Source organism: Rissa tridactyla, chromosome 5 (genome assembly GCF_028500815.1).
Source record: "Rissa tridactyla isolate bRisTri1 chromosome 5, bRisTri1.patW.cur.20221130, whole genome shotgun sequence".
Taxonomy (NCBI): domain Eukaryota; kingdom Metazoa; phylum Chordata; class Aves; order Charadriiformes; family Laridae; genus Rissa; species Rissa tridactyla.
In genome coordinates, this window is record NC_071470.1 from 41,909,388 (window position 1) to 42,153,180 (window position 243,793).

A 243,793-nucleotide genomic window follows, 5' to 3' on the forward strand; every position below is an offset into this window, starting at 1 on the left:
AAAGAGGCAACGTACCAAGCTGCCAGGCTCTGGATATGTGTCCAGAGGGTCTGCGTGTGCACCCTTCCATACACACACACATGCTGCGCAGTGTGACCATTACCAGTGCAAATGAAGGCAGCATTCCTGCCTTTCTTTACCTTTTCTGCCTGTATACATCTGGTAGTAATGGAAGATAATTATGTTTTTTGAATTATTTTTTAAAGACTTTTAATTTTAAACAAGCATTGATGAAGTTATCCTGAGCGGCTTCCATCACTGATTTGGAATGGTCATTGATTGACAAAGGGAAACCTAGCCCAGGCTACAAAAAAAGAGATAATTGCTTAGTCATCGCATAAAATATGGATGTAAAAAAATTGTGTAGTAAATTACCGACAGTATCGTAGATTAAATCTTGCCCATCTTGAAGCTACTTTCAGTATAACAGTGTCGGAGAGCTGCGGGATCAATAAAACATTCATTTTCTATCTTTTCTTTTGCCAAGCTTGGCAGAGTAGAACTGTCCTTCCACTGGAATGGTTTTGTGGATTACAATTAAGGACAACTCCAAAACACAACAGCTGATCATGGAAGAAGGCACAGAGAGAGGGGTAAGTAAAAACTATACACTCAGGGAAAAAAAAAATATTCTGCAAATAGTTTTGTGAATTTTTCTTGTTCCAAATATGCTGCGAGTCAAGTGATGTTTTCTTTCAGAAGACAACAAAATTTCAAGGGGTGGGAAGGGGGAATCACATAGTTATTATGATGATTTGGATCTGATCCATTATTTGCACATTGTTTCCTCTGGGAATGTAATATAATAAAATTCCATTAAATGAGATGGACACAGAAAAACCCACAAAGAAAAATGCTTGTCTACCCAGGCATGTATAGAAGTCAAGACGGGGAAATCTTTGTACTAGTCTCTCCCACCAACTGACAAAAAGGCTTCTACCAATAATTTTACCTGACTCTTTGCAGAGGTAATGTGATTAGCAAGAACTATCACCACAGAGATAAAAAGATTAGCAAGACTAGGGTGTGAACTTGTAGAATTTCTACATTTTTTACACTAAAATATGTAAAACACTAGAAGAAGTATGAATATAATAAGTACACCATCAGCTTGGAAGGTCTTCTGAGTGGCCACACTCACGTATTCAAAAATGCTGTCCCAAAAAAACAGCATTTCCACTGGCTTCTTTCTGCCCTAGTGAAACCTGGCCTGCACCTTAGATGTAAGTATGAAAAATGAATTTACATAAACTATAGAGAATTTAAAATGGTGTGAGCTTGTTGGTTCTTGGAAGCCCAAAAATTAATTTATTGATTACTTTATCAATACTTGGGAACATTTACAAACATTATGCCAAAACCAAAAGGAAACTAGAAAAAAAACAAACCACCTTTAGAGTGGAGAAAAAAACCCAACTGCTCTAAAGTCTAAGAAATATCCTTGCAACAGTCTTAGCTTTCTTTACATCTTCAATTTGTGTTCTAACATCAACTACACTTGTAACGAAGCCATTGAGATACTTTCTTCCAGGACAAAACTAGATGCACATTTCTAACCCTACAGTTACTGTGGATCACTTTCCAAGTAGCAGAACAGACTTCACAGGAGTTTTCTAGGTCTGCTATACATCCTCCTTCACTATTGTATTGTCAAGAGACATTAACAAAATAACCAAAGCGGCACGTAACTCTTCCTCCACTACTGAACGGGAATGATGCTCCCGGTTATTTCTGGAAATAGTCGTATGGGTATTTGTCAGAATCTAGCCAAAAAAAATTGTGGTTACTTATCTGAAGCTCTGTAACGCTCAGATTAAGCTTCTGACACAAGGAGGTGTAATCTCCACAGGTGGCAGAGAAGGGATAGCCCTCACACCTAAACTGGTTAGAAAAAAAAAAAAAAGAACATTGTGAGAAAACTAAAGCTGATGACTGAGATGCTTATTTTTCATTCTGCTGAATCCTGTTAAATCCTCCTCACTTTTGTTTCCCTTCACATGCAAATGATTTGTTTTAAAACACTGATGAGTGCCCAAGTCATATAATCTGGTACTTAACAGTGGTTGCTCTGCACCACTGTCAAATATTTACATCCATTTTCCAATCACCTGGCAACTGAAATGCAATTAACAACTTTGGGTTTATGTCCCCACTGGAACTGGCTCATACACCCATCAACAATGCATTCATTTACTCTGTATTTATTTTTTGGATTTTACTCATTTAAATGAAGAAATTACATTCTTAGTTTCTGACATCTCTTCTGTCCATCAGCCTAGAGGGTCCATGATAACCGTTTAGGTAGTTATTTATAGCCTATAATCATATTTGACATTGTTGTGACATTATTGCCAATTCTGTTCATTTTGAGCCTGAATCAGCATAATTCCAGGAGAGAGGAAGCAGATGCCAAGTAGTTGTGAGATTACCTATTAAAAACTCTCTTAAAAGCTTAAAGCTGGTATGTCATCCTGCATGTCAGTAATTACTTGAAGTCACAAAGACCTAAGAAGTGGCATCCTGAACAAAATCAGAAGCAGCGTTGCTTCTGCTTGCAGAAGACTAACATAGTACTGGAGTGCTGGATAATGCACAATACAGGTATTTTCACGCTACGTCTACTTCGTAAATCCTCATTTTACAGTTGGGAGCTTAGAGAGAGTGGATCATAATTATTATTCACTCCTAGGAGCATCCCATTATTATTCACTCCTTTTAGGAGCGTTCCCTCTTTGCTGCACAAAGGGATCTTCAGCCTCACGCTGGGAACCCTACAACCTCATCGAGCAGATGACGGCTACAGGGGGTGGACCATATTCCCAAATTAGCAGAGGTGGTTAGCCTTGAAACTGGCAGTGGTGAAGCTACATTACAGTGGTGACGTGCATGAACTGAAAGAGAAGGGTTGTTAGCTCAGGGGTTGTACCCCACCGGCAAGGCTGGCCCTCCCTGAGCACTATGCTAGAAGCTCTGCTTGGTAGGTTTGAACTCTCAAGACTACTCAGGCAGCTGACACAGCACACGTGAACACATACCCTCCTTTCCTCTGTCACAGGAATACTCTGAAAATACTTACTGGCTCTCACCCTGTGGGTCAGAAAGTCCAGGGAATGTTTGGGTGTTAGAATCAAAGTGGTCAGTCATAGGCAAGCCAAGGCACTGGAGATCTCAGCAGTTCCAGATATGGTAGCGATGGACTTGTAGCCATTCACACAGTCAGTCAGCCCAGGCAGACAACAGGTTTATCCACACTGACCAGCACGAGTTGCATACCAAAAAGCAAGATAATGGCACACGGTTAGCTTTCTCTTTACCTAATTGGCCCATCCCAAAAGCCTCCCATCTTTAACCTCTCACTAATGTGTGGTTATTTTCATTATTTGAAAGCAGCCAAATTCATTTTTACAATACTGGCAAATTCATAACTGTCAATGCCTGGTGACGTTGAGCTATACAGATTATTATTGCAAAATTCTCTTACCTGTTTTCATGCAAAGCATACAGTGCAGGTGAGATGAGGAGGACAGGGTCAGCACTGGGTGTCTGCGGTGCCAAGCTCCATTGGTCAGAAGGTGGAGAGCAAGATCACCCATCTGCCCAAGGGATGGGAGGACATGCACCATGACAAATCAGTGCAGTTTTCCTGATACACTTCACTGCTTCCATATGCTTTTCTCCAGAGATGAACCACCTATCTCTAGTACATATACGATTTGTGTATCTCACCAGACAGTCTTCAGAGACACCGTTGTAGTGCTTGTTGATCCAGATGTTGGAGACTGTCAACATGACAAGTAGAAGCATTACCTGTTTCTCCCCCACTCCCTCAAACTGATTATTCAGTTAATTTCAAAGCAGGGTCATTTCAGACACTGACAAAGTGCTGCATTAAAGTATAAATTCTGAAGCATAAGACATCAGCTTATATGCCATCCTAAACAAGTGAGTCGAGTCAGTTATGACTTGAGAGAACAAAGCCTCAAAGTGCCATCAAGTGGAGTGGCTTGGAGAGGAGCAAGATGGGAAGTTTGCCTGGGGTTTTTAACATGCGAAATGACACTACTGCCTGAAGTTCCTTACAAGCACAGTTACTACAGTTTGATATCAGCAGTCAGTATGTTAGTTGCTGTTATTTGGATTAAGTCAACTCCAGCTTCTCTTTTTCTACACCACTTGTTTTATCTGCTTTTTCCTATATTTTCAACAGCAGGATTTTAGGACACTATCAGAAACTGTAAGAGAGATTCTATGAAGAGATCAAAACAAAATTCTCTTGCCAAATGGCACTTTTTGAAACCTGCATTTATTAAGGTATAGAAATCGTGGCTCTAATTTCACTGAGACATTGAAAAAAAGTAACAATCTTACCTTCAATAACTATGAAGAATTTCACAGTAACTCCAAATAATAATACTTTACATAGTATATGCAAACAACAGAACATCCAGCTACGACATCCTGAAAGTATCTCTGTAACCTCATTATGAATCTACTACCCCCATTTTACTGGTGTATAAACTGTAGCTCAGGGCAAAGGGTTTAAGCAATTTGCTCAAGGATACACCCATACACCCCACGTTACTGAGAGCCCAGGAGTTCAGAGCACCCAGCCCCCTGGATGTGTGACTCAAGGCTATCGTTGCCTCTCTGTGTGACCAAAGTACACAATGATTTTGCTTCCTTTGTAATAAGTGTGGTTTTGCTCATGAACAAGCAGCCCAGGAACCCCAATGAGTAAGAAATACTGGCTGCTCAGCAATATCACTGCCATGTTGGCCATAAGGTTTGTTAACACTAAAGAGAGTGGTTGCATACATCCAATGGCTTCATATACTTTTTCTAGCACTCTGAGATTCTAAAATATGGAGCAGACCCGAAAAGATGAACTCTATATTCCCTACGTAAAATCTGAGCATCTGCAATCCTCCTTGCATGGCATGTGAGGGGCAGGAGAACCATGAGAGCAGCCTGCAACCACCCAGCAGCACCTCTACATACCTCCACACAGGACCTAAGAAAGTCTGATGCACTTGGCCTTACATTCCATAAAAAAATGTCACCAAAGTGAAATCTCTTTTGCAGCACAGTCCCTTTTCCTTAACGTCTTGGTAATTTTCAATAATAATGTTGTTTTAAAAGAAAAAGTTCAGTTTTGAAAATGTCTTTGCAAACTATTTCCAAGGAAACAAACAATAGCAAATCACTCCGATGAACTGACAGTTTGCTTTATCTTTGTGAGAATGAATGACCTTTGAGTGAATAACCATTTAACTTTTACATTTTAAAAATCTCAGTTGACTTAAAATCAGTAGATATTACAGTTAATTCATTTTACCACCAATTTATATTTTCCAAAGAAAATAAGAAAGAATATTGTTTTTTCTCATACATCTTCATTTCTTATCTAATTTTTTTTAAATAATAGATATACTATCGAATAATTTTCGCATTTTTTATGCTTACTGTTTGATTTTATGAGCCATGCTGTACACATGTTAAGTTACTCTACGGACTGTGATATTTTCCAGCAGTTTCATAAATTAGCCTTCTAAAGTGATTAAGCTGTTCTCTGGACTCCAAAAATAAACTCCTCGAGCGAAAATATGTATCTTTCATCAAAAAGTAAACACCAAGCATGGAAGCACTTTATTTTTCCAGAGCTGCAAATATTTTCAACAACTACTTGTCATCAAAACATGGGCTAAATATATCACGCAAAGAGAAACCAATTACCCACATATCAGCTCATGTGCGGTGAAGAGAAAACCGAGTGCTCCTGTTGCTGTGAGGAATCAATTATCTTGAATTACCTGTTCACTCGGAATGCTCAGCTACATCTCCCACCAAATACCTGATGCAGATAGCTTGAATATGTTTGCCCCGCTGCACCTGTGAGGTGGCTGGACATGGCTCATGCCAACTGGGTTTATCTAAGGTGACTCCTGGCTTGTAATTGCATGAAGAATGGGGAAAGAACATCTTGGAGTGTACTGTCCCTGACACCCCATTGCTTCCCTCTGGTGCATTTCCACTGTAAAGGAGAACAAACACCATCCTCCTCCTCAGAGTGGAGGGACAACTCACTGATACTCAGCGCAAGCGCCAAAGGTGATGGGTATTTGGCACACATGAAAATCAAAGACAGGATAAAATGCTACAGAACAGAGACGAAACACCAAATATACCATATTTGTTCCACCAGTTGGAGTTATTGTCGTTACCCTGTCCTGTCCATGCTCAATGCATTCACAGCAGCCATTCCCACCTTCGGAGCAGGAAGGGTTACTGGTGGGAGGCTCTGGATACTCTGCTCTGTTCTTCCTGTTTTTCAAAGAAGGAAGTGTAGTACATCTATCTACTCTGAAAAGAACACAGGTAGCTTTCCGTAAACAAGAATTACCCTATTTAACTCTGCGGCAATGAATATTTTGGCAGCCTATGAGTCTTGGAATTTCTTGCAATTTTATTTATTCTAGGAGATGGTACCACTTTCTCCCTCTTAGGCAATCTGCCAGTATTTGTTAGGATTTCTCCTACAGTTTCTCGTTAATGTAGGCTTGGGAACAATGAGAGTAGGCAGTAAAATGAACCTGTGTTCTAGACAAAAGGAAAGTTTTATAATGCATAAATATCAGAGCCCTGTGAAATGGATTGTGAAAAGGAAGAAGCAGTTTTAATGAGCTTTTAAAAACTATCAGAAGAAAAAAGGGGGTATGTGGGCAAAAATAACATGTTCTGCATGAAGTATACAGTAGCTGGTCTTTCAGGAGCTGAAATGCAGGGGAGGTGGAAGAGATTTTTTTCTGCTACTGCCCCACACACTGTATCATGATGTGACAGGAGAAGTCAAACCAGAATATTTTTCATTCCCTGAAACTGACTGAAGCAGGACTGAAATGGTCCTGCTTTTGTTCAAAAATTTAATATGCAGAGATGCATTGCAGCTGGAGGAAAAAAAATAACCCACATCAGTTGGCTGACTGTATGAAAGGGGGGAGGTGGTGTTTGCAGGGGGGTAGATCACCTTATCCCACCCCATCCCACACTTCTCTCAGCCTAAGTACAAGCAGTGCTAGTTCAGTGCTGAAACAGACAATCAGAACCCATTTCAGTGGCAATCACTCAAAATATCCTTCTTTTTCGCCTTCTGATCATGAGCAGCTCGAGGAGTTCCTGTGTCCTCTCCCTGCAAAACTACCCCTGTTTACAACTAATGCAAAGATTCTTCTGCAAAGCCCAGAGGCTGACCCCACCGGTCCCATCCCTGACGCAGTACCTCCTGCAGTTCGTCCCATTTCAGTCCTACATAAATGATATTCCATGTTCAGGGCTTTAGATGGCTTTTTTTGCCATCTAAAACTGCCATCTATTATGTTGTACGAGACAATCCTCCATAAGACTAAATAACCTAAAGCAGTTTTGAGCTTCAATTTAAATAAGCCTATGATTGTACCAAGCCTCCTCCTTTCTAATATAGTGTGGGAATAAATTATTTTTTCAACAAAGGTAAAACTGAAATATTATCAACATCCAGATAATATTCTGGTACGAATTACCTTTTTCTTTTGATATCTGAAAGTAATACCAACCCTATTCAAGGTCTTCGTGTGAGGAGGTGAGCAGTAAAATGACAATTTTAATGGAGAGTAGATAACAATTTTGGTCTTCTGTGCCAGCGAAGAGAAAGTTACATCATTTCCCCCATAATAGAAGTGTCTCCTACCAAGAAGTATCCTCTCTTTCGAAAAATAGTATGTGGAGGAAAGAGAGCACTAATGAGACTTTTATTACATCTCTGCCATTACATGATAATCCTTAAAACTACTCGCCTGTTGTATCTTGCTTTTTAATATAGTCTTAAAAAAAACCCAAACTGAAGCAGATGCTTAATATACTTCATTTGCAAAGCTGTTTACATTAAAAATCATTCTGGAGAAACTTCTGCTTCCTGATGGGAAGCTATCACGGTTGCTAAGCCAGTCCTCATTAGGCATAGCTGCATTGCCAGGTGCTGGCACACCTAGCCCAGCTTCTTCTGCAGGGAGACCCACGCAGAGACACCACCCCAGATGTCCAGATGCGAGTCTGGTCGAGTACTATGTCCTGCTAAGCACAGCTAAAGCTACTGTTCAGTTTATTCGCTGGGACTGAACGCTATGCAACTCATACCCCTACAGACAGATTTAGCTGGGAATCTCTGCACGACAGTTGATTAAACAGGGACATAGCTTCCAGTCCTTGCAAACCAATGCCAGATGATTTATAAATTCCTTCAACACTTTTAGGGCACAAACTTTGCTTTACTTTTTTTGGGTTGGGTTTTGCTTCCCTCAAGGAGGGAGAATTCCTCTTGCTCTTCAGACTGACTTTTATACAAAGTTATAGGCTTAATTTTAGGAAGAAAATCAGTCTTGAAGAATAACTAAAGCAAGAGTCACCCAAAAAGAGTGGGTGTAGGAAGAGCATGACATGGAGTGGTTCTGTGGTCAGTAGAGATATCGGCTCTGATGCCTTCAAGGACAGATGCTCCCAGAAGCACAGACATAACAGTGTATGTCTGACCATGTTACAAGAACTTCTTTGCACCTCTCAGCTACACAGAGACACAGGGAAAGAAAAACAAGAGCTCAGAAAGGCAAGAAGAGTCTTCACCTTTTACTGGACACATTGCCAGATGCCAGCAGTCTACCAGCTGCAAAGTAACTTACAGAGAATAGGACAAACTAGCCTCAAATTGGACTACATAGCCCCAAGACCTCTTCCATAGCATCACCCGCAAGAGGAGACTGGCAACATAGAAACATGCACAGCTGGCCTATATCACAGCTGGTCTATCTGGATGCTTGCTTCTTCCATTTCTCCAGATGAACACCTCGTGATCCCCAGGGTCCACATGCACACTCAACTGGAAATCAGACCCACTTGTGCAAAATCTCTGAGCTGTTACTGGAGCTGTGCATCCCCGACCGCCCGCTCAGCTCCCAACCTTTCCAACCATGCAGAGAACTGGGAGGCCAGGGGACTCCCCAGCCATCCTCCCTAGTCCTGAGATACCACACAAAAATTTGCTAGAGGAAAGGATGAGATATGAAAACGTTTGATGGAGAAAAGGTTGACAGCCCAAGAGGGAAAGGAAAATCCCTTGTTTACCACATATTTGATCCCTTCCCAGGTAACTCATTATCTGTGCATTTCAGGTGCATGTTTCCCCTGAACAACAGGAAATCAGCCTGTGCTTGTCAGAATGGAGGTGGCCCTTTTTGTAGATAAAAACTGCAGACATCCCCACCTCAATTTTACAGGCCAAAACCCATTACTAAAGACTTCCCAGTAGATGGCAGGGTTACCTTGTGACAAAGCTGGAAGTCTCAAGTTGCAAGGGCTGCCGGAAAAAGATTCAAGTACTGATTAAATATATTTAATTAGCAGAATGAATTTATATCCAAAAGGCATAAACACATGCTGGTTTAACTGATCTAATGGAAGCTGGGAAATGTAGAAGTTATGTATTAAAGTAGTGAAAAATCTTTAACCTCAATACAGTATCAAAAATTAGCTTCATTAAAAATAAGCTCCATTTAGACAACTGTTTGTATCACAAAACTGACAAAACAGAAAACACAGTATTTAATGTGAGAATCCACTGGAGTTGCCAGTTGTAGAATAAAGTCATGGAAAAAGCTAAAAGCCCTCACAAATACTATTGAAAGTAATCATCAAAAGTGGCTTTCAGGACCAAAATCAGTTCAGCAGACAGTGTGGCATTCGCCGCTTTCTAGATACTGAGCAAAAGAAGAGCACGCTAAAAAGGGAATCTTGTACCGATTTTATCAATATGGAAATCATGACCTCAGCAGGTGGAGAACACCTTCACAGGTTGGCACCCCACTCGGAAACAGCCATGGGGAAAGAAAGCCTGATGGGCCCTGAGGATCTCAGAAATGTTTTGTTACGTGCCAGGAACCGAACCACTCAGCCCAGTATGATTTAATAATAACTGGCTGCAAACAGACAAGGCTTCAGCTTTTTAAAACTACAGTTCTCTGAATCTGCTTTTCCAGCCAAAGCAGTAAGAAGCACCCTACGGTATTTCTAACACTTATAATGACTCTAGCAAGTGAATTCACTTATAAGAGTTCGAGATTGTATGGGCATCTCCCTGAAGGATAGCTGGGCTTCAATGAGGTGGATATAAATGTGGTCATTCTGGTTGTGTCAACACTTTCTAAAAACATTTGTGGATGTTGTGTGGATGACAACCTCTGGACATTGCAGGTAAACTGAAATGGATGCAGGAAAAAATACCAGTCCACACTTTACACAGTTTTATTTAGCAGAAAAGATTCAGACATCAGACAGCCAATACTTTTGCTTCTCATTTGGCCTGTGCCAGATTTGGCTTGCCACACTGAAATTACTCACGTATTTAATTTCACTATTATACTGTGGAACTAGAGGATTAGTGGAAATACTATATTTATTGACAAAAAGAGGTTACCTGCTTTCTTTTGTGAAGACCTCATAAGAAAATGCATGGGGCGACGACACACAGGGCTTCTGAAAAGTAGAAAGTATGCCAGCCTGGCACACCTTCGGTGTCACGACAAGTTCTGCATTTATCGCACCAGTGCTGCTTGGCAGTGCTACCCGACTGCAGACCATGCAGAAAAACAGAATTCTTTTTGATTAACAGTATCTTTAAAGTCACATTTCCTATTATTTCCTGCAATAATATGCCCAACTTCCTCTGATAAGCACAGAGTGTCACTAACGAACATAGCTTCGGACTATGTCACTGAAAACAGTTTTGGGTTTTGTTTTTATTTTATAAAATCCTTAATAGTTCGTTGTCATATTTTTGGAGTTTTTTTTATATATTAATGCATGATTACATTACATTCTTAAAAAGTTTCCCCATCCTATAGACACCTTATTGATGATTCATACCTATTGATTTGCCTTGTTTCTGAAAGTATTTGCATTATAAAAATACAACCCCAAAAAGGAATAAAAACTGCATTGATTGATGCTTTAAAATCGTATTGTCTTTTTGCAGTTGGGTAATACACACAAAGCTTGACACACTCCTAAAAATCTGACTCTGGTGAGAGTGTATCAGAAATGGTAATATTAATGTGATCATCTTGATTTTTTCCCACAGGAATAGCATAATTCTAACCGCTCCAAAATCACATGTCTTTTCTCCCCCTTTCAGCCTCATGAATAATTTGTCTCATCTTTCTCACTGACATAAACACTGAATCTTGCTGAAGGTCACGCAGCATTCCCAGTACCTTCTCATTCATGTGCAATTCAGCACTGTAATCTCTGCCTCATATTATTTTACATTCATGACATGCAGTTGTAGATTGTTTCCATGGTGGTATAATGTCTGAGAGTCAGTTCATGCAGTGAATGGTAAACACTGATGTTTCTAAAGCTAATTAGTGATGTAGATTTGTTTTTTATTGCCCTATCTCACTTTATTCAGCTGGAGAGCTATGGGTCAGGCAAGGTCAGCAAAAGTGATTACAGAAACTATCATTGTTTCATACAATAGAAAGTTGAAATAAATAAGATTATTTGGCATAGAAAGGAAAAGAATTAAAGAGTCTGAGGCATCTGACATTATTAAGGTAACTGTAAACCAATTGTTTTGACCCCTAAGCCTTGGGCTCACTCAGGGTCCCCACTAATCCATTTGTCATCCAATATTTCTGTCTGAAGACAAAAGCCCTCTTAAGCTTCAAGAGAGAACCAAGATCCTTCTATTCCTGGCTCAGCGACTCTTCATTTCCAGCCTACAGTTTCATCTCATTAGTATCATCTGAAGCAACACCCTGTCTCCTGTTTTCAGCAGCTAGAAGGAAACCAGGAAATCATGGGGCAGGAAAGCGGGGGGGCTGCAGAAAAAGAAAGGAACGAAAACTCTTTTATCCAGAAGAAGTACTCTCAGTTGACCTCAACTTACACGGGGAAAGTTTTTTTCTGCTGTATTGCTAGGGGAGGGATGGGGACAGAGGGGCTTTCACCAGCCCTTCATGCCCTAAAGAGCTTGGCAACTTTTAAGCAACAGTGCCAAACCCTCTGGACCCAGTTTTCTGTGACCTTCAGCGTGGAATTTTCCCTTCAGACCACAAGAGGTGTGAATTTCACCCTCTCCACAGCTGGCAATAATTTATGCAGACATATCTGCCCTTGGCTTCGCATCTCTGCGCGGCTGGGCTTTCCGTGGCACACATCACTGAAGAGCCTCAGCAGCAACACTTTCAACACAACTACAAGCACATGCAGGAACTGCCCAGATACGTGCTGTAGGACAGGGGGAGACCTTTACATCAAGAGAATATACCGCAAAGCCAAAAGACTCTCAAAGAGGAAATGAAACCACAAAAGATATGCTGTTAACTTCAAGAAGAATTATATTTGCATTTGTGTACGATAATATTATAGTGACCACATAATCAGCATTTTTGTTTCATTTATGGAGTGTGTCTACAGGAAGGGATTCAGTGTTGTAGACTGAAGTGTGTTCAGGAAGGGATTTCTCTCAGAAGTGAGTGATGAAATTGCATCACTGCAGAGAAAGTCTTCCTCAACAAGACAAGAATTTTTCCTCCTCTGGGAGGAGCAAAAAGAAGGGTCACCTTAAAGGTACAAAAATAAAAATTTATTTTGTAACCCCATGCCTTAAAAGATAAGGCATAGGGGGGAATAAAATTTAATTGGTCATTCCTATTCATACAATTGCAGAGGACAAAAAGGAACGACCAACAAAACTGGAAAGTAACAAATCCAGAAGTGCAGAAGAGAAATAGTTACCACTATATATTATGAGGTACAAATGAAAAACAACATAAGAGCATGAGCTTCATGCCTAACCTTTTTTAATTTGAGTTATTTCAAAAGGTAGGGAGGAGAAACAAGAACAAAACACAAGCCGTGATATGAGCCACAATGCCTTAGCACACAATTCAGAGTAAGGTATTTCTGAAAGGACTGATAGAAAGCCAGCTCTCTCCCTGATCAGGTACCAAAAGAAGTGTGTCCTTTTTCACTTGCTGCAAGAATATATGCTGCTTTAAATAAATGAATAAATAAAGTATTTTGAACTAGACCCCAGCTGTCTGGTTCAAGGCAGGAACGTCCATCCCCTCCCGCAACACCTCCTCCCCGACCAGTCCGGCACATTTGGGAGTTCCTGGGACCATACGATTTCTGCATCTCCCTCCCACCCAAGATGAGCTGCAGCAAGATCCATGCCTTTCAGGTGTCCACATCTTTCCCAAAACCCGGGATGGTTTCTCAACCAAGAAAGCAGTGCTGGTCTAGTTTGGAATTGCAGACTTTCAGATGAGCATAATGCAATTACAGTGACTAATGTAATAATCTTAGGTAACACATACAAATAAAACTAGAATGCAGCTCATATTTCAGAAAACAATTAAATTGAGTTAATATAGCATGCTAAAGATATTTACCAAAATAAAGAAAGTTAGTATTTTTTCATTAGTATTCATGCAAGATCTAATTGTACTCGGGTCTAAAAATTTTAAAAAAGAAAGAAAAGAGTAACATCATCATACTGAAAAAAGGCATTTCTTGCAATCCTTTCTACTTTGTGTGAAATATGCCAATCTAATTTCTACATGGAATATCCTCTCATGTATCTATGTTGACTGGCACGTTAATACGGCTAATTTGCTCAATACTATTTGAAAACTTCCCTGTTTTCTTTCATTTCCCTGCTGTTACCTTACACTGTATGGCACACAAGCTTGTCTCAGTCATTCCTGTATCCTGCTCTGTGTAGTGGATGGAGGGACTGTAATTACACAAAACGTACAATTTAATCTTATCTTAGATTTCTAGCAGCCTGATTACAAGGCTTCCCTCATTACACTGTTCAGATACAACTGTCAGCAATAACAAAGTTCTGTTTGCTCTAAGGTAAAAGGTTTCCTCTTATTAAACAATGTTACAGTTCTATAGAAGAAAAATGTGCTCACTGTAGTACCAAATATAAAAGGCCAGTGTTCATCTACAGCAGGCGTTATCAAAGAACAAAATGACATTCTCAATTTCATTCTTTACATGCTTTTATTTGTATATAATAATTTAATGTCAGGGAAATTAGGGTGATTTTTATAGCTAATCTAGACCTGGAGTAGACATCCAGAAGACCTGTGTTACAGTCCTTCCTCCACTGAGTGTGCCAGTCCTCTGCATGCAGCTGGTGCAAGCACTACTGGAAAGGTGGGATGGAAAAACACACCTCCAGAAGTCCGGACGCTCACTTGACAGACTGGGATTTCAGAACTTGCTCCAAACTGGATCAAGTACGAATTTGAAGCCAGCTCTCCCTCTCTCTCCCAGAGACCTTAGCTGTTTTTTCCTATGCACCAAAGCCATCAAGCTTAGCCACCAGGGTGCAGAGTCAGCTCAGAAAGCTTGCCAAACTTGCAGCGTTTGAGGCACAAATGATATACCAGGTGGGTATACCTAATGCTGGAAGCAAGGACAAGGATCAGCCGTTCCAAGCCCTGGGCAAGGCAGCCTGACCTGTTGGAGGGCAGTTCCCCACTGGCCATCAGGAGTTTATGGTCAGATAGTGACCATGCGCCATGGGTACTGGGAAACGCAGTTCCTCTTCACAGCTCAGCTGCTTTCCTCAGGGCTACTACACGTTGGTTGCAAGAGTGGAAGATGGGAAGGGAAGAAAGAGACATCACGGAAGCATTGAATCAAAGGAAACTGTGCACTGCTTTTAACTGCTGTGGTGGTGTAAGTCCTTGCATCCTACCTGCTGCAGACCATGAAGAGCAACAGGACACTTCCCATGGTAGCCTACACGGCTACATCTTCCTTCTGAGTTACCCCCAGGACAGCTACAGGCATGGGAGGACAAGCATGGGCCATACCAAGCCTGGGAGATTGTGATCTCCCACCAAATAATGCGGTGGCTTTACTGTCAGCAGAGGGGTCATATCAAGATGTGGAGGTGCTGGGAGGAGACAAAAGTCCCAGAAAAACTGCCTCTTCAGCAGGTATGTGGGCTTCCAAATTCATACATCTGTCTTCAGCAACACAGGTTTATGTTCACTGAAACCCAAGGAGACTGAAAGGGTAGCCACTTTCAGAGGGACTAAGGAAAAATGTGTGACTTTTCCTCATCTCACAGAGATCTGACATGCATTCAGAGAGCAGCAGAGTGCTACCTGACTTAAAGGAGTTTGTGGGACTGGGGACTCGGTTAAAGGCCACTCAACTGTGTTCAAGACCAGTACTTAAACATGGGAAGAAGGAAAAACAAATGCACAGTAAATGGGGCCAAGCTAGCACAAGCCAAAAGTCAGTGGCAAACAAGGTCCTATGACCAAAATTGCTCCTCCCATCAAGAAAATGTTTTGCTGGGTGAGTGGATGAGTAAGAAGCACACACCTATTCCCTCAGCTGGCACCTGGCTCTGGCCAAGCGTGGCAACATTAGATGCGTCTTCCCCACTGACTCCCAATTTTTCCATACTGGAGGCCCTGAAGACAAAAAGCCCTGTCTGTCAGCAGCCCTGGTCTCGATGGTGCCTGCCCCACTCCCGAGCACTGGCAGCTGCAGCCACCCCTGCTCTTCTTGCATGCAAGCTGGTGGGTCCAAGTGTCCAGGCCCTTGGCATAACTAGTCCAGCTCCCTGGAGTGGGTCTTCCTCTTCATTTCTGAACCCTTTGATGCTGTTCCTCTTCAGTTTTCCCTATGCAGGCTGGAGACCTGCTTTGATGTGCACCATAGTGTGCCTCACCTACCCCTCACCCTGCCATGAGATGCAGTCCTAACCCATGTTTTTCTAGCAGTTTCAGCAAATGCTCTCTCATCTTATTACTCCTCCCAGGAGCGGAGGAGCTTCAGTTACTACTGCCCTGGAAGCAATCAGAAGAGGGTATCAAAAGCAGGGTCCACACCTGGCTATAGGAGGATTACAAACAAACACCTGGAAACATATTCCACTGGCCTTGATGCTCAGCCAAAGGTGGCCCTTCATCCTCCTCTTCTGATGCCACAAGGTCAGCCAGAAGTGTGTGAGAATGGCACAGGACAGCACCGGTACACACGAGGTCCCAGGCAGACTCTTGCCTGCAGCTGCCCGCATACATCCCAATCCATTTTTAGTGGCTGCACAGCCTGCACAGGTAGCACCAACCACATTCAAGCAGTTTTGCTCAAGCTAAAAGACACCTTTATCCTCTTGTGAGAGAGCACTTGGACAGCTCAGAGTCAGTGTCAGCTTCCTCCTGGGAAGGGACTGAGACCTCCTCAGACTGGGTTTAAACTGGAGTTGGATGCTGTAATCCCGTTACGAATATAACCCTGCGGAGACACCAAGCATAGCATTTCTCTGAAGCACGGCATTTTGATTTTCAAGCTTATCCAAACAGGTTGGCTTTTCCCCCTTTCCTGCAGCCCCTGCTCCCGCAGACATCTCCGATGCGAACAGACAGCCGTGCGCATCCCGCCGGCCGGGGCTCCCGCCGGACCGGCGGCTCCGCAGGGGCAGCGGGGACGGCGGGGTGACACCCCCCCGCCTCCACCTCAGCGGCCCCGCAGCCGCCCGCTCGTTTCACGCCCCGCCGCCTCGCCTCCAGCCGCCCCACGGCACCCGCCAGCCCCGTGGCGGCGGCCCGGCCCCTGCCTCGCCCCGCCGGGCCCCGGGCACTGCCGCCCCCCCGCCGCGTCCCCCCTCCCGGGCCCCGGGGCCGCCCCCCGGCCCGGCCCCGAGCATGCTCAGTGCCGCCCTGACCTACTTTCCCCTGCCGGAGCCGGCGGCGGCGGAGCAGTGGGTAACGCTGCGGCACGGCACGGCACGGCACGGCACTGCGGCAGCGCCGCGCTCCGCCCGCCCCGGCCCCGGCATGGTGCTGCGCGGGGCGCGCTGAGGGGCACGGCGGCGGCGGGCGCTGCCGCGGGGCGGCGGGCGCAGCGGCCGAGGGGGAGCAGCCGGCGGGCAGGTGAGCGGGCGCGGCGGGGGCCGAGGTTTCCCCGGCGGGCGGGCGGGCGGGCGGCGGTCCCGGGGAGGCGCTGCCCGGCGCCGGCACCTGCCGCGGCTGCCGGCGAGCTGCGGGGTGGCCGCGGAGCGGCTGCGGAGCGCCCCGGTCCCCGGCGCGGAGCCGCCGCGGGGAGCACCGGAGCGGGCGCGCTGCCTCGGGGAAGCCTGGAGGTCCGGAGTAACGGGGACGGTGGTCGTGCCCGGGCGAAGCGCGGCGAGCCTGGCAAGCCCGACATCGTCCCTCTCCCGCGGCGGCTGTTCGCGGGGAGCCTGCCATGGAGTCACCGCGCCACGGGAGTGGAGTAACGTGGTGTTCAGCGTGAGAGTTCAAGAGATTAATTGAAACCGGCACCGGGGCTTGCCGGAAAGTGTGCTTCTTTAGAAGAAAAAAAAAAAAAAGCTACTGAGCCCAAAGGTCTTACCGGAGACCCGCAGCCTCTGCGCTCCCGCCGCAGCCCGCCGTCGGGATGCTCGCTGCCGTCCCGCAATGGGCAGGAGAACGGGGGGGTATGGATGCGGTACAGAGACCTCTGCAGCGGAGCTGACTGCTTAAGAGAGCTTAAACTGTGCTGCTTCAAATTTATAATATGGGGTGCCTCCTGATATTTTGCTTTAATTACCCTTTGGCTTGACAGGATGGTCTCACGAGATAAAACTCAATTTCCGAAGTGCCCCGAGGGAACGACAATCTAAAACTTCATCGCGGTCTTGCAATAACTATCAAATTGTTTCTTAACGGGGCAAATTCGAACAGCGTAGGACGAGCCAGCTTAAGAGAACAGAGAGCACTACTGAGCAGGCACTTTTCTAGTGCATTTATCTGGAGAGGCTTGTAAGAGACTGCGCTTCCTAGCACTCCTCTTTCAGATGTTAAATGGAAGCGTCTCAAATGGAGCTACCCTGATAACCCCGCTCTGGAGAGAAAAGTACCAACTGTGTAAGCAATGCTCATTACTGAATGCGACCTGATTTGGTATGTATTTGCTTGAGAGACTGTAAAGTTAGTTCACAGGGAAAAAGACAGAAGAGTTAAAAGGAAAAAAATGTAGCATTTTAGTTGTTGTGGAAGAGTTTCTTTCTTCACTGCAGTAGGGCAAAATACAGCAGATACCTTTTCAATGGAGATGATGATTGCATGGCAGGAATCTTTTGTCTGGCTTAGTGTGTACGGTTAGCAACAGCACCAGTGATATACTTGTGGTTGGTGTAGTAGGAATCCTTTTTTATTAGAAAGCCTTCTCATTTAGACTGCAGTATATCAACATCAGCTGATGTTGAATGCAGCTTGCAAAGCTGGAGTGCACATTGTACACCCTTTTTTTTTTTCCTAGGCCTAGACAAAGAGCAGAACATCCACCCAAAAAAAAAAATTTTCTTCCTACTTTAATACAGTGATATGTGGTATTTGTCCAAGGCATGTTTCCCATCCTGAAAGGCTGGAGATAAAATCAGTTGCTCTTAAAACATTTAACACATGGTGGAAGCGTGGCAGTGAATTCTGAAGTGATCTATATTGTACAACTCCAGTTGCCTCCCTGCCCCGTCCCCTTTGCCTCCCTGCAATTAGACAGGTCCTGTTCTAATATGGAGGAGGAGGATGGAATCGGCTCAGGCACCTGGTTAAAGTGTATTCATCACTTTAACCAGGGGGAAAAAAACCAAACAAAACCAACCAACAGAAATATTCAAAGCCACCCCCATACAGTTTAGGAGAGGGTCATGTTTGTGATGCAATGATATGGGTGCTGGGGAATGATTTAAATGGAATAAAACAAATCTCCAGTTCAGTTCTTGTCTAAAAAATTTGGAATCTGAGGACTGGCATTTCTTTTGTGGTTTAAACTTCTTGTCAGTGTAAGGCCCCACTGAGATAAAGACGCAACTTATAATAGGGAGAGTGAGCTTGCCAGGAGCTAAAGTAACCTGTCCTGAGCTTTGCAAGCGGTGTCTTCTTTCTCTGTCAGGAAGTTGCATCTTTGCTAGAAGTTTTTGCAGCCACAAATGCCTATGACCCTACTTTGAGATATCCTAGACCATATTAGTAGGTCACCAGAAGACACTGGTGTAAGACCAAGCTCCTGGGTACTTCCTGGTATTTTTTCATTTTGAGCAGATTCCTGCCCATCCATGCAGACTTGTGTGCCTTTGCAAACCTCTCTCTGTAGTCTTAATTTTGTTATTTAGTTCTGTTAACTAAAACGGTGGCATTTTCTGTCCACATACAGACCCATCTTAGAAACATCATTTCCAAGACAATGGAGATGCTATTACTTTTCAGCAGTTACTACGATTAACGTCATTTGTAGCAGCATTTTAGAGCATCGTATTTTCTGTCTGCCAGGAAGGCTGAAAAGGGCAGTCAAAATTTCTACCTATTTGCGTCAGGATAGAGGAATTCAAACAGGTTTAGTGATTTTGATTTAGCTATCTACAAAATTTTGGTAGTGGGCTGTCTTATTTCAGAGTAAAAGTAATTACCAGGACTAGCACCTGTTCATTAGGAATAAGGAACTCTGTACAGATGTGTGTAAATGTCTTGTTTGGAAAGAGGGCCACCACATGCAGAGGAATTGCATTAAGAATAACCCACCTAGCCTAAACTTAACATTTAATTCACATGGTTCTGCCACTCTGAAAGTTTTATAGCAAGAAAAGATTTCTGCTGATATTTTTAAGTCATGCAGGGCCAGGGCACGTATATGGCACTGCAACTGCACTCCTGTGTGTGTGGTCCCCAGTCATACGTGCGTGACTGTGTGGTATGCAGTCCTACCGACAAGACTGGATGCAGAAAAAATCGTGTTATTTTAATGCTACATTTTTCAATCTGACGTAAAAATAACTGGTACAAACGTCTGAAATTATAGAGGTTCTGTAGTAAACTTTTGAGGGCTTCCAGCTAAATTATTGCATATGTGTGGCCTTACATAGACATGCTTGGAAAGGGCTGAATTGATAATGTTTGTGTACAAGTAAGTTATTGTGTTATTATCATTACATTATTGTGTGGTGCAGGGCAAACTCCTTTGAATCCTGTCTGCTGTCCCCTTTGTTACTTGTGGAGGAAATAGGCACAGGCACTTTTAACCTGAAATGATAATTTTCTACTGCAATCAGTCATGAATGGTTAGGTTCCTTTAAATTCCCCCTCTGACAAGGTTAATCCTGTTGTAATCACCGCATCCACGTGTAACCTCTTTGCCCTGTATCCCGGAAACCAATAAATGTGAAAGCCAGTCATTAAAAATTATACCCATCTTGCAGTTCTATAGGGAAGGAGAAGAACTAGTCATACTAAAACCTGTTTTCTCCTATTTTTTTTTCTCTTTTCTATTCTAACTAAAATGGGAGCCTTTTGTTAAAATACTATAATGAAAACTGTATCAGTGCATTGAAAACATTCCCTTATTCAAAGCACATATAAAATTTAGAGTTTAAATATCGTAAGTCTTTAGCCCTGCAAAGCCCTTCATATCTTTGTTTAAACAGAACTTAATTTTTAATTTTATGTCTCGTTTCAATGGCCTACATCTGGAATTTTTCTTCTTCATTTGGAAGAGGAAAACGATTAGATGTGCTTAAAGGATGGTTACACAGCTCAAAAGAGGAAGAGGAGGGAAGTGAATCAGGCTGCATTCTGCATTGCTGTGTTCTTAGCAGGGTCACATAAGCCATGCCAAGAGCATACGAGAGCTGTTGTGTTTGCTGACTTTGGTTATTTAAACTGTTGGCAGAATAATGCCTACAGAGTGCCGGTATAAATAAAAGATAAGAGGTGTGTAAAGAAAATGAAAGATAACTTGGTGAGGCCAGGCATTACGCAGATGTCTGTGGAAGTGCGGGAGAGATTCTCTGTGCATCTTCTTTGTTCCTCCTTTCTCAACAAAGGGGACTTTTAAGCATTGATCCATCTGCGTTTACTGCAACAGTAAAGCAGCAGCTGTGCTGAAAGCTCACAAGGAGTTAAGCAAGTGTCTCTTAAAGCCATACAGATGTTTCTGGAATAATAGCTTTGTATACAAAACTATATTGAGTGGTTATTGTCCAGCCTCCACATAAATACAAATGCTAAATAAATCTAGATAATCTACATAAACAAAGTATTTATTTGTAAGATCAAAAATCCAGTAGCGTGCATACCTAATAACATATAAGATGGGCCTTAAAAAGTCTCCACTATGGAGAGTGATGAATCTGCTTTGTGATCTGGGTAGCCCATAACTCAGTAGGACATTTCCACCACAGTACCTGTCTTGATTAAAAACAGCAAGCTTCTCCACTAAATATAGAACTTTGCTTTGTTTTTACTGGAGTCATTAAAATACTTCCAAGAAAGAACACTTAAATTGCTCAGTCCCTATCAGAATGGACGTACGAACTACAACTTATTTAATGAAAAGTTAAGCATCCAGGTTGCCTGAGTGTTTTTGTTACTTCAGTGTATTTCGCAAAAAGTTGATTTGACAGGGCAGAGATGCTGGGATTACAGGAGCTGCAACATCAAAAGGGGACTTTACAGAGGTTTGGCATTCTTGACTTACTTTTAAACAATCTCTTCAATAATTACCTACCAACAGCCTTCATCTGTTCATTTTTAGGTGAACGGATTAGGGTCCCTGCGTGTTTGTTGGCATGAGGGGCATACACACCAGACCATTCAAAGACATGGTTAAATCAATGAGACCATTCAAACACTTAAAGTGAAGGGGGTCTTAAAGTCTCTAAGATGCCATATGCTTGCTAGTTTTGCAATATCGAGATGTGAAGTAGGACAGAGAGGAAAAAACCTCAGGAGAAATTTACAGAAAAAATATTCCAAAATATTTACACACTTGTACAGGCAGCATGAAGAACTCCTTGTACCATTGTTGAATAGAATGGCAAGTGCTTCTTTCCCTACAGCAAAAGTCTGGATATAGCATTCATTTTTGATCACACATATAAAACGTGGAATCACTTTATTGCTTGATGCTTTCTTGCTGTAATTTATTGATACGCTGTGGAACCCTGAAACTAAGATAACTGCATCTTAAAGTCATTAACTTTACTCTGTTACATCCTACAGCGTTGGATGTGTTCAGAACAAAGTAACTTTAGAAGCTACTCGTTACAAATTTTACTCCCTTTCTGCCATCAATGAGCTAGGCCCTTGATTTTTCCATTTTCTTTCTTTTGTTATTTATCATTTGTCACCTTACAAAACAAACTGACAAATGTTTGCCTGTGATAGATTACCAGTGCCTGGAAAACATAAAATTAATTCATAGGCTTCTTTATTATCATTTCTTTTAGACAGAAGTTTTATTAAAGGGCTCCAAGTTGCCATACTGACAGCCATTCTTGTTCATTGCCCGGGGCCACACACTCAGAGGACAGTGACTACACAGAAGATAGTTAAGTACCCACATTCTGCATAAACGACCATAATCTATCAACCTGTATCAACCTATATACAACTATCTATCTATCAACTATATCAATCTATCAACCTATATCAAATTATATACAGTCTCTCTTGAATCTTCCTGAATTCCCAGCCCTTTACTTTATTTTCTGTCAAGAAATTGCAGTCTAGTCATTGTTAATCAAAGAAGTTTCTTCTCTTTCCTCTCGCTGCCTCATCTTGCACCTCAGTTTCACTGAAATTTGTCTCATTTTCATATTATGAGAAGTAGTAAATACATTGTCTCAGCTGTCTTCTTTACACCATTCAATATTGTGTGTATTTTTAATGACATCTCTTCTTACTCATCTACCTTCTGAAGTCAGTTCTCTGAAAAGGTTGTCTTAGTCTATCTTTGAGTCTGACTTATTTCTGCTTTATTCTATTTTAAGATTAGATTCACCACAACTGACAATTCTCTAATCTATCAGCAGCTAATAACCCATAAACTTTAGAGTCTGACTATCTGCATTTGGGGAAAAAACCCAGCATTCGCTATTGCAGATGCCCTAAACAAGTAAGTACAATGGAGAAGACCACACGCATTTTTTTCAGGCTGTAGTCAACTCTCTCATGCTGTCTCATCATTCTAAAATACTGCTACTCAAAAATAAAAGGGTTATGAAGGGGATCATGAAGGCAATTTCTCAGCATCCCATATAGAAATTTTTAAGATTAGCCATATTTTTTCACATTGACTTCGCCATGGCAATTCTTGTATTTGTGTTCCTTAAGTATTAGAATTTCTTTAGAAGGAGCTGCTGGAGGCTGTCTGATCCAACACCCTGCTCAAAGCATGGCCAGCGTAGACCAGTGTGCTCAGACTATGTCTAATCAAGTTTTGAACATCTCAAAGGATGGAGATTCCACAGCCCCTCTGGGCCGTCTGTTGCAGGGCTTGACTGACCCTCTGCTTAAAAATTTCTTCATAAATAATCCTAATTACTGTTGTTGCAGCTTGTGTCCTTTTTCTCTTGTCCTTTCACTGCGCATTTCTGAGAGGAGCCTGGGTCTGTCTTCTCTATACTCTCCCATCAGGTGGCTGAAGGCAGCAAGTGTGACACCAAGTGGCTGAGCACACGTGGCTGGGGCAGTATCACACATCCCTGATGAGAAGTTTCTAAAAGATCCCCAGGCAGCTGAAAGCAGCTGAAGAGACTGAAACACACACATAGTTGGGAGCTGCTGCCCAATTGGGAAGCCCTGGTCTAGATGTGCAGAAGCATGCTCTTCATCTTAGAAACCTCACCAGCGTGCCACCTATTCAACAGAGCCAGGGAAACAGAAACCCAAGAAATTATGAAGGACTGAAATCCCCCTAAGGAGAATGAACAGATCATCTCTTTTGGAACCAAGCCTTAATATTTTATTGACTAGCAAATTACTAGAAAAATAAGTCAGAAAGTTTCTGGTAGTTGTAAATGAGTGACACTTCTCTTCGTCTGCTTGTCTGGACCCTCATAGCTTAACCTTTTCAGTAGGTAGTTCTTGCTCCTAAGCCCATCAACTGTCAGTGAGCTTCTCACCTTCCATGTGGTGTAAGTTCCTTCATTTGCATTCCTGTTCCACTAAAACCTGTTAACTTTTACTTTTGCTCAGTCTGTAAAGGCATTACCCATGGAAAATAGGAAAGGTAGCAAGTAGTTTTTAAATAATAAAGAATTACCTTTAATTTTGTTTTGTAGCATCATCCTTGATACTTATTTATAGACACATGAGAACTAGAATGAAAATCATTTCATTTTCTTGATCACTTACAAGCAAGATAGCATTGGGATGTTAAAGCTATAGGAACATAATTTATGCATTATACAATAAGCTGGCCTCTTGTACTTCACTTCTGAATTGAATAACCTCACAGTTAATAGGATTACACATTATTCCAAGAACAAGAACAGGCCAGTCTTACAGAAGTGAGCGAGCCAGGAAAAGGTATGCACCACTGCCCTCCTCTTCTGTTCTTTTGTGCTCTGTCATCATGTTATTCTGCACAAATGCAGTACTTACAAATGTGGCCCCTCATGCACAGTCATTTTCTTTGGTGGCAGTAATACTGGGAAGCAAACTCATCTGTGACATGAAAAAATAAATGGTCAATCAGAACATGTCTCTGAGCGATTAATGTTCCCAGCCAGTCCGAGCTGTAAGTGCCTTCTTTTTAGACTGATGCTTGATTTTGGACAGAGAAGTTTTAACCTCCGTTTTTGTCCCTGTCTCACATAGTCAGGAGTAACACCACCACCTTGCAGCTGTGCTTCTTCTGGAGCACGTTCCAGGGAACTTCTCTGGATAGAAATGCATAAAGAGCACCATAAAGCTGGATATTGTGTCATGTATAAGAAAAGCCTGTTATAGTTCCCTCATGTGGCACAAGTCTCATGCAATTTCCCTTGCAAATTAATTCTGCAAGCAGTAAATTTGTTACTTTCATATTTTTAGTTTATACCATTTGGGTTGGGGAAGAAAAAACCAAAACTATTTAATATAAGGACCACTGGGAACCATCTTTCAGTGGTAAATGTTGCTACCGATACAATACAGCAGGGTAAGTTATCTATATTTATCTGTGTTCTAGGTGCTGGAGGAGAGTTTGGGGATTCCTCTGATTCCATCTTGGGCAGTAAGCCTGTCCCTGGCTACAGCTTCAGGTGGAAAAGGTAGCTCAGAATAGCTGGGGGTTTTCATTTGCCTTTTCATGCACCACAGTTTTAAAATTAAAGAAATAAATAAAAAGAAAAGGAAAAAAGTATATTGTAAACTTTTACTTTTTATAAGTCTTTTTCAGTTAGCTCACGTGCTTTGGGGATGGGAGAAAGGAACGCTTACATTCTTTCTGTGACCAGAAATTTAACTTTTTGTTTATAGCAACCCTTTTGTGGCAAAAATGCTCCCAGAGACTCAGTCTGTTTCTACAGAGTAATACTCAAAATTGCAGATGTCCTCTTCCATTAGTGTCCTGTGCTACTGTCAGTCTTGAGCAGTTAGTACAGGAATCTTTGTTTTAGTCTAGTCAATCCAGCTTTCTCTGACTTTTGGGTCAGATTAAAAGGTTACAATTTTGGCTGCCATCATCAGGCTTATCATGGGCCACAGCTAATTACCGCCTCTTGTGGCCAAGATCCAGGGTGACAGCACTGTGCCCACTTTTCCAGTATTCTGTATTCTCTTTCTTCTTTGCCAGAAGTGGGCAGATAGCACTAGCAGTCCTATTTCAGTCTCTTAGCCTTATCCCCATTCAGTTGCGTGACTGAATCATAACGCATTACATCGCTTAAGTTTAACAAAGCAGCTGGCTCACAGATTTATTTTCCCTGATATCCTCAGGCTGTTATTGTGCCTACGGCAAAGCAGTAGGAAAGAAACTCTCAGGAAATCTGCCTTTACATCAGAGTCTGGTGTGAGCATATTTTCTGTGCTTTCAGTTCTCTCTCTCTGCTTCTTCCTGCTTTTCCAACTGGACTCTAGCATTTTTGGTCCTGCCCAACAGGTTAGCAGAGGGTCCTGGACATGCAGGTCCCTGCATGGCCATCCTTTAGCTTCCTCGTGCTAGTGGAGGCTAAGAAAACCTTCTTTGGTTTTTTCCATTTATTTTTTTTTTGTTCGCCACTAACAGTGCAGGGATACACACCAAAGAGAAGATTCCCTGTCACTTCCTAGTTGCCCTGGGAACATTTGTCTAAACTTGCATCTTAAGACACCGTTCTTCAGAGACATCTCTCCCTGACTTCTCAAGCATACTCAAGTGTCCATCAAGAGCACTTCCCTGGATGGCACGTGAAAGCAGCAGCCACCATTTCCAAATACTCTGCTTTAAACCTGCTGCCTGGTTATTCCTCGCACTAGCCATCAAACTGTATTTATTTCAAACAGAAATGCATGTGTAGAGGTGTTTAGCGTGCTGTCAGGATTCAGTGGGCCACCAGCTGCCTTGAGCTTCCCAATACACTGTGAGCCCTTACAGGTTTTCTCTTCACCCCTTGGGGTGATGCTGTTTCATTTCCTGCTGGAATGCAAATTGCTCTCCATGCTAAACACCTTTTTTGATTGCCACTGATTTTACTGCCATCAAAAATATGCTAGGCTCAAATACACTGATAACAAGCCACAGCCAGTAATTAGCAACACAAAGCTTAATCAATTTATGTTGTTCTTTTGCCCTTCCCATTGTCTTAATCCAGCCAGTCTTTGTTCCTGTTCCCTTGCCAGGAAGTGTGACGTGTCTTTTGGCTTTTCTGTATGGCGCAATGCAGATCTGTAACACTGTACAGAAACATTTTATAGAGTGAATATGTGTAACCATAAAGAATGGCTGTCTCCAAGGTTAATGGAGTAGTAGAAATGAGATGTAAATAGTTACTGAAGTGAATAGGCAGAATTGAAGGATTTTTTCCAAAGTGTAGATGCAGACAGGCTATACCTATAAAGAACTTCAAAAGCGCAGGCTCTACACGCTTTGCATAATTGGAAATGGATTTCTGAAGTCATTGTTTATATAGCTTTATATGGCAAATGAGATTTGCATATTAATTTAAAGCTAAAATTATTCTGGCTATTCAAGGCAAATATTTCCACATTCAATAATTAGAAAAACAGAGAAAAAAATGAGGGCAGGCTTGGAGTTGTGACTAGCATCCACGCATGCCATGTGTGCAGCTTATCTAAAAAAATCATAGTTTGTCATTTCTAGTAATGATTTATCCTACAAAATGGAGGAAACTATTTTGCTCTTTTAATAGCAGTTGTCTCTATTTGTATGAAATCAAGTTTATTGCCTTGCAGAGAACAGGGGATGGGGAAGAAAACAACCCAAATCAAGTATTTCCAGTGAAAGACAGTAATGTTGTTTTCTTTCCTTTTTGAATAAAGACTAAAAGAGGGAAGGGAATTGATTGTTTGTATTTTAGAGTTTCCTTTACATATAGATCTGACCTAACATTGTCAGCAGTCATTTTCCATGCAAAGGTGGATAAGTTACCGTAGTGTCAACCAAATCCGTAATAAAATTTAAACAGTTTTGCAAGTAAAATGATCATTTGGGGAAGGTTCATTAGATGCTTCCTGTTACCTGTATTTGGATTCCAGGTAGATTCCTCTAACTAATAAGTTTCACTAAGTTTCAATTACGTATCTTGCAAAAACATGAGTAAAACCAATGTAGTTAGATATTGCGATGTGATTTTAACATCATTTGTAACCCTTAGACTCTGAGTGAAATTTTTGAAGGCACTCATTTTGCGGCCAACGGCCCTCTGTCAATACTGAATGCCAGTTGTGTTCACTGGGAGCATAATGAGGCCAATAGAGAGCACGTTTGTAACCCCCCCCCCCACCTCTCTCTACGAACTGAAATCACTGCTTAAGACAAGGCCCACTGTTGACGATTAGCTGAGGGAAAATATTGTAGTGAGAGTGTGCAAAAAGTATACCGGCAAAAATGCTTAATGCCACACAAGGAATGGAAAAGTCCCAATTTCATTTGTATCTCAAAGAAACCTTACCTATAATTATGTCACCAGTCAGTATTTTTCTTTCTAATTCTGCCCTAAAAATGACATTGAAATGACTTTATCAATATACTCTTTTAAGAATATTCTCCCATGCTATGTTTTGTTTCAGAAAACTTTAAAAAATGCAGTAGCTTAAGAAAAGTGAATGGTGTGAAATGTTTTGCTGTATGTGCTATTGTATTTGGACAAAATTATATATATTAAGGATTCCAGCATCAGCTCCAAAAACCTTTCCTGGAGCAGTTCTTTCTTACACCATGTTCCACAATTCACCTAAGACCATGCACGTGACAGACTTGCAGCACTTAACTGGTAGTGACAGCTTTAACGTGCTGTACCTTTGTTTTTCCTGTTGATTTTGCAAATGTTAAAAAAAATAAGAAAAAGAAAAAAAAGAGAAAAATCTGTAGAACTTTTGGCATAAAAGTGTAGCTGCTGCTGTAGCTAAATTGCCGCTAAGTGTCTAGGTGATAAAAGCGTTCTCCCACGCCTGCCAGTCTGAACAACACTATTGTCAGGAAAATGTATGCATCCTTTTCCAGTAAGGATAAGGACTGTGATAACATTAGTATTTAGACAAGACACTGAGCTGATGGTTGTGAAATGCAGTAATGGATGTGTCACTATTTTAAAAGAGCACATCTAATGGATTGTTTATACATGCCATCTCATTGTACTTATTTATTTATTTTATAGGATATTTTAAACATAAAATTGCACGGATCAAAGTAGAACTCTCCTGCAACCTCCTTGCCTCAAGGGCCTGCGTTCAATAGAACTGATCCCAGTTCCCAGCCAGTTGCGTACACTACTGAAGGAAAATGAACATACTGAACAGCCACCACTTCTTGTACTTTCTGCCTACCACACGCCTTGTCATCTTATTAGCAGCTTTGACAACTGCTGAGGATGTGAGTAATAGCACTTTCAACCGCACTGAAATGAACACGGGATCTGTGCCTGTGGTGATCTCCCGCATCGACCATATTATAGTCAAGGAGGGGAGTAGTGCCTTGATCGACTGCAATGTCCAAGGTAGTCCTAGTCCACATTACAGATGGTACAATTCCAATGGCCGCCTGCTCCAAGAGGAAGAGAATAAAGGTAAGATCTTGGTATTCATGCTGATGTAGCCTGTCCAGAGACATTTCTGATTTCAGCAGGTTGACCAATAACCTGAATTTAATGGCCTGACTGTGGTGTTTCCCTGTGTGAAAATATATGAAAGCCTGATGGCAGCCATAAATTTGTTGTGCACACCTTGGAAGAAAACAATAACGTTTTTATAATGTGTTATTTATAGCAACACATAGCAAGAAGCTGAAACACTTAACAGAAGGTGTAGACAGGCTTCTTTTCATTGGAAGACTTCGGGTTTGATTCTATTTCCCATTCTGTCCTCTTTTTGTTCTTCTCTGGCACCAAAAAAGACTAAAAAGCTGTTTTCCAACTCAAGGGAGGTTTTTCTTGACATATGGGAATAGTTTGTTGGCACGAATTCAACACAGTTAGCTCCCTGATACGCCTCCTGTCTTTATGCACAGTGCCATGGGTGCGTGAGAAACAGGAAGACGCCCTGAATGACCAAGAGAAAAACCTATATAGGGCAGCAGTTGGAATGACAAGCCAAGTTTGAGCCTTCCTGGCTGTAGTTAAGACTCCTCAGTTGCATTTGCCAGAGACCTTAATTACACATGAGCTTGTTTTCCTGAAATGGAAGGTTTGGGTGATAATCCTAGTTATATTCTAGGGAACGTTTCGGGGGGAATTGGGATGGTTTTGCACATGTAATCCTTCCATACTGACTTCTTTGTTCACAGCATGATGAAATAAACTCTTAGTTATTCATAATAAATGCACAATAGCTTGCCTAACTAATAGTTGACCGGAGGGAGAACTCTGCTATGACGGGAGTAATGATTGACCCAGCTGGATGTGCAACAGCATAGTGTAGCTGTAAAAGCTTACTGCATAACTGGTTATATTTTACTTTACAGTATTATATAATTTTCTGAGTAAAGCTAGAGAAAGGAAGTACTTGAGCTAGTAAGCAAACTTGCACATATAATTTGTGCAGTCATGGCAACATACTGTGATTAGTGGGCTAGAGTGTTTTACTAAGGCTCACTAACAAATTTTCCCCATTAGTCAGGCATCTAACTTTAGGTCTTTGTACAGTCAACTGAGAGAGGTAGATACTAACACAAATATTTAGGTAGGTGAGCAAAAATTTTGAGCAAATCAGTAAAAATTGCAGATGTAGTATTAAGACAACATCACTTTAACTTAGACTTTCAACAGTGCGCTTCCTCCTTTAAGAAACTGACTGTCTTCCTGTAAGAAATATCTTCTAGCACAAGACCTTTCTTTATTATGTATAATTATGTTGAGATTGGCATTGAATTATCAAAACCCAGCAATGATACCTTTTTCTAATCATTGTTTTCTCATTAGGGTTCTACTGTCTGCTAGGATCCACTGGCACAGACCCAGTCATTGAGTCACCGTTCAATGCCATTATGTCATTTATAACAGTGGAGCCAGGATACATCAGCAAGGCATCTTGTCGTTTTACAATTAATAAAGACCTACTTAGCCAACATTGCAATTCAAAGAAATACTGAGCAGCCACTACTCTGTATTTTTTCTTATTCTAGAGGTGGAGAAACAAGTGTCATCTGTTACAGATGCTGACATTTCCTCTGTAAGAGAGTTTTCCTCTGAATTTGCTTAACTTAGAAGATTGGGGTCATTTTTTTATGTGAAGGTCTGCTTCAGACTGAGTTTTTTATTCTATATTTTTTTAATTTCAGGCAAAGTGATTCAACTGTTTTCAAGAATCAAGCTAGGGCAAAAAATAGTGTTTCGGCCAAGTTAAAAATTCTAAGTAAGAGGATAAAAAGATGTAATTAAGAACTGAGGCAGGGATCTTGTGGGAATACTTTCTACATAGGCTTCTACTGGAGATAGTGTAGAAAAAACAATTTGAATAATCCATGTTTAATTAGAAAAACTTTCAAAATGGTAAAAGCCCATAACTACTCTGAATTAAAGGCTTTTTTTGACTAATGAGTTTCAGAATTGCCTATAGATCCTTCCTTGAAAGAAATATAGTAAGAAAATAGAATAATCTTTTTAACAACAAAAGAACTTCCATGAAAATGATAAAATAAATGTAGAAGCAAGGTATGCACCAACCTGTGGCAGGACTGCAGTCCTTGCCTTGTGATTTACATGCATTGCACAGGGGTTTTGCGCTGTGTTATTCTTCTAGTCACAGATTCTGTGTCTTTGCTCAGCTGCCTTAATAGACTTAAATTGCAGCTGGTTAGGTTAGGTTTAAGGAAAAACAACTTTCTGATAGTAAAGATGGGTGAACACCTGAAATTCCTTCCTGTGGAAGGTTACTGAAATTCCATTACTGCCTTCAGCAGATACCTGTCAGGAACGGCTTGGGATTGTGTTACAGAGGTTGAAAACAGTTGAGTCGGCCTCGGAGCAGCAGTATGTATTAGATGATCTTGTTGGCATATATCAGGCTATGTCATTGTTTTAAAAGGAAACCTTCTGTATGACATCTCCCTGTATGACGAGTTCAGAAGGCTCAGAGGCACTCCTACACTTTCCCTCCACCATGTGAACACTTCCAGGGCTCGGTTTACATGAAGGAAAGAACTGACACCAGGCTCTCCTGTTGGAGTTGAATCATGTTTTTTGTAGCAAAGTTGCAATTTAATAAGTCATATCATAACGAATAAAGGAAAAAATGCACATCCACAGCTCTTAAATGGTAGTGATACTTGAGTAAAACCACAGCTGACTTGGGGAACTAAAAATCTAATTCGTTACCAATATATAGTGGCAAACACAGTAACTAGTTGAATCTTGAATCACTTTAGCAGTGATAGGAGCACTGGATTTTAACATGTTGTTTAAAACTTAGTTTAATAGCTAAATTGTTCTGCTGTGCCAGGGTCCAAGGATATGAAATGTACCTGTACAATTACATGTAGTGACCAAATATGTCGATTATATTGCACTGATAGAAATGACTTTTAAAAGTAAAAGGAATTCCATCGTGCTGCATAGAAGTTCATACCGGCAAAGATGTTCTTTTAATTGGTCATGGCACTTCTCTTTCCCATCCATCTTACTCCTCCTGTCCTATTTCCCTTTTTTAAAATCATACTTCAAAATTAGATTCGTAACACTTCACAGGGCAGGCAGTGTAGTATACGATGTCTGAAATTTTAGGGTTTTTAAAGTTTACATTAACAGAATTATATGAGATGCTGTAACAAAACACCACAAATAATTGTAAGAAAATGCATTGTCAGGGAACAAAACAAGGAGGGCTTAGTAGGTTTTTCTGCCTCACAGTCCCATTGTTACTGTTCTTTGAGGAAGTGTGGCATGTGTTTGGGAGGCTCTCTGGGGTAAGTAGTCCTCTCTTTGTAACTTAACTGACCATAAGATTGTGGTAGATGTCATGCATATTAACATCTTTTTATGAGACTTTTTTAGGGCATGATCCGATTATTTGCAGCTTGATGTCAGGGATTTGATAGCAACACAGCTAGGATCTTGGGCACAGACAGGCCTTTGCGATGGTAAATTCTTTGTTGTCTTGTGAACATTATTTCCTTCTTCCAAAATCTGAAGCCAGTTTGACAAAGGCGATGTTTAAGTCTATGCTGATCATGTGAACAAAATACTTGTAACTAAGTTACTCTGTCTCTTCTCCAGCAGGAAAATGGTGGTTTCTTGACAATGGGATACTAAACATTACCAGCGTGTCTTTTGAAGACAGAGGTAAATACACGTGTGTCGCATCTAATGCGTATGGCAGTGTTAACAACACTGTGACGCTGAGGGTTGTTTTTACCTCCGGAGATATGGGAATCTATTACATGATTGTCTGCCTTGTAGCTTTTACCATTGTTATGATACTGAACATTACTCGGTTATGTATGATGAGCAGTCATCTGAAGAAAACAGAGAAAGCAATCAATGACTTCTTCAGAACAGAAGGAGCAGAGAAACTCCAGAAAGCCTTTGAGATTGCGAAGCGTATCCCCATTATCACTTCAGCCAAAACGCTCGAGCTTGCCAAAGTAACCCAGTTCAAGACCATGGAATTTGCTCGCTATATTGAAGAGCTTGCTCGGAGCGTACCTTTGCCACCTCTCATCATGAACTGCAGGACTATAATGGAAGAAATTATGGAGGTTGTGGGTCTGGAGGAGCAAGGACAGAATTTTGTACGGCAGACAGCAGAAGGCCAGGAAACCACTGAAACAGATGAGCTGTACATGATTCCGAACGCTTTGAAGCGCAGTGACTCTCCCACAGCTGACTCTGACGCATCGTCACTGCACGAACCACCTCAACAGATTGCAATAAAAGTATCAGTTCACCCGTTGTCCAAAAAGGACTGCATGGATGGTCAGTCACAAGAAAGCATGCAGTTGGACACCAAGGAAGAAGACACTCCTCAAACACCAGCACTTCCTGCAGAGCCCCCTCCTGAGCCTTCTGCTGAACTCAGTTCTGATGATACAGCATTGGCAAATGACAAAAATACATGCGTTATATATGAAAGCCATGTATGATAGTTACTCCTGAATCTATGCATAGCAGGAAAATCAGGTGGAGCTCTTTTAAAAAAAATACATATTGTACTTGCCGCTAAGCCTTACCTGGAGACTATCATAGCAAAAGCATGTATGTGGATTATTTGGCACTTTCTTCTCAGTTTGACTTTAGTTTACCATGATGTATGGCAGAGTAATTGCTATTACATTAATATTAATTGCTCTTTTAAATTAGGAGTATTTCCAAGGAACATTTACCTCAGCATTTTCTAGGTTGGAGTCACCTGTAGTGGCCTCCTGGAAGTCATTGGTAGTCTTTGATGTAGGACACTTGAACTTACTAAACATAAAACTGGTTTTCATTTTCCTTCTTCACTCTTGTTATTTCCATCTATTGCATTTTTGCAAATATTATCTTGTGAATTTGAAATACTGCCCAAGAGGCAGCACTCCAGTAGCCAAATAAAATCCTAATAGATCCCATTTACAAACCCTGTTTGCTCAGCTGCGTTGTGATTTAGAGGGCTATTAAAGAAAGTTAAAATGTTTCCGATTCATTTGAGGCCACACTGCTTAGGCACACGGGAAATGGTTTTCCCTTTTCCATGGAATAAAGATGCCAACAATCGTTTTTTTCACATCGAGAAACAACTTTGAGGTGTATTTTACAGATGGGGAAGCCCATAAACATCTTCCAGAAAGTTGCAGTCCAACAGCTCTGCAGGGGTTTTTTTGCATATATTTGACCATTTTTTACTTTGCCAGAAGTTCATATAGAAAACAGCTGCAAATATGCAAGATGTCTTGTTTTGTAGTACTTTGGTAGTAGTAAGTATGCACTACCTTACCAGAAAATACGCAAGTTCCTTAACAGTCCTCCAAATGCCAGTAATCAGCTGATGACAAGGCTGAAATGGCAGAAGAACCTTTTAATTGGGATTCTCAATTTTGTGCAGATTCATATTCTGAAGATCAATCCTAAATTCATCTATAAGCATAAGTTTGAGAGTGTTTTATCCAAACTGAAAAAAAAATTATTAAAATCAAGTGTTCTGTGAAATTACAATGACCGTCACACAAGCTGTTTACTGTGTTATAATTGCTTTTGTATTTTAAGAACCCCTTACCTGTGTAGGATGTTCACTGCTTGAGTACATGTGACTCTACCCCAGTAAAGCTTTAACGATCACAGCAATTGTGGCATTAAAAAGGATCAACATTTATGCCAGGAAATGCCAGGGGTGGAAGGGAAGGGATAATTACTGTTGCAGACAGACAATAAGACGGACCTTCTCCGGAGTGAGTATGGAAAGAAAGCACTTACAAGGAGGAGTCTGTGTAGGATTAATAGCATATTACTTAATTCCCTGACGCATATTTAATTTGAAACTAATGAACAAACTGTCACCTTATAGGTTTTAGGAAAGACTGTAGTCTAAGTATAGATATTCAAAATAAACCTGGAATCAAGTATATTGCAGAAAAAGATGTCACTTAGGTCTGTGGGGTGGCTTTCTGGACATTTTATTGAAGTAGCCACATCTGCTTAAGGTGTCAGTTGGAGGCAATCGGGTACATTACCTGCACAGGTAATTGAGACCAAACAAAGTCAATGTTGCAGCTGTCTGAGAAAACCCTTGATAATAAACTGAGGTTTTATGTCAACTTCTCTGTGTTAAAGTGCAGAGCTTCACTAGCAGTGTAATACAGGAACACCCTATGACTTACAGAGGTGAAGCAGAGAAGGCTCCGTATTTATCTTTCTATGGTTACTAAAAAAAAATACATGTTTAATAACAGACTTCAGATTTTGTGACCAACTTGTGAAAATCACGGCATTCAGTTGCCTAACATTTGTGCTCACCACAGTGGCAGGCATCTATACAAAATGCATTTGCACATGCAAGGGCAAAGTCCTTTTAGGAATGTGGCTGGAAATATTTTCGTTCCAGCAAAGCAATATAAATCTAGAACACAGGGTAGATTAAGAGAATACCATAAAGAACCTCACTTCTGACCAGTGCGATTGAAAATACTACTGATGCAAACTGTTAACTTCTTGCTTGAGTCCAAAGTACATTTCTGTTTTTCAAGTTACTTAATTTGCTTCTGGTATGAAAAAGGATGAGGGTGGAAACAAAAGCAGGAGCTTGCACTAAATTCTTTTAATTCACCTTAACCTCCTGAAAAGAGGCATCTTGATTTTTCAGCCTATCCAGCAATTACAAACAACGCTCATGCATTCTAAAGTTACCTGCCTGGTGCCCAGCTGAGATTGCATAGATAAGCAAGGGTGTTCTCCTTGAAAGCATAAAAATAACTTTTTTTTTTTTTAAGTTTCAAAATTATTTATTAAACTACACTATTTTAATTGTTTTTTAATTATGAACTTTTTTCAGTAGAGACCAGCCCCCTTCACATATTTATGTGGTGATTGGTACCAGGCAGTTCTGATCCTGACTGCTGCTCTCAGACTGTCCTCCAGCCTGTTTATTATTTATTTATTGAGAAACATTTGAGAGCAAACAATCCCCATGGTTTTCTTCAGTATCTCTGTGTAAACTTCCTTGAAGATACAGACTATGTTTTTTTCCAAAGGTTGCCCACAAAGAGCATGTATTTGAAGTACACATGAACAAATGTACATTGCAAACCACATTATGAGCAACAGTTATTTGTATGAGATGCACGTAATAGGTGTTGTGCTGAATTCCCGCCGTTGCAAGGTCAAAGGGAACCTTGACTTTGCTGGAGCTGGACTCACTCAGAGCTGAGAGTTCACAGGTAGGAATGGCCCAGCCAGCCTGCTATAAATTCTTTGGACATTTAGCTTTGTGGTATTACTGGAATAAAAGCAGATCAGCACTGTACCTGAAGAAAATACAGATTGTAATGGTTCTGGTTTATGTATTTTTTCTGTTTTCATGTATGCTGCTCAGTATCTTTATTCATCCATTGTATAACACGTGTAAGCCTAAGGCTTTTTACATGCTTTCAGGCACTTCCTTTCTGGGAGATAGATGGGAAGCAAGACCCAAACCCATCTTTCCTGTTCCAGACTTTCTGTGGCTGTGCTATTATGAAGTAAACAATTCTTTCTTGCAGTATTTCTTAGGGAATGGCTATTTTATGGTGCAAGAACACAATTAACAAATACAAAATTAATGATGGCTCTAAGAAAACATTAACATTTGCATTGTTACGTATTTTCATGCACCTTAAGCACTTCAGGGACATTAGAGCGATCTGTTCCCACGATTGGACTATGCACACCTTTTGTTACATTGTCGTATTTATTATGTCACCAAACACTAAGGTTCTTAAAACGCTCAGGGTCTGGAAAATCCAGTCCAACAGAATTTGCATTCTAAAAGCATAAGGAACACCAAGCCAGCCTTAGAAAGGAAAAGAGATTTGCAGGATATATTTACACCATTTAAAAATATTTTTGCCAAGATGTCATGAAATGTGACTAGATTTCTGCAGCACAAGAAACCAGTGTTGAATTTGAATTTTCAACTTCTATTCTTTTTTCACTAAATGTAAGACCATACAATCAAACCACTCACTATGTTCTTATTCAACATATTCTTTTTAAGCAGCATTTGTTTACTGCTGATCCTTTTTTCTTCTCCGATTTGAGTATGCTTGTCATGAAACCTACCCTTCAGTCATTTTTTGAGATTGTAATTTAAAAAATGTAAAAGAACCCATAGATCAGCATTTTGATGCAGGTTTATTGGTATAAGGTAGGGCACAGCGTTTGCTCCTGTGCTTAAAAATTACTGGATAAGACTTGCAGAATGGCATATACAGGCAGATATTGATTTTTTTAAAATCAGTGCCTGTTTTATTCTAGTGTACATACTAATGTCAGTTCCTTGATTTGGAGTTACCTTTTGACAAAAGTACTGTAACATATAACCAGGGCTTTCTGACATTCAATTTGGTTCAGATCAGCTAGTTCTGAAAAGTGTTAACAGTGTCGAATTTCAAAAGTTCTCATGGAATACCTTAGCAGCATGCTATTTTAAGAGTTGGCCTCTTAAGTATGCCATACTTAGTTGGACAACCGAAAGCTTCTTAGATGCAAAGGAAATGCTTGCACTAAAGTTATATTTCATTTATTATAAAATCCTTTTTGATTTTACAAGAAGTGTAAGACAAACCTGAATGTGTTCTTTTGAGAAGTAGTTACTGTATTTTGATTTGAATAACTGTTACAATTTTATAGTTCACAGCCGTAAACCACAAAGAGACCAGTTCATGCTGAAGTGGCAAAATGAAATGTGATCCAGCTTGTATATTGATCATTGTTTCAATAAAGAATTTGCACAGAGTATGTCGAGTTTGTACACACTCAACAAGATGATATTTTCCTAGTAAGAGTATGACATGGCTCCAGTTCAAGGGGAAGTGAACTATGTCTTTCATTGTACATCTGCTAATATTCCAGAAACTTTGATCAGGAGAAACAGTTATTTACCTAGAAAGGATGTTTTAGTAAAGCTCCGAAAGGGAGCTGTTGTTGTTATTCAGAATGTAGACCCACTTGTTAATTGGTGGTGTTATTAATAGCCTAGCTTGCTGAAGTATGTAGCATCTTCCCTTTGGAAGCATGTCGGCGCTTACGCATGTAATCCAAAGGACTACTTTGTCCACTGTTGCCTTTCTGAGCCCTGTCATGGGCTTGCTGGTGTTTCAGAGTTGGGGCCAATGAAGTAAAAGTCTTTTCTCCCAGATGCACCCTAGTACCAAGACAAAATAGAAGTGTGTGTTGCCATACCCACCCCCTTTCTTTCATCCACCCTAAAAGGATGAGGTGAAATGGCTTTCCTGTCCTACAGCAGTTGGACTATATGACTCCCTAATAGTCTTCAGCAGGGCTTAGCTGAAGCAGACGCTGTAATACCTTGTTCTGGTTCTGCTGGTGCTACCACAACTATCAGTCAGTGGCAGTCACAGAATGGTAGGGGTTGGAAAGGACATTTGGAGATGATCTAGACCAACCCTCCACCAAAGCAGGTTTGCCTACAGCAGGTTGGACAGGAACGCATTCATGTGGGTTTTAAATATCTCCAGAGAAGGAGACTCCACAGAGGAGCCACTCTGGGCAGCCTCTTCCAGTGCTCTGCCACGCTCAAAGTAAAGAAGTTTTTCCTTATGTTGAGATGGAATTTCCTGTGTTCCAGTTTGTGCCTATTGCCTCTTGTCCTGTCACTGGGCACCACTGAAAAGAGTCTGGCCCCATCCGCTTGACACCAGCCCTTTAGATAGTTACAAGCATTGATAAGATCCCCTTTCAGTCTTCTCTTCTCCAGGCTAAACAGAGCCACGTCTCTCAGCCTTTCCTCATAAGAGAGATGCTCCAGTCCCCTGATCATCTTCACAGGCCTGTCTTTTTTGAACTGGGGAGCCCAGAACTGGACACAGTACTCCAGATGCAGCCACACCAGGGCAGAGTAGAGGGGGAGGATGACCTCCCTCGACCTGCTGGCCATGCTCTTTCTAATGCACCCCAGGATGCCATTGGTCTCCTTGGCCACAAGGGCACATTGCTGGCTCATGGTCAACTTCCTGTCCACCAGGACTCCCAGGTCCCTCTCTGCAGAGCTGCTCTCCAGAGATCAACCCCTAACCTGTACTGGTGCAAGCAGTTATTCCTCCGTAGGTGCAGGACCCTACACTTCCCCTTGTTGAACTTCATTGGTTCCTCTCCACCTAACTCCCTAGCCTGTCCAGGTCTCGCTGAATGAGATGAGATGAGTGGGGGGACTTGCCCTTTCACACATGAAAGATTTGCTCTTGCCAGCTGCCTGTTCTAGGCTAAAAAACAGACAATAGCAGGAAAACAGTTGATATTTTATGTTTTAACTCTGTTGTTTGAAAGAGTGCTCCAATTTTAAAAAATATTTTCAGAAGCATTTTCATTCAACAGTTTCAGTTGAGCTAGTGAGAGAGCTGAGAGATCCACAATTTATCTACAAATATCTGTGAAAAATAGTGAAGGGATCACAAACCGATCATAAAAATGGAATACATATGGCTAGACCCATATGCTATTTTATTGTCTCAGCACGTGACCCTGTCTTGCAACTGAGGCAGTTTGATAGGCTGTGACTTTTTTTTTTTTTAAATGTAGAACACCACCACTTCAGGATGCTCCCCTCCAGAATGCTGAACTCCTCCAACAGCTTTGGTGGCGCATTTTTCAGGAAGGCAGAGTACCACCAAGCAGTTGGTCCTAGTGAGCTACACTCCTGAACACTGTGAAACAGGCTCTCCCTGGCCCCAGTGCTTCTTATGAAGAGAAGATATTTATGATGTGGAGGAGACTGGCTTTCATCAGTACTACAGAGGCACTGCAAAGCTAAAAGCTGCTGGTGGGTAGTGTCTCCACAGAGACAAAGATGTCTCTGCTCTCCTAAGACTGGAGCCTGGGAAAGCCTGTGCATAGCTCAGGGCTGGTACCCCAGATATTTGCAGTGCTACACCACCGCTTTCCCACAGGACTGGACATTTTCTAGCCCACATCCTGCACCAGTGCTTCGAATAACCAGCTAAGAGACTTGTGTATCAGTTCCTTTTCAGTGTCCATTTCTTCCATCTCTTCCTCTCTCTGTCTTAACTTCCTGCGCTTTTCTTCGTCCCCACCAGGTCTGCAGCATTTCTCAAATGAGAACAGAGTGAAGTTAGTGGTTAGGGCAAGTGTTTCTGCACTTCAGGCACCTCTGTTCCAAACTGACCTTTCATAAGTCCCAAAATGGATTTTTTTCCCCAGCTGTACCAGGCTCTAATGCTATGTACTATATTTAGCTCTCTGTCTCCCAGGCCCGAACTGAGTCATTATACTCTTACAGTAAAAGCTGACTCGTGAATCCATGGTATCATGTATAAGTCTGTAAATTGGTCAAAGATAGTAATATAAACTGAAGCTAAGTTACCAATTTCTTATTCAAAAATCAGAATGTATGGCAGGAAACAATAAAAGTGGCAGACTTAGGACGCTCAAATTATGTAACAAGAACCTATTTCATACCACGACAAGATGAGGCAAGAATGAGAAAAATTAACAGCCAGCCTTGTATTCCGTGGAGAATACATGTAAAACCTTGCTTATGGTTGAGTAGAAATTTAGCACCAGTATCAAGTCAATTTGCCATTCTATAGCCACTTCCCACTTTGAGAAAAGATTCCTGTTATATGGGCAAGCACCTTAGGCATGGAAATACTACATGAGTTATCAGAAAGAGCTTTATCTCCCTACCATTTTTGAAATTATTTTCAGGACTATTTAGCTATGCATCACAGGCCAACCACAGACTGCCACCCTGTCCTGTCCCGTCCTGCTGTGGAGCCACGGAGTTTGGGAGCTCCTGTTTGAGATGTACAAGCGGGTCTTTCTGAAATATTTCTATCTTCCCTTGCATAGGTTTTGATTATACCACAAAATAAACCACTCATATTTATTAACAGCTCAGGCCCAGTTATTCTCAATTGATAATTACAGAGAAGCCAAATAAATGCCGTCACCACTTCCCTCTTTCTGAAGCCTCTTACTGCTTCCACCTTGAGATTATCCCTGACAGACAGATACCTCCTGAGTTGTTGGGGTATCCTTTAACTCCTTCCTGCTGGTGAGCACTACCTCAAGTCAGAAAGCAGGATTCAAAAAAAATATCAGCCAGAAAAAGAAACTCCCTTCTAAGAAGACAAGCGTGGATCCTGCCTGTTTAAAATGGTTCATTATCCTTCTCTCTAATATGTGCAGAGTAAACAGCCTCAGGAAAAGGAGGTAAAAAATGGAAAGAAATTTAAGAAGATTAAAATGGAAAATCTTTCTCCTCACTCAAAACATCCAGAGGTGATTTATCTTCAAAGTATATTAAATTTTAGCCCATTTAATCGTGTTCATGTGTTTTTAAAAATACTCAAGTGGAGAAAAAGAAGATTCCTAAAAACAATGAAATTTTCACCCCCAACCCTGAAGTAAATTATCACAAAAATACGAAACATATTGCCCAGCCCTTCTCTCAGGATACCTTTTATCAGGGAAGATATTTCTAGTCCATTTTATGGTTCTGCTTTGGTGACTGCAACTTCCTTAAGGGACTGATGGAAGTGGGTTTCTTTTCTGCTGTCTTCTTCTTGGTTACATATTCTCTACCCTGTGTGATCTCTTCTTTGTGTATAAAAAAAATCAATATTTCACTGAAGATTTATCTTCTTGCTTCCTTTCCCCATGGTAGCATTCCATTTTGATACCTTTTTTGTGTTTTGTTTTACTGTTTGGATTTTGGTTTGTTTGCCCTAAAATTCCCCACATTTTAAAATAAATCAGAGGATCCTAATGTTTTTTCAGTTGCCTGTTTGGGGGCAGGATCCCTCACACATGTCCGTATAATTCAATTTTAATTATGCAGATGTACAATTAACTACTCCCAGGTTGGTGCAGGATGAACTAATCAATAAGCTGAAGCAGATTTCTTTTGCAGAACAGCATCAACAGAACAGGTAAAGACATAATTCCTAAGATACAAGTGAAATAAGTGTCCTCAGTCACATATGGGTCTATGAATAAGTTACATTCTTTTGTTTGTTCACTTCAAAAAAGTCACATATGACGCATCTCTGCCTTAAATAATGTCTTTCTTTTTGCTTAGCTTCCTATCATGGATGGACTAGCGTATTTGCACAGTCCCTACACTTGTACATCAACTGTCCGTTATCTGTATTGGTTTATCTTATTCATTGGAAAGTTCGCCAAGTGCAGGGCCCTCTCTAAATTAGATATTTTTGAAGAGACTGCAGACAGCTTGGTGGCACTATGTAAATGATATTCATTTCAAATGCATTGATAAATGCTTTTTCACTTTTTTTTTTTTAACTAAAATGCTGTATTTCTATATAGGCTGATATCTACATATTAATAGAGTCTGTTTTTCTGTATCCTTGAACTAGAAACTCCAGTTTTTCATAAGTGTGCAGTAAAATGACAGTAATCTGCTGCTGAATAAAACTGCTTTTTAGAACTACAGTTTCTACATTTCGTAATCCCTGTGTAATCTCTATTAAGCAAGAGCTCATTCTTTAATATATATGCTACAAATGAGGTGAAAGGCTCCAAATCTTTGTTATTCATGTAGTCCGCATCAGACTACTAGTTATTTTATTAGAACATATAATAGACCTACCCTGACACTGTAACTCCTGTTTCAGTTACCAGAAATAGCCCCAGAGCATTAGCCAAATGTTATATGATACAGCACCACCGAGAACTATGTTCCTACTCTACACCAGTTTCAGAAAAAAATCTCCAGAGAAAACCCATCCCTTCTCAGCAGAGAAGCAGGGACTGAAAGCTTCCGAAATACTTAACGCTTCACATGTTTTTCAGAAAAAAACACCAACATCTAGGTAATTATTATGGATCTTTCTTGTAAAATTGATGCAGGGGCTAAAGTGTCATCATAGATGGAGCTCACTGCAGCATGGAAGCTCATCACTACCAGTAGGTAGCTGTCAGTTATCAGACAGTAGCTAACAACACTTCTCAGGGTAACGCATGATACTATAAGGAGGGAAGTGTTACTCCATATCGTGTAAATTGGCAATGTCCAGGAGACTATGGATAGTGTCGCAGGATGCAGTCCCCAAACTGTTCAGGTGATGGCACTGCATCTGAAACTCAAGCCTGTTTCCTGACTAGAGAAGGGCACTGGGAGCATCACCAAAGGCTCTGTGCTGGGATAGTGGAGTCAGACCCTTTCACGAGAACCTTCCTTTTGGCTTGATATTGTGACCAAAGTACCCCTCTTCTTTATTTGCTCTAGCACGACCTCATAGTTCTCCTTCAAGGGAGGCTAAACATGGGCTCTTCAGTGAGGCAACTGCTGAAGACCATGCAAATGCACAGGGGAATGAGCAGCTCAGCTGTACTGGAAGATGCGAGTTTGCCTTTGTACCATACCAGATAAAGACTCTCCCAGAGCCCTGTCAGCGTCCAAGTGGAAAAGGGCTGTGATGCTGTGAACATGGACAAGCCAGCAGTAGATGCAAACAGGCAGGCGAGAGTGAGCTGGAGGCAGCCTGGGCCTGTCCAATAGACATGGAATTAAGAGGACAGTCCCACACTTACTACTGCAAAATACCTCCAGGAAAATCAGCTCCCTGCCCCTACCCCCTCTACTCCCGAGAGCTATGTCACCCATCATCAGCTCAGCAACATCTCCTTGTCCTTCTGCCTATTCAGGCTCTGACCAAACAGTTTTTGCTTTTACTGAGCAGCTACAAGGTTGTCTAATCCTAATGGAGGTTTGTTCTGGCTCTTCTTGCCCTGTCTCTCCCCATTACTAATTTACAAGAAGGCATGGGATTCACTTGCCAGCACACAAGTGAAAAGCGAGTCCTCAGAGACCTAACAGACCAACTATTCTGTTCTAAAGGAGGATGTGCAGAAGCTAGGCACATCAAGATGAATTAATAGATTTAAAGCCCCTGCCAGGTTAAACCCTGTATGCTTATTCATCTTCCCAATCTGTAATGGCAGGATGCTGGCCAGATTTAACAACATACAACTTGACCTATTGCTGTGTTTTAAAGGGAGTTTTATACGATTTTTTTTAACCTATGCAAATTGAGCAATGAAGAGTTAAGAGAACACAGATTCCAGGCGTAATCACAATGCTTTCTTCTCACAATGGTAGGAATTGTATTCTGTGCCTATTTTCAATTTGCAGAACAAACACAGGATGTCCTAGACAAATCAATATTTTCTCAGTGATTGTGGTTGTCCTCAGCTTGCCTCCAGGTAACACAATAAAAGGTTTTAAGGTACTGTCAATTAGCAGATGATAGCAAATGCTTTTGATCAGGTACCCTGTTTGGAAAGTAACCACACTGGGAATTCCCAGTTTGTAAATGAGATCTGTTGCTTTTAGATTGACTTTCCATATAATGGATTGTAAAAGGCCAATTTTACTGGAGCAGGACTACACAATCTTTTGCAAGTCTAGTCTACTGCTGCACATTTTTTCTTTTCTCTTAAGAGTCTGCTATAGGATATAATATGTACTAGAAAACTTTAATGCTCTACCCATGCAATTAGAGAAATTTTATTCAAATAAAGAATCAGAAAAAATATGTTGTCCCTTATATTTTTTCTTTCAAGTGCTATTATCGATAATTCTATCGTTTGCGCCATGTTGTAGTCACAAACACTGAGACAGATGCTGGTAACATTTCTGCCCACTTCAGCCTAGACCACGCCACTTCATTAGAGTGCTGAGAATTTGCTGGCTTCGGAGAGGCCAAAGCATGTATTCTCAAGGGACTGAAAGGAAAATGTTCCACAAATGCCAAGCTGGAACTTGGCACTGCGGTCACTCAGCAAATGAATGGCACTGTACATAATAAACAAGCAGAGAGAGGGAGCTTAAATTCTAAATACCCTCTTGAGAAAAGATAGAAAACAGTTCCTAGGAACAGTGAACAAAAGCTGTCAGAAAACTAAGATCATTGATTTTTGTCATGAATGACTTATGATTATGGCTATGTGGTTGGAACAGGAATGGAAGATTCCGCAGTACAAAGCACTGCATTCTCAAATCTCATGTGAGATTTCATTTATACTCATTAGATAAAGCACAGTGTCACATTTGTTAGATCTGTTGGGCTCAAATATTGTATTTTACACATTAATCCAATTATCTTCCTGTTTCACTACATCTTTAGATGACATTAATATATCATCAATTAACAAATGCTTTTCTAGTTCCATGTATATTTGTGTAGAAGAAAATATGGTTTAGAATAGCCATTAATTTTCAATTCAAATGTATAATCTGCTTCAAAATGAAACTGACGAAGCTGCAATTTTATTTCCACACCTCTCATATTTTTATTATGCGACACACTAATACTAAAAATAAGAAAATATATGGCACAGAGCTCAGGCTGCCAACTGGCTACCTGACAAAAGAACAGATTAGGCAAGGTAGCAGGATCTCTGATCCAGCAGATGAACAAGCTGTATTCTACCTTCTGCATATTAACACCATTCAGATCTGAAGGGAATCTGCTGTGACCGACATGCACTTTAGTTCTATGCTGTGCAGCACTCAGGATATTCACCGATCTGTTACCAACCCCATACCCTCGATATCTTTCATAGTAACCATCTACTACCAGCTCAGAATTTCATAATGCACTCTTACGAAATCTTTCAAAACCTTACTCTGCACTGGAACAAGAGGCAGCCTCCTCAGAGCCCAAAACATAGCCTTGTTCTTTACCTTAGAAGGGCTTTAGTCCACATCCAGTCCCATTCTCTTAAAATACAAACAAAGATTAATAGAAGGCAGAAAATGAACCTTCAAGCTCTGCATCTGCAATTTTAAATACTAACACTAAACCACCACTGTGCAAACTCACATTCTATTCTCTTCTCTTTTCCAGGTCTTTTGCAACTTTCTTTTGTGGTCCTTGACTTTCTGATTTGGGGGCCTGAACTATACCCTCCACCAGAGGAATCTGAGTCTAAGTTTGTGTTCTGCTTCTTCTTGCACTTACTTGCCACTTGAAAGAAATCCAGTTGTGCAGTTAGGCCCAGATCCAGAAAAACACATAAGCACGTGATTTATATATATGAATAGCACCATTGTGAAGGGTGCAGGCTCTTTCCCAATATTTGCCACCAGTCTTTTCTCTGGTATTGCTTCTTTGTTCCCTATTACTGCATGTGGCATTTCTGTTTATTCCAAGATTTTCCTGTAAATTCAAAATGGGGTACAGGCTATCTATACGATCATCCCCAGCACTGAGAGGAGAGGGCTCTCAGAACAACTAAGACATAAAGCACACGTACAACTGTGTTTAAAACGAGATGTCAGAAAGTTCTCAGCACTGCTTTTCATCTCAACCAATTAACACTTATCAGAACAACGGCTGGCTAGCTTGTTTGCTCAGCTTGAACCTTTAGGAAGATTGTCCCAGTAGCTCATTTAGTTAGGGAAATACCACTGCAGAAGTAGAAGTGAAGGTTTATGAGTTACAACATAGTTGGGATGTTAAGTGCTAAATACTCTAAAATTAAACGACTTAAATAGTGTGGATTCTATAATATTGTGAACCTGTAAATATTCTTTCACCTATGAGCAGTGGTGTATATTTAGAGGAGAGATATCAACATGTTTCAAACAGTCCCATAAGCAAAATAAACATTTAGAGATAGGTATTAACTGAGAGTGATCATTAACGTGAATTCTCCTGGAAACAATTTCATACAATCAAGTTATTTCAATTATCCTACTTTAGGCTTAGGAATTCCTGTTGGAGATTCCCACATATTGGACCAGACATTTAAAAGTGCTGATGGGATATTTACTCTAAAATGCCAGACATGAACTCTTTGCAGCTGTGTCTGACACAGCGCAACTTCGTACTGAATGATTTGAGTCCTAGGGTCAGTATTGCAGAAACACTGATGATGGCCAAACACTCTTCATCATTAATTTTCATAAACTCTTAAGGGCAGTTAACAGCGTATCTCAGGGAGGTGTTCAAAATCTTGCAGAGTCAAAGTCCTGATAGACCTATCACATAGCAGACAGCTCAGCTTTCTGAGGTTAAAATCAGAAAAGAATGTTGAAAAAGCAATTTTTAAAAAATCTGTATTGAATTAGTGACATGTAATGCATGCAACGTCATCAGTCTGGTTCTCAGAGAAAGGGATAAAGTACATTCAATGCTGTTGTCCTAGTAAAACTAATTCCTAGTTGCTCAAAACCTGAAAAGGCAAAGAATCCCTTAATCCAATATTCTTGAGGCATTTTAAAAAAACAAACTACAAGCTTTTGTGTTAAAGCCCATTCTAATTGAATCTTAAATCAGCTGATGTTATAGTGCTGACAACTTAATAAATGTTTCCAGGCAACTGAAAAAAAACAGCAAAAAGTAAACAATTCAAATATGCTAAAGAACAAACTGATACAAAAATAAAACCTCCTCCTGTATAGAGCTCCTCGCTTAACGTTAACTCCTTTAATGTTTCATGCGTAAAGAGGAAGTACAGAGTCTTACAAAACAAGGGGCAGTGTTTTTCAGAGTTTTTTGGCCGCGTTATTTTCACAACAGATCCTCTTGTTTCAACACTTCAGCAGACAATTGCTTCCCATTTCAGTCAACCCAGGAAAACCACCACAGAGTCTCCAAAGACTTCATAAAGTCACTGAGCAGACTCTGAAAGTCTCCCCGTGTCTGTGTCTGTCGTGTGTGTTGGGGGTTAACTCCCTATAACTACTCTTGTGTGGCTTGCATAACGAGGCATGGAGACTGTATTTGTGCCTTGTGATACTTACATTTTTTACTGCTCCAGCAAACTAGAGGTGCTGAAGTTGCAGTTTGTGCCAGCCAAGAGCAGTTGCAGACTGTAGTGAATTCCTCTTGGGCCAGACAGAGACAAAAAGTGGTCTCCGGTATTTTTCTGATTGTCTGTGCGCTCTAACTCATCACCAGAAAACCCTTCTTCCTCGCTATACCCCAGTAATACATGCTCTCCACCTGGATGGGACAACTGCTGCCCTTTGGATAAATGCAGAACACACAGGCACTTGCTCCAATGTCCCTGATGCCCCGGTTTATAGGTGCGATGGCTTTAGAGGCATCACAGTTCTGGGTGGGGAATGTTTTCTTATTATTCATCTACTTCAAAATCACTCTTACCACAAAAGAAGTTAGAGATGCACATAAGACTATCTTTCTACCTACATCTCTCTTTTATGGTGCAGTTGAACAGTTACAGATTTTCCTGACAAAAAGACGTGTTTGTGTCCCTGAAAGAGGGGTCAAGTAACAATCATTAAAGAGTGTCTTACCATGCTGGATAATGATACCCTCTATAAGCTACCTCCCATTTAAAATCCTGCCAGGGGTCATAAAACATATTTTTTGTCCTCCTCTACTATGTCAGCTGACCATTTCCACTTCGTTAAAATAAGCACTGTTTCACTCCCTTGGAGCTGAAAAATACCTCTTTGCTAGACAAGTTATCAGGTCCTGTGCTTGACTGGCTAATTAACAGCTTGTATTGGGTTTGCATGGGAAGGCTTTGGTAGCTGGGGGGCTACAGGGGTGGCTTCTCTGAGAAGTTGCTAGAAGCTTCCCCCATGTCCAACAGAGCCAATGCCAGCCGGCTCTAAGACAGACCCACTGCTGGCCAAGACTGAGCCAATCAGCAATGATGGTAGTGTCTCCGTGAGAACATAGCTAAGAGGGGGGGAAAAAAAAATCATGCTACACAACAGCAGCCAGAAGAGAGTAGTGAGAATACGTGAGAGAAACAACTCTGCAGACACCAAGGTCAGTGAAGAAGGAGGGTGAGGAGGTGCTCCAGGCACTGGAGCAGAGATTCCCCTGCAGCCCGTGATGAAGACCATGGTGAGGCAAACCGTCCCCCTGCAGCCCATGGAGGTCCACAGTGGAGCAGATATCCACCTGCAGCCTGTGGAGGACCCCGCACCGGAGCAGGTGGATGCCCAGAGGCTGTGACCCTGTGGGAAGCCTGTGCTGGAGCAGGATCCTGGCAGGACCTGTGGACCCACAAAGAGAGAAACCCATGCTGGAGCAGGTTTGCTGGCGGGACTTGTGACCCCATAGGGGACCCACGCTGGAGCAGTCTGTTCCTGAAGGACAGCACCCTATGGAAAGGGCCCACACTGGAGCTGTTTGTGAAGAACTGCAGCCTGTGGGAAGTTCTTGGAGGACTGCCTCCTGTGGGAGGGACCCCACGGTGGAGCAAGGAAGAGTGTGAGTAGTCCTCCTCCTGAGGAGGAAGGAGTGGCAGACACAGCACGTGATGAACTGACCATAACCCTCTGCACGTAACTGCACCGCTTGGGAGGAGGAGGTAGAAAAAAATCAGGAGTGAAGTTGAGACTGGGAAGAAGGAAGGGGTGGAGAGAAGGTGTTTTAAGATTTGGTTTGATTTCTCATTACCCTACTCTGATTTGACTGGTAAAAAATTAAATGGGTTTCCCCAAGTCAAGTCTGTTTTGCCCGTGATGGTAGCTGGTGAGTGATCTCCCTGTCCTCATCTCGACCCACGAGCCTTTGATTATATTTTGTTTCCCCTGTCCAGCTGAGGAAGGGGAGCGATAGAGCGGCTTTGGTGGGCACCTGGCATCCAGCCAGGGTCCAATCCACCACACAGCTCCTTCTGTCGACAAAGGGTAAAATTCTTCCCTTGTCCTTGTTGATGACTCGCTGCACGTGTTTCAGTTTAAAGCACTTCCCACCTGAACTTCATGGACCATATTGCATATTTGTAAGTTTGTATTAAAAAAAAAGTGGCTTATTACTAGCTCTATACTGCAACCATTATAATAATGTTGCCACTTTGGGCTGGCAGTTGGTTTGGTATCACCTTCCCCATCTTCCTTCTTCAAAGCATCCTGTAAACTGACTATACTACTACATCAGGAAGGCATTCTTCAGGAGGCTGGTTTTACATTTCCCTTCCTTTCCCAAACTGCTATGCTCTTGCTCAACTTAATGCACTTTGAAAAGGAGTTAAGCTAAAAATGGGAGTCATGCTAATTACGGAATAAGAATACCCACATATGGAGTTACTCAGAAATAGCTGTTCTTGAATAACTTCATATAACCAAGCCTGGGACAAGTAGGACTTCGGGATTTTTAATTTTTTTTCTTTCTAATTTTTAAAATTTAAACAAAAACTCTGTCACAAAAGTTGCTTCAGATAAGTTGTTCAGAAAGTGCACGCATATTTGTATCTGAGTTCTATCCTAGTTTTCAGAAAACATACCCATTACAATGCAACTAGGAACAGAATCATTTTTCACATTCCTAACAGCAGAAAAAGTGATATAACTTTAATTATATCAGGAAGCATCAATTCAGCACACAATGGAAACAAGACGCTGGTCCCTGATGTTAGCTTGGTGACTCAGGCACCATGGCAGGATTTCCTTCTCTCTAAAAATTCTTTAATTGGAGTGGATGATGAGGCATCTGTTCTCTCTCCTTTGGACTCAGTACAGCCCTCTATGGAAAGACACAACTGTTTTGGGAAACAGACAATGGAAAATCTTTTTGACAAAGTACAAAAGGGCAACAAACAGTGGAGCCAAATCCATTCCTGACATCCCTAACGAATTTCAGTGGCACCGTGGCAGAGATTATTATAGCCTACGTGCTAGATGCTCTGCTACAAATTAAAAGCATTGGAGTAACTTTGCAGACCTGGTTCACAGAAACAGCTAGCAGTTAGGACATCTGGCTATGGGTTAATGTTCCACTTCTAGGAAAACGTTGCTAACTTTTTTCTTAGGAAGACAGTTGGCTCTTGAGCCTTGCTCCCTCTTTCCCTGGCCCTTCAGGAAATGTGGATGCATGTCTAATGAACAGAATTATATTGTTGCAGAAATATTGCAATATCGTTGCTGTTTCTCGAAAAACGAGAAAGATAATAACTTAAATCGTGTATTCTTTGTACCCCTGTATGTGCACAGAGAGTAGGATAGGGTAGAGAGCAGGACAAGCATCTTAGAAAGCAGTAAGGAGCACTGAAACTGTTTGAACATACATTTAGTATCTGCTTATTAGAAATTTTTATTAAAGGTACAAAGTCTTTAACTTCCACACATTAACATTCCAGTGATGAACTAACTAAACCTAAGGAGGAAAAGCTACACATGCAAGCACATGCATCCCCCCATATATACAAGCACAGAGGAGGGGAATAGTTCTGAGGGGGGTTGCTGTAAGAGCTGCCTTGCATTACGTACAACACGCTGCAGTGCTGACCTTGCTGGGAACTGATGCAGCAGACAACTTACCAGCCTGGGAATCACCAAACTCTGATTTTGTCAAGGAGTCTGAACCGTTTTAAGGAGAAGTTTTGCTACTGTTCAGGTGCTGCTGTTCTCCTGGGTTCAGAAGAGTCAAAAATTCACACAGACACACATGGTGAGGCCACCCAACAGAGAATATTCAATCATCTCCCTGAGATGATCAGAGGTGTCTGTATTAAAGACACCTTGTAGCTTAGTGTACTAAAATACGGAAATGTATGCATTCCAGTGAAATCTTGTCTTGAAACTTGACATTTAAAAAGGGGGGGGGGTGAGTCTTGTAAGACACATTTACAGACTGATTTGCTCCACATTAGTTTTGTTCTGAAGTTAGCAATGCTGTCTGGAAATAGTATTAACGTTATTTCAGTAAGAAATTACATGCTACTCTCCAAGATTTATTGGACACTGCTATAACGAGAAAGCACAGCAGAAATATACATAAAATTCAGAGTCCTGAAGTCATAATCCTAAGGATAAATCTTTCTGCAAATTCCTGAGAAAGCCTAATTTTAGCCAGCTTGCCAATAAAAAGAGATAAACAGGGAGCAAAGTAGAAGATGTAATAACAGACCCATGCATAGTTTTACATCACCACTATTACAAGTACACAGAGGGATTAGACTGCACGAGATTTCAACAGGAGAGGATCTCCACAATATTGTCCTCCTCAAGCCCCATTAGGAATTAATGACGCCTCAAGCAGTATTAACTCTTGCAAATTTCTTTCTACTGCTGCTGCTACACGACTATGGCAATACCATGGCTTCTGCCCAGCCTGTGCTATTAGAGGAAGGGATCTGCAACAGAAAGAAGGAGGCACAAATTCCTCAGGGACATCTTACTGATCCACACATCACTCGACTCCATTAACCACATATCTGGGATTCCCAGACTTTAACATTCCCACGGAATGCTCCATCTTCCCTAAAGCTCTGAGACGACAGCAAATGTCAGCTGAGTTTCCCGAAAACTCCTGCTTTATTTCCCTTCCTGTGGGATGTTGTTTCTGGGGTACAATGATACATGTCTTTGCGTAGACCTTTAATTGAGCCTAGATTCATTTTGTCAGCAAAATATTAGGTTTATCAGAATAAATGGGTGAGAAAACTTTGCAGAATTAATGGAAGCACTCAACCTTTTCTAATTATACACTGCATTAAACTTTTATGAGAGAAACCATACACAAATGCTTTGCTTTGAGTGTATTCTCAGAGCAGCTAATTTAGTTTGGTCAGTTGAACTGAACAGGCAAACAGAAGTTTAACCCAACAGAGTAAAAACATTCATACAGGGGTGGAATCCCACATTAATCTCTGAGCAGAACAAAAACAAAGACAAAAGCTCATTGCTGGCTCCAAGAGGTAATAAAGAACATGCTGCTGTATCATAAAAAACTCACCCTAATTCTAAAGCAAAAGGTTCTTCTAAGGCACTATTTCCAAGCATACATATTTGTCTTTTGCTCATTTTATTTATCTTCCTTTGATACCTCAGCTGATGCTGAATTTTATTTATAATACTCAACTTTTTTCTGCAGGTCCAACTCAGATGCATGTCCCTGCTGTGCAGTACAAACACATACATAATAAAATACCAGTTCTGTTTCAGAAAGCAAAGAACTTGAGGGCTACATAGGCAAGGCAAGAAAATCGGCAGGGAAAAAGAAGACTCAGAACACCCATTTCATACTGTGCCATTGAGGCACAAGGCTATAATCTTACACTGGTAAATGGCAGCAATGTTTTGTCACTGAGACACATAGGGATGGGGTTGCATTTTACATACTGTACCCAGAAGGACATCCATGGCAGAAGGGAGGACTGAGCCCCCGTCTGCTGTACACCATTCAGAGATGCTGACACTCTGACTGCCAGGACAAAATACTTTTATATAGCATAAACACACACATTACATATACATTCTATACATAGTATGGAATGTAACATACTATTTATAACATAGTGTATATATAATTTATACATACATTACACTTACTTACCTCAAAAAAAGTCCAACAATCTCAGAGCTAGTGGTTTTGATGCCTGCTTGGTATTTATTAGGGAAACAGTATGTGGCTCTGCCTAGTAATTGCTAAGTGTCAATACCTGCTGGTTGCCTTTGAGAAAGAGACAATTTGCTGTTGCTGATTTGTGACAGATGCTGGTAGGTTGGTGGGTGGGCAGCCACCCCTCCAGATCTGTGATTTCACCTTTTGAGAAATAGGAAGTGTGTGCACTAAAAGAGAACATGGGCCAACTTACCTGACCTCCACCCCCAAATCTGGTGCTTTGGAATCAAGGACTGTCCTGCTTTACCAGCAGCCGTTGTCATGCCGTTGTCACAAGTTTCCCTATTGGAGAAAGACAGCAATTGCAAGCATTTAATAAAGACTAGACCTGGGTGGAAAACAGAACTTTGCCTAAGAAAAGATGGTGATATTTCAAGTTGGGAAAACCTTCAATATTTTAAAAATTACACACAAGGACAATTTTTTAAAAGGAAATAAAAAGGAAACAAAATAAATTTCTGCTCCCTCAGGATCTTTTGATTCAGTTCTAGGTTTTTTTGTGGTTTTTTTTTTAATAAAAGCTAAGAAAGCAATTGAAATAGGTACATCATTTCAAACAATGACAAAAAAACACAACCAAACTCATCATTCTAAATATGCCAAAACTTAGTCAAGTGTTTTTTTGTTTGTTTGCTTTTTTTGGTCCAAAATTAACATGAGCAAAACTTATCTTTCAAAGCCTTCAAAGTCAGTATCATCCCTGTGTAATTCTTTGAGAATCACAAATAGGAGATGATATATACATGTAGTGAATAATAATTACTATTGCAGACAATACTTCTTATACTTTTTTGAGCTAAGCTATACATTCAGAGCTATAAAACATGAACTCCAGTAAAATTAGGCTGATCTCTCTTGCGTGACATGATTGAGAGAATGAGCTGGTTACACTAAACACTACATTAAGTTCTGCTAGTCTGAATGAAGATCTTTCATGACATATTGTCTTGAGTTTCCTCTGTGATTCCTACTGAATATTTCTGTGGAAAACATTAATTTTTTGTTAGCTTCAATGTATATACTGCAGCAATAATTTTAAGGGATATACAATGAAGCTTCAAATAGTATTTTGGAATAACTTATATAGGCTTACGTTCTTAGAAATCCCAGAACAAAAGTGGATATATTTCTAAAAAGATATAAAAATTACCAAAGGGAAATGTGGTAGTTGGCGCAGAAATTATTTAAAGAGGATCTTTAGCTGTAGCATGCAGAAACTCGGTCTTGATAGTCTTACTGTCTTTTTTCTTCATTAATATTCTAACTTTTATTCACCTACCATGATGGAAACTGAGCTTAAAATGAAAAGAGCTGCTTCCTTATTGCAAACTTGGTGGTATTAAGCACAGTCTGAATTTAGTTTTTGCTGCAGCATGCACAATTCTGCTGAGTGCAAACAAACAATGCCACTTAGCGATTCTTTGCTGCGAACTTTATCAACTAGCTTTGGCAGCTTCTCTGCATGGCTTACGGCTACTGGCCATGCAACATCTAAGAAAGCAAGCTGTTTTCTTGTTCTGTGCCCTGCAGAAAAGGGCTTTGCCTGATTTGCCTATGTGCTCAAGCTCTGTGGCATATAGTGTTTCATGCTTCACAGTTACTGTCTCCTGCAGAAGCTGTGACTACAGGTATGTCCTAACCTTGCTCAGGAAGAAAGGCAATACTTTACCACCTGGTAAAGTATAAATGTCTGCTTCTTCATGCCCAATTCAGACATCTCCAATGCTACCTGAACACACAAGGACTCAGCTTGAATGTCATAGCTCTATCAGAGTGAAGTACAGACCACTGAACTGGAATTCAGAAAACCTGAGCTTTGTAACTAGTCCAGCAAATAGACTAAACTTCTCTGTGTTTGGAGCCATCATCCATAAAACAGGAAAAGATGATCTTTCAATTAAAAGTGTCATGTAAAAGCAGATATAGTATTATTATCATATCTACTACTGAGATGATTTTGCAATTCTTTTACTAATCAGAGTTAGGACCAAGCAACAAAGTTTGGATCCTAATGCTCAATTTGCAGGTGAAATTTTGCCTGCATAATGTCACATCTTAAAATATCCCGATCTCAGGATTTATGTGTGCAAGGTAACAAACACACCATTTCTTTTCTTTAAAGGCTAGTAACATTTTCTTTTTGGATTAAAACATTAGCTATTGTTTTAGCATTTTTGTTGGATTTGCTCTTTGGAAGTCACCCATGAGTTCAGAACAAGGGTAGGGAACGCCACCCCAAAGGAAACATTTCTGAGAAGTTATGATTTCCTAAAACAGAGGCACAGAAAGACAAGTCTCTCTGGGTTTTTATCTTTGCTAGTCAAATAGACATAGCAAAACACAAGAGGTACATCACTCTGTGGAGATTATGTATATAATTCAGTGCCTTTATCTACTAGATTTCCTCCTATAGCTGAGGCATATAGTATCCAAGGACAAACAAGTGTCAACTGTCACACAGAAAGCATGTCAGATATTAATACAGGTTCTGCCTGCATCAAGACAGCAAAATTTTATCCCAATTTCACATGCTGATATAATTAGAGACAGAATGGGCAAAGTTTGCAAAAAGATCAATCCATCAAACATAAGAGTTTTCATTAAATCCAGATGATACAACAGCATTAACAGTGGACATCTCCATTTCAACCACAGGAAAAAAATGTGATTTTCCCCTATATCCAAGTTTTACAGTTTTAACTGAGTCAATAAAATCTATTTTGATGTACATAAAAGAATTACATAAATAAGTGTTATTTAAGGAATACTTGTACACTTTTAACATTTGTGACTGCAGTCCAGTCCCAAAGAACTTGCCAGTGCCAGGAATCAGGATTTAGAAGAGAACAAAATGTACTTTATAGAGAAATTAGTGGTAAAAGCAGATGAACTTGTTCTGAGGAGGATTTTAGTATGTGCCCTTTGAAAATTATATGCCCCACCATTTACAGCAACAGTGAGTCAGAGATGAGAACTGGGCAAGGCAGACTCCTCAGAGAGAAAAAATGACTCATCAGAATATGCTTAGACTGAACTCCCTGGTCCTGGCTTCCTTATAATAAGAAAAAACATTATGGGAGACACAAGGATGGTCAGATGAAGAAACATTTGCCCCAGTCGGGCTACTTTTTCCTAGACCTTTATGATCTGCTGTAGTTGATAACTTCTTCATATGTGGAACTGTAAGATGAAGAATCCTGATCTCACTGAAAGAGCAAGTACTTGCAGGGAAGGACAGCACTGATTCAAATGCAAGGAAAGAAAATACAGATAAAATGAAAGACAAAGTTCAATGATAAAATTAGCAATTACTTGATGGGCTTAGAGATGTCATATCTTAGAGAGAACAGTGTTTCATATGTGGTCACTATTTGTAATTATCAATGTTTTATTCTGTATGTGATCTCCTCTTCTTGGAAAGGCCAGAACCTGCCTCGCTGTGCTGCAATCACAGATGGCCAAGGCTAGTCTTACGTTTCTGTTTCTGTCCCCAACTCAGCAGAGATTACATGCAAAAGCTAATTCAGCTTAGAATTGTAACATGTCTTTCCAGAGACACACTCAGGGACAAGAGCCCTTCAACGTGGTTATCAAAGCACTCAAGCACAAGGAAGGAGTCCTTAGCATGGACTTAGCAGAATCACAGAGTAGGACTGGCAATGGAATAACATGAAGAGGACCATCATCATACCCTACTCTGTGGAGCAATGTAGACTAATCTCTGTAAAAAGAATACCCAAAAACATCTGCTCAAGAAGGAGCTCGGGCACTGTTGGGTGGGGACGTGCTGGAGGGACTGATGCCTAGGTGGGTCCTTGGCTAAGAATTGCATTGAACAAAGCCAAGCTGTCTCTGACATGCCACAGCTGTCAGTGAGTCAGCACAGGGGCCGCCTACCACAGCAGAAAGAAAAGGTTCACTCCTTCCCAGGACAAATCCCCAGGGCAAACAGGACCATCCCCATCCCAAGTGGATTTAACCACTCACCAGCCAAGAGTGCTTACTCTTCACTACTTATGCCAAGAATTGTTTTTCGCACTTTTTATAAGGGTATTTTGTAAGGTTTCCATCCTGTTCTCTATCCATAAAGGACCAGCTGTTGGATCTAATTTGTTTTATTTGAAATAGCACAGGGTAAATAAGTATCTCACAACGGGACATGGAGCTTTCCTCATCATCTTTTTTTTAAATAGTTTAGTCTTGGTGCAATCTCATTCATTCCAAATACTTCCCCCAAATATTTCTTTCCAGGGACTTTACCTGTGGGACTATGCTTCTTCTAGACAGGAATGATGTGAGAGCAACCAGAAGTGGAATTAATTTTTCCATTGTACAAAAGGGAATCAAAGCAACCTTGTCATTCAGGCTAGTGACAGAATATTAGTGAGGGGCTTCCACAGGGCCCTGAAATCATGTTCTGCAATGAAATCCAATTTAATTTAATATGATCCCTGCCACTTTGAGAAATATTGCACATTTCAAGTTGCCACTCAGCCCTAGCTAAAAACCAGCACTGGCCTTTCAACGCATTTGGTTTTTATATATACTAAATATATTTATTTTGGGTGGCCTGTTTTTTTTGTGAGGTATTTTTTTCCCTGAAGCAGTCAAAAATTATTTATACATTGCTTTCAGGGTTGACAGGCAGTTTATTTCATTATTGGCATTAACCGTGCTACTTAAATTTCCTGTTGTTTAACAGCATCCTAACTGATTAAAAAAGGAGAAAAGAGAACACTGAGTGCCTCTGCACGAGACTGCCTGCCCTGTGTGAAATTAATGACAGAGATCTGCTGAATCTCAATACTTCTCTAAAGAGGTTCACACAGACAGAACCTGAGGAGAGCAGAGGTCTGAAATGAAAAATATTTCCCAGCTTTTAAACTAGTTACTCCAGCATTTCTTCCCTTGTTCAGAGATCACTTTGTTCAGGGGTCACTTGTGATGCTTTTTTAAGTCACAATTAAAAACTATGTTATATCTCAGCAAACATTTGAGTAGAAACTGTGAGCCAACTACAAAACTACAAATCCGGTAATTTTACTTATTTATTTATTCCCATAAATACATGTGGCTTTACAATCCACATGTATGTATCACCATTAAAATGTGGGTAAATTTATCAAAGAATGCAGATATCACATCTGGATTAAGCTACATATTACATCAACTCATTCTCACTCAGTGCAAGCTCCTAACAATTGTTTTACGTATAACTACCAATGAGATTTGGCAGAAAGCAACATTTTTCAGGAGATGGTTTGAAATGTTATTACTTTGGTGCTATGTCTAGGAAGTTTTCAACAATGAGACAGAAATTTCTAGTGGACACTGTTGTGATTAATATTTATTTCTTATTTGTATCACCATAATAAGTAGGAACCCTAAAAAAGGATCAGCCCATCTCCTATGGAATGGGAATCCCTCTTTGCATGAAGAACTGTGCAAACATTGCATAAGAAATCCTCGAAGAATCAACAACCAAAACAACAATGAACGAGCCTTAACCTGAGCCAAAATCAAACCTGGTGGACAAACAAATTCACTTGGGCAGTACGCTTTAAACATAAGAAATACAGCTGTCAGAAAACCAGATGCACTTGGAAAAGTAGTGCAACTTAAATTGATTTGGTATTGGGCAGGTACACAGAGTAGGACCTGTCTTTGAACTGGAATCATCTTCTTCATGATTTTCTTATTTTCTCAGTCTTCTGAAACTAATGGGTAAACCACAGCCATTCTGCATTGCTGCCATACAAGAAATCATAACAAGTTTCATGTTTTTATTGCCCTCCAAGGTGTTTCCCTAATAACTTATATGAAATGTTTAACTTATTGCACATCTCTGGTGAACTTTTTCCCTTCTAGCTGCCAATATTAAAAAAGAATTATGAAGGGCATTAATTTAAAAGTACATGAATCCATATGGCTCCTCCATTTTTATAGGTGGTTGGTTATTAAATATTTGATTTATTATCATAGAATCATAGAATCATTTAGGTTGGAAAATACCCTTCAGATCATCGAGTCCAATTGTTGTACAACTTTTTTACCTTACATTGCAGGAAAGAAAAAGGCATGGAGAATATGGGTAGAGTGATAATGGTTAAAGATTATGTTTCAATTCTATTACTGTGGAAAACAGTTGCTATTCTACTAGCTGTTAATAACAAGATGATGTCATTATTACATAGAAAAGTGAATTTAGAAAAACTGGACAATTTCAGCATAATAATTTTTTTTCCTAAGCTGCTCTGCAGCACATAAATTATCTTGTTTTTATTTGGTATCCATACAAATCATTCAAATGTTTCAAGACTGATTATGTTCTCATTTGCACTGATTTGCTCTATTTACAGCAATGAAACTCCTTATATTTTGCATCCGTGTAAGAGAAAAAAATAAACAGTCTTCCTTTAACTAAGTGATTTGATTTGATTTGATTTGATTTGATTTAATTTCATTTAGTAAGATACTGTGGGTTTTTGACTGATTGATACCAACAACTTTTATCAATGAGATTATTCCAAAGGAAATAACTGAAAAAGTACTGAAATTTTGAAAATTTCTTGTAAGATGCCCACATACCCATATTTATGAATTTCATTTTGATAGTAGCATTTTTCCTTAAATAGTGGAAAATGTGAATTAGAGATCAATCATTTGCAACTAATATTAGAAGTACTGTAAAGTAGTTGCATGCTATCAGCCTTTTTTTCCTCTCACCACTACAGAAGTACATTGTTTTCTGAAGCCAATCTTCTCTGCAGACACTCTATCATTCTGATAATGTAACATAATGACAGAAAATTAGCACTTAATTTTCAGTCCTGCTCTTCCAGAAACTCTGTATTTGTCATTCTTTGAACAAGCAGAAACTGGAACTCATCACAGAAGGATGAAATCTGTTTTGAATCACAAAATCTTTCTGAACACCTTCAAAGGTCAAATTTTAACTTCAGTTAAAATGAGATGCAGAATAACTAAAACCAAAGTAAAAACACAAATTCAAGTAAAAGACGTATTTACAGGAATCCAAGTAGCAGTAGATTAGCATTCAAATAATACTTAACTGAACTGTGAATGAGCAAACAAATGAGTACATCACGATGATCCCACGCAAATGAATGACAGAAAAGCCAAAAACCATGCAGTATATGAATATCGATTGTACCTCTTGAAATCCAGGAGATTCTTGACCTGCTGTGTCCCCATCTCTCTACATGTGAAATAATGGACATAGGGGATGCTCTTAGCTAAATCTGTGAAACTAACTGTACCAAATCAGCTACTGACTTGGAAGCTGAGAAGTAAAATAAAACTCCTCAGCCTGAAGTGTTTATTAATTTTTTTCTCTACAGAAACAAATAAGGAAACCTATAAACAGTGCTGCTACCTTGGAAAGGCTATCCTTCCTTACTGCTACATGTAAATATGCTTAGGTACAATATGTTCTGAAATGGAAATCTGAAACTTAATTAAAAAAAAATCAACTCAAAATACTTTGATTGAAACATTTGAATTTCTGATAGGATTTATTGACCAAAGTGTTGAATTCATACATAGTTTTGCTTAATCTAAATCAGTATTATTTTCAAGTGACTAAAAATTAAACTGAAATATTTTACCATCAGCCAACTATTTAAGCTGTACATGCTAAAAACCAGCTGGCCCATCACTTTTCTTTCAGAAAACATGCTGTTTACCCCAATGCCAACTGTCCTTGTTTACACACCCTCATTCTTTCTCCTGGAACAAGCTCGCTTGTACTTGTTAAGTCCAACCCAGAAGATGACTCAGAAGCAGAAAGGAGGGGTTCATGCATTTCTTCTTGTGGCATAGATTTGGTCAATCTCTCTGTCTCCTTTCCTCCCCCCCAGGCTCACTATTCCTTTTCTGTCAGACAAAAATCAAGTTTTCCACACCCTGTCCAGACTGGCCCATTGCCATACATACCCACCAGAAGTTAACACCCCCTCATGTCTATGTAGTTGATCTGCTTGTCAACCGGTGTTTAAACTGGTGCTACTAAAGTGTGTGTGTGTGTGTGTGTGTGTGTGTGTGTGTAACCAGGAGGGGAAATGGTTTATCTCTGATGGGTATGATGGATATACCAGTTCAGAGTCAAGGGGTGGAGGTGAGAAGTCCAGGATAGCACAGTATGTTGAAGTTGGGAGTTGTTCAGTTTTAAAAGAAAACATGTAACAAATTCCTAAAAATTCCTACGGGGAAAGGAGGAAAGGGAAAAATGCTTTGTTCCCTTCATGAAAAAGACGTTCATAGAATAAACTTAGCCCTTTTAATTATAAAACTATTTTATTTAAAAGTCAAGTGTTTTTTAACATTCAAGTGTATTCTACTTTAAAAAAGGGGACTGTTTCTAGTTGTGAGCTAAGCATCTTAACTAGCCTCAGAAGAGGACGAAGGATGGATCCTTGACCTGTTGTTTCAAGCTGGGTGCTTTGAGACACATAATGTGACACCAGTCTTCATCACTATAAGACTTAACACCAGTAACGCACACCATGAAGCTTACTGGGGAACGCAGCTCTTTAAACAGCCAAAGGCTTAAAGGCCAAGTTACAGTCATCGTTTCCATGTACGCAGAACATGAGAGAGCTCCAACCAGAGAAAGCATTTATGTACCATTTGAGATTCTCCTGAAATAGCACTGGGAAAAGCTCCAGGGAAGCCAATGAAGTTACACAAGGGATTCATCTGTTTGACAAGCATCATTTCTGCAAGGTTTAACATAGCAAACAGAAAGACACCCTCAAAAAAAGTAAAAATCTATTTCCAAACAGAACTGTCATAAGGAAAATATTACCAGTCCCTCAAAAAAAGATCATGAAATTTCAAACCTTGCAGATTTTTCATAGTTTTAATTGTCTTCTGATGTCAGAGCATTTATGTTCACATTTTCAAACTTTTCATCACAGCTGCTATGGCTAGGAGCTTTCTTTAATTAAAAACTAACACTCCCAGGCTGTATATAAACCAAGTGGATTTTATAGACTGGAACCTCAGCAGTGACCCTGGGGGTGCCTGCCTAATCCATACAGCTGGGTTCACTTCCACTGAAAACTGAAGCAGAGAGGAGAAAGAGTGTGCAATAAGGTCTCATCCCAGCATAGATGTAGGGCAGGCTCAGGGCTCCTGCACCAGGTCCCAGAATTAGGAAGTGCTCTTCTCAATAGTTTTTAATATCAGAACCATTGTGTCTGATGATAACAAATGAGTCCTAATCTCAGTCTCAAAGCTGATAATTTAAGGAAAACACATCAAATGAGATAAGACTATGATTTAAGATGCAAACTGGCAACACTCAAAAGTACTATTTTTGTACATGTTCATGAAGTATTGACTGTCCATTTACATATCTGTAAATGGAGCCACTGTCTGGGAAAGTTACAGCCTTCCACGAAATTTGGGCAAGTAATTCCAAATCTACCACCTATTGTAAACAATAGAATTTGACCAGTTGACTCAACACCACTAACAAAATTGCAAAGTAAAGGTGAACAGAAAAAGAACTAATAGATCATTGGTCCCGCATTCTGTTCTATACTTAGGCAAAACTCCAGTCAACACCAGTGAAGAATCCAAGAGCTGGACGATGTTGTACATGTTACGAGATACGCTGAAGTTGTCTGAAGAACTCACAGTTCTTTTATGTCAAAACTTTTACTAAAATTATCTTTCTGTCAGTTATTGTAGTATTGCAGTGAAAAACAAGCTGTTAAAGAAAAAAAAAAAAAGCACCTTTCACTCTTTTTCCTTAGGGTGCAGTTATATGCTTTTATTCTTCATTTGGTAACCCATATCTGTTATTGTTAAGTTTCGTGCATCATTAAGAAAGCTGTTTATGAAGACGGTATTGTACAGCTTTCTGTTTTGGTAGAGAACAAGAGTTATTTGAAAGACATGGAAATTTTATTCAGTGAAACGTTCAGCTATTGGCAACTGAAGCATTGCTTGCATGTGTCCAGTTCCTGCAACACCTCAATAAAATGGCAAATTAAAATGTTACAGGTTATGCTCACCTCATCTTTGAAATAGGCTTGACAGTTATATTTGCAAATACTAACCAGCCTCCTGATTCACCAACACTGTAAAATCCCAGTTCCTAATACAAGCTGATATTCAGTGCTGATATTTCTTTTTGCTTTCAGAGAGAAATCAAAATCTAATAAAAATATGGAAACTATTTTGACAAAAAGGAAATCTGCATATTCATTACTGCTGCTCTTGAGATATTATAAAGCTCCAGCTTCTTGTCCTGAGGGTATGAATGAGGTACCTGGTATCACTAAAATTTAGCAAAGGGCTGCCACAATTCACTGTTACTGATCAGAATAATTTCCAGAAGTCCAAAAAGAGCTGCATCAAATAATCCTTATCTGAATTCAACACAACTGCAATGATAAAAATACAAGATAAATAAAAAAGAAACACAAGAAAAAGAAATTAAAGGAAGAAAATAATTTTTTCTTCATTTTATTCTAAGCATTCTTCCTAAAATTACTGCTGATCTCCTACACTTCCATTATGTGAAAGTACATCACTGCAGCATGTGTTGCAGCCCTGGTCTAGTTTGGATCAGCAACAGCACCACGTATCACATGACCGTGGCTCAACACCACAGTATTTGCTTTTCTTACACTGAGTAAAGGCAACTTGTCTACCTACCTGTACCTTTGAACTTAGATTTCTGCTCTCATCTTCTCTAAAGAAGAAAAATGTATTGACTGAATATTTTTTATAGATGTTTTTAACTATATATGGTACCCAGTATTAGAGAAGGTAAGTATATGAATGGCATGCTATGTTTTAAGAGCAGGGCAGGGAGGTTTCTCTCAGTCTAATTTCTGTGGTCATTAAGTGCCATGTCTCACTGGTCTGAACAACATCTAACATCTGAACATATGAGTTTTACCTATAGAGAGTTGCACTGTGTGAAAGTTACTGATGATGGCTTTTATTTAAGGGGTTTAGTTGGCTGCTTAGATACACCATGGAAGATGTTGACTATCGGGGTCAAAGCAATGATATAATTCCAAATTCAGTGGGAATTTTAACAGAGTAAGGGAAGCATGAGTGTGGTGCTGATGATCTGTGAGGCAGAAGACATTCCTCAGTAATATTTTGTACTGGATGGTGCCTGAGTATGGCAGATTTAATTCACAGATAGACGGCACTGTTGTAACACAACTGAGAAATGATAAAGGTGTGAATAATTGATGCCAGATTAAGATAAAGTCTTAACCACCCACTGGAAATACTCATTTGCAGATGGGGACAAGCTTCTAGTTTGTTGAAGGATCACAAAAACTGTTGTACAAAAAATATATTCCAACTATTTTTTTTTACTGAGTATCCTAGACAGTATGCAGTTTGTTAGTCTAACACCTTTGCCTCTATTCCTAGTCCTGCATTTCTGTAAATCCACTTATTTAAAGTAAGTTATTCATAGCTCCCATTAATGTAAATAAGATCAGAATTAAGTTCCACTTTATATGTAAATACATGAACATGCATCTGTATACAGTGCTATGCTATGAATCGCAGTACCTCTATTTACTACAGTTGCTCAGATCCAAATTGTATTAATCCTTTCCCTACCCCGCCAAAGGCAAAAAGACACATAATGGAATAATATTTTAACTCTCCTGCTAATAAAACAGCAACAGATGCCTACTGAAGTAGGAAAAATATGCTTCACTTTTATGGTGGTGTGCCAGTAACACATCAGCTGTGCTACGGAACAAATTCTACAAAGCCTGAACATTAGCACAGAAAAAAAACCACAGCCCCAAACCCAAAAAAAGAAACTCCTGATATTTAGGAAGACAACAATGTGAATGAATTGTTCCATGTACCAAGCACGAAAAGCCCAGCCCAACTCTCTCTGAAATCAACAGGAAAATTCTCATAACTAAATGTTATGAAACAGGGCACAACTGCGGTAAAGCCACTTTTAAGGCACAGCCCTCTTTCTGACTTTGATCCTCACTTGAAGAGAATAAAATAGTATATGAAAATTAAAAATCCTGTATGGAATAATTTCAAATAACATTAAACTGTATCCATACACATCGAATAGCTGACACTGCTTTCATCATATTTTGTCAACCACGTGGTAGTTAGGACTGATATGTAAATACTTGCTTAAACATCTTTACTTCAGCACAGTGCTTCTACAAAATTGCTTTGGTGACCAAAAAAATATCTACTCTAAGCAGGTTATCTTTAGTGCTTTTTTATTTTCTACTTTTCTTTTCTGCAAAACTGGCAGTTCTTCAGGACTCCATGCAGTTGCCTCTCATATTCTCATCATTTATTGAAAATCTGCCTGAAGGCTGAATTCACAAGCATGGCAGTAGCACTATTTATTTACCAGCCTCTTTTACTCTGCTATTAGAATTGCAGCACTAGCACAATTGAAACAATTTATAGGGTCAATCGAGAATCCTAGCTCTTCCAAATAAAATGTGATGACTGAAAGCAGGTAGCACAAACGGCTCATGACCCACTGGGAGGATGTGATTAATGTGTGGCTGTACTACTGCCCATTGCTGGATACAATTAAAACAGGTTGCCTTATATCTCTGGCCCAGAAACTAGTAGTTATACTCATCACTTAATATGATTTCTTGATGTAAATATTTCAGATAAATTTATTTATTTATTTATTTGGTTGGTTGGTTTAGGGATATTTTTTTTCCCCAGGTTATTCTATTTCTGCGTCCAATAATACACAATACAATATTTGTGCTTGTGCTGGAAAGAAGTCCCAAAAGGCTCTGAAGTCCATCAGGCAGTAGCTGATGAGCAGTGCCGATATTACTGCATACAGACACAGGCACTGAGCACTATCCTCCTGCAGAAAACTTCAGTTAGCTGGGACTATAGTGAATTATTTACATCCTGCTTTCTATTTTACAATTCAGCTAACCCCAGGGAGAAATAAAACTCCACCCACATAAGCAAAAGCCTCCAAACCCTCTTTTTTTTTTCTCCTTTTCTTTTTCCTATTATTTGGACTGCTCATAACCTATGAAAGTTTTCATATAACATCTGTAATTTCCCTTCTATCCCCATTCTCCTATGTTCTCCTCTAAACCAATGTGCAATTTGAAATTTCCAGGTAATTTGAAATTTCCAGGTAACTTGGATGATTTTCTCACCTTTCATATCCTATTGACCTTTCCTGCATTTTTTTATTCAGCTAAGTCCACGGTGTCATTTCACAGCTTCAAGGCCTCAACTGGGCCCAAGAAGCCTCCCACTTCCTAGTTAATGGATTTTTTTTCCTTCCCATTAAATAAATGTGACTGAACATTTCTTTTAGCTATAACTGCTTTATTAAACCTTGGTTATTGCACTTCCCTTTCCTCTTTCACTGCTTTTCGTCAATGAGTCCAAGTTACAATTTCTGATAAACTTTGGTAGCTATGGCACACTCTTTCCACACATTTCAGCAATTAGATCTTTGCGTGTTTTTGAAATGACAGATAGAAATGGGCTGCTTGATAGCAAATATAAGTAATCTAAACTGGATAAATATCTCTGCATTCAGACATCACTTCGCATTCTGTCAGACATGCGAAACATGAAGAATTGCTTCACTTATGGGTCTTATATTGTGTTCAAAATTTGCTTAGTTCAACTCTTTTGAATACCTGATTTCAGCACTGACACATAAGAAACAAAAAGCAGGCTCAGAATCTGACATCTTTACAAAGCCTAAAGAAATATATCAATTTTGTCTTAAAGAATGCCTTTCAGGTGTTCTGTCACCAAGGCAGTGCAGAGACGGCTGCCAACAGGAAAGGGTTTTAATTCTTATTTAAATCAAGATTAAAACTTCCTCACAGTTCAGCAAGGTTGAACATTGTGGGGTTTTAATTCATATTCATCCTTTTTCTGAAGAATATCTGCATATAGCATTGTCTAGCAAAGAGTTGCAAGCAGATTATTACCTATTTTAAATTGCAAAGCATTTAAAATAACAACCCTCTCCATACAGCCTTTGAGCTTTTTAGGTAATAAGAGACAATGGAAGGCATTTACAGAATAGCCAGAATTTCAGCAGCAGTAGATCAAATGTTAAAGATTAACTGATTTACTAAGCAACATCTGTTCTGTTTTCATGATATCCCATCATCATCTTCTCATCACCTTTTCCTTATGCACTTCTTCTTTTCATTGTTAACCAGTATTTGCTATTTCAAACAAAAATGAATGTGGGCAGGCGAGCTGGAGGTGTCGCACTACATGTAAGGGAGAGGTTTGATTGTACAGCTCGTACAGTTAGTGATGATGTGGCTAATGATGCCTCTGTGTGACGATTAGGGGGATGGAAAACAAAGGAGATGTTGTAGTGGGTGTCTACTACTGATGGCCCCACCAGGATGTAAGCACTGCTGGGTAATTCTATAGGAAATTAGGAGAAATTTCTGGATCAGTAGCCCTGGTCCTTATGGGACATGAACTGGGAATATCATACTGCTATGACAAGCAGGTCTTGGAAATTCTTGAAGTTGGTAGGAGATGACTTCTTGTCACTGGTACTCAGTGAGCCAACTAGGAAAGATGCCCTCCTAGACTTGGGCTTGGTGAATAGAGAAGGACTCGTGAGGGATGTGATGGTAGGTGGCTCTCTTGGCCACAGTGATCATGAAATGGTTGAATGCATGCACAGCAAGGGCAACATGGTGTAAATAGAAGGAACAGTTATTTCTGGGAAGAGCCTGGGTACAGAATAAAATTGTTCTACAAAAATACATTTTGCCTTACAGCAATCATGACATTTTCTTGCCAAGAGCTTTGTAAGTTATGACCTTAACAAAAGTGGAACTTAAATGCACAAAACCAAATCACTCAAAACAAATTATATACATCTTTATGGGATATACACAGTACGGATATGTATTATAATGTTTAATGGTAGAGTTTGAAAAAGAAAATTAATTATGTGCTAGACTTATTCATATAATATAAAAAGCTACTCAGTTGTTTGGGGTTTTTAACAAGTAAAGGCTCTGGTTGTCTTTGGAAGAAAAAAGAATATACAATATTGGAAATGCAGCAAATTGCTTCAAAAAAAAGAATATTTCTCATCTTTAATCTGTATTCAGTAAACAAATATTCTATCTATAGCTAAAATAAATACATAATAAAATATTCTAGTAGGACAGCTGAAGCAGCAAGCCATTTCTCTGCTCCGTTGTTCAGTTTAGATACTTCTTAGATTACGTGTTCAAAAGCTGTTGTTCAGGAACTGCACTTAGAACAATCCATTAATAATAAGAGTATTTATGGCAAATACTGTCTATGTGCCATTTTAAGCATTATTCTTGTTTATAAGGGTATAGACAATTGTTTTTTTCTATTTTAGGAAGTGTGAAAGAATCCGTTGCTTAAGTTATATTAACTCATGACTCTTAAGAGAATCAGAAAGTGACAGTTTATGGTAATGTACTCCATATCCTGCTACTCAAAAAAGCAAGTTTTACAGTCACATTCCCTTTTTTCTCTCAACAGCCAAAGATAAACCCAAATCCAATACAAAATACAACTATGCTATGACTTGTCCCATGTGCTTGCATAAAATCAACACTGTTGCTCATTACTTTTTTGGTTTTTATACACTTCCAAGCTATAAATTGTGGGTATTTTTTTTCCCTTTAGGCCCACGGGTCTACTGGAAAATAGTAAATGTTAAGGAAGAGAGTGTCCCTAGCCCTACTAAAAAGACTTGTGATTATCATAATTTTTACTTCCAGTTTCACTGACCAAACTGAATTATTCCCAAAGTCAAATCATAGTTTCCCTTCAGTGCGTGCTGTCCATACTTCAAGGTAATCCTGGAGTTAGTTTTAATATTCCTTTAGACTATTAGATGAGAGTCTTAGGCACTGACGCATTTTAAGGCAATGTAATAATAATCATCTTTGGGTTTTGTGATGACTGGCTGTACTTGGGCACACTAACAGAGAATATTTATTGGCATTTTTAAATTATGTTACCAGTTCATTATTTTTTTCAGAGGATTAATTTCTATCCAGATCAGCTACGTCAAGTTTTAAGAGGCTTTCTCATATAAAATCTACATTGAGAAACCTGTCTGACAGCTTCTAGGAGTTTCATTTTACAAATTCAAAACCAAGGAAATACACCTCTGTAAACACAGACTAGGACATCGCTAGAAGCTAACAGTTTGGATTTTGTCTCTTCACACTCAAGCATGAGTCTGGCATTCATCAAATTATTCAAATGCATCCAAATGATAAGAAATATCCAGGTGTCAGGCACTAGAAAATCATTGAACTGAGACAGAATGAAAAAAGAGAGGCAGACCTGAAAAAGGGGAAGAAAAAGAAATTGGTAGTTCAAAACCAGTAAGCCATCAAGCCTAAATAGTGTATCTGAGAGTGCAAATGCTGTTTATATATAAAATGACTCAGTTACTAAAGGGAATATCCAATGATGCATTAAAAAAATAAAATTGCAAGGTGACAAAATGTCATATCGCACCAAGTTACTGAAGCTTTTAATGTCCAGAGAAGGCTGCAGAAAGTGCAGAAAGACCTAAAAAAGAGCATAATTGAGTATTTAATATGCACCCTGAAGAGCATACACTTTCGAGAGAAATATATAAACTACCTCCACAGTTTAACTGTATTCAGAGATCTGCGTGTTATTACAGAAAACCAGATAAACTGCATTAAAAAACTAGAAAAAAAAATCCCAAAATCCTACCAGTACTACAGACAATACCTTTATATGAATAAGCAGTACAGTCTTGCCTGGTGTATTCTGTGCAGCACTGGACACCCACCCTGTAAAAATATGTATCAGAATGAGAAATGTTTGATTATCGACAAAGAAAGATGAAGGGATGCTGTAAGGATTTGTGCTTTACATCAGGAAGAGGAATAATAAGTGACATCAAGTATATAACGTATACAATGGGTGGCACTGAGCAACTATTGTCTCTGACTTGTGACAGGGGAATAAGGACATATACAACCAAACAAAAAGAAAGTAAATTCCCAACTGATGACCTGTGTTTTCACACAGATATAACACTTAGTAACTCATTGCCAGAGGCTGTCAGGTATCTAGCAATTTGCAAAAGTTAAACTGGAAATTTGCATTCCACTGAAGGTATCAAGTGGTAGTGTAAGACTGATAAAGACCTTGGAAAGGACATTAAACTGGCTACTTTACAGACTTGGCCAATCTCTAAATAGAGATCAGAAGCCTCAAGAGAGGAGTCTGCCAAGCTCTTACATCTTTCCTTGAAGGACCAGGCACTGTCCACTTGTTTGATAAAGAGCTAACTGCCATTGTGCCTAAATCTAAATGACAACTCTTGTACTCGTTAGTAGAAAAGTCAACTTGAGTAACTCTCTGAAATTCCTAATTCCGTCCATAGGGTACACCCATGGATTTGCAGTTTGACCCAAGCACAGGAGGATAAAAAAAGTGGCAGAGCATGTAATAGTCCCCAAGCAAAGTACATTGGAGTCTAGAAGTTTTGGTATGAAAAAGGTCTGGTTTAAGTGTGCCACCAAACCTAAAGGCTACAGGGTAAATTTAATCAGCATTAGATATTATTTCATAGAATCATAGAATCAGAATCATTTAGGTTGGAAAAGACCCTTGAGATCATCGAGTCCAACCATCTGCCCCACTCTACAAAGTTCTCCCCTACACCATTATCCCCTAACACCACATCTAAATGACTCTTAAACACATTCAGGGATGGTGACTCCACCACCTCCCTGGGCAGCCTATTCCAGTGTCTGACCACTCTTTCTGTGAAGAATATTTTCCTAATGTCCAGTCTAAACCTACCCTGTTGCAGCTTGAAGCCATTCCCTCTTGTTCTGTTGCTAATTACCTGTGAGAAGAGACCAGCACCAACCTCTCTACAATGTCCTTTCAAGTAGTTGTAGAGAGTGATGAGGTCTCCCCTCAGCCTCCTCTTCCTCAAACTAAACAGTCCCAGCTCCTTCAGTCGCTCTGCATAAGATTTATTCTGCAGGCCCTTCACCAGCTTTGTTGCCCTCCTCTGCACTCGCTCCAGCACCTCGATATCTCTCATATTGAGGTGCCCAGAACTGGACACAATATTCAAGGTGTGGCCTCACCAGTGCTGAGTACAGGGGGACAATCACCTCCCTACTTCTGCTGGTCACGCTATTTCTAATACAAGCCAGGATGCCATTGGCTTTCTTGGCCACCTGGGCACACTGCTGGGGCATATTCAGCTGCTTGTCAATTCGAACCCCCAGATCCTTTTCTGCCAGGCAGCTCTCCAGCCACACTTCCCCAAGCCTGTAGCAATGCATGGGGTTGTTGTGGCCCAAGTGCAGGACCTGGCACTTGGCCTCGTTGAAGCTCATTCCATTAGCATTGGCCCATCGATCCAATCTATCCAAGTTTCTCTGTAGAGCCTCCCTATCCTCGTGCAGATCAACACTCCCGCTTAACTTGGTGTCATCTGCGAACTTACTGATGATACGCTCTATGTCTTTATCAAGATAATCAATAAAGACGTTAAACAGAACTGGTCCCAACACTGAGCCCTGAGGAACACCACTTGTGACCGGTCGCCAGCTGGATTTAACTCCATTGACCACCACTCTTTGGGACCATCCATCCAGCCAGTGCTTGATCCAGCAGATCGTATGCTCATCCAGGCCATGAGCAGCCAGTACAAACAAAGACAGTTGTCTTTGTTTGACAGTTTTACTACAAACAAAGACAGCTGTCTGGTGACAAGGCTGTCAATTCCTGCAAAGACTGAAGGATCACATCCTCAGTAATTAAGTATAAATATGACTGGGAGAGGACCTACATGAACAGAAGGGGCTGTGAAGTGTAGGGCATGTTTTCACATTGCAGCTGGCACATGGCTATTGAAGAATTATAAAGGAGAAGCTGGGTCAAACTGAAAAGACGTGTCCTTTCTTCCTGGACTAGTCCATTCCTCCAGCAACATTGTTTGAAGAATCATCACCCTCTGTTCTTCAGATGATTTGTGTTTTGGTTTGGGATTACCTAAAGGATTAGAAAGAAGCGCCACGGAAAAGACTTCAGAAGCACTGAAATTTAGCACACTATTTTCATTCCCTGATGAATATGAATGTAGCCATCTGTTTACAATCACATCTATTGTGATATGCTTGTGCACCTCCTTCCAGCTGGCTACTTGCTTCCCCAGTGGTTTTAGTGTTAATTAACAGAACACTGTGAAGTTCTATGGCCTGTGAATTAATTTGGTTTCTTCCCAGGTCTTCCATCAGCCAGAGCCACCTCCCTTTCAAAATGAGCTAGAGATAGTAAACCGAAGACCTTCAGTGCTCAAATGAAAAACCCCAAAAGAATAAAATATTATCTTCCTGCCGGCAGGCCAGAACTGGCAGCTGTAAGCTGGAACAGTAAGTCAGCACGCATACATGAGCCTATGCTCAAACAATAGAAGGGCATTCTGTATTCGTGAGGAAACCTATTCAGCTTCAAACTCTCCAAGGACTGCTCCAAAGTACAACCTTATTTTAAATATTAAAAACTAACTTCTTGATGCTATCTTTCGAAACAACAGCGCCTTTACCCAGTGCAGCCTGAAAAGAACATGAAACATAGTTTGTACAGCAGCCTCAGAAGGGAAAAAAAAAACAACAAAGAAAAAAAACTTGGAGGAGACCCATCAAAGAAGCATCAGCAGAAAAAGCAGGCAGGGAGAAAAGGAGCTGACCCACCTACAGATAGCAAGCTCTAATACCATTGTTAAACAAGGATAATTAGAGTAAGTCACTGAGTTACCAAGTCCTGCAGCGTTTTTATGGTGGTACTATTAGTCTCTATTGGAGTCAGTCTTGAATTTCAGTGATGCAAGCAAGGGGGAGACCCACCATGAGTAAGTCCTCAAGTATCGCAGTTACACTGGACTTGGAAAATTAACTCCACTTCTCCACTTAATCAGCTGACGGTATTTCATTCTTTATTTCATGCACCACATTTTACTGTTTCCTTTTAATCACCTTTTCTAAGGGCTAAGGTTCTTGAATGTCACCACATATCCTGCTAGAGTCATTATTCTAGGTGTGTACAGGTTATTAGGTTATGTGCAGTCCAGCTGCTTATTGCACAGTGTGAGGCCCCAAAGGTGTCATAAATGCCAAAAGTCTCGAGTTTTCATAAAAGAAGCCTTCACTGTAAGGTGCCTCACGTGTCTTTTCCATTGTGCTTCTGATATTTGCTTCTGGATAAAATATAATTACCTGTCTTATCACCAAGCCAGTGGCATTACTATTTACTTTTGATTTTCAGTCCTCTGGAGAACTGCTAAGGGTCACTTCATTTAGATATAATAATAACTAGAGCAACCTTTTACCAACTATTATTTCATTGTTGTGTTTTAAATATCAAGTATGTAAAAGCCATTTCTAGCTCCAGTGTAAATATATTAAACTAACAAAAGAGGGAAGACCCACATTGAAGTCGTGGCCCTAGTTCCTATCCTAATTTAAGTGGGAGAGATAGGCAGCTTCTCTGCTGATTAAAGGAAGATGCTATCTGGCAGCTTCTCATATTCTCCACTCAAATGATCGCAACTCAAGTTAACAGAGGCACATGGACGAGAGGTTGAAAGCTACCCTTACTTTCCCCAACAAAGGTGAGCTGCAATCACCAATCAGTAAGGGAAAAGATCAGAAGCAAAGGGAAAAGTAGAGGGCAAAGTGCTTGGTGTTGGCTCTGTTCAAGAGAAATCCTCCTGACCCAGGTTGGTCTCTGCATTAGTTTTAGGACTTCTCAGTGCAGCATAGAGTAGCCACAACACAAAGCCAGGCACAGATTTACCGGACGCACTAAGTTCCCCTCTTCAGAGGTAGTGTCTTATGCTTCCTTTCCATATTACATCTAGAATATCAAGTTTTTTTATTGTTACCTGGGACAGGTATATTTTTTCCTGAAGAGTGTTAAACACATGAAGATTAGGAATTGTATACTGCAGTATACAAACAGGGTCAGAATATTCAGTGATGCATAATTAACAAAGCATCCATAAAACCACACTGACAAAGATGTTTTGTCTGTAATTGAAAACTAAAGTTTAACAACAAAGTCTATTTTCTCCTGTCTTTCTGAGGTGTGTTTTTCCCATTTTGGTATGAAGTCCAGTTTTAAAACTTCATTTCTTTTTAAATGTATTCTGATTTCGTGAAATACATTCTCAGTACATCAGATACTAAATGCATTCATGTTATTACCTGTTATTTTATTAAGCACATCCTTCAGGAGTGAAAGGAAAAGGGAACCTGACTGCAGGGCAGTAAGATGTGTTCATACAGAAACTGCTTTGTTCATGTGTTTCATCTTCCCACCTCAGGGAAAAAAATCTTTGCAAAAAAGGCTGCCATCATACCTCCCATCTGCATCCTGCTTTGATCCCCTAGAGACATGACTGCCAGCTACTCATGGCCTTTCCAGGAGAGAAAATATGCGTTGGGATATGATCCCACAGTTCCACATAAGTTTGATCGTTACCTGATGTGCCAGTACCAGGCTAAGCAACCAGCTATCTGAATGAGTTGATCTTATTCAGAGTACTGTGAAGATCAAACTAAAAGCTTTGGGAGGAAGAACAAAGAACAGATGCACTCCATGGAACTATTTTTGATACTTTTACAAAAACAGCTATAAAGTCACCTAAAATCAGACTCCATTACAATTGAAAACACACAAGAACTCCTTCAAAACAGAGTGAATTTCTTTTAAAATTATTGATTTTCACATGTACTATAGATTCCCATATATGAATTTTAATATTTTGCTATTTTGAGTAACAAATTATTCATCTTACTTGGGAATGCTGATGTTGAAAAACTAGCTAATGAAATAACATCTTTCTAGAAAACTAAAATAGAATGAGATTATTTATGAATATTCAGCTATCAGATCTCAGATTTATTTTGTATTATTCTTAACACCCACTTTCTGTCATTGCTGGTTTTGCTACTTTTCTCTGTATCTACCATGACTCATTGTTGCTTGCAAATTTGAAGCATTTAATTTTAGACAATGTTTGTCTTCTGGGAATTGGTCATAAATTGTTATAAAAACTGACAATCTTTTAAGCCAAAAACACCACCTCCCTTCAGAGATATTGAGCCCTATTCTCCATGCTCTTATCTTCTTATTATTCCATTTACTTCTGCAGAGGTAGTTGCAATTCACATCAACCTCAATGAAGAATCAATTCCATAATTTCAAGGCTTAGCAAAGAACACCAGTTAGCTAGGAGCAATGGATTCAAACTACTTATTTGTGCTGTAGTAATGATGTATTGTCAGCAAATGCTATTTTAAGGGAGTTCGCACGTCTGGCAGTAGAAATTAGTAAATCTCAGACCAAAGAGATAACATAAAACCCAATATTACTCGGTTTTACTATTTTAAAAGTAGAAGCAAACTTTTGAGAATGGGTAAAATGTGTATGGTGACCACTCCAACTATTTGTGTATTTGTCTTGTAAATCATTTTAATCTAGTTTTCCATGTTGTTTTCTTTCCCCTGCTTTGAATCTGAGCCAGTGATTTCCTGGTTTGCTGTGATATCCAGCAAAAAACCTGCTGGGATATCACAGCTATTGTGGAGCTGTGCCAAATGAGTGAGCCCACACAGAATGGCACGGGTCAGTGCCATCATATGAAATGATCTTGATGGATTTAAAAAAAAGTACATTTTTATCACATTGCACAAGACAAATTGCACATATGGTTTCTTTGATTGTATATATGGTGGTCAGGCTGGGTGCATAAATTCATCAAGAAAAAACAGAACTCCATGAAAACCCAGAGCATACCTTTATTTTAGATCGTATTCATGCTAGCACATCACAGATTATCCTGGCTGGTATAATACATCCTGATTTTTCTTGAGAAAACATCAGTGTCTTCACAATTTTACTTAGCAACTTAAGTAATAACAATGCTCTGAGACTATAAGAAAACAGACAGGTTTTGTTTCAAGAGGATTACCTTATAAAAAGTTAAGCCTTGAGGGCCATGGGAGACAACAGAGGAAAAAGTACAACTTCTGAGGGACTGAGGGAATGGCATCAAAGCACATCTCTTGAGGTGTGGGTCTTCCACTGCCCCGGATAGCTACTGATGTGAAGATACCAAAGTCAAAGTGGTGACAGAGGAAGAGAGGACAGAGGAAGACAGACAGGAAGACATGTAAGAATGGGGACAAGGGAATAGGGGAAAAGTAAAAGTGGGCCTAGGGAGGAATGCGTAAACAGGCAAAAGAGCTCAAGGCACGCAAAATTACAGACAACAGAAATGAAATGCAATTAATGAAGGTTATAGGAAAATTCAGAAAGAAAGGAGGCTCTTTAGGAAGGAGAGACTGGGAAGGCAAGGAGAGGGATTTGCCCTTTATGGGAGGGAGTAGTGGCAATGGACAGAGCTCTGCCTAGGGATGGACATGAGCCAACCAACAATTTACAGGTTAAGATTAGTGGGGAGACTATCATGGGTGACATCTCAGTGGGTGTCTGCCACAGACTTCCTGTTCAAGAAGAAGTAGATGCGGTGTTCTTAATGTAACTGGTTTTTAGCTCATGTGAAAATCTACGAGCTCTTCAGAGGCCCTGGGTATGTAGTCTTGCAACCAGAGTATGCTGAAACTTCCATTTTAGTCACCAGTAGTAACTACATTAAAGTTATATAAGAGATGTCTACCCAATCTACAAATATACCTTTTTTTTCGCTCAGTAGTCAGGCACTCTAAAAGCAAACTCAGACCTGCTCCAAATGTCTTTGCAGCCTAATGGGAATCTTTCCATTGAATCCAGCAAGAGCTGAACAATAAATATTGCACCAAAGATGTGCAAGGCAGGCTCACTGTGCAATATATTCATAACAGTGACATTTTACTGGGTTGCAATGGGCCATGAATCATGTACTACTAGATGTAATAGTCTGAAGACAAAAAATGTTATACGCATAATAAGGATGGGGAGGAGGGATATGAATGTTGTGCAGAATAATTAAAAGTTAGATTTCTCCAAAAGCCACGGAAACCAAAATATTATCCAGCCACAAGTACATTCAAGGGTCTGACAGCAATGAAATTTTAAAGACGCAGTGAATCAGGAACGCAGGAATTGCACATTCAGCCATCTGGGGTAGTTAGGTCCTGTGATACTAGCCAAGAGTCCAGATCATCAGGCAAATTCATGGTGATGAGGCAGGGCTGAGGCCAAGCCAGGAAATCAGTTTCAGGTTAGGGTCTCCACCAACACATCCCGTGGCCAGGCAGGACAAGGCTGTGGCTGAGCTGGAGACCAGCAGTCCTCCGACAGCTCAGATGGGGACTGAAGGCCCTGGGCTGGACTGAAATCAGGCTCCCGGGCCCATGGGCAGGTGTGTAGGCAAAGACCCGAGGTAAGGCTCATCAGGACCATTAAGGTCTAGTAGTGCCCAGTCAAGTTAAGTCTGTGTTCCTTCATCAGCAGCAACCAATCAAAGATTCAAGACACAGTTAAAATTTGCATGTAATGAGCATAGATTAATGTCTGCTGGACACTTCTAGTCAAAGGGCTAAGAATAGTGATGACCACACTAGGGAACAATAAACAGAATGACGAGTATCAATTTAGTATTCATTTAGCAATGACAGATTTGGGACCAGCTTTGTGACTATCATTAACTAGGAAGGAAGCTGACATGCAATTCATGTTCTACGAAGGTTGTTTTTTGAGGTTTTTTTTGCCTATGTATTATAAAACGTTATGACACACTACATATGACAGAATTGCAGGTTTTACAATAACTGCCTCTGTTACATGCATAAAGGTTATCTTAAATCTGTATATTTATATTTCTCTACTTCTGTGATGAACATATAAATGCCCCATAAAATTTTGGCCCTGTTGAAATCAATGAATGATGATCACTGTAATTCCCCTTTGTTAGAGTTAGGTTTTCAGTTTTTCATTCCTCAATATTTTACTGAAAATCAATGGATAAAATAGGGAACTCTTACCACATTGACATCTGTCTCAAGGTTTCATTAAAATATTGTTAAAATATTAGATAGATGGATTAACTGAGACCAAACATTACCCCATATAAATTAACCCTACAAATGTAATGAAAGGCCTCTTTCACACATGCTACTATAAAGCCTTTGTTAATAAGAGTTCCCTTTCTTGGATACTCAAAATGAAGTATTGTTCATTGCCATATGGCTCATATTAAATACAAGGAAACAAACAAAAACACAGTAAGCCTTTGACATTTTAATGACTGTGGATCAGCTACTCCTACCAGAAGCTGCTCTATTGGCTAATTACACTCCTTGGTAAAAACATTAACTTTGTTTCTAGCCTAATTTCAGCTCCTGCCTTTTTTCACTAATTTTGAGTTCAAATCTTGGTGCTGGAAAAGGTTATATGCATTATCAGTAGCCCTTAAAGACTTCACCTGAGATGAGGGTCCCCTTGGCATTGCATAATTAGAATGTAAAAGAAAGCTCTTGAGTAAGATTGATTACGCAAGACAGAAAGAGAAAAATGTTGAAAGTGAATGGACATCACAGTGCCTCCATTTTAGAATAGGGGGTTTTCTCCAACGGGGAAAAAGGTTCTTATAGGATCCATGCTGGTGGTCTGGCTGTCTCCGAGAGCTGGTCAATAAAATTTCTCACAAGCACAAGCTTCCCATTAATTTTCGCTTTTAAAATCCAAGTGACTTACTGAATGGTGCCAGCTCCTACTGCTACCAGGAGCATTTGTAGGTTTGTAGTTGTTCATAGGATCCATTCTCGATCTCCGTTTGTAAAGCAGAGATTTGCTATTGAATAGACACGAGACAAAAAAGATCTTTCCAGTACAGTACTGTGTTAAATGTAAATGATTTATCTTATGAAGGAGAGACATGGTGATCAGACTGAGGAAGCACCGCCGGATTAAAGAAGAAATTGACCCACGCAGAATGGGAACAGAGTAATTCATGTAAGTCATATGAAAGTAAGTCAAGTGAAGGACTGATGCATACAGTAAGAACAGAGACACCACTGAATTGCTGCCTACCATGATGTCAGAGTACTACCATATTCTAGAAGAGATGTCCAGTCAAATGAGGACAAAACCACAAAACAATGTTATTATCTAATTATGAACATTCTCCTGAGATCAGGCCAACCACAGCTGGCACCTTCGCTTGTAGACAGTCCCATATTATGTGGAAGGAAAATAATAAACCTTTGTGCATGGACAGATTGAGCTTGAGTATCATGGAGTTATGGCAGCATATCACAGATACGACAAATAGAGTAACATTAAAGCAATTCTTACACTACAGCCCTATTAAAAGAAAATATTTTAAAGCTCTAGGCGATCCCACAAAAATGTTTGGAAGGAGAACAGATTCCAAGAGAGAAAATACCTTATTTTCAATAATTCAAAGCCATGCAAGCAGAATGATTTTCCTAAATAATGGTGTTGAGAAAACAAGGCATAGATGCTATGTGAATATGATGGTGATGAAGGCAGCTGCACAGACACATGACTGGGGCTGCTAAAATCTCACAGCCCAGGTAACATACCAACAGTGAAGTTTGCCCTCATGGTTCTCCGTACCCATACATTCACTTGATAAATACACATAGAGAGAAAAGGATGTATTAGCTGCCTCCCTAGTCTCTACTGAAAGATGATTTTGACAGTTTTTTTCCCATAAAATCTTACATTATTTTGTATAAAACCAAAGGAAATGGAAAAGATTACATCTGGACTTCAGAAAGGTATTGAAAAGATAAACATACACCTCCAAAGGAACACAATTACTTTCAGGTGCTAACTTGCTCTGCATGGAATATTAGTTAGACATGACGGAGGAAATGAGCACAAGAAATGCAAGGTAGGTAAGAAACAGGCTAAATGGAACAGTGTGATTTGTACTGAAAGTGGAACTACTCGAATGATGGGCAGCTCCTAAAGGAGGTCTTCAAGGATCCATTTTAGGATGAGTCTTCCCTTAATATTTTCATTGATGATCTGGACACAAAAAATACATGTACTAATTAATGTTTGCTTATGTTAAAAACTGGGAAGCAGCACCAGTCTGGCTGAGGACCAGAATATCACACACAAAGAGCTGTATGACCTTGAGGACTGAAGTAATAGAAACTGGATTAAATTTTAATACTACAAATGACAGGGTTATGTACTTGAGGTCTGCTATGAAATACAGACAACTGGAAGCAATATAGGAAAAGGAGGGCCATCACAGGGTACCCAAGACACCCATTTGATAGAGCTGTGAAAAAAGTAACTGAAATCCTATGATACATCAGGAAAAATATTTCCAGCAAAGAAAAGGAATGCCACTGTATAAAGCACTTCTGATGATGCAGCACAAATGCAGTCTACACTTCCAATCCTATATTAAAAAAACATACACACAAACTGGGTCTGGTGCAGAGAAGTCTTCCAGGATAATCAAGGAACAGAGAGATCCTCTGTCTTCTCAGAGAAGACTTAAGAGACTGACCCATTTACCTGGGAAAAATAAAATTAAGTCAATTATGACAGCACATCTGTATTGGGTTTGCATGGCAAGGTTATGGTAGTGGGGAGGGCTACAAGGGCAGCTTTCTGGGACAAGCTGCTAGAAGCTCCCCCTATGTCTGACAGAGCCAATGCCAGCCGGCTCCAAGATAGACCCACTGCTGGCCAAGACTGAGCTAACCAGCAACAGTGGTAGCACCTCTGGGATAACATAGTTAAGAAGGGGAAAAAAATAAAACTGTGGCAGAAGAGCAGCTGGAGAGAGTAGTGAGAATATGTGGGAGAAACGATTCTGCAGACAGCAAGGTCAGTGAAGAAGGAGGGTGAGGAGGTGCTCCAGGCGTTGGAGCAGAGATTCTCCTGAAGCCTGCAGTGAAGATCATGGTGAGGTAGGCCGTCCCCCTGCAGCCCATGGAGGGTAACAGTGGAGCAGATATCCATCTGCAGCCTGTGGAACCTTATTGAATAAACACACTTACATTTAATCAATTACTGTTTTCTATAGCTAGGTCGCAAAAACAAAAATACAGGAACCATTTGTGTCAGGAGCGGAAGATACAGGCATTGCTTAGGTATCTGTACTTGTTTGGAAGAAGCAAATAGCATCTGCTATCATCGAAATCACTTTGTATTTTCTCCCCTTTGTAACACAGACTGTGACTAACTATATCAAAGGCTTCAAAATAGCTGATATAAAACAAAATAACAGAACGGCAATCCTGCAGCACTGCTTTCAGACTCTACCAGTCTCCTTCTCATCTTCATACAAATAACTGATTTACCCTAATAGTAACTGGGAGAAACAAAGATTCCATGGACGAAAAGACCAGATCTTTGAAGTTTTAAAAGTTTTGCAACATTTAAGTAATTTAGAAAACATATGCATATGTAATATAAATGTCACAAAGCATAAACACAGAAAGATAACCATGAAGAATATAACAAACATCCATGTCCACAAGTAACACATATATACCCTACCATATAGGAAAGCTGCTCTGTGAGACATACATGTGTGTATAAAATGATAATTAATTTACATCAGAATTATTTGTTATATAGCTTGTAAAAGTCTGAATAAATTGGAAGAAATTTAATAAAGGATTTTTGAAACTATTTTCTGTAAAAAAAAGCTCGTTATTTTATTGTTCCTGTCCCAATATTCACCTTTTTCAATGTTAACTGGAAAGCCTTCATAATTCTGTGATAAGCAAGGGTCTTCTACTTTTATATAATGCAAAGTGACTTTGTGAAGAAGTTAAATGTTTATAAACCCAACAAACCAACACAGAAAAATTAAAACATTTCATATTGAAAGTCAGGAAAAACAAACAAAATACCCTTGACAGTGTTTAAATTCTTTAAATGTAAGCCATTTGCTCATCTAGAAAGCTACAAAGTCAATCATCGCCGAAAAGAAAATGCCATTCCAAAGGCCCAAAAAAGTCCAATAATGCTGCAAATGAATAGTTACGAGAAGTAAAAAATAGACAAATTAACTGTAAATGTCAATCACAAAGCAAAATGTTGTTCTATTAGCACATTACCTTGTGTGGTATGTATTATAAAGAAATTGCGTTAATCTACCTCAAACTCAGCACATTATTGGAGGAGGGAAAGTAGTTATTTTAGATCAAACATATGTGTGTTCAAATTCTTCAGAATACTATTTATGATTCCTTGCGAGTCTTTGTTAGTATTGCTCATCTCAGCATTACTCTCATTTACAGTGAAATTAAATCAGAAATAATGGATAAGAAAGAGACACTAAAGCAGTATTAACAGAGAGAAAAATATCACTCTACGATAGCAGGGGAAGTCAGAAAGCGTGGCTTCCTAAGAGACCCTCGCAAAATAAGGGTTGGAAAATTGGTGTCAGAGTTTGGAAGAAAAGAAATTTTAAGAAAAATAAATGAAAAACCTTCATACAAACTAGGTCACCTAACGTTGCAGTACTGAAGGAAGACTTCTACAGCTGCTTAAGCAGATGTACACAGTGGTTTAAAGTGCTTTTCATAGCATTGTTATTATTAAAAAAGCTCTTTACTTAAAAAGTAAATAACTTTGAAATGTGAATTGAATATTTCAGATTCTCCATTCAAGAAAATTTGAAAGACAACTTCAGTTCTTCTTTGATGGAAAATAATAATTTGCCCCTTGTTCTTGCTGGACAGGATGTAGTGCATATGTAAGCCCAAGAGTATTTCATGCAGGTGAAAGAACTATTCAAGGAAACTGGTTATCAAGGCCTACAGATTCATATGAGCAGATGAATTTGAAGACATGCGAGAGAGTCATGTACTGAAACTGCTTGATTAATATCCTTCTACAGAGTGGAGAAGTGGTGTTGCAATTATAAAAAGATCAGGGTTGGCATTTCTGTTTTTACGGCAAGAACTCAGATTTCTTAACAAAGTTTCCTTTCTCCTTCCCTCCGCCATTGTTGGTCCCTGAAGACACAAAGAATAGTAACTCTTACTTCGAAATGAGTATGTTGGTGTGCAGGCAGAATCTTTCTAGCCCTGCAATTTGAACTGAATTACAAGACAGAATTCATTAAGCGAACACTCCAAAATAGGCATTTTTAAATGTCCATTGTATTAGCTTTCCTTTTTGCCACTTAGTACCATGAAAGTGGGAAAAGTTAGAGAAAAACAGCACACACTTGGTTCACTGCACAGAAAGTTAGATGACTTCAAAAATGCTATCCTGACAGTAACAGTCCAGCATGACAACAGAATTAAGACACTGTCTTTGTAAATTCAAAGGTCATTTGTAAGGCTTCATCAGCACCTTTTACCATCTTTACTGATGAAAATAATCCATCATTTTCAACATCAGGAAAGAAGGAATGACAAGGCGAATGGAATTAGTCTAATTTCCATGTATTGCCAGAGTATTTTTTATGAATAAAATTATTTCAGTTTAACCTTTATTTATGAAAATTTAAAAAAAAAGCAGTTATTTGAGGAAAATGCTTTCTTACACATAATCTATTACAGACGCAGAATACATATTTTTATTAGTCTAGATCTGATCTGGCCTTTGTGGTTCTGTCTCTACCATGGGATCTGAGAGCATCTGTTATTTCCTGGGTACAGGTGCACGTGCCTGGTTCCACATCAGCATATGCATTACTCCTTAGGTATGTATTGTTTTAAAAGAGGAAGACATTTAAGCACGTGGTCCGGAGGGAAGTCACAGGATATTCCACTCTCAGCACCAGAAACCTAAATGTGTTTAACCTGGCCTTCTGACTGAGGGAGCATTTCCTAATCGTGGGAAAGCAAGGAGAATCAGTGTCTACAATAGGTGCCATTGCAATATTTTGGATTGCTATACTGGCACTTCTCACTCAGAAATATAGTATTTCTTTCATATATATTATTGCATATATATATGAAATACATATTCGTTCTCTGGCTGGAGCAAATGCACAGTGATAGGTAATGATAAAAAAAATTTTATTGATGTGTTGCAGAACTGAATCCAGAACGCTTTCTCATGACTGCCTTAGTATTGCTATATAAAAGGAACGTGAACATTTTTGTCACAGTAAAAAGATAATAAACACAGAAGATTGAAAAGTATCACTTCCCAAAATATACCAATATGCCAAATATCTAGAACTGGTGGGTTTGTAACAGCTACTAATACTATGAGAGTCTAAAAAGAGCAATTGATCAGTATAGACAGAATTGCTGAGACCTGGGATTGAGGTTGAGAATCCCCAAGATCTATGAAATGCCAGTTATACTGTGAGCCATCGTAGCAGAAGGGAACGGTGATAGAGTAGCAACAGTATGTTGACAACAGATTGAGAAAGACACAATTTCATAGCCTGCTTTTAGATGACCAAATAAAAATGGGTAAAGGTCATTCAGATCGTGGATCCAAAGGCATTTGGACTAATCAAATAATTTATTTCATATGCTGGTAGCCACACAATCTGGTTTGCAGACAGAAAGTGATGTTGACTGTCATAAAGAACTTGACATTGTAAAGGTAATCAAGTACAAAAGGGACTGAAAGGAAAACAGGAAGATAGGAAGATCTAGATCATATGAAGTTAATACAAAAAGGTGCAATTTTACGTACTGTTATTGCAACAACACATATTTTCATCATACTTTCAAACTTGCATAAGATTTATTTCTCAACTGGTATGTACCAGGTGTGTTGCAACAGTTCATCAAAAAGAGGACTTGACTGCTAGCATATAAGACAGCCAAGCAAAATGATTTTTACTGGGACTGGAGTCAACATTTATTTCTATAATTTGGAAGCAATAAGAATTAGCACAGAATAGTACAAGCTGTATAAAAGCATCTATTTAATTCCACTATTCTACTTTTGGGGAAGTATTTAGGTTAATAATTTATGAATATTCATCAATGCCATAGACCTTGACTAAATCTCAGAATATTCATGCCACAGATATCAAAATGTCAAAGCCTATAGCTACATTGCTGGCAAATTCCATTGTCAATATCTAATTCAGCGTCCACCCTTAAGTTACTGCTGCACAAAAAATAAAATTTTAGCAAGGCTTTTTCTGGATATTGATAATTTAATCTGTACATCATAATTCAGAGCTGGTCTAACAGTATGAATGTAGTTTAGTAAAAGCTAGCCTCTGTGAGATGAATATCATATTTCAAATATGACAGTATATCATATTTCAAAACTGAACAAAGTCACAACTTTCCAGAGTTACCTTCCCTATAAGGAGCTTAACGAATATGAAGTAAACTGTTTCATTCCTTGAGACATGAACTCCTACAGAATACTCCTGCAGAGCTTTGTCATTCCTGCATCTAACTCCATGAGCCAACACCACACCTCTTTCTAGAGTAATGTTCACCAGAAACTAAGACAGGCAGTTAAAAAGTGTTGGCTCACCTCTAATAAAATTTGGATTTATCCAAATGCTATTTAGTTATGATATGCCAGCAGTGACCCATGTGAATTTTTAGAAATCTGATCAAGTTTTGCCAGACACAAGTAAGCAAAAAGGATTCCCTCTACACAAATACTGATAGAAAACACAGGTACCTAAGCCTTTTGGACAAATGAGCAATCACCTATGAGAACTTTTTTTTGCATTCCCTGCCCATCATAATTTTTTGTTGAAAACACTGTAAAGATAACGTAAGTAATACAAAATCCTACTCTCTAAAAGACAGCTATTGACTTCTTGCAATAAACTGACAGACTACAGTCTAGGGCTTAGCAGCGTGAAAAACAATTTAAGCAGTTCTTTCTCATCACTGAAAATGTCATTGTGGTATATCCAGAAGTGTCACAACTGAAACGGTTAAGATGTACACTCATATTACATGTTTTCTTCATTCTGTCCCAACACTTAGAAAAAAATAATTCTTGCTCAGTTTGCAAATAGATATGAAATTGTCTCGGGTCACCTTAGTACACAGTGCTTTTTTGGAAAACAAAGAGTAAGGATATCCCTCATATGTTTTTTAACAATTTTTGAAGGTGAAAAATACAAAAGTGAATACAAATAGAAGAACAACATTCCAAAAGGACAGAGGCTCCATTACATATGTAAAGCAGTTCAGAATTTGTAGTAGAAACAGCAGTATGGGATTCCATGGTAATGTTTCAATCTTATTATTGTGAATTGCTACCCTGCTCACATTGGTGAATTATGCTGCAGCTAAAATCATTCACTATCTGTATCTGTCTTGGGAGACATTTACCTCATGGCTGGGCTGTTACCATAATTTATATAGCATACGTACCTGCTTTTAGGTCATACAGATAACAAAGCAATCTTTAAACAGGTTTTCAACCTGATACAGTCATCCATTCTAACACCCAACCCCTTTATATTCAGGACTAAATACTGTATTGAACTGCACTTTTTAAGCCTGGGATGAAAACAGTAAGATATCACCTCACAAACTGTTTTGTCCTCCAAGGGGCATGTATTTGAATAAGGGTAGTACAAAACAGACTCCAAATTGATCCTGAGTTAAGGGCCAAATAGCAGGAATCCAACCCACCTGTAGGTGGAGTCAAGTCTTAAATTTCCATTTGATTCTGTAAATACATGGGGGTCTTACAGATACTTTAGACACCCAGTTAGACTACCTGTGCTCTTCAGAGAAACAAACATATCCGTACAAAGACCTCCATTCTCAAAAGGCAGACAACAAGATGAGTTTGTGGTTGTAGAGTTACCTTACACTCAACCTTCACACTGTGGTTTCATGGATTGGTTTCCTTCTGCAGAAAAATTATTTAGGGAAGTAAACACAGAACCTCTCCTCACTCTTCCCCAGCACCTGTGCAAAACTGATCCTCCACTCCAGTATTTTCTGTTTGCACACCATTTTTCCACTAAGTTATTATCTGCTTAAAGGAATAATATTTAGGGAGTCTCACAGAGTACCAACCACTTGACTGGATCCACTGATGTGCCTCATGCATGCAGATATTTGACCAAAATAGAATAAACATTAGCTTTGCAGACTGAAAAGGGGAGTCCATCCTTTTGAAAGCCTATATATACCTATATTTTTAGTATTTTTGCTTCCAGAAAGAAAGACAGATTTACCAGGGGGCACATAACGGAGCTACAGTTCCTGCTCAACCCCATTTGCTCTGCACAGATTGATGTGCTCTCCATGTGATATGACAGAGGATGCGTTGTGCTGTTCAATAGCACCCTTATTCACATCCTGACTGCATCCAGCCCTGATGTATAGCAGTACTGTGTGAACAGATTGCTTTCATGACAGTTTTGAAACTCAGAAGGAGCCAGTTTGAATTGCAATTTTATTTTTAACCATCCTACAAGCGATGTCTACAATCTAAGACACAACTGTCTCCAACATGGTGCTAGTGTAAATAAGTGGACGGTTCTGAATGGTTACTTATATACCTTTAAGTGGCAAGCCATGACGCTGGAGAGATTCTGAGTCCTAGTACTGAGTTAGCAAACCATATTGCCATTTCTTTTTAGTTCCCATCTTCTTACTGATGCAGTAACTACACAAAAAAGTGAGGAATTTAGGAAACTGCTCACAAAACTACATCAAGGAGACACGTGCAGCTTGAATTCTGGATTCCTGGATAACCGGAATACTATGACTCAGAGGACTCAAGGAGCTTTCCAATCATCTATTTCACAAAAGTACTCAAAGTACCTTTTGAACATTTCCAACTACAATTGTGTGATTATTTTAGCCCTTTGTACTTACACTGTGAACTACTTAAATTAAACAAGACTAATTATGCATATTCTTTTTGTACAGGATGATATTTATCTCAAGTGGTGTAATTGGCACTTTGGTTATGTGTACACTGTTTACTGCAGTGTAACGCAGAGACACCCAAGCTAACAGCAAAGAACACGATCGTGATAATTACAGCAAGACTGTAGATAATGCGAAAGGGAGGAGAACTTGGAGCAAAACTATCTTCCAGAATAAAACCTTCTTTAGCTTCCACACTTGGGCTCCTCTAAACAGCTTTAGAATATTTTTACCAGTGAATAAATCAAAGTGCCATGCAGTAATTGTCTGTGATAGACAAGAAAAAATGCTTATATCTCACTATTGTATCCTACTTTACTAGACAGCAACTCAAGTCTTCCAGAATAAATGGCCACCTGATTACCCAGTCTCCGGGGCCTTATTGCTTTGCTGGGATAGTAATTATCCCATCAAGGTTTCCATGACAACTTTCTTTGCTCATGATGGACCCCACGTAAAGCCGTTCATTTAAAGTGATAGGACACATTTCGGTTCAAAGCTAGAAGCAACGAACTTTCACTTTCCATCTTATTCTAGCTACTCTGACAGGGTACTCACAAGGAATTCCCAGCTTCTTTAGCCATATGTTGCATTCTCCACTGGATTAAGGTTTCCACAAAGTGTAATCCACTTTTCACTTGTGGAACAGGTCAGTGAAATACAAAGCTACTGTCTGGACTGAATAGGAGAGAGGAAATAAATGACATGGAAATCAGATGACATGCGCTGACAACATGCATGTAAGAAGTGCCAGATATTGTGTCATCTACCTACTTTTTCCAAAAAGCACGTGGACTCATTTAACAGTGGTGCTGCATCCCATTAGAGGCAATATCATACAGGCAAGAAAAAAAAACGTCCTGGGGAAGGATTTCTGAGAAATGCAAGGAGTTAGCAATTAGCTACAAATTGCTTAATTAATGAAGAGATGATGACACTAATTAATCTTGTGATAATAGACTGATTTAAGAATCGCTGATAGTCAGAAATGCTGCTACATTACAAAGTATTTTGTTTCCTTTAGAAAAGATGAAACTATAGGAGGTTAATGCTCTTTCCGATTTATAGAAATTTAACTGCTTGCCTCCTACTACAGTTAGCAGCCATGTGGTTAAATCACCGTGCATTGTTTTAAAGAAAAAAAATAGTGATTTCTTTAATTATTTCAATTCTTAATTTCTCTCACAACAAAACTCTCCATTTTGTTGACATTTGATACAAAAAGTATACAAATTGTATGATTATCAATATCATACTATATGTATAATTGCTAATATGATGAGTGTGCAGTGCACTGTAGGTTGAAGACAACAACTGTCCGTTGTGCTTTCTAGCTGTTTTCAAGTATATGTACACACCATAATAACTGTGTAAAAATCCTGCCTACTTCAAATTATGTTTCTGCTGGCTTAGTTAACTCATTCTGGATTTTTAACATTCTCCCCCTTCTCCCCTCACCCCCTAATGAAGTAAATTCCAAAACTATTTTACATAGAAAGTCAACTTAAACGTGAAGATAAACATTTTGGAGGAAAAATATATTAATGATATCACAAAGCAAAGCTAATATGTTACTGGTGAATACAAGAGAAGACACAGCAAAGTTAGACAATAGCTTATTACAAAGTACAGACCAAATTTTATATCATTTTCTTATGCCTCTAGGAGACGGTCAGCTCTCACATAACTGACTGAACATGGGGTGTGCTTTGCACAGGAGTCTCTGCCTGCTCTATGGGGCTCAAAGTAAGACCGAGAAGAAACTTCATGTGAATGGCAAGCTTTCCACGGAGCACCCATTCCGCAGATTTTGAATTTTCTTGCTGTTCAAGAATCACTATGCAGATGGCAGTGCTGGGACGCATCAGCTACCACAAAGCTCTTAGCTGTCAGGACACCCTTAGGTCAAGGGTGAGCACTAGAGAATGGGAATCTTCTCAAAGCTTTAATGAGGATGATGAGTTTCAAGCAGGTGCTTTGCTCTGCCTCCAACCTGAACTGCAAGTCTAAATCTCTATGTTCTCCTTGGATTTTACTTAGGAAATAATACACTGCAGTCTTCTCAGACCCAATGCTCTCCTTTGGATTCTTGGTTATCAGCCAAATTGACATTTTCATCAGAATTTGGCCCATGACAGTAAATATTGTTGTCATAGTAAAAAGTCTGTATAGTATTAAGAGGACACATCTGCAATTTTTTCTTAGGAAAACGTCCTCATTGGACTAGTCCTTCTCTTTGAAAGAAAAAAATACTCTTGACCTTTTCTTTAACAAGACATAGTGAGCAAATGCTTTTCTACAGGGTTCCTGAGATGTTATTCCACAATTATATATAGCCATAGCGCTTGATAGCCTATTTCATTCAACGGCTTAATACTAGCTGGTCAGCTGAAAGTCACAGGAGGCTCTACACAACAGAACAACAGGTCTTGCTAGAACCCCCTAAAAGTACAGGTGCCTACATTCTTTCTTAGACAATTAAAATAATTACTAATTATTTTAGTTATTGTTAGTTATATAACTAGTTATATATATAGTTATATATATATATAGTTATATATATAGTTATATATAGTTATATAACTATACTAATTAGTTATTAGACATGACACTCAGAGATAGTAAAGTATATAATACAACATTTTAAAATATGCTAGAATTAACTATCACTACTCAGTGCATCTTTCTGGGATGTTTTATGACATTGCATTGGCCCTGGAATATCCACATGGCTGAGTATTTCTGGACGTGGCAGTAATACCTCTGGAATAATTTCTTGTTTATTTAAGTCCCTCTACTTGACTTCTTCAATTGCTCAAAGCCTTTCATAACTTTCTATCCTATGTGCGCAACATATTTATGCATACTTTTGCAGTTCACATTTTGCCATAAGCTTTTGAAGTCACTGGTTTGAACCTATTTAAGGGATGAATTACACTATACAGTTTGCCATTCCAGAGGACACACCTTCCATGTCTGATCACAGCAGTATTTTGATGATGGTCAGGGAAGTAAGTTCATGGAAGTCTTTCAGTAAAATACTACAGGAAGCCAGCAGAAAAACAATCTTAGCATTTTGAATTCTGTTACGAGGCAGCATGCTTCAGAACTAAGTTATTCTGTTCAGATATCACAGGGATCAAAAAGTAATGGAAAATAACCATGTTTCAATCTTTAAAAAACTGTAAAAACTGTCCTTGTAAAATGCTGACCTCTGTGAGAGTTACATTTGATAATGAAATAAAGACAAGAGATGGAGTCAATGACTTTGCAAGGATTTTTTAATTCATTTTGCTATATACTGCAGTTTGGTTTTATTTTAAAATTAATGTGCATTATATTGCTGGAACTACGAACTGTGCTGCAAAACTCTTAATGTGATCAGTTTGCTCATAGCGGTCCAATCCTGAAAGGTGTATTGAACCTACCATTCAGAGTTCCCAGAAACTTGCAGAGGGTATCAGAGATAGAAACTTTTCTAGCACAAAGGAATTTGATTTTAGGATGTTTGATGCTTTATCTTAAATTCCATGCTGTAGGCTGCAGCAGCACTATGAGGGCTTTATGAATGACCAATGATAGAAACTGAGCACCCAATAGATACCAATTTGAAAAAATCAGTAATGCTTAAATGGTATATTTAGGTGCTTAAACGGGTAGACAGACAGTCTAAAGATACTGAGACTTTAAACAGTTTGCATTAAAAAGAAGTATCTTTTAGAATGTATTTCTAACATCCAAGATTTATTTCTTTACTATGAACGCACCACGGTCCAATTATAGTGAAAGCACAACTAGCAGTATTTCAACAAGAGCTTTGACGAGCCCTACTTGCAACATCCACCCCATTTGCTGCTTTTCAGTACTTTCATTTTCCTTAATTAGTCCCCTCAAGTTACACAGAATTATTCAATATGAGAAGAATTGCTATTTTTTTAAGCCAGCCACTCTAACAAAAACAGACTTGCAACCGCCATATTAACGAGTACATTTTCTACACTGAAGTCCTTGCCTAGTTTCCTCTTTTTCTGTTTCAGAGGAAATTTACACCTGTTATCTCTTCTGATAGCAACATAAAGCAGAGGGGGTATGTAAAAAAACCGTAACATGTAAGGGAAAAATATGGAAATTATGCAGGAAGAAAAAAAAGCAGCTATGGTGAATTATACTGTGGTTTTGGGGGCACTAAAAATTCCTTAAGCTACATCCTAAACAATACAAAATTTTAAAGCTCCATTTTCCAGTTACATCTGTTGAAAACTGGAACAAGAAATGCAAGGGTTAAACAGCCAGGGAGCAGGTACAGCTGAGACCCTGCAACCCATCAGCCAATGCCGATACCTTAGTAAGAGCACAAGCCATAGTAGCTTTGCTCTTGCCTGTTTATAAGAAGTTGTGTAGCTTTTCTTATAAAGCCACAGATTTTGGCAGTACTTGGGATTTTTTTTTGCCCTGCAATGGTAAGGATTTTCATTTAGATTTGTTTGTTGTTTTAATCTGCTGGGATATGTAATTTAATAAAATATTTTATTCCCTTTTGCTCTGAGAGCAATAGAAGATTGGAGAGCTTGTCTAACGATAGCTGGTGTATTTCTCCTTCTGCTGTGAAAGTAACAACTGCTGATTGGTAAAGAGAGGGACTAGCAAGCTTGTGTTGGGATGAAGTGCTGGTCTAACTTCTCTAAGAAGCATGGAAAAAAACCCAAAACAAACCAAAACCCAAAACTTAAACTGTGAGGGAGCTGAGTGGTAAGAACTGGGTTACCTGGCTAAACTGTACCAATTTGGTTGTAAATAGAGCATAAAAATGTCTTGTGCACTGAAGTTGTTTTGTGCATAATGCTCTTAGGCTTAGAAAATATTTTAAAAATAGATAAGTCTAATTATCCAATAGTTTTTGTGGTGTAAATACATAATAAGTAAAGAGAGATACTGCCCTGTAATTCTTCACCAATGCAACCTGGAGGTTCTTGTTTTGTTGTTCATTGCAAGGTGGAGTTGATGATAAACTTAAGACAGTTTTGGCCTCTGAACTAGAAAATTAATCTCTCTGGATGCGGAGACTTGTATCTATGCAATACCTGGATGAGGCTCTTTACGATCTTGGCTTTTTGTGTGATAGTATTTGGGATTGGTTGTTGGTGGGTTTTTTTGGTTGTGGACTTTTTTTTATGCTTTTTCTTGTTTTGGGATGCTGTGGGGTTTTCTTTGTGGGGGTGTATGTCTACTTTCATTAAAGCCATGATGGCTAGCTCGTACTGGTAACTCAGGAGTCCCTAGCAAGGGTCCTGTATCAGCTTTCAAGACAGAGGAAAAGTCTATGTATTCTTCGCCAATATGTTATGAGAAAAATGCTTAAATCATGTATCATGCTGGTAATTAAGTTGGTGTCTTACAAAGCTGGCGTACTACTATGGGTAGGTGATGAAATGCAGTTTCAGTATATTTGTGAATATCCCTATGAGCTGTGGGCATTTGTGGCTTGTGAAAAGTAGTACAACAATGACAAAGCTTAACTTCACAAAATCTCAAGAGAAAACAGTGATGACGTTAAAGACAAAATCCTATTGTGAAAGAAGCATTCACTGTCTTTTGGGGCTATCAACCTACTTTTATATTTCAGTGTTGATACTACAGCTGTGGAGGGCCCTAGAGAACTGAAGTTACATAAGAAATGTGTTGGTCCCTTGAGGAAGCATGCCAGTCTCTTCTTGTGGTGTGAAGGCCTGGCCTTTTAGACATACTGTATTTGGAGCTCCCTCGAGTCTGTAGTAGTTGAGTTACTGCACTAGGCTGGTTTCCTAAGAAAAACTTGCAGATTTGGCCCTGATGTGAAAGGTGTGGCAAGAGCAAGACTCTGGCAGGCCTGCATCAAAGGGGGATGACAGGCTCCACCTTCTCCCACCACCAGGGTTGTTTCCTGATACTGGGCGTAAGCCTGTCTTAGACAGCGTCATTGTCTTTGAATATGCTATAACCATGGGGGAGGGCTTTAAACTTATTTCCCAGCTGTGGCACTTGTTTATGGTAGTTTATAGTATTGAGACAGATGAATGGGAAATGCGATCACATAAAACAGAGTTGGATATATTGTCAGTGCTACTTATGTTGTGCAATGGTACAGTGTAGCAAACACAGGTGAGCATCATACTTGACTGGTTCCAGAACTGGGAACAGTAGAGCTGTGTCAGCATAGTGCTGCACCTGAATTAATTATCCATGCTTATAGATAGAATGCTAACTTATTTGGGAACAGACTGTGCTAATGTTACACAGCTCTAGGCACTGAAGCTGTTAGCTGGGAATGGCACAGTGAGAATATGCCAGGTTCTGTGTTGCTAGCTAGGAGAGGTCTACAGCAGAATTCTACTGTACTGTTGCACTAGAAGCCATATGGAGTGGAAACATCTCAGCGGATCTGAGGGAAGAGCCTTAAATATGAACACAAGTCCAAAGTCAATATTATATGTTAGCGCTGCCTCTAAGATTTATGCTAAACCCAGCTTTTATTCCTTTTAATGTTCTGTGGTTGCCAGGGTGCCCAGAAAAACACAAGAAGAAATGATTCTTACGGAAGCTGCTAAATATAATTGTTAACCCTAAACTGTACACTAAACCCTCAGATTTAGGGACTCTAACAGCAGTAATGACTACAAAAGTTATTATTTGAGTGGTTTCTCTGAAAACGTAGACTACTGCCTCTCAGGATGTTAAAATAAAAAAATGGATTTACCCTGTTCCTAAAGGAGCCCTTCTAGTCAGTTGGTTATAGCCAGCAATTCTCTGTCTCTAAAGACCAGATAATAGGAATATGATCAATTCGCCCAACTTTAGACCCTGAAAAAAAGAAGGAATTATACTGAGTTGCTTGCCTCCTGACTCACTGTAGATTCAGCTGAAATGACTCAGAGCCACTATTTTCCACCCCCTCACCCTATTATCTGTTGGGGGAAGAAACCAAGGCATACGTACTAGATGAAATGTTAATGTCATCAGTCAACACTTAGTGAATACGTATTTTCATTATTTGTATTGATTATCACTCTAACATCTGGTGACAGCAGAATGTGAATTGCTCTGTATGTTAGGAAACTGTCCCACGAAAACAGGGTTCTGAAACTGAGGATTGGGAGGTAGCGTGTATAGATTTAAGTAAATAAGAAAGACATGACAGTCTTAGAAGTTACTAACAGTAAAGCAATTTGCTTGTAAGCATCATGTTTATCAAGTGATTCTTCTTTCATATTAAAAATGTGAAGGCTCATGAGGGGGTTTCTACTAAGCAGACACTGATTAAAATAACTTGCTGTTGGACTACTTTTATTTTTATGTATCAGACCAAAGATATTTTTTTTTTTTTCATTTATTACCTCCAGTGGCACCTATTTGACTTAACACATTTTTATCTTTATTTTGTACATATGCAGGGGAGGGGTTAAGGTGAAAAGTTACAGATTAAGAGAAACGCAATACCCACAAATGACAAAAGAACGTGTCTGGAAAAATGAATCTTGTACCTAGACTGCCTGGCTCAGAAAACTATCCTACTAGAAATATAATTGGATTAGAATTTACGATTCAATAGTTCTACTTTTGTTTGGGGAAACACTTTTTTGGATAGGTTTTCACATTAGGAGCCCCTTACAGGAGGAGATTCTTATAGGAAGACTCTTAACTTCCTGCAATAATACTTTCAGCTGAACTGTGCCTCACTGCTGCTTTGAACATAAATAGTTATGCCTCCAAGTAAACTAAGCAATTTATTATGTCTATGGCTATCTGTGAAACTTAACTGGTAGGTATGCCAAATGGTCCTATGTAACTTGCAGTTATGTACAATCACAGGACTAACAAGTAAATTAAACGCAGAATAGTGTAGATGTAGGGGTCAGCGTTCTAAGCGCTAATTTATGCAATTGGGATGGTTTCCCTACATTCAAAATAGAGCAGAAAGACAGACTTTGGCTTGCAGTAAATTACTACTGCCACCTTAAAAAATCATAGTTTACTGTTAGCTGCCAGATCTAAATAAACAGTGGTTCAACATGCTGGATTACAGCAGTACCATGCTGTGAGTTTACATTTCTGTCAAAAGCAGTTATTGCAAGGCTCACTGAATTGATGCCAAAATAATATTAATCACTGTACTAAAATGTCTATCTAACTTCAAGTCCTTCACAGCAAGACTACTGTGAATCTTCACCCATATTCTGTTTCAAACATTCACAATACAAAACAACCTGAAGCCTCCAGGATTTCTCAAGAAATGTATGTCCTGCAGTATCCTGATGAGTTTTCTTCCAGTGATATGACTTTTCCGTCTCCCCCACCCCACCCCCAACTGCATTTTCTTCTTTCATTCATCCTGATGTATATAGCCTGCCTCACAGAATTGCAAAGGGAGCTGGCAGGGATCCAGGACAACCTGTCAGCACAGGCAGCAGTGAGGTGGTGACTCAGCAGAGGCACTCTGTGTCTTTGCAGTCTGCTACAGCATTGCTCACTCGCAACCTTCCTGGAGGCAAATCTTGCCTTTGACATTGAATGTATCCACAGCTCCTGCTCATCCTTATTTTGATGGAAGGGAGGACGTGTCCTCTTCTGAACCTGAAAACATGGAGCTGCCTTACAGAAGCTAATAACCCAGGGAACAGAGGCTCTGTGTGATCTGAGGATTAGTTGAGGCTTAACCTGAAAAGGCTGGCAATCTAGTAAAGTAACTCATCAAGAACCAGACCTTCACTTAAACTGCAGTGTTAAAACTATTTTAAAATCGTATAATTCACCTGCATTTGTGCCACACTGCATTCTGTACAACCCTAACATTACAGCTGACATGCACAAAAATCTAACATACTTGCTACATACACTGGGATTATTTAGAATAAAATTAAATTATCTGTTCAGAAACAAGATGTCTACTTTTAAAGGAGTTATATTGAATGGTACAAAAGGACATCAACGTGGCCAATCACGTATTAAAATACCTTTTTTTTGGTCTTCTTTCTTAAAACTGCTTTTTTTAATGACAAGAATTTAAATGGCTCCCTCTTGTGGCAAGAAAAATGTAGTGCCATGTTCTCTGGCGAAAATTGGTCCTTGACCAGAAATTTGAATTTATATGTATTTATATTGAATAGTCTAGTCATCGGTATGTTGTGGTGACTGATGAGGAGACTGCACAGACCTAAGCACAGACTGCTTAGGTACTCTTGAAGCTACCTAAAAAGTACCTAAGCATGATTTACACTGTTACTTTTCAGTTGTATATGCCGAAGGGTAAAGGAAAAATAGATCAGGAACCGTATGTATTGCCCTTGCTTAATTTGCTAATGCAGACTAGACTATATCGTGTCTCACACGGAACTCTGTCCTTAAACATGTATCTCTGGAACATCTCAGCACAGAATATCTGGATAAGATAGCTTAATTTATTTCTGATGTTTTTCACAGGTGAGCAAATCTGAACTTTGTAAGGGGTGGGAGGAAAGCAATCAACTCTGGAGGGAACCTATGAGCATAAATGAGTCAGTGAATGGCAGTGAGGCAGTATAAACTGGATTTCACCAACTCTGCAAGTTGTCGTCTTTCTAGTATCTACTGGTTGATAAAGCTTTCACTCAGGCTTTAAACTCATGAAGGCTTTTTCACAATAATTAATAGCTATAAAACTCTGAAATGAAAACCCGAGATTTTTGTCATAGCATGGGGCATACTTTGGTAACTTTGAATATTAAGCAATAATCTTGGAAACGGACATAGGAGAGGAAAAATTCGCATAAAGGACTTGGTGACCTCAAGGGGAAAATTAAATGTATACACAGAAGTATCTACCATAGCTTTTGAGAAAGCAGGCCTGAAAAGTTTTGTTTCAAGACAACAGACTCCAGTTCTGTGGTTTCTCACAAAATCTGTTACTGCACAGTTATAAACTGGCAGCTAGGCTCACTGCAGAGCAGGACTAATCACACAGATGGCTTTAGACCTTGATAAAGCTACTGTGCAAATTAATCTCTTGAGATAATCTCTGATGATGCTGATTCAGAAGTCTGATGGTATAGAAACAGGAGGCTATCTTTACTAGTTTGAAGGAGGGGCTTTAAAATACTATATTGTAAACTCTGCTTTAGTTACTCATCCTTCTTTGTAAAACTTCTTCCATGTTACAGCCTTACAGGCTGTTAACAAAATGAATGACAATATGACTGCCAATATCAAATTATGTATGTTTTTCAAATCTAGGACTTGATAAGTGAGAACAAATTATTTGGAGGTAGATAAACACAGATGGAGTTACTGCTTGTTCACAGAAAGGCAAAAATTACTATAAGGTACTAAATAATCATTCAGTGTCTTACAGTTTCCCTTTTAAGGGCTTGCATGGTGGCACTCCACAATCTATTCCCATGCTTCAGAGAAGAACTGATGAAGATTCACTTAACTGAAAGGGCTTATCAAACCCAAAATGTGTACTTAAGCTCAAAACTGCTGTTCTGAAAACATCTTATCAGCTGCCACCTGAGACTAGATAAATCTAACCTCAAAAATACCCCTTTGATCTATCCAGCCATGCAAAGTCAGTTTCCTGAACATAACCACCATCGTGATCTTAATGGAACCAAGATAGCTGCCTTATATTTCAAGCCTGATGGGATGGCTTGAGGCAACTGGGCATTTCATTACCTCTTTCTCATGAGGTACTCATTCCAAAATTGTTTGGAAATCTTCTATAAAAGGATTGAGTTGCACTGTATATACATATACACATACATATATATATAAAAATATTTTTTAAAGCCTATTTTATCTTGGATATGGTGAAACACTGCTACTCTTAACCAATAATCTGGTGGCTGGGGTACTTGCCTGGAAAGTGAGAGAGACACGAGTTCCTCAAATGAAGATTTGGTATCTTCCTTCCTGAATTCTCTGTCTTTCTCTCTTGGAGTATCACCAAACTGCAGGCTATTCCAGAAAATAGGTGCTCTTGGAGACTTTAATGGCTTGTGTGGAGAAAAGAGTAAAAAAAAAAAAAGTCAACTTTTCAACAGAGCTCACAAGAGCTGTATCTTCAGTGAAGTGGTAAAGGCCTTCCAAGTTAGGCTTTTGAGACCTAGCACTAATATTAACAATAAGCCAACGCAGGAGTACATTTCTAGTTAACTCGCATTTTTTCCAGCATAGCTTTGCCTGGTGAGATATTGGCCTACCTAAAATGGGGCCACCACAAGTTTATTTCACGCCTCCATTACTTCTCTCTCAATGCTATAATGCAAAATATTTTAAGAGGCAAATGTCAATCTCTTAAGTTTTCAAAGTTTTCCACTTGTAAAAAGTTTCTATTTTCTTCTTGACCCAAGATAAAAGGTAGAAGCTTTCCTGATGACTTCATTAAGTTGTTTTGTAGCAGAAATCAGGAATATACACTCGAGACTCTAGACTAAGTCATGAAGCACGCATGGGCTATCCTTCTTATGTCACTTTTGCATTCACCTTAGTAAAATTGTAATTGTGGAACTGAAAATGGTTATGTGAAGGGTTTCTTTCAGTAAAAACTGAGAGGAGAACAGGAGGGCATGATAAGCATCTGCAAAGCTGTAGGAGTGGAGGTGAGGTTAGTTCCTTAACCTCACCTTGCAATAGGGAAAAAGCTTATCCTGAAATAGTAATGGGTGACAGAACTTATATTTGTTAGCTTTAGTACTGAAATGGGAAATATTGGTGCCTTTGGTGTCACTGAACCAATTTGCTGCATGAGGTTGGAATTTGGATAAGCTAAGCTACGGTATAAAATAGATACTCGTGACGGTGATGAGGGAGGTATGCCTTTATTCTAAAGTCACCTAGAACACTTTCCACCAAGCTACTGAGGAAAATGTTGTTCCTTCAGGTGCCATTTTGTCTAGCCTCCACTACAGTTAAGGTTTGGTATATTACAAATTATGGAGTGAGACTAATATTAGAAAGCATTTCCCAAAGAAACCTCACAGCAGTACTCTTCATGCTTTTTTGGGAAGAAAATTAGGTTTGTGGCTTGTTAGTGAGCTTCTGTACATTGTTTCTGCTTCACCTCAGGTTATGAAACCTTTATCCCTTAAACAAGGCTCATATTTGAAATTTGATATTCTTTCCTTATGTGTGCAGGATTTTATAAACATGTAATTTCACATGTATGTTGATTTAAACAATGCTTTTCCAGCTGAAGGATGAGACTTTGTCACTGACTGTCCTGTATCTATATGAGATCAACCCATGGTTTCTATGAAGTGTCTAGCTGGTTTTACATACAGGAAATAACATCAGTTAGGATCAAGTTTCCTGTGATGCCGCAGGTAACAGTGAATGCTGTAGACAGACTTAAAATTACCATGCTTTTGTGTTGGTTGCATAACTGTCAATGTCATACGTGGTTCGAAGGTACTGCAGCTCATTCTTAGACCTAAGCTAATAATCTATATCACAAGTATTTACAACTTTAATGGATTGCGAGATAAAAACCCCCACTGGATTTATGCCATATATGCATCTTCGCTGAACACATATTGCACACCAGAAAGAATGTATGTAGCTAAACTACATTATGCTTCTTTAAATAAAACCACTGCAATCTGACTTACTGAAACAAAATAGTGAAGCTTTATATATAACCTGCTTCCCACCACCTCCTTCTGTGCTCTTGGTTTTCTAGGCCTTTTTTCTATGCAAAGCACTTCGGCAATATACTTAAATGAGTGGATGTTGCATAATATGATTATGTTCTTTTTCTAAACTGAGGGATGTGTCCTACTTGCTGCATGTCACACGCTGCTGCCTTGATTCTTTCATTGGAAGAGAAATTATGTGCTGACACTTTTAAATTCCTGGCAGCTGTCAAATGCTAAAGCAGAGGCTTCAGGGATTCAGGTTTTTTTCCTTTTTCTGTGCACTGAAAACTGACATCACTTCCTTTCTCTACTGTTTTTAGCTCTGAAGGGAAAGATTACACTTGCTTCAGGTAACTTTTTTTTTCCCCCTCCTCTGTCTCATCCCAATAATACTACTCTAACTTGTATTACAGGAATTTGCATGTACGTGTAATTAGGGTTTAAAAAAACCCCAAAACCCAATAATAATCTTGAAAGCGTATCTAGGCAGTCCTGAGGTGAGCTAACCTACCACTGAGGAAACATGGCTGGAAGCTTCCCGACTGATCTCCAGCACCCAGCTCCAGCTCCAGCCACAGCCGTGTTCGCAGTCAACACAAGGCCGTTCGTTCTCTTCCCGCCTCGTTCCCTTCCTCAGAGGCCGCGAGGCTTCCTCTAGCCCGGGGCTAACGGTAGCCCCCACCCTAATCCTCCTCCTCTTGCCAGCCGGCTCCGGAGCTGAATCGTCGATGTACAGCTGCGCATCGCCCTTGCAAAACCCCGATTGACCTCGCAGCCAGGCCCCTCCCTGGGCAGAAAAGCCGCCGCGCCGCCCCCGCCACCGGCCCCGGCTCCCCTCGGGCGGCGCCTCCGTCCCCTCAGCGGGCCGGCCGGTGCGCGAGGAGGTAGGCGGGGCCGTTCCGGCGCGCGCCGCCGCCACCTGCGCAGGCGCAGTGCCGCGGCTCGGAAGCGGCGGGGCGGGCGGGCGCGATGCGGCTGGCGGCGGCGGCATGACAGGTGGCGGGAAGCGGAGGCCGCGCGGGGCGGCGGGCCCGGCCGGCGAGCAGGTGACCGTTAGCGGGCGCGCGCCGGGCGGGGGATGGGGGGATGGTGCGTGTCACCGCGCCTGAGGGAGCCGAGGCGGGCGCCGGGCCTGCGGGGGGTGGCGGGGAGCGGCAGCCGTGGCCGGAGGCAACCGGGCATCCCCGGAGCGGGGGACGAGCTCCGAGGGCCGTAGGCCTGAATGGGCGCGGATGCCTTGTGGTGGTGCCGGGCCTCTGCCTCCGTGCCACTCGCTCTGGTTTGCTCCGGGGCTGTGAGGAAAGGCCCTGGGCCCCTCGTTCTCCGACACGGGGCTTCTCCCCGGTAGCCGGGGCTTCTCCCGGGGGACCGCAGCCTTTCAGGGGTGCTGTGAACAGCAGTTGCCTTGGCCTCCTCATGCGCCCGGGCTGCCTGCGGCTGGGAACATATACTCATGGTATACTAAAGTACTTTGTGGCAGCCCACTTGAGAAGTGAAATGTCTGTCTCGTTGTACTGTCCTAACAAGAGACAATAAACCTTGTTTGTTTTTTTAATTATTATTCTTTAAAACACGGGGGTCATGATTCCTGCCCATTCTTGGAGCCTTATGTGGGTTTGAGGTAGTTGAGGTTACCGCTTTAGTGGTGTGCATGCTTAAACGGATCATTTCCTAGCCTGTTTCAGGTTGTGTTACATCCTTTTTTAAAACAACTTAAAGTTTAGGCTACTTCTAAAATTCTATGCTGTAAACTGTATCAGTTTAGATGTTGAATAGCCAAGTAGTTCAGATAGTAGAGACTCAGAGGATTTTTGTTGCGTGATTTAATCAGACATGACAAAATAGTATCCCTACCTCCAAAAGCCTGTAAAACACACAAGTTTATTGGATACAAGCTGCTGTGTGATTGGAAATGGTCTTTTTAAAGTAATGTAGAACTTAGATTAAACCTTGGGATTGCTTAGTCCTTTGCTTGATTAACTAATAAAAGTGTTTCTGTTGGCTATATTGACTCATCAATATCAAAGTAGCACTTTGCTATTTCATACATGTTTAGCACATGTCTTACGTAATGCACTTTTAAGGGATTCTGTCCAAAATAGATGTTCTAATTGATACATATGTTGATCTAGGTAACAAGCATAACTTAATGGTCTCATTGATCCTCTGTTAATATAGAAGCTTTGTAAAACCATTGAATCCTATACTGGATAGAATTGAAAGGGACCTTAAAGATCATCTAGTTCCATCCCCCCTGCCATGGGCAGGGACACCTCCCACTGGACCAGGTTGCTCAAAGCCCCATCCAGCCTGGCCTTGAACACTTCCAGGGATGGGGCATCCACAGCTTCCCTGGGCAGCCTGTTGCAGTGTCTCACAACCCTCAGAATAAAGAATTTCTTCCTAATATCTCATCTAAATCTACCCTTTTTCAGTTTAAAACTCTTACCCTTGTCCTATCACTACGCTTCCCAAGTCCCATCCCAGCTTTCCTGTAGGCCCCCTTTAAGTACTGAAAGACTGCTGTAAGGTCTCCCTGGAGCCTCCTCCAGGCTGAACAACCCCAATTCTTTCAGCTTGTCTTCTCTGATCATCTTTGTGACCCTCCTATGGACTCGCTCCAACAGGTCCATCTCCTTCTAGAACTACAGGAAGCAACTAAATAAACTTTGTTCTGTTTTTTTTAATCTGCAGTGTGAAAAAAATGGAGATGTCAAGAAGAGAAGGTCAAATCAGGCAGATATCCCTGATAATCTTCGTGAAGAAGCAGAAACATGCTATCGGCTTAGACTGCCTGAAGACTTCTTTCAGTTTTGGAAGTTTTGTGAGGAACTAGATCCTGAGAAACCAAGTGGTGGGTTTTTAAATATTTTTTTGCCTTTTCTAACTTTCAGTTGCAAAAACAGCCTGAAGGCAGGCAAACTGGAGGTGGTCAGATGCATTCTAATGTTGCTTCAGTTTTCAGTTAAGATGCAGGATATTTACGTGAGTGTCAGCAAGAATGCTGGAGATAATCACAAAGATGTTGGTACACTTCAAGCTTTCTAAAATATAATTACTGAAATCATGTAATACAAATGGACTCAATGTTGTCTAAATCTGCCTTTCTTGCAAGTACATGCAAAATGTTTAGTATGGAACTGATGTTTCCTCATATCAATCCAGGTTTTACCTTCCCCAAATTTATTATGTAACAGAATGTGTCATCCCTAGATGCTCTAGAAATGACAGTTTCGTTTAGAATCATAGAATGATTTGGGTTGGAAGGGACCTTCAAAGATCAACTAGTCCAGCCACCTGCCAGGGACCGGGACATCTTCCATGAGATCATGTTGCTCAAAGCCCCGTCCAACCTGACCTTGAATGTTTCCAGGGAATGGGGCAGTCACAACTTCTCTGGGCAACCTGTTCCAGTGCCTCACCACCCTTGTCGTAAAAAACCCAAAAAAATTCTTTATATCTAGTCTAAATCTACCCTCTTTTAGTTTAAAACCATTACCCCTTGTCCTATCACTACAGGTCCTACTAAAAAGTCTGTCCCCATCTTTCTTATAAGCCCCCCTTAAGTACTGAAAGGCCACAATAAAGTCTCCCTGGAGCTTTATTTCCTCCAGGCTGAACAACCCCAACTCTCTCAGCTTTTCCTCACAGGAGAGATGCTCCAGCCCTCTGATTATCTTTGTGGCCCTCCTCTGGACCTGCTCCAACAGGTCCATGTCCTTCCTGTGCTGAGGGTTCCAGAGCTGGATGCAGTACTCCAGGTGGGGTCTCAACAAGGTGGAGTAGAGGGGGAGAATCACCTCTGTTGACCTGCTGTCCATGCTTTTTTTAATGCAGCCCAGGATATGGTTGGCTTTTTGGGCTTTGAGTGCACATTGTTGGCTCATGCCCAGCTCTTCACCCACCAGTACCCCCAAGTCCTTCTCTGCAGGGCTGCTCTCAATCCCTTCATCCCCCAGCCTGTATTGATATTGGCGGTTGCCCTGACCCAGATACAGGACCTTACACTTGTCCTTGTTGAACCCCATAAGGTTCCCATGGGCCCACTTCTCGAGCTTGTCCAAGTCCCTCTAGGTGGCATCCCCTCCCCTCAGGTGTGTCAACTGCACCATTCAGCTTGGTGTCATCTGCAAATTTTCTGAGGATATACTCGATCCCGCTGTCTGTGTCGTTCATGAAGGTATTGAAAAGTACTAGTCCCAGTACGGACCACTGAGAGACACCACTTGTCACTGGTCTCCATCTGGACACTCAGTCGTTGACCACTACTTCTTATGAGAGGTGAAATAACCTAACTCTTGAATGAAAGCTCTCTGAATAAAAGAATGTCTCAGCTTTCCTTGTCTGTCTCAGCTTTCCTTGTCTGGTAAACAGTGTTTGACTGTTTGGATTTATGGAAGCTTTTGATATGTGAGTGATAACAGGAGCTTCTTGGTTTATGTATGCATCCACCAGAAAGTAAACCAGTTCATGCTTTGCTTTACAGATGCACTTGTGTCAAGTGTTGGACTTAAGCTGGTTGGACCATATGATATTCTTGCTGGAAAACACAAAAAAGCAAAATCAACAGATCTGGACTTCAATCTTCATTGGAGATTCTTCTATGATCCCCCAGAATTCCAGACTATACTTGTCGGGGATAGCAAAACACAGTATCACATGGGATATTTCAGGTATTCTGTTTAATATATGCTCTTGCTGGACTGTAGTTACATTGGGCTTTTTCTCCTCTGTTTTCCACAAGACAGGATTTGAGGACTGTGCGTTATCACCAAACAAGAATCTTTCTCTTCTGTAATAAGATATTAACACATGGGTTGATATTTTTTATTAAAAATGATCAAAGATATTGGAGTTGAAGACTAGATCTAAATATTTATTAAACTACCTCCCCCAACCCTCCAGTGCACCTTCACTTATTAATCTTTAACTTTTGCCATGATATTTAGAAGAAAAAGTCAAGCCTTATGAAATAAAGGGAACATGTATTCTTTCTGCATGTATTGACACAAGCTCCTTTGAAAGCCATGCAGTAAGATCTTAGAGCTTTAGATCTAAGGGCACTTCTTGTTAGGTTTCTGAAGGAGGTGGCAGCATGGTGAGGAGGCAAATTAATCTTCTTTGAAATAGGAGAAATGGACACAGCTTGACTATTTGTGTGTACTTTTTCATAAATAGGGATGTGCCAGACGAACTTCCAGTGTGGGTTGGTGCAAATGAAGCCAAGAAGGGCTGCGTGATTTCACAAGTTGGTGATAATGTCTTTGCTGCAGTCAAGTAAGGTTCATGTTTACTTTTATTCATAAAAAGTAGAGTAGAAGAGAAGCTATTAACTGGGAGATGGGATGTGGAAAAATGCAGCTAACTTGTTATCTTTCTTTCTTAAGAAACCCTCACTTATTTTTTGCTCCTGCTAGTGAATTTTAAGGTACTCTCAAAAGCCTTAGTAGGCTTCTTGACAGTGTTTTCCTTATTTATAAATAAAATAAATGTGTGATAATTATCTCATTCTTTAAATATATTGGCAGGGATAGGATCTATAAGGGAAAAAAATGCTCACTGGGTGTGTTATTCTTTACCTAAGTATTTTCAGTAAAGAAAGGGCATCTTAAACAGTGGTAAAGGAAATCTGAATATCGTACTAAATGAGTAGTGTTTAGCTCTTGTTCTTGCATACATAAATATACATTATTTTGTATACAATGAATAACTACAAGAAGTACCATTTCTGACCTGGGGCAGGATAACATTTATTTGGATCTGTAATTCAGTATGATTCATGAAGCTTTACATGGTCCTGCATCATGAATGTAAACAACAGATTTCGTGACCTCTCTTAAAAATGGAAAGCTCTCTAAGGACAGACGTGTGTCAGTAAGTGAAAGCATGCTGAAGAAAAGCTTCTGCAAAAGAACCCTTGTGTAGTGCAGAGTTAAACGAGGACACTTGTTTTGAAAGCACCATGATGAAACTCATAAATATGTATTTTATGTGCATGATTTGGATGACAAATAGCGTATATGGCACTGAAGCAGCAAACCAAATTCTTAAGATAGAAAGATGAACAGCTATTGGGCCCAGGAGAATCTTCAGCACCTGCAGATTGCATAAATTATACTGTAATGCTAATAACAGATAGGAAATGCCGAAGTACTGTCTGTGCCAAACTTTTTTTCTTTCTTGTTGTTAAGAGGCTTGCATTCCCAAGTCTATGTGTATAAATAGAGCCATGACTGCTAATCTTCATTATAAGATTTGGAGGTTTAGTGATTAGAAGGCTATTCATTTGTTTGTTTTCTGTTAAGCTCTTTTAAGACATGTCTCTTCTGTTTGCAGATTATTTTTCTCAAAAAAACTTAAGGAAGTGACCGATAAAAAGAAAAATGCAATTTTGAAAGACATAGATGAAAAACTAACAAGAACAGCAAAAGAACTGGGTTATTCTCTTGAACAAAAAACCACGAAGATGAAACAGAGAGATAAGAAAGTATGACTTTTCTGATCACTGGAGAGAACTAAGTTCTGTTAAACTTTTTTCATGTGCTTGCCTGTTTCTTTTATTTTTTTTTTTATTTTTCCTCCTTATAGTCAGTAAGGATGCTTCACATAAGAATTTCCAGAGCTAATCAGCTCTCTCTGTAAAACTTTGGGAGAGGGCAGATTAATACAAGTGTGTTCCAAATAATAGGATTAAATCAAAACACTTTACTCTTGTAAACCATAGCTTGGCATTCAATTAAAGGGGAAAAAAAAAAACCACAAGGGAAATAATTTAAAAAGTAAACAAGTGGTGAGTATAGAGAAAAATGCTTCAAAATGAAGATTGATGTAAACAGTTGGGTTGCATCTCTTGGAAACAGGACATTAAGGATGATATGCATTAGTGACAGAGGTTTTTTGCATACCTATCAGAAATAATTATGGTAGGAGATGACTAAACAAATGTAGTACTGTGCTACACAAGTGACTACAAGGATTCTTAGATTTCAGAACTTAACTGAAATAGAGCTTCCAGATATTTTAAATGTCAATACTTAAAAGTAACTGCTATATAATTTGAAACTAAGTTGATGTGCTAGAGCCTGGACACTGTTTTAGGTTTGACCACCAACAGTCAGGTGTTAATTTTGCTTAGTGAGATGAGTGGTTTTATGTCACAGTATTGACTTAACCGTGCTATATTCAGTTTCCTGTCTCTTTATTTAGGTGGTGACCAAAGCATTTCATGGAGCAGGCCTAGTTGTTCCTGTGGACAAAAATGATGTTGGATACAGAGAACTTCCTGAAACAAATGGTAAATATCTTGTTTACTATATTCTTCTGCTTTATTTAAGTAAACAATCTTTAGTCATGCAGCTACTCTGCAAAAACCAAACAATTCCTATTTACTACTTGAAGAATATGAGCGGTGGGAGTAAAAGGCGTAAGTCTTAACCATTGCACTTGAGCTCAAAGTATTTTCTTTGAATGAACCAGATGAGAATCAATGAAGCACGCTAAATCTGAGATAATTCCTGAAGTAGTTGTTTAGAATGACCTTCTCTTCTGTATTGGTACAACACGCAGGAAGTACATCCAAAAAACCTGATCTACACTCAGGGATTTGTGGGTTTATTTTTTTTATCCCTCTTCTTTTCCCAGTGTTGTTCTAATCAGAATCAGTTCCTTGATGCATGTTCACCACACAAATGCCTGTCTCTGGGGAAACTGAGATGGGTGGGCACAGGGCAAGAATGAGCAGCAAAGGAAAGGGGGAAGCTTTCTCACCAGCAGCTCAGGGTATGCCCATTCGTGTAAGCGTGATGCACAGATATGTTTTTGCCACGAACTACTTCTGTGCAATATTAAATTTCTTTATTTAAACATCTAAATACTTTTGTTTTTTGCAGCTAATCTTAAAAAAATTTGCAAGGCCATTGTTGATGCTCCTACTGATGATGAGAGACTGAAGGCCTTTGCACCCCTTCAAGAAATGCTGACCTTTGTTCAGTTTGCTAATGATGAATGTGACTATGGAATGGGATATGAACTGGGTATGGACCTGTTTTGCTATGGATCACATGTGAGTACTGCAACAACCATACTTCACAAAATTATGCATTATTTTATGCACGGACTGGGAGTTGTTCTGTGTCATAGATCTTTATTCCCAACTCGATTGCATAATTATCCCTAGGAATTCTGAAAGCCTACAAGGATATTCTTAATTGTGAAGACCGTTAAAAAGTCACACTTAGGACACCATTCCATGTTGAATTTAAAATTGCTTGTTTGAAAGCACAATCGTGCAATACAGAAGCATTTAAGCAGCATCTAACTCTTGTGATTTGATGTGCACAAGACAAAGTCACTAGACTCCTAAAAATGCAGACTGTCTGATCCAGATATACTGAATAGCTGTAGCGTCCTTCCCCCAACTACTTGCCTGGGCACGAGCACTTGTGTTCGACTGGACTGGATCAAGAAAGAGACTGGTGTTTGCGGTAACCCCAGCTGAAAAACTCGGAACCTAGGTCAGTTGCCTGCCTACGCTGCCTGTGTGGCTGTGTAGATCTCCCACCCAATGTCTCTTTCTGGTTCTGCATTAACAAGGAGTATCATAAATAAGCTGATTGACTTACTAGCACTTAATCACTCATAAAGATTCTACCTAACACTTTTTGTTCTGGATTAGCCACTGCCCTGTTGATGAAAGGGGTCATGTCTGTTATAAATCTATGGCTGGGAAATAACATATAAAGAAGCTTCAACATTACTGTAATATGAATGGATGGTCACAGAAGCAGCCATGCAGAATAGCTTCTTTTAGTAAAACCAGTATTGGGCTAAGGGGTGCTCCAAAGCATCAGGTAGAAAGATAAAAATCTTGCAATATTAAATGTAGGCCCAGAAAAGTTGTGCTAAATGCTAGTTAAAATATATAGCCACTGAAATGAAGGAACACTCATTGTTCTGTCCACACACTGTTAAATTACTAATGTGTTTCTTAGATTTCCTGGCCTGCTCTCCTAAGTTCCCTACAGCATCTGACAATGTGTTATATTTTCCTGTGATATCCCGCTTTTTTAGGACCCTTCTTGCAGTGACACTTGCTTCAGCTGCTCGGTTCTGGAAGGGCAGTGAAGGAAGCAGTTACTTCCAGTAAACCCCCATCTTTCGCCGCTTGTGCTTTGCAGCACACGAGATTAACCGCTGACACACTGTTTACAATACTGTGATGTGTCCTGATACCTATCTCATGCAGCAATCTGAAACAGTGGTAACTTTGCAGCTGTTCTCTAAAAATAGAAACCTTACTGTGTAGTAAACAGGAGGGACAAACAGGGGCTTTGCCCATAAATACCACGGGGGTTGGGTCGTGGTGTTTTTGTCTGTCTGTAGGTGCTCGGAGCAGCTCTTGGGTTCTGCCGGGAGCCCAGCTGTCCCCTGGTGTACAGAGCCAGAGGAAACATGGACACTTTTGCTGTAGCCCAAAATGGGGAGAAGGACTAAACTCCCTCTCGTGTACGGTGCCCATCACCTATGCCATCTCATTCTCTCTCTCTCTCTCTCCCCCTTAGTACTTCCACAAGACCGTGGGCCAGCTGCTGCCCCTGGCCTACACCCTGCTGCGGAGGGGCCTCTTTGCCGACATCATCCAGTCCCACCTGGCCAACCGCCGCCAGGACCCCATGGACCAGCTGGCGCCATGAGCCGCCACCGGGGCCACCCCCGACGCGCGGGCGGGCGGGCTGGCTGCAGCTCTCGCGCCTGTGGCTTTCCTTCTTGTTTTTGTGTGTTTCTGCGTGTTTTTGTACCCCTGCCTCAGTAAAGCTTTTCTAAGGAGGGCGGTGCGTCCCCGTGCTGGGGGCGGGAGGGCGGCTGCGCGTGCGCCGAGTGGGGGTTGTTGCGGGGGGGCGTCGGGCTGCCGTAGCCGCCGGGCGAGAGCCGGCGCTGCCGCCGGAGACACCTGAAACGCGGCCGGCGGCCTCCGGTCAGCGCTGGGCCCGTCCGTCAGTGCCGGGGCACCGCGCTGCCCCCGCCGACGGTGCCTGCTGCCGGTAGCTCCGGCTTCACAGCAGGAAAGGCTGAGGTGCCGCCTTTGGGTTACTCTGCTCTGGTTCGCAGCCTGGAGCTAAACCCAGCACCCTGTTACTGTGCTGCGGGCTGAAACGAAGCACAAAAAGGGCGGATTACTATTTTACATTGCTTTACTATTTTACATTTCTCAGAAAACCCGTAGGCGCTGGGGAAGTGATTCAACCCTGGATTTGTTGGGTGTAGCTCAGTCCCAACCAGCTTGTTTACAGCTAGCAAACTCCATGTCCCTGCTCCTGGTGACTCTTAACTGGCACTGCAAGTTTCCTCAATTCTGTCCCACCACACATGTAAAAAACACAAGGGTTTTTTCCCTTCTTTTTGCATTAGAACAAAGCACTACATCTGGTCTCAATCTCAGTCTTCTGGATCTGGTTGAATTAATAGGATGCAAATGGGATTCAAGAACAGCTACCTGACATTATGAGGTAAACTGGGAATTCCACTGCATTCACTACTTTATTAATCAGGTGAATCACCCTGTTTTCACTAATCTGGACTTCTAAAAATAGAATTGAAGTGATTGTGTACAAGATGCAAATTGTTTTCAATTCACTGGGCTCTATTTTGTTGTTATTACACTTAGAGGGTTTTTTTCTCAGGCAACTGCTTGAAGTAACAGTCCAGAAACCACTGGAAAATAACTTACTCAACAGGCCTGCCATCATACAGTGACATGACTTCTATCGGAGCAGTTCACGTCACTACTGATGATGAGAGCACTGCTGAGGAAGATTACAGACCACTAGCAACACGCTCACATCTCAAAAGTTGCGTCCACTCTTACAGCAAACAATTTTACTTCCAAAGGTCCCTTCCAGCATAAACTAATAACTTGCAAGGTAAGTCAGAGTGCTTCAAAAATGTATCTTGAGTCTTTAAACCAAAAAGGTGTTTTCAGTTGTGAGAATGACATGCCCCATCTACTTTTGTAAATTTGACAACCCCACCCCTTTCACTCGGCGTATAAATGTTCCATTGAGTCAAGCATAAGCACAAGCATTCAGGGACTTCTTAATGGGACCAGAATTTTGTATGTTATACATAAAGAGATACTTTCTTGAAAATTCAGTCTCATTTATGTCCCTCTTCTTAGGTTCCAAGAAGAGACCTTCATAGTAAGGCCTTGTAAATCATATAAGTAACAAAGTATTTACCTTTCACACTGTTACTTAAATATGAACTTCAATGTGTGAAAATAGGGACCTTAAGTATGGATTTCCCAGTCTTGCCTATTAACCTCTAATTGAGAAGGAAAACTCTTACACCTATTGAAAAAATACTGAAGTGTGGTACAGCATTAATATACATCACCAACAGGTGTCTAACCAGTTTTTTTTTTTTTCAAACCAGAGGGACTAAAAATCTACTGTGTAGAAACTACGTAATCCTGGCTTTCAAACAGCAAAAGCATCGTCCACTTTTAACCCTCTTAAATCAGGAAGCCAACTATTCTATAATCATATAACTAAATTTTTAAAAGCTCTGTTTTGGAAAAAAAATAAACAAACCACTGGGTTGATTTGGCTACTGCTTTGTAGCCAAATACAAGGCAATACAAAGACTGCGTCTCCTTATCAACTTCATTCTTTTCTTTGTTACTTGCTTACTTGTCCCGTATGTAAAGTTCTTAGCTGTTGATTTTCTCTCAGGGAAAATAAATACAAAACCGAACACAAATATTGTTTGTGAAAACAATGAGAAAACATGACAGAACAATAAATGGTCATACAGAAGTTTTTAATGTTTGATTAAATCATCACAGTAATCAGAATTTTTACTGTAATGATATGCAGCTCTACCACACTATTATAAATAAAAACATTAAGATCAATATTAAATACAGCTCTAGGCAACATCACAGATTAACAAAGAAGGCATTCTTCATGAACCAGTAACTGAATGGCCTGAAAAAAAAAAATGCTGACACTTCCCCCTCCCATCCACCACATTTTTTTATTTTATTTTTTTCAAATTAGTAACTCGAGTAAGGCGCTGGAAGTTTTACATTAGAAAATTTTTGTTGCACAGCAGAGGCACACGTACGTCGTTATCAGAACCTCTAACGTATGTTTGTCAGAAGACATTTTAAATGTCAACAGGGAAAGCTTAGCAGGTAAGAGGAGCAACAGAGATGCACAATTTATATGCAATGCTCGGGATGCATACTGGGTTAAAGCAATTTTTATAGGTGTAGTGTGTTTCTATTCTTCCACTGTAAAAAAAATAAATAAATTAGACAATGGAAATTGGCATCACAGACAACTTCCAGAGCTGCCTTCTATAAATGGGCCAAATTCTGCTCTTTGTGAAGCTGCTTCTGTAAAGTTTTTTTCAGGCCCATGCAGTGCAGCAGAACAAGCTTTGAACCACTAGCACCGACTTCTTGTGGAAGAATACAGGTAGTTGCTGCAATGCTCCCATTTTAACACAGCCCCATTCCCTGTTTCACTTCCAAACCCGTTTTAATACAGGGGCTGCTCACCATGAACCCACTAGCACATTTTGCTTTCTACTGGTTCCAGTTGCTGCCAGAGATGAGATGATGAGATGTAGATGGCAGTTTTATACTCAGAAAAATTGGTGAAAATTCAGCGGAGCACTTAAGCACAGGCATTATTTTGGAGCTTGCCAAAAGTACCAGAATTTTGTTTCAGTATGTTAATGTACTTAAGATAAAACCATACAGAGTACTTTGCGAATAAAGATGTTTGAGGTAACTGATGAATGCCTTAGAGATACCTAGGATTAGTAATTTTGACTTTCACCATTTATATCATTAAAATCATAGAATGTGTTGGGTTGGAAGGGACCTTTAAAGGTCATCTAGTCCAAGCCCCTGTAGTAAGGAGGGACATCTTTAACTAGACCAGATTGGTCACAGCCTCATCAAGTCTTGAAGGCGTAATTGTTAAAAGAAGGAAATTTTATCTACCTCCCTGTTATAAAGTATGATTTTTGTCAGCCCGATTCCTTAATTTTTTTCCTCCCACCTTCGTGTGTATAGCATATTGCCTTTTTTCCTCTGCACGTGTTTGTGGTGGCTTGATAAAATGGCTAGGAAACAAAATAATCTAGTGACAGGCAAGAAAAAAAGTAAAGAAGTTGGGGATCTGTCAGTTCACCTGCTAGTCTGGGTGTTGCTGCTGAATTTTCAAGTCCTGCCAAAGTTTCAAGTACTGGATTCAATTCTGCCCTGCTGCACATCTTCTGTGGCTACATATATATACTTGAAAAGAAAAAAAAAGTCAAAAGCAATCTAGTAATTATAGTTGCTTTCTTACTATTATTTTTTAAACCCTGCAGTTTTCTAAAATGAAATTTTGCTATTACTGTTCCAGTTATCTGCTAGGAAAGGAAAAAGGGAATCTCAAGGTAACGGCAGTGAAAGTTAGATTTGAAAATGATCTTATATGCATGTTGGATCATAAAGAAACCATTTTGTTTATACCCTTCATCTAGTTGTAAACATTTGCTAATCCTCCATTACTTGCAGAGGATTATGAATTATTCTATAAAATCACATTAAAAAGGTAATTAGTTATGTGAGATAGTAACTGATTCATATTTAATAGATTTTTTTTTTAAATCCATACAAATATAAATAAAGAATGGTAAAACTTCAAGAAAAATAATATACATTTAGTGCAAGTTATGAGTTGCATTTCTTCCTACCATGTCAGCAGTGGAACATCTCTTGTGGAGAAGAAAAAAAATAAAAATGACCGCTCTCAAATTTTACAAGGGGGGAAAAAGATCTCCAGTGTTGTAGCATGCAATTTTTACCAGATACACGTATACAGAATTGTTCCAGCTCTTAACTAGTAGAATAGCAGTATTTTTCCTTATACTGCACAACATTGGTATATATCATAGTGTTTTCAATAATACAAAAATTGCATAAGACCAGGTCACATTATTGATAATTTCTGCAGCAAAAACAGTATTTTCCTTTGAAACGCTAGTTTCAGCCGGTTTTCTTTTTTCTCGTATCACGACAGCACGTGCGGTGAGAGAAGTCTTGCAAGGTATTACCTGTTCAATCTGTTTTTGTCGCAGTGGATCTGTACGGCCCCAAGCATTTTGTGATGTACAAACTTACACGTTTAATGGCACAAGAAAAACCTCCCTTCTTGTGATCGAACCTCAGTAACTCACAGTACATCTCAATATGAGAAACAACTGCTTCAAAAGGGCACACCAATTTTAAAGAGGCTTTGTTACGGCTCAGGAGAGAGAGAAATAAAGCTCTTCTGGAATGTAGAAAGGTGACGCGTAATAATTAATACGTTTCATGAGTTAACACAACAGTTTTCCATGGTAAAAAGGGCAAGACCTTTCAGTCTCCGTAAGATGGCTCAATTCAGAGTGATCCCTCCAGAAACAGGGACTAATACCGCATCTCTTCAATGCTGAAGTACCAGGCTGGGGCTGGAGAATTGTGCCGCCCGGCAGGGCTCACCCACTGCACTATCATGGCAGACCTGACGTCTCGGGACGCATCCAGTGCAGGACAGCGGCTCCTCTCCCTTCCCACGCTCCCATCAGCTTCCTCCTCGCCACATACTCCCCCAGACCAACTCCCGATTTCCAGCAGCACTGTCACGCAAAAACCCAGCTCTCGGCTCTGATTTTAGAAGTGTTCCCCAGACTAAAGTGTTGTGCTATTCAACAAATGAACCTCCTCTTCCGCTTCCTCTCTCTCCTCAGCTATGGGTTTCAGTTGAACATTATTGAGGCGGGGTCTTGGTTTGCCGTCTGGGCCATATGACGGAGGATATCTTTTTTTGTTATAATGCCAAGGAGGCGCCTGGAAAGGATAAATGGAAGATCGATATTAATCCAAGCGGGAAAACAATAAAGCGGAACAAATCTGTAGCCAAGTCCTTTTTGTTGACAGGAATAGAGCAAAAGTAAACAGCCCGATTTTCTTATTTAAACAAAAACATTTTATTCATCAAAATATTGAGGAACCACCCGTTTGTTAAAAGACAGCAATGCTGAGACACCGTATCAGATGGTCTCCGACAGCTGTGATCCATTTTAATGAAATACAAGTAATACAAGTAGAGCCCATGACAATTTTTATTTAACTTTTTGTTTCTACAAAAATGAAATTTTGATTAGCGTATGCCAACAAAAAAGTAACAAAGAGGGACAAAGAAAAAAGAGGTATGAAAAAGAAGTGATATTGATCCCATTTCATAAGGGAAGCATGATCGCACCTAGCCATCAGAAGTGACGTACTGCCTGATGGCCCAAAATCCCAATAGCAAAATCAAACTCCCCTCCGTTTTTAAATCGTAAGGATCCTTCCAGTCTGACGCACTGGCTCAGGCTGAATGTATTCATAGGAGCACACTGTATTGGCCATGAAACTTTTGTAAAATAAACAATAGTTAACTAGGTTTGGGAGTTCACAGCTTTAGAAAATAAATGGTGAATAACAGAAGAAAACTGTCATTTTCCAATTTAGATACTGTGCTCTTACGACAGCATCTTCATGGCTTTTAAAATTGTAACTCTGCGAAATATCAAAACGGATGAGACTGTCCGAAAGGATAATATCACAGGAGAAGCAAAGAGCAGAATGAATGAGCTGCTGCCCTTGTTATTCTGGTTAGTACATTTTGTTTTGTCTTAGTAAAGGACGCATGAAATACTTGTGAAATATTAGCATAAAATGAGAACATAATTAGCATGTTTTGCACATAAGCAGCTAAACCTGGTGGGTATATTTAGTAGAGATGTAACTAGCAACCCATGTCCAAATTAAGGCAAAGTCTACCATCTAATCTAAGGTTAGTTCACAACATCATGGTTAAAACAGTATCTAGATTCTGAAGGCAATAGTCAACACAGCAGCCTGCCACTTAGTGGCTTAGGATATCACCGAACATTTTATAAAGGAGTACATTAATTGCTGTGGGTAACAACAACAGAATCACAGGACTTTACTAAAAGTAAGAGTACTTTTTAAAAATCACGTCGATAAAGGGGGATTACAGGGAAGATCTAATGCTGCAATACATTAAAAACATGCTTGACTTTGCTTCTCAGCAGACGTGATACTTTGCTATTTAACAGCTATTTAAAGCTGTCAAGGTCAGAAAAAGAAACTGGCATATAAGAAAATTTGAATTTGCATTAGGCAAGGAAAACGTATTCCTAGCTGTGTGCTTTCCCACCCGGGGAAAGCAGCAGATCAACTAGACAGATCTATGTGATCCCAAGAACAAAAATATCAGAAAGTCTATTGTTTACTTTCCTTTAATGTTGTGACTAACAGCATGTCCGTATCAACAGCTTAATTTCTACAAAAGGATTTTGCACATATTGTTTTATGGTTTAATACAATTTTTTAGCACAAGATGGTTTCATTGTTGTCACAAAAGCCCTGAACAGTTCACAAGTTTCATGCTTCCTGACTTCTAATGTGTCTAATTATGAGATCTGATATATCTAATCACCAAGGGTTCGACGTGCTGCTTTAGTTGCTCGAGATGCTCTAATATGTTCTTCTTTGTGATGATCCCCAAGACAATCCTGAAACAGATCATGTTATGCTAATAACTGTGTGTGAAATCAAATAAAAAAGTTCTAATCATAACGAAAAAGGATTAGAGTAGAGCAAAACTTAAAAAAAAAAAAAGAAAAAGAAAAAAAAAAGAATGGTTGCAGGAAAGCTAATGAGATAATTAAATGAAAAATGATTTGAAAGTCAGTACCCTTTCCCAGACATTGCCTTTTTTCTTTTTCTCCGAAAATTCTGAACACAATTGGATCTTCAACCACCCCAGAGCAGCATGCTTCTCATATCAAGTACAGGTCAGGGAAGCGTTCTTCATCCCTTCTCCCCAAATTCACATCTCTTCAGGTTTTAGAGGCACTGAAGCTAAAATCTATTTCATTTCCTTTGTTTAATAGTTATTTCTCCTCACACATACAGATAATTAGTCACATTTTAACAAGCCACAGTAGATGAACAAAGTAGTAACTGTGTGAAGTCATAGCAATTGAGGTGTGAAGCTGCACTATGACACAGGGTTATCTGGTGTCCCTAGAAACAGACAAATTCAGGCAAATTTCTCATTCATGACAGTACAAACCAAGAGCAACTCCTTGGAATGGATATTGTGGTTCAAATCAGGAAAAGTGAGGCTCAGTCTTTATATACCTCTATGTTTGTCATCAGCACCAATTTCTGCACAGTTCCTATTCCAATCTGGACTGGAACCAGTAAGTTGATGTGTGTCTTTATGTGGGTATATTCAATTTGCAGGAAATTTGCCAAAGTAGAGAGTAGTCCTTGCTGTCCACGTGGCTGTATGCCACGGCTAAATACTGCTAGTCCTAGTATTTACCATCTGATCTGGTTGTAATGGACAGCGTGCTCATGGAATATCACAAGTCTGTAAATTGAAGCAGGACAATAAATATGAATGTCTGAAAGCAGCAAATTATTAAAGCCATCCATACGTGCTGCTACTTTATCATAAAATAGTTAAAAAATTATAGGACAGTTTTACATAGCTTTGCGTGATTAAAGCTTTCTTTAGAGGCAGTTTTAACATCAATGTCAATGTTTGAGCACTCAGCCCCAACAGAAACTAAGAAACCCCCCCCGTCATAATAAATATTCTTCCTTGAAGTTTTATCAATTCAAATTTCCCCCCACAAAACAAGAATAATTGCATGCCTGCACTGACTTCTAAGTGACATCCTTTCCCGATCAGAGAAAGGTTTTTGAAGTCATTTATGCTTCGGAAAACATGTATTTGCCATTCAATACAGGGCGGGGGGGAAAGCAGATCATTTAAAATAAATTTGTTTTAAAATATGTTTGAAAAAATAAATTTGGAAACCAATGCAATATTTAAATATTTGCTACTTATAGCAGCAGTCCTTTTGCCCACAGCAAAACAAAGAAAGTCTCACCCATATTTCAAGTTTCTTGGGTTTTGACCCATGGACATCGATCCTAAATAAAGTGGATTAGCAGACAATGTTTCACTCCCCAGGTGCCTTAAAAGACATGCTAAAGAGAAAGCAAGATACTATGGTAGGAGCTGCAATGTTGTGTGTCAAGTGCTAAACACAAGAGATACAGGAAAGCAGAATGTTAAAGGAGCAGCTACGCAGAAAAAAGATCATGTAAAAAAAAAATGAATAGTTTAGATAAGAGGCAATTATAATGAACAGTTATGTTTCCATGCCTAGGGCTGATTTATTTACCTATAGTCTCATTCTAAATCTTAGAATTACTTTCTCAAAATATTTTGAAATGTAGAAACAAAAGTTGCAGATTGAAGTTTCAGAACTAGTAGCAGTTATTTAGTTGTTAGTATTGCAGAAACAAGAGCTTGGCGACAATTCTCATCACTAAACTCCAGAAGAGGAGATACTGACTGCATTTTCTCCCTTACTTTTTATGAACCCAGGTATTTGTAGATGTTCAAGAGCTGATACATTGCACATTGCCAGAACATACATATATAAGAATGAGGAAATACAGGCCTTAGACTGTGCACCACACAAGACTAAATTTCTATGAGACAAGTTGTGTCTCCTCCACATTCAAGTTGCACACACAAAACTTGCCAAATGAGAGCTACTTTTTAACAGAACATCTTAAAATGCCCGAAATCACCTGATCGCTTACTTAGAATACAAGGGAGGAGCAAGAATTTAAGAGGTGCCACAGCACAGCACTTTCTTAACAGTTAGGGTCCTCATTTGCAGCGCCAAACTTATGGGTTCAAATACCATGATCCTGGAACACATCCTGGTTCAAATACTCTGATCCTGGAAGTAAAAATTACTGTGTCTAACAAAACAGACAGCATTGCTGCCACTTTACTCACCCGTTGTGTGTTACAAGGCACTGCCTCAGACCCAGCTTCCGGAAAATATCCACCACTATTTCCATTGGTGTGTGGTCTGTCACGGTGAAAGGGCTCATATCAAGTATGCTTCTAAGCTTCAGAGGTCGAGGGCTTTCGGCTGGAAGCGACGGGGTGTGCTGGGCAAAACAGACCCTGGAACTGCCAACAATCCCCTCCTGCTTCTTTCTAGCACTTTCTTTAAGAAAAAGAGGGGAGGGGGGGGAAACAGCAGAGGAGGAAGAATTTACATTCTTGGAGTAAGACAATTTAGTGCACAGACAGATCGATCAACACCACCAGATTCTGATGTTACTCTCCAGATGCTGATATTCTGATCCATGCTATTTTGATGTGTTTCCATAGCCACTGCTTTATCCCATTTGTGCAGAAATCACAAAACCCATCTACCATACAGCTTTAGCCGTTCTTCAGATACTACCTTTCTCACTCCAGTAAATAAGTTTTATTTGCAATAAAGAGGTGGAAAGACTTAAAAAAATAACACACAGGAAGCAGACAGATGGCTGCTGAAGAAACTATCAGAAGAAACTATCAAGGGAAAAGCCAGTCTCAATTGACAGCTGCCCTGTCATGATTCCAATGGCTGTAATTACCGTTGGTTTGAAATGAAAGACCTCATTTTCTGATCACTCTGAAAATCTTGTCTTCTTGTTTGTAATGAATTTATTTAGCTTTTTGTGAAGTGGATTCTCTTCCTTTTCATTTCCTCATCACCTTGGTGACAACAGCATCCCCCCTGTAGCCTGAACTACTTCACACAAGGACTCTCGAGCCAGCCAAAATCCAAGACAGAGCAACTTGCACTGTGCAATTTCATAGAATCACAGAATGGTCTGGGTTGGAAGGGACCTTAAAGATCATCTGATTCCAACCCCCCTGCCATGGGCAGGGACACCTCCCACTAGACCAGGCTGCTCAAAGTCCCATCCAGCCTGGCCTTGAACACTTCCAGGGATGGGGCATTGACAACTTCCCTGGGCAACCTGTTCCAGTGCCTCACCACCCTCAGAGTGAAGAGTTTCTTCCTAATATCTCATCTAAATCTCCTCTCTTTCAGTTTAAAACCGTTACCCCTTGTCCTATCACTACGCTTCCTGAGTCCCTTCCCAGCTTTCCTGTAGGCTCCCGTTAGGTACTGGAAGGCTGCTATAAGGTCTCAGCAGCTGAAATGAGTCTTACCTGTGAAAGTGTATTATTAGAAGAATGTTCTGGTATTCCCTTGTTCACTTTTACGTAAATGCAAACTTAAACCAGTAAGGTATCTATAATAATTTCCTAGTTTTGGACATTCCTACACATCCTACGTAGCGTAATACCACAGAGTGTGCACAGTATCAAGACCACAGGCAAAAGTTTTACTGAAGTAAGCAGTGTTGTGTTCACAAAACATTTTTTTTAAAAAAGTTGCAGGAGACTTTTGTGGCTCTTTCTCCAGTGTCTTTGTTAAAGAGATGCTTGTCAATATACAATCTTATGAATTATGGGGGGGGAAGTACTTTAAGATGCAGCCTCCATCACTGATTTCATGCACCAACTATTACGATTTTGTAACATTTTCTTACATAACAATGATTTTTTTCCCCTTTGGTTATGATAGTATCCTCAAAATCCAGATAATTTTTCTTGCCAGTGCACAAAGTACTAGTATCACACAAGTCCTAATGCTCACCCAGAGAAAGAGGGCCCAAACAGAGCTCGTGTGCTCATGTGGCCAGGGCCAAATTTCCCATTACACAAATAAACTGAAAAACAGAAACCTAAAATAATTAATATTTCACTTATCTCTCCATAATACAATCTTAGTTGTTATAAAACAGTAAATAATACTGTCAGAGAGAAGTACGATACACATTTAAATTTAAAAATTACTTGGACAGTATTTCTCTCAGAATCCTGCTGTTCTAAAATAAGAATTACTCAATTTTAAAGAAGAACGTTAGTGTAGTGTCACTTGAGAAAAAGAGATACTACCAAAAGCCTCAAAACAAACAGAAATACCGACGAGATGATGTTTTGGCCTATTTCAGTATTACAACTTTTGTTTTTATGACAGAGACAAAGAGATTAACATTTCCTCCATTTCAGAGCCAGCTACTGAAGATAATCACATACTTCAATAAAGGAACAGACAGCCCATGCGAGGTATCTAAACCTGAAATAAGTGTAGAAACACACAAAGTAAATTCTGTTTTAAGCTATAGAATCATTTAATTTGGCATATATAATCATGCAATACTGGAAGATAATTACCTATTGCAATAGTTAAATCTCTTCTTAGAGCAAAGCCCACGAGTCTCTGCGATTCTTTTGACATAATAACAGGAAAACCATTATAGCTGGTTTCGTTGATCAAGTTTTCTATGTCTTCAACTGTCATGTTATCCTGTGTCAGAACTGCTAAAGGTGGATCGCTTCTTCGAGGTCTCATAACATCAGCAGCCAGTGTTGTGTGAGTAAATTCTTCCTTTGCATCCAAGAAAGGATATCCGTTCAGTCGGATGTGCGCCTCATAGATGCCTTCCCTACCAAAGGCATCTCCTACCCACTTACTGGTCATCACTGCAGCCATTAGGGGCACAATATATTCCAGCCCTCCTGTTAGCTCAAAGACAATAACTACCAGGGACACAGTCATCCTTGTCACACCACCTGCAAGAAAAATGGTAGCCAGTAACACTCTAGTATCAGATAATAATGAGTTTAGAATATCCTGCCTTCCTGTTGAGAGCTACAAATATAACTTTGTCATTAAAGGTCATCTGACAAACATCATTCTGTATAATACAAACAGAAGCAGACAGGAAAAATGAACATGAAACTTCCAGAAGTAAAAAAACAGAGCTTTAGGGAAAATTTCTAGAAAGTGAGATAATAAAGGGATTTGAAAAATATGTGCCGTTATTTCATGTAAACTAAAAATAAACTATGTTTTTCTCCACACCACACCTAGGTTAAAAATACTGTGAAATGCAAGGAAATACAGTAAGATAAGAATGTGGAAAAAGAATGGAAGCAATGCAGGGAAGTCACAGGTAGCAATTCAACAGCTTTGTTGTCCAAAGGATTAGGAACTTATTGCCGTTGCTGAATCATAAAAGCTAAAGAGAATCCTGAGCTGATGAAAAGAAATCTCTTTCTTGGACAACAGGAGAAGACAGGGATTACATTTCTCTTTTGTTAGTACTCAAGATGTTTTTTCTACCGAGGTTTCTGATGCTGCATCTTCATTCAATAAAAGAATATGATCTCTCTTCCAATGCATTCAAAAGTGATTCAAGTTGAACTATTAAAAAACAAAACATTCTCTCCAAAACCTAAATTTGTACCACTAAGTTATTTGATCGATCAAATGCACTTTTCCTTAAGGAAAAGGTCTACTTTTTGCAGAATCTGTACTAATAGCTTTTAAGTTTGATTTCTACGGCGATGAAGGTATAAGCTAGGGCAAGACAAGGCCTTCAAAAAACCTTTCCTAGTTTAGGTGCCCAACTTAAGCCTCTCTCCATGAAGCTGATTTTCAACAGTTTGTAAATCAGACTTGTCGAAAGTACCTCAAGCCGGACTCCCCAAATCATCAGACACTTATGAAATTTTTGTTTGGATTATGAATTTCAAGAACGCTTTTTGCAATTCATGTAGACGTGACAGCTGATCACATCACCTCCTTGTAGTAATTTCAACGGTACTTGACTCTGCAAATCCTCTACTTTATACACTTCAAGAATCTGATTTTTCTGACTGATGTACTAATGACACCTGTTCATACCAAAAAAAGAAAGCAAACACTCTTATTTAAATTCTTCTTTTTCTCATCATATAGTCAATTTAAATTTCACATGTTATTCCTCAGTCACAAGGATTGTAGAGATGTGAATGTATTATTCTGAAGAGAGAGAAGTCCACGTAAAAAACGTGTTCCAAAACTGCACACATTTCTATCTCCCTTTATCTTTAATCATTAGTTTGGAAACATATAATAAATCAGGTACTTATTTACTTTGGTATACTTTAGTTACCTAAGCATGCAGCAGCACCAACCATGGCATAAAGACCAGGTGTAATACAGTCAGCTCCAACTTCACACCACTCCTTGAAAATGAACCAGTCATGATGGTAGTAGGCCAGCTGCTCCACTGCGATTCCTACGATCCTTCCTGCTATTGCTCCAATTGCCATACTGGGTATGAACAACCCAGATGGAACCTGCAACAAAAACAAAATGCCGATGGGAACATACCTGATGCATAGTTTTGTAAGTAATCTTTTCTTTTTTTTTTTTTTTTTTTGCCAAAAGTGATGCAAATGCTCAAATTGTCACATTAAAAACATGTAAGTTGACATTGCAAGGTTAGTGAAACTTAGGACTATGCCATTGATATCTCTGATCAACCTGGTTGGCTGAATCCATTTTATGAGCGCGCTTATTTATATTTTAGTGTATTTAAGAGCAAATCTATCACCAATACAGGACCACAACCTAGATTCTCAGTTCCAACAGCACGATTCCTACCATATGTGTGTCCAGTCTAAGCTGTGCTACTAGTACTGAGAAGTCTTCCGTACTATTTCTCATCTCCCCTATTACTTCATGTTCCCCTGAGCCAACGCTCACTAAACAAGCTTTGCATAGAGGACTGCCTTCCCAAACTGTTTCCTAATACTGCTATAAATTAGATGGCCAACTAAACTGGTGATTTTTAAATGAGGCTTTGCTTATTATATTGCAGTTTCCAATCCAAAGGAGTGTATATAAAATGCCAAATACACTAAGAGAGAAGAAGACAGGACAACTCCCATTGCAAAAAGTAGGTAACACGTTACTGTAAAAAAAGAAAAAAGTTCCTACTGCAATCTTAGTTATTTAAACTGTTTTTCTGTTATTAACTAAAACCTGAAAAGGCCACACAGCCTTGTCATACCCACACGGCTTAGTAAAATATTATTGCAAGTCTTGCTTTTATGAGCGGCTTCATAAGGAGTGAGGGTTCATCTGAGGAGCTGCTGTTGTGTATCTTCTCTCCTCCTTAGGAAGCTAATCTTCTTTCCAAAAAACATACTGGCATCTAAACGTCTCATTAAGCTGCAAATGCCCGCTGCTTCTCCTCACAGCAGTTGTTCATATCAAAAATATTTTCAGCTGTGACTGAGGTAGAGATCTGACTACAAATAAGTAGTAGAATTTTTACTTTTTGTCTAAATGCACCTAAACCCATCTTGTCAAAATAACTTCATTAAAAACTTGCACTCCTCGTGTAACAGGACACATGATTTCATTTTTTTCCACTGTACAGCTGTGAAATGTAAGTACCGTGCAATAACAAACTATTGATTTTGCCATGGAATCCAATGTCTGGTGCAGAGCTGTATTTTAGAATCTATTATTATTATTATACTGCCAATATATATGGTTGCAAAGATGATTTCTAACAGACAAACCAAGGACAAAAAAAACATAGCAAACTTTGTGTTTGAAAGCCGGCAGCATAGGTTTTTGGGAAAAAGTTCAATAATCCTTTACTCCCATCCTGAATTACCTAATATTTCAGTGTTGACAGATTCAGTGCTATCATTTTAGTGTGATATCCAAATTGTGCGTTTATACCACTATTGTTATTTCCCACAATTAATCATGCATCTAAACCCCTTTCTAACTATTAAAATCCAGGTTTTTTCCTGAATTAAATTCTTTCTCGGTGAACTGTTCAATAGCACCCTGAAAAAAATAACATTTCAGACATAAAAGTAATTGTATACATCTTTGAAACGGCCTCAGTCTAGTCTGCTACAGCAGTATGCCACAGAAATTCGGTCTCCACATGGAAATTACATCCAAATGGTTTCTGGTTCTTTGTTAATGTAACATTTTTATGCATCTAGCTCCTTCTCTTTCCATCACATGTGGATAATGGTTACAAGTCTAACTGTAATTATGATTTTACAGCTGCATTTGTTAGCATAAGCCTCTGAATCATGACACACAAAGTGGAGAGGAACCTTCACTGAGAAGGAACAAGGAAAAAAAGTTAGGTTCTACCTTGTCTCAGCTTTCTTCTCCAGTGCATGCCAGCCTAACTCAAGTTACACTACAGAGGAAATGATTAGTTTTGTGGCACATGTATCATCTTTGAAACAAGCAAGGAATCAGGATATGGGTGCAACTTTCTGCTGCTTTGGTAGTGCAGTTCCATACCAGCCAGGTTCCGAGGCAAAGCTGTAATCCCACCCCAACTGATGATCATCAGCATTTAGACACAGAAACGAGTCTACTGATAATAAGCAGTACAGTGTATGTACAAAAGCCTGAAAGAAAAAAAAAAAAGGAAAGAAAAAAAACACCAAAAAAACCCCAAAACCCCAAATCAGTGCCATATCAGCTTCTTGGTGATCTTTGTTCCTGGCAGTAAGAGCAGCAGAAATCAGCATGCCCAACAGGCAGCAATAGTTCCTGAGGGACAGACGTGTGTCTGCACATGGCTACAGCTCCAGGAACAGACCTGGAGTGCCCACAGCATCCTTAATAATGACTTAAATGACAAAGTAGTCTTTTTTTGTTTGTTTAATTTTGAATTTTCTCCTCCTTTCATGGAAAAAAAAAGCAGCTTAAAATGCGAATAAACATCCCCTTCTCCAGATACTGGCTGACATTCTAACCAGCTGCATGCTTTCAAGCTTCAGAGAAATGGATGTAGCACAGCCCCGTTAATGACAGCAGCATGACTCTGCCTACTGACAAAGTGATAAGTGTATTCTTACAACTTCACAAAAATATTTCCACCAAATTGCAGGTGCTGAAGTTATGAGAAAATGAACCAAACCCAAATGAAACGTAAACTCTACACTTCTGTAATCTAGTGAATTCTGACATGAAGTGTGATCCTGTGGTGACAATCCCATGAGAAAGAGGTAGATGCACAGAACGCATGAATGGTAAGGAATGTTATAATGCTTAGAAGGGCAGGGCCATAGTTATAAGTGAAATACAATAAGTAAATACAGCACATTGGAGTGGTCATGTTATACAATAATGCCTTGAAATTTTGACCTATGGAAGACTAGCATTTAAAATACACACAACAGATTTCTCTTACCCATCAACCAATCTATGGAAAATACCTTCAAACAACAGATGGCAACATCTTCTAAAATATCAACACATGAGAAACATGAAATGATACTGTTCTATCAATTACAGAATGACAGAATGGCTGAGGTTGGACTTGACCACTCCAGATTGTTTAGTGCAACATCTCTGCTCAAGCAGGGTCAACAACAGCAGGTTGCCCAGGACTGCATCCAGTCAGGTTTTGAGTATCTCCAAGCATGGAGACTCCACAAGTTCTCTGGACAAACTTCCAGTGTTCAACTACCCTCACAGTAAGTTAAGTGTTTTCTTATGCATGCAGTTACATGGAACAGCACTGTAGACTGAGAAGTTAAAGCCAGTTTAGTGAAATCCTGTTTAGTGAACATTCTACAGTACTTTTGTGTTACATGTTTGATAATGATGTATTTGCAAAAAACTATGAAAGGAGGCTAATAAACCAGAAAATGACAAAGGCATGACAGTCACGTGTCATTCAGAAAACACCCACAGGTTGGAGAGAAGCTGAAGAGAGCTCCAAAACAGATTTTAAAAATGACCAGGAAAGACAAAAAATATGCTGCTCTGTAACAGAGAAGAAATTCCCATTCCAGTCGCATGAACAAAGCTCGCTTTCTAGTCATGACATGCAAGCCCGGAAATTTCAGGAAAGAAATCATCATCAGCTCCCTTTGACAGTCTGCAGTAATTACATTTATGTGCTAAATTTGGAGAGGGGATTAAAAATCCCACTACAAGTTGTTCAAGAGGTACAGTCTTTTCTTCTTCCTTGTAACAGGACTAGGGAACCCAAGTGGTTATGTTCAAACTCAGCTGAAATAAACTCTTGGAAATTTTAGAGAGTCATCCTTATTGCTGAATCAGGCCCATACAACCAACCATCCATCCACAGTTACTGTTCCCTATTAAATTTAGCACTTTTCTATTCAGCTGAAGAAAGGGCTACTCTGAATTTAATTAAACTTAATATTGTTTTCTACAAGACTTGCTTAATAATCAAGAGTAAAAAGACCTATTTTAAAATAATTACACATGAAAAAAAAAATTCTATAAACAAAGCTGCTAGCTTTGAGAGATGAAAAATGAGAAAGGCAATAATTAAATAATCACAGCAGATGACGCAGCCACTGCATTCACACTTACCTTGATACCAAAGGTGAAGACTGTCATGATTATTTTAAATATGAGCGCTAAACACAGCTGCCATATAGCTGAATAGACTCCAGTGCCTGCTGGACGGTCAGGAATATCATCTACTATTTTGCTCGCGTTCATATCATTTCTGTAGTCACAGAGGGAGGAGGATTCTAACGGCCCACAGTCCGTGAAGAGCTCTTTAATAAGCTCACTGGTGTTTAGCCTTGTATATGGGTTAGGAAATGCAATGACAGCTGTTATTGCTGCAACAATAATAACCTCCAGGACAGGATACTTCCCAAATTTCGTAGATTTGCGTCGACGACACCATGCGATGTTTGCTCGGATGAAAAACGCTCCCCAGAGCCCACCAAATACTCCCAGAAGAATAAAAGGAAGCAGTTCAAAAAGGTACCAAGGAGTGTGATACTCCACATAAAAAAGAACTAGGCGGCTATTACCAAAAGGATTGATGGACCTTAAAACAAATGCAGCTACTAATGCAGCAAAAAATGATCTCCATAAAGTCTTCAGTGGGAAATAGTAACTGACCTGCAAAAGGCAATACAAGAGAATCATTAGTGATTCAATTAAAAATACTAGAAAGACTGGTTTATGCACCTGTTACAGTGCTGCTCCTCACACGGTATATGCTAAAAAAAGTACTCTTAAGCTATCAGTATTATTTCTATCGCTTGGAGTACTGATGCACCAGCACATACTACATTTTTACAAAGCTGTAAAACAATTCATACTTACATCAATTTTAAAGTCAATACTAAAGCAGTATTGACTGTTTTAAGATTGTTAGGAAATAATGCATAGTAATTTATGTTTAAAAGCTTCTCTGTTTCCAAATCTCTCTTTCTAGTGTTCCTTAAAACCAGCCTGTGTACTAGCTGCTCTCTCAAATTGCCTGCTAACACTGTTTCTTCTCCATTCAGCCGACACTGAAAGGTTTCTGGCAGATGTGTTACTTTTATGTAGTATGACTAAAACATTAAAAAAAACCCAAACCACTCAAAGCAAAACATGCAATCTCATACTTCAGCTCTATGTAACTTCATTTGAATTTCAAAACAGTTTTCTTCTGAGCTTTTCTGGATATTTTTTTTTGCCACAAAAAAATTCCTCAAAATACCCTAATGATATAGCAAAATTATACATTAAATAATATTTTGCTTCCTTCTTTCAATTCAGAAAATTTTTAATTTTTAGTTTTCTTTAAAAATGCTAATGATCTAAATCACATTCTTACATAGTTTGAAAACAACTAATGAAAACTAATTTAATACAAAACATTTCTTGGAGAAGAGAGTTTGGTTGCCTTAGAGGTCCGTTTTATAGCATAATTTCCTTTTTAATAATTAACGTACTCAATTGTGTTTAGTATCTGAAGCTTTAAGAAAAGTAATGTTTAAAAACTTGCTTCACAAAACTATCAAATAGGTTTCTAAAGCCTCTTTCAAAATGAAAAAAGAAAGCCCGATTTATTTATTTTTTTTAGAATATGCTCCTAGAGTGAAACGCTGCTGTATCTCTATCTGTATGTAAACTGTAATTATTAACTGACTCAGCCCTTCTCCAGAAAAATAGAATTGAGAATAAAGCAAAGCTGACATTCATCCAAAGAAAAGAAAAAATATCTTTAGGAGTTTGGTGGTAACAGGACTCTTGACTTGAGATGTGGGTCCAAAAATACTTTCCTTCTTAGGAAAAACTCTGCAGCTTAAAGGAATCTGAGATTATTCACGCTAAAAGACATATTTTTTAGTATCTATCCTTCAGGGCTATCTCTTGACATACCTCCTCCAGACTAAAAAGGACTCCACCAATTGGGGCACCAAAAGCTACAGACACTCCTGCTGCTGAGGCAGCTGACAACACCTGGAAAAGAACAACGGTGAGGGGTTTTTTTTGCAGTCTGTGATATGCTTTAAACATAAAAAACAGAATCTCATCACAGTTATCAGTTTATTCTATGTTTCTATCAAGGACACACAGACTGGCTAACAGAAAAGCATCAAGTAAGTGTATCAGAATGCTCATGAGATGTGGCCACAGCAGCCACCGACCAGGTACTAGCCATGATGAAGCCAAGGACGCTGCTCAAAGCCTCCCCAGCGAAGCACCCGGAGTCTACGCTTCAGTATCAAACGGCTGATATCTCCATTTTCAATAAATTGTAGTAAGCTTTCTCTGTGTTAGAGCAGGAAATTCCACTGTGTCGTTAAGTCAAGCAAGCAGGGCAGGAGACCAGCTTGGCTGAACAGGGAACTCCTCGTGGAGCTCAAGAGGAAAAAGAAACTACGATCTCTGGAAGCAAATTCAGGCTTCGTAGGAAGACTACAGAGCTCCAGAAACATATGCAGGGAGAAGACACAAAAAACCAAAGCTCAATTAGAGCTGAAACTGGCCAGTGTTGTGTCAGGTAACAAGAGGGGCTTTTTGAAGTATGTTAATAGTAAGAGGAGATCTAAAGCAAACACTGGACCAATACTTATTGAAGATGGTCATATGACTAACAGGGATGAGGAAAAAGTGGAGGCATTCAGTGTGTTTTTTGCCTCCGTCTTTAATAATACCGATAGACATTGGGCTGCCCGGTCCTCTGAGTCAGAAGACTGGAACAGTGACTTTCCATTTATAGACACTGAAAGTGTAAGGGACCCGCTGTATCAGCTGAATGCTCACAAGTCAATGGGGCCTGATGGGATTCATCCCAGAGTACTGAAGGACTGAGCGGATGATATGGCAGGACCCCTCTCGATCATCTACTAAAAGTCTTGGGAGTCTGGGGAGGTCCCTGCTGACTGGATGCTAGCCAGTGTTATTCCAATTTACAAGAAGGGTGTGAGGGAAGACCCAGGAGCTATGGACCTGTTAGCCTAGCCTCAGTTCCTGGAAAAATTAGGGAGAAGATTATACTGAGCGCTGCTGAAGGGCATTTAAAAAATAATGCATTCATCAGGCACAGTCAACACGGGTTCACAAAAGGAAAGTCCTGTTCAACTAATTTGATATCCTTCTATGATAAGGTCGCCTGCCTAGTGGTTGAAGGGAAGGTAGTGGATGCAGTTTTTCTGGATTTTAGTAAGGCTTTTGATACTGTCCCTCAAAGCATCGTTCTGGACAAGTTGTTCAGCTGTGGGAGGATCATGTTCATGGTACACTGGGTGAAGAACTGGCTGAATGGCTCAAATGATTGTAGTGAATGGGACAACATCTGGCTGGCAACTGGTCACCAGCGGTGCCCCTAAGGGTTCAAATTCTAGGGCCAGTTCTGTTCAATATATTTATCAATGATCTGGATGCCGGAGTTGAATGCACCATTAGCAAGTTTGCTGATGATACCAAGTGGGAGGTGCTGTTGACGCTCTTGAGGGACAAGAGGCCTTGCAGAAGGATCTAGATAGATTGGAGCATTGGGCAATGATTAATGGGGTGAAATTTAACAAGTCAAAATGCTGGATTCTGCACCTAGGACGGAGTAATGCCAGACACAAGTATAAACTGGCAGAGGAGTGGCTAGAGAGCAGCCCTGCAAATAGGGATCTGGGGGTGCTGGCCGGCAGCAGGCTCAATACAAGTCAGCAGTGTGCCCTGGTACCCAAGACAGCAAACCACACCCTGGGGCGCATCACACACAGCATCACCAGCCGGTCAAAATAGGTGATTATGCTGCTGCACTCAGCATTGGTGCAGCCTCATCTCAAGTACTGTGTGCAGTTCTGGGCCCCACAATTTAAGGAGAATGCGAAGGTACTTGAATGCGTCCAGAGGAGGGCAACAAAGCTGGTGACAGGGCTGGAAGGCACGTCCTGCTTTAGCTGAGGAGTTGCTAAGGACTTTGGGCTTATCTAGTTGGGAGAAAAGGAGGCTGAGGGGTGACCTCATTGCTCTCTACAGCTGAGGAGGTGAACTTGAGAAGGAGGTACTGATCTCTACTCCCTCGTATCCAGTGATAGGCTGCATGGGAATGGTTCAAAGCTGCACCAGGGGAGGTTTAGACTGGACATTAGGAAGCATTTCTTTACTGAGAGGGTGGTGAAACACTGGAACAGGCTTCCTAGAGAGGTGGTCAATGCCCCAAGCCAGTCAGTGTTTTAAGAGGTATTTGGACAATGCCCTTAAAAACATGCTTTAACTTTTGGTCAGCCCCGAATTGGTCAGGCAGTTGGACTAGACGATCATTGTAGGTCCCTTCCAACTGACATATCCCATTCTCTTCTCTTCTAGATGTGTGTGATGAAGTCCATCAATCACAAATATTATTCAAGGGACATAAATCGATGAGAGACTACACAGTTTTTGTATCAGTCCTGGAGATTTGCACCCAGTAGTCTTCAAGCAAAAACTTGCAAAAAGATCTGAGGTGAACTGAGATTATGGGAGAGATTAAGAGAAACTGAAGCAGCAACTGGCCCTACAGCATCATGGATGAATTATGTTCAATATATAAGGATGGCTAAAGTGTGTGTTAATTATAACAATATGGGCAAACTCCCTGCAGGAATTCCTTCCTTTCTTCCTACCTGATCCCCAAGTAGTAGCCCTTACACACCTGTGGAAGAATTATTGCATCATTCTGAAATGAGCAGCTAAACTACAGGAAAGTTAAATGATTTAAGAATACAAAGCTTTCAAATAGAAAGTGAAATTTCAAATTTCCCATGTTCTGCAGTCTCCTCCTAGACATATAGAAGTTAAGCCTGAGAACTGAAGCACAGCTGGGATGACACCCTTTTTTTATTTTACAACACGAAAATTGTATCGAATTAATAAGAATGTCAAAACTTGCTACTCTCTCTGACTATAATTGCTTTCATTAGCTTGGCTCTCTCTATTGGTTTTATGTGACAAAGTTTTGGTAGCATGGGAGCCGCAGGGGTGGCTTCTGTGAGAAGACACCAGAGGCTGCCCCCATGTCCAAGAGAGCTGGTTCCAGCCGGCTCCAAAATGGACCTGCAGCCACCCAAAGCTGAGCCTTTCAGTGATGCTGGTGACACCTCTGTGGTAAGATACTTAAGAAAGGGTAAACAACACTTCACAGCAGCTGTGAGAAAGAGGAGTGAGAAAAATGTGAGAAACAGCCCTGCAGACACCAAGGTCAGTGAAGAAGGAGGGGGAGGAGGTGCACTAGGCGCAGGAGCAGAGATTCCCCTGTAGACCATGCAGAAGACCATGGTGAGGCAGGTTGTTCCCCTGCAGCCCATGGAAGGCCATGGCAGAGTAGATCTCTACCCTGCAGCCTGTGGAGGACTCCACACCAAAGCAGTTTGACATGCCCTGAAGGAAGCTGCAGCCCATGGAAAGCCCACGCCAGAGCCGGCTCCAGGCACAGACATGGCCCGTGGAGAGGAGATCATGTAGGAGCAGGTTTTCTGGCAGGAACTGCAACCTGTGGGGAATCCAGGCTGCGGCAGTCTGCTCCTGAAGGACTGCACCCTGTGGAAAGGACCCAGGCTTAAGGAGCTTGAGAAGGACTGTCTCCCATGGGTGGGACTTCACGCTGGAACAGGGGAAGAAGGAGCAGCAGAGACAAAGCATTACAAACTGACTGTAGCCCCCATTCCCTGTCCCCCTTGTGCCGCTTTGGGATAGAAGTATCAGGAGTGAATTTGAGCCTGGGAAGAAGGGAGAGTGGGGGCAAGGTGTCGTTACTTTTGTTTTTATCTCTCACTATCCTACTCCATTATTAACTGGCGATAAAGTAATCTTCCTCAAGTCTAGTCTGTTTTGCCTGTGATGGTAATTGGTGAGTGATTTCCCTGTCCTTATCTTGACCTCCGAGCTTTTCATCTTACTTTCCTCTGCTGTCTTGCTGAGGAGGAGGGGTGAGAAAGCAGCTTGGTGAGCACCAAGGGCTAACCCACCACACTCTCACTACAACAACAAATCCAAGTAGAACAGCAACAGTGCTGTTTATGAACATGAATACTTTGTTCAAGGGTTCAAAAGTCCTCTGCTGCCTTCACAACTGAGGACACTCATCAATTACCAAAATGTAGAGCGCCAAGAACAGAAAGAATGTAAGTAAAGTCAAAGGATCTCTGAGGTGGGAGAAACGCAAACTTTGTCATGGAAACAATTTACCTTGGAGAATGCTAGGGATAATACACTGTCCTTAACACAATAAATAACTATTGATAATCCAAGCCTAAACACCGTCCAAGAGAACAAATACTGTCTTTTAAACAAATCAGTGTAAATGCATGGATATCCAATACATTCTAGAAATACTTTTACAAGAACCTACCTCTCTTTTTTTAGCTTCATTTGTGCTGTACTTTGGAAAGAGGTAGGAAAAAATATTCCCACAGCAGCAGGCAACATGTACCAGGGGACCCTCTTTTCCTAAACTCAAACCTGATGCGACAGCCAAGACCAAAGTAATTGTTTTTATCATCAAAGTCCACTTCCCCAAGTAACCTCTGATGATGAAGCCACTCAAAATAGTTTTTATCTGGAAGAAAGAAAAAATAATATCTGTTATGGTATTCTGCTTTTCTCAGAAAATAAATAATTTTATCACTTTAGCTGCATAAGTTCAAAAATATCCTTTTCAAATGACTAACTTTATCACACTTCAAAACACGTATTGTTCAGATTGCTACACTGAGTCCACTTGGTTGCCAAAGACTTCCCATTTGCAACTTACTCTAAAACACTGGACAATAACATACAACAACATTATCAATGACATTTAGTAGAAAATTAATCTCCAATAGCTTCTGAGATTGCATTCATTGGTTTATGATGTAAATTATAAAGTGAAAGTCAGAAAACTCCCAAGGGAAAAATAAACCTATGAAAACTATACTCAAGGTCATCTATTGTAGCAGTATCACATTTGCACCAATTTTACCTCTCTGTTTTCTCCTTACGTTTTACTGTCTCTACATAAAAATTTAACAGTAGATTCCTTGGTATAAAGACGGAAAAGATCAGCCTTTTTCCACTAGAAAAGATGTGCCACTTGACTAAGGTATTACTTTGCCTAACAGCGTCATATTATTAGCCTGGAAAATATGCCCATATATAGGAAATAATACAGTTATCACAGGAAAGGACAACGTGTCTATAAATAGGATGTACACAAAAGACTGGGCAGCCCTGTCTAGAAAGTAAAAGTTAGCTAAATTTGGAAACCAATTTACGATTAAATCTCTTCTGGAATAATGGCACAGAACCACTCCAGGCTTACTCAGAGGTAGGATCTGTCCCTTCAACTTCTATAATACACATACATAAAAAAATATTTACAAAATGACCAGAGAAGTGAGACTGACCAGACTTTGCCTTTGGGTTTTTCCCTCCCATTCTATGTATAGTAGCAGACAGCAATTGTAAAAACAAAGAGTTTTTGAAAATATTACACATTTTACTTTGTGGCTGTCTGATGATTTGTGCTAGTTAAGGTGATCAAAGCCAGTGCAACAAAAGATCAATTGCTGTATCAATGGACCCATATTCTGTCAATGAATCACCACTCTCTAATTAGCATAGGGAAGGGGGGGGGACTGGCAACAGGTTTGGAAATCACTCTTTGGAAGTCTATACTCTTAAGCTAAATGCTTCCTTGAAAAGCGCGCAGCAAAATCTACAGACTCAGGAGATTCTCTGAAATTTGGGGTATTTTTCTCAGCAACAAATTTGAACAATTACATTATTTCAATTTGAATACTTGTATTAATGTATTTCGTTAAAGTCAAAGGGTGCTCCCTCTTGCCTTCCCCCTGACTCTGTAAGGCAGCAAGAATTTTCACATTAATATGAAACATCTAACACGTATATATTAGTTAGAACTCACCTCAGGTATCCCCGACCCGCAGGCATAGGGAGCAAATACCTTCACCAGAGAAACTGCTAAGAAGGCAAAGCTCAAAGCCCAGAAAATGTACATTATGTAGTTCATTATGTATGAACCCGGGCCCTAAAAGCAAAAACAAACCCCCCAAAAATGTCAGAATATAAATTTGATGTAGGAGCAAAATCACTACTTAAAATAACCTAAGAGTACTCTCGTTGCAAGTACACTTATGCACACATTTTGAGGGACAGTAACTATTACCAAGCCAAGAGAGAGTTTTGTTCAAAAAGCATAAAGTCACAACACCTGCACATCAGCAAAGACTGGGTAATACAAGGTAGAAAATGTTCTAACACTTCATCTTAAAATGAAAAAATAAAACATAATACAGGTATTTTTTTTAATAGCTATTAGCTGCTAAAATCTAATGAATGCTAAGTAAATCTTTTTTATTTAAAAAAGTTTGTAGTAAAAAAAAAATAAAATGAATCTATTCTTATTGGAGAACACCACAAATTTCATTTTTACTTTTTTACGTATAGCTATGATCAAGAATAGAAATTCTCGTTATTAACAGTTCTATACTCATGCATAACTTCCTTACACCTGCAACACTCCAAGCACCCTTGCAGTGCGTGAAATGCATATTTATTATAGTAGAACCTATTAATAAATTCAAATGTTGAAAAACGGAGCAGACAGTACAAGCCAAATCTATGTTCAGTACCCTAAACTTAAGACCATTATTTTTTTTAACATGTTCAGTCCGGCTGTTGAGCAAGACCAAAGAATGGGTATATACTTACTTCTGCTTGCCCAATTATTAGTTCTGCCCATGTTTTCCACTGTGGACATTTATCTCTCTCTTCAAATGTGGTCTCATTTGAACCCCAACAACACTGTTCATGGTTAAACCACAAAGCACTAAGGCAAATGCCTTCTTTTAAATCAGTCATCCAGTCAGCAGCAATGTCAATTAATCCTGCCAGTGCCCCTGTTGTAGAAACAGTTTTGTATTAATATTCTGGTAAACAGGAATAACGCACACATCTAAAATGAAGCAGAAATGTGCTGGTAGTAATTGATGTAAATTGAAATTACAGAAAACCGAAAGAAACAGACATTTAAAATAATACTGGTTTCCAGGAATATATCCTCTTTGCATTATGGTAAGATTAGTATTCACTGAAGAATCTAGTAACTTATATATTTCCCAAGTCAAATGCATTTATTTTTTTCTTTTTTTTCTTTCCTATGCCACAGTTCTCCAACAGTCCACTGAAACTAAGGAGTTTAGAGTCAAAAGCGGACCCATACACTTTTGTGATGAAAAAGACCATAGAGCTTCTGACAAAATTACCCTGCCATGCCTCAGAGAGGTCATGAACTCTTCTACTACGTTTTGCACAGAACAGCATATTTGGAGAAAATAGTTCTTGTCTTGCCAACAGTTTTAGAACAACATAAATATAACACCAAATAAGCCCTGATGACAGTCACGTAATCTATACCTATACAAAATGACTTAATTCTGTAACACGGTGAGCATTTACAATTCCTACGGCAGGAAATAAACGGTATAGATATTAAGCAGTTCACAAACTCAAAGCTTAAGAGGGATTCTGTATTTTAACTACTTGCAGAAAACTTGCTGAAGAGTCCTTGAAAAAAGGCATTACTTATGAAATTGCTTCAAAGGATTTAAAAAAATAATTTAAAAAACCTCTTTATTTTACAAAAACAGAACATTTTTTCATGGTAGCAGTATACTGAAAATCTATTTCTAAAGTCAGCATTTTTGTGAATGTGTACAATTGTTAATTAGCTACCATTTACTATTTTTAAGGTATTAATCACTACTAGAAATAGTGTCCAGAGGCAGACATAATTTACTTGTGTAAGTCAGTAGTAGAGAATTACCTCAGATTTACTAATTTATATTTGCTAATCTTGACAGACCCTCAGTTTGAGATCCTGGGCCAAGCAAAGTCAAAGTCAAAGGCAGTATTTCAGTAGAACAAAATTTAAACCAAATTCCAATACATAAACATAAGATCTCCCTATGACTGAAATCAAGGCTGTACCACTTAGGATTCACTAGACGCATACAACAGAAAGCAATTGAAACGGAAAAACCTAAAAACATTCACAGCCATAATTTGCTTACTTTGTTGCTCAGGAAGACAGTAAAGCAATTTTAATACATATAGCAGCTTGGGGGGTGGAAACACAACACTGCACGTTCCCACCCAAATTATCACAAGCATTTTCCAGTAATTATATACTCCCAGTTTGTACATTCAGAGGTATATAAACATACTACAAACTTTGCATATATATTCATTTATATGTGATTTGTGATAGGGATTATGTATATAGCTAAGCAGTAATTATACAGTTACCATGCCTTCTTCACAGGCACAGCCATACTCTGCAACTAATCTAATTTTCCTAACATTTAATTTAATATCTTGAATTTAATACTTTTTTTTTTTGGAAAAACTGAGCACAGAGTTTGTGACTTTGCACTCCTGCACATTTTGGTCACTCCAAACGATGTGATAGAAAGTACTACTGCATGACAGCAGGGTGACAAACTATCAGACGATTTTAGCTGTAAAACTCATCCTAAAATACATTAAGAAGAAAAGATAGAGCTGAAATAGAGGCCAACAAACTCTACCTGTTAGAGCTAATAGTTCTGTGTGACAACCTCTAGAAAGGTATGATATAAACATATAGCTAGACTGTGCTCGTATATAAACATGCTTTACAAGGAAATGCGTTTACTGAAACTATAAATACACCAGGAGCTACTTTTTTAGTTCATATGGAATAAGCTAATGGGTTCAGTAAAGTTCCTATCAAAAAAAGAAACAAACCAAACTCCATATTCATGGCAGAAAACCCATCTAGCACAATCAATTAATACTTTCTCAAGAAATCCTACAGAGGAAAAAAAGCAAAATTTCCTTGAAAGGGAAAACACCAATCTCAATTACAGGATTAAAGAACATTGATAATTTAGTGGGTGGAAGTTCAATAACTCCAAGAAATTCTCACTGAATTCAGTGAGGATTCTGTTTTCCATTTGATTAGTAAACCTTCTCTCAAAACACTAAATCAAGATAATCAACCTTTCCCTTCCCTCATGGAATGACGGTCGTGGTCTGAACCAGCTCTTATCCGTGCTGGTGGATAACACACAAGCGAAAAGCACAGTAACTATACTTGCTGACAAATGCAAGAAAGAAATCTTGTGGTTTTTAATTTACCTGATGCCAAACCAGTTAGTGTGACTACCAGCCATCCTGACCATGCATCGTACAAACTTTTTGTCATCTCCCATGCTGATTCCTTCTTCTTGCTGTTAATCTGCAGAGAGAAATCATTATGTATACTTGTATATGTTTCTGTAAGACCAATAGGAGAAAAAAAGTAAGTATGACATACAAACTGCATGATGCAAGCTGCAGGCAAATATCCACTCTCTTTAAACTACAAGCATTCTCTTCGTGTTTGGTGTTTTACATAGATCAGCTTGGTTATTCAGACATCAAACAACCGACAGAGGAAAGTAAATCTGCTTAATTTAAAGAACTAAAACCCAGGAAACGCATTATTAGCATAAATGAATACTTTCTATGATACACATCTAAAAATGTAATTGTAAAATTATTTCTCTCCTCAATCTTAATTATTTTTTCTTGAACCTTGAATAAGCTTTTAGTGTACTACTAAGAAGCTATTCCACACAATTCAAATTCCTAAACTTCTATTTTAAATATAAACACCTTTCTTTTATCTTTAGACTAAAAACCACACAGAAATAGAAGAAAACCAAAAACTGGGTAACTACCCCATAATGCTTCTAGACAATTATTACTAATAGCATCTAAAGCTACTGCACTGAAAAAATAGCAATTCTTATTTCAGCCTAATTTACTTTCTGCACTTGGCTGAAATTTGTGCAAAACTTGTTTAACGATTATGTAGTTGGATCCTATTCTTATGTTTTTTCGTAGTGTAAAAGGAGAAAGTATGTGCAACAAACATTAAAAAAAAAACCCACAAAAAACCCCTCAAACCAAGAAAGTACAATACTAGGCAAAGAAATCTAGAAAAAAATATCACCCCTAAAGCAAATAAATATATTTTAATAGTTTCCTCTAAGTTTGTGAGAGTCTCAAACTTTTTTTTGTTTATAAAAAAAGATGTTTCTACGGTAGCATGTGTTTCAAAACCACCACGACCTAGCACTCACTCCTTCTTCCTACATCTTTGACTACATGGCCAGTCTTCTATCATTCAGGGCATATTTATAAATTGTGAACTGTCTTGTCTGACTTTTCTGGTCTCAGACATTATGTTGACAGTAATTAAACAGAAACAGCTGTGAGACTTCACCCACGATAACCTATTTCCAGGTGTGAACTGCCTTGCCAGGGTTTGGTCAGGCACAGAATTCTATGCAATGGCATATCCACTAGACACTAACCTACACGTCTGCAGCATAAAGATGGCATTGTTTTAATTACTGCTTTGACATCAAATTATGAAATAAACTATTACATGGGAAACCCCTTCTTACTTTTCATTAAAAGCATTTAAACAAGGTACGTGTTCTTAGATCCATTGTCCAAGGATCTCTTTTCCTTAAAAAAGCACTAGATAGTGCAATTGTGGATGCTTTGTTTTTTAAACTAGTGTAAGATTATTTTTTCTTTTAACCCTGTCAAGGTAAATCAGCACATACATCCTACATTTGCTTCCAGAAAGTTAAAAATGGTGTTTCCAAAGAAAGCAGAATAACACTACGATCTCCTATGCAAAGAAACCTCTCCCCTGACCCCTCCATACAAATACAATTCATTTTTTACTATTCATTTTGATCAGTTAAAAATATTTTAGGAGAAATGACATCTCCAGATCTGTTCCATTTTCAAGGTTAATTAATTTAAGCATCCCAAAAGTTTGGCAGTAAGGCTCTAAATAGCATAATTCTTCCTGAAATGCTATTAAACCAGTCTTATTATGTGAATGACAGTATCCAGCACGTTACTGACTAATACAGCGCGAGTCCATTTCCTGAAAGAACTCGTTTCAGAGCGCACTGATAAAGATGAATGGCCTGAGCTTTGAAGATCTTCTGAAGAAATCAATAGAGAAGAGGAGAAAAGCAAGTTCCGTGGAAAGGACATTTACCGCACATATCGAGACTACTTTTTTGTTAAGCATATATACAGTGATGTAAGTGGTTTAGATAGGAGAATTTTCACTTTCCATAATCCAAACAACAGCAGCACTACATAGGAGTAGCACAGATACACTTGTGTCAGTATAAAAGCAATACACACCAGGGCTCGCTTTTCTGTACAAGTACCACCATAAGCACTACTGTACTATTACAAACATATGTACACTGGAAAACAGCCTTAAATAAACTAGCATGCAAAAAAGGCAGTATTGTAAAAATGTCATTTGGGTGACAGGGAACTATTCCCACTCTATTAAATTACTGTTTCCTTTCCAGGTTATAATACTGTTGCAGGACTGCAGGTATCAATGGAACGGTGCTTTTTTAATAGTGTTCAAGTAGACTTACAAATTTAAAGTAGTCACATATTTATATGTGTTACTAGATCAGACCTTAGTTCCAACATCCAACAAAATATATGTTCCAAGTATTGTTATTTATGTAGTACCCGTCTATGCCTTTCTCTGTCTTTGCACTTCTCTCGAACCCAGTCAATGGTATGGAAGTCATCATACGTTCCTACTCCAGGAATTGGTTCATCCAGAAGATCCAGTAAATGTGTTGAACTGTTGATAGTTCCTCCATTTGTCATTGTATAATGAGTTCCTGTGGCAGAGGAAAGACAAGAATTAATTAATTCTGCAATAAACAAAGTATTCTAATGTTCATAACACTATGGCATATAAAATTTCTGAACAAGTAATTAAGACCCTTCCTATAATATGCATATTTTAGTTCATTTAGGTCTGTCAATGTTGCATGTCACTATTTTTTTCTGTCACTCATCTGTAGGTTAAATTTGCATACTAGTCACTTTGTATTTCCATCGGTTAAATATGAATGTACGGGACACACTGTTGTTCTGTGTGCAGAGTCCAGAGAAACTTCAATAGAACAAAGTGGGAAAAATTAGCACCTTTGGCACACAGTTAACTTGAAGTTTATTTCAGTTTATGAGCTACCAGAGGAAAATGTGACTGTAAGAAAACAAAACCAGATGATTAGATATAAAGTTAACAGCACTTTCATAAGTTGCCAGTTATTTTTAAATGTACATACTGTTGATTACCAATGTCTCCTACATGTCTAAACCAAACCTAAAATACATTATCAACAGATTATCAGTGCAGCTAAAAAATAACAGCAAGTCAAGCAAATACTTAATTTTTTTTTTATTTATTTCAGGTAACTCACAGAACGGCCCTCAGTCATGAGAAGCTGGAAATACTGTACAAAGAAAACGTCATCTACTAATTTGTAATCACTAGCTAGTTCCTTTACAAGCAGCTTACATAGCAACATCTCCAACAGTATTTCTTGCAGTGATCAGAATAAGACAAGCAAGAGGAGTACCGAGAATTTTTCCCCCTTCACAAAGCGATCAAGAAAGTTTTATTTTTTTAAGATTTCAAATATCATCAGTTCTGTAATATCTTGGCTTTTTTGAGTTCCTGAGTTTACAGACCCCAAATATAACTTTCCGCTGGATGGCTGCCTAAATATAGTATGGCCACCATTTGCCCACCCAACACAAACTGCTTCTGCAACAGTAATTGCTAAAAGGGAACATTTATAATGAGGTTAATTTAGACAACGATTTAAAGAGTGATTATTCTCACTTGTTTGACTGAGAACAAATAATTTGGCCAATAGCATATGGCATACCACAGTAATCTCTGTTCTTAAAGATGTAGGCCCAAATTGGCCATGACTTCTATCAGTTCAATCAGGGACAAGAACTCATTTCACTAGACTGACACTGGGATGGTTAACTGGGGTGTGGGGAGGTTGAGTTGGGTTTTCTTGTTTGCTTGTTTGGGGTTTTGAGTTTTTTTTAATTGCAGGCTCAGCTTCTTGGTGGGTCAGCAGAACTTTCCAACTTAAAAAAAAAAAAAAAAAAAAAAGTCTTCAAAGGGCCTACATGTAAACTTCCAAATGCTACAAATGCTGAGTTCACCAGCCTCAGCTCTCATCAACAACTGACAATTAGTAAATGTGAGTTATCTGTTTTCCCTTTAGATTTGTGAAGTCTGAGATCTAGCAACAGCAGGGTGACACCTGGCACCATACTCAGAGCCAAAGGTGAGTCTCAGTCATCTATTGCTTGAGAGGTCTCGTTTATGCCTGCAGCACTTATTTGGACAATTTGTTAGCGGTTAAAGACAACACACCAGAAAATAATACAAAAATCCTATTAAGACAAAATGCAATCTAAAATTTTCAAGACACACAAACTACTATTCATTACATATACACACTACATCTAGAAAAGCTTAAAATTCTATAGAAAGACTACTTTTTTTTTATTAAAAAAATCTTAAAGTAAGAGAAGAGAATGCAAATGCAGGACACAACTCCTCAACAATGCCAATACCATTCTCTCATGGCAGCCTGGCTGCAATCTTTCTTAATACTGTTTTTTCCCCAGTCTATGCCATATTAAACTCTCCCTCACCTATTCACCATAGCTAAGCCCTGCAAATCTATTCCCAAAGCTGCTGCTAGTCTCTCTTAAGGCAGATGTAAAGAAGCATTACCTATGCTTCCATTAATAAAAGGCTAACAACAACAAATTAAAATCAGATTTGCTAATAGTGGTGATTGTGAAAACCTTGCTTTAGGATAAGGGATTCAATTCTCTTGCCATTTCCAACTCTCATAACTAGAAAGGAAGTCCAAGATCCATGTCTGGCTAGATGAAAGGACAAGCCGATCTTGTGGAAGAGGCAGTAACAAAATTCACACTGTAATCATTAGTTCAGCTCTCAAAATTAGAAGAATACACTATGAAAATGTTATTTTTGCATAAAATTAAGCTCCTTCGGAAAGCAAGGCAACATAAATTAAATTCAGCCACAGTTTAATTATTAATCTCCTACAAAGTTACAATGTGATCAAGCAGTTTCCTGACTCTGAGTGATCCAGGTAGGACAAAAGCTTGCCTTTGCCCCAGGGGAGTTGGCTGTATGCCCTGCTACATATGAAGCAATATAAAGCTATAGCTTGGTATAGCTATATAAGGAGCATGCAATCCTATGCCACACAAAGCAAAGGAGAGCTGAGAGTTATAAGTGTATCACAAACAGTAACAGATGATTTTCTGCATATCAGAAGGTGCTGAATTGGAATTCTCTCCAGGGAAACCATCAGGGATGGCACCACACTTGCTGCACCCGACCCCAAGCAGAACTTGGAGCAGACCACAAAGAATGGCCATTGCCTGAATACAATAAAAATCCCACTGAAACTGTGTCAGGCTCTGTCCTTGCCAGCATTTGCTGGCACACCAAATATTGGAATATAAGTGATTATTGTATGATGGGGAAAGAGACACAGAACAAGATGAAGTGAAGCTGAAGACATGGTTCTGTTGAATACAGAGCTGCTGTGAATGCCCGACGCAGCTGAATAGCTGTGCTCTTGTACCAAGGGAGAAACAGGCAGCAGTGACCCCTGCATTAGTGTGTGGTAGAACCTACAGAGGACCACAAAGAGGACAACCGTAAAAAACCTGGTGCTCTGTATCTAGGCTAAGTCTGACAGCAGTGGGAGAGGACATTCTTCAGCAAGTATTATCATCTATGTAATGCATAACTACTCTCAAGGTGAATTTAAAGAAATATACCTTTACCAATACTCAACACTTTTTACAAGCTTCCACTGCCCTTTCTTCCCTTTCTTCTCTAGCATTTCACACATGGTAAGATGCTCCTTCCAGCTATGATGATAATGATCAGCATAAACACATGCAAATTGTCACCATTTGTTGCCAGTTCATAGATGTGTTACTGAATTTATTTTAAACTTAATAGGTTTTGTTAAAATCCTTACCATAACACAGATTTATCATCACAACATTCTAACCTCCAAGCAGGAAATCATCATTACCCTGATAAAATAGTAGCATTTAGCAAACATAGCCTTCTGGACATTCCCAATGTTCAGGACGTATTTCCCCTTCCTTCCTCCCCCTTTTCCCCAGCCCTTAAGTTTCAAGACTCTCTCAGGCTACCCCTCAACGCAAGTGCTTTTCATCAAAATATGCAGCCTTAGTCTTAAAAACCACAACAAGTACTCAGGACACAAGGTACACAGGCACAGCTTCTACCTATGATAATAGACCACCTCAATCTTCCACATGTACACACCTGAGCCATTCTGCAGCTGTAAAGAAAGCAAAGCCTCTTTTTGTTATGTATGAGTTTGCTTAAGGCTTTATTAGACAGGGAAGCAGATGGTAAAAGTGGCAGGCAGAACTTTTATTATTACTGTTATTTCAAACTAACCTGTGTTACTACAGGGAGGCAAAGAGTAATATACTGATCCTCTCAGAGGCTCAATACACCTCACAGGAAACCTTACAAAGCAAATTCAACACAATCCTTCCATACTTTGCAAAACTAAGGTGTCTGGCATCCCTTTATGAGCACACTCTTCTCCAACAGCACCTTTAACAATCCTGTATTCTCAACACATAACTGGTGAGCTGCTGCAATCACAGACTGCATGCTTGCAGACAGAAAGCTTCCAGACAATAAAAAGCAACGTGCTTCTTCAGAGAAAGGAGATTGTCTCTTTTAGGTGATTCAGTCACTGTAGGCCTTGCCTGAACTACCTTCTAGGAAGGCAGCTGACTTTTGTTATCCTTCCATGCCTGGAATTCCAAGCCTTCAGCACAATCCTTTCTCAGCAATAAGCACTGTTAGTGCTGAAGAACTGCTTCAAGTGAAGTGGTTAAAAAAACCTGAAATAACAAAAAACTAATAAGGAATATTGCATCATGTTGAAAGAAAAACCGTGTAATAAGCATTAAGGTTAACAATAAACACTGTACTTTGGGACACCTGACCAAAATGAGGTACAGCAAAAACAAACGAAAATGATACATGGATAAAACTGGAGTAAGGGAAGTAGATTTCAACACCATAAAAGAAGCTCTTATCTCTGAAGAAGTGGGGGTTTTGTTGTTGTTTTTTTTTTTTTTTAATGAGAACGAAAGAACTACAATCCAAAATTGCTTGAGAGGATACTATACCTGGCAGAAAAAGCAGTCTCTTACCATACTGCTCTCCTTCCTTTCCCTCTGAACATGAAGCTATACTGAATGGCTGTTAGCTCCCAACACTACTGATCCAGCCTCCTGCTTTGCTTAGCTAGTCCCTCCTGACGTAAAGCAGGAACAAAGAAATTACAGAACTAATATTTTGCTATACTCGCACAAGTTGTTTTATACATAACAGAGTCCTCCTTGCCTTGTGATCCTGCTGAGGCAAGGAATATCTGTTCTTTCACACTCTATATATGTGCCTCATAGAAGCAGTCTTCAATCTGGATTGATCCTGGAACTACGATAAACATGACAAAAACCTGATTTATGTAGATTACACCCAGCATTTTTCAGGTGCCATGCACAGCATTTTCAAAGGCTGCCTCACCTCCTCTAGTAGTGATCCCATACTCCCTTGTTCTTTTGGTAGATTTCTTTCAGATTTGAAAGGAACTCTAAGCAACATGCAGCTGATAGAAGTCATGGGTTTTTAAAGAAAAATACCTGGTAAGTTTTTAACTAATCGATTTAAAACCAAACAGGTCATGTCAGCAAGGACTGATACCTTTAAAACATGAGCAGACCATTACTGATTATTCACTATGGTACAGTTCAAAAATTTTCAAGATAAAACATTTTACAACACTAACAAATCAAAATGTGAGTTGCCAACACTCATACGCTGTTGCATTTTTCACTTCACAGATCTCTCAGAACAAGTCCCCAAGTGAAGGAATCAAGTAGATCATAAAGACCTTCAGGGTCCTGCTATCCTGACCCTAGTATGAAGAAATGAAGAGCCAGTGGACCTGGGTTCTCACTTCTTGATGTTCACTCTTCTTGGGAGGCAGTGGGTTCCAGTTTCCACACACTGTGATTTAAAAACCCCACTGAAAATACACTTAAAAACACCTTGAGTTAAAGAAATGAGGGAGCTAGTGCTTCACAGTTATCTAAACACAGTTTCACCCAAGAAAGAGGTTTTGCAACATACTGGATATTCCTGATTCCTGCATAACTGTTCAACAATCCCTCCCGACTCTTTCCTTGTGAGTAGTGTTCATTCTTTTCTCATAAAAATAAAGAGAAGAGAAACATCAAGATTTAAGACAAATGCTGCATTCTGGGTAATCAAACACTGCATAATAGATTTTTTTATGTGGTTGTCCACCATGTGAGACCATCTGAACAATGACCCAGTATCACCTACAGAACAAATGCACACAGCTACAACCTCCATAAAGAATAAGGTGCAGAACTGAGATACGAAGAGGCTCAAGAGGGTGGCTAACAGAGTTAACATGGGACCAATTCTATGATAAAGTTTAAGACCCCTATACAGCATATTACACACATTATCTGAATGCACATCACAAAATACACTGCTTGGTCTCCAACTGAGCATATATCCGCTTACTCCATTTTAAGAAATGAGACGTATCTCTCAGGATATGATTACACAATAAAGCTGAGCTGATCTAACAGACTGCTGCCACCCAGATAAGAGATCTTGCTCCCCCTACTTGTCCCTCCCGTTCTTCGTCACACACTCCCACTGTCACCCTTGGAACTGACTGCACGGTAAACCAACTAACTATGGTAATGCAACTAAGCAGACAAAACTAACGATAAAAAAATAATTCTGCCATTACACAGAACTGGAATCAAGCTTCTGTGCTGTCAGACAAGAAACAGAGCCAGTGCAAGAGCAAGAACCGAGAGAAGAGATGGGGAATGATGAGCAAGTTCACCCCCTTCCACAGCAACAAGCTGTCAGACTACTTATACGGAAATATATAAATGCACCCTTGGGGTCTTGTTAGATTTTAATTACGCCTTTCTGCTGGAAACAATTCAAAACTTCTATATAAATGTTAATATCCAGACACTATAAAGTAACATTCATTTCACAGAGCTCAAAACTCCCAAAGGTGGCTATGTTTAAAAACATTTCAGAGTTGTGAACACAACAACAGATAAACAACGCCAATATTGGAGTCAATGGCAGAGCAATAATAGGAACCAATTTCTCAAAGGTATTTCTCTACAAGCTACATAATTGCTAAGTCTTACAGCAAGAACACACTAGTTTGCTGCTGCTTACACATCCCTTTTTCTCGACAGTGCACAACGACACAGTACTGCCCTTAGCAGCTCTCCTTCTGTCTGACAGCAGTGCAAGGGCTTTCACTGGTGCTGCTCCAAGCAGCGTGAAAGGAGGGGAGAAAAAAGAAAAATGCACCTCTGAGTGAAAACGAAGCTAATCAGTTTACACCTAAGGCTTGAATAATCTCTCTGACATGAGCATCCAAACCTGCTGAGTGCTAAAATCAGCAAGGGCTGTAGCTTTCTGGAGGCCAGATACTAATCCAAGGCTTTGCTTCACCCGTGTGTCCTTGGGTATTAGGTGGCAAGGGAAATGAAGGCGGGGGAGCACCCTGGATGCAACGCACGCCATAGGGATCACTTACACTTGTAATAAAGAAGATTTGTATACACAAGACACGTGTTAGTGCCGGAGCTTGTTTCTGTCTTCATATTCAAACCGCAAAATATGAGGCTTTCAATTAAAAAGCAAGACAAGAAACAATTGTCAGTTTATTTAAATTTATCTGTACCCACTCAAGAAGCGTCATTAAGCATTATTGTCTTTTCCTGGCTAGAAGAAACTTTTAAATTCCAGAATCAGAAGCACAGCATGCCATGCCAGAGTGCTATAATTCGCTACTGTTGATGATCAATGATTTTAAAGTCTTTATAATCAAGCAATGTGTCCCCCTTTGTGTTTAACTATGAATTTTCAGCCTGTCTCTTCGGTTGGCTCTTCTAAACTGCATCAAAGGCTTAAAAGCACAAATTGGTCTCCACATTACAGCCAAAATCTAAACAAAAATGACAAAACCGTATATACACTAACTGACAAAAACCATCTTGAAAAGATCTGATAGGTGGGAAACAGGAAGACTCAGAACAAGATTTGAAGAACAGGGAAAAGAAATAAAATGCTTTACCAAAGTACTGAGTGATAACATGCTCCTCTCCATCTCCTCTGCCAAAAAAAAAAAAAAAAAAAAAAATCTGGGTGTAAAAATAACCTTCAAAAAAGTAGGAGTTAAATGAAAGCCGCATAATAGCACCCTAGAGTTAAACCAAGACTATTGAAGACTTGCATCCACTGCAAATGCCCAGGAATCTGAGAAGGCAAAGAGGAGGTCAGGTATTGTTCAATGTATATAGCATAATTAAAAAAGAAGAACACAAATAGCTTTGGCTTTTTACTTTAGGTGGAAGAAACACTTCTGTTTCTATGAATCAGCAGAAAAAAATCACTTTATTACTACAGATTTCTTTTCTTGTAGCCTTAAAGGCAGAATGGACTACATTTATTTAATTATGTCTATAATGCACAGGGACTTCAGATATGCAACTGAAGTTATGGGGATCCCCACAGTGCTAAATTTGTAACTTACACAGATCATGAACAGTGCAGGAAGGAGATGAGAAAAATAAAAGGTATAAGAACATACAAAGTTAGATAAAGCAAACATTACAAAAGGGAAGTAATCTATCACCTAGCAATGACCAAGGCAATAAGAGTCAAGACCAACAGAAATGTAGGTAATTAGATTTCCAAGTGCTGCTGCTGCATGTATGCAAGAGCTACTTATACATTGTTTTGGAGGAAAAAGACAGGATGCAACAAAAATAATAATTCTGCTAATATGATTATCCCAGTCAGGCCACGTTCAGGCCCAAGGGAGGGCATAATCTTGGTTTGTCCATGGGCTTTCTAATACCTCAGATAACAGTACATCTCAGAATGATTTCCAAAATTGAGAAATACATGCTTAATAGAGAACCTGACCAGTCACAGAGCACACGCAGACAGGTAACCTGTAACTACCTGTAGTTATATCTCATGGTACTTTCTGTTAACCACCAAAGTCAAATATACTAAACTCATAACTGAAAATCCTTATCCCCTTTTTATAGTAGGAACCTTAAAACAAAGTGCAGCAGAAATTCAGTGCCATAACCACGTTGAGTTTCTCCAAGTAATGCTTTTTCTCAAAGCAATCGATGTTAAACAACTACAATCATCTTGATTCCATTTTCTGTCATGAGCTTGTCAGTAGTCTAAAAATTAATTTTATTACTCTCCTCCTGCTACGAATAAAATTTCAGGGTCAAACTCTAGCTCTGAGCATGTGTACACAACTTTCACACCCATTTACTTCAAAGGTCACGCTGAGAATTTCAGTCTCTAATCGCTTTTGATTTATCTACTAATTCCTAAACACTAGAGGCCCAGAAGCAGAAACGCAGCCTAAAATACAAAAGTATTAACTTTTACCACCTAGAGGATCTGAACTGGCTCAGTATGCATCTGACTCAAACTCTTCCTAGGATATTATTAAATGTCCTTTGCCCCACAGTGTATGATAACAGGTGTAGCTGGGGGAAGGGGGGGGAAGCGGAGTGAAGAGTTTTCCCAAATTATACCGTTATATTACTGTTATATGCTATAGTATAGTCTAAGCACTAGGAGTTGCACCTACCTGCAGTGGTGATTTACACACAATAAATGAAATTGTGTGCTATTTTGTCTCAAAAAAAAATAGGTTTACTAAAACCAAGTCATCACTAAATTTGGTGTGCTCTTTATATATGTAATTTTCACATCTCATGGCTGCTGACTCAATCACAGATTATTAGTGGTACAGCATTTAATTTATTTTGCTAGAGGACCTCCAAAATCTAAAATCTATGATGTGCTAATATATGTAACAAATAAAAAGGAGTTAACAACTCTCATGCTTGTTGAAGCTCAGGTTTTGCTTCTGGCAGCCTGGCCACTACACATGTACTGCTATCACTCAGATCTCAAATTTTTAAAGAATGGTAAAATGAATGCTTATTTAGGAAAAAAAAGGGAAGAGAGGGATCAAACAGTGCGAGCATGTCTGTGAACGGCTAGAAGACAAGCAAGATACTGGTAATTTGGAACTTTCAAAAAGGGTCCAGCTAGCAAAAATGATACAAAAATAAACCCAAGGGCAAAGAACGGAGCAACACAAATAATTTACTTACACAACATATATTCCAGCATATAGTTTATTATATAAAAAATTCTTATGAAAAAGTGTACATGTCAATGCAATCCTAAATCAGGACTTAAAACCCCTTTCTGAGGGGAGTAGTAGTACTTTTAACTCTTTGAACTGTATTCCTGCAGTTTTATTTCAGTATATCAGGGCAGGATAAGGAGGTCGGGAACGATGCATTTAGTACCACATAAAGAGAAGCTCATAAACAGAGCAAGTTTAAGGAAGTCATGATATGAAGTATTCAATAACATCTGTATTTTTTTCAAATAGATTATGATGAGTAATCAACATTAAAAGATAAACATAATTAATAAATACATTTTCACAGTGTATTTGCATTTAAAAAAAATAAAACATCTTAATGCAAACCAATGGGTCAGGCTTTTAATAATAATGTATTATAATACTTTGTATTTCATCTCATTGTAAAGGCCGTTAATTAAACCTCAAAGACCCCTAATGATTTAAACAGTCATTTCACCATTGCTGAGGTACAGCCACTTTGGGCGAGATGCTGCAGCCAATTAGTGCAACAAATGCTTTGATGTTACAAAGCAGTTTTGCATGACATGAACATTACTCTGCAGGACAGAAGAGCTGTCAGTATGTGAATAAGGGAAAAAATTCCGCAGGCTTTAACAATTAAGTGTGTTATCTCAAAATAGCTTTATCCATTTTCTCTAGGTTTTTATTGCAGTGCTCTGAAATCTACATGAGAGGAAAAAAATCTTGGTAGCATCCTTTTCTAGACTCTCAGATAATACAGAAATGTCAAGAATTTACTTTAAATTTTATTTTGTCTGTTAGCATCTTAAGCCTCATTTTGATAGCTAGATGACAATAACACATTACTGAGGTATTGTAAATCAGCAGGAAATACACACAAATTTTGATTAAATCTATGGAACAAACTGGTCTGGAGACTCAATTTTCTTATGAGTCATATGCACTTGACAAATTAAGATTTGCAAGAGATTATGGTAACACTGTTGGGGTTTTGTTTGTTTGTTTCAAACAAAAACTCACTATAGCAAACCAAAGAGGCACCAGTAACACTGGTTTTAAAATACGGTATTAGAATACAGGAAGTACAAGCCCTAACGGAATTAAATGAAACTGCAAAAAGTGACAAGTCACAACTGGGAATTTTCTTGCTGGCTCCTAGTGGTGTCACCACAATGGGAACACCTAGGTGAACCCTAGACTGTTTTCATTACAGTACTTGTAAACTATATATTTAATAGCAATACTCCAATGTGCCAGACACCAGTTTGTACTGCACATACCTCTACTTTTTGTATTGTAAAAATCAACTAAAATTTGTTATTTTCCAGGAATATAGAGCTGATCTCATTTCAGTGTCTACCTATAATTTGCAGAGCTTGAAAGTGTAATAACAGGGCGGTTTTCATCTTCAAAACTATCTACAAATCTACACTCACAGAATGGTAGAGGTTGGAATAAACCTCTGGAGATCACTTGGTCCAACCCCCCAGCTCAAGCAGGGCCAACTACAGCTGGTTTCTCAGGACCACGTCCAGACAGCTTTTGAATATCTCCAACGAAGCAGATTTCACAATCTCTCTAAGCAACTTGTTACAGTGCTCAGTCACCCTCACAATAAAAAACTGTTTCCTGATGTTCAGAGGGAACCTCCTGAACCTCCTGTATTTTAGTTTGTGCCCATTACCTCTGGTCCTGTCACTGGGCACCACTGAAAAGAGCCTGGCTCAGTTGTCTTTGCACCTTTCCTTCAGGTATTTATATACATTGATAAGATCTCCAATTCACACTTTGCAAATGTTCTAAGAAAATGTCATCCTCGATTTCTCAGAAATTATTCTAAAATCTCTCTTAGAGAACTAACCAGCACCTGCTACATCATAATAATCTGGGCAGAGAAAAATTTGCTTGCCTGAAATACTCTAAGCCTTATCAGAACTTGTTGATACTCTTAACGTATGCTGAAAAACATTCTAAAAATCATAAAAAGACAACAAATAACCCTACTAAAACACAGATAAAGACAGTAGAAGACAGAAAAGTGTGACCTAATTTATCCATTTATAGAAATAAGAGTTTACAAGAAGTAAAACAAAAAAATAACATGGAGAGGGAAAAAAATCATCTTATGTTAATCATATCTTTATTCTCAGCCTACCTCCTCCCTAATGCCATCACCAGCGGCCATAAACGTTGATAACTTTCTAATTTTAGACTAGCCAATTTAAACAAAACTAAAGGGAGATTTACCACGTTTACTGTTTTTAAACATCAAAGTGTAACCATCAAATCCAAACAAGAAAAAAAAGACTTATATCCTCAGAATTTGAAGGCGTAACATTAATTTATTCCTACTACAACTTCCCTCCGTACAAAACCAAATCTTTATAGAATGTATTCTGCTTTAAATTTGCAGTAAGAAACAAAAGGCAAGCTCAAAAGAGGATTTTTCCTCTGAACATTGATAACACTGTTTTATTTTTAAATCTGCTTCCTTGCAAGCAACAGTATAAAGAACCTACTACAAAGCTCTGGTTTCTTAAGAGCTCATCAATATTGGTTTAACTGACATATTACAATTGTAGAGCTTTCCCTTCACGTATCAAAGACGTCAACAAAGAGTCAAGTCTCAAGGCACGTATGGAAACTTCAAAGCCAGACAAACACTGTGCCTGTTCAAGTTAGGGAAAGGCATGAAAACAGCCTATTTAATAAACTCTTGCCAATTTGGTCGTGGTCAGTCACAACCACAATTTGGGGGGATTTTTTGTGCACGACGTGGTTTTATTGATTTAAAAAATAAAAAGAGAGAGAGAGAGAGAGAGAGAAAGGGAAGCCAGCCACATATCGAAGATGGAGTCACAAGCCGATGAGATGTGAAGCAGGACTAATCTGCCCACAGAGACAACAATCACTGACAGCACAGGAGCGAGCCAGAACCGAACCCTCCTCCTCCTGGAAAAAGGCACCAGGCTGGCGAAACAAAGCGATGCGGTAATTAACGAGCCTTTACACCTCTGCTTCAAAACCTGCACAGCAGTCTGGCACATCCACATATGCAAACAAGTCACTCGAACGTCCGCTCGGCGTTACCTCGTTTATGCAACTCCCTGAGGGGAATGCCGTCTCCTCCCCCGCCATCGTAGGGCAGATACGGATCCGAAGAGACATCCATGGACGCCACCAACCCTCCCGGAGCCCGCCTCAGAAGGGCCGCGGCATTTCCTACACAAGGGCGGCCGCGGGGGACGCTGCCATGTTTGACCGGGATCCGGCCTGCGCGTCGCCGCCGCCGCTGCCGCCGCCTTGTCGCAGGAGCCGGGCTCTGCCCGCCGCTGATGTCAGCGCGGGGCGGCCGCAGCCGCTGCCGGGGGCTGGGCGGGCGCGGCCCCGCGGGGCGGCCCCGGGCGCGGCCCCGCTACCTGGCGGGGAGGGAGGGGGGGGGGGGGGGGCGGCGCTGCGGGTTGTGTGTCGTCAGCACGGGAACAACGAAGCCGCCTATTTAATCGCTGACGGGAAGGAGGGGAAAAGAGCCCGTTTGTAAGTTACGGGGGAGGTAACCCCCGAGAGGGCGCCCGGGGTGTGAGCCCCCGCCCCGCCGCTTACGCGTCAGAGGGGACCGTCGTGGGGACAGACGTAGGAGCGACGGCGGAAGAAGTTCACTCGCACACGCCGAGCCGCCGCAACCGCCGGCCCCTTCAACAAGTGAACGGGGCGGGGGTGGGTGGGTTAAACCGGCAAACCTGCCTTTCGGTGCGTGAAGCTGAAGAGAAGAAAGAGATTCGAACTTATTTCGGCCGCCCTTCCGGAGATTTTGAAGCTGCTGCTTCAAACCTTGTACTCGGAAGGGACATAGAAGATCAAAATTCGTGTAGTACCCAGTGATGGTGGGGAAGTCTATCTCCCACTAATTTTCTTCATCCTTTTCGAACATTAAAATGATTATCACCGAGGAAGAACAAGGTAACCTGCTAAAAGCCACGCACTCTGCTTACCCCACTGTCACCTCCACCCCCACTCACGTTGGAGAGCTTTCAATTCTACAGAAGCAAATGTCAGATTTGAACATACGTAATCGAAAAACATTAAAGCAAGAATTTAATTACATATCTCACTAAAGTGGTCTGGTGTCTCCGATTTTTATTTTTTTTCGTGATGATTATTCTGGTATTACAACCTCATAATGCCCATATTCATAATAAAAAGCTCTGCAGGGGAAAAAAGTAAATGTAATAAATGCAAACTTAAGTTTGCATTACTCTACATGTTGACAAAACGCTCTGAGTCCCTTAAAAGTCACGGACTCAAACCAGGCAACAAGCCCCACAAATGCTAACCGAGGCGTCCATGGGATCCATCATCCAACAGTCACTGCTACAGCTTTGGTGAAACCCAAGCGCTTCAAATAATCAGTATCTAAAGACAGGGAATCATAAACTGACTACATTATTGCTTGCATTTGAAAGCATATTTTATCCATGTATTAATTTGTTTACTGTACGATCTTGTACTGGTCCTATCTCACAATTCCAGATAAGAAAACTATTTTACATGAGGTTTTCATAGCTAGTTCAGTTGTAATGAAATGCTTATGTAAGATGTGCATTTTGTTTTTCCTTTTTTCCCCCTCTGGCAGGTAATATAAAATTATTGTTCCCTGATCTATTATTCTCAGTCATTTTAAGTGTTCTGCTTCAGTAAAATGTGTCATCCATTTACTACACTATTACTTAAATTGCAGAGATTAATTTTTGTCCAACTACATAAAAGGAAAAAATATGCTCTCAAGACCTGAAAATGGATATGCAAGGCAGTAGACATACTGCCTCAGTATAAGACTTTAATATATCTTGTACATATGTGTGTGTATACACACAAACACATGATTTAGGTAACTGAGGGGTCCCAGTGAAATTACTGAGACTATTGATGCTTGCCTGCAGCATAAAGGCCCAGCTTCAGTTCCATTCTCACAGGACACAAGGAAAGGACTTAATTTTATTAGGTATGCCTTTCCACCTCTCTGAGTGTGACAGACAGAAAACTATTTTAGTTTTCAAATGCAATAGTTTCTTAAATGAGTTTCCAAGTATGTTCTTAAGGAAGTTATGTCTTTTATAGGCCAATGACAATGTTACAAGCTGTCTACTGTAAATGATCTTTTTGAGCACAGAGTAGGACATAAAGAAATACTGGATTTACTTCACAGACCTGTCAATATACTAAATCTTAAAAATACGGCTCCAATACAAACACTGAGAAAACGCTGGTATCTCTACAGATGGTAAAACAAGTGAGAATGAAGGAAAAAAAACTAAAACCAAACATAACAGCATATAGCAAAATATATTTTAAAACCTTAAAGACTATCTTATCTCCATAACAAGGGAACCCTAGAGCCACAAATATTCAGTTCTAAAATACCAGTGTCTTCTACTGAGTTAAAGAAACATTTCTATTTGCTGTCATCTATGCAAGGAAATGCTTTCTGAAGAGTAGCCTCCCACAATCACCTTTTCAACAAGAGCAACTGAATCTTTAGGATCCTGAATATCCAAAAGTGTGTGACTTTCAGAGCCGCTATGCATCCTCACCATTTATTTTTGCCTGTAAAAAAATCCAAACCTAAGCAACTCTGAACTTTAAATTATCCACATTACTTCTATTTTACGGAGAAGTACAACAGAAATCCCCGAGCGTTCTGAACTCATCTCAACAGTACCTGCAAAGAAGCCTGTAACCTTACTGTAAGGCCCTAAATAAAAAGTCATTCACAGCAGGAAGAAATATGACAACAATTTTTGTAACCTGAATAAAGAATTATTACAGAATGAGCTGTTAGTGAGTTTATTATGTTGATTATAGAAGACAAGACTATAAATTCAACTCCACATCTGAAAGAATACGAAATACAGGATATAAGGGACTTGTATTAACACAGTGTGGAAGATTACTGCTAGTTTAAGAGTTTCATGTGGTTATTGAAGGCCTGGAATGTCTTAGAACGGATAATAAAAATCAATCACAGCAAAGAAATGTCTAACTTGTTGGCCTAAACTTCTTCACTGGACTAAGGCACATGCAAAATTTCTACAGAAGCCTAAAATTCAGTTCAAGTTGGAAAAGATGAAGGGCCTAACTAGCTGAAGAGCATATCTGATAAACTTTACATACGAGGGAAAATAATGACAAGAACTCTGCAGTGTAAAACAGATACAACTTCTTATCTGCTACATAAAATTTCAAGAGTCTACCTAATATTAAACTGTAACAGCTCTTCCAAGGTCACTGCTTATAGACTGGCTGCCAAATACAGTCCTTTCTTTGTCTAGTCTTAAAAAGCAGAACAGTCATTTTCCCTTCTCAATTACTAGCAGCTTGTGTTCTCATTGTTCATAACTCTACCACCGTGTACATTCCCTTTCCTATAATACAATGAAAAGTGCTTGGTGGTTTGTTTTCTTTAAGCAAGAGAGAAAGAGAACACCATACTACGCATGCTAACCTGACCTAGTTAAGCCAGTCTTTTTTTTTTAATATCTAAAAGTCTATACAATTTCATCTTTCCAAATTACTCTTTTTCTACCTGGTTTGAAATAGTGTCTGACTTTAACGGCCTGATAATTTTATATTCAAAGGAGTATGACAGTTATTTCTGTTGTGAAGCTCAGAAAATTCCAAAACTGTAGTTAGTGAAATGGTGACTCTAGGTAACTAGGTATTTTGGGTATTATGAAATACATAACATTATGGACAACTTCTTGTAAGGCCAAAACTTAGTTTTACAATAGCCTTATTTTCAATGACCCCTTAAAATGGCCCATTTAGTCCATAGAACAGCTCCTATGTAAATAGGAGGTCTATACAGCAGCTTGCTTTCAAGATTTCATCGCAGTAATTACAGACTAAGGCCGCAATCCCAGAAACCCTCCATGCCCAAATAACTTCACACATCTGAGTGCTCCCATTGTTCTCAACAGGCATGTTGTTAACCATCACTTAGATGCATCTGTCTTTGCAGAAAAGGGCTGTTAAGTCCATTGTTCTAGAAATACCACAAGGTACATGGGTGACACACCTTTAAAGCATACTGAAAATGAAGAAAGGTACCTTAACCCTCCCTCCACATCTTATCTTTTCCCTTTTAGGGAGAGAGAAGAAACATATTCCAAGATAAAGTATCTAAAAATATAAAAACAAGTCAGAGGTTAGATAAATCGGATACACCCAGGGCAAGGCGTTTTGAGGTGACAGAACAAGGCCAATGAAAAGAAGGAGAGTATCACAGAGGTACGACGGCCTGCTTACTGAAGGCTGGAGGGAGGACCTTAATTCTGAAGCACCATTCCACCATTTCATATTAAAAAGCAAGCTAGATTTAAGGAAGACAGCCACACACCTTGCTACATATAAACCAAACACATTCTCTCAATTTCTTCAATTACTTGATTTATTTTGGTGATAGACTATGTAATTTCATCGCACCAGCTAAAGAAAATTAAAATCATATCTTTTATGAAATTCCAAATGTAAGACGGGGGATGCTGAATGATTTCATTAAAGTAACACGAGATGCCAAAAATGCGTCTGATAATTACAAATGCTAGTGTGACTGATGGCAAAAGATTCTGGTGACTCTTAACTGTCATTTTCTTTCCTATTATTATTCAAAACTAAATCTTCTCCTTCAGCAGAGCTAGAAGATAACGTTCTCTTGAAAAAAGCTACATAATAGAGCACTCCTCAAAACAGCTACCATCTCCAACTATTCTGAAAATAATTTAACTCGTATGCACCCTCAGTTGAAGGCTGGGCACAAAAGCATCCATTTACAACAGGGTGCCCAAAGAATATACAAAATGTCTCAAAACCTACTGTGTCCCATTCCTACTGTCCTTCCATACCTTTTCTTTCCAGCTTTATTCCCCTGCCCTTTTTCCAATTTCTTCCTTCATTTACTCTTTTCTCAATCCATGTGGCCAAACTAAGCCCAAATCTAATCCATCTACCAGCTTGACTTCTCGTAGTTAACTCGTCTCCATTTACTAATCTTGTAGCCCCTTCAGTCTGACTTTGTTCATTCTGCATAAAATCATTCAACTTTCTCATCTGGGTCACACAGAGCCAGCAGTGGGGACTCTAAAGACAATAAAAGGACAAAGACCCTTCTCCCAGTTCTGGTACCCAGACATAGTCCCAGATGAAACAACTCAAAGATGTAATCACAGACCAAGAAAAAAAGAGAGGAAAAAAGTTCAGTTATACATAGCTTCAAATTAATACACAGGAAAAAAGGAAAAAAAATTAAAATCTTAAATTACAGAATCCCAAACTTCATTCATTCATCAGCAGTATATAAGACTCTGTGCTTGATCACAGTGGCATTAGCAAAAAGCTCCTAGCTGTGTATCAAGCTATCTACAGAAGACTCTATTAAGCTGTTTCCATTGCCACCTCATCAAAAGCCACAATGAGGCAGACACACAATGACAGGAAAAATTTTAGATCAAATAATGTAAAAGCAGAAGAAAAATCTATAACATATGCTGTTGAGTAGTTCAAGGCAGATGGGGTTTAAACAAAACAGGAGTCAAAAAAATACAAAAGAATGTGCTTCGCGATAATACACAATAAGATTTTTTTTTTCTATTTGCAATACAGAAAAAATACCCCAGCTTCCTAATCACAGGTTTTTTTTGCTGATCGTTTGTTTCCCACAAATTAGTTATTTAAATTTGCTCACAATCATTTCACCCAGAAGAGAACACTTTATATTCCAGGATCTAGCCTAATAAGCTTACTTTTTCACTGGCCAACCACAGGTTCTTGAATTATTCTCCTACGGTATTGTATAACTTCCAGTGGTGCTTTTACTCACTGTCCAGACACGGAAGATGGTAATTGAAGTCAGACCCAACCAGCAAACAGAATGCAGCAGAACAGGTCATATAGCCGCAAGCATGTTGTGTAATCAATTCTGAGACTGACTTCCCCCCCGGGTAGCTCAACCTTCACTTTGAATCAGTGAAACATGACTAAACACACCCTACTGCCATGCCAAACTTTTGAGCAGGAGAAGAAAGAAATAAACAGAAAAAAGGGGAAATAATGAAATCATGATGCAACATTAACACCTAAGACCAAAAACAAACAGGAAAAACCCAAGTATTTGGTCCCAAAGACTGCTTTGACATCTTGGCCCAAAACGCTGAAGGCAAGACTCTTCAGTTTTCCTTTCACTTCTTTCTGGGGTTGTCCATGACACTCTTCTTGATCTAGGAACTAACGATGCTGGAAGAAAATCCTTGACATCAACTGACTACATATAGCTATCAGCTGTGAGAGGTGGAGTTTTTCCTTTGTTTTCTTTCTCTCCCTTTTTTTTTAATTGGTCAGGTTTACACTGACATTTAAAATATCTACTTTTACTATACTATCATGCAAGGAGAACTTGGAAAGAAAAGCAGTCTATTTTCTGCAAACAAGTTGCTTTCTCTGATTCTCTAAGAGACTCTTAACTACTTTCTATCTTTTTTTCTGTTCTTTATCTTAACAGGATAGGCTTTTACTAAGAAAAAGTCCCGCTGCATTTTCACCTTTGCATACGTGTTCTTTCCTCACACTCCAATCTGCTAACACTGTAGTTATAACTCATCAACAAGAAGATTTGGCATCCATAGTAGGAAGTGATCCTGACTTACTTAGCAGCTTTTCTAAAGGTCACTTCTCCCTTTTCCAGGACTAGCCAAAATTCTGCTACTGAGATCATTCTGTTTTTCCTCTTACCTAAATGCATATAAGGAAATAGGTTTTATTTGCTAGATTGCCCTTATTCTGTTTATTTTTGGCTGCTATTTCCAACTTACTGTTCAAAGTATGTGCACGGGATAAAATTACAGCATTAACATATATTCCTCCCTAGATATGCTGTATATATTAAGCTTACTTTCTCTCTTCATGAATATTACATCTTCTCCATACATACATAAGCTGTGTGAACATAGGTCCAACAGTAATTTTGTACGTTGCTAATAGATAATACTGTATTATGCCAGACATATTTGAATTCCATGAAACTATTAGCTCAATACTTGGTAGTGGTCAGAATGAGACTTGCTACTCTATTTCCATGACGTGTTCATCTTTCAAATGCTGTATGAAGTTCTGATCCCTCCTCTGAAGTTACAGATATTAGAAAACGCTCAGGAAGGGGCACTAAAAAGGATCCAAAGCATGGGATAGTTGCAAGGTCCAACTAAGAAAACCAGAAGTCTTTAACCTGGAAAAGAGATAACTGAGGTGGAAGAGAAGTAAGTAGCAATGGAAATAAAATTTTCACCATCTGTTCCGATAAAAGAGCTCTTAAGATAGTTATTGTTTTAGGGGATCAAGATCGCCACAAACAACAAGGGCAAGGACAATAAGAAATTTTTGTTAATGAGTATACATTGTATACAGGTATAGCAAAACATAAGCTATCAACAGTTTGGTATCTCACACTGGTGATTTATAAATATACCTCCTCACTGATTTGCTGTAATTAAAATCACTGATCTGATGCAGTTCTTTTATGGTGGGAAATCTGGGATTTTAATCCGTTGAGTCTTTCCTCTCTCCTCTTAGAAATGGGAGAGGGACTACCACCTCTCACAGTGACAGTACCATGCTATATATGTGCTAATCTGTGTTCGTTTCTACATGCATATGGCCTTATCAGAGTATGTGTACTTGTGCATTTAGCAAGACAGTCAAGTCATCCTAGTTTCAGGTCACCCTGTCCTAGTTTCATATCAAACCTTTTTGTAGCAACAGCAGTTTCATTTCAATAAGAACCCCCTTTAATCTCTATGTATCAGCAGAAAGAACCCCTTAAAATCCCCATTTATCAGCAGAAAGATTTTTCACAGCTGCAAATAGTAACAACAACAACAAAAGAGCGTAAGCATTTATGCTGTACAAGGATGAATGACAAGGAAGTCCATGTGTCAGTTCGTGCTAACACATAGGCCAGAGTTAGCCTAGGCAAGACTCTGGCAGTTATAGCTGTTCTCAGCAGTATTTATACCTGCGTTTAGGTTCAAATAAAGAAAAGAAGGTGGTTCTTGACATAAAATGTAGCTAAACTGTTAGAGCTTGCCAAAGGATGGTATGGGTGGTAAAGAATTGCTTCAGGAAAAAGTCAGTGGAAGAAAAATCCAGTGATAAGGACTAAAACTGCCGTACAAGTACTCAGATGAACTATCACTTACCCACCCTGTTCTTACTCTTCCTTAAACACTGACTTTTGACCCCTGTCAGGATGCTGAGCAAGGTGGATTTGTGGTTTGACGCAGTACAGCTGTTCCTGTGTTTCAGGGACATCACGATTAACGTCTTCTAGAATAAAACTTCTGTCTAATCCAAGCAGATTAAAAGCTTTCACTTTAAAATGTATTTATTAGCTGGTATGCAAGAATATTCTCAAAGGTAGAAAGCAGGAGTGCAGCCTGACATCAATTTGGTTAAAATCATATCTGCCTCCTTTGGCTGAATTGAGAGAACAAATCAAAAGTAAAATTAATAAATGAAATATTATTAAAGCTGTAGTGAAAGTTATTTATTTAGTACTAAAGACTTCACAGTCATATTAGACTTAATTATTTTATTGTATGCTTCAGACTCTTCTTTCTACATACCTACGTATATGCCATCACATTTCCTCTGCTTTCATTCCTTCATCTTACACTAGTCATACAGCGTGCCTGGAGAAGGACATACTTATGGTAACGCTACACCAGGCTGTCAAGTCAGTAATAACAGCCTCAGCAGCAGCTGGTAACAAAGCCAGGGTGCTTTAAGCACGTCAGCAGAGCTGCAGAAGGAAACCAACAAGATTATATAATATCAGAAAGATGGAAAGAATGAATTACTAGTATTATGATTCATCATCTTCCAGAGTATCAGTCTGGAAATGCATATGCTTGTGTGTTTTGGAAGATGAAACCCAATTTTCTAAATACAACTTTGGCAGGAAAGATTGGTGAGACCATTCGAGGACTGTCGGTAAGGTTAAGTTCTAAAACCAACACAATTCTCATATCCTATAAACAAGTCTTCAAAGAACTGACCATGGCATTTGTAAGAAATTGAAACGGTCAGTATTTGTTTTTAAACATTTAAGAGAACAAGACACTAATTGGTTACTGGAACTCTACATACACACTGCCATAATTACTGTCTCTCAGAAAGTCTAATGGCACACCAATCCAGACTAACACTGTACCACCATTACAGGCAAAATTTTCACTTTGCACAATAATTATGTTAAAAAAATAGATCAGAGTTCAGGAAAATCACTATCACAATATACAGGTAAGATGCAAAAGACATTTCAAAGACACGCAACTTACTCATTCAATAGTGACATCCAATAACTAAGATAAAACATTTTTTCCTTTAATCTAAGAATCTTCCAGTCAATTTTTTTTGTTTTCTGACAGGAATTTTGAAATCCTTGAAGGAAGAACTTTGTTAATTAGCCCAGATGTCCATGTAAACATAGTGTATAACAATCTGTGTCCCAGATAGATGGACAAAAAATTAGCTTCACACATTGATAATAAAAAAAGTAAAAGAAAACATGGTTCTGTATTGTCAGATATCCTGTGTTCAGCTGCGTTAGTAGTATGGAGCACAGGCAAGATGTCTGCAGCTCTAGCTACAATCCAAGAGAAAAAAGGTAAAAACCAGTTACTGGCAATTTAGCTGTTTAAAAGAAACTAGCTGTGTCTCATGCTTGCCCTTGTGATCAAAGCAAGTCACGTTATTGCATGCTTCAATTTGTACGGCATCATTTGAGAGCAAATATACTCCTTAAGAAGAACAATGAGCCCTTTAATGCAAATATTGCTAACTTGGAAGATAGGCTGTATGTAACTTAGGAAAGAGATATGTCAAACTGTCATAATGACTGTTTAGTCAAGTCAGTTTTATAGCACATAGACAGAAAACACAAACAATGCCAACGATGCAAAATTACTTTGAAGATCCTTCTTCATATCAGCTGTGGACAGGACAAATCTGTTAATGAAATTTCCACACATAAAGAATATAACAGGAACTTAAGCTCTTTATGCAGGAAATAAGTTCTTTTCTTTGTATTCTTTCTTTTCTTTATAAACTGTGGTAACTAAAATTGAAACAAGCATACATGTGAAAGGGCATTCATGTGTTGTTGGGAAAGGTAACTGTCTAGATCTTGCTTGAACAATTAGTCTCTGATGTGGTATGAATTTCTTGATTGTATAGAACCACCTGCACTTGCTGAAAATTACATTCTGTTCCTCAAATAATGCCATATTATTAGTTCTCTACATCATTTTTTAATGTCGGTATTTAGGGTGTTGAAAATGGAGTGTTTTGGTCTCTCACTTTAGGCAAAGGACTCCAATTCATGGGTAAGGGCAGAGAGCTGCAGTGTTTGCACCATGACCTGTTGGCATATTCTTTTTTTTTCAGTGGCGCTGCTATCACTGCAAGGAGATAGTAGCGGCTGTAGCATCAGCTTTTGAATTGCCAGTTTACAGGTTGTCATATTAAGGTTAACTATTGCCAATTTTATGCTAACACCATATGCCAGACTGTAAACTGTCTCCACACTGAAGTCACAATATAAGCAACTAAGCTCCTTCACAACTGAAGCAGGAATCTGAAAAGAACACCAAGCTCATTCAGGACTCAGACTCCCACAGACAGATCAAAGTACCTTGAGATGTAAACATCAGTGAGATCATTTGTTTGCAAACCATTTTTACTGCAAATAAGATTTAATCATCTGATTTCAGTCAGTGCCTTGAAAAATCTGCAGTCTGACAACGTTACAAAAATCCAACTCCTGCTGAGCTTGCCCTACACTTAAATAAAAAAAATAGCGAAAAATGATGCAGTTAGCTTATATAAACGTCCCTCAATTCTGTAAAATTACATAATATTACATACTTTATGTAAATACAGTAAAATTATGGAGACCTCTCAATTTTACCTTGCTAGTTGGCCAACCCTGAGTCATAAAAGGAAAAAGTCTGAACTTTTGAAGAGACTTGTTACACTCTTTAAGCCCAGCCAGTAGCCAAGAATTGTGTTTCTCAAACTTTAGAGACAGGCAAGACAAGCCAATGCCGAGAGAAAAAGAATGGATTAGACATTTCATCTTCTCATTCGCATTCCGCCAGTTAAAATATTAATCTGATAATATATTTCAATTCTGGAGATTTGACTTCTGTTTAGAAAGAATTCTTTTTTTTCCCCTGTTAAAGTGATAGGAAACAAGGAACTATCCCAGCGCAACAATTTTTAAAAAACTAAATAGTATAGATCTCCTCCTATACAATTTAAACCAGTAAGTATTAGCTCATAGACTTAACTATTAAAGAACGGATAGCTTCTCAATGGTAAGTATAACGTGATTAAATTGACGTAACAAGAAGCAGGGCAAACAGTCTAAAAATAAAACATAGATAAGTCATGATGAAAATGATCTCCACAGATTGCATACACGAAAGTACATTGCACATACAAGCATTAGTAAGACATCCTCCCTACAAAGGGGCAGATACTTCTGTTATCAGTATAATGTCATCATACTTCTTATTAGATGGCAGTTCAACAAGGAAAAACACTAATTTCAGTACTACAAAGAGATTAATTTTGATAAGGTACAAAAGCAAGTTTTGACCAAAGCTGACAGGCAGTATTCCTTCTAGGCAGGGCTTTTGGTGCAAGCCACCCAAGCCTCCACATGCACAGCAATTTAATTATTTACCATGTTAAAACACACCACACTCCAAGAATTTACAGTTTCATGATACGTACTTGTTCTCCATAATGCTGCGACTAAAAGTCTGAAATTTATGCAACGGAAACAGCGACTGGAGAACATAAAAGACGCATGATATACTCTAATAATAATTATCATATAAATACTACACATATATATTTATATATGTATCTCGTATATAATACTACATATTCACAGTTTCTGTATTCTTCTCAGATGACACAGTGAAGGACAGGTAACATAAATGCTTTCAGAAGTCGTTAAGAGAAACAAGATTATTGTACAGCATTGTTTTTAACGTAATGGTGAATCCCCCACATGGAACTACACAAAAACATTCAAATTGCAAATCAGAGGTGACACTAAAAAGGCAAATCTCTTTCAACTAAATATTAAAGATACCTAAAAGTTTAGGCGATAAGACTTTCTGAAGATGGGTTCTAGTTAACATTCACTTGTGTAGTCTCATAAAATATAAAAAATTTTCCCACATAAGACAAGTAGCATATATCATTAGTATTCTTTCCCAACACCATCTAATTTCCATACGCTTTCAACAGAAGGCATATTCACCATTGAATAACAGCCTCAATGGCTTTGTAAGCCTCCGTTAAGTGCTTAAGTATGAGCGGTAACGTGAATGGCAGTACTGTGCAGGCTTTATAGAATTGCTGTCCTGACAGCCAAGGGACTTATCAAGCCTACTGAAATGAGCACACTTCTTCCATTGACTTAGTGCCCTCTAAATGAGGGGGAAAGACTACAATTACTTTAGAAATTCCATATTGTTAGCTTTTCATCTGCATAATGTATGTGCAGTTTATGGTTCAATTTTCATTAGCCAAAAAAAAAAAGATAATTTTCTGAATCCTTCATTTTCTATTCATTGCATGGTCTTGATTTTTTTAAATCTGTAATTCTATATTTTATTACATAAACTGTAAAATTATGATGAACACACCATTGTCTATGTCAGCGTATCCAGACTGGATAAGTTCATGTCTGTGCTCATTTGTACTCCAAACTTACAGTCTGCAGCTACGCAGCTTTCAATTTAACTACATTATTTCCGCAATCATTTTAGATACAGATACGTTATTGCCATTTTGTTCGTGTTGCTAAGAAACCAGGCTCATAAATCCTTCCAGTCCTACAGACTTAAAACGCAAACTATATGTTTAAACAGGGCTCCTGATTTTGGCAGGGTTCACCAGCTAAAGCACAGAGCTAGACCTAATGCCTCTGCATTCATATCATGCTCTGGAGGGCCTGCAGTGTTGAGAAGCATGGGATCTGCCAGTTACCGGGATGGTCTTGCCCTTCCTCAAAAGGTGGGACAGATTCTGTACGGTGAATTGGTCTGTACTTAGACTCAACAGAACAAAAATACATTAAGAGACAGTTAAAGGATATGAGTATTTAAATAATAATAACTAAAACAAATCAAGAAAACAAACAGTTGATGCTAGAGGACTACAAAAAGGGCAAGTGCAGTCCAGCAAGAAAGTGCTCGCTTGGTCTTCTCAATGAGATTTGCTGAATTAAAAACACACAAGAAAAACCACCGTAGAAGTTTGGAGAGCTAAGGAATGGGAAACAATGATGTTCACCTCTTGCGTCTAAGTTTACTTAAAACTTTTTTGGAAGAATGTTCTTACCACCTTGAAAAGAAAATTTACACCACATTCTGATCTACTGTTAAGATATTTACTATGATTTACTGTACAAGAAAATATTTTCCATGTGTAGAGACACATAAATCACCGTTCACTTAAATAAAATAATAGTGCTTATTACTATTGCTGCCTCTTACTGACTAACCAGAATTGTGGCAAGCAGATAGACCATTAGGAAAAAAATTTAACTCCAGGAAAGAAAATACATTAATATTTATGTTCTAATGCACATTCTAATACTTCAGCATTGCAATGACATAGGGGCTGCTGGCACGTGCAGTAATTAGCATTGCTTTTGACAGGGCACACAAAACAACCACTTCACTGTTTGGACTCAATTTACAGATCTAATTTTACAAGAAGTAAGGGACAGAACACTGGCTCAGAGACTATTTTACTGCAAACTTATTTCTCCTTAAAGGTTGAAGTGATGGAGAGGATTTATATAAACAATAATCAGAGTAGCTTCAGACTTTCAGTAAAGGTTGCAAATATTACGTTAGACAAGCAAGACACTCACTTTATTCAAAGTGACAGATATTCAGAAGAAAATATTACACATGGAAGCCAGTTCCTCACTTAATAATTTCCTAACTATCAAGTGCTTGACTTCATCATTCTGGTGTTCTCTAAGTAATTTGGCAGGAGTTTTTATGTAGATTGAAGGTGTCCTGGCTCTTAAGACCTATATTGGTATACAAGTAAATTACTGCACATTCAAGACATATCTAATTACACAGAGGGAATACAGATGAGAAGGATGCTTAAAATAATACATCACAACTATCTAGTACAATGCCAACATCCAATTGCTAGGTCTGGCAAAGGGAAAATGCATGAAGGAAGAGACTGCAGGGACAGAAGACAACTGAATGTTAATGGGGGAGAAAAGGATTACAAAAAAAAGAAAACTCAAGCGGCCGAGTTTGATTTTAAACAAACTAAGAGGAAGTGACAAGAGCATATATTTAACCAAGTTTACTATCTTAAATAGAAATTACTTTCTTTCACTCCTTCTGTTCCCCTCTTTGACCATGCTGAGAGAATGTTAACGCTTTCACCCCATTAACTGCTTTGTTAATAAAAAAATAATTAAAAAAAAAAAAGAGAGAGAGGAAGAGCTTCCCAGTTCTTTCTTCTTTGTATCACTTCAGTGCTCACGTAAAGTTTTCTTTGCAACTTTTCACCTAGTCAAAAGTTCAACTCATACAGTGTTTTTGCTTCCAACAACTCTACTTATAAGCTTTTTGCCTCTTCTTGTTGTGGTTTAACCCCAGCTGGCAACTGGAACCACATAGCTGTTTGCTTACACCACACACCCCTTTTCCCCCGCAAGAAGGGTAGGAAGAAGAGGGAAAAAAAGGAGGGGAAAGGGAGAAAAAACCTTGTGGGTTGAGATAAAAACAGCTTAATAAAAACAATAACAGAAAAGGAAAAATACTGATAATAATAATGACACGGGTCACCCTCACCACCCAGTGAATCAGCCCTGTCTCAAGCAGCACTCGTGGATTTCCACCCCCCGGCTAACCCCCGTTTATATACTGAGCATGATATCTATGGTATGGAATATTTCATCATCCATTCCATCATTCTGTCTATGCTTCTATGGGAACCTGAAAATAGTCCTTGAATAGTGTAAACATCACTTAGCAACAACTAAAACCAATAGGTATTACTGACACAGCAATCACTATACAGATCTGAAGCTGAATCAAGCAGAATAGATTTATCTCTAGAAGTAACAATTAAATGAGACTGTTAATTTCTGTCCTAAAGAAATACTGAAGACAGTGAGACTTCCAAAATCCTGCTGCAGGTAGCTGCAGCATGGACATCCTTCCCCTACTTGACAGTAGGTTTGTCATTTGCCAGAAGTAAATTAATTATCTGCCTGGTATCAGAAGTCATCCCATAGAATGTAACTATTAGGGAAGCATACAGAAAAACATTCAGCCACTTTCAGGTTTAAAGCATCCCTCTGAAGGACAGGTTAACTAAAGAGAAACACTAATTATTTATGAAAAAGGGTTGCTTTTGTTTATTAAAAAAACAAAGCATAACAAAACCCCTCAAAAATACAACCCAGAGAAATTTTTCAGCTGAAATTAACATTAACTTACCAATCGAAGCATCGCCATCCAAGAGATTGTCATCTTCAGAGGTCTGAAAGTCCATAATTACACCTGCTCCATCTAAAAGCTCCTCATCGCTGCTTGCACTAGTTATGCTGTTGTAACTGTTTCGATAGTAGCCTCTATGAAACAGCTGCTCAGACTCCATTTAGCTGCTTTATAACCTATATAAAGAAAATTAGTTATTTTCTATTTGAATACGCACAAAAGACTGAGAAGTTTATACAAATAAAACAAGTGCATTTCATGCTTTGGGGAAGAAATATTAAGGTCACAATACTACAAAACATAGCAGTAATACAGAACATTTTATATAAAGAAAAGTTTATACAAATCTTTCATGATTTTTAACTGGATGATGCTTCCTCATCCCCTTCCTTGGTCTCTCATTAGTTCAATGTTATCATGAAAGTATTTCACTTCCAGTACAGGTGGTTGGAATGTGCATGCCCCATGCGTACAAATGTGCACTGCACCATGGAGCTGGTGCAAAATCCAGCCAATGTTAAGGTTAAAAAAATCAGTTCCTTTAGTTGTACTATCTTGTACTATACTATGTCTGCTTGGAATGAAACGGATGGTAGGCTGAAGTTGTAGTCCCCTGAAGTACAACCATCCACATTCTTTTGCACTGAAGAGCAAAAACATAAAAGTGGAAAACAGGTCAAAATCTTCGTGTCCACATATAGCTTTCAAAACTCTTACCTATATGCCTTTTGTTTGGTTGTTGCTCTGTTTTTAAACACAAGGAGGTGTCAGCAACACATGTTTTTGCACGTTCGGTATAACACTTACACATTAGGTTTCACAGACTCAGGTTGAGTCCTCCTTTGCCTTGTAGAGTTAAATCCACAGAAATAACTTCATCATTGGGGTGGGAGGGAGGGCAAGATGTGATCACATCTTGATTTCATGCTCTTCTTTATCCAAAAAAAGTCTTGTGTTTGTCATTTCTCAAAGATCATCACTCCTTATTAACATACAACAGCCCAACATACGTTTTTTCAGTAATAAGAAACGTCTCATTCCCTCCAAGCAAAGAAGATGCCCCCGTCAATCCGCCTCCAAATCTCTTCCTTACACCCTTTTTCCTCTGCTTATGTGCAAATTCTGTAACCATCCACTGTAATTGCTACAAAGCTGTATGTGCTGTAAACATCCAGCCAGCTGGCAGCAATAAAAACCGATAACAGGACTTCCAATTCCGATCCTTCTCCTCTACCCAGCTGTTGAGCCTTGAGAAGCACAGCCAGACTGGTTGGCCAATATCAAGAATTACTAGTGGAAGTCAGACAGACAGCTTTCTCATGTTGGCAAATGGCTTAGCCTTCTAAGTAAGTTACCTAGAAGGAGTGAAAACCAAAACAAGGTTTGCTGGGTAGCTGCAGGTGGAACTCTCAGCACTGTGCAGCTGGGTGATAACACAAGATAAAATTCTGTGCAGATAGATATGAATCACATCACGTGGGGGGGTGTTGCAGAACCCATCCCAACTTACCTTATAAAGCAATGGGCTCTGACTCAACTACTACCATTCCCAAATGTAATAATAAAGTTACAAGAAAGAGCTCAGCATGCACTAGCAGTTCCCAAATTAATCTGATATGAAGTTCTCTCAACTGATAATTCTTCTTAAACCCCTGTATAAATCCACAGCTTGTCCGCACCTTAAATGCTTTACATAGTGCCTAAAGTTCAAAATTATTATAGAAGAGCTGAAATAGGTTACAAAAGGGCACTATAACGATGGAGTACAAAACAGCTTTCCTTCTACAGGGCAATGAAATCGATCAGGACTCTTCAGTCTGGAAAAGATGTAATGTAGAAGATGACACAACAGATGTCAGCAAAATCACAAGCGGCATCAAGAAAGTGAAGAGCATCCGCTGTTTTCCAGTAGCCCCTACATGTCATAATGAAAGAAGTGACATGACAAGCAGAGAAAAAAGGGCTGATTCTTCACACAGGATGTAGGGAAGTGGTGGAATTCTTTGCCACTTTGTAGAAATATGCAATGGTTCATAAAGCAGCCTGGCAAATTCACAGAAGAAAAAAAATAACAAAACATCAAAAGCTACTAAAGATGACACCTCTGATGGAAATGCTGAAGGCTAGGAGAGCCTTCTGGAGACGTGCATATGCTATTCTGTTCTTATACTCTTCCCTAGAGATCTGCTATTGGGCAAGACAGATCCCTATGGCTTTACTTATTCCCTTTTCCTTAAGAAATTATTTATAATATTTACAATTTAAAATGTACTCTCTCTTCTAATAAATTTCTTCCACTCATCTTTTAGTGAAAATTATTCTTGATCTCTACCATTTTACAGCCACTAAGAAAAGCTTCTTAACGGACAGCCAAAAAAATTTCATACTGCTATATTATGAAGCATATCCTATTTGAAAATACAGTTGCTTATATCTGGAAACAATGGAAGCATCTCCATTTTCCCCTAAATAGCTCAGATCACAATTTATAATTTATTCAGAAGCTATATTTGAAACTGTTCAACAGATACTAACTTTTCCCACACAGTAATTTTTGGCATTCCCAATAATACAGTACCCATACAAAAAGCATGCCCAAAAAGAAGTCAGATCACAAATAGACTTAACTATTTAATTATTATGCTCACAGAAACTCCTGTTAGTATCACTCTGCCAGTACAATCATAAATGGATGCCACGCCGCACAGCTGAAATGAGACATTGGTACTTCCTAGAAGTGTTTCCACTCACTGCATCATTTGTCACCTTCCTCCACCTGCTCCATGCACCAAAAACTATATTCTAAACTCTTGTCTACCAACTGGCCTCCTACTTGAATGAAATCTTTGTTACTTTTACATTTACCTGATTTTTCCTACATTCTGATGAGGTCTGCAAGGAGACAGAAAACTCTCCTGCCTTGTCCATAAAAGTAACATTAAAAGATGAAAAGCACAAGACACAAACCCCTCCCTGTAGCACACTGTAAGTTTTAGTCTATTGTGTTCTCTTCCTGTTGCATATCTGACCTTTTTTAATAGTTAATTTTTTTTCACTTAAAGTAGTAATCTTTATTACAAAGGAGAAAACAATTAGCAAGCAAGAGAAAGACCTCCGTTCAGTTAGCAATCACAAAGACTTGTTTGTAAATGTATCAAAACAACAGAGAGGTAGCAAATCTAGACCCCAAAAGCACTACTAATTCTGTGTAAAATCCAGGTCTCCAAACTCAAAATTCAAACTGCTCCAAGAAGCCCTAAGTATCTTTCTGTTAGTGTGCAAGTGAGAGTATCTCTCTTGTAAACCACAGGCAGAAACACAACTAGCAAAAGCAATTACTTGAACTCAGAAGGAATTGGTTCTATAGCACTACCAGAAGCAGACTAAGGAGGCATGAGTAGTGAATTCTGTTATTAACACTTTGTCGTCATGTTTGATGCATACTGAAGGCACAGCTAAAGCCTGCTCAGTATTTTAGTTATTGTACTAAGTTTGGAAGCCACATAGAGATTTTTCATCTAATAAAGACATTTTCCTGTAAGAGCCTCAGCAGAAATATTTATTACAGCATAAAGGTGGAACATTGTAAATGTGTCTTTTTAAAAAAAAAAAAGAAAAAGATAATTTTCTTTAGATTAAATTCCACAGCTTCAGTTAATCTTATAACAAACCTGCCACTCAGAATAAGAGAAATAACTCTCCCTTTGGATGTCTTTTTAATCACTTCAGAGAAATGTCAGAGTAGTGGATTACAGATATTAAGTCTTTCAATAATTAAGAAAATGCTTTCAGTCTGGTCTACAATGGAAAGGAAAGTTTCATCAATCAGTCAGTAACCAACAAACAAAACCAACAGACTCTCCAGAGCCAGACCAAGTGTACTGCGAAGACTCCCTGCATCATCTCTGCACAAACGTGATTCCACATGCCAACTCCTCTGGCACACACATGCCTACAGTTACACGATAAGCATGATGCTACAGGCCTTCTCTTCTTGTTTTGAAAACTGCATGTCCCCTACTGCAGAAGTACTGCTTTTGGCAGAACTCTCCAACAATCAAGCAAAAGCCATAACACTAAAATGATTCATTTTGAGGACCCTAACCAAGATTCTTAAGAACTGTATGTTAATTCTCCATGTCCCCAGAGAGTCAACTACCCCGGCTGCTTTCATATCTGACACTGTGCTAGATACTGCTGTGTAGCAGCAATGCAGGAAACTACAATAAGCTTCACACTTCTTGAGAGCATATCAGTCACTAATTTGTCCACCACTACCTGCAATTAATGGAGGGGGGGAGACAACGGATGGACGACACGACACATGACACAACAGCTTAGGTCAACATATAGCAAATTTCCTTGTGTGCCTGTAAGAAAAGGGTTTGCTTAACAAATTAGGATACAAAGTTCGGGATGCACTATCTTGAGCCATGTTAAACATTTAAGACAACTTAAAAGTGTATGCTCATATGACCTTAAAATACCGCTAGCAGGTAAGAGATCTGCCTCGTTTCATCGAAGGAAATACAGTGATGTGGACCCAGAGAGCAGACTCCTCCTCTGAAACAGATTCTTGGGAACAGCAGTAATAAAGAAAAGGAAGAGCCAGAAAATGTTTTTCTATGGTTACAACAGCCAGAAGAGAACCAGTGTTGTGCCTAACCCAGTGTGGTGCAGATTATCTTTGTGGATACTGGAAGCGTGCATTCATACAAGAGAGCCTGCACAAATGCTCATGGAATTGTGAAGAGAGAACTAACCAGCCAACTTGCCATTTTATAATGTCAGATAACCTTCCAGAGATTCCCTGCCCTACCCAAATAGGCACTAAAACACAAGTGGGGAAAGATGGAAGTTACTTGAGAGGAATTGCGAATGGGGAAAAACACTGCTGGCTGAATGTTAGCCAAACCCATTATCCTGAAAAAGCAAACAAAAATCCTACACGAGATTCCCAACAACCACTAGTCACAGTAAATATTTAAGTAATAAACCTTTTATTTTCCAACCTAGACTACTGGAAAAATCCAAGAGACATTACAAAGGATTAATGAGAGGCATCATCATTTTGATCCAGAGCCCAGTCCAGATACCTCAGAAAGCAGGCTCAAAAATGCTTCAGATTATCTTTGGGGAAAAAAAAAAAAAAAAAAACCACCAAAAAACCCAGAAATAGTGAAGTAATGCGCTGTAAGAATAAAAAAAGAAAATCTAAGCGATATTCAGGGAGCTGTTGAAACAAGGAAGGAATTTGACTCAACTCACATACCCAAGTCTTCTATAAAGCAAAAAAGGTGCAACTAACCCGTCATGCTTCCATTACTAAGGTATTTCCAGGATGTTCTGACCCATCAAAATTCTTTTAAAAAGCAGGTTAACAGAGAAGCCTCTGGCACTAAAAAAATTAAACAACAACAACCAAAAAAACCCACACCAGCAAAAAACCCAAATAAAACCAAAGAACAGGCAGCTAAAGCAGGATGTCTTACCTGTTATGACTAGGGAGAGGGAAAAAAGTAATAAACATAGAAGTAGATCAAAGTGTGAGAGATTAATTAAATACAGTGCAGGCAGGAACTACATCGGTAAAGGAGAACAGCACAAAACCAGTTACATTGATACTAGAAAAAGCATATAAGGCTGTTGCAGTTTTCTGCACATTTACAACCTCAGGCACTTTTCTGCTCTCAAACACTAGGCATCCTGCTTATCCTTCAAGCTCTACAAATAAAAGGTCAAGCAGAGAAACGAGTCAGCTGAGGGAACCACTTCCAGTGCAAAGAAGTGTCTCTGGAGAAGACAAAGTAGGATAGTAAGAAGTCAGATACACAGGACATTTGTTGTCAGGCGATCTGAGTAATCTGTAAATCTCTATGTGCTCTGTTGTCCCATAAAAACACATAAAACCACTTTTCTGTATCTCAAAGGAGTGGCAGGAAACAAAGGCATCTTAAGTTTGTTATTTCCCTGGGAGGGGGGTGGAGTGAAAACTTAAAAGTACTCTTCCAGTTTGCAGGTTACATACCATGCTTTAAGTAGTTGAAAGGAAATAAAAAAACCCCAAACCAAAAAACTAACCAACAAAACCCCACAAACTTGTTAACAGAAGAGTTCTTTCCCAAACTAAGAATCTTAATTAACGCAAAAATCAGTGTAAAATTCAAATTTTCTGTTCAGTACTAACAACTAATGGCTAAAAGGCAGTCATTTGTCCCCTAACTCACAGAAACCTTCCTGCAAACCCTACACAAGGACTGCACCCAGTGAGAAATGCTATGGAGACATAAAACAAAACCAGAAGAAATTAATAATGCAATCTTTACACATAAGAATGTGTTCTACAGTAGAGGAAATGCAGTAATAGCAATAGAAGAGTCATTAGCTGAAAATTTTTGAAAAGATTTTAGGATTTTAAAGGTTTTTATCACTTTCAACGTTCTTACCAGTTATTTGTTATAAAATAGTCAGGAATCCTATATGCATCATCTTATTAAAAAAAAGTATACAACTGCTATACACTTTAAGAACTGGTAAATAATATGACAGACACATTCCCCACACCCGCACTTAAAATAAAATTTTAACACACATCCCATATATGGCAATATATTTCAGAACAACTGCCCAAAAGATGGACGCAGTCAAGAACAGCTTTGAATGCTTAATTCCAAACCTCCCATATTACGTTAATTTAAAATAGTGCAGTTCATCTTTTTAATTTTCTAAGTAAGCCCACCCTTCAGAAAGAAATTTTGGGCTCAGAAATGATAAGACTTTTATAACCGTTCTAAAACAAAAGCCATGTTGGGGCCACTCTTTCATCCTCAATCTCAAAATTACATTCCCATTTTCATAGAATCATACAATGATTAAGAGTTGGAAGGGACCTTAAACATCACCTAGTTCCAACCCCCCTGCCATGGGCAGGGACACCTCCCACTAGACCAGGCTGCTCAAAGCCCCATCCAGACTGACCTTGAACGCTTCCAGGGATGGGGCATCCACAGCTTCTCTGGGCAACCTGTTCCAGTGTCTCACCACCCTCACAGGAAAGAATTTCTTCCTAATATCTAATCTAAATCTACCCCCTTTCAGTTTAAAACCGTAACTCCTTGTCCTATCGCTACACTCCCTGATAAAGAGTCCCTCCCCATATTTCCTGTAGGCCCCTTTAGGTACTGAAAGGCTGCTATAAGGTCTCCCCAGAGCATTCTCTTCTCCAGGCTGAACAGCCCCAACTCTCTCAGCCTGTCCTCATGGCAGTGGTGCTCCAGCCCTCTGATCATCTTCATGACCCTTCTCTGGACTCACTCCAACAGATCCATCTTCTTCTTACCTTGGAGACCCCAGAGCTGGATGCAGTACTCCAGGTGGGATCTCACCAGAGTGGTCCAGAGGAGAGGAATCATTTCCCCCTACCTGCTGGCCACACTTCTTTTGAATTTCTGTGATTTTCATCACAGACCCAGCATATCTAGCCTCCATTTATTTATTTTGCCTGTCATGTGAAGATAGTTAAGCAAGATGAGAACATCACTCATCTTCCAAACTTCAGCTTTGGAAGAGGGGTGAATGAATTCTGAGGAATTTCTCAATGTGATTTTTAGATCACTAGCAGACTATTTATTCATAAAAAGGCTCAAAAAAACTTACACTTCAAATAAAATACAGAAGGGAAGATGAGCAAAATAGCAGCTTTCCTGAACTTTCTCAAGTAAGGTTGGACCACAAAAATTCTTAAGGCTACTCAAGAACCCAAACTGTTAAAAATTAGGGAATGCATACGCTAACCTTACAAAAATAAATACACAAAAGATCACTCTCTGTAGCATCCAAAAAAACCCATCTGAAACCAACTTAACTGATCTCAGGTACAGGGCTGCTCCTATTGCAGTCATTTAGTGAGAAAAGATCTTGGTCAATTTTTAGGTCATATTTAGAAAAATAAAGTCACAAATGAGCACTGACAGTTAACTGAAGCTATTTGAGGTGGGTTTTTTAAAATAATCTATTTATGTATTTTATTCTCTTGGAATAGAAAATAAAAAGTCAGTTTCCAAAAAATACACATAGGTAAAGCTAAGTCTAGTTCCATTCACAGCTACTTACAAAATAAAATCAATGTTCATGGAGGAAAGAGACACATACTCAAATATTCTTTAAACGAGAAAGTAAGCAAGGACAAGAACAGAAACACACAGACAAAACTACAGGAAAAGATAATACTTGTAAAGCACAAAGACAATCTTAGATTTAGAAATGTAACAAGAAAACAGTATTCATATCTATTTTCTAGATTATACTGAACCTTACCACTCTTAGTTATAAAAGCTTAATATAACATAACAACAGCCTAAAAAGTTTTTTTTTCATTTTTACGATACATACCAATACAGCATATCACCACTATATCCGATCTTCATAAAAACTGAATCAATAATAAATACTCATTTCTTATAGCACTTCTAAATCTTTTTAGCTTTAAAACAAAACCCCAACCTAAAAACTGCCAGCCTAATTACAGGATGAATACTGAACTCATGCTTCCAGTCATATGATTCCAAACATTAAGGGCATTGACTTTAGTTTGTATAAAGTATTCAAAACGACTTCATCTCCACTCCCTAAAATGTCTTAACCAGTAAGGCTACAGCTACCCATAGTTGTGACAGCTGAAGACTTATACCACCTGGCAAGATGCTAGCCATTCACCAAGTTACTAATGTGAATACTTTTTAATTGCTTTCAACCAAAACTGTCTGGATTAGCTGAAAATTCAGATTTAAACTTACTAAACTGATCTCATTTATTGATACATTAGAAAAAAACCTCTGCTATCAGAACTGAAGGGTGGTCTCCCACACAGGCACAGTAATAAGCAGCTACATGAGTGGTTAGGTCCTTAAGGGGTATTTCATTAACAATTTAAAAAGAAAGCTAAGAACATAATCCCTTAGCACGAATCTGAACTAAATATAAAAGCAAACACAAATCAAAAGCTTAAGCTTCACAAGCAAGTACTGATCCTTAGCCAATTCATGGTAAACAACTGTGTCCGTGGCTGCCACTCTGGAGCGAGCCTAAAATACATGTAAGATAAAGTATTAGTTTCTAAACTAATGGGTCAGTACTTATAGCTGCAAATATTCTGTCCAGAAAAGAAAAGATGGAGAGCCCCCTTAGCAAAACAATCTCTGGTGTTTCTTCTGTGACCGTATTCAGATGAGAGGAACACTGAAATTCATTAAGACATGAATGGTCATTTACCATGAAAGGTAAAACCCATACCCCTCATTTGAAGGGCTGGAACTATGACTTCAGGTTTTGTAGGTTTGTTATTTTTGCCTGTTGAGTCTTTGGCCACAATGCTCATTTTCTGCTTGATGAAAAGACACAGCAATAGCATGCAAACTTCTCTTTATAGTTTTTAAAGGATTTTGCTCCTTTTTAACGTGGACTTGGGTTGCAGTCATCTTAGGGTTACACAAATAACGGAGTAGAGCTTTTACACACCACCAGAATGACCAGAAGTCTTGTTATTCATACTACTTTTCTTTATCTTTTCAGAGAAATGCACTGAACAGTCCTTAGCCACGTGAACAGATTCATAAGCTCAGGGTCACACCCGAGTTGCTTATCTTTCAGATAATTTAATTCAAGTTCAATACATTTGTATCTGAAAGATCTAAAAATACTCAAGGAATGAAAAAGAAACTTTAACATAAAGGAAATAAGAAAGCATCACAGAAAAGAGGCTCTGCAAGCCGAGACAAAGAGCGTACGAGAGCACAGACTCCAGCAGAAAGAGAAGCACATGAGAAGTACTCATTCTCAACACGCAAAATTAGCACTGAGGATCGCCAAATTAGAATCTGAAAAAGCACCACTATCCGCAGTTTAACTGTAAGCATCTTCTTGATAACAGCAGCTACCACAGATTTTTACAGTCCTTGTACTGAATTCCAGTTTCTTTATAAACACACCAAAGCCCCTAAGATCAACAAAAAAAATCCTACAGAGCTCTCCAAAATACAGCACAGGCATATGACCACTGCTTATAAAGTCACATGGGGACCCCACGTGGTTCCTGTTTACTTACTCTCCTTACTACTGATTTTCAGACTTCAAAGTAGTGAAGAAAATACCAGCTCATGAGGAACCCATTTGCTGTCCTCTGGTTAGAAATGACAACTCTTTGGTCACCAAAAAATGAAAAAGGCTGTGGCTCTTCTTGGTATGCATAACAAACAGATAAGTTGACAGATGCACTATGTAGAGCTATTTAAACTTCAAGGCTAGGAGCCCTGTCAATAGGCTTGCTCTTTTTCTTCCTCTGGAAGTAAGGTAAGAAAGGAGTGAAGTGATCTGGATCTGGCTCATAGCTGACCTTCTTGGCTGTACTAGACAGAAGCCACCTCATTTTTGTAAGTACAGCATATCCAACCATTACTGATTGCCATTCTGGTCTTCTTCAAAGCATGAAATAAATAAATAAATCTGTTAAGAGAGACCTGTAAACCTCTGATGTTAATAAATAAGATTGTTAATGGCTTGTTTCTAGTTTTTAATAAAAACATACATGCCGACCAAAGGAGATTTAAAAACAAAACAAAACAACAAAAAAAACCAACCAAAAAACCCACAGAAGGCAGTGAAGACCTTGATGCACAATAATCACCAAAAGTGAAGTTTTGGTGGGAAAAGTAAATCAAAGTGTGTTAGGAGTTCTGAATGCACAACAAGTTCTCCTCACTTGAATATTCCTTTCTCCAGCTGTAAAACTTAGTTGGGTGGTTGGCAAGTACAACTTCTAAACTTAGGTGTACTTTGTCAGGGTCTACAAATGATAAGACAAGTTTCTAGCAGGAGAGTCTGGAGGCAAATTATTACTTTTAAATAGTGGTATCAAGTTGAAAGCAAGAATCAAGGTGGATATTTTATGAGGAAAAAAAGAAAGGGGCTTCGTGGGAGATTTTTAATTTTTAGAATTACAGAAAAAAAGATTCACTAATACTTTACTAAAAGGCTTCCAGTTAACAGAGATAACACAAGGTCAGTTATCTTAGACGTGTTACGTAACCACAGAGATGAGATCAGTTCACTGGGTTCATAGATCAAATTTATTAAAAATAATCCACCCTCTACCTACCTAAAAAACCAAAAGGCTTTTTAAATTTTTTTAGAGAGGAATAAACATTCAGATTTTTGTGACTCAGCACAAAACAGAAGAAAGCTGGTAAGTCTGTAACACTGATAATCATTTTAAGTGTTTATTCATTCTTTTAGTGTTCCACACTTTTTTTCTGCAAGTTTTCTGCAAGACAAGCAGCAAAAATGCAAATAATAATTAAAAAAACTTTCAGTTTTCTTTCCTAGAGATACACCCTTTGGAAATTTGTAGATTCACTTTGCAGAATCAGAAAATGAGCGTGTTTGCAAGCGCATGGAGAACTACTTTTTTTTTTCCCCCAACACATATACAAGAGACAAATTAATAACAGAAACCTCAGGGGAAAAGCTGCGTTAGATCAAGAACTGCAGATAACACATCAAAACCCAACAAATCTGGCAGAGAACACTAATTTGGAGATAAGAGTGGAAGGAATTCAAACACAACCTTATCTTTCAGGAAAACGAGTACTTGAATTTTAACTGGCAGGATGTCAAAATATTAAGTCACCTCAGTAGCTCGATCTGTAATTTAAGCACATTACTGAAGTAAATTTTACTATTTTAATTAGAAAATGTTTCTTCATTATACTGTACTGCAGTATGAACACACAAAATGCACATTTGAGTACTTCTCTTTCATGAACGTCTTAATCAAAATATACCAAAAATAAGGGGGAAAAAAACGTAACAGCAAAGGTTATTTTTATCAAAGGGTCTGTACTTTAGGACTAAACTTAATTTTTTCATTTGCTGTTCCTCCTTACCCTCACAAAATAAGCAGAGTCTACTCCCATAACTAGAAAGCCTAAGCAAAATGCTTAACAAACAAAAAAGCTGAATGTCTAGAAAGTTCAAGAGGAATTAACTGACTAGACTCTCTGTAAGTCATTAAAAATAACCACTATGAAGTTATAAATTCTCTTCTTCCCATTCATTTTCAGGAGTACATATTCAAGATTACTTACTACATAATACAAACAAATAAGGACAGTCCAGATGTAAACAGATTTACAACTATTTTAACACCTTCGTCTAGAATCCTTTCTATTATGTAGGAAGCCCAGGAACTACTTTGTCAACTCAACTCACTTCTCTAGGATAGTGACAGGCATTATCAGCTCATTAAACGTAACCACCATCTCGACTTTTTATGTTGATTATTCAGTTTGTATCTTTTTAAAGCAGAGCACACCTCCCAGCAAACATTATTTTAGATTTTTACAACCCTTTTATTGGTATCAATTTAAATGAGTGTGGTTTTGTCTAAAAATTATTCTCTCAGATGATTTTGGAAAGGCTTCCAAATTTCAAAACCAAGCTTCAAGTTAAACAGCTACAAAAATTTGTAATTGTCAACATTTTAATATTCTGAGCATCTTCAGTTTCCGAAGCCTGGCGTATAAACAAGCACAAAGTGTTATGTAGCAGAGCCTGGAGACGCATACCACGTTCGTGAGCACAGAACCCGTGTTTCCGTGGCACGGGTTATGGCATAAGGGAAAGACTGACACAGGGAACACAGAACTGGGAATCTGCAGGTATAAAGTTGAACTCTTAGTTTGGGGAGAACAAGCAGGGAGGGCGTATAAGCAGTTTCATGCGCATGATCACTGCTGCTGCTGACCGCCTTCAGAGATTACTGGGTTACTGCTGCTGCCAAGGAGATGCCAAAGCAAGAAGTTTAGGAACACGCAACCTAGAGCCTGAGAATTAGGAAGTAAACTCTCAGACAACTCAAAATGGCACAAATCTTTTCAATAGCAGAGCTTCTATTCCACTTTTGTATTACGACCAAGTTAAAAATATCCCTACTGCCAAATTATTTTAAGAATTTACCCTGAAAACTTGATCTGCACAGTAACATCTATCCACACGCACATGAAGTCACTTAAATGAGGGGAGGGAAAAAAAATTTTAATGTTCTTAGAACGACTTTTGGCAATGGCTGTGAACTTGGAACAGTTGTCCCAGCTTTAGTGCTTACATTCAAAGAATGCAGCTCTGCTATTCAAATACCAAGGTACAACACACCTGCACAGAGCTCCCAAAGCAAAGTGTGTGGGGGAAAGTCAAAGTGTATATTCAGTGAATGAGAGAACATGTACTACACAGCTAGACCCAGCTGTTCATAAGAACAACCAGCGCACAGGGGGTTCTCACTTGCCGGTTACCAAAACATCAGTTTGTGACAAGCATTAGGTATGGAACAGACCACAAGAGGAAGTACAAACATAGTTGCAAGAGGAAAATGCCGTCAAACTCATGAAATAAAGTGGCTCAGAGCAATGCAGTCACGAACAGCAAAGACAAACAGCTTCAAGTGTCTTTACCGTTTGAGGATTTGGATAGGCCTGTTCTTATTACAAGCCAATATTAAGCACAAGAGAGAGAAGCAATATACCCCAGGATTACTTTAACTTGCAAGTATGCACCACAGGAGAACAGTGGTATCGTAAACCACTCACAGATAGGATGCTGTAAAGATTTGGGCAAAGACAGCCTTGGGAATCATAGAACAAGAAAGAAACATTTCTAGAAATATTATAATACACACTGTGCATGACACCTACTATTGTCAGGCAAAGATTTTTTAGGACTGACATACCAACCAATACTAAACAGACGCAAACAAGAAACAAGCTCCATTTTCCTGGGCACTATATGCCTTTTATTTTCACATGTGTTGCAGACAGATGCAAAGTCATTTTGTTTCAAGATATGAGTTTCAAGCTAGCTGCAGTTTTCCCACAGCAGAACTGCTTCCCATTTTGACAACTCAAGAGTACTGAGCAGCAAGTTTACACCTGCAGCCAACCAAAGACACAAGACATCAAACATAAAGCAGTTAGCCAGTATGAGACTCTTATCTTAGAAAAAATGATAGTGACAGTTGGTGAATTCTCTATGGGCGTTTCCTATAATGCATGAATGATTTTTTTTAATTTACATATTGAAGTTTCCTTAAATAGAGAAACAGTATTGATAACTATCTGCTTTCAAATCTGTCACAGAAACACATCCTTCATTCAAATCGCTGTTTTTGCAAAGAAGCTTCTATGTTGCCAATGGATACAGAACATAAAATCCTGCACAGGTCCACAAAGAAGAAAGGCATGTGAAAGCAAAAAGTAGCAATACACATGGCACTTAAATAATCATGAACTTAATTTCTTCCACAAACTCTGCACCATAAACTTCAGAGGTCCAACAACCTCAAAAAGGAGGGGTGAGTCCTAAACCCCAAAACATCTTTCAAAAAATATTTTAGGTGTCTATTTAACACAATTTAGCACCAGAAACGTTTTTAATTTGCTTTTAAGGCCTTGTCTTACCTAATTCAGTACTTTAAAGTGTGACATAGCAAATTACTATTTAACACTGAATGTATTTCACAACCAGCACACGATTTTCCACTGTCACACTTGCTGCCATTCACTTTAGGTGAGAACTGATACATACTCGTTTTACAGTCAGTTCCGCCTTTCTAGATAGGGAAGGGAAGGATTTGGGACAAATAGGGAAGATAATGCGAAAGAATGCAGTCAATCTTTGGTTTTAACCTCGCTGACCTGCGCCCTCCTCATTTAATTAAGAGGCTGCAAGAAGAGCCCATGACCTCCCTCTCTTGTGTAACCGCAGCCTTACTAACCAAAGCCGTGAGCCAACATAAAGTGAGCAATTCAAGCAGAATAATGCTTATAACGCTGTTTACGTGGGGAGAAGGCTCTGGATCTTCCCAGCCGCGGAGCCCCCTCACTTTCCCGTATGCGAACGAGAGCTGCCACGCCGAAACCCGGGTTGCGACGAGGTTACAGGCTGTGTAAACACGCGGGTTACTCCCACTCAGCCCGTTTCGGGGGAGGAGGCCAGGTAAGCTGAGGGGCCCGTGAGGAACCACCATTTCTGCCCTTTTGCGCCTGCCGGCGGCAGGACGAGGCGCTCTCTCGCTGAGGAGGCCGTGCGGCGGGGGCTGCCTTCTCCTCTCCTCCTCCCGCCCCGCCGAGGTGCGGCCGGAGCAGACACCTCGGCCTCACTCGCTCCGCCGCCCCTCCTGTCAGCTGGCGGGGCTGGGGCCCCCGTCCCTCCGTGCCGCGGCCCTCCGCCGAGGGGAGGGGAGGCCAGCCCGGCCCGGCCCAGTCCCGCCCCGCCCCTACCTGTCCGGGTGGCGCCGCCTGCTGCTCCCCGGGGAGGCGCTGGCTCATCCTCCTGCGGCGGCGGGGCGGAGACGCCGCGGACACCGGCTCGGCCCCCGGGCCCCAACGGCCGCTCCGCCAGCCAGCCCCGCCCCCTCGGCCGGGAGCGGGGGGGGTGGGATGAGACGGGCCTTCCTGCCGCGCAAGCGCCCGCCGGGGTCAGCGCCGACCCCGCCACTTCCGGTTGCCGCGGTCCGATGCCGCCACGGGTCCCCCTTTCCCGCCCTCCCAGTGGCCCCTGAGGGGAGAGGCTGTTACGCGCCGGCCCGGTGAGGGCGGGCGGGGCCTGCGCTGGCGGCGCCCCCGGCCCTGGCCGCGGAAGAGGCGCTTGGTAAGGCGCGAGGAGGCCCTTTCCGTAAGGGCGGGCGGCGGGGCCGAGCTGCGGCTCGCCGCTGCGCAGAGCGGGCGGTAGCGGGGGAGTGGGAGCTCCCCGTGCTTGGGAACGGTGTCCCAGGTAAAAGAGGTGTCTCGGCGCGTCGCGGCGGCCTTTGGCTGCTGGCTTAAGCCAGAGGCGTCTGGATGTCCCGGGCCCTGTGTGCTCTGACTGTCGGGTCCTGAAAGCCTAAAAATCATTTTACAGGTGGTACGATTTGAGGAACCCAGAATTTATTGTCGTTTAGGCAATTATTCTCTCACCTGATGACCCCTCCCCACCCGGGAAGGGGAATCAGGAAAAAAGCAAGGAAACCTGAGCATTGAGATATGAACAGATTTAGTAGAATAAGACTAAATAATTAACAATACTAAAGAACCAGTATTGATTCCGATACCAATATAAAATATACGAGGATTATACTCACCCAATGATACCAGCAGTAAGCTGTGCACCCCTGGCAGTGGACAGCAAATGTGGGACACTGCCAGTGCTACGGCTTCGGGAGGAAGGGAAGGGCTCAGGGGTCCAGCACTGGGGCAAGAACTTCTCAGGATCGCATCTATCAAGGGAGAGAGAGAACTCCTTGGCAAACTTCCTAACTTACATTGAATGTGGTGTTCCTGGTATGAAATAATCCTGTTGGCCAGCTTGGGTCAAGTGCACGAGTCTCGCTCCTCCTTGTCCCAGCACTTGGTGAGCTCAGAAACACTTGAGACCTTGAAACCTGCGTACTATAGCTGTAGATATTCTAAAAAATTCAGACACTAGCGTCTTCTACGAAGGCAATTTTGCCTAGTGTTAAAAGAGACCTTATCAAAGAGTAAAATTACTGGAAGAGACGTTAATCCCATGTCGCTCCGGCCGGGACAGCAGGTGAAAGGCAACTCTCGGGCTTGACTCCTGTGTGCCAGCACCCCAAGGTCAGCACAGAGCGTTTTGGTGCCTGCCAAGGTACTGGGGCTGGTGAGGTGTTCTCTTAACATACATTGATGGAACGGAGGTTCCAGAAGAATACTGTGGCAGTTTTGGTGGTGGTTTTGTGTTTGGTTTTTTTTTCTCAAAGATAAAATACCTGCAGGTTCATTTCTGCAAAAGGCCGAAAAGCGATCAGTGTTTTGCAGGGCATATAGAGGACAATGGACCCAGACAACTAAGACCAGACAGAAAAGGAGCGCTGGGGATCACCAGCCCGCGCTTCTGTCCTGGTTTGAGGTAAAACAACCAACTTTCTGCTCAGTAATTGCCCAAACCACGACAGCTCCCACCAACGCCCAGCGTGGGCACGGCTCCGCCGCACCAGACGCGCTCCCTACCGCCGGCAAACCCTTCCCCGGGGAAGGCACGTCCCGCCGGTCGCGGTGGCTGCGTCAGACGTTTAGAGCCGCTTCATTTATTACTTTTTTCCCAAAAAAACGCGCAGAACCACCGCGCGCCCCGGGACACCGCCCCCTGCCCGTCACGTGACCGCCCCCCACCCCTAGGCCGCGCGTTACCACGGTGAAGTGCCGCTAACGCGGGAAGGGCGGTCAAAGCCAACCGGCTGCTTCGCCCAATAGGAGCTGAGCCGCGGGGCGGGCCCGCCAATAAGGGCTGAGGGGGCGGGCCCGCGGCGGGTGTGAGGCTCGGTTGAGCGGCTGTGGCAGTGGCGGGCGCAGCGGGGAGGTATGCTGGGGCGGGGTGAGGTTGCCCTTCTGCTGGGCCGGTAGCGTCGGCCGCTGGTGGGGTCAGGCCGGTGGCGGGTTGCCTCTCTCAGTCACCCTGGGACGGGAGGGGATGGTCCCCGGCCGCGTCTCTCGGCCTGGCGCCGGTCCTGCCTTGGCTGTGCGGGGGCGGCGGCCTGATGGGGCCCGGCTGAGGAGCGCGGCCCGGCGCTGGGCCTTGGGGGCATCTCCTCCTGCCGGGCTGGGGCCGGTGAGCCGTGCCGCTTTCTGTCCGCCCGGTCGTGGCCTGGCCGTGCGGTCCGGGTTTGTTGCCTCGCCTTCTCGGTGCCTCAGCCGTCGGTCGGGCTGGGACTTGTGCCTCCCCCCCACCCCCGCGTTTTTGTGCGTGTCCGTGATGGGTAAAATGACTTCTTGCCCAGGGCTTGGAGAGCCAACGCCCTGTCAGCGCTGAGAGCCGGTCTCAAGACTTGTGTTTCCCGTGCCAAGGGGAAAAATAAGCCATCTAACTTGTGTAAAATAATATACCCTGTTTAACTGAACGGTACCTTCTTGCCCACAGGCTGCTTGTTGATCGTTTATATGCACACAGAGCAGCGTGCAGTAGGAGACCTAATGAAGATGGTTTAACTGCAGTACAGTGTAGCTTGTCTCATAAAGAAGCAGGGTGAGGAAGAGAAGTTAGTAAAGCCATGTACAGTTAAAATTGCTTCGGACCTGCTACACTTTGTCATTGCCCCAAAGAGAATATTGATGTTAATACTGAGTCTTTACTTTTTTAGCAGTGCAGCTTCACACTAAACTACCTTTCTGTGCTTCAAAGCAAAAAACCCCTCCAAGACATTGCAGGCCTGTTGTTTTCACTTTTTTCTTTCCTAGTAGCTATCTTTAGTCCTGGTTGTTTTCCTGTCTCCTGTTTTGCAGAAAAGATTACTTCAGTTCTCTTGTGTTTTATCTTGCTATACTAGTCAAGTTTATTAATTTTAGTCTCCTTCTGTGGTATGGGCCTTTCATCTTCCTGAGAGTAGCAGCATCTGTGTTTGGTGTGTGGTAATTCTGTGACCAAAAAAAAATTATCCCAAATCAGGAGGAAAAGCCTCACCTGAGATGCGTGTGAAATATGGATCTAATAGGGTCTCCTGTTGGAAGGAAGCTGGGTAGAGCAAAGCACAAATGCTGTTGGTGCTCTCAAATGAGGCTTGGATGCAAAAAAAGCTTGGGAACCTTTTGGCTTCTTTGGCTTACAGAAATTTTATCGTGGTATAGAAGTTCTTTCCACTGTAGAAAAGATGATCTTTTAGTCCAGCATGAATTTGTTTTGATGTTTATCACTTTGGTCCTTGTTTTGCCAATTCACTTTGCTGTTCTGACACTTCTCTACATTGTCATACCTTCCATCTGCAGCTCGTTAATGTCTGATTTTTATCAAGGTAGGTGTTTTTTAATATAGAACCTTAAACACCATCAACGTTCAGCTGAGTAATCTGTTTAATCTCAAAAGGTAGTCTCAGTGGTCAGATAGTATACTAAAAATACTGATTTGAACCATTTTGTAATGAATTTATTTCTATGCAAGATGGAAAAATAAATTATCTAAGTTTTCAGTCATAATTAAGGTCACACCTTTCTGTATTGAATGATGATTCTAAACTTGATGGGGATGTATTTAATTCAGTCCACTTTTGGCTTCATTATAGTGACTAGCTATTGTAGTTCTTCTAAGTAAAGTTGAATGAAAGATTGTTAACCAGGTGCTATAGCTCTGTATGATGTCTGTGTGCTAGCTGAATCAGAAGTTATGGCACTGACTACTTGCTTTATTTAAGGCAGTTTTAGCAATGCAACCCTTTTTCTACACCAAGTGAGCTAACTGTACCAAAATAGAAGTGAGACTAAGGGACTAAATGCTTTACAGAAAAGTTCCAGAGCATGTGATGCAACTGAGGAGACAAACAGGTTGACATTTTGAACAAAAAAAAAAAAAACCCAAACATAATGTGACCTGGCGGGCTAGATGACTATGTATGGCTAACTATATCTGTTTTGTCTTTTTTTTTTTTTTTGCTTAGTACTTGACTAAAGATGCCTTAAGAAGATAACTATGGATAAATATATTAAAGTGAGAAAGATTGGAGAAGGATCCTTTGGGAAAGCAATTCTTGTCAAAGCTAAAGAAAATGGGCAACAGTATGTCATTAAAGAAATAAACATTTCTAAGGTAAGTGATTATTATTAATTGCTACTGGTCCATTCTTTTTTTTATTCCTGCTCTCAAAAAAGCATTGTTTTCCTTCTGAAGATGTCAAATAAGGAGAGAGAAGAATCAAGGAGAGAAGTTGCTGTGTTGGCTAACATGAAACATCCAAATATTGTCCTGTATAGGGAGTCATTTGAAGGTAAGACTAACTAATACAGTAGAAGCTGAAGTAATGACAGTAGGTGGCTGTTGGTGCACTACTTATTGCAGGCAGTTTAAAAGTCAGTGTGTTTTTTCTCTTTAATCAGTCTTTTTCATACTTCTATTACTTGCTTCAGTTCTTTTTGGTTGTTTTTTTTTTTTAACAAGTTCCCTGCACATTTAAAAATAATAGCTGTTTAAAAAAAGCACAACAATTAAACAGAAATATTCATGTCTCTTCCTTACATGCATCAATTTTGATGCTTAAACAAAAGGGTTTTGTTCTCTTGTTTCTCTACAGTGTAAGTCTCCTTGAGTACTTGTGTATAAGCTAACAACTTGAATGCTTGTGCATGTTAAATATGAGTATGGTCTAAATTTGGGGATTGATAACATAGCAAGAGCAATTTTATCTCAAGATCTCTTGTCTTAAAATGCAGCCTTCATTAATTACAATCATATAATTGCTTTCAGAGCTGGAAAAATAGATGACTGACTGCTTCAGCAAGCTATGAAGGAAGGGGAAATATAATTCCACAGTGTTTTCACAGTGAATGTCTTGAGAGATGAGCAGAATGAGCAGCTTCTCAGCAGCTCTCATCAGCAGATGAGAGAGATGAGCAGCTTCTGAGAGCCTATTATATAGGTTAAAATACTGTTGAAAAACCTAAATACTATTTGAGATACTGTTTAGGAGCACTGCTCTTTTCTCCTTTCCTTCCTTTCTACCGACTTTCATATGTCTTTTGATTAGGGGCTTTTATTTTTTCTATTAATTAAAGTATAACTTTGTGCCGTATCATATTGCACAGCCATAGTCTTCTGATGTATAAATCCACGCTCCTGTCTTCTCTGTAATAGAGGCCTGTTCTTTAAGTCTGTTTTTCTTCTTTTTTTCTTCTTACAAGGTAGATCCTGTAATCTGTAGTTCACAAGACTTCATGTTTCATCTTTGTTGCTAAAGCACATTGACTTTGAACATACTGATTTGATTTATAAAAGAGAATTATTTCAGCAACAGGTCTGTAAGAAATCCAGGCTCCTACAATAATTTTTAAAAATAATACCGACTATAAAGCTTAACCAAGATACAAACAGCCACAAGCACAAAAGAAAAATCCTGGGTTTGATGTTTTGAAAGACAGATCTCAGGAAGCATTCTGTGGGAGTGAAACTTAAGTGATTAAGTGATGATTTAATTAATTTTGACTCTAGAGTTTAAGTGCTATGACTAACTCTTTCATAAAATAAGAGTTTTTCTTTTGAGCAGCATGTGATTGATTTTATGTATTTATTCAGCTCTTCTCAAAATCATGCCTAGTGTGTGAGTAGTGTAGTTCTTGTGGTTTTGGTAACTTGCAGTTGACTTCTGCCTAATCTCCTTTCTCATCAGTAACTGGAAAAGATTGCATTGGGGAACTTTGTATGAAATGTATTATATATGTTTATACCTCCTAGTGGAAACTTGCATAGGATTCCTGGAAGTCTCCCCAAATTTCATTCAAAAATAGGAAAATAATTGTTTCCATCTGTCATTGTCGTCTGGAAGTTTTATTACTGTTCTTCAGTCTCTGAAATGAACTGTATTTCTGGAATGAGAGCTGGTGATTGTCACTTTCTTTGCACTTAATGCGAGTAATACCTTGTCCAGGTAAAACTCCAAGAAAGAATTAGGCAAATAGAGACAACTGCCTGAATTAGAACTTAAGACCTCTATTTTTAGGGTGGGGGATCTGTAGGATGTTCGAAAGCAGGTTGAAGAATAGATTTATATTGCATTCCTAAAATTACACCTTTAATTTCATAGTGGTTTGGAACCCCATATTGGGACGTGGTTCAGTAGATGTCACTTTCTTTTTCCCTGTATCAAAATAGAAATGGGAAACTTAAGTTGTAAAACTCAAAATAATAAAAGCATTTTTGCTTGAAGTTTGAAAAAAGGACTAATAAAGGATATCTGAAGCTGCATGTGAAAAGGTTAATTTTTTTGTTGCTTTTTCTGTGACTGCAATGAAGATATTTGGAAAGTAATATTAAAGATTGGGTCTGTTTTGTTTGTGTTTCTTTTTAAATACTTTGTGTTTTAATTTACAGAAAATGGCTGTCTCTACATAGTGATGGATTACTGCGAAGGAGGAGACCTATTTAAAAAAATAAATGCCCAGAAAGGAATCTTATTTTCTGAAGATCAGGTATCAGCAAACTTCTGCTGTAGTGTTTTGTTGTGTAATCCTTCTTCGTGAGTTTTAAATTATTTTGTTTCTGTTTGGTAAGTGTGGTTGCTTAATCTAAAAGGAGGTTCTCAAATTGTGATTCTTGTTGCTGTCAGTCACAGTAGTATCTTGAAGAAAAAAAAAAATGTAGCTGTAGATCCTGGGGTTTGTCTGCATGTGTAAGATGCTGTCAAAAAAGTTGAATCTCTGGCAAAGTAAACCCAATTGGAGAAATGGAAAATACTGAAGAATAACATGAATATTTTTAAACCTTTGAAATTATTTTTTTTTAAGATATAATGGCACAGGATTTTAGGATTTTTGGTTTGTAATACTGATTTTCATTTATCAGAAGGAAGAATAACATACTTTGTAAATAAAATAATATGAAATACTGCAATATGAAGTTTACATCATTCAAAAGTTTATTTTTCCATTAGAAAAATTTAATATTGTATTGGAAGTATACTAGCAGATTTTCTATGATAGTGGTTATAAAGTCATTTGTACTGTGGGAAAATCTGGAATAAATGAGAGGATTTTATATACAGATTTGATTAAGTTAAAATAGATGATGTAGCATTCGATTTTTTGGTTAAAAATGATATATGTTTCCGTGTTTATAAATTATTTCTATGCTTTTGTGTGTGCATTCAGTAGGATCTCAATTTACCTGTGGTTGGAAAGGCTTAATAGTGTATTAAGTCTATTAATGGTAATTGGAATAGGGTAATCATGAAACTTCTTGGACATAATTTGTAAACCTTCTCATTTTTCTAATTTGGACTCATCTTTGCAAGAAGAACTTACAATGGAAAAGTGAAAATTACACCTTGCAATATACTGTAATTTTGACATGTACATATCTCTAAGTTGGGAATGTGAAATCACATGGAAAAAGTTTTCACATGGAAAAGTTCTTGCTGTTAGTCCCTTTTCATATTGTGTTTTTTACAAATGTACCCAAAAAAGTGGATTTTGTTGGCTTGTTTGTAATCTTCCAGTTGTTTGTTGCTTTTCTCATTGAAATATGCTTTGTACTATTTTTCTTGTTAAGGTAAAATACATAAAATTACCGGATGTTTCTGTAAACATCAGTATAGCTTTTTAGGCTCTTGGTTGATTAACTGACTGCAAGAAGACTTGTATTGGTTACAGTAAAAGTACAATCTTCAAGATACAAGTTCCATGTCTTAATTACTTTAGCCAGTCAAATTCATATTGCATGCTTTTGTTAGCTTTATAATATGTAATGGAACTAGTAGTCTCAGGCTTAATACCTAATTTGGGTAATAGGCATCTTTCATTAAAAGGTTTGTGTTATAGTGACAGTACTGTTATGTTTTTAATTATTTTATGGTATGAATGAAGACAAGTTTGTGGCAAGAGTGTAAAATCTTGAGTTATAATAATAAAACTGATTTGATAATATCTTCAGTTACATAACTGGGGAAGCTTTCAGATAAATAATGATGCTGATGTTGCATTTTCTTTTATGCATAGATTCTGGATTGGTTTGTACAAATCTGTTTAGCACTAAAACACATACATGATAGAAAAATCTTGCATCGGGACATAAAGTCACAGGTATGTAGGTAATTATTTTTTAACTGAATTTACTTCCAAAGTGATTACATACATATCTTGCTACCGTAAGTTGGCAAATTATGGAAAATAGTCCGTTTACATAAACATTTCTAATACTGGAAACTTTTTTTTCTTCAGAATTGTCTGGAAGAGGTTTATATGATATTTGTACAAACAGAGGAGGCTATTTGATAAAGTTCTTTGAGTAATACTCAAATTAATCTGTGGGGACAGAAAAGGTTATATTTTAGAAAGTGTAATGGTGTTTTCTTTAATTTTGATGAAGTAGGCCTAGAATAAGTCTGGTGTTTCATAGTAGTCAATAGCACTACTGCTAGTGACTTCAGAGTGATTGAATGGTAGAAAATTTCATTTTTCGCAAAACATGTTGAGAACAAAAAGTGTGCAATTGTATGAATGTTTTAATTAACAGACTTCTTAAAATTTCTATATCAAGAATATATTTTTAACCAAAGATGGAACAATACAGCTGGGAGATTTTGGGATCGCCAGAGTTCTTAACAGGTAACTCCTTTTTGATGCTGTTTTCTCTGACTTAATCTAAATCGCTTTGATCTAGGAAAACACAATCTGTACAGTTCATGTGAGTTAACTAGCTAACGTTCATTTTATTTTTTCCTTAGTACTGCTGAGTTGGCTCGCACTTGCATAGGAACGCCATACTATTTGTCACCTGAAATATGTCAGAACAAACCTTACAACAATAAAAGGTACTAATAAGCATTTTATTAAGCATTTTTGGTAAGGAGGAGAAAGTGAGTTCTTTAGAAATCCAAAGCTGTTCTGTTTATGTGATGGTGAACAGCCGTTAGTTCATCTGTTAATCAAGAAGGTACTGACTCTCACTGTACAAATCAGACCTTTTGTAGGTCTATGCAGTACAAAGCAAAGTGATACAGAGATGACTTAGCTTAATTCTCTGAGTTCTAGATCTAGCTGTGTTCTTAATTATGGCTCCATTTTTGCCTATCTAAACACTAGTTATACTGCCTTAGTTTTACGCGGTATGAATGTGAAACTGTGTTAAGTGAACACATAATTTGTGAAATCACAAACACATGCGTAGGTAGGTGGCCCAGCATGCGTAGATAGGTGGCTCAGCTTGCTGCAGATAACAAAGTCATACAGATTCTTTACTTACGTGTTTGCTGTTCTGTCAGCAGGCCGTATCTGGTAATGGTGTCCCTAATGTAATTAACATGGTCATTATCAAGTTAGTCTTATACGTCACTAAGCTGCTGCATCCATTGCTGTGAGTGCCTTATGCTAATTTCAATTGGTTTCTTAAAAGATAAAAATGATTGCAGTTCCTTGTCCCTTAATTTCTCCCACATGGGATTTATAATCCAATGGTATTCTAACCAAATTCTGTTATCCTGTAATGAGTAAGGGTAAGGTAAGTCAATGTTAAACAGCGTAAATTGACTTTAAGACTTGTACTTGCTTAACTGGGTTGTGGGGTTTGTTTAATTCAAAGACCTCAAGCAAATGCATACATTTAAAGGGAAAAAAGCCTTTTTCCATATTTTGTCTAATTTCTCCAACTAGGGTGGTTCAGATGAAAAGTTCTAAATAAAATCTGGAGCCAAAATAACCCCATCTAGTTTTCAGGTTGGCCTTATTTTTGGTTGTTGAATTCTTTGGGGTTTTGTGGTTTGGGGAGTAGAAGATAAAAGGAGCCTGTACATGCTCAAAATGCAACCCCCCCTTTTTTTTTTTTCCCCTTTTCAAAAATAGAGTTCACAGATATAAGTTACTTGGCAATGTTACACCTAGAACTAATTCCTAAGTATGTTCTCTTTGATTTAGTGATATCTGGGCCCTTGGTTGTGTTCTCTATGAAATGTGCACACTTAAACATGCGGTGAGTTGAAACTCCTTGTTTCTTTAAAAGAATAGTGATTTCAAACAGGCATTTTTCCTGATGTTACACAAATGTATTTCAGTTGATGAAGGGCTCTGAAGGTGACTGTTTAAAATTACCTTCAACATCTTAATCTCCTCTTCCTATACTGACCAACGTTTTCCATCTGTGTTTTGGTTCATGCCAATCTCTCCAGAAATTGCAGCACTGTATATTTTGTTTTCAATGTAGGTTTTTAATGAAATGTGTTAGCTGAAAAAATTGTTAGGTGCTGTAACAAATGATACTGTGAATAGTGTTCCTTTCTTTCAAAAAACTTGATGCTTTCATTGAAAGTCTGAATTTGGACTGTAAGCTCTTGTGCAGATGGATTAGTGCATTTCTGTTTAGAACAGAAATAGTTCCTAGAAGAAACTCCCAAGGTGAAAGAGTTGCCTTTTTTGGTGTGTTTGTTTTGAAGAGTACATCTTTGTCATCCATTTTCCCGTTAGGAAGGAAAGAAAAAAACCCACTTTTTCTGTCTTGTTGTGGTTGTGGGTTTTTTGTTTGAGTTTGGGCTTTTTTTGTTTAATACCAATTTTCATTAAAAGAAAAAAGATGAAAACATGAAAATCAGAAGAAAAATTTCAAGGGGTAAGGATTTCATTTAATTTCAAACTCTTGTAACTTCTTATTGCTTGGGTCATTTCTGTAGCAGCAATGCTGACAATGTTGCCTTTCTGACAGTTGATGACAATAGGTTGTTTTCTGTGAGCTGGGTGATATGTACCGTTTTCTTTTTATTGTACAAAGGAATTGAAATGATGGGCTCAGTTTCCTGAGCTTAAGCTGAAGTCTAAGCATTCCTTTGGATTTTACACTGAATGAGTGTGAATGCTTTACATTCTTTTATTTGAAATACGGCTTTGCTAAAAAGGGCAGAAGGCACGTGATGGTTGAAAGTGTTGGGGAGAGGAGATCAAGCAGATAACTATATAATTTATTCTTAATTATATATCATTGTCAGTCTACATCTGGAGGGAAATAATTATTTTTAAAGAAAATTTATATCTCTATTGTATGAAATATCTGTATTATGATGTATTTATAATCAGTATACTTGGCAGCAAATTATTTTGAACAGCTGATGTAAACTCTTGAGGGCCTTGAAAATTTGTTTTGATGTGTAGAGGCAAGGGAAGGTGTGTCAGTTTTTTGTTTTCCTCTTCATCTTTATATGCAGCCTTACATGTACACGGACAGTAAGTAGTACGTAGTAACTGTTTTCTTTCTTGTGTGATACAGTTTGAAGCTGGTAACATGAAGAACTTGGTACTGAAGATAATCTCTGGACCGTTTCCTCCTGTTTCTGTGCATTACTCCTATGACCTACGTAATCTGCTGTCACAGCTATTTAAAAGGAATCCCAGGAATAGACCATCAATAAACTCCATATTGGAGAAAAACTTCATAGCCAAACGGGTTGAAAAATTTCTCACACCACAGGTATGAAGTTAGTTTTAATTCTAATTTTGTTAAAAACATCACAGGACTCATCTTTATTATAATGTTGATATACTGCATGAGAAAATAAAGTAATGGTATTCCCTAGAACTTTTATAGAGACGCTTTCAGTTGAGGAAAAGAGAGTTTTACTGTGAACTCTGAAGAAAAATCTCAAATTACTTAAGTATTCTGTAGTTTCCATAAACAAATTTAAATTGGGGTTTTCTAGTGTTCATTACGTTGTGTAGTTTTCTACGTAGTGAGGAATTATGAGTGAGATGTTGATGTGTTTAGATAAGCACTTTGTCATAAAACAGTGCTGTGAATGACTTCAGCATCACTGCTTTATCAAAATTTCTTCAATCCATTTTTTGTTTGGAATGGCCCAAAAGTGTGTTCTACAAAGTAGAACTCTGTTGCTAAGTAAATTAATCTTTAAATTTCTTTGTTTAAATGTTTCATATGTATATAACCTCGAAGTTGCTCACTATTCTGTTCAGAATCTGTTGATATCATTTGACATATATTGATGTCCTTTTAATATAAATCTAATAAAAAGAGATCAAGATGATCAAGTGAATAATAGTATTGGTACGAGGTAAATACAGACAGGGAAAGGATGTGGGGGAAATGAATGCGAAAGAATATGTCGCTAAGTATAAAGAATTCTAATGGATTCTAACTCATAACTAAAGAAACTGCATGAGAAGGCCACATGTAATTGGAATTTCAGTTGTATATGAATAGACTTTCAACTAATAATAGTTCATATTAAAGTTTAAATAAGAGTTAAGATTCAGAAGTTTGTTCTAACTTTTACAACAGTGATAGTTTGATCTGATTTTATTTCCAGTAGCTAGAATGGATGTAAAATTTTTATTTGGAGTTAGTCAGGCAAAGTATAATTAGTAATACCCTACTACCAGCTGAAGATACTCTTTTCTTGTAAGTTAAGTAGGAATACTTGCACACAATTTTTCCAACTGAATCACTAACATGTGATGCTACCTAATCTTAAAACCAACAAAAAACCCCACACCCATAAAGCACCTTTTACTAAATGTATCAATCATTGGTACATTTGTATTCAGCTGGAGGTGGTCATTCTGTGACACAACTGTCATGCCTTTTTTCTTTCAGTTTCATCCATGGCTAATGCTGTTGTCTGCTGCTTTCCTTAGTTTAAGCTTAAGAGATCTTCCATGGTTGACATCTTCAACATGTTGCAACTATTGCTGAAATCCTGCTCTTAAATGACAGGAAATCAGTCTTCCAGTTTTAGATAAATTCTTTCTTAATTTTCATAGTTAATAAGTTACAGTAAAGAGTGGATCTAAATTAGCGTTGAAATACCGTTATGAGACTGTTCTTATGTGTGTCTTCTTGCTTAGAGCATCTTTTCATGTCAGACTGTATGAGTTAAACAGTTTTTCTACCTTCGTGTGCAGAGCCCTAGGTTCTGCACTTTGGTTCTTGTTTTTCTCAGTTTTAACTCCCCAGCATCTATTGTAACTGACTGGTAGTCTCTAAGCAAATGAAAATAATCTGGATGGTTCAAGATTCTATAAAGACTGTTCCTTAAAACCTTGTGGTTTAGGGACTATTCAGCTAACATTGCTGTCAGTTGTTGTCAGAATGTTAAGTAACACATTCCTGGCATGCTCCGTCTCTAGAAGGGTGGTCTGTCATATGACCATTATCTGTCTTCAAGTAGCTCTACTGTTGTGAAAAATATCTTTGCAGTTCACATCCTTCAAATATTCTGTATTGGTAGCACCAGTTGCCGTACTCAGGTTCAGCAAGAAGTTTGAGAGCAGGAAGTTAGAAAACGCGAATGTGGTGCTGGCTCAGCTAAAAGTTAGTCTCACTCTATATCATGTGAGTGGTGAACATTGACCATAACCAGTGCCTGGTGAGCCCTATAAGAACAAGGAAAGCCTATGTGACATTACCCTATAATGCTCTCCCAGCCTTCATCTTTTGTCTCAATTGCATCAGCTTTGGTATTTACTCATCCTCAATAGATTTCTCATCTGTGAGCGTATCTGATTTCTCCTTGAACGTGTGTAAGTTTTTATCATCAGTGAGAAACTTCATAGGTCTGCTACTTATTGCAGAAAGCATCACTTTTGTTTAGTCTAAACCTTCTTCCTTGTATTCAGTTGTACCCCACTTCCGTATTGGTATCATCATTTGCTGCCCTTGTGTGTTTCTCTGCAAAATCGCATGTATTCTAGACCTGTCACATTACATCTCAGTCATCTTTTTATAGGCTGAAGAACAAGCTTATTCTTTGTACTGAAGCCTTTCAGCACTTAGATCCTTGCTGCTCTTCTTTAAACCTTTTTCATTTCTACTACATGGTTTTTGAGGTGTTGGGTTCAAAGCTACATATGGTATTCAATATGATGTGAGATGATGGCCTATTCATGTTTGAATGTTCTTTGTCTAGACTCCTTTTTTTTTTTTTTTACTCCAGTAAGACTGTCTTCCAGATTTTATTATGCTAATTTGATATGCCTGACAGCACACCATACATACTGTTCCTAGATATCCACATGTGTAGTCATCTTCCCATCTTGAAAAGGATAGAGAAACTAAAAACTGCAAATGTTTCTAAAGGGCTATTTTTTTGACACAAGCTGTCTGACAATTTGAAGTGCAATTTGGCAACTGTACAAGAATCTAAAATGAACTATGCGTAAAACTATGTTGATGTTCTTATTAACTTTCTTCTAGATTCTTAGCTAGCTCATAAATGAGGTAACACATGCTACCTAAAGTCAAACTAAATTGCTTTTTTAAAAATTATTTGAGTAGTTACGGCAAAAATATTTCAAAATCCTAAATCCAGCTTCATATTAATGTTAGTGATACTAAATTGAATACATAAAGTTGAGTATTCATATAAAATGAAGTTACAGTAAATACTATTAGTGGGAGTGGCACACTTTGAAAAGGAGTTCTCTCTAGCTTCAGATACAAATACTGTTGGCTAACTGTTCAATTTTTTGTTTAGCTTATTGCAGAAGAATTCAATCACAAAATCTTCCAGAAGTTTGGACCACAGGCTGCACCAGGTAAGCAAGTGTGTAAAGTGCTTTTGCTTTCAGCTCTGGCAAGATAGTGTATGTAGCTTTGTTCTTTTGTTAGTTTTGGTATGTTCTTATACCTGATCCTAGAAGTTTCAGGACAAACAAGAGGGAAGCAATTTTCCCTTCTCCCCCACGGAGCTGGATGTATGTATGCTACAAATGATGCAAGTATAAACTATGGTCCTGTCATATTTTAGGTGTACTTCTTCTTCTTGCAGTGTGCTATGCTTCCAAAATTTAAAGAGACAATGAAGACTGCAAATACTGGAAACAATTTATGTTGTTATTGTACGATTTTTTTGTCCCCCTTAGTAATGACAAACGGATAATGAGAAATACCATTTCTTGTAAAAAAAAAAAAAAAAAAAAAAGTAAAAATAATAATAAAAAAATACATATATATATATAATGTGGGAGGTTTTGTTAGAGATTCTGGGATTAAGCCCTGACTTCAGCCCAAACTTGTTTAACTTTGTCAAATAGTCTTACCTTACTTCATTTTCCTGCATTATTTTACCTTTTTTTTTTCCTAGATTTTATTCCTCTTTATTTTATTTCCTTGTAATTCCTTGAAGCCATGGCAAGTGCTTTGGTGTCTTTTGATAGTGTTGTGTGTTTCACTGCTGTCCTGCTGTTCTGTGGTAAGAAAGCCCTGCTAGTGCAGAATTAAAACTGCAATATTGGCATATTATCAGGAACTCTACAGGGAAAACAGTATCTCTGAAGGCCAATGAAGCTCTTCCAGAACTCATCCTCTGCTGACATTAGTGTTGCGGGTTGCACTCCAGTGTCACTAGTGGAGGGAAGCCTGTCCCTCCATTTCATTAGGAAAACTTTTCCCTTTGTCTGTGTCGATTGTATAATAAACGATGGCAGATGAAATAAACTTCAATTCTACAGTTTAAAGCGAAGTGCTGAGAGTGAAAAGCTCAGGGTTTGTTTTCTGCTGTTTCTTATCAAGTTGGTTTGGACACCTGGGCATATTGCACTTATGCATCAGGCCATGTGAGTGAACTATTAGCAGTTCACCCATTTTCTTCCAGCTTTGCTGTTCCAAGACCTTGGGAAAGGGAAATATGGTACACAGGCCAGCCTGGATAGCTGTAAACCAAGCTTTTTTTTTTTTTTTTTTTTAGCTAAAAGACCAGCTCAAGAACAAATACTGACTTCAGTTGCACCAGCTCAGAAAATTACTAAACCTGCTGCAAAATATGGAGTGCCTTTAGTGATCAGGAAGTCTTGTGATGCACCTAAAAAACCTAGTGAGAGGAAGCCATTGGCTAAATCTAGACAGGTAAGAAGCTAAGTTACTTAAATTGAACTGGTTTGCTTATACCTTATTTAAACGCTATGAAAATACTATGCATTTCTTTCAAACTGTCTTTTAAATGGACACATGCCTCTGCAAAGGGAGTAGTAGTAGTTTAAATGCTTGGCTTGCTTCATTATTGATTTTTTGTTTGTTTGTTTTATTTGTTTTTAATATGAGTTTTGGAGACTGCTACCTTAGGGTTGTTTTTAATTCCACTGCTGAATTAGATGTGCTTTGCATGTTTGCAGTTCCTTTGTTGGTGTTGACCACTCTTAGAAATATTGGAAGTCTGTCAGGTATATCAAGATCATCGACACTGGATAAGATTCTTTGCATCTTTCTTCCTTGTTCAAAAACAATGGCAAATTTTCAAAACATAAGAAACTTTTTAGTCATTTTCTAAAGTGTGTCGGCCAGAGAAATTGTATAATTGGAAGAGGAGTTTCCTAGACTTAATTCCATGAGCTAATGAGAAATAATCTTCTGTATACCTTCATACAGTACTTCTGATCTTTTTCAGTCATCTTCTCTGTACTCCTTATTACATAAAACTTTTTTTCTCTCTCTGTATTCCTTTAATTACTGCATGGTCAGGAGATGTTTAAGATACAGCTAATTTTGAGCTATATGCACGTGCCAAACAACTACCAACCAAGAAGCTCCTTCTTCAGCAGGAGAATTAATTCAAATTTTCTTCTGAATGAGTAATATTGTTGTTGTGGCGGGATGTTTTTTTGTGGGTTTGGAGTTGGGTTTTTTATTTTTTTTCCTTCTTCCCATGGCACTTTGGGGAACATAATACTGAGTTCTTTATCTGTTGAATTTGATAGGTGGATAGAAAATTATCCCTAAGATATAACTTATCCTTGAAGTTCAAAAGTTATTGGAGGTTTCGGGAAAAACTCATTAAGAACACAACAAGCCTTGTGAAAAAGAGCAAGAAGGGAAGACACAGACTTCTTTGTGTGTCCTTATGAGACCATGAGGTTTATATGTTTTAAAGCTTGGTTGCACAACCATCTGCCAGTCTGCTGTTCTCTATAATCAGTTTCACCAGCCAACTCTAATCCAACTTGCATGGAGACAAAGTGACAGGGTAGAGACTGAAGGAAATATCCTCTTTGCTGCATGTAAGGAGTCAGTAATGCTGCAATTTTAAGAGGTACTCTTTGTTTGAATTATACATAGTGACAAGGGATAAGGTGTAGGATAAAAACAATGGGCACAGGGTAATAGAAACTTACTTCTCTTTGCTGTTGTTTCAGGGTAGTCTGAGCTTGCAGCTCTCAACTGGCTTTTCAGAGGAGGTTGTAACCATCGTCTCCTTTGTTTAGTGATATTATGTTAACTCACTGTACTTGAACTACATTGGCTTAAGTCTCTAAATGCTTCCATCTTCTGAAATAGTTGATTTTAAAGTACTCATGTGATAAGATTTTAGGTCATCAAAAGAAAATACTATGAAGCTCTCTGTGTTCTAGTACGGTCAGAAAAAAATACTTTAAAAGCAACCAATACTTTTTTGAGAAGACTAGAGTAAGCAGGATGGTTTATTACATACAGGTTGTCTTCACCAGGTGTTCAATAGTGGCTGCGTTCTCTTCTTCCATAGGTAGCAGGAAGCTTAGTTAGAGTTACCCAAGTGAAAGAGCCTAAGGATAACCTAATAAATTTGTTCTACAAATAAAAGCGAATGTTAATATCTAGGGACCCTCAAAGACTTATACTAGGAACAGATTATAATGCAGAATGATATTGCCAGAGAAGAAAAATTAAGACAAAACAGATTTTAAAATTACTGTCTTCAGCTTTTAAGACAGAGCGTTTAGTAGAGGATGAGCGAGTACTGCAGCATTTACCCCTTAGATTCTCGTCCTTTTCATTTAAAATCTCCTGAAAAATTAATTATTTTAAACCCCATTTTGCATCTACTAAGCTGTGGATTTAGGAATTTTTTTTTTCTGATTAGAATTTTTCTCTCATTCTGGCATCGTGCTATCTAATTTGAAGTTTCACCTTTTATCCAGGCCTTTCCCACTCCAGTGAAGAAAATGAATCCAGGAGAAGAAAGGAGGAAAATGTTTGAGGTATCATGAAATCATCTGTTAATTTTCAAACTAAGCAAAAGCTAAGTCCAGAGCAAGAATGACAAAATAAAACCTTCAAACCTTTCCTCCTTATCTCTTTTCCCAAACGTTATGTAACAGTGATTTTTTAAAAAAAAATTTTTTTAATCTTTGTGGACACACACCAGCAATTGGAGCACTAAGCTGTCTTGACAGAGACTTGACAGAATAACGGCTTAGTAATAAATACTAAATTATATGCTTATTTTTCAGGAACCTTCAAAAAAGAAAAGGTTAGAATTGCCTGAAAAACGCCAGAGAGACCAGGTAGACAAGATTCTCGAGACATTTTTTTTCCACCCATAGTAATTTTAATGAAATAGCTTGTGGTGTGTTACATGTTGCATAAGAATATAGAACAGTTTAATTTTCCAGTTACTAAACATGTTTAATCCTTGCACATTGCAGATCAGTTTGCTGAAGGCAGATGAAATGAGAAGATTGGAAAAAGAAAGGGTAAAATATGTTTAAAATGTGTTAATAGTGAAGTTCAGTTTTTACATAGTGATTCCTTGAATTATGTTTTCCTGTATTGTTTTCTCCTTCAGATGGAACGAATAAACAGAGCCAGGGAACAAGGATGGAGGAATGTGCTTGGTTCAGGTGGAAGTGGTGATGTTAAGGTTGGCAGCAGATGCAGAAATGTGGTGTAGTCTGTTCCCCCCACCTTTGGTTATCTGGTGTGGTCTTCTCTTTTCAGAAAGATCTGCTCTTGGATGTCAACTCTTGGGGCTGCCCATTATTAATCTATGGTTAATTTAAGAAAAACTTTATAACACACTCTTCCCTGGCTTTTTGGAGGTCACGTGCAATTTTCGTTTTTAGTACTTACTAAATTTCTGAATCTCTTTCTGCCAGTGATGGTTTTCATGCACCACTTTCTTTTTTTTGCCACTCCCGCTTTTGCTACTTTTCCTGTGCTGAATCTATGCATGAACAGCTTTTTCCACATTCAAGTTTGTTCTTCAATTCTTTTGTTGAAATCTTTTTCCAGGCTCTCATATTATGATAATGGCCCTTTTCCCCAGTATTGAACACTTACTTCTAAGCATTCTTTTTATATAGCAACGTAAATGGTCATGTTTATATATACTGATATATAATATCAGGAGGGGGGTGAAAAATCCTGAGTAAATCTAATTATTTTTTTCTGAAAGCAGTAATCTCTTTAGCCATTCACTTCTTGCATAGTTTAATTACATAATTTAGTCTGATTCCTATGAGAGTTTCTTTTTGCCTGTTTGTGTGTGTCATAGTTCCATGGAAACAACTGTTCTGGAAAGTAGTCTCGTGAAGTTATTTGAATATAAAGCTGTGAGTACTTTAATCAGACTGAGCCACTGGAGGAGTTTTAAGTATTGCTGTGGTGTAAATCTATTTGACCACGGAAAATGGATTAAAGCACAGCTGTTTGTTCTGGTGGTAGTAAGTCTTACAAAAATAATTGGCCTAAACACATTTAGTAGGGTTTTAGTTAGGGTTTACTAGGGTACTGACAGAGTAGTAGAGCCAAAATGAATGGAGGTTTTATCTTCTGTTCCTTGTACAAGAGTATGAGGAATACACAAGCACTTGACCAGGTTTCAGTAGCTGCTTATCAAGTATGTTATTTCAAAATAGACATCATCTTTCATGTGTGCCACACATCATGTAAGTAGAGCTTAAATAAAAAAAACTTAAGCATAGCAGACTTTAAAAACTACCGGGTACTGATTTAATGGAAAAATCAAAAAACATAATTTCGTTCCTATGCTGTTCTTCTCTCTCTCTCTCTCAAGATGAAACTGGCAGGCACCAATGCAAGCTTCCATACAACATGATATATCAGCATCGTCACATTTGGACCAGAGCTATATATATTCCTGAAAACAGTCATGTTTCTGGTTAACTTTGAGAATTTTATTGCAAGGTCCTTAGACACTGCAAACATATAAAGTGTTCTGTTGTAGCTACAGCCGCATTGTTATCAATATTCTCAGTCATCTAGGAAAAGAGGTTCAGTGTCTGTGTATATTTTCAGTAAGTGTCACTGGTGTAAAATGTCGTGGTAAGCATGCTTTAAAATTCATTGAAATGGCTTCTCCACACTGGATAGTTTAGTAAAAATCTTACTGCAGGTTGCTAGATTATCATCACTCCAGGTTTCCATTTACTGTTACAGTGTTCTTGACTTCATTATCCTTTTCCTTTCTCCAAAATGAAAGCAGTGTATCCAGCAACTCCCTGACGATGCTGTTGAATAGCGTTGTTCAAGCTTTCCAATAATGCAAGCCATATAGTATCTTAAGAAGGCACAGCAGGGTCATGCACTGCATGATTTTCTCCTCCTGTTGTCTTTTGGGGTTGGTTGCTGGCACCTGTTTCTGAGGAAAGGTAGGGAAAAGAGGTGGCAAGGATTTGGCTTTGGTTTTGGGTTTGTAGCAGGGGCTGTAACTGTTCTGCAGACTATTGATGAGCACCTGCTTCATAGCATTTGCCTAGAGATTGATCATACTATTTCTTTAGATAATCCTTTTTCAAAAGTGGGCTCTGATAGGTGAAACCTTGAATAGTGCCTAAAGCCAGACTTAGCATTCTATTTGTAGAAACTATAGTCTTGTAAATTATCTTTATTCAGATGAACAGTATACTTACATATTTATTTGAATGCCTGGATAATCTTTCAGTTAGTACTGCATCATATGGATTATGAGGAGCTATTGATGGGTGATAAGCAACTGAAACTCAACGTGAGCTAAATTCTATTGTCAAATATAATCTGTTCAAGAAATTCTAAGTAGGCAATCTTAAACCTGTCACATCTGCACTGACCTCTTTGAATTTACTTGAAATACTTAGACCACTCTGGAAGGAACATTGACACTATTGTTAAAACAGGTTCCATAGCTTCACTACCATGGGCTATTTGACTGCTTCCGCCAGGGAGAAAGGGAATGTTTTTATGCATGTGCTGACAACCTTAACCTTGTTTTGCCAGTTTCACATTTTCTGCATCCATCCTTGGCTACTACTGTACACAGCTGCTTGCAACATTTTATTTTTTTATTATTATTTTCACATGAACTCTGGTGTGGGAATTCTAATTCTTTGAGAATGACAAAGATAACTTCGCATAAAGCAGTAGCATGTTGTAGATGCTCTGCTGACCTGAGCTTTGTAGGGAAGCATCTCAATTCTGGTGATGAAACCAAATTACAGGTTGGTAACTATGGGGATTCTCAGATAAATCTGCACCTAATACCATTCATCAACCTCAGAAGTGTGCTTAACTGTTTTCAGCTTCATGGAAAAAAATGGGTGTTTGGCTACAAATCACTCATTAGTACTTCAGTTAGTACTATATAACTTCTAGCTATTGTGCTAAAACGTTGATTTCTGCTGTGTAGAACATCTGTCTCCAATTACACTCCAATGGATTTGTTACCAATGACTTCCAAAATGTGACACAGATGTCTCATGTGTAACCAGACTATTATCAGAGGGAGGTAAAACACTGTGTTATTCTGGAGTGCTAACAGAAAAATAAGTTTTTAATTTTTCTGTCTTGTAGCTTGTTAAAATTGGGGCATGCCAGGAGCAAAACTAGGACCGATTCAAAATTGTTGCAGGACATATTAACACTTTTATTCTGCTGAAGAGGTGAAAATTGGAAGGTCTTGTTAAAACCACTGTTTGAGATTTCTACCCTACCTCTTCTGATTTCCAGGCACCATATTATGGCGGTGGAGGTGGTGTTGGTGCTTTTCCTGTGTCTTCCAGAGGACAATATGAACACTATCATGCTATTTTTGACCAGATGCAACAGCAAAAGGAAAACATTAGAGTAGCTGAAGAGAGGGAAGCCAAATTGAGGGTGAAAGTACAAGGCCGAGAAGTTGTTGAAAGGTATGGCTACCTTCCATTAGAAATTGTGTGTGGTCTGCTTTAGATGAAAGTAATGAAAGTTACTGTACATATTTATCTACAGAGGAATTCCACCTGGAATACGTCCAGGAGTTCCTAAGGGGCCTGCAGGTCATCATCATTCACCTGATGCTGGTGCAGTTAGGAAAAAAATGAAAAGATTGAAGGAGGTGTCTAAACAAGCCAATGCAAACAGGTTGGACTACGATAATCCATAAATCTGTCCCTACATGTTAGATTCTTGTTCTGTGTCTTGTTTCATTTAGTAGTTGGATATGTCTCAAAATCACTTTTATCCATTGGTATTGTGCTGTCTGTTTGTGTGTTAGCCCCTCGCAGACCACAATTCTTTTAGCACCAATGGAAACTTTGGCTTCACCAATAATGGAAAAAATGGATTACTAACAACTGTAACTAAACTCGATTTCAGCCAAACTTCTTGGCTTAATGCAGTTGCAGATAACATGATAAGCCTCCTCCTTTGCTTTTTTCATAGTTCCACTTTTTGTGTTACCTGCTGAGATTCTCCTGTCATCTCATTCTCACTGCTCTCTCTACATCTAAGTGTTGGACTGTAGCGTAGAAGGATGTAGAATGCTCCCAGAACTGTTAGCTCCTGTTTATCAATCAGTGGAAAACTTCCAGGAGCCTTCTTTGTCGAGATGCGAATGCCAGGTGTTATAATGGTGTGGAGCTTTTAATTTGGTGATGCTTATTCTTTGCAATGACTATAAACTGAGTATTTTATATATAGAAGGATTGTAAACAAGTATTGTTCTTTTACTTAATGATTTCACTCTTTCAAGTAACTTCTTCAAAACTTCACTGTCCTTCAGATCTGTTAATACTGCCCAAAGAACTGTGTCTGCACTCTTGAGCAGTAAATGGGGAAAATACCTTTTTTCTAGAACTTTAGTATGTGAGCATTACTAAGTTTCCAAGAGGGACAAATTTTCTCATGCATCATTTAAACTTCTGCAGATCAAATGACTTATCCCATCGAGGTAGAAATAAATGAAGTTACTGTGAGAAAAGTATTTGTTCTTCTAAACTAATTTTATGCAGTTATGTTTTAAGACAATATATTTTGTCTTTGTAGATTTTTTCTATTTTAAAATTTGCAGCAATAACATAACGTGTTTAATGCTGATGTTTACAATTTTGCAAGCTATAAGGAATATTTTATTTTCTTTGTAGTAATTTGGCCTGAAGTGAGCTAATTAAAATTCCTCCTAGTACAACCCAGTACTGGAAGGTGTATTTTTCCCAGATGACGTAGGTGCACGTTTCCATCCTCCTATATTTATTCTCAGTGCTTGGCACAAAGTGCCACAATCCTCAAATCTTGCCTGGATTAGGAAACACTGTTTGCCTTGCACATTTGACAATATTAAATGATACTTAGCTACACCTGGATAAACTGTTTTAAATGTGTTCAAATTGCAAGGAACTATAGTAGAGGGCTGCAAATTATGAATAGCACTGAGATCATGAAGAGAAACTGATTCAATATTTCTCAAATACGTGAACTTGGAAGCACTCAAAATATTGTGCAGAAGTTTCAAAATAGGTAGACTTTTTTTTCTATTTATAAACTGGATTGCCTTTAACCTTAAATTAAAGTGTGGTTTCTTAGCATTTAAAAAGTGATAAGTATTTGTACTTTATTATCTGGAAGCAGTTTTATTATTGTAGCTAGCCTAGCAGTGTTTCTCTCCTGCACTTTATTTTTTTTCAGCTGGAGGTGAAATATAAAGATAAGTATTCAGGATGTTTAGCTCGACCAAAGAATTTAAATAATTGCAACTTTCTTAAAGATAGGTAATTCAGAGCATATGTTAAAGAAGTTGAAAAATCTTCCAGTTGCAATGTTTCGGATTACACTAGCACAACTAATGTAAAGCTAAGTGTTTTCAACATCAACAGTCTTTAAAAATTGTCTCTTGGACAGAAATGCATCCCAGAAGAAATCTAGTTGAAATATTTTAGCAAAACGAGTCACTCAGCTTTAGAGTAGGGAAAACCATTTTTGTAAAATTTAGTTGAAATGAGTTTTTCCTGTGCATTTGATTTAAGACAAATAGGTTTGGGTTTGGTTTGTTTTTTTTGCTTGGGAGACTCCTCTCCTCCAACACTGTAAGCTAAACTTCAGCTGTATGATGCAGGTTTGGACAGATTTCACTATCCACCAATTGAGTTCACATGTAACGAACAGTTACAGTAAAAATCTTGTAGTGAGTCAAATATGTGTATACCAAGATTATCAAGTGTTTGTTTCTCTACCAGGAACACCTACATAGATCATCTCACCTCTTCAGAGCAGCTACAGTGTGTGTTTTATTGTATCAAAGTAGTTTTATCTCTGTCTTCCTCTTAATTAATTGTAGCATATGGAAACATTTCATTTCTTTGTTGCCTGGGGGGGGCAGTGAGAGAAGAGAAAAAATAAGATGCAAGGATGTTTAATTAGTGTGCTAATTCATTTATAAATTACTAGCAATAGCTCCTGTATTGCAGAATGATTCTTTGACTGTCTCAGCCTGATGGGTTATTGGTATCGGCTTCTGCCAGTTTCTTCCTGTCTGTCATTGGACTGCCAATACTCTGTAGTAAAATGAAGCTAATTAAACCTTGTAAAGGGGATTGCCTCATCATTCTACCATTTGTTATAATATCTTACACCATTTCTCAGGTTTTGGTTGTGTGTTTTTTTTTTTTAATAGAAAGCTTCCTGTGAGTCCACTTCTAACCAATTTGTCAGAAATTGGTTCTTCTACAAAATAATCGTATGTATGTGCTAGGAGACTTCCCAGGTGCTCAGTTGAGCACGGTAATTTGAACGTGGTCTTCTGTCTACCCAAGCAGGTCCCTGACCTGGGGTGGAACATGTGGAAAAAATACATACCTTTCCTACTTTTAAGGTAGGAAATTCCTTCACAGTCCCTTTAAAAGCAAGCAAAAATCCTTGAAGATACTCCAAAAGGAGTTGCCAGAACAATCTGAGACTACTAGTGCTGCACTGATAATCAAAGTGGTAGAAGCTCTTACTCCAAATGTAGGTCGGTCTTGAAAGACTGCTGCAGTATTGACCTTACTGACTGGCTCATGTGATGAGGTCTTGCTTGTCTCTAAAGGGTAACCTTGAAGGGGTTGTCTTTTTCACAAACGATAACAATAACAAAACAAGCTGAGACACTTTCAGAAATGATTGCACTAAGATTGTGTTTTGACATTCATTTTTGTTTTGGTGACCAGGATCTGGAAGGACAACATGGTGGTTTGGTTTGTGGTTTTTTTGTTTGTTTTTTTTTTTTTTAAAATTGTTCCTTTAACTTAGTTAAGCCTATCTTCCTCCATTTTGTGGAAGTCTGACTTGTATTTTGGCTGATGAAAGGCATTTTTTGAAGATGCCTTACTCATGAAAGTTACTTTTCTTTTGTGTCTGTCCTAGTTAGAATAAAGGCGGGAGGGGGGGGGCTTGAGTGTCGTTTTTCAGAGACTTTTATCTTGCTATGTGTTGCAATTACTCAGGCAAAAAGGATGGATAGCTGCAGATAGAGCAAAGCAAGTTGAAGAATTCTGGCAACGGAAGAGAGAGGCTATGGAAAACAAAGCTCGAGCTGAGGGACACATGGTATGGAGTCTGGTCTTCCTATGTTTATTACTGTTTCAGCATGCATTGTGAATCTTGGAAGTAGCATCGTAACCATGAAATGCTGGCTAAATATTTTCTTTAAATACTAAAAAAAAATAATGAATGGGAGGTAGGTTTTTTGCATATTGCTATTGATTTTATTAAAATGTAACAGAATTGTGCAATACATCTCTCATGACTGTAAATTATCAACAAAGGAAAATATCTTTTCTTGCATGTGTCTAACGTGATATTGTGAATTTTAGAACATTCATTTACATGGTTTTCTGTTCATAGCTTTAAAGTTTTTGTTGAAATTAAACTTTGTGTATTAGTCAATAGCTTGAACATAGAATGAAGTTTGATTAAACTGATAACAGCTAATGATCAGGTACAGTAGTGTGTTTAACAAAAACATATTCTGCTTATTTAGAAGGTATTATAAAGACATCTATCTTTGTCAAGGTTGATGTTTCTAAAACCTTTACTCTTTAGAGGTTAACTAGTGGACAGTGTTCTCAGTAGCTTCCTTCTATTTGTGCAGGAAAGTGATTTGACTGGCAGGCAGCAGTTCTTATATAGGGGTGGGACTATTTTCCAGCAGACCATGATAATCTGAAAGGAGAAATTGGTAGGAATCATGAACTAATATGCAGTCTTTGTTGTATAAAGACCTGTAAGTCAAATGACTTTATATTTAACAGAAGCTGGGTAAATTAGTTGCTGCCAATCTTAATTTTCAAGTGATAATATAAAGTTTGACTCGGTAGGTGAGTTGATGAGATACTTTCAATCATCTCTTCTTTAAGACAGCTGCTGACCTAATTTGCTACTTTGCTGTAGCTGTGTGGCATTGCAAAGCATTGAGTCCTGGTCTTTGGAAGGTAAAAGTTAACAATCTACAGAAAGAAAATCAGTTCTCAAAAATCTTGCTTCCAGTTTCTTGCTTAAGAACAGGGATATAAATGTCCATCAGTTTGATGAAAACACCTAGACTGACTTGAAAGCTAGAATGAAGAATGAGATGACTTGAATAGTGCCTGTTAGCTTTTGCAAAGCTCAGAAACACGCATAAAAAAGTTAAAAATAAAGACAAATACTTTCTAAAAAGGTGAATATGGAAAAAATTCCTTTTCATTTTGCATGACTTAATGCTCAAGCGGAAACCAGAATTCATGGAGTCCTCATGAATGGTATGCTACTTCTTAACCACAGGATGGTGCCTGTAATTTATTCTCTGATCCCCAGTCACTAAACCACAGAAGTCCAGAAATGTGCTATTTCCTTGAGTTACTGATTTCTTGCTCAATCTGAGAGAGTATTTAGCCAGAATATTTGGATTTGGTCTTCCCTGTCAAGAACTTAACAGGTATATTTACCTACTGATTGTTTTCCACACTCAAGCTTGCGATTTATAAGGCAGAAGGTCGATGTAACTATTACATGTATACTTACTGTCTTTATTGTATGTTGAGTTAACAAATCAAGATATTTTTAGCCTGTTCAGCAGAGGCTTGTCATGAACAAAGTCATTTAAATGTTTTGGATTTTAATCCCAGCAGGAAACCTGGAGTTAAATGATTATTGTACTGTTTTGTATTGGACTTCCTTAAAGGTTGAATCCTTTTGGTGACAGTTAGGACACAGAGTGGATCACGCTAACCAAGGCTGTACATTGTGAATGAAGTATTTTATTAGGTTTTTGAGTTTTTGCTACTTGTAGTATATTTAAGAAAAAAAAAAAAGTAATCATGTGGAAAAAGCTTAATCTAAGAACATACAAAGATTCCGCTTCTATTTTAGACTTGGTTCAACAATGGCAGAAATGCCAGCTCTGTGCCACAACTTGTATATAATCCAGATGGAGGACTTATGACCACCTGAATTTAGGCTTTCTGGCATAGCAGGAGAAGATCAGAATTGCAAGGAGAAGTCAACTATGTTCTTAAAGCTCTAGTCGCTCTCTTTGGCTACTCAGGATTTTTAGTTACTACTGTCATGTTTTATGGAAGTGAAAAGGGGTTATTGGTTAACTCCAGAACAACTGCAGATCATTGATGGATTTGGTTTCTTGTAAGTGAACAGTTATTGGATAAAGCAGATAATTTTACCACCCCAGCCACCTTAAATTTGATACCATTAAATGGCAAACAGGGCACACTGCAAAACGTGGCAGATATCTATGGAGGCAGGCCCATTTCTGCAAGAGGAAGGAAATCCAGAAACAAGGAGGAAGAGGTATGCTTGACGCATGTTTGCCACTTCGCTCATCACACAAACAGCACTATTTTGACCTTGACTGTGCCTAGCTTCCCTGCATGGTTCATCTGTGTAACAAAATAAAAGGACTTTATAAATTACTAGGAAATAATTTACTGTATAAAGGTCTAGAGTTTGGTTGTGTTTGTGGTTGTGTTTTTTTTTTTTTTTTTTAAATCAAAATAATAGTTGTCTACTTCAGTCTGTCTCAGAGAGGTTCCTGAATGTGCATACAAACAGATATGACTCTGGGTATTTTAATCCTGTTGTGACAAATATAACCATTCCTAGCCTTCAGTGATTATAAAAATGTAATGATAGCTTAATACTGGGGAACGTATGTTCCAGTTTTCTTTATTTTCATTAGATGAGAGTTTTTCTGGAGATTAGTAAATGCTAATAGGGTGATAGTAATAGTGCGGTGTTTTTTTCTTTTTTTTTTTCCCATCTTAATTTTTTTTATGGAATCTTATGTACTTTAACTGTGCTGGAGACAGTTTCAGTATAACGGACACTTACTTCCTTTCTTTGCCTTAGGAGTATTTGGCAAGATTAAGACAGATCCGGCTACAAAACTTTAATGAACGTCAACAGATTAGAGCAAAACTTCGTGGAGAGAAGGTTGGTTTGAAAAATAATTTTAAATACTTCTTGAAGTTTGCTGTGAGATGTATTCTTTTATCCCTATCCCTGCGGGAAGACTTTTCTCATAGGCAGATTCATATATAGACATATTTTTTTGACATTTAATTCTGCTCCACAGTTAGTGTACTTCCATCTCTTCTTCTAGAATATGCAAAATCTGTTTGTTATCTCAGTGTGGGGATGCACCTTCAGTGCCTGTGAACTAACAATGTTTTAAAAACAGGACAACATAAGGTTACCTGTTTATATTTATTTGTTTTTAGTTATAGAAACTTCTCCAGAAGCCACTCTTTGACAATGCTCACACAGAGTACATATGAAGCAATTCTTTTCATATGTTCTGTAGGTGTGTAATAAAGTTAGAAATTCTTGGCATGAGCTCAATTTAATCATTACACTTTTTTAAAAACATCGCTTTTCCAAAATATGTTCGTAATACAACAACAAAAAAATGTTCATAAAGTTAATTCAGAATGAACACTTAAGATGTCAAATGAATAATCCAAGGCACCCTTGGAAGCTATCCATTTACTTGTTTAAAAAAAGTTTCATTTTTGAGGTAATCTATGTAGTAAATGTGGTTTGAGTTGTTTCCATCTTCTCATTAATTTACTGTGTGATCTTATACTCCTGTCTGCTCTTCCCCTTCCTGTCCATTTGTCTTAATAGAGTGGTTTGGGTTTCATCAAGTGATCATCTCCTTATAGATTCACATTGTACTTTGTGATTTAAAACTAGAGAAATGTTCCTGCCTTACCCGTACCGTCAAGCACCCATATTAAGTGCTTTCATGCATCTTATCTATATTTAGTGGACATATGAGGCAAGAGCATGCCTAGTACCAATCAGTTTCTTTGGACCACTGTCCCAACTAGAGAGAGTTCTGCATTGCTCTAGGTTTTGGGGGTTGGTTTTCTTTTTTAATACTAAAATACTCTATTTCCCCCCCCCCGTATTAGTTACTTCTTCTGAATTATTTTGTCTATTTTCTTTGACCTTGAGTGCATCTCACTGGTGAGATGCAAGAGAGCCAAATTCAATCCCTTGATTGAGATGCAAAACTTCAGTGCACTGAAGAGGAACCTGTGCCTTTTTAAATCTGAAATGAATGATCATAGAATGGTTAGAGTTGGAAGGGACCTTAACGATCATCTAGTTCCAAACCCCCTGCCATGGGCAGGGACACCTCCCACTAGACCAGGCTGCTCAAAGCCCCATCCAGCCTGGCCTTGAACACTTCCAGGGATGGGGCATTCATAGCTTCCCTGGGCAACGTGTTCCAGTGCCTCACCACCCTCATAGTAAAGACCTTCTTCCTAATAACTAATCTAAATTTCCCCTCTTTCGGTTTAAAACTGTTACCCCTTGCCCAATACTACACTCCCTGATAAAGAGTCCCTCCCTATCTTTCCTGTAGGCCCCTTTTAGGTTCTGGAAGGCTGCTATAAGGTCTTCCTGGAGCCTTCTCATCTCCAGGCTGAACAACCCCAACTCTCTCAGTCTGTCTTCATAGGAGAGATGCTCCAGCCCTCTGAGCATCTTCATGACCCTCCTCTGGACTCACTTGCCCCTTGTTCTGGACAGAGCAAAAGTTATTTATGTTTCTATCTGAGGAGACTATGCAAACTTTGTAAGATGTGTGAGTGGCTAAGGGATCAATCAACACGGGCTGTTCTCCTAAGTTTGTCTTAAGGAGCAAGAGGAAAATCAAGATCTTGTGAGTCTATAAAGTTACTGTAGAGGCTGGTCAGTGAAGTTATCACTAGAGCTGACTTGCATAAAATGCTTAGTTAATGCACCATAAGCACATGCTGTCTTAATTGCATTGGGTGCTAGTTTCACTTGTAACTCTGTGTCCTCTGCTTCAAAACTGTTGCAGTGGGGCTAGTCATCTCTATACATAGGCCTATGAAATCTTACTGTGGCTCATGAATACACTTAGAATACTGACGACAGTGCGAAAATGTTACCAGCATAGAGCCATTGCTGTACTGCACAATTTCTTTCATTTTTTTCACTGAGCAGCTGCAACGGTTTTTGTCAAAATCAGGAGCAGCCACACTCTACCTGCAGTGTGGTTAACTGCAGAAGTAAAGGTACTCTCCAGAAACCTGTTCTCTGGAGGCCAAGGCTGATTTTGCTAGTAAAATCAAACAAAAGTACTGTAAGTGTGACCATGGCATTGATTATCTGTATGGGTTATTAGGAATATCAGGAACCTTACTTCCTTTCCCAATAGCTGAACCTTACCTGTGGTAGTGTTGTATGTCCCAAAAGGTATGCCGCCCTCAGGAACTGAGAATAGATTATCTTTCCAGGAAGTAGGCCTAAACTAATTTTCAGAATTCAGAGACCAAGTTTAAGAAGCTTTTTCTTGATGACCTGCAGATGCAAACCTGGATGCAAGGAGGCTCACTTCTAGAGCAACACCATCTCAGATGAAATCTTGTCATATCTATGTTTACTTCCTTATGTTGATTAACAATTTTATATCTATTGCTACTGCATAGTATACTATACCGCATAGTATCCTATTTTATATACAGTAGATTAATATATGTATTCATTCCTTTGCCTGTGAAAAGTGCCAGATTATTTTTCTGAAGTTTTTCTACCTCCAGCATTCTTTCCAGTCATCTTTTTTTCCTGTTAGCTGACTGAAGCCAAGGTGGGCATGACCTTATTTTTTTTTTTATTTTCACTTAAAAATTTACCTAAAATTCTTGCTTGTGTTTTCCCAAATTATTTCTAATAATACTCTTTTTCTTATACTGCAAGAAGCCTATTAAATAGGCCTTCTGAATAGTTTGGTATTTTTTAAAATAAAAGGTCTGCACAAGTTGGTAATGAACAATAAAAGGTTCCTTTCACAACTTTTTTTTGTGTAACTCTGTCAGTGTGTTCTGTAAATTAGAATATGCAGAGGCCACGGAAGGAAGGAAGAGGGATTTCTGAGACAGACCTCATATATTCTTACTTGTCACCATTTTCTACCTCACCTGTGAGTGAAGTAGAATTAATTAATGAATCAATTGAGAATTAATGAATTAAGTGAGAATGAATTAATTCTGCCTTCCCTGGAACACATGCAGTGGAAGAAACTGGAATTCCAGAGCTTCAAACCTTTCTTGTATAGCTTACCTGCAGAGCGTGCAACGGTGATGAGGGATGGCAGGTGAGAGCCCAGCATCGTTAGGTCACTTCCTTGGCAACAGTAGGCACATTACTTTCTTCCTCGCCTGTAAAAGCTTCATGTCTTTTAAAATGAAAACATGCCCCCAAAACCAACCAAATAATTAAAAAAACCCCCACAAATCTCAAAGATTAAGTTCATTCCAAGTGGCCATTGCATTTGAGTCGGGAGTTACCTAGTGAAATTGTAACCTGTGTTAGTCATACAGTCAGTCTAAATGATCTGTGTAGTCATTTAATATCACGCAGCTTTTAAATACATGAATTAAAGTCCTCAAAGAATTATCATTTACTTTGCAGAATGAAGCTGCCAGTTCTGATGGACAAGAATCAAGTGAGGAAGCGGAACTGAAACGGAAAAAGATAGAAGCGCAGAAGGTAATTGTGGGGATGGAGGGGATGGAACTTACTGTTTTCACATTTGTTCACTGTTTCATCTCAGTAGATTTAAATATGTTATGACCTAGCATAGTAAGTCAAGGATTTTTTCCGTCCCTGCCCTTGAGATTTTTCTCTAGGTTAGCTTTAGTCCTAAAGGCAATTTGGTATAACTAAAATAGTATTTTGATACTGAAAGGGAAAGGAAGACGTACCTTAAATAACAACAACTTTAATTCAAAGAATAAAGGAGGGCAAAACCTCTTCTGTGAGTGTGCTTACATGGGCTCCATAGGGATTGGAAGGTGAGCTATATACCTGTGTGACGAAGTACATTTAAAACAAATGTGTTTCACAGAAATCCAGTGTTTGATTGGCACTTTATTCCCTGTGGTGGTCTTCTATCAATAACTATCTCTACCGTACAATACATAGAATAAGTAGGGTAATACTTGCTATCTTATCTATTCTAGCTAACCAGAAGCTTTTTGTGTTTATGTTGAGTATGTAAAGTTTAAACTGAATATTTAATATTTTGATTAATGCATTTGGCTTTAAAACTAATATTAAGTAGAGATTATAATTTTATGTTTAATATGACTATATACACTAAAAGTATAACCATGCAAGTCAAGAATTGTAATTAAATTTTTAGGAGTTGCCATTATTTCAACATAGAGGATCAGTTGTTACACTTGTGTGGTGATTTCGATCTGTCAGTGCAGTCCTTCATTCACAGTCTATACAGTAATAAGTGAGAGAAAGCAAGATGATCTATTTCTATTTTAAAAACATACCATGGAATGGGGTACTAATGCTTTTTATGGTTTTAAGTTGGTCTTTTTTTGCTTGTTTGTTTACTACAGGCCCAAGCAAATGCTCGAGCTGCAGTTCTGAAAGAACAGTTAGAGCGAAAGAGAAAGGAAGCATATGAAAGAGAGAAGAGAGCCTGGGAAGAACATGTAAGAAAATCTTGTTACATGCAGTCAAAGTATATAGTGCCATATCTCTGTGTAACTAAAATCTTATACTGTGATTTATTTTTTTTTTTCAAGCTTAGATAATTAGTTTATCTTCTGAAATGGAGGAGAGCATCTGTCAGTCAGAATTCCCTCATTAGAAGCCTAATCTTGGGTATACTTGAATGAAGAATTTGGTTCAAGAATTTAAGAACATCAACCCTAAGAATCATTAGGATTACCTTAAGCATTTTATTAACAATCTGTAACTTAGAAATGTATACTTAATCTTCTTTTGCTACTGTGTGCTGTGCAGTGACAAGTCCAACTGGTAAAATACCACTACAAAACCCAGGATGTTGTGCAACTGATAAACTGGAAATCATTTACATGTGCAGTTGTCAGTTGTTTTTGTATGAAAAGTAGGGCATTATTGTCCTTTTTTAAGGTTTACATGAGCCTATTTTATAATACTCTGTTTAATGTGAGAAGTCTTGAAGCTAATTTATTGATTTAAAATTTTTAATTGAATCTATGCAGCTGATAGCGAAAGGGGTAAAGAATCCTAATGTGCCTTTTCATGTGGGAGCTACAGAACACAGTCCTGTGCATGGACTACAAGAGCTTGGAGCGGCTCTTCCTAAGCCACAACTTCCAGTGAAGCCTGGTACACCAGTCATCTCCATGACTTCTGCTTTGAAGGAAGTGGGTGTGGTAGGTACTTTTGTGAAGAGCGTAAAATTAATGGTGAAAAAACCAAACCGATTTGAAAAAGAATTTTTAGAAGAATGTTATAGATTAGGTAGAAAAAGAATCGCTAAGGATACTTGTTGCTTCTAATCAGTGAAAGAAAAAAAAAGTAAAAAAACCCACAAAACTTGGAAACTGTTGAAATACATCTGTGCGCTGAAACTCAAATTCAGTTGGTTTTGAACAAAATGGCTTATTTATGATGAACCCTAGGGTGCAATTTCAGTTGTAATCAAGGTAGTAATGACTAGTGGAAGATGACATCAACTAACCAGCATTTTCATCAGCCTCTTAAAGAGGGGAGTCATCAAGTTTGTAACCTGGTGGAAGTGAGAAAATAAATTTTGAATGATAGGACTACTTTATATTAATCCTTGTTTTCAGTGAGTTTGAAAGTATATGCTGATTATAACACAAAATATAAAGTTTGAGACCTGAAACTGGTAGTGTTGTTTCTTGTTGTCTAAAACAGTATTAGAGACTTTCTAATTTCTGTTTTCTGTGATCTGAGGTTCTGATATTGTAAATGCTTACACATTTATCTCAACTACCACCATTTGATTTAAGTAACAATTGTGAAACTGAGCATACAAGTGGGCATTGGTAGAATTTGAGCTTTTTAACACAGTCTTTGTTAATTTGAATGCTAACTTTTGGGGTTTTTACCTAACCTATTTCTAGATTTCAGTGTAGTGTGAGGTTATATACTGTATACAACCCTGAAGGCTATGACTATGGGAATATAGTGAAACTTAGTGCTAAATAGTGTATAGAAAATGTAATACACTAAAAGATGTCAGCTGATAGCTGGAAAAATAAGTAAATCATGTTTTGACAAATACTTAAATTATTAGCAAATTTTTTTTCCACGCGAGTAGTTTGTCTTACAGTAATGCAAGATGGTGACTATAACTGACTGAAAATTAGCACATAGAGCAATTGGAGAAGACAAGCCTTGTACACAAAGATTATAATTTCTACATTTTGCCTTCAATTTTTAGTTTTATTATTTTACGTATTTACTACTTTATAATTTTGAAGAGTAAATGTACTTTCTAAATGAATTTGCTTTTGGAAGCCTGGTAGGTTTTATGTAGTAGTTGAAATCTCATTGCTCCTATAATTGAGGCAGATTAGAACAATGCAGAATGTTTTCCCAAAGAACGCACCACACAAACAAATATCTGCCTAGTCTCAGTCAACTTAATCTGGGCAGGCTTTCCCATACATTTTCAGATATCATGGAACTACTGTTTTCTTTAGTGACTTGACACAGGGCCTGTCCCCCCAAGAAAGTGGTAGGACAATTAACCCAACTGAAGTGCATCTACACTAATGCACGCAGCATGGGGAATAAGCAGGACGAGCTGGAGGCCATCGTGCAGCAGGGAAACTATGATGTGGTTGCCATCACGGAAACGTGGTGGGACGACACACAAGTGGAGTGCTGTAATTGATGGCTACCAGCTTTTCAGAAGAGATAGGCAAGGGAAGAGAGGTGGTGGGGTGGCCCTCTATGTTAGGGGCGGTTTTGAATGTCTAGAACTCCACAGTGTGAATGACAGTGTTGAGTGTGTATGGATAAAAATCAAGGGGAAGGCCAACAAGGCAGATATCGTGATGGGAGTTTGTTATAGACCCCCTAATCAGGATGTAGAAACCGATGAAGTATTCTATAAGCGGCTGGCAGAGGTCTCGCGATCATCTGCCCTTGTTCTTGTGGGGGATTTCAACTTCCCGGATGTCCGCTGGGAATACTACACAGCAGAGAGGGAACAGTCCCGGAGGTTCCTGGAGTGTGTGGAAGACAACTTCCTAACACAGCTGGTGAAGGAACCTACTAGGGGAAGTGCCCTACTGGACCTACTGTTTGTTAACAGAGAAGGTCTTGTGGGGGATGTAAAGGTTTGAGGTCATCTTGGGCAGAGTGACCATGAAATGATAGAGTTTTCAATTCTTGGTGAAGGGAGGCGGGGAGCCAGCAAAACTGCCACCTTGGATTTCCGAAGGGCAGACTTTAGCCTGTTTAGGAGCATGGTTGAGAGTGTCCCTTGGGAGGCAGTTTTGAAGAGCAAAGGTGCCCAGGAAAGCTGGTCATACTTCAAGCAGGTGCTCTTAGAAGCACAGGTGAAGGCCATCCCCATGTCCCGAAAGACGAGCCGATGGGGAAGAAGGCCAGCCTGGCTAAATAGAGAGCTTTGGCTGGACCTCAGGAAAAAAAGGAAGGCTTACATTCTCTGGAAAAGGGGCTTAGCAACTTATGAGGATTATCAAGATATAACAAAGCTATGCAGGGGGAAGATTAGAAGGGCCAAAGCTCAATCAGAACTCAGCTTGGCCACTGCAGTTAAAGACAACAACAAGAGATTTTTCCAGTATATCAACAGAAAAAGGAAAACTAGGGAAAATATAGGTCCACTGATGAATGAGACGGGTGCCCTAGTGGTGGAAGACACAGAGAAGGCAGAGTTACTGAATGCCTTCTTTTCTTCGGTCTTCACTGATAAAGCCATCCCTCACACATCCTATACCCTGGAGGCAAGGGGGAAGGTCTGGAGAGAGGAAGATTTTCCCTTAGTTGAGGAGGACCGGGTCAGAGACCACTTGGCCAAGCTGGACATTCATAAATCCATGGGCCCTGACGGGATGCACCCGCGAGTGCTGAGAGAGCTGGCAGATGTTATCGCTAGACCACTCTCCATCGTCTTTGAGAAGTCATGGGAAACAGGAGAGGTGCCTGAGGACTGGAGGAAGTCCAATCCTCCAAATCCTCCAATCTTCAAAAAAGGCAAGAAGGAGGACCCAGGGAACTACAGGCCGGTTAGTCTCACCTCTGTCCCTGGGAAGGTAATGGAGCGACTCATTCTGGATGTCGTCTCCAAACACGTAGAGGAACAGGAAGTTATTGGAAGTGGTCAGCATGGATTTACCAAGGGCAAATCATGCCTGACCAATCTGATAGCTTTCTATGATGTTATAACGGGTTGGCTGGATGAGGGGAGAGCCGTAGATGTCATCTACCTTGACCTTAGCAAGGCTTTTGACGCTGTCTCCCATAACATCCTCATTAGGAAGCTGAGGAAGTATGGGCTAGACGAGGTGACAGTGAGGTGGATCGAGAGCTGGCTGAGTGACAGAACCCAGAGGGTTGTGATCAGCGGCACAGAGTCCAGTTGGAGGCCTGTAACGAGTGGTGTCCCTCAGGGGTCAATACTTGGACCAATTTTGTTCAATATATTCATTAATGACCTAGATGAGGGGACAGAGTGTATCCTCAGCAAGTTTGCTGATGATACCAAGCTGGGAGGGGTGGCCGACACTCCAGAGGGCCGTGCTGCCATCCAGCGTGACCTGGACAGGCTGGAGAGCTGGGCAGAGAAGAACCTAATGAGGTTCAACAAAAGCAAGTGTAGGGTCCTGCACCTGGGAAGGAAGAATGCCAAACACCAGTATATGTTAGGGGCGGACATGCTGGGAAGCAGCTCTGAGGAGAAGGACCTGGGGGTCCTGGTAGACAGCAAATTATCCATGAGCCAGCAGTGTGCCCTTGTCGCCAAGAAGGCCAATGGCATCCTGGGCTGCATAGGGAAGACTGTGGCCAGTAGGTCGAGGGAGGTCATTCTCCCCCTCTACTCTGCACTGGTGAGGCCACAACTGGAGTACTGTGTCCAGTTTTGGGCTCCCCAGTTCAAGAGGGACAGGGAACTACTGGAGCGAGTCCAGCGTAGGGCAACCAAGATGATTGTGGGACTGGAGCACCTCCCTTATGAGGAAAGGCTGAAAGAGCTGGGACTCTTTAGCCTGGAGAAGAGAAGGTTGAGGGGGGACCTGATTAATGTTTACAAGTATCTAAAGGGTGGGTTTAAGGAGGACGGAGCCAGGCTCTTTTCAATGGTTCCCAACGACAGGACAAGGGGCAATGGGCACAAGCTAGAACATAGAAAGTTCCGTTCAAATACACGGAAAAACTTCTTTACAGTGAGGGTGACAGAGCACTGGAACAGGCTGCCCAGGGAGGTTGTGGAGTCCCCTTCTCTGGAGACTTTCAAGACCTGCCTGGATGCAGCCCTGAGGGATGTGCTTTAGGCAATCCTGCTCTAGCAGGGGAGTTGGCCTAGATGATCTCTAGAGGTCCCTTCCAACTCTGAAGATTCCGTGATTCCGTGATTATGTATGTTGTAATCACTGAAATTGTCTCTTCTCCCTTCTGCTTTTCTTTACAGGTGCTCCTTGACTCCGTCCTTGCCACTTTTTTTGTTCCCTCATAGAATTACTCATTTCTAGCATTGGAATTTGGTGGCATTTTGCTGTAGAGGTCCTGTCTAGCTTTATCTCTACATGTTCATGCTCTGAATTTTCACCTGTCTGCTTAAACTGAGGCTGTTTCATTCACTCACCACTTTCAGATAGTGAATGGTTCAAAGACTGAAGCTGCCCTTGAAATTCTGTCTTTGGGAAGCCCCATAAATACAGAAGTGTCATATATTCTGTCTCAGTTTATCTGCAGTTGTCAATGAAAATGTTTTAGAGGTGATTTTTTCACTATTATGTCTATTAATATTCTCAAGATTATTTTTCTCTGACGTGTTCTTCTACATTGTATTTCATGCTTCTTGGACTTAAAGGATGAAAATGTAACCGCTATTCAGGAAACTGAGGAGGAAATAAAAAAGCCAGATTTTGCAATGCAAGTATGTAAAATTGTATTCAGTTTGATTTAGTTTTCTTTTCCATTTAAGGAAGGTGCTATTTTAAGTTATATATGTTGGCCCTTATTTCAGAGTAAACGAGAAATACTGAGAAGATTAAATCAAAATCTTAAAGCTCAAGAAGATGAGAAAGGAAAAAAGGAGTGCAAAAATATCCCTGAATTGGCTGAATCTGAAGATGGTGGGGAACAACAGGAAGGTGACCATCCTCTTCAAGGAGATCGCAAAAAATGGGGATCTGGGGCATCTGAGTTGGTAGTTCCTCTAGCTCAGTTATCGATGGAAGATTCTCTCTCTGGAACAGACCGTAAGTACTTTTTTTTGTCACCATGATATTAGTAAATCAGTTTACTGTTGTGTAGTGTCTGTTTTTATAAAGCAAGTACTCTTTTATTATTATTGTCTTACTAGTCAGTGCATGTCCTCTGCTTCCAAAAAAAAGCCGGTGGTTATGTATTTCCTTGGATAAGGAATAAGACACATGCTGAGTAATTAATTGGCCTACAGGGGATTCAACAAATAACTTTCTAATTTCAATAAACAGTTACCTGGTTAAATGCATGGTTGCTTTCTTTAAGCTTTCTTTGTAAGTGTCTTTTAAATAGGCACTAATTTAACAGAAGGAACACAAAGCACTTAAATAAGAAACTCATATATTTTAACTTCAAAATCCTTTTATGTTATCAGTAGAACAATAAAAACTGAAGGTTTTCTCAATTTATATCTGTTGCTTCTATTATGCCCTTCATCAGTCTTAGCTTTTTTCTTTTTGTAAATCAAGCTTGTCTCTTCAGATTTTCTGTTTGCCTTCTCTGGTCTTTTGGGTGGAAGACCTTTTCCTGGTTTTAGTGTGTCTTATTAAGGGTCTGTTTCACACCGTAGAAATAATTTGAAAATGTGACAGACTTACTTCATAGCACAGTGGTTTTACACGGCTAGGATGTTAAAGATCAAGAAACTTCTTCTTTTGCTCTATTTTTCTTTGTTGCTTTTTATATCCTCTGTTTTCCTTGGAAGGAGAAATAACAGAGAAATCTCAAAGGATGTCAGGACAAGAGACTGTCTAGTTTCCCATTTCAGGTAAAGTTAAGACCATCTCATGCCAGTTTTAAACTTTTATCATACTGTTTTCTTCTGGAATGCCTGAATTGCTGAAAAGATCTGCTGCTATTAAGTTGCAGATGTTAACTGGCATTGAATAACTCCTGTTATTAAATGGAATTGGCAGAAGCAAAACTCTAGACTCTCGAGGACAGTCTTTAGTCTGTCTGACTTGGGATGAGGTGGCATGAGTCTGGCTTTGTGGTATTTAGTTTTGTGGAGGTTGTTCATTATGTAGAAAGTGAATAAAAGTTTCTTATTTCTAAAAGTTTCTGTATTTGTGTTTGTGTTCCGACAGGACAAACTCTTGGGGAAGTAATTAAAAAAGATATTGGGGAACCCCACAGGAAAGTCTGGGGCAAAAGCCCTACTGATTCAGTCCTGAAGATCCTAGGAGAAGCAGAATTGCAGCTGCAAACTGACCTACTTGAGGATCTAGATGTAATAAATGGTAAGCACAGCTGGCAGTTATCTGCACTGCAAGCGCAGGATGTGCCAGATTGCTAGTTTGTCTACTAAAACTAATTTTGAAGTCATAAAAGCATATTCTATCCTTACTCTTGCTTTCTGCTTCTGGGCATTGCCTCATTCTAAATGTCAATGCAAGCTGAGGGATCCAAAGGGTCAGTCTCTTCTTCAACAGCTGGTTCTTCCGTGGCTCTGTCTCTTCAATGATTGATGTCTGAGGAGGACCCTGTCTATTATCTGAAATCCAGTTCCCATCCATTGCTGAATCCAATCTGGGACGTCCCCAGTGCCTGCCACTGTCATCTTCCCAGGAACTTGATACAGTTTTATATATGTGTATAGCATCTATTTCATTATTTCCTTTTTATTTTATTATTAATATTTCATTAGTTTAGTATTTCTAAACTCATAAATCTCTTTATCTCTCTTCTTCCTCTTCTTGGAGCGAGGGAGATGGGGGGAGCTTCTGTCATCTTGTCATTGGCCAATGTGACCCAAACCATGACAACCTCATACCTCAGCCCACTGATCCAGCCTGTCCAGGTCCCTCTGTAGACCCTTCGTACCCTCAAGCAGATCAACACTCCCACACAACTTGGTGTCATCTGCAAACTTACTGAGGGTGCACTCAATCCCCTCATCCAGATCATTGATAAAGATATTAAAGAGAACCGACTCCAGTACTGAGCCCTGGGGAACATCATTTTTGACCAGCAGCCAGCTAGAGTTAACTCCGTTGACCGCAACTCTTTGGGCCCAGCCATCCAGACAGTTTTTATCCAGCAAAGAGTACCCCCGTCCGAGCCATGAGCAGCCAGTTTCTCCAGGAGAATGCTGTGAGAAACAGTGTCAAAGGCTTTACCAAAGTCTAAGTACAGAACATCCACAGCCTTTCCCTTGTCCACTAAGTGGGTCAAGTAATGTAGCAAGTAAAATTCAAATTTTAACATTCTAGCTTTCCTCTTCATAATAGCTATAATAAAAGCTTACAAACTCTTATAGTCTGTTTTCCTTTAAAGAAACAAAAATTCTCAACTCATCTTATAGTCACATTGTAATTTACTATCAAACTGTGTCAAAGCAGTGTTTAAATAATAGAATAATTTTATGTTAGGTACTGCAGAACCTCTTGAAGGAGATCATCAGTCCATAATTATAAAAGAGGAGAAGGAAAAGAAAGCTTTTCCTACTGTCGGAGCTCAGTCTTCAGTATCAGTTGGTATCACAGAGTCTGACATGAGTATCCAAGAAGAATCTCAAAGAGCTGGACCTACCCAGGTGCAGAGTAAACCTATTATGCTGAATGGTAAGTCTTCTCATTAGTAATTCTAATTACAATCTATTTGCCAATTCAATAAGGGAAGTAATGATCTTGTATACTTTTATACCTTCCCACAAGTAATGTGCAAAAAAATGTTTTTATTAACATCTTTTAGGTAGGACCAAGTGCTTCCTATGCCCGTGTTGTAATTTGATTCACTAATGTATTTTCTAAACTTCCAGAAACCTTTTTTGTGTGCTTTTAGAAAACTCTCTAGAATACAAGTGGAATTTGAAAGTGTTTCAATTGTGTTGTTGATGTTGGATTTCTTGTTTCTTTCTCCCCATCAATTGTGCTAGAATCATTTCTTCTATACAATACCAGCACCCTGCTGACATCTGGGGGCATGTTACTGATGTTTTTAGAAGACATAGTTTATTGGAGCTTTAAGATACTTTTCTTGTAAACAAACTTTTAGCTCTGGGGTTACAAAATTTCAGTTGTTTCTGCCAAATGGAGAAAATTATTAAAGCTGAAGGATTTAAGTATAATCTTAAGATGTATAGTCTCTCCTGTCTCTTTGTTTGGTTGGGATTCATTTTTAATGATGTATATGACTTTATTAATTTTAGAGCCTGATGATTTGGAAGCAGAGATGTTGGAAGAAACAGAAGTTAAAGAGCACCGGAGTAAGGAGAGTAAGAAATTTCCCATCACTGTTAATGAAGTGTGGGTGAAAGAGGACAAGTAAGTATTCTCTTCTTCTGATTCCTCTCTCTCCAGTTCAAACAACTAGCTTTAACTGAGCTAGGATTTAGATACATCAGTTAAAATGTTAAGCTTAGGTAAAGCTTCATTACTTGCCTGCCGTGTTAGTTTTACTGCACTTGGTGGCTGAAGATTTTTTTTTCAGTTTTTCACTGTTTTTACACGGTGTTTCCCCTGGATGTGGTATTTCACAATAGGGCACAACATGACAGAAGAAATGAGGCAGCTTCTGAGAAAGTAGCGCTTGACAAGGTGAAACCACAAAAGGAAGCTCCAGAAGGTCAGTTGAAGTATCTTGTTTTGTTTATTGTAGCTGGCGGTATGGAGAATTTGAGGCATCCCTTCTCACTTTTTCTCTAACCCCCAAAGAGCAAGCTAATGATTATCTTTTATCTTTATTGCATAGAAGAATTGCTTGCTCTCAGAGGCCTTTGAAGTAACGTCAGAAGGTCTGCATATTTTGCAGTAGAATAGAAAATACATCAGCAATACTGTCGGGCATCATTGGTGATACTATGGCATCTATGGGTGGATTAAGCAAACTAGGGTTTTTTTCCCAGTGTTTGGGCAAATCATATTAGGTTTCTTCAAAGCTACCTCAATGTAAAGCAAAAAGCAACAGAAGAAAATGGATTACACCATAATTTAAGGCATGGACTGGATAACAAGAAACTACAGGCATGAGAACAGAATAGGCTATAGCTATTCTCAAAAAGTTAAAATGGGAGAATTTTACATTATAATGTTTAGCTTGGAGAAGAGGAGGCTGAGGGGGGACCTCATTGCCCTCTACAACTACCTGAAAGGAGGTGGTAGAGAGGTGGGTGTTGGACTCTTCTCCGAAGTGAATAATGACAGGACCAGAGGAAACAGTCTGAAGCTGCGGCAGGGGAGGTTTAGATTAGAGATTAGGAAGAATTACTTTACTGAAAGAGTGGTCAGGCACTGGAACAGCCTGCCCAGGGAGGTGGTTGAGTCACCATCCCTGGAGGTATTTAAGAAATGTCTAGATGTGGCACTTCAGGGCATGCTCTAGTGGCAGAGATTGTAGGTGTCTGGGGGTTTTCTTGTGTGTGTGTGGTTGGACTTGATGATCTCAAAGGTCCTTTCCAACCATGAAGATTCTATGATACTGAAATAATCCAAAGAGATTTTAATACTCCTAGAGTGCTTCAGTTGTACAACAGAAATTAGTTAGTTGTATTCACTTCAGTTACCTTTTGCTTAAGAGTTTGGGGGTTTTAATCTGTTTAGATTTTTAACAGACTTTCTTCTACCACATCAGAAACTTGTTCCAGTGACTGTCAGCAACATGAACCCTTATTCCAGAGGGTAATACAGCCCCCGGCTGTACCAACAGCCTCACCGGTTCTGTCAGCTCAGTCTTCACAGGAAGAGCCTTTCATACCTCGTTCACGTTCCATATCACCAGCAAAAAATAGAGGCAAAAGTTCCTTGTTGATTGGACTTTCTACAGGGCTGTTTGATGCAAATGACCCAAAGGCAAGTTTAAAAAAAACCAAAACCACAAAAACTTTTATTTCTATAGTAATATACTTACTTTCTTATTGAGGCTGAGTGAGGCCAGAACAGATGGCATAAGTGTCTCAGCAGGTGTTTGTATTTGTCTAGCGGTGTCTGCCCTGCAGTGTGACTGTGCTGTGTTCATTGTATCAGCAGAAATTGTGCAGCGTTGAGTGTCTCCAGTTTCATCATTCAGTGTCTAGGTGTTTGTGGAGGAATGCCACCACTTCTCTGAGACATAACGGAGTTCACAAGGGGATTCTTGACTTCCACTACCTGCTTTCTTCCCTTTTATGCAGTTTTTCAGACTTCTTGCTATCGTCATAAACACCGAACAGATCAGCAAATGTATTTTATAATTTCTGTCAACAAGATGATTGGGGTTTTTCTCCTGTAGGATTTAACCAGCTAGCACAGGTTCTGGCTGTGAAGCAGGAAGACTGAAGAGAGTGAATGGAGCTAACTGCTTCCTTGACCAGCTACGTAGGGCTCTGAAATGAGCCCTACAGTCTCTGAAATCAGCATAGAATGGTGGAATGTGGTTTTCATCATACAAATTTTAAATACTTTAAGAATAGTTATGTAACTAGTAGATGAAACAGACTTTATGTGTGATACTTGCATAGGTTCCAAAGTACAAATTGTGTATAAGAAGAGCTGCTTTTTGGAGAAACAATGGTGGCAAGGGTTCTCTGAAAACTTGCACACCTGCATTATATTCAGTCAATATGTAGTAAATGATTTCCTGGGTGGAGGAATGCCAGACAAGTAATAACGTTTCTTCTTTTGACTCCCAGCCTTTTTTGTGAGTTCATGAAAGAAGTTGCAGTACTTGGTGAATAACTGAATATTGGATAATATCTATTGGTTGATGCATTGTTAGGAAGCATAATATCAGGGATAGTGCCGTTTGCATCCTTGGGAAAAATAAGACTCCTTGACAAGCTTGCATCTCTTTTCACAGATCCATATATTCAGATAAATGGTTTCATGACTAATTTTGATTCCTCAAGAGTTAGTCTATTGTTAACCTCCCTAGTTTATAAAGCTGCTTATCTGGCAATTGGATGATAATTACAGAAAGGCTAACTTGTGAGGAGAGGGAAAATGAACATTCTTTGTATCCTTATCAGATTTAGAGTAATGGGTGTGCTTTATAATGAAGTTATTCAGTGTATCAATACAAAGTGCTACACTATGTCACAGACTGCATATTTGGCACCTAAGTGTTTGCACAGAATTGTTAATGCAGTTGAGTTGTATGTAAAAGCAACAGATGTGTTGTTACTGCTGCAGCAGACTTGATGAGAGAATGCAACAAATTCCCTTTCCTTATGTGCTTGCAAGAAGAGGAAGTTCAGTACTTTGCAGTATCTGCAAATGTGACTTTCTGGAATCTCCCAAATAGACCTCTGCTGCAGCTCCTACCCGGAAACCATGGAAACCTTCAGCAGGGAGCGGGGCAGACAGAGTTAGTGTCCTATGTGTAGGCAGGGCTGTATGCCAACAGAAGTCGGCTAATTGGAAAATAAGCATTTTTCAAAATACCCGGAAACTTTCAAATGATGGGGTAGTCAGTCTTCTAATTGTTCCTTGACTTTAGTAGTAGTGGTGAAAGAGAGTGGTTGTTCCTTTGGCAATAATATTCTGGCCATATGCTGACAGAGATTTGATATTTGAGCATGTATATGAATACACTGTGCTGGTATAAATTGTAGCTGAGGAACTAGGTTTGTTTCATTAAAATGTAGGGGGGAAACAGTTTAGGACAACTTAGAAACAATTTAGGAGCAAACACTGAACATGCAGGTATTCAGAGCTATGCTGAAGGAAGGTGAGGCTTATTGGTAAAGTTTCTTAGTGAAGATTAGGTCTTATTTCTTGTTTTATTAATAATATGGTGAATATTTAGTAATTTTGGGGGATTCTTAGATTTCTTTCAAGAGAGAGCTGGTAGATTACTGTGTAAATGGTTACTTTGTTTCCATGTTGCTCTATTTCCATTGCAACAAGTTACTGTTGTAACTTGAGCTTCTAATAGTTCTTGTAATTAACTTTTCTAATACTATGGAACTGCCTTGAAATATACTATAAACAAAAGTTACTGTTTTCAGTGACCAACCCAGAGAAATAATAAAATGTCATCTCAAAAATTATTCTGTTGTCAGCTACTGAAAATGGTTCTAAGCTGTAAGTGATTGTCATACATGCATTGTAAACAATTGTGTGTGTGTGTATATATGTATTATTTATCTATTGCAGTGTTCCTCTTCTTTAGATAGATGTCAAGGTAACAAACAAATCTGTGCAAAACTAGAATCTTTATGTCAGTTGATGTTCTTAAAGCTTTTCAATCACTGTAACTCGTAAAGGCAGAAGGAATGCTTTCCTTGTAGCTGAGAGGCAAAATTCAAGATGTCATATTTTCAACAATTTGAGTATCTGTGCTAGATACTTTGTTATTTTGAAACTGACCCTCAAATGAAAAAGGAAAAAAAAATAATCTAATTTTGAAGTATTTTGTAACCTCGGACTGTCTTCAGTGTTGTTATCAAACAGGCTTTCTGTTACCTTTGCAGATGTTGAGAACATGTTCACTCCCGGATCTTTACAAACTGTACAGAACTTTAGTTGATGTTCCCAGTGTAGCAGATGTGCAGCATCAGCGTAATCTTGAAATAGATGACACAGAAGATGAGCAAGCCAAAGAAGGACCTTCTGATTCTGAGGATATGTGAGTGTATCAGTTTATCAACGGTCATCTTAGATCAAGAATATTTTTGGTTAGACACTAACAACTATACACAGTATACCAGCATGGGGTTTTTACCCAAATTTTAAAAATCCTTTATTGAATCACCATTTACTTTGAGTCTTCTTCCAGAGAATTGAGAAGCTAATGGGATGTACTGCTTACAATAGCTGTCTAAACTTCCTTTCCAAATTCCATCAAAGATGCTATTCTCTCTGGCTTCTGTGCCTTGCATTATGCTGAAGCAGATAAAAGTCAATGGCTGCCACTCTTCTAGAAATAAAGATTTAAGGAATATTTATTTCCTTCATATGTTCTGGGAATCTCGCTCATCTGTCTTCTCTACTGTTGTATTGGGATGTCCTTCAAGTTCCCTAAGCCTCTTAAGGGGCTTCAAAATCTGGCTCTTGACTATTCCCTGCAGCTTGGGTAGTCTGCAGGGACAGAATCATCTGGTGATCTAATCTGATAAGATCTAGATCTTTTTGCTCCAGATACATTTTTAATCTGGATTGGAAATATTATACTTGCCAGGGTTCTATAGTAGTGCATGAGTACAAAGATTCTGAAATTATCTTACTAATTAAGTTGAATAGAGGACACGTCATCATCTTTCTATGAAACGCTGTGATATCTGTTTAGCTAGTCTTTATTCCCTGTGTCTTGTGGTATCTTGTGATATCAATGCTGTGATGTTGGACTAAGGACGCAAAGATTTGTCTCTTTTTTTTTTTTTCCTCCAGCTACATTGGTTTTCCAGTTTGTTGGCATAACAAAAGAAATGAGCTCTTCCTACAGGGTTTGTCTTGTTAAAGTATTAATTTATAACCTTTATATCACTTTCAGTATGTTTGGGGAGGCAGATACAGATTTGCAGGAACTCCGGGCCTCAATGGAACAATTGCTTAGGGAGCAGCCCAGTGAGGAATTCAGTGAAGAGGAGGAGTCTACTTTAAAGGCTAATGTTGTCGGATGCATAACAAATGGTACAGAGATGGAGGAAGGAGAGGAAAACAACCCCAGCAGTGAAAGTGCACTTAATGAAGAATGGCAGTCAGGTATAATTTCTATTGTACCTGTTTCGTAAGTTAGTTATTGATGCTAACAACTCAAACACAGAAGAATGTTTCTTCATTGTATACTTATAATGAAGTAAAGCCCTAGTTAATAGTTTTTATACCGAAGTTTTAAAAAATCAGATAATATTTAGACTCTGAATGTTAAGGTCAACATCTACGCAACATTTGGTGTTGTAAATTAAATGTCGGCTGTTTGTCAGGCAGCGATTATAAGTTGCTTTTTCTCTAGTTGTCTAAAACTTGTCTTCAAGGAAGATCAAGGACTGTGCACATCATGTGTTTTGAATAATTCATGACTACAATGTAAGAGTGAAAAAGAAATGGCAATTGGCATGACTGGAGTATCTGGGATACAGCTTACATCACAATTAAGTAATTTAACAGGCAGTCAAAAGGAACGTGAAATTATTAACCTTGTTCTTAGCCCAAAATAACTATTAATGCAGTTGAACTAAAAATAAGACAGAAAAATTTATTACTGCTTCTAGCATTTTGCATGAGCTATACGCAGTGGTGTCCTCAGTTCTGTTATTGAAATTCTGGTTGAAATAAGTATTTTACTACTGCTGTAAAATAAAGTGCATTTAGAAATACAGGTATATAAAAAGATGTATAAACATCAATAAGTAATCTGAAACATAGCTTTTGTGTAGTTTTGGTTTATTGAAGGCAACTTTAAACAAATTGAAAATCTGTGAGTATGCCTGTAAGATATAATCTATATAATACACTTCAGTAAGTATTTAAGGTAAAATAAGCGTACATAATACCATCTTCTTTAATTTTTTGACAGTGCTGATGTTATACGTTAATAACATACAATGCTTTCTGTGATTCTGTTGTTGCAAGTGTTGCAGCACTTGGTGTCGGTGTCCCACCTTCTAGAAACATCATATTTCAGAAAACTTGCAGGTTTCAGTGTTGGGGGTGGGAGGAAGGCCTTCAAAACTCAGGGCAACAGACAGAGCCTGAAACCAAATCTATCTAAGATCCAAAAGTACAGCATAGGATTTGAAGGCATCTAATGGGGGGGTTTTTTAACCCACATACAAGTTTTCTTTTTATTTCAGTAATAATTTCTTATTGAAATGACTGTTGATACTTGAATCAGGGATATGATTTGGTCAGGATTATACCTTACACTTAGTCACATATAGGAGGTAGTATACTTTTAATATTAACTCACGAAGTCTGTGACCTACCAGGCAATACTATGTGGGCTTTTTTAAAGATTTGGTAATATAAACTGTGAAATCTAAAAAGCTGTATATTTTTTTCTCTGGGTAGGTAAATCCTTTTGTAATTCAAATGTTTATTTAAGGAAGTACTTTTCTTAGGCAAAAGCAGTTTGTATTTTATAATAGGATTTACATAGGAATTCTATCTTGTATTTTTAAATAGATCCTTGTTTTTGTTTTGTTAAACTTACCTAATGTTTGACTGTTACAAACCAATTTGTAAGGTTTCTGTAGCCTATAAACAACACCTTCAATTCTGTTGCATGCCTTATTGCATCAATTGGCATGCTGAATTTGCTACATGGAGGAGATGCACTCATAAAAGAACGAAGAACTTTGTAGCTAAATTAGTACTGGGTTTTCTAGACTTGCTCAGTGGAACAAGATGCATCTTGCTCCAGAAATTAAATAACTGGTTCTTAATGTACATCTCCTTATTTGCTGCTAGAAGACAGCCGCTTCCTTAAGGAGCGCTTTTCCCTAGCTTGGGACAGCCACTGAACCCTGCATCAGTTCCACCTCAGAAATACGTGGACTAGTTATGTGGAACTTGACCTACTGACATTGCTTTGGTAAATAAAAGTCTGCTTTCAGACCATGCCTTGTTTTCCTTCAGTACGAATGCCCTTGTTGCTAATGGTCAAAGGGGGGTTTTAGCGGAGATAGCTAGATGCTTCCCATTTGGGATTCAGAATTTCTTTGCTGCCAAGAAAGAGGCAAAGAAGCTGCTCCTATTTCCTTGCAGGTTGTTCAGAACATCTGCCAACATCATCTACTGTTCCTGAGCTTACCTGATCTCATTATACTTAGAGGTCTGTGTGGATATCAAGTTTAGGGATGTGAAAACAACATTAAGACTGTAGGAAAACTGAGGGGGTTTTACTGTTGTTTTTTTTCTTTATAGATAATAGCGATGGAGAGATTGCCAGTGAATGTGAAGAATGTGATAGTATCTTCAGCCATTTGGAAGAATTGAGATATAACCTGGAGCAGGAAATAGGCTTTGATAAATTAATTGAAGTTTATGAGAAAATAAAGGTTTGTGGAATAACCTCAAGTGGAAAATATTTTCAGAAACAAGATAAATGTACCTAGGGCTGTTTACTGTGCCAGTAACTAATTGCATTATGTGACTAGAATCAATGCTTATTTCTTTAGTCTCTTACTCTGTTTCAACACGCTACAATATTATCACAGAAAATACCACGTGAGTGGATTAAAGAGGAAAACTTCAGGTTTAACCATGAATTGCATTTAATAAATTTGAACTACTTGATTCTATGCCCATATTAATTTTGGCAACATGAATTGTCCTTTCTCCCAGGCTATACATGAAGATGAAGATGAAAATATTGATATTTGTTCAACCATAGTTCAGACTGTTCTTGGAAATGAACACAAACACCTGTATGCCAAAATACTTCACCTAGTAATGGCAGATGGAGCCTACCAGGAAGGTAATCTCACTGTATCCTGGCAATTATGGCTTGTCTTACGTTCTTTCTTGGTCAGTATACAATAGGTTCCAATATACTTCTAAAACATATCTGTGCTGTGTTACATTGATTGGCTAAACTGATAATTTTTTTCACAAAGGGTATTATTATTCCTGCAGCAAAACATGGCAAGCTTTGATGAAGCATGCTGACTGCCCTCTTTTAACAGTTTGTACATATGCAGTCAATGGTAACAATAGTTGCCTTATGAAAGGTGCAGTATAATTATTTAACTTCTGTAAAACAGTTACACAGCTTGGGAAGATGAAAGTCTAGAATATAACTTTCAGAATTAAAAACAATTTTATCTTAAGAATTAATGGATTTTTAGCTAAAATAATATTGTTCTTTCCAAAACTCTTAATGGATTGCAGTATCACTACTTTCCTGAAAAGAAAATTTCACATGGCTCTTTATCCTATAACTGCTGTTATTTAGAAGAACTTGATGTGGAGGTACCATCCATCCTAGTTTTCAGGTGGCTCAGTAATACGTTAAGAAAACTTATCTTGCTTGGGGGAGCCCTGCCTTGCTTAGCACAGATTACTAGGCAGATGGATAGTTTCCTAGATCTTGGAGTCGCCCTATGAAATCCCGCACAGACCACTATCAATGAGAAATCATTTTGTTGGGTTTTTTTCCCCTCATGTCAAAAATTTATCTGCAGTTATGTAGTTTTAGATTTCTAATGATGAAAGTCTTTACTAGAGAGGAAAAAAAAAAAGAAATCTAGAATCTCAATTATTTTTATAGAAATCAGAAGTGTTATATATTGTCTCTAGAAATGTGTGCAATTTTGAAATTTTCAATTTTGAAAAAATATTCTAATACATGTTGGTCAACATCTACTTTCTGCATCTTTTAAATTCTTTTACAAATCTGTTGCAATAGCAGTGGATAAAGGGTCAAATAAGATTATGGCTTTCTATGTATTTTACATGTAAAAGCTTGGGGAAAAAAGTCTTAAAAACTAGTTTTAAAAACATAGTAATTGAAAAACAAAAGCTCTAATACAAATTTCACTTTCTGAACTTTTCTTGCTACTGATATAGAACCACTCAGAATAACCAGTGCTGTTTTCATGCTGTGTTGTGGAAGTATGACAGAAAAGTGTCTGAAAAATATTTTTTCAACCACAAGTTCTTGATTTAATGACAGAGTTGGAAAGATATATTGTAGTAGCTGATTTTTTTTTTCTCAAGTGTCCAAAGGATTGGCAATACAGAAGAAAACGGTAACTATAGTGTTACTGGTTTCTTGCCACTTTGCCTTAAGGATACTTAAAACTAGTTCCAAAAGGCTTAAATGACAACTTGCAGAAATGTTGGCATACAAATTGTAAGCTGCTGTCTGAGTGAGTCCTGTTAAAATGAGCTAGCTTTCATCTTGCAAAATGCTAATTAACAAGCGGCTATTTTGAATAGCTTCAGTTCTAATTCTGTATTTTACAAATTAATGTGGTAGTATACAAAAATGTAAAGGAAAAAGTAGTTCTTTAAACTTCAGACATCTAAAGTACAGGTACTACTTTAGTACTAAAGTACATAAAGAACTGCATTTTAAGAGCTACTTTAAATTTCAGATGTTTAAAGAAAAAAATCCTAAGATAATAAAGGTGAGTAGAGGACAAGTGACAGTCAGAAGCACGTTCCTGACCTGTCTCAAATTTTATACTCTTCAAATAAGAAAAGTTTGAAAAGATCTATATTGCTCTCTACTAAGAGGATTGTTCTAACTGAAGCAGGCCACTTGAGATGAAACTATCTTAAATTCACTAATCCAAGAAAGATGACATGTTGTTCAGTATTTGTACGCATAGTGCTTCCAAGACAGTTTTGGTAACAGTCACCCCATCAGTGACCGACTGAATTCTTGTATTATTGCTTACTAAATTGTGGTTTCTAGTTCATTCTGTAACCCCAGCTTGATTTTGTGTGTGTGTGTGTGTGTTTGTGGCTCTCTCTCACCCTGTCTCTCCCCCTCTCCTGCTTTTTACAGATAACGATGAATAAACCTGACTCAGGAAAGCCCTTAATGCTGTACTACATACCGGTGTTTGAAGTCTGCACAGCTGAATAACAAATTGTAGTGGAGAATGTAACATGGGGCAGGAGAAGCAAGACTTCAAAAAATAATGTTGATTGTATTAAAAAGAAGACGACTCTGCCTTTTAAAACTGAGAATACCTATACACATCTCGTGTGTACTTGCATATGTATTCATTAAATATTAGATGCCCAAAACGTAAAAACCAAAACCCCAAAAAACAACAACAGAAAAAAACCCCCAAACCTGTAATCTCTCAAATTCCAAAATAAATATAGAAAGGAATACCTGTAGATATTCTTATACAAAACTGAGACCTATAATTTAAAACAGAATTTCTGCTGTATCAACAGTTGGCAGGTATGGTTAAGCAACTGGAAGCATTACTATGTTGTGGAAGTACCCGCACCTAGTTCTTCACTTACTTACTGAAAGTAGCCTCTCTTTACACCCACATAAAGAAATTACTTCATTTTTATTGACCCTTGTGGTTGTATTTTAATGGCATCTTGATCTAGTGGTCCGGTTTGAGTATTTCACTCTTTTCTTCATAAAAGAACTATTGTATTTTGAAGCTGAAGGCTTCCGTCAGTTTTTAACCAGTGTCATCTGAAATATCTTAATGGTGTTTCTAAATCAAGGCAAACTGATACTTCAGTCATCATTGAAACATCTGGGGGTTTTGAGATTGTAAAATTCATGTGGAGCTCAAATACTTTTTTTTTTTTCCTCAATATTTTTCTTCCCCAACCCTTTCCCAAAATCCCAAGTATTTAGTTCTTTTGAATTTTGTAATCTGGTCAATGATAATATAGGATGCTGTTGAATTCAAAGAAGTGGGAGTTTTCCAGTTTTGTTTTTAAATTCTTACTGTTACGCTCATGGCTCCAGCAGCCGTGGGGCAAAATAATTGCAGGCACAAGTGCTCTGTAATAATGTTTTGTAGCTTGATTTCCACCACTCCAAAAGAAAGCGGGGGGGGAAGGCACGTCTTCTGACCCACATTTCCTTGTTCCTTCTGTCGAAGTGGTACTATGCAGGGCAGACATCAGGTACGCTGCTGGTTTTTTCCAATTATCTCTGGGACAACTTGATTGGCTCCCCCATACAGGAAGTCTCTGTTACAAATCTGATCCCAACTGCCCTATTGGAGAAAAATAGTTTGGTTTTCATTTTTCAGCTACAGCCAGTCACAATCTAAAACTGTCAAAAGTTACTTTTCCACAAAGTAAAATCAAGTATATACATATGTATTATTTGGAACTGTCAAAACATGTACATGATTTTTGTATAATTGTTTTATGGTGTTGTTATTAAAGTTTTACCCACTCAAAAGTGTTAATTTTTTTTGAACACATCCAATTCTTAAAGGTAGGCCAAACTTACTCTGTTTCAGCTGTATCCTGGGCATCTGCGATAAGAATAAAATTAAAAATCATAAACGCCTTTAACATTTTAATTTTTTTTAAGTCCTTATTTACTTGATAAACACCTCTTGCTTCATCTGATGAGAAAGTAACGTCATTGTTGGACACAGTGCTGGTTCTGTTCTACGCTGTTTCTCTTTTCCTTCCCTTCCTTTTTTTAAACTTCCCACAGTAAGTTTTGGGGCTTTTCACTAGGCTTCTCTTTCATTCCATTTTTTACTGCTGATTAATCTGTTCAGAGAGATGATCCTCATAAGCTGCATCATCAATGACATTCAGCAACTACACTCTAAAGACTTTAATAAAGAATGAGTCTGCGTTATTTTCTATTTTCAGGTTTGCTTTTCAAATCAATACCTTGTACACCTTTTGGGGCTATAGATTTAAAAGAATACAGATTAACTATATGGAAAGAAGAAAATATACCAACTGGTTTATTCTGCGCTATGTGGTTTTGGATTTTCTCAAGGTGATACAGTCTTACTGAAGTTAAAGGGTGGAGGGTGTCTAATTCTTTTGAAATTGAAATCATATCATTCTTGAGTGTCTTCATTTCTCTAGGCAGTGTGCGGGTTTGCTGCTGGTAAGAAAAATGGACATAAGCTGCAGACTTCAAGCTTTACAGACATAGAGCTTTTTATCAATTAATGATTTGAAAAATATGCATAGATTATGCACAGCTGCTCAAGAATAATCTTCAAACCTGCCAACCGGTACTGGATATCCTTGAAATCCCTCAAGAGCTAATTTAGAATTGACACAGTAAATAAGTTTCTCTGCTAAAGAAATACTTTTATACACAATTTTAAATCTCTAGTTAATGTACATTATAAGGGCATGAAGGACAGTGTGAATTCAGGATGATTTATTGGTCTGTATGTAAAACTTATTGAAATTAGTTGAGCATTTGGCTTGTATTCATATTACACTCACTATAAAGAATTTTCTGTTGTAATTCTAGTAGCAAATTGAGATACATACAGGATGGTATTTTTGACACAAACCATAAACTATTTCACATTATATCCCTGTCCTCAGTCCTTTTTCTTGACCCCTAAAGCCAACCGTAGCTCAGGTGAGGAATCTTTAAAAACAGAACATAAACAAAAAAATGCACATACTCCCCCTCCCAAAAAACAAATGCTGAAAAACCAAACCTGTAATGCCTCTGTTGTGCTGCCCTGCAGACATGGTTGCAGTCCATGACACTGGCCTCTCCTGGCTCATGGTGCCGTTTATAGCTGTATGTACACCTTGAGTTTTCTGACCTGCAACAGCAAGGAGTAAAACTGCCCAGGGAAGTGGTAGATCACCACCCCTGGAGGTATTTAACAGGCTGGGAGAAGTGGTGCTTAGGGATGTGATTTAGGGGTGGTTTTGGCAGTGTTAGATCGATTGTTGGACTTGATCTTAAGGGTCCCTTCCAACCTAGGTGATTCTATGATTCTCTGTTAACCCTTTTGTTCTAAAGCTTTACAACCTTATAGAGTCACAGAATGGTTCAGGTTGGAAGGGACCTTAAAGATCACCTAGTTCCAACCCTGCTGTCATGGGCAGGGACACCTCCCACTAGACCAGGCTGCTCAAAGCCCCATCCAGCCTGGCCTTGAACACTTCCAGGGATGGGGCATCCACAGCTTCTCTGGGCAACCTGTTCCAGTGCCTCACCACCCTCACAGGAAACTTCGTTCACAGTAAAACTTGCTTGAATCTGTCGAAAAGTTACAAAAACTTTTTGTAAGGGCTTGTTTGGGTTTGGGTTTTTTTCCACATTTGTTTGTAGGGGAAACTACACCCTCTCAAAACTCTGACTGTCCTCAACTCAAGAGTTGAACCCCGAGTTCTTAAATAAGACTGTTCAAAATACACAAACCAAGCCCGACGGGGTTTCTCGGGGGGGGCCGTGCCGCCCTGCAGCCGCCAGGTGGCGCCATAACAGCGTCCGCGGCTGCCGGGCGGGCGACGGCGGGGGCCGTGGGAAGCAGAGCCCCCCCGGCGGGGTGCAGGACCCGCCGCCTCGGGGGGTGTCAAACGGGTGGAATCCTCCATGAAACCGCACTTTGCTTGGGAAGCTGCGGGGCGAGCTGGCAGGCGGTGAGCCTGGGGCAGCGTGGAAATGCTGAAGTCGCTGTGATTTACAAGCGTTTCCTTGTACAAGGCCACGGCCTGAAAACGCTACACATAAACGCAAATCTTCACGTGTTTACAAAACGTTATCGTTCACAAATAATTTACAAATCACCTGGAGTACTGCAGCCAGCTTTGGAGTCCTCAGCACAAGAAGGCGATGGACCAGTTGGAACCGGTCCATAAGAGGGCCACAAGGATGCTCAGGGGGCTGGAGCACCTATGCTGTGAAGACAGGCTGAGAGAGTTGGGGTTGTTCAGCCTGGAGAAGAGAAGGCTCCGGGGAGACCTTATAGCGGCCTTCCAGTATCTGAAGGGGGCTTACGGGAGAGATGGGGAAGGACTCCTTATGAGGGAACGCAGCAACAGAAGGAGGGGTAACGGTTTTAAACTGAAAGAGGGCAGATTTAGATTAGATATTAGGAAGAAATTCTTCACTCTGGGGGTGGTGAGGCACTGGAACAGGTTGCCCAGAGAAGCTGTGGATGCCCCATCCCTGGAAGTGTTCAAGGCCAGGCTGGATGGGGCTTTGAGCAGCCTGGTCTAGTGGAAGGTGTCTGGGCCCATGGCAGGGGAGCTGGAACTAGATGGAACTTTAAGGTCCCTTCCAACCCGAACCATTCTGTGATTCCATAAAATCAAAAATATAGAGAACTATATAGAAGTTGCTGAACTGGGTGAGAAGCCTTTAGCTGAAGCACAGCTTCTCAGCTTGTATCAGTCATGCAACCCTTACGTTCCTTTTCCTGGGGGATGGCATGTTTCCCCAATCCCCAATATCTCCAGTTTCCCCAAATGACTAGATGCAAATTTAAATAAAACAAAATACGGCGCTTTTAGCACGGTTATGATGTTGTGTATGGCTGGACTCTGTATCAATCTTCCCCTCAGCCAGAGGGTGGGGTAGAAGCGCACTCCTGACTCAATTCCTGATTTGACTTTCATCTCTCCACTAAAAGCACCTCATCAAGACTCAAATGAAGCAAGACTCAACTTTATCAACTGTGATAAACCACAGACAAATACAGAATTGTGGTTTTTCGAGCCTTTATAACATTTTTCTTCCCAAAGAATTATGCGCTTTCTCAAATCTTATTTTAACAATTTTTCATTCATGAGCCACGTAGACTAAAATTTAGCATACAATAGAAACCGATCCTTACCATTCCTACAACATTTCTTTCTGCCATTTTCATCATAGCAGTTTAGACGGAGCAATTTGCAGAGTTTAAGTACCAGTTTTAAAATCCATAAACAGCTTATTCCTTTAAATTAAATTTGTGTGTTAATGCAGTACACACTTCAAATGCATTTCCAAGTTGATGTTTTCCAGCTGAGCTGATGAGTTCATCAATTCAAATAGTAGCACTTTTAACGGTTGGCTTGTGCCAGAGTCTTAAAAACACTTCTTCAGCAGCTAAAGCCTTAATTGAACCGCTTCCATAAAGATATATTAATTTGTAGTTACTTGTGAGACACACATATAGGAGTTCGGCTGCTCCAGCTAAATTGCTTGCCTAGAGCGCCTCTGATCTGGTGTGCTCTTCCAGATTTTATTTCCAAGATGTTTTTTAACCAAGATGTGATTTAGCTAATTCTATTAACTCTCTTTTTAACGATACGGTTTAAAAACTTGCAGAGCCAAAGGCTTGGCGAGTTTTTTTCACATTAGCTGCGCAACAAAAGCCAAAACCAGGCGGGTTGCACGGTGGGAAACGCGAGGCAGCGTTTTACTTAGTTTCAGGATGGCTGTGACAGTTCTTCCGCGAGTCGTCCCTGAGGTTGTCTGTATCGGGTGTGAGGCTGCGGCGCTGCCTGAGTCACTTCTGCCTGGCTGATGGATGTTCCCTCGGGGACGGCAGTCAGCCAGGAGAAAACACAGCTCAGTTTTAAATAGCGCCGGGGCTGAAGCTGATGCAGACACGCTCAGAGGATAATGGAACCATAATCAGGTCCTTGACATACCCTCAGTTTTGCTGTATCCTGCCAACAGTCCTGACAGTAATCTCTTCTCTAGGGGAAGGGATGAAGTATGCATTTTTGCTGGATCCCCAATATAGGCTAAAACTTCCCCAGATTCAAACTTTAGGCAAAAACTCTGCAGTTCTAGCTCTCTTAATAAAATTTTAAATCTCAAGCAGTACTTCAGGGATGCTATTTTTTCCTTCTATCTGCTTCCCCATCAACAGTCAAGAGTTCTCATTGCTGTTTGTTTTATGGCTGCTAGAACTATTTTAAATGTTATCAGAGTAGTTTTGCAAAAGTAAGGTATGTAGCCTTTTTCTGAAGAAGTGATTGTTTTGATGGGGATATAGAAAAGACAGAAAACCTGAGACGTCTTTAAATAAACAGCTAGAGCGCTATGTATTGTGGAGCTACACCAACATGACGACTACTTAAAGGGTCAGTCAGTCTCCTTCCTATAAACTGCTGTAGCTGTTGTACTTCTCTAAACTCTTGTTTCTTCCT

At 39.2% G+C, this 243,793-nt stretch overlaps 4 protein-coding genes across 22 annotated transcripts; 3 read left to right on the forward strand and 1 right to left on the reverse strand.

Moving 5' to 3' along the window:
• Positions 1–16,795: 16,795 nt before the first annotated feature.
• Positions 16,796–37,909, forward strand: MFAP3L (microfibril associated protein 3 like). Of its 6 annotated transcripts, none has more exons than XM_054203853.1 (4): positions 16,796–16,997; positions 25,054–25,135; positions 28,682–29,089; positions 32,732–37,909. In XM_054203853.1, exons 3-4 carry the CDS (start codon positions 28,807–28,809, stop codon positions 33,595–33,597), a joined length of 1,149 nt encoding a protein of 382 aa, XP_054059828.1. In that variant the 5' UTR covers positions 16,796–16,997; positions 25,054–25,135; positions 28,682–28,806; the 3' UTR covers positions 33,598–37,909. The 6 variants fall into 6 exon arrangements, with proteins under 6 accessions (XP_054059828.1, XP_054059832.1, XP_054059827.1 ...); XM_054203857.1 differs by lacking the exon at positions 25,054–25,135 and having other exon boundaries at positions 32,732–32,797; positions 32,915–37,909; XM_054203852.1 differs by lacking the exon at positions 25,054–25,135.
• Positions 37,910–101,984: 64,075 nt separating this feature from the next.
• Positions 101,985–110,866, forward strand: LOC128909857 (histone PARylation factor 1). Its single transcript, XM_054202187.1, has 8 exons — positions 101,985–102,087; positions 103,736–103,895; positions 105,528–105,714; positions 106,220–106,318; positions 107,378–107,528; positions 108,248–108,335; positions 108,931–109,103; positions 110,602–110,866. Exons 1-8 carry the CDS (start codon positions 102,031–102,033, stop codon positions 110,731–110,733), a joined length of 1,047 nt encoding a protein of 348 aa, XP_054058162.1. The 5' UTR covers positions 101,985–102,030; the 3' UTR covers positions 110,734–110,866.
• Positions 110,867–112,841: 1,975 nt separating this feature from the next.
• Positions 112,842–185,578, reverse strand: CLCN3 (chloride voltage-gated channel 3). Of its 4 annotated transcripts, XM_054202182.1 has the most exons (14): positions 185,435–185,578; positions 170,106–170,281; positions 141,782–141,939; positions 139,352–139,451; positions 136,883–137,070; positions 136,077–136,199; positions 134,523–134,729; positions 130,070–130,150; positions 128,270–128,815; positions 124,041–124,227; positions 122,275–122,673; positions 119,983–120,199; positions 117,589–117,664; positions 112,842–115,928 (listed from the first exon to the last, which is right to left on the reverse strand). In XM_054202182.1, the coding sequence occupies exons 2-14, from the start codon at positions 170,263–170,265 to the stop codon at positions 115,770–115,772; spliced, it is 2,601 nt and encodes an 866-aa protein (XP_054058157.1). In that variant the 5' UTR covers positions 170,266–170,281; positions 185,435–185,578; the 3' UTR covers positions 112,842–115,769. The 4 variants fall into 4 exon arrangements, with proteins under 4 accessions (XP_054058157.1, XP_054058159.1, XP_054058158.1 ...); XM_054202184.1 differs by lacking the exon at positions 117,589–117,664 and having other exon boundaries at positions 185,435–185,577; XM_054202183.1 differs by lacking the exons at positions 170,106–170,281; positions 185,435–185,578 and adding an exon at positions 154,585–154,842.
• On the forward strand, positions 185,001–239,105 carry NEK1 (NIMA related kinase 1). 11 transcript variants are annotated; one of them, XM_054202173.1, is made up of 35 exons: positions 185,001–185,150; positions 189,577–189,725; positions 189,807–189,903; positions 192,000–192,097; positions 193,622–193,705; positions 194,163–194,230; positions 194,350–194,436; positions 195,536–195,590; positions 196,875–197,075; positions 200,095–200,155; positions 201,307–201,464; positions 203,510–203,569; positions 203,822–203,875; positions 204,017–204,064; positions 204,157–204,231; positions 207,315–207,493; positions 207,576–207,707; positions 211,043–211,145; positions 213,300–213,383; positions 213,942–214,025; positions 217,542–217,619; positions 218,486–218,581; positions 219,119–219,292; positions 223,954–224,019; positions 224,110–224,344; positions 225,437–225,589; positions 226,721–226,912; positions 227,500–227,614; positions 227,833–227,915; positions 228,921–229,138; positions 231,739–231,893; positions 232,758–232,969; positions 235,133–235,266; positions 235,553–235,685; positions 237,723–239,105. In XM_054202173.1, exons 2-35 carry the CDS (start codon positions 189,609–189,611, stop codon positions 237,734–237,736), a joined length of 3,903 nt encoding a protein of 1,300 aa, XP_054058148.1. In that variant the 5' UTR covers positions 185,001–185,150; positions 189,577–189,608; the 3' UTR covers positions 237,737–239,105. The 11 variants fall into 11 exon arrangements, with proteins under 11 accessions (XP_054058148.1, XP_054058146.1, XP_054058151.1 ...); XM_054202171.1 differs by lacking the exon at positions 185,001–185,150 and adding an exon at positions 185,666–185,804; XM_054202172.1 differs by lacking the exon at positions 185,001–185,150 and adding an exon at positions 187,447–187,511.
• Positions 239,106–243,793: the final 4,688 nt, after the last annotated feature.

Excerpts from the sequence above, each read along its gene's own strand:
- CLCN3 (XM_054202182.1), bottom strand. The coding sequence starts at position 170,265 with ATGGAGTCTGAGCAGCTGTTTCATAGAGGCTACTATCGAAACAGTTAC. Across the intron at positions 122,674-124,040 it reads TGGTGCTGCTGCATGCTTAG|GTGGTGTGACAAGGATGACT; the intron begins GTAACTAAAGTA and ends TTTTTCTTGCAG. Across the intron at positions 117,665-119,982 it reads TGCCTTGTAACACACAACGG|GATTGTCTTGGGGATCATCA; the intron begins GTGAGTAAAGTG and ends GATCTGTTTCAG.
- LOC128909857 (XM_054202187.1), top strand. The coding sequence starts at position 102,031 with ATGACAGGTGGCGGGAAGCGGAGGCCGCGCGGGGCGGCGGGCCCGGCC. Across the intron at positions 105,715-106,219 it reads TATCACATGGGATATTTCAG|GGATGTGCCAGACGAACTTC; the intron begins GTATTCTGTTTA and ends TTTCATAAATAG. Across the intron at positions 106,319-107,377 it reads AATGTCTTTGCTGCAGTCAA|ATTATTTTTCTCAAAAAAAC; the intron begins GTAAGGTTCATG and ends TTCTGTTTGCAG.
- NEK1 (XM_054202173.1), top strand. The coding sequence starts at position 189,609 with ATGGATAAATATATTAAAGTGAGAAAGATTGGAGAAGGATCCTTTGGG. Across the intron at positions 192,098-193,621 it reads TCTTATTTTCTGAAGATCAG|ATTCTGGATTGGTTTGTACA; the intron begins GTATCAGCAAAC and ends TTTTATGCATAG. Across the intron at positions 195,591-196,874 it reads TGTGCACACTTAAACATGCG|TTTGAAGCTGGTAACATGAA; the intron begins GTGAGTTGAAAC and ends TGTGTGATACAG.
- MFAP3L (XM_054203853.1), top strand. The coding sequence starts at position 28,807 with ATGAACATACTGAACAGCCACCACTTCTTGTACTTTCTGCCTACCACA. Across the intron at positions 29,090-32,731 it reads CCAAGAGGAAGAGAATAAAG|CAGGAAAATGGTGGTTTCTT; the intron begins GTAAGATCTTGG and ends TCTCTTCTCCAG.